The 288,358-nt window shown below is 43.3% G+C and overlaps 1 protein-coding gene across 2 annotated transcripts; it reads right to left on the bottom strand.

The window, feature by feature from the left end:
* Positions 1-1,560: 1,560 nt before the first annotated feature.
* LOC124718897 (multiple epidermal growth factor-like domains protein 10) lies at positions 1,561-167,676 on the bottom strand. Of its 2 annotated transcripts, none has more exons than XM_047244545.1 (9): positions 167,554-167,676; positions 118,406-118,526; positions 108,885-109,012; positions 89,229-89,365; positions 75,571-75,757; positions 49,575-49,940; positions 44,769-45,097; positions 34,314-34,439; positions 1,561-3,177 (listed from the first exon to the last, which is right to left on the bottom strand). In XM_047244545.1, exons 1-9 carry the CDS (start codon positions 167,655-167,657, stop codon positions 3,080-3,082), a joined length of 1,596 nt encoding a protein of 531 aa, XP_047100501.1. In that variant the 5' UTR covers positions 167,658-167,676; the 3' UTR covers positions 1,561-3,079. The 2 variants fall into 2 exon arrangements, with proteins under 2 accessions (XP_047100501.1, XP_047100500.1); XM_047244544.1 differs by having other exon boundaries at positions 34,314-34,442.
* Positions 167,677-288,358: the final 120,682 nt, after the last annotated feature.

A 288,358-nucleotide genomic window follows, 5' to 3' on the forward strand; every position in this document is an offset into this window, starting at 1 on the left:
GAGTTCCAAAAGAAATCCGTTGCAATCCGATTACTCGATAAATAGTACAATTCTCAAGGCTGTCAATTCAACTAAGTACCTGGGTGTTAATATCACGAACAACTTCAGTTGGAAAGACCACATAGATAATATTGTGGAGAAGGCGAGCCAAATGTTGCGTTTCATTGGCAGGACACTTAGAAGATGCAACAAGTCCACTAAAGAGACAGCTTACACTACACTCGTTCGTCCTCTGTTAGAATATTGCTGAGTGGTGTGGGATCCTTACCAGGTGGGAGTGACGGAGGACATCGAAAGGATGCAAAAAAGGGCAGCTCGTTTTGTATGATCACGTAATAGGGGAGAGAGAGTGGCAGATATGATACGCGAGTTGGGATGGAAGTCATTAAAGCAAAGACGTTTTTCGTCGCGGCGAGATCTATTTACGAAATTTCAGTCACCAACTTTCTCTTCCGAATGCGAAAATATTTTGTTGAGCCCAACCTACATAGGTAGGTGTGGTCATCAAAATAAAATAAGAGAAATCAGAGCTCGAACAGAAAGGTTTAGGTGTTCGTTTTTCCCACGCGCTGTTCGGGAGTGGAATGGTAGAGAGATAGTATGATTGTGGTTCGATGAACCCTCTGCCAAGCACTTATATGTGAATTGCAGATTAATCATGTAGATGTAGATCCCTTGCAGCGGTAGGGTACAAACCTGACTGCCCACACACGGCGAGAGTTTCCACAGCTTATCTCTGTGCTTGTCCAGAAAGACGGCCGAATCTCTCTCCAAATGAGAACATTTGGGCCTTCAAGGACAGGGCCCTTCAACTACACCGGACAATCTAACGCTCCAGTTTGACATAATTTGGCATGATATCCTTCAGGAGGACATCGAACAGTTCTACCAATCAGTCCCAACCGGAATAACTGCTTGCATAGGGTCTACGTTCAAGCTTCGACTGGTCTGTGTTTTTTCCTCTTTTTTTATAATTTTAAAAATTATTTTTCTTAGAGTGTACATAGCTGTTGAAGTTGAGTCAAAAGCTACCATACGTACTGACGAATAGAAGTCCTCCAAAAAGGTCGCCTTATTGCAAGAGTGTCCAAATTCAGAACGTATTTAACATGCACCATAAACATCAAAGGACTGACGTTCGTGATCAATTCTGTCACTGCCAAAAAAATCTGTGGCCATACACACATTTCACTCACAATTAGCACATCAGCAGTTTCACACCATAGGTAAACAAACGCACTTCAAGCTTCAAAGTGCAAGTTACGAGGAAGCTGCGTGATGTTTCCAACCTGGGGAAAACGTTTTTCCTCTCATCTCATTTCATAGATAAGCATCTGAAATATACATGTGATACTTCCTGTAACCATAACACAATTGCATTATTTTTCAAATCGTCTATTTGCCGAAGAAAAGTGAATCTGAGTGAAAGTCTTCAAAATGGCCAATTTGCCCTATAGATTGAGCAAAGTGATCAGGGACAGAGAAAATAGAAAAATCAGGCTCAGATGAAGATTTTGGGAAAGTGTGACGAAGAAGAGATTGTAGAACGAATAAGAAACGTAGTTGTAGAATTAAATATATTTAAATTTGAGAAAAATATTTCAATATATTAATAATTCACCACATTACGCAAAATGTTGATATACTTTCAGTTTCCTAGCTACACAGTATTACTTCTCATATATTCTAAGTCAAATTAAGTTCTAAAGTATTAATACAATTTTCACACACAAACATGTCATCATCTGCGTCATAACCAGCACATTGTTCATGGGCTCACTGCTTGTAATTAGAGCATCTAATCAAACTTTCACTGCCCTTAGAGAAACTCTCGTTTCAATACGAATATTCTGTGTCCTTGTCATCTTCACTTTAATCCCCATAACGCTCCTTCTTGCACTCACCGGATCATTTCCTTATTGCGCCTGCGATTTCTTATTATTTATTTCAGCAGGTCTGGATCTTTTAGTCCTTTCTTTCGTCACCATTGACTTCCTTTTTCCCTTGTTGATGTGCTTATCTTTCTTCAGCTTAACTTCCAACAGTTCCGTTCTGTAATGGCTCCTCGTTATCACGTGTTTTTCACTTTCTTTGGGTTTTCTTTACTTTTTGTTGTTCATTCTGTTGCTGACGTAATTTTAATTTTGACGAAGCTATGATGAGTGTTGAACTTATTGCAGAACACGTTGGCTATGTTGTTGTCTCATCTTCGACAGTCACGAATGGGAGTACGGTATTGTCATGCCTCTCGCTTCTCCTTTATGCATAACTACACTTTAATCAACAATTTTTCTTTTGCTACAGAATTCAGTGACTGCTGCATAGGTTGAGAATCCCACTATTTTTGTAGTGATTTTCCTAAATAATTTGACAGAATCTTAACATACACTGCTTATAAGAGAACAACCAGCACATTCTTCATGAGCCCAGTGCTTGTAATTAGAGCGTCTAATCAAATCTTCACCGTCCTTAGAGAAACCCATGTTTCAATAGGAATACGTACACTTATTTTATGAAATAATATTGCCTCATCATCCATTATTCAGTTGCCATGAAAAACGATATATACATTAAGAAATATGTTCAGAACAAGTGCCCAACTAGATGTCATTACGCTAAATGTTTCTGAATATGAAATTAAATTACCATCGCAGTTCATAAATACATGGTTTTGAAGGCTAAAATATAGCGTTTCACCAGAATTAAAGCACTTCACTGCTACAGTCGGTATATTTTTAAATGCACGCAAATGAATTTGTCACTTGCGTTACATCATAGATACAGAAAAAAAAAACATTTATCTGCAAACGTGTGCTCTGCTTCCGGCACGAAACTCACTGACAACACCCAGGCAGTGCTTCGCAACAGTGCTACGTGTTCGCCGCTAGTCTATAACAGTCTCCAGCATAATAATGGAAATTGCGAGACCGCGTTCGCTCGCTTCATTGCAAATCGGAGATACACACTCATAATCGGTTACTTAACGGTGACCACCACTGACTGTTGCCCTCTACGGTTGCGGCCGTCGCTAGTGTAGTGTGGTTTAGTTCGGTGTAGTGTAGTGCAGCCGTGCAGCGGTTCAGTCCTCGCTGTCGACGTTGCTCTCTTCAAGCAGCTGCACTTCGTACTGGTGCCGCCCGTCGCCTCCGAAGGCGGGATTCGTGTAGCTGTCCTCTCCTGCAACACCGGCGTAAGCGGAGTCTTTTGTTATCCACAACACAGACACACAACCAAAAAGCACGAACGAAGAGGACACTGAACGACCCGAAATCCAAGAAACCACAAAAACAATTAAAAAAACCACAACACAAAATCAGCGGTATACACGGTGACCCAATACTCTGTTAACCTTTGAAAATTCAATACATCACAGAATAATGTAGTAAGAGAGGCAAAACCCGACAGTCACGCTTGAAATGACGTGGATGTTATTGAAACCAAAAAGAAAGTGCAAAAAAATAGTTCAAATGGCTCTAAGCACTACGGGACTTAACATCTGAGGTCATCAGTCCCCTAGACTTACAACTACTTAAACCTAACCAACCTAAGGACATCACACACATCAATGCCCGAGGCAAGATTCGAACCTGCGACCGTAGCAGCCGCGTGGTTCCGGACTGAAGCGCCTAGAACCGCTCGGCCACAGCGGCCGGCTAAAGAAAGTGCACAAAATGGCCAACAAATGGCATATTGTATGATGAAAAAGTAATAATTAGCGTAACAATTGATTTCTAGCAAATGTGATGTTGTTTATAACAAATGGCCAACATGTCGCCGTCATTCATCACCACCACCTCTGGTCGAGGGACGATGTTGTGAAGAACACTGTACAGCATATCAGTGGGTATGGTGAGAAAAGTGTGAAGCTGTCTTTCAGCATCGCTAATGAAGGTTGGACAATTACATTAGAGTTGTGACTTTAGGAATCCCACAACCGGTAATCACAGTGATTGAGACCGGGGAACTGGGAGGCCATGAATGACGGAAGTGGCGGCTCAGCACGCGATCCTCACCAAACTGAGTGCGCAAGTGATCTTTCATGCGTGTAGAAATACGGGGTGGGGCGCCATCCTGCATCAATGTCGTTCTCTCCAGCAAGTGTTTATCAGCCAGGCTAGGCATGATGTGACTCCTCCTGTTTTTTTCTTTATTGTTATTTCATACCTTTACAAAGGTAGGCCAGCAACGGCATAACCACGCCGCTCTTCGGCCACAGAAAAAACATACAAGAAACAGGAAGGCATAAAAACAGATGTACACGTGGGATAGAAACAGGAGACATACAAATGAAAAAGAAACGAAGTCGTTCACGGAAGGCACTGGTCTCACAAGGAAGGTCAGCTCAGTGTACAAACGTAGACAGACGGTTGAATACGAGAACGTAGGGGCACTGAAGAAGAAAGACTGTTGCACTAACAAGGGGAGGCCGCCAATTGTGAAATTCAGATTCGATTCATACTGCGCATAAGAAGAGCTCATGGCCAGAGGTGTAATGTGGCAAAGTACCAAGATGCACTTCTCAGCCGTTGTCGAGAAAATCGACAGTTAAAAGAAACCGTTGCGGTGAAATACTCTCTACGATTAATAATTCTCTACAGCGTCGTGGCGCAGCGGTAAGCGCTCGGGTTCGTAATCCGAAGGTCGCCGGATCGAATCTCGCGCCATACAATTTTTTTTATTATTAGTTTTTTGTAATTCAAATATATATATATATATATATATATATATATATATATATATATATACTATTAATGAATTGCTTATGCATACTGGTGAAGGCGGATCGCTCTCCAATTGTACCGCCTCCATTTTTCCGTTTTTTAACAGGGTGTACCAAAGCTCTCCCGTCCGCACTGATTTTCGACGATGTTATAAGTTGCGCTAGGGACCGCATCTACCTTCTTTCGAAGTTAGCAGGCAACTACGCTGTTATGCGGCGGCCCATTCAACATCTGTCCTTCAAGTGTAACGAGCGAGTAACGGAGTTTATATTTCATACGCGCCGCAGCAAATTTGTGTTCGTGGGGTCTCTATTCTAATTCGAACGTTTGACTTACGCTACACGTATTCGTTTCGGAATACCGTTTCTACGTCTTCCGTTAACTATACGTGGTTAACATTATGAAGACAATTAATAACATTTGTGAAATACAACTTTGTTTGCGGAAAACATAATGATGTTCGAAGTCGCCAGTTTTTGCACGACAAACGGCTTTCAACAACTTATTATATGCATAATTGTTGCAACTGATTACCGGGAATTATATATATATATATATATATATATATATATATATATATATATATATGAATTACAAAAAACAAATACAAAAAAAAGGTTGCATGGCGCGAGATTCGATCCGGCGACCTTCGGATTACGAACCCGAGCGCTTACCGCTGCGCCACGACGCTGTAGAGAATTATTAATCGTAGAGAGTATTTCACCGCAACGGTTTCTTTTAACTGTCGGTTTTTTTGACAACGGCTGAGAAGTGCATCTTGGTGCTTTACCACATTACACCTCTGGCCATGAGCTTTTATTATGCGCAGTATGAATCGAATCTGAATTTCACAATTGGCGGCCTCCCCTTGTAAGATGAAGAGAACACTAACACAATGATGGCGATCTTCGGCGCACTATCAACACACTGTTATACGACAAAAAGGTGCCACAGGGAAATACAGGAGGGTCGGAAGGATGCCAGGTGGAGAGAAGAAAGGAAGGGGAGGGTAGAGGGTATGGGGGGCGGTGGAAGCCTGGGGAGGGGGGAGGAGAGGGAGGGAGGAAGTGAGAAGGGAAGGAGGGTGCCCATAGCAACAAGACACAGGAGGAGGGAGGGAGGATCAAAGTTGGTAGGAGGGGTGGATGGAGGGGAGGAGGGCATCATCTGGGAGGGGAAGTTGGCGGAAGCCACCTTGGGCAACGGTATCGAGTGTGGTAAGATGGAGAGTGGGTGGGATGCAGGTGTACAGGTGCGGCAGCAGGTGGGGGTGGGAAAGGCTGGGGATCCGCATGGGGTATGGGAGGCGGATGCGATAGGCGAGGCGGAGTGCATGGCGTTCCAGGATTTGAAGGGATTTGTAGAAGGTAGGAGGGGCGGCGATCCAGGTGGGATGGGCATAACGGAGGATGGGGCGGATGAGGGATTTATAGGTGTGGAGGATGGTGGAGGGGTCCAGACCCCATGTGCGGCCAGAAGACTCCTCCTGTCATTGTAGCTCGTTTTATACACGATTCTCGTGTGACATCACTGACGTGTTGCTGCCCAGTGCCATCTGTTGACCAGTTTTTGGGCTTCTTCTTTGTTTCAATAAACCCAGCTGCATTATTCCGTGAATTTGTGCATTTCCAAATGTTAACGAACTTTTTAGGTCACCCTGTACAACTCAAAAGCAAGAAAGCAATACACAAAGCAATAGAACAACAACGAAGCAACACAAAAAACAACACACAAACGAAAAACACACCACAAAAGCAACTCAAAAGAAGAAAACAACACACAAGTAAGCCGGCCGCGGTGGTCTAGCGGTTCTAGGCGCTCAGTCCGAAACCGCGCGACTGCTACCGTCGCAGGTTCGAATCCTGCCTCGGGCATGCATGTCTGTGATGTCCTTAGGTTAGTTAGGTTTAAGTAGTTCTAAGTTCTAGGGGACTGATGACCACAGCTGTTAAGTCCCATAGTGCTCAGAGCCATTTGAACCATTTGAACCACACAAGTAAAAAGAGCACAAACAATACATAAACAAAAAATGAAAATTATAGAAATCAGAAAATCTAAATGAACAACAAAGAAAAAAGACAGAAACACACAAAACAAAATAACTGCAAGAAACAAAAAATAAATGACAAAAACATAAAAGGACAAATAAACATCTGGAAGAAGTACACAAGGGTGTAACAACAAGAAAAATAAAACGGAGAAGAGAGGAAAGATCAATAAAGGAATAAAAATAAAGAAAACTAACAAAATGGAGGAAAATAAACAACAAATATCTTAACCCACCAACTAACCAACCAATTGAATCAGCGACCTCTCAAGATTTAAAGAATGTCACTTCACGCTAATAGAACACTGGGTGGCCAATTTGTTTTAATAAGTAGCAGTTTCGTCCGCACACAGCGTCGAAACAGTCATAAAATTTCAAGGCAACACACTTAATATCGATAATGTCATGCCAACACTTACAAATTATGTCTTGTTGGGCTCCTGTTTGCGTAGTTATAATCGCTGATGAAAAGGCCATATGGTATCGCAGATGTGTGTGGCTGTATTTCTACTAGGCGTGCTTATTAGCGACTTTTTTAACTGCGCATCGAGTTCCGACACAAAGACAGCACCCGACTGCGAGATCAGTGGTAGCACGAAGACGTAACACTAAGAAATGATACAGACGCGTGAGTTCAGTAGCATAGAAGTGTAAAGGAAAAGTTACATTCGACAGAAAAGTTGAATGCTTCTGTTATGATGCAAGCGTCGACTTTACTATGGTTTACTGCTAAAGCATTTGGCGTCATCATTAAGCAAGCACGGGGACGAACAATGAATGAATTCAGATACGCACAGCTATTTTCGTAACTGATCACTAAACCCCTTAGGGAAGTGCAATGGAAATGCTCGGGGTAAAATTAGAGGAAAATGCACAGCTAGACGAAAATAAGGAAACACGACAAACACAGCCCATTACCATGTCTAATACGGTGTAAGAAACCCGTTGGCATTCAAACCAGCTTCCAGTCGTCTCGGAATGGATAAAAACAGGAACTGTATGGTTTTCAGTGGAATCTTCTACCATTCTTCCTCCAAGAAAGTGGCAGGGGTCGGCTAACGAAGATCGAGGTAATAAATAGCGACGGCGCACAGTTCTGCCCAAAATTGGCAACAAAAGCTCAATAACGTTAAGATTTGGTGACTGTCGTGACCAGGGGAGATGCTAAAATTCATCCTCGTACTCACAATAAAAGTTCTCGACGGTGAGAGCTGTGGGAACAGAGCCCTGTCGTGTATGAGTGCTAAAAGGAATTCATTAAACTTCGGTTACATGATGAATTGATCAAATCTAAAGGCTGTAAATCCAACTAAATACCTAGGTATTGCAATTACGAACAACTTAAATTGGAAAGAACACACAGAAAATGTTGTGGGGAAGGCTAACCAAAGACTGCGTTTTATTGGCAGGACACTTAGAAAATGTAACAGATCTACTAAGGAGACTGCCTACACTACGCTTGTCCGTCGTCTTTTAGAATACTGCTGCGCGGTGTGGGATCCTTACCAGATAGGACTGACGGAGTACATCGAAAAAGGTCAAAGAAGGGCAGCACGTTTTGTATTATCGCGAAATATGGGGGAGAGTATCACAGAAAAGATACAGGATTTGGCCTGGACATCATTAAAAGAAAGGCGTTTTTCGTTGCGACGGAATCTTCTCACGAAATTCCAATCACCAACTTTCTCCTCCGAACGCCAAAATATTTTGTTGACACCGAGTTACATAGGGAGAAACGATCACCACGATGAAATAAGGGAAATCAGGGCTCGTACGGAAAGATATAGGTGTTCGTTCTTTCCGTGCGCTATACCGGATTGGAATAACAGAGAAATGTGAAGGTGGTTCGATGAATCCTCTGCCAGGCTCTTAAATGTGATTTGCAGAGTATGCATGTAGATGTAGACGTAAATGTAGAACGCTCCAACACCATTGGAAAACAAGCACTGAACAGTGGGATGGACTTGATCAGTCAAAAATGGTCATATAACCCTCTGTAGCAGTGCGACGTTGCAGAGTACCCACTGGGCCCATGGAAAACCACGATATGACTACCCAAATCATCACCGAACCGCCGCCATGATTTAGTCTTGGGACATAAACTCGACCAGAAGTTGTGAACAATGTAAATCAAGACTCATCCGAACGTATAAGATTCTTCCATTACTTCACAGTCCACGTTTTATGGATAGCTTCGGTATCACGTTTTCCTGTTATGAGCATTTGCATTACTGAAGTGTGGTTTTGTAATTCCTGCACACCCTGGAATTCCCAGCTTATGGAGTTCCCTCCGTCTTTTGATGCTCACACGATTGGCGAGTGCGACATTCAGTTCTCCAGTGACTTTCAGCCGTCGGCCTCTCGATCACTCAACACACTATTTGGTACGCGTTGTGACCTAGGGGATGATGTTTCTCCGTTTTTCCTTTATGCAGTATAAATCGAAACGATGCCTCTTGGATCGCCTTAACACTTCGGATACGTTGCCCCACCACCAGTTCCCTCACGTCAGAATTTACTTATCTCCGACGTAACGCACTCACAACCTCACAGAATACTGTTGTGAAACTTGCAGCTTACTGAGGACACTGCACAGCTGACATTCTTGGTCAGCTACAACAGCGCAATCTACAGCCTTGGCTAGCATTCAAGCAGGTGTTTCTCGCCGTGTTTCCACATGTTTTTTCAACCCTTGTATTCGAGGCAAACTGCTCGGTCATTGTTGCCAGCACCATATTCTTTCCCGTAGGGACCACGAAGATAAGATGAGATTCCAGGGCGTTTACAGAAGTACACAACTGGCCATTAAAATGACTACACCAAGAAGAAATGCAGATGATATAAGGGTATTCATTGGACAAATATATTATACTAGAACTGACATGTGATTATATTTTCACCCAATTTGGGTGCATAGATCCTGAGAAATCAGTAGCCAGAACAACCACCTCTGGCCGTAATAACAGCCTTGATACTCCTGGGCATTGAGTCAAACAGAGCTTCCATGGCGCTTACAGGTACAGCTGCCCATGCAGTTTCAACACGGTACACGATACCACAGTTCATCAAGAGTAGTGACTGGCGTATTGTGACGAGCCAGTTGCTCGGCCACCATTGACCAGACGTTTTCAATTGGTGAGAGATCTGGAGAATGTGCTGGCCAGGTCAGCAGTCGAACATTTTCTGTATCCAGAAAGGCCCGTACACGCCCTGCAACATGCGGTCGTGCATTATCCTGCTGAAATGTAGGGTTTCGCAGGGATCGAAAGAAAGGGTAGAGCCACGGGTCGTAACACATCTGAAATGTAACGTCCACTCTTCAAAGTGTCGTCAATGCGAACAAGAGGTGACCGAGACGTGCAACCAATGGCACCCCATACCATCACGCCCGGTGATACGCCAGTATGGCCATGACGAATACACGCTTCCAATGTGCGTTCACCGCCATGTCGCCAAACACGGATGCGACCATCATGATGCTGTAAACAGAACCTAGATTCATTCGAAAAAATGACATTTTGCCATTCGTGCACCCAGGTTCGTCGTTGAGTACACCATCGCAGGCGCTCCTGTCTGTGATGCAGAGTCAAGGGTAACCGCAGCCACGGTCTCCGAGCTGAAAGTCCATGCTGCTGCAAACTGTTCGTGCAGATGGTTGTTGTCTTGAAAACGTCCCCGCCCCCCCCCCCCCAATCTGTTGACTCAGGGATCGAGACGTGGCTGCACGATCCGTTACAGCCGTGCGGATAAGATGCCTGTCATCTCGACTGCTAGTGATACGAGGCCGTTTGGATCCAGCACGGCGTTCCGTATTACCCTCCTGAACCCACCGATTCCATATTCTGTTAACAGTCATTGGATCTCGACCAACGCGAGCAACAATGTCGCGATACGATAAACTGCAATCGCAGTAAGCTACAATCCGACCTTTATCAAAGTTGCAAACGTGATGGTACGTATTTCTCCTCCTTACACGAGGCATCGCAACAACGTTTTACCAGGCAACGCCGGTCAACTGCTGTTTGTGTATGAGAAATAGGTTGGAAACTTTCCTCATGTCAGCACGTTGTAGGTCTCGCTCTGAAAAGCTAATCATTTGCATATCACAGCATCTTCTTCCTGTTGGTTAAATTTTGCATCTGTAGCACGTCATCTTCGTAGTGTAGCAATTTTAATGGCCAGAAGTGTATATAGGCAGTATCTCTCTCAACAAAAATTTAAAAAAAATTGTGTATGGCCTGCGTGGCTGGAGTCCCTTAAATGAGATGGTCTGCCGCCTGGTGAAAGATTTCCAAAAGGAAAGCACATTGGCGAATTGTGTGTGTCTAAAACACGCCAGTTAGCATACAGCTGCAAAGGACAGGGGACCTACTGTTTATCGCATAAATCTAAAAACGACTCATTCCTGGCATATCTTGACATTACTGAGAGTTAAAAGCTTCGTAAAGGGAGAACAAAAAGTTTAGTTTACAGTTTGTCCGGGATTCGAACCCGTGATCTTTCGTTTTCCAGACATGAACTGTACCAGCTGGAGGGATCCCGATTCCTGTTAGAGCCCATCCCGTCTCCCTAGAAAAATACTTCTACGGTTATCACCTCGGGTTATGTTCCTTCGCGTTTCGTTCAGCCGTGAGATGTAATGTACCTCTTCGATGTGCACTATGTGATCAAGCGTACTTGTACACCTGGCTGAAAATGACTTAAAAGTTAGTGGCGCCCTCCATCGGTGTTGGCTCACATTTAGCCTTGATGACAGCTTCCACTCTCTCAGGTATACGTTCAATCAGGTGCTGGAAGGTTTCTTCGGGAATGGCAGACCATTCTTCACGGAATGCTGCACTGAGGAGAGGTATCGACGTCGGTCGGTGAGGCCTGGCACGAAGTTCCATAACATCCCAAAGGTGTTCTGTAGGATTCACGTCAGGACTCTGTGACTCTGTGCAGGCCAGTCCATTACAGAGATGTTATTATCGTGTAACCACCCCACCACAGGCCGTGCATTATGAACAGGTGCTGGATCGTGACGAAGGATGCAATCGCCATCCCCGAATTGCTCTTCAACAGTGGGAAGCAAGAAGGTGCTTAAAACATCAATGTAGGCCTGTGCTGTGATAGTGGCACGCAAAACAACGTGGAGTGCAAGCCCCCTCCATGAGAAATAAGACCTCACCATAACACCACCGTCTCCAAATTTTACTGTTGGCTCTACACACGCTGGCAGATGACGTTCACCGGACGTTCGCCATACCCACACCCTGCCATCAGATCGTCACATTGTGTGCCGTAATTCGTTACTTTACACAACATTTTTCCAATGGCAGCACAATGCACCTAATATCATAAACGTATGTTTCTGGGGGTGTCCGGATACTTTTGATCTGCCGCGCGGTCCAGGGCGTCTTCTAACAGTCCACGCGGCTGCCCCCGTCGGGGGTTAGAGTCCTCCTTCGTACATAGGTGTGTGTGTGTGTGTGTGTGTGTGTGTGTGTGTGTGTGTGTGTGTGTGTGTGTCGTCCTTAGCGTAAGTTAGTTTAAGTTAGGTTAATTAAGGCCGCGGCCGGCCGAAGTGGCCGTGCGGTTAAAGGCGCTGCAGTCTGGAAGCGCAAGACCGCTACGGTCGCAGGTTCGAATCCTGCCTCGGGCATGGATGTTTGTGATGTCCTTAGGTTAGTTAGGTTTAACTAGTTCTAAGTTCTAGGGGACTAATGACCTCAGCAGTTGAGTCCCATAGTGCTCAGAGCCATTTGAACCATTTTTAGGTTAATTAGTGTGTAAGCTTAGGGAGCGATGACCTAAGCAGTTTGGTCCCATAAGCCGTTACCACAAATTTCCAATACTTTTGATCACATAGTGTATATGACTCACTGTTATCATCAGTGATGTACAGGACAAAGCACAACATGTATGTGTCGGTTAGACCGTCAGTGAGAGAGCACTTCGATTTCCTGCTGCTAATAAGGCGAGTACACCGTTCGCTTGTTACACATTTTTGCGAGCTTCAAACAGGTACAACTTATTTTCAGTTATCTGGGTAGTTACTATTTTATTTTTGTAATTTCTTGCGTGTTTGAGTGCCTACTAGACACAACCTTTTATTTTAATAACAGTGTAGTGTACAGTATCGCCGTTGCTATCGACCCTCGTATCGTACAGGCTTTTGTTTGTTTGGTTAGAACAGCTCAGTGTCGGTTAGACCGTCAGTGAGAGAGCACTTCGATTTCCTGCTGCTAATAAGGCGAGTACACCGTTCGCTTGTAGGGTAAACATAGTCATGTGTAGGGACTGTGGTTGTTGTGAGCGGACGCAAGGAGAATTGGCCACTCTTCGGGGGCAGGTGGAGGCTTTGTCTGTTAGGCTCATCGAGCTCGAGGCGCAGGCGTCGGCTCGTAGTGGCGTTGGGGCAACTGTGGTGAGACCTATGCCTACTTCGGTGGCCTTGGAATCACATGGAACCCCTGATGTCGCTGCGTCTTCCGGCAGTGAGCATCTTACCGGTCAGCCATCACTCCAGGGTGAATGGCGGACAGTGGTGGGCTCGCGCGTGCCTGGCCGAAAGGCGAAGGTGGGATCTGGCCGCGTGGCAGCTGCCTTACCCCTTTCCAACAGGTGCGGGGTGCTTCCTAGTGGTGATGACATCGTTTCCGAGCCACCACAGGATGCCTCGCCTGTTGGGCCAGTGGCCGATTCTCCGGCAAGGTCCCGACAGTCACAGAGGGCGGGCCTATTAGTTATAGGGAGCTCCAACGTTAGGCGGGTTATGGAGCCCCTCAGGAAAATAGCGGGTAGGTCGGGGAAGAATGCCAGTGTGCACTCGGTGTGCTTGCCGGGGGGTCTCGTCCGTAATGTGGAGGAGGCCCTTCCGGCAGCTATTGAACGCACTGGGTGTGACCGGCTGCAGATAGTAGCACATGTCGGAACGAATGACGCCTGCCGCTTGGGTTCTGAGGCCATCCTTGGTTCCTTCCGGCGGCTAGCTGATTTGGTGAAGACAACCAGCATCGCACGCGGAGTGCAAGCTGAGCTTAATATCTGCAGCATAGTGCCCAGAGTCGATCGCGGTCCTCTGGTTTGGAGCCGTGTGGAGGGTCTAAACCAGAGGCTCAGACGACTCTGCGACTATAATGGTTGCAAATTCATCGACCTCCGTTATTGGGTGGAGAACTGTAGGGCCCCCCTAGACAGGTCAGGCGTGCACTACACACCGGAAGCAGCTACTAGGGTAGCAGAGTACGTGTGGCGTGCACACGGGGGTTTTTTAGGTTAGAGGGACCCCCCCTTGGGCGAAACGATAAAATACCTGACGGCTTACCAGAGAGGACATTATCATCGTTGATAAAGAACGTCCGTCCTCAGAGACCAAAAACAGGAAAAGTCAACGTAATATTGGTAAACTGCAGGAGTATCCAGGGCAAGGTTCCTGAATTAGTATCTCTTATTGAAGGAAATAGTGCGCATATAGTATTAGGAACGGAAAGTTGGTTAAAACCGGAAGTGAACAGTAACGAAATCCTAGACACAGAATGGAATATATACCGCAAGGATAGGATAAACGCCAATGGTGGAGGAGTATTTATAGCAGTAAAGAATTCAATAATATCCAGTGAAGTTATTAGCGAATGCGAATGTGAAATAATCTGGGTTAAGTTAAGTATCAAAGGTGGGTCAGATATGATAGTCGGATGCTTCTATAGACCACCTGCATCAGCAACCGTAGTAGTTGAGCGCCTCAGAGAGAACCTGCAGAACGTCGTGAAGAAGTTTCGTGATCATACTATTGTAATAGGGGGAGACTTCAATCTACCAGGTATAGAATGGGATAGTCACACAATCAGAACTGGAGCCAGGGACAGAGACTCTTGTGACATTATCCTGATTGCCTTGTCCGAGAATTACTTCGAGCAGATAGTTAGAGAACCAACTCGTGAAGCTAACGTTTTAGACCTCATAGCAACAAATAGACCGGAACTTTTCGACTCCGTGAATGTAGAAGAGGGTATCAGTGATCATAAGTCAGTGGTTGCATCAATGACTACAAGTGTAATAAGAAATGCCAAGAAAGGAAGGAAAATATATTTGCTTAACAAGAGTGATAGGGCACAAATCGCAGAATATCTGAGTGACCACCATCAAACGTTCATTTCTGAGGAAGAGGATGTGGAACAAAAATGGAAAAAATTCAGAAACATCGTCCAGTACGCCTTAGATAAGTTCGTACCGACTAAGGTCCAAAGCGAGGGGAAAGATCCACCGTGGTATAACAATCATGTACGAAAGGTACTACGGAAACAAAGAAAGCTTCATCATAGGTTTAAGAGTAGTCGAATCATAGCTGATAAGGAAAAGCTGAACGAAGCGAAAAAGAGCGTAAAGAGAGCAATGAGAGAAGCATTCAACGAATTCGAACATAAAACATTGGCAAACAATCTAAACAAGAACCCTAAAAAGTTTTGGTCATATGTAAAATCGGTAAGCGGATCTAAATCCCCTATTCAGTCACTCGTTGACCACGATGGCACCGAAACAGAGGACGACCGAAGAAAGGCAGAAATACTGAATTCAGTGTTCCGAAACTGTTTCACTGCGGAAAATCGTAACACGGTCCCTGACTTCAGCCGTCGCACGGACGCCAAAATGGAAAATATTGAAATAAACGATATCGGAATTGAAAAACAACTGCTATCACTTAGTAGCGGAAAAGCATCCGGACCAGACGAGATACCCTTAAGATTCTACAGTGATTATGCTAAAGAACTTGCCCCCTTTCTATCAGCAATTTATCGTAGATCGCTGGAAGAACGTAAAGTACCTAGCGACTGGAAGAAAGCGCAGGTCGTTCCCATTTTCAAGAAGGGTCATAAATCAGATGCGAATAATTATAGGCCTATTTCGCTTACGTCAATCTGTTGTAGAATAATGGAACATGTTTTGTGTTCTCGTATTATGACGTTCTTAGATAATACAAATCTCCTTCATCATAACCAACATGGATTCCGCAAACAGAGATCATGTGAAACTCAGCTCGCCCTATTTGCCCAAGAAATTCACAGTGCCGTAGACACTGGCGAGCAGATTGATGCCGTATTCCTGGACTTCAGGAAGGCATTTGATACGGTTCCGCACTTACGTTTAGTGAAAAAAAATACGAGCTTACGGAATATCGGACCAGGTTTGTGATTGGATTCAGGATTTCCTAGAAGAAAGAACACAACATGTCATTCTTAACGGTTCAAAATCTGCAGATGTAGAGGTAATTTCGGGAGTACCGCAGGGAAGCGTGATAGGACCTTTATTGTTTACAATATACATAAATGACTTAGTTGACAACATCGGTAGCTCCGTGAGGCTATTTGCAGATGACACGGTTGTCTACAAGAAAGTAGCAACATCAGAAGACTCGTACGTACTCCAGGAGGACCTGCAGAGGATTAATGCATGGTGCGACAGCTGGCAGCTTTCCCTAAACGTAGATAAATGTAATATAATGCGCATACATAGGGGCAAAAATCCATTCCAGTACGATTATGCCATAGGTGGTAAATCATTGGAAGCGGTAACGACCGTAAAATACTTAGGAGTTACTATCCGGAGCGATCTGAAGTGGAATGATCACATAAAACAAATAGTGGGAAAAGCAGGCGCCAGGTTGAGATTCATAGGAAGAATTCTAAGAAAATGTGACTCATCGACGAAAGAAGTAGCTTACAAAACGCTTGTTCGTCCGATTCTTGAGTATTGCTCATCAGTATGGGACCCTTACCAGGTTGGATTAATAGAAGAGATAGACATGATCCAGCGAAAAGCAGCGCGATTCGTCATGGGGACATTTAGTCAGCGCGAGAGCGTTACGGAGATGCTGAACAAGCTCCAGTGGCGGACACTTCAAGAAAGGCGTTACACAATACGGAGAGGTTTATTATCGAAATTACGAGAGAGCACATTCCGGGAAGAGATGGGCAACATATTACTACCGCCCACATATATCTCGCGTAATGATCACAACGAAAAGATCCGAGAAATTAGAGCAAATACGGAGACTTACAAGCAGTCGTTCTTCCCACGCACAATTCGTGAATGGAACAGGGAAGGGGGGATCAGATAGTGGTACAATAAGTACCCTCCGCCACACACCGTAAGGTGGCTCGCGGAGTATAGACGTAGATGTAGACGTAGACGTAGATGTATGTGTACTGGGAGGACAATGTGACGAACCTGTAACCTTCATCGCATTAATGCTACTAACTGAGCAAAAGTAAGCCGACCGTTGTGGCCGAGCGGTTCTAGGCGCTTCAGTCTGGAACCGCGCGACAGCTACGGTCGCAGGTTCGAATCCTGCCTCGGGCATGGATGTGTGTGTTGTCCTTAGGTTAGTCAGGTTTAATTAGTTCTAAGTTCTAGGCGACTGATGACCTCAGAAGTTAAGTCGCATAGTGCTCAGAACCATTTGAGAAAAAGTAATTATTGATAACTTACGTAATCAATATTAGTCTTACAGAATTGTGGTTATAGTAATGATCTTTTAAAAATAATTTAGTTTCGTGACTGAAACGGAATCGAATTGTTTAGTTTTTACCCCTCAGAAAATGTCATTTTACCCCACAGGGGGTAATTACCCCAGTTTGGCAACCACTGGTCTAAACGTACTTGACAATGGCGGTAAATGCCGAAACAGTCTTTCATAAATAAAGATTTCTTATTATAAGCAGTCATTCTGGAGCATCTGTTCTAGTAATAAGATAGTGGGAGGAAAGGTTGTGGGGTGGGGGTGGTTGTAGGAGGGCGAGGGACGGAGGTAAGTAAGATACTAGCTAATACCTGATTGCACTTAGGGTAACGGTCTCAGAAGGGTTGGGAACCACTGCGATAGAATGCGTCTGAGAAGCGAGTCAGACGTATTCTTCGACGTCAGCTTCCAGCCAGTAGTTGTCATGTACTGACACAGTGTGGTTTTCAGGCATGGCAAGAAATTCCTGAAAATGACATTCCCAGTCCGTGTCGCTTCCTGCTGCAAAGAATGCAGGAGTTTATGCGTGCCCATTGAGGGGGGGTGGGAGTCTAAGCTATAGGGGGGGGGGGGTAGGGTCAGAGTCGGCTGAGCTGTGGAGGGTAATATGTCATACTGACTTCGGTGATGGACGTCAGTTCCGAATGCAATGAAAGATTATCGTGTAATTCCCGGGTAAAGTGACGAAAATCTGCAGGAACTTTGATCTACATCTACGTAGATACTCCGCAAGCCACCGTACGATGTGTGGCGGAGGATACCATGTACCACTACTAGTCATTCCCTCCCCTGTTCCACTTGCCAAATAGAGCGAGCGAAAAACGACTATCTACATGCCTCGGAATGAGCCCAATTTCTCGTATCTTATCTTCTCGCTCCTTAAGCGCAATGTACACTACCGGCAATTAAAATTGCTACACCAAGAAGAAATACAGATGATAAACGGGTATTCATTCGACAAATATATTATACTAGAACTGACTCGTGATTACATTTTCACGCAATTTAGGTGTATAGATCGTGAGAAATCAGTACCCAGAACAACCACCTCTGGCCGTAATAACGGCCTTGATACGCCTGGGCATTGAGTCAAACAGCTTGGATGGCGTGTACAGGTACAGCTGCCCGTGCAGTTTATCAAGAGTAGTGACTGGAGTATTGTGACGAGCCAGTTGATCGGCCACCATTGACCACACGTTTTCAATTGGAGAGATATCTGGAGAATGTGCTGGCCAGGTCAGCAGTCGAACATTTTCTGTACCCAGGCCCGTACAGGACCTGCAACATGCGGTCGTGCATTATCCTGCTGAAAGGTAGGGTTTCGCAGGGATCGAATGAAGGGTAGAGCCACGGGTCGTAACACATCTGAAATGTAACGCCCACTGTTCAAAGTGGCGTCAATGCGAATAAGAGGTGACCGAGACGTGTAACCAATGGCACCCCATACCACCACGCCGGGTGATACGCCAGTATGGCGTTGACGAATACACGCTTCCAATGTGCGTTCACCGCGATGTCGCCAAACACGTATGCGACCATCATGATACTGTAAAGAGAACCTGGATCAATCCGAAAAAATGACGTTTTGCCATTTGTGCACCCAGGTTCGTCATCGAGTACACCATCGCAGGCGCTGCTGTCTGTGATGCAGCGTCAAGGGTAACCGCAGCCACGGTCTCCGAGCTGATAGTCCACGCTGCTGCAAACGTCGTCGAACTGTTCGTGCAGATGGTTGTTGTCTTGCAAACGTCCCCACCTGTTGACTCAGGGATCGAGACGTGGCTGCACGATCCGTTACAGCCGTGCGGATAAGATGCCTGTCATCTCGACTGCTAGTGATACGAGGCCGTTGGGATCCAGCACGGCGTTCCGTATTACCCTCCTGAACCTACCGATTCCATATTGTGCTAACAGTCATTGGATCTCGACCAACGCAAGCAGCAATGTCGCGATACGATAAACCGTAATCGCAATATACTACAATCCGACCTTTATCAAAATCGGAAAGGTGATGGTACGCATTTCTCCTCCTTACACGAGGCATCACAACAAAGTTTACCAGGCAACGCCGGTCATCTGCTGTTTGTGTATGAGAAATCGGTTGGGAACTTTCCTCATGTGAGCACGTTGTGGGTGTCGCCAGCGGTGCCAGCCTTGTGTGAATGCCCTGAAAAGCTAATCATTTGCATATCACAGCACCTTCTTCCTGTCGGTTAAAGTTCGCGTCTGTAGCACGTCATCTTCGTGGTGTAGCAATTTTAATGGCCCGTATATGTTGACGGCAGTAGCATGATTGGGCAGTCACCTTCAAATGCCGGTTCTCTAAATTTTGTCATAGTGTTCTTCGAAAAGAACGTAGCCTTCTTCCAGGGATTCCCATATGAGTTCGCGAATCATCTCCGTAAGAGCTACGTGTTGCTGCAAACTACTGATAACAAATCCAGCAGCCTGCCCCTGAATTGGTTCAATGTCTTCCTTCAGTCCGACCTGGTACGGATCCCAAACACTGGAGCAGTACTCAAGAATAGGTTGCACCAGCGTCCTATATCCAGTCTCCTTTACAGGTGAACAAGTATTTTCTGAAATTCTCCTAATTAATCGAAGTTGACTATGCGCCTTGCCTACCACAGCTATCACACGCTCATTCCATTTCGCATCTCTTTGCAACGTTAAGCCCAGATAGTTAAGGGGACATTGTATGTGCTATGCTGCCAATGTTAAATTATCGAATTTTGTGACACATTATCTTGGAAACTTTTTAAGATACCAACTTACAATTTTCCATAATTACTGAATGGTTCAAATGGTTCAAATAGCTCTGAGCACTATGAGACTTAACATCTCAGGTCATCAGTCCCCTAGAACTTAGAACTACTTAAACCTAACTAACCTAAGGACATCACACACATCCATGCCCGAGGCAGGATTCGAACCTGCGACCGTAGCGGTCACGCGGTTCCAGACTGAAGCGCCTAGAACCGCTAGACCACACCGGCCGGCATTACTAAATGGACCTATCTATATACACCGAACTAGAATTATTACTAAAATTGTATTGTGCGGCATGTTATCTTTTTTTTTTTTTTCAAACACTCAATTTTTGACAGAATTTTGTAAATAAATGAACATAGAAAACAACTTAGGATATTATAATTATTCTAGTTCCATATGTGTCGAATCTCACACTTCGCATGCTGTCAAAATTTCATGTCTCTACCATTAGTACGTTTTTAGAAAACGGGTCATTTATTGCAAACAATGTAGTTCATAGATGTTGAGGTTTAAAACATTTTTTATTACAAATTCTTACACAGACTTACATTTCTGCGTCTGTTATGCACTAGAATTGCCCTGGCGCATAGTCCGTATCTTCTTCAGTGCCGTAACAGCCCAGTGCTTTTCTTTCTTGCTTCTTTTGTCATTTGCTGAGCAGCTAATTCAGCATCACGTACACGAAGCTCATCCAGTTCCCGCAGTCCTTTAGCTATGTTCTGTCCAAATCCTACCCCTAACTTTTCCAGAACATTAAGTCTTTCATAGTTTCCACCATTAAAAGTTATTACAGCATCAGAGTCTGCTAACTTTAGAGTCGTAAGGCCAACAAATATATTTTTAGGCACACGGCGCCACACAACGTTATTGAAGGACTCAGTCACATTCTGGGTCTTTCCATGTAAACACTTCTGCAGCAGCTCAGGATTTGCCAAATCTCTGTAATCAGTTTTCACTGCCTACATTACTGCCAAAGGAAGAGAATGTTGATGTGTAAATTCATGCGGGGTGCCAGAAAATTCAGCTTGCCTATATTTACACCATGTATTTGGTGGAGGTGGACACAAAGCATGACATGACTTTTCATCGGTTGATACTCGGATGAAAGAAAATTCTCTACACAGTTCTTTTAATCTTCTCTAAATTTTCGTTTTCTTGAAGTTACTTTTACGGTTAGTCATTTTATTTGCGTATAAAAACCAACAGACGTTAGCTTATTACAAAAATAGCCGATAATCACAAGAGTTTCTTCGAAACCTAACATCAGGAACAAAGGACTAATTTGTTTATTCGTAATGCCAGCTTCTGAGACGTAGCAGTAGGCACAAAACAAAGCAATTCACAGCCTTCTAGACTGTGTAGTTCCCAAGATATGGCTGCTCAACTGTGTCAGTATATGCGTAGCCGCGAAATTTGACAGTCACACGTCAACATTGAAAATATTATTTGAAGGGCTCACAATTGTCTGATTTTAATGAATTATATACGAAAATATTCAGGAAAGTCCAAAGTACATTATGAAGTAAAAAACAGAAAATGTCAAATTTCAACGAATTTCACGTACAGTGTCCCCTTAAACGACTTGACTGTGTCAAGCACGACCCTAGTAATATTGTATCCGAACAAAAATGGTTCAAATGGCTCTGAGCACTATGGGACTTAACATCTATGGTCATCAGTCCCCTAGAACTTAGAACTACTTAAACCTAACTAACCTAAGGACATCATACAACACCCAGTCATCACGAGGCAGAGAAAATCCCTGACCCCGCCGGGAATCGAACCCAGGAACCCGGGCGCGGGAAGCTAGAACGCTACCGCACGACCACGAGCTGCGGACGTATCCGAACATTACAGGTTTGTTCTTCCTTCTCATCGGCATTAACTTACATTATTACACATTTAGAGCTAGCTCCCATTCATGACACCAACTAGATGTTTTGTGTAAGCCGTCTTGTATCTTCCTACAGCCATTCAACTCACTGTACACCACAGCATCATCCGCAGACAAACACAAATTGCTGCCCACCCTGCCCACCAAATCATTTATGTATACAGGGTGGTCCATTGATCTTGACCTGGCTAAATATCTCACTAAATAAGCGTCAAACGAAAAAACTACAAAGAACGAAGCTTGTCTAGCTTGAAAGAGAAACCAGATGGCGCTATGGTTGGCCCGTTAGATGGCGCTGCCATAGGTCAAAAGGATATCAGCTGCGTTTTTTTAAATAGGAACCCCCATTTTTATTACATATTCGCGTAGTACGTAAAGAAATATGAATGTTTTAGTTGGACCACTTTTTTCGCTTCGTGATAGATGGCGCTGTAATAGTCACAAACGTATAAGTACTTGGTATCACGTAACATTCCGCCAGTGCGGACGGTATTTGCTACGTGATACATTACCCGTTCTAAAATGGACCGTTCACCGATTGCGGAAAGGTCGATATCGTGTTGATGTATGGCTATTGTGATCAAAATGCCCAACGGGCGTGTGCTATTATGCTGTTCGGTATCCTGGACGACATTATCCAAGTGTCCGGACCGTTCTCAGGATAGTTACGTTATTTAAGTAAACAGGAAGTGTTCAGCCACATGTGAAACGTCAACCACGACCTGCAATAAATGATGATACCCAAGTAGGTGTTTTAGCAGCTGTCGCGGCTAATCCGCACATCAGTAGCAGACAAATTGCGCGAGAATCGGGAACCTCAAAAACGTCGGTGTTGCAATGCTACATCAACATCGATTGCATCCGTACCATATCTCTATGCACCAGGAATTGCATGGCGACGACTTTGAACGTTGTGTACAATTCTGCAACTGGGCACAAGAGAAATTACGGGACTATGACAGATTTTTTGCACGCGTTCTATTTTGCGACGAAGCGTCATTCACCAACAGTGGTAACGTAAACCGGCATAATATGCACTACTGGGCAACGGATAATCCACGATGGCTGCGACAAGTGGAACATCAGCGACCTTGGCGGGTTAATGTACGGTGCGGCATTATGGGAGGAAGGATAATTGGCCCCCATTTTATCGATGGCAATCTAAATGGTGGAATGTATGCCGATTTCCTACGTAATGTTCTACCGATGTTGCTACAAGATGTTTCACTGCATGACAGAATGGCGATGTACTTCCAACATGATGGATGTCCGGCACATAGCTCGCGTGCGATTGAAGCTGTATTGAATAGCGTATTTCATGACAGGTGGATTGGTCATCGAAGCACCATACCGTGGCCCGCACGTTCACCGGATCTGACGTCCCCGGATTTCTTTCTGTGGGGAAAGTTGAAGGATATTTGCTATCGTGATCCACCCACAACGTCTGACAACATGCGTCAGCGCATTGTCACTGCATGTGCGAACGTTACGGAAGGCGAACTACTCGCTGTTGAGAGGAATGTCGTTACACGTATTACCAAATGCATTGAGGTTGACGGACATCATTTTGAGCATTTATTGCATTAATGTGGTATTTACGGGTAATCACGCTGTAACTGCATGCGATCTCAGAAATGATAAGTTCACAAAGGTACAAGTATCACGCTGGAACAACCGAAATAAAATGTTGAAACGTACCTCCGTTCTGTATTTTAATTTAAAAAACCCACCTGTTACCAACTGTTCGTCTAAAATTGTGAGCCATATGTTTGTGACTATTACAGAACTATCTATCACAAAGCGAAAAAAGTGGCCCAACTGAAACATTCATATTTCTTTACGTACTAGACGAATATGCAATGAAAATGGGGGTTCCTATTTAAAAAAACGCAGTTGATATCCGTTTGACCTATGGCAGCGCCATCTAGCGGGCCAACCATAGCGCCATCTGGTTTCCCCCTTCAAGCTAGACAAGTTTCGTTTGACGCTTATTTCGCGAGATATTTGGCCCGGTCACGATGAATGGACCACCCTGTATACAGTACAACAGCGGTGTAAGACACTTCCCTGGGGCACTCCTGACGATGCCCTTGTCTCTTACGAACATTGACCGTCGGGGACAACATACCGGCTTCTGTTACTAAAGAAAATGCTCGTATCTTCGTTAACAGCCTGCGACGGGTCACCGTGTTAAATGCCTTGCGCAAATCTAGAAATATCGAATCAGCCTATTCTCTTTGATTGGTTGGGCGGAGGCACACCTGGGCCTGCTCGTCCCCAAGACCTCAATCCCCTAGACTTTTTGTTCTGGGGACGCTACGCCAATCAACGATGCACGGACCCTATAGGGTCGCGTCTTCAGTGCTTGCCAGAAGGAAAGAGAGGGGCGCAACGTCATGGACGGACGCCACGCTCAACACCTCCTGTAAACACGTGTTTATCGCAGAGTGTATGCATTCACGTACCCATGTTTATTGGACTTATTTTTCTTGTTTCGATGAGCTACCACCTCTTAAAGTGTTAGACACCTTTTTTGAACACAATCTGGGAAGCAAAATGGGTGAAGATGATAGGTACGTGCAAGGCATAGGAACGAGAATAAGGCCAAGCCAAGCTGTTTTCCAAGAATGCAGAAATCCTGCCTAGTTTTGAGTACATTAAAGTGAGTCTGAAATCCGCGAAGAAACTCACGAAAGGGACTAAAGCCGCCCCAAAGCATCAAAAAGTACGTGAGAAGAACATGGATATTCTCGTCATCAGTTCTTTTTGAGCCACAATTCATTTCTCGACGATATGATTTTATACGTGGTGTCAGTATTCAGGGATATGACATGGACGATTATTCGATACAAACAGGTTTTTCAGACGTGGACTATAAAATGCATAGCTTAAGATCTGTAAGCACTTGACCATCTTCGCTACTGTGAAAAATATCTCTTCTACTGAACAAATTCCCCTAGCTTTTAAACAATGCACTTTGACGTCCACGTTTACTAGACTTCTTTTTCCTCATTGTAGTCCATAATACCTCCTCCGAGAAATGTGGATAGCAAAGACATTGCAGTAGGAGAGATTTGTTACAAAACATCCACTATGAGATGCTCACAGGTCTTAAGGTATGGGTCTTAGAGCTCATGTTTACCCGAATTTCCTGTTTTCAATGACCGTTCCAGTCCTACTCCTCAATATTGACCATTACTGTTGTAAAACTCGGTATATTACATTGTAAAAATTTTTATTCTTGTAGGTTGATATTAACAAGAGACAGGATATTACTGTCATTATTCACTGACTGAAAAAAACCCCAACAACAAAAAATAATTTCATAATTTTTAACATTTTTATGCAGCGACAGCAGCTGATATTGTTTATATAAGAATATACAGTCTACAGTTGCAGGTTTACTTTATCATTTACCTATGTTTCAACGTTAGTAATAACGTCTTCTCCAGAACCTGCTAAAAGTTAATATTATAATGTGCTAGTAGATTACATTAGATATGGTCATCCTAGGACAACCATATCTAACATAATTTACTAGCGCATTATAATATTAACTTTTAGCAGGTTCTGAAGACGTTATTGCTAACGTTGAAACATAGGTAAACGATAAAGTTAACCTGCAACTGTAGGCTGTATATTCTTATATAAAAAATAATTAATGTTTTGTAATGAAATTTCGGGAATACATTAGTCTAGGTAACATACGAGGTTTGGAACTTAAATAGTGGGAACTACACAAAAGGGTTCCGTGTTTGCACCTGTTACTGTCCTTCAAAGTAGTCACCAGCGTTGTGTAGAACCCGTTGCCAGTGATGTGGAAGGCGTAGAATACCGTTAGCAGAGCCTGTTCTGTTTATGGTGCGAATGGAGCGATATAAAGTTATGGTGATTCTCGTGTACGACTATGATGGTGTTATCCTAACGCATTACGTTCCTTCAACGCAGACCGTCAGTGCACAGTATTACTGTTCGTTTTTGAAGCATCACCTGCGAGCAGCTTTGCGAAAGAAGCGGCGATACTTTTACGGAACACACACATCATTTTGCACGACAGAGCGTGGGCGCATACAGAGCAAGCATGGCTAAGCCATGTCTCCGCAATATCCTTTCTTTCGGGAGTGCTAGTTCTGCAAGGTTCGCATGAGAGCTTCTGTAAAGTTTGGAAGGTAGGAGACGAGATACTGGCAGAAGTAGAGTTGTGAGGGCGGGGCGTGAGTCGTGCTTCGGTAGCTCAGATGGTAGAGCACTTGCCCGCGTAAGGCAAAGGTCCCGAGTTCGAGTCTCGGTCCGGCATACAGTTTTGATCTGCCAGGAAGTTTCATATCAGCGCACACTCCGCTGCAGAATCTCATTCTGTGGCTGCTGTGTTCGGTCGATGGGACTGGGAAGTACTGTAGCATCCACCATACTCCCCAGACTTGACTTTGACTTGATTCCGAAGATGAAGGAACCACTTTATGGCATTCGCTTCGGAACTGTTCCAGAGATTCGACAGGCAGTAGACCGCTTCATTCGCACCACAACAGGACAGGCTCTGCTAACGGTATACTACGCCTTCCTCATCGCTGGCAACCGGTTCTACACAACGCTGGTGACTACTTTGAAGGACAGTAACAGGTGCAAACATGTAACTCTTTTGTATAGATTGTGAATAAGTAGTTGCCACTAAGTACCAGCCCTCGTATTTAAGTGATTAACACTGCAAGATCACAGGTTAACGAAAGCGCGATATAAGCCATTGCAAATGTGAAATGCTGGAACATTAATAATCGCTGTAACCGCCACAATATTGAATGAATGGAACCACGCAAACGTGCATGCATTGTGTTGTACAGGTGGCGTATGTCAGCTTGTGGGATGAAGTCCCATGCTTGTTGCACTTGGTCGGTCAGTGCAGGGACGGCTAATGCCGTTTGTGGATGGCGCTGGAGTTAAGGTCAGGTGATGTCCCGTATGTGCTCGACTGGAGACAGATCTGTTGATAGAGCAGGTCAAGGCAAGATGTCGAGACTCTGTAGAGAATGTTATGTTACAACAGCGGTATGTGGACGAGCGTTATCGTGTTGGAAAACGCCCCCTGGAATGCTGTTCATGAATGGCAGAAGGACAATCGGATCACCAGACGGACGTACAATTTTGCAGTCAGAGGGCATGCGATGACCACGAGATTGCTCCTCCTGTCATACGAAATCGCAACCCCAGTCCAGAACTCTAGGTTTAGATCCAATGCTTGTTGCACGTGATCGGTCAATACAGGGACGCTTAATGATATTTGTGGATGGCGCTGGGCATGTCGTCCGATGACGTCGCATGCGTGATCCATTGAAGGGGTGACGTCGACACTCCGCAGAGCGTGTTGGGTTACGACTGCGATATGTGGACGAGCATTATGCTGTTGGAAAACACCTCCCAGAATGTAGCACAACTGGTGCGTGGAATAACCAGGAGAGTGCTTCTCTTGTCATACAAAATCGCACCGCAGACCAGAACTCCATAGCACACTGGACTCGCATTCAGAGGACAATGGTTCAAACCCGCATCTGGCCTCCTGATTTAGGTTTTCCATGATTTCCCTAAATCGCTTCAGGCAAGTGCCAGGATGGTTCCCCATCCTTCCCTATTCCAGTGGGACCGATGACCTCGCTGTTTAGTCACCTCCCACCAACCAACCAACCAACCAAAACTCCAATTGTAGGTCCAGTGTGTCTAGCACGCAGACATGTTGATTCCAGGCCCTCAACTGGTCCCCTCCTAACGAAAATGAACTCTCGATTGACATCATTGAAGTCGCAAATGGAGGTGGTTTGGGATCAGTGGAATTCACGCTACAGAACGTCTGGCTGCGAGCTGTCCTCCAAGTAACACACTGGTAACAACTGTTGTGTCACTATGGTGTCAACTGCTGCTCAGACTGCTACTGCAGATGAAGTACGATGCGCCACAACCATACGCAGAACACGATGCTCTTTAGAGTGCTGGAACGCTCCATGTTTGACCGGTCACTGCTCGCCTGTTGACAGGGGGACCGAGCCGCTCGTGTCCGGCCCCACACGACTAGGCTCGGTCACGTACTCGCCCCATGTCTGTTGAAATGAAATGTCGTGTGGCGAGGGCCTCCCGTCGGGTATTGACTCGCATTCGGGAGGACGACGGTTCAATCCCGTCTCCAGCCATCCTGATTTAGGTTTTCCGTGATTTCCATAAATCGTTTCAGGCAAATGCCGGGATGGTTCCTTAGAAAGGGCACGGCCGATTTCCTTCCCAATCCTTCCCTAACCCGAGCTTGCGCTCCGTCTCTAATGACCTCGTTGTCGACGGGACGTTAAACACTAACATCCTCCTCCCTCCTCTCCCGTCGGGTAGACCGTTCGCCTGGTGCAGGTCTTTCGAGTTGACGCCACTTCGGCGACCTGCGCGTCAATGGGAATGAAGTGATGATGATTAGGACAACACAACACCCAGTCTCTGGGCGGAGAAAATCTCCGACCCAGCCGGGAATCGAACCCGTGACAGTCTGTCACGCTGACCACTCAGCTACCGGGGGCGGACCCCATGTCTGATGTCCGGATTCCGGACACGCGGATAACCGAGCATGACCGGTCACCGCTGACCTCTCACCTCGCCTCGCCACGGCTCGCTTCACTGTACTGTGCAAATCCAACGCCTCTCTCTCTCTCTCTCTCTCTCTCTCTCTCTCACACACACACTCACTCACTCACACACACACACACACACACACACACACACACACACACACACACACACACAAAATGTATTTATCTCTGTCTCTCTCTCTTTTAATACAAAAGTAACGTTTCCAAGAACGGGTACGAGACACACCTAAATTCATAAAGCAATTGGGAAGTAAAATGATATTTCAATACAATCGTGGATAGAAGACGAGTCTCATTTCCAAACAGAAGATATATTTTTCCTTTTATTAATAGGAAACATTAAATAAGTGTTGTCCCTGTAAGCTAGAAGACAACCATCTTCATAAAGAAAGCATACAAAGAACATTAAACATTTACAGACGTGACTTGTCGTACTTTTCACATGTTTGCAACAGAAACAAAATTATAGTTATTGTTTATCAGCAGTAAATCACTTACGCGTTCCGCATTTAATTGGTCGCGGCGATTTGTTAGTAACATGCCGGCTTTACTAAAGCATCTTTCACTAGGTGCGCTTGTTGCTGGGATACAGAAAATATGTCGTGCAACTGCAGCCAGGCCTGGCAGATCTGTTTCATGTCTGCTCCCCCACCTTAAGATGTCATCATCTCCGGGGTGCATTAAAATGTAGAGATCTACTTCATCTGCTGCGGATGATCTGTTGTTCCTCCATTCCTTGAAACGAACTCTCTTTCTGGGTCTATGATAATAGAGTGTGTAAGGATTCCAGCATAGTGTACAAGCTGTTCCAGTGTGTGTAGGCCTCTAGTTTCAACGATGATTTCAAAGACGAGCAGAGCCTACTTCTCTTAATGTACCTTATAATGCATTTTGCAGTATTTATTGTTAATGCGATGTTCGGGGCATTATTTAGCAAGAAGTTGTCTTCATCGAAACTATGGCTAAGTGTGTGTTTATACAATGAGCAGCACAAGGAATCCTTTCGTGATTTTCCAAAGCCTTTATTACATTGGCACCCTGGTCGGAGACAAAAACAAAACTGTGCAACATGTCCGGCGAAATGTCCCAATCACCCATCCTCTCTTCAATTTCTATCATAATATTTACTCCCGTCTTCTTAACTCCCGGCAATTTTGTTGTAAATAAAACATTGTTCCCAACAGACCAATCTGTGTTAATGTAATGAGTTGTAAGCGTTAAATAGTGCACCAGATTTTGCGAACCAGTCCACATATCATCTGTCGCAGCACATATTTTATTAATAACTTCTGCAATAACAGAAGGCATTATGCTGTTCCGTATTGCATCAGCTCGTTCTTTGACATATCTGCTTATAGTAGAGGGATGTGGCATGACATCTGCCACGTTAACTTCTCCATAATGCGCACCTAGATATGCTAATTCTTGGCCTAGTTCTCTGAAACCTTCACCGGAAACAGCATTAAAAGGTCTCATATCTTTAGCACACATGGCAACACACTTTGCTGTAATACTATTTTTTATTACTGCCGATATCCGTGAAGGAGCTGTATCTTTGTGAGATTTCTTGCAACTGTGTTTCTTTAAATGAGTGGTTCCCGACTGGAAACACGATAATGTGGAGCAGTTTATGCACGATACGTACCCAGTAGACACACTGTTTTCGTCTACAACCAACAGAAATTTACTCCATACTAGGCTTTTTAGACCTTCCAGTTTCTTCAATGTGTAAACATTGGTTTCAATCTTACATCTTACTGTACTGGCTTCCTCGCGCTGCATGATTACAGAGAGAGAGACACACCACACGGATAATGACACGTGTAATGTGTTTGAAGTTACGTGCTACGTATTCGGTCACGGCTTCTGTGCTCGGTCAATAGAACTAGTGCGGGCAGCCTATCCAGTTAGGGTGTGCTCGCCCCATTTCGTATTTTGTGCTCGCTTACTCGGTCATGCAAGACTCTAATGCTCTTCCCTCTCGGTAGTGCCGTGTGATCGTCTGGAACCTTCCTGCGAACGCGCATTACTGTGAATACCGCTGCCACTAAACATGTACAGTAGCTACATTCCTGCCAGGTCTTTCTGCAGTATCACAGAAGAAAGATCCAGATTCTCATACCCCTACAACACGACCTCGTTAAAATTCAGTGGGGCGTTGATAATGACGTCTTTGTCTCCTTAAAGGCATTCCACATTGACATCGAAACACCTCGTCCAGTATCAAAGGTAACTAACGTTCACGGCCGTTACAGCGTGTAGAGGTGCTACAAGCTCCACTCTTATGTGACTGGTGCGAAATTTGAATAGACATCTTCCACATATACATTGAAGAGCCAAAGAAACTGGTACACCTGCCTAATATCGTCTGTGCCCCCGCGAGCACGCAGAAGTGCCGCAACACGACGTGGCATGGACACGACTAGCGTCTGAAGTAGCGCTGGAGGGAACGGACACCATGAATCCTGCAGGGCTGCTCATAAATCCGTAAGAGTACGAGGGGGTAGAGATCTCTTCTGAACAGCACGTTGCAAGGCATCCCACATATGCACAATAATGTTAATGTCCGGGGAGTTTGGTGGTCAGCGGAAGCGTTTAAACTCAGAAGAGTGTCCCTGGAACCACTCTGTAGCAATTCTGGACGTGTGGGCTGTCGCATTGTCCTGCTGGAAATTGCCCAAGTCCGTCGGAATGCACAATAGACACGAATGGATTCAGATGATCAAGCAGGATGCTTACGTACGTGTCACCTGCCACAGTCTATCTAGACGTATCAGGGGTCGCATAACACTCCAAACTGCACACGCCCCAACCATTACAGAGCCTCCACCAGCTTGAACAGTTCCCTGCTGACATGCAGCGTCCATGGATTCATGAGATTGTCTCCATACCCGTACACGTTCATCCACTTGATTCAATTTGAAATGACTCGTCCGACCAGGCAACATATTTTGTGTCGTCAGCAGGCCATTGTCGGTGTTCATGGGCCCACGCGAGGCGTAAAGCTTTGTATCATGCAGTAATCAAGAGTACACGAGTGGTCCTTCGGCTCCAAAAGCTCGTACCAATTATGTTTCGTGGAATGGTTCGCACGCTAACACTTGTCGATGGCCCAGTACTGACATCTGCAGCAATTTGCAGAAGGATTGCACTTGTGTCACGCTGAACGATTCTCTTCAATCGTCGTTGGTCCCTTTGTTGCAGGATCTTTCTCCGGCCGCAGCGATCTCGGAGATTTGATGTTTTACCAGGTTCCTGATATTGGCGGTACCCTCGTGAAATGGTCGTACGGGAAAATCCCCACTTCATCGCTACTTTGGTGATGCTGTGTCCCTTCGTTCTTGTTAACACCACGTTAAAACTGCCATTGTAGCAGGAGTAACCGAACCAACAACTGCGCCAGACACTTGTTTTATATACACGTTGCCGATCGCAGCGCCGTATTCCTCCTGTGTACATCTCTCTGTACTTGAATACGCATGCCTACACCAGTTTCTTTAGCACTTCAGTGTAGAAACACGCCTACCAACTTTAGTTTATGTCGCATCACTTCTTCTCGGCGTTGCGATTTTTTTTTCCGTCCAATACGTATTGGACAAATCACCGCCACGTTTAGTGAGTGGGAAATTTTGAAGTATCAGCATTCAAACTACCAAGTTGCCAGCTTATATCACACGCTTCTTCTATAACTGCTAGGCCTGCCAGACATCTGGGATTAACCCAGACAGTCCTCATTTTTAGTGCTGTCCCGGGTAATGGCTGGGGTTGCCAAAATGTCTAGGTTTGAGAATTTTATGATTGATGTGCATTTTTTAAATTTTAAATTTGTATGCTGGACATCGCGTTTTAAACATTGTCTTACAGTCGTGCCTCTGTTAGCTGACCTTTTAAGCAAATACTTGACATGGATTGGGGCCTTCCAGATTCCGCCACAACTTTTCACTCTACTTTTAGTCATTTGGCAACACATTACGAGTTGTATTTGTGTTCTTTTCATCCGTCAACTAACTCATCTCCACGTTTTAAATCATTTTATATCTGTTTGCATTTTTGTGTGATCGCTTAGCAATGGACAAAAGGAAGCGTGTGTTTAATGTTATGCTGCAATAGGGATACAAATGTTTAGAACTCTCTAATGGCAGTAACGACGAATTTGTTTGTTGCGTACTATGCAATGGAGAACTTCTGTCGCGCATAAAGGAAAGGGTGATACTAGAGACCATATGAAAATATTTAAACATCAGAGTGTTATTAATGTTGCTGGTTCACCAAGCATAGCACTTTTTCTTAAAGCCAAAGATGCATGGAGGCATCATCATGTGAAGATGGGAATAGCCCTGATCTGGAGTGTGCCGCTAAAGTTGTTACATTTTTCACACCACCATACTAGACACGAAATGGATGTCAGAACATCAGACTGGACGTCTTAACTGCTAAAACAGTTACATGACCACAAAAGTTTCGTCTGCTAATCAAAACTGGGGCGATTATTGTTAATGTTATTTCTCCATTTATATTTGATAATAGGTTGCACTCGTTGGAAAACATTAATTACATAACTGCAATGATGAATAGCTCAGGCAGAAGTGAAGCAAAACTTGTTCTGATTGTTCTGAGATATATGTCTGGGGACGGGAATTAAAGTTAAACTTGAGAAACGGTCTAATTTCGATTTAGTACCTTCTGCAGTGTGTGAAAAAGTACAAACGTGAAGAAAAATTGGGTTGTTATACTGCTGTTTAGTGAAAAATACAAATGAGTAAATTAAGTTTGTCTGTTATGTATATGAAGCTGAGTGTATGTCTGGAACCTCCATGCAATACACTGGATCAATTTCAGCTGAATTTGGTACAGGAACAGCAGATATTACAAGTATCTGCACTATGGGGTTTAGAAACTCCTAGGTCCAATAGGAATGGAGATGTGGGCAAAAACGCGTTTTTTCAGCCTCTGGGATATAAATTGTCCTGCACAAAAGGCGTTTTGTCTTGGAACAGTATCGGGTTGTCACAGCAACTTGCTTTGCAAGGCAGCCTAATGGTGGGGTAAAAATCATTTTTCCAGCCCCTGGCATGTAGGTTGCCCTGCATGACAGGTGTGTTGTCAGTGTAGCATCAGCCTGCATTACTGAACTGTATTGCAGGGGGTTACACATGCCGATCACCATGGCTGTGGATAGGCTGAGGTGGATATAGGAGAGGACAGACCAAGTGAGGGGGAGGAGGAAATGACCAGCAAGAGGAGGGAGGGAGAGACAGAGATAGACAAAGAGAGACAGAGACAGAGACAAAGAGAGATACATTATGCAGGTGGAAGGTTTAGAGGAGTAGTGGGCAGGTGGAGAAGGGCAGTTAGAAAGAGAGATTTGGAGGAGCATGTGGTCAGAGAGATGGAGGATGAAGATGTGGCCAGGGAGGGGTGAAGGAAATGGACAAAAAGAGGGGGAAGGAAGATGAGACAGTGAGATTGGGAAGTGGAGACAGACAGACAGATAGAGATGAGAGGCTGAGGTGGACATAAAGAGAGAAAGGAGGAGGTGTGTTCAGTATATGTGTCAAACATATTCGTGGATGAATCTGTGGAGAAAATTCTAGTGTTTCAATAGACTTATAAGACTTTTCAGTAATTTCAGAAACAGATCCGAGGTTGACTCGAGAAACTGTAGTAATGTATCCTGGGTTGTGTCCAAAAAATACTCCTTCATTTGTCAACAAATTGCAATTTTTTTTCGCATAGTGTTTGTCATTGACTGTGAGCCTACCTTGTTCGAGAAGGCCCTTGCCACTCCGCCTCTTCTTCCACCACACGACCACAACCACAGTCGACGTCAGCGCCAGTAGGACCACTACCCCGAGCCCAGCAGCGGCTGCCACTGGTAGAGATGTTCCTGCTGTCGGCAACAAAAAATTATGTACATTGCTGCCAACTGAAATTGCAACGGTAGGAATGGTAAAAAGTAACGAATTTTACTTTTTATTCGAATACAGTACAGTAGGACAAATACATGAAAATTTGTAGGTCATCTACAGAGTACAGAGGATGCGAAATTCAATACACAGAATGGCTAACCATGGCAGCAGCAGGGGCTCCAATTATGGATGGCGGTTGTTCCTGAAAGAATTGGTTTTGGTCATATCGTTTTTTTTTTCATCTCCAGTTTAAAATGACTGTTATAACCGCTCAAAATAACAGGTTTTTTATTTCTGTTATATCCAGAAACAAACATAGCATCAAACGAAGATTGAAAAATTCTGAGAGTCCCTAGGGCTTTTGCATTACATGTTTCAAGATATATATAATGAAACTATCAATTGAAACAGATGAATAAAAGAAAACTTTGTGCATAACTGTTCGCTGCTTTTTTTGGGAAGTATCCTACAAAAAAATCACAAGTATTATCCTATTTATTCTAGTTTTTTTAAACTCCTCTAAAAAATTATGCTATAATCGGAGATAATACAACTATTTGGACAACATGAACAGTCAGTGTTAAAGGGTGAAAACTGAGGTTGGAGAAAACTATTTTTCTTGCTATGTTGCCCGTGTTCAAGGACCACAAACACGTAAAGGCGTACTTTGTAGACCGTCTACTTTCTATTTTCATTACATATGATTAATGAATTTTTAAGTTTTCAGTTTATTATCATTGCCCTAATTTCCTTTTTTACTTCATTATTTCGCAGAAATGTCAGATAAATGATAAGCTTCCGTGTAAAATTTGTAGCGTTCTTCTTTAACTATTTCGAATGAAAACCAGTTTCATAACCAAATAATTTTATTTACCGTTTAACAGGAATGTGAATGTAATTGAGTCTTTGAAGATTAAACTAAAAACACTCTTTAAAAAATACAAATGAACAGTTGACAAAATAGGTTTAACAACAACAAATGCTTGACAATAGTTAAAATGTCAATACTTACTGTCCAATCTGTCCATAAATACTCTATGATGAACTGATCTGTTGGTCGACTCCTTTCATCAGAAACGGTATTATTCAAAGATAATACCAGTAAATCAGAAGCCACCAAAGTTCCCGCCAACAATGAATGTTTTGCAGCTGGAAATGACAGGTCTACCATACACCTTCAACTATGTTCCCAAAAACCGAAGGTGTAGTGAATGACAACAGGTGCATTATTGACACAGCAATGCTATGCTTTTGTCACTCATTGTTAATAACTATCAGTGTTGTTATTAAAATAGCTCTGACTGCTTTTTCCATAGTCTACAATAACGCAATATTGATCTGAAAGCAATGGAAATTTTATGAACAAACATGAGTCGCTTAAAAAAAGTTATTTAAAAATCAAAAATGTTAACACCACTGCAATGACAAAATGATACATCAGTTTTACTCATACATCCGGTTATTAGTAAAGAAAATACCGAAAGCTAGCGGTTATTCGGAATGAAAAAAGCAGTTTCTGTTTTAACCGGTTGGTTTTTCCCATCCTTAGTGTTGAGTCGAACTGACCCTGGAAGACAGATATGGGTCCGTCAGTTAATGCTGATTCAACTCTGCCAGTCCCTCGACAAACCATGGGCAATTGAACAAGAGACCCCGTGATCTAGTCAGTGATAAGTATTTGTTTATTTTGCATGGCACAGTATGAAGATTCATTACATCATGACACAAATGGTACGATACTACATTGCTAACACGTGAAAAATCTCACAGTAACAGTAAGCAGTTCTTTGCATGTTATGTACAAATGCTCACGTATTATGTGGGCAGTACTCGTGTGTTTTCAGTTGCAGTAAGCAGATCACTACAGTCACCTCATATCTTTCACATGTGTTCATAATTAGAAGTAAGGTTAAAAAATGAAACATTACCTTCTTTCTGGTGAAATCTATGGCTCTTCCGCCATGTTTTGATGAAATAAACTTCTCATCTTTTTAAGACAAAGATTCTTAATTTCTTTTAATTAGCTTGGAGGAGAAATTGTCACAAATTCTCATATTTCGCAAAAGTGCTTCTAAAATATTTCTGTTTGCTGATGACACTAGCTTCGTAGTAATGGATACTGAGTGCAACATTGGCACTCTTTCAAATAACACATTCCATGAGATAAGTTCATGGCTTGTAGAAAATAAATTAACGCTAAATCACAGTAAGACTCAGTTTTTATATTTTATAAACACAGTTCAACAAAATCTGAAGTTTTAATTTCACATAATGGGCATACGATTAGTGAAATTTAACAGTTCAAATTTCTTGGTGTTCAGATTGATAGTAAACTGCCGTGGAAAGCCCACTTTCAGGACCCTGTTCAGAGATTTCATGCTGCCATTTTTACTATTCGACCAGCATCTGAAGTAAGTGATAGTTAGACACGAAAAATAGTTTGCTTAGCTAACCTAAGGACATCACACACAGCCATTCCCGACGCAGGATTCGAACCTGCGACCGTAGCGGTCGTGCGGTTGCAGGCTAAAACGCCTAGAACCGCTCGGCCACGCCGGCCGCCAGTGACTATTCCCTGAGACGAAAAATGACAGTTGCTCATCGGTAATTGTACCTACTGCATTCTAACAACAGAATGCCTGTCACTACAAGAATATAACTGTGTTTCAGAATGACATTTTAAAATTTTGGGGACGGGTTCCTTACGCCAAAACAAGGAAGAAGGACTAGTAAATATGGGCTTCAAAATGCATACATTAAGATCTACGAGCACTTTTTCATCGTCTATACTGTGAAGGAAGTCCTTATTTTACACGTCTAGTTCTGCAGGACCAAATTGAGGAGCAAATCTCGAAGGTCATGGAGCGTGTAAGTACATGAAATTACAATATAAAAGTAATCACACACACAATAAAATATTTATGAATCAAAAAAAAAAAGAGAAGCTATAAGTTTATGTAAATGCAAACAACGATGTAACAAAGGAATCAGCCAAACTCCTCGACAGAACAGAAGGAATGACCCACAAGGAAACTCTACAAATTCGATTTGAAAGCCCGTCGATTACTGCTAAGATTTTTGACTTCTTGTGGTAGGTTATTGAAAATGGATCCAGCAGTGTACCGCAGACCTTGCTGCACAATAGTCAAGGAAGTGCGATCCAAATGCAGGTTGGATATTTGCCTAGTATTAACTGAGTTAAAGCTGCTAATTCTTGGTTGGTTTAAACAGGGGGGGAGGGAAGGGACCAAACTGCGAGGTCATTGGTCCCTTCTTCTCAGTGGAACAATTACCTAAGGGAAAGAAGAAAACAAAGACCTACGGCGCAATAACAGGAGAAAGAAGGAACCAGAAGAACGATAGAAGGACAACAAATCCTACAATGGACAAAACAGTACAAGAAAACGACAGAGAGACCCGACAAACAGGGAGAAGAGGTTAAAAACAAGAAAGCAGATTATCATGGCTGGCTGACCATGAGAATAAAAAAAGGAGAAGCCAGCCACTCTGGAACACATTAAAACCTCCACGCTAAAAGCCCTAGGGTGGAGTACAGAAAGGGACAAAGACCATGCAATAAAACTCAGATCAAATGATAAAACCAACCCACAGGAGTAAAACGTAAACTAAAGCTGCTGTTGAGGCATTGTCACCCAACACCGAAGGTAGGGTGCTGGGGAAGTTAGATATCCACCGCAAAGTGGCTAAAAGTGGGCAGTCCAGCAAGAGGTGGCTGACTCTCATTTGGGAGTCACAGCAACACTGAAGTGGGTCCTCGTGACGGAGTAGGTAACCATGTGTGAGCCACATGCGGCCACTGCAGAGGTGGCAAGGGACAACTGATTCCCTGCGAGAAGCCCACAGGGAAGACTTCCACACATTCGCAGTCTCCTTAATGATACAAGTTTGTTATGCATACTGTTATGCCACTCCGAATCCCAAAGTCGAAAAACCTTGCGGCGTAAGACGGAACACAGGTCAGTTCCAGAGATGCCCAGGAGCAGTTTCCGCATAGCCTGTTTGCCAAGCCTGTCAGCAAGTTCGTTGCCTGGAATTCCGACGTATCTTGGGGTCCACACAACCACCACTGAAGGACTGGAATGTTCCGGGGCATAAATGGACTCCTGGATGTTCGCTACCAAAGGATGGCGTGGATAGTGTTGGTCGATAACTTTTAAGCTGGTCAGGGAAAAAACGACTCACCAGAACAGGAACGGATGTACTGGAGTGCACGAGATATGGCCACAAGCTCTGCAGTGAATACACTGCAGCTACCGGGCAAGGAATTCTGTTCAATGTGGCCTCTGTGGACATAGGCGAAGCCAACATCGAGCCGTCGGTGTAAACTACTTCAGAGCCCCGGAACACGTCAAGCATCGAGAGGAAGTGACAGTGGAGAGCAGCAGGGTTAACAGGGTCCTTAGGGCCATGCAAAAGACGAAGCTTCGGCCGACATGTACACTATGGAGCTGTACGTGAATGGACCTCAAGCAGGGGTGGTAAAGTGATAGACTCCAGTTCAAAGAGAAGGGATCACACGCAAACCACATTCATGAACCCTAACCTGGACCACCGATGCAGGTTCAAATGGTTCTGAGCACTCTGGGACTTAACATCTGTGGTCATCAGTCCCCTAGAACTTAGAACTACTTAAACCTAACTAACCTAAGGACATCACACACATCCATGCCCGAGGCAGGATTCGAACCTGCGACCGTAGCAGTCGCGGGGTTCCGGACTGCGCGCCTAGAACCGCTAGACCACCGCGGCCGGCACCGATGCAGGAGATGAACTGCTGCGGGTGGGAAAAGACTGTAATTGGGATGCTCAGGAGAACTACAAATGTGTACATCATAACTGGCGAGCAGTTGTACACGTCGTATCTGCAATGGAGGGACTCCAGCTTCCACCAGGACACTGGTCACCGGACTCGTTCTAAAAGTTCTGTCACTAGGCGAACGCTACAGTGGTGCACTGGGTCGAGTAAAGGCAACGCTGAGGGTGCCGCCGAACCGTAAACCAGACTCTCATAGTCAAGGTGGGATTGAACAAGGGCTATGTAGAGCTGCAGCAGCGTAGAGCGATCTGGACCTCAGTTGGTGTTGCTCAGGTAGCGGAGAGCATTGAGGCATTTTCAGCACTCTCGCTTAAGCTCACGAAGGTGACATAGCCAAGTCAAAGGTACAAAGGCTCTGAGCACTATGGGACTTAACATCGGTGGTCATCAGTCCCCTAGAACTTAGAACTACTTAAACCTAACTAAACTAAGGACTTCACAAACATCCATGCCCGAAGCAGGATTCGAACCTGCGACCGTAGTGGTCACGCGGTTCCAGACTGAAGCGCCTAGAACCGCACGGCCACACTGGCCGGCATAGCCAAGTCAATCGGGAGTTGAAAACCAGTCCTAATAATCGATATGTCTGAACTACAGTGAGCGAATCGTCATTAAAATTCAGGTTCTGGATGAATGGTACGACGCCGACAGAAGTGCATGACATGCGACATTGTGGTTGAGAACTGGAGGCTGTGGGCTAGAGCCCATGACTACGACTTGTGAATGGCTCCATGTAGGCACCGCTCAACAATACCAGTACTGGAGGAGCGATACAGAATGCAGAAATCCACATACAGAGAAGGGAGACCGACGGCCCTACAGCTGCTGCTAGGCCATTAATAGCCACTTAAAATAGAGATACACTCAATACAGAGCCCCACAGAAAGCCATTCTCCTGAATACGGGGGCAACTATGGATAGCTCCAACTCGTACACGGAAAGTATGGAACAGCAGGAAGTTTTGGATAAAAATCGGGAGCAGTCCCCAGAGACCCCACTCCTACAATGTGGCAACGATATCAGTGGTAGAGCAAACCTGGCCAGAAGCTGCGCAGACATGGAGCCAGTAGGCCACGTGACTCCAGGATCCAGCCCAACCACTGACACACCATACATTTCAGCAGTTTACAGAGAAAGTTGTTGTGGCTGATGGTCCGATAGCTATCCACATCAAGCGGATTTTTACCATGTTTTAGCACCAGAATGATGGTGCTCTCCTGCCATTGCGATGGAAAGACGCCATCACACCAGATCCAGTTGATGAAAACAAGGACATATCACCTGTAGTCAGACGAGAGATGTTTAATCATCTGAGTGTGGATCGGATCTTGCCTAGAAGCTGTGTCAGGGCAGTGTGCAATTGCACTGAGGGTCTCCCACTCTGTAATGGGGCGTTATAGAGTTCACTGCGGTGTATAATGAACGAGAGGACATTCCTCTCCATCCGCCATTTGAGGGTGCGAAAGGCTGGGGGGTAGTTCTTCGACACAGAGGCTAGATCATAGTGCTCAGCAAAGTGCTCAGCAATCGCGTTTGCCTCGGTGGAGAGATGCCATTGATGTTAGCGCCAGGGACACCTGTTGGGGTCTGGTACCCAAAAATATGTCTGATCTTCGTCCAGATTTGGGAAGGTGGCGTATGGCACCCAATGGTCGACTCATACCTCTCCCAACACTCCTGCTTCCGTCGTTTTATAAGCAGGCGAACTCAGGCACGGAGCCGCTTAAAGGTTATTAGGTGCTCTAGGGAACGGTGCCTCTTATGTCGGTGTAGAGCTCGCCCACGCTCTTTAATTGCCTCAGCGACTTCCAGCGACCACCAAGGGACTGTCTTTCGCTGGGGCCAGCCTAGAGAACGAGGGACAGGAAGATGGGGAAGTGGTCACTGCCACATAGGTCATCATGTTCTCTCCAACAAATTGATAAATCGATGGCCAAGTAACTACCATGAGCCACACTAAAATGTGTGGTAGCCCCAGTATTTAAGAGGCAGAGGTGGAGGTGGAATTGGGACAGTAAATTTTCGACATCTCTGCCACAGCTAGTAAGCGTGGTGCTACCCCACAAGGGGTTATGGGCGTTAAAATCTCCCAAAAGTAGGAAAGATTTAGGGAGTTGATCAGTCAGTGCAGCCAATATGTTCAGGGGTACCGTACCATATGGAGAGAGGTATACATCGCAGACAGTCATTTCCTTCGTCGTCCATATCTTGACAGCCACAGTTTCAAGAGGAGTTTGAAGGGGCACAGGTTCAGGACATAAACGCAAACTCCATCTGACACTCTATTATATTCGCTACAGTTCTTATAATATCCCCTATAGCCGCGAAGGGCAGGGGTTCGCATTGCTAGGAACCAGGTTTTCTGGAGGGCACCGCAGAAAGCAGGTGTAAAGCTTAACAGTTGCCGTAGCTCAGACAGGCGGTGGAAAAAAACGTGCAATTCCACTGGAGCATGACTTGATCATGAGACTGGGAAGGCATGAAACATTCAATGAGGCGGTTTACGCCTCTGGACCACCTGCTGCCACCGACTTATTTCCTGAACAGGCTATATCCAATGTGTGCGAGGGTCTGGCGAGATTTAAGTCCTCAGCAGATGCCAGAATCTTCACCTCATCCTCAGACACAGAGCTTGTAGGCAGTGGTGGTGTGGGTGCCACTGCAATTCCCTTGGCCTTGGGGGTCTTCTTTCTGGATTTCTCTCTCTGATCCTTGGGTTTTTCTGGCTGAGAGGGCTTGAGTGATTCAGTCTCTGGGGCTGCAGATGATCATGAAGCCCTATGACCATCTGTTTTTGGGCACTTCAGCCACTGGCAGGTGTCATATTTCCCACTAGCAGAGATCTGGGAAGGCAGTGACCCAAGGGACCCCTTCCTAGCGAGAGGAGCTGAAGAAGACTTACGATTCTGTGATTCTCCTGAGGTAGGTGGTGTGAGAGCAACAGGGAGGGAAGTGCCCCCCACCATCAAGGGGGCAGGTGTAGTCTTCTGGCTCTGAGAGAAGGCTGGAATTCATGGAACTGATGGGGCTACAACTGTTCTTGTAGTGGTGGCTTAAGATGGTTCAAATGGCGCTGAGCACTATGGGACTTGACACCTGGTGTCATCAGTCCCCTAGAACTTAGAACTACTTAAACCTAACTAACCTAAGGACATCACACACATCCATGCCCGAGGCAGGATTCGAACCTGAGACTGTAGCAGTCATGCGGTTCTGGACTGAAGCGCCTAGAACCTCTCGGCCACCACGGCCAGCACGGTGGCGTAAGAGGTGGTAATAGCCACAGGATTTAGGTGCTCAAATTTCCTCTTAGCTTCAGTGTAAGTCAGTCGGTCCAGGGTCTTGTATTCCATGATTTTTCTTTCTCACTGTAAAATCCTGCCATATGGTGAGGCACCAGTAGCAACCCGATTATCCCTTGGACCCCGATGGACGCACCAGACGAAATGAACTCCTTGTCACTCTGAACAGCTTGTTGTTGTCAGACTGCAAAAGTAAGTCCCTGTGGAATATAATACTGTGGACCATATTCAAACTCTAATGAGGTGTGATGGTAATGGAAACATCCCACAGCTTGTGACAGGCAAGTAATGCCCTTGACTTGGCAGAAGACGCCGTTTTTAACAATACTGACCCTGACCGCATTTTGGACAATCCCTTCACCTCCCAAAACTTGTCCTCTAAATGCTCTACAAAAAGCTGAGGCTTCATCAAAGAAGTCCACATCAGCTCTTGTACATACAAGGTACCAGGGCGAATAAAGTTTGCTGCCATCCTTAGCCTGGCATTCCTCCCATGATGTGGCTAGGGAGGGGAACGATTTAGGATCATACTTCCTTGCATTGCACTGAGACTTGGAACGCTTAAAGACTGTTTGGTGTTTGATCACCAGCAAGTGATGGCGTGGTACACTTCATTGCGTGTCATCTGCTCTGATGCCACCAACTCCGACTAGGGGCCCTCACCACGGGCGCCACCCAGCCGCAGCATAGGCCACCTGGCAGGATGGCCATTGCCGGGAGGTCTGATGCCCCAGGATGACAGGCATCTACCCCTTGGCTTACGTGGGGAGTTAATAGCGCAGGATCCAGCAAAGCGATCCCTGTGTAGTCACAGGGCGACAACCAACAGAACACATGGCGGCCCCACCACAAAGGACTGGCTACCGTGCTGGATATGAGGTGCAAAGAATTCCATGGTCATCGTTGGCCCAGAAAATGACACTGCATAGTGGATGGAGGAAAACGCAACCACGAAAGTTTTCTCGCTCAACAAAAGGGTGATGCATTTGAAATATTTGTTGTATATAATAGTACACACGGTGTATGACATGAATACGTCTCTAATGTTACAACAGAAGCTCTAAGTTTGTACCACAGGACAACTTGTATGCCTGACACCAACGGATCATTGACTACCAGACATGCTCAAACCTTCCAGGAGTTTCTTTGATTGGAGCTGCTGTGCTGATGATTCTTGCATTGAGATATACATGCCGGCTGGAGTGGCTAAGCGGTTCTAGGAGCTACGGTCTGGAACCACACAACCGCTACGATCGCAGATTCGAATCTGGCCTCGGGCATGGATGTGTGTGATGTCCTTAGGTTAGTTAGGTTTAAGTAGTTCTAAGTTCTAGTGGACTGATGACCTCAGAAGTTGAGCCCCACAGTGCTCAGAGCCATTTGAACCATTTTTTGAGATATACATCTCAGTCCCACCAGGTTTGTGATACATACCATTTTGGACTCTCTTTCACAACCATTTGAACAGGTTATTCCTGTATCGGTGGATTAGTTGTGGTGGACTAGTTCCCTGCCACCCACCCCCACTCACTGGATTTATGCAGCCTCAGCTTCTTTCTGTGAGGAACTATGAAATCTATCATGTATCTTGATCTGGTGGCATGTAAAATGGATTTCTCACAAGAATCGTCTGCCCAGCTGCTACAAGCAAAGAAACTCCCAGTGTGTTTGAGCATGTCCAGCAGTCAGTGCCCTATTGGTGTCAGGTATGCGTAGTATCCGATTGTGCAGACATTGAGCATCTGTTGTAACATTTGACCTGTTTTCATGCTGAACACCAAGCATACTCATTATGTCCAATAAAAGTTTCTAACACATCACTATTTTCCTTTTCGATCTTCAACGTCTGCTACCACTTAACTCTGACATTTGTGGCCATGGGTTGCTGTGCAATGCTCAAACTTTGGTGTTCCCCACCTCCCTTAGAAGTTGGCTGCAACATTTCTGGGACACCCTTATAACAGATAACACTCCCTTGCAGTACACCTGAAGTCCTTTCCATGTCTGAAAATTTCTTTCCATTAATAACGACATACTGTGTTCTATCTGCTACTACTAACTCTCCAATCCAGTCACATAAGTGCTCTGCTATTCCCTAAGTATTCATGTCATTTCAGCGAATCTAATTCACTTGTCAAATATAAGGAGCAATAACTGTAGTACTTTACCAGAACTGTGGCATGTTTCCTCTGAACAGAGCGCTAGCGACTGGCTGAGGGGTCTGCAGGTACTGTTGGACGGGTCTTTAGGGTCCATCTGGAACCCCTCCAGGCAGGAACACGTGTTGGTCGCTGTGCAGTTGGCGTTGACACAAGTGGCCTCGCACATTGGACGACACGTGGAGTTTGTGGCGTCTTCAGGGTCCAGCTCATAGCCATCCAGGCACTCACAAGTGTCAGGCAGCACACACGTGGCATTGAGACATTCAGAGGTGCAGATGGGCAGGCAGGTGTTGTCGAAGGCTTCCCCACTGGCTTCTGGGCTGATGGAGGTATTGCTGTAAAGATATCTGAAGTGGTGGGATATGTCGCTCAATGACCTACAGGCTACTAGGTAATTGCCTAGAGTTGTCTAGTTACTTATTTACAGAAACCATACATTTGTTTCAAATAGGAATAAGATACATCCTTTCCTCTCCATCCCTGTGTACACTACCATCACTGAAACATTATAACTGCAACCTGGCAACCAAACAGTGCAAAAAACGATGGATTCCACAGTATCAATATTATTTTAAGGAAACTATGGATTACAGCCAATCAATATTTTTGAAAATCATGATTTTCATAATAGTTGTACCTCAGTATCTTAAAAACAGTCAGTCTGTCAAACAGCAGATCACCACCAGGTAAAAAAAGGACATTAATTGCAGGACATGCATCAAGTCATGATAATTTGTGTCAAGATCAACATTATACCTTAACTGCTAGATTGTCGAATATAGAAAAGTACCTAATTCATACACATGGTAAAATGTAAACAGCATGAAGCACATGTCCTAATTCTTACATACTACTAACCTTGCACAATCCCTCTGCTCTTAACTGTGCTGTAAAACTAATGCATTCCCCATGAGTATTCTTTTCCACATTAGAGATTATGTGTTTAGTTGAATTCTTCGAATATATATATATATATATATATATATATATATATATATATATATATTCCTCTAATACATACAAATAAAAATGTATATGATTGGTGATGGGGGTGATAATTCTTCGTATTGTCCACAGAGATACTCTTATATGTAATCATATAAGTGTTGTTAAGGCATGAATACAGGCATATGATATAAATGTGATTTTGTATGGGTAATTCCGTATTTAGAAGCTAATACAGAATTGAATCTTGTTTAGATCTTGTATTTAAAGCAGATGGATAAACTGTTGATACTACAAAGCATTTGTTCTGGTAAACATTAAAAGTCAATCCCCCAGCACTATTCGAAAATGTCCTTAGTAACAGCTTGAACAGGATTCCTGACAAAAACAAAACTTTAAAAATTTTTCTACACTCAAGTCCTAATCACATGATACGCATGTCAGTATCCAGCAGAGGTGCCGATGACCATGTTGTTGCATGCCCTCGAATCCAACATCATCATCATCGGTATCCTCTTTGTTGAAAGACAGGGCTGTTAATTGCCTGGTGTCAAAGGAAAGACAAGTAAATCATATTTGAGGAGAATGGTTATGCCATTGTTTATCCCTGATCTAGGAGATGAGTCGAACTCAGAGCTCATGTTGGCATGCACATTAACTTAGGAGTAAATGGTTCAGTTAAAGAATCAAAAAACTGTATTATAATGTCATTCCATAATACTTTAAGCAACCAGAAGTATCACCAACACGCTTCATTGAAATTAATAGAATTCTGAAGGTTCCAAGAAACAAAAGCTGATGTGCTGGTTGGTGTACTTTCAAACAGAATTCTGAACTTCCCAACCTAATAGGTAATGTCCTGACTGATATATGTAATGCATCACTGGCACAAGGAATTTTCCCAGAAAGCTTAAAACATGCAACTGTTAGACCTATTGATAAGAAAGATGACAATACAAACTTAAGTAATTATTTCCAATTTCCTTATTGATTTGTTTTTCGAAAATATCCGAAAAAGTAATGTATTCAACAGTAGTCTCACTCTTATGTGGAAACAATTTACTTAGCATATCACAGTTTGAATTCCAGATAGGTCGCTCAACTGAAAATACTATTTGTACATTCACTTGTTAAATAGTACAAGCTTTAAACAGTAAAATATCGCCTGTTGCTATTTTTCTGATCCTTCCAAGGTGTTTGATTATGAAGATCAAGTTACTCAGCAAAACTCAAGTTTTATGGAACTGACGGTTTTATACACAGTTGTGTCGAATCACATTTAACAAACAGACTACAAAAAAGTTGTTCTGAATAATTCAAACAATGCAGAGAATTTTTTGGGTTGTATGGCTGTGGTCCTTGGAACTCTTCAATCCTTGACGTTTCGTCCAAGGCAAGTTGGACATATTTGGAGGTGCTCCTGGATGTGCTGAGTCTTGCCGACTGACAATTCAAACAATGTCGGAAGGGTAGAAAATTTCAGTGCCTCGGAAGAAACCACAAAGAGGGTCTCATAAGGTTCAATTTGGGTCCTCTATTTCTTACATATGTGACTGACCTTCATCATAACATTCAACAAGCTTCATCAGAACTTTATGCAGATGATGCTAGTGTTATAATCAATTTCATTAGAGAGAAAGAAACAGAAGATATTGTAAATGCCAAAGAATTATTAAAAGGTTCTCCAACTAGTTAGAAAGAAACTGTTGATAGCACGAAAGTCAGCAGTAAGAGTAATATGTGGTGTTCATCTACAGGGTGTTAAAAAAGGTACGGCCAAACTTTCAGGAGACATTCCTCACACACAAAGAAAGAAAATATGTTATGTGGACATGTGTCCGGAAACGCTCACTTTCCATGTTAGAGCTCATTTTATTGCTTGTCTTCAAATCACATTACTCATGGAATGGAAACACACAGCAACAGAACGTACCAGCGTGACTTCACTTTGTTACAGGAAATGTTCAAAATGTCCTCCGTTAACGAGGATACATGCATCCACCCTCCGTCGCACGGAATCCCTGATGCGCTGATGCAGCCCTGGAGAATGGCGTATTGTATCACAGCCGTCCACAATACGAGCACGAAGAGTCTCTACATTTGGTACCGGGGTTGCGTAGACAAGAGCTTTTAAATGCCCCCATAAATAAAAGTCAAGAGGGTTGAGGTCAGGAGAGCGTGGAGGCCATGGAATTGGTCCGCCTCTACCAATCCATCGGTCACCAAATCTGTTGTTGAGAAGCGTACGAACACTTCGACTGAAATGTGCAGGAGCTCCATCGTGCATGAACCACATGTTGTGTCGTACTTGTAAAGGCACATGTTCTAGCAGCACAGGTAGAGTATCCCGTATGAAATCGTGATAACGTGCTCCATTGAGCGTAGGTGGAAGAACATTGGGCCCAATCAAGACATCACCAACAATGCCTGCCCAAACGTTCACAGAAAATCTGTGTCGATGACGTGATTGCACAATTGCGTGCGGATTCTCGTCAGCCCACACATGTTGATTGTGAAAATTTACAATTTGATCACTTTGGAATGAAGCCTCATACATAAAGAGAACATTTGCACTGAAATGAGGATTGACACATTGTTGCATGAACCATTCGCAGAAGTGTACCCGTGGAGGCCAATCAGCTGCTGATGGTGTCTGCTCACGCTGTACATGGTACGGAAACAACTGGTTCTCCCGTAGCACTCTCCATACAGTGACGTGTCAACGTTACCATGTACAGCAGCAACTTCTCTGACGCTGACATTAGGGTTATCGTCAACTGCACGAAGAATTGCCTCGTCCATTGCAGGTGTCCTCGTCGTTCTAGGTCTTCCCCAGTCGCGAGTCATAGGCTGGAATGTTCCGTGCTCCCTAAGACGCCGATCAATTGCTTCGAACGTCTTCCTGTCGGGACACCTTCGTTCTGGAAATCTGTCTCGATGCAAACGTACCGCGCCACGGCTATTGCCCCGTGCTAATTCATATATCAAATGGGCATCTACCATCTCCGTATTTGTAAACACGTTCGTGATGAACACTAACCTGTTGGTGCTACGTACTGATGTGCTTGATGCTAGTACTGTAGAGCAATGGGTCGCATGGCAACACAAGCACCGAAGTCAACATTACCTTCCTTCAATTGGGCCAACTGGCGGTGAATCGAGGAAGTACAGTACATACTGACGAAACTAAAATGAGCTCTAACATGTCCACATAACAACATCTTTTCTTTATTTGTGTTTGAGGAATGTTTCCTGAAAATTTGGCCGTACCTTTTTGTAACACCCTGTAAAGACGTCACTTAGGCACCTCTTCAAGGCGCTAGACATTTTAAATGTGCGTCACAGTACATACAGGTATATTTGCTTATGAAATTAGTCATAAGTAATAATAATTTGAGAACAACGGTGATGTCCAGACCAACAACGCTAGAGGGGAAAAGTGAGAATTATTACCCATTACTCAAGCTGTCAGTGGCTCACGAAGGCATTACATACAGAGGAACAAAAATCATTGATCATTTGTCCAATAAAATAAAGTGCCTGACAGGTAACAAAGCAAATTTTAAATCTAACCTAAAATCATTTCTATTCCAGGGACCGATTTCTAAAGAAATTGGTAAACTGTAAAAAAAACTTTGTTTTTAAGTACAGCTAAAAGAGGAGGATTAAAAACTAATGTTCTCATTAAAGTTAACACCAATCATGTGTACATATCCTGTGAAGTGATTCGTTACACATTTCCACAAAAGAATCGTTCAAATGATCTATGGAACAAGTAAATAATTTTCTGAAGTAGGATTATCTTTTACTGGAACTGTCGACCTCCAACCCAACCCAATGAAATATATTTACATATGATGATGTTACCTGCTAGACTCCAGGCTACTGTTGGATGGCATGGGACCCACATAGCCATCAAAGCAGCTGCATGTGTCCGGAGCTGTGCAATGGCCATTGATGCAGGCCAACCGGCACATGGGCAGACACGTAGAGTTGGTTGCATCCTGAAGGTCGAGCTGGTAGCCCGGGTGACAGCGGCACGTGTCCGGCGCCACACAGTCGCCATGTGAGCACACGTGCTGGCAGATGGGGCTGCAGGTGGTGCTGGTGGTCAACTCGTAGCCCTCGAGGCAGGCGCACGTGTTGGGTGCCACACACTTCCCATTCTTACACTCGACTTTACATGTCGGACGGCAGATGTACTCGGTCTCCGTCTGCTTGTCGAACACATACCTGTGCAGGAAAATTGGGATGGTCAAGTGTTTTTAATTCTGGGTCACTAATGCACCAGCGTCTGAACACTGTGCATTTTATCTTTAAATAGCTCAGACAGGTTCTCCCTTTCTGACCTAATAACCTATGTTGATTTTTACCCATATTAGCATTTATAGCCCTAGCCCACTATATTAAAGATGGGTTAAGGGTTCATTATCTCACATCCTTCCTAAATTCAGACGCCAAATTACTTACAGCACCCAGACATATCTGTTATATCCTACCCATGCACTTCCCACAATTCTACAGGAAATTGTCCCCACAGTCACTGTCTCTGTATCTTTTCCATTTCACCATCCTTCCATAATAAACTGACATGGAACTGGTTATACCAACTAAATTTATTACATAATTACTACCACCAACTTTCTCACGATATCATAACACCTATGGTATCAACGTCAGAGTCTTTCATATTTACATCAGTTTTAACTTGAAGACCAAACCCGAATTTTTCTCTCAATTCTTTCCAACCTTGGGTCACTGTCATGTTTATCAACATGTCTATTCTCCCACAACCACCAAATCCTATCCCGAGAAGAGTTCCTGTCCCTGAACCAAAACTTTGTGCTACCATTAACATAGTCTTACCAACTACAGTCGTAGACCACATTCCCTCTTTCTATCTACATACAGGGTTATTACAAATGATTGAAGCGATTTCATAGCTCTACAATAACTTTATTATTTGAGATATTTTCACAATGCTTTGCACACACATACAAAAACTCAAAAAGTTTTTTTAGGCACTCACAAATGTTCGATATGTGCCCCTTTAGTGATTCGGCAGACATCAAGCCGATAATCAAGTTCCTCCCACACTCGGCACAGCATGTCCCCATCAATGAGTTCAAAGGCATCATTGATGCGAGCTCGCAGTTCTGGCACGTTTCTTGGTAGAGGAGGTTTAAACACTGAATATTTCACATAACCCCACAGAAAGAAATCGCATGGGGCTAAGTCGGGAGAGCGTGGAGGCCATGACATGAATTGCTGATCATGATCTCCACCACGACCGATCCATCGGTTTTCCAATCTCCTGTTGGTGAATTGCGAATTTGCTGCACGAATGCGTGAGGATTCTATACCGCCCAGATTCGTACATTGTGTCTGTTCACTTCACCATTAAGAAAAAATGTTGCTTCATCACTGAAAACAAGTTTCGCACTGAACGCATCCTCTTCCGTGAGCTGTTGCAACCGCGCCGAAAATTCAAAGCGTTTGACTTTGTCATCGGGTGTCAGGGCTTGTAGCAATTGTAAACGGTAAGGCTTCTGTTTTAGCCGTTTCCGTAAGATTTTCCAAACTGTCGGCTGTGGTACGTTTAGCTCCCTGCTTGCTTTATTCGTCGACTTCCGCGGGCTACGCGTGAAACTTGCCCGCACGCGTTCAACCGTTTCTTCGCTCACTGCAGGCCGACCCGTTGATTTCCCCTTACAGAGGCATCCAGAAGCTTTAAACTGCGCATACCATCGCCGAATGGAGTTAGCAGTTGGTGGATCTTTGTTGAACTTCGTCCTGAAGTGTCGTTGCACTGTTACGACTGACTGATGTGAGTGCATTTCAAGCACAACATACGCTTACTCGACTCCTGTCGCCATTTTGTCTCACTGCGCTCTCGAGCGCTCTGGCGGCAGAAACCTGAAGTGCGGCTTGAGCCGAACAAAACTTTATGAGTTTTTCTACGTATCTGTAGTGTGTCGTGACCATGTTAATGAATGGAGCTACAGTGAATTTATGAAATCGCTTCAATCATTTGTAATAGCCCTGTATAATTTTTTTTATCATCAGCCTTCTGATTGGTTTGACAAATTTCTCTCTTGTGCAAACTCGTAATCTCATAGTAACACTTACAGAACATATCAGTTATCTGTTCAATATACATTGATCATCCAGAACATTGTGACCACCGTACCAATAGCCAGTATGTCCACATCTGGCACAGGTAACAGTGGCGACGCATCATGGCATGGAACCAATGAGGACTTGGTAGGTCGCTGAAGGCAGTTGGTATCACATCTGCACACGCAAGACACCTAATTTTGGCAAATTCCTGGAGGGGACTGCAATGAGTTCTCACACCACGTTCAATCACGTCCCAGATGTGATCGATCAGGTACCGATCTGGACAGTTGGGGGGGCCAGCACATAAAGTGGAACTTGTCACTGTGTTCCTCAGACCTGTCCACAACACCCCTGGCCTTGTAATATTGCGCATTATTTTGTTGAAAAATGCCAGTGATTGTCATGAAGGGGTGTACATTGTATGCAGACAATGTACAATACTCCTTGGCCATCATGGTGCCTTGTACGGGCTCCACTGGACTCGTGGATGCCCATGTGAATGTTCGCCAGAGCACTGGAGCCACTGCCAGCTTGTCTCAGCCTTACAGTACAGGTGTCAAGGAGTTGTTCCCCTGGAAGACGACAGATTCGTACCCTCCCATCAGCATGATGAAGAAGGTATTGGGGTTCATCGGACTGTGCAATGATATGCCACTGCATCACCGTCCAGTGCCAATGGTCATGTGCCCATTTCAGTTGTAGTTGCCGATGTCTTTGTGTTGACATTGGCATATGCATGGGTCATTGGCTGCGCAGGCCCATTGTTTGGAGTGCAATGTGTCTTCAGACACAGTTTCACTCTGCTTAGCATGAAAGTCTGATACTAGTTCTGCCACAATTTGCTGTCTGTCCTGTTTTACCAGTCTGCCCAGCCTATGATGTCAGACATCTGTAATGAGGGACGGCCAGCCAACCCCGTGATGTCTGGATGGGGTTTCAGCATCGCTTCACCACATGTCGAAGACACTCATCACAGCACTCCTCAAATACCCGACAAATCTTCCATTCTCCAAAATGCTCATGCCAGGCCATCACAATCTGCCCTCTGTCAGATAAATTGCATGCCTTCCCCAGTCTACACAAGGACAGCACACTCATTGATACTAGATGCACCGTACATGTGTCTGACTAGCAGTCATTCCTCGCCAGGTGACGCTGCTATTGCCTGGATAGGTTTATATCGATAGTCATAATATTGTGGCCTACGAGAGTATACCAACATCTGTCTTCGCATTTACACTGCTTGACACAAGAAGTGCCTGGAAAGGGAGGAGGAAACGAGACGAAATTTTACGGGTTGAGAGAGTATGTGATATTGTTTCACTGATTACAAATTCTGAAATTTGCAAAGAACTCGTCAGTATGACATTGCATCCCCACTAGCCTGGTGTATGCGTGCACTCATGTGGTAAAGTAGTGTGTCATAAAGCCACTGTATCCTCTTCTGAAGCAAACTGGTCCACAGGTGTTGTAAATGGTCCTTGATATTCTGGATATTGGCACTGGGCCCGATGAACATGCAAGACAGCCCAGTACAAGCTCTATCACAGAGTTCTGAACATCTCGCTGGTCACAGAAGTACCTCAACATCACACGGACCATTCACAGAAACATGTGCCATCTGTGGGGAAGTATGGCCTTGTTGACAGACAACACCACAATACTGTCATTTCACAGTAACATATGGGGTCAAAGGATGCCTATAACATGCCATTACACTATCAGAGTTCCCTCAGTCAGAATCATACCCGGTGGCTCACCAGACCATGACGCATGGAGTAACACCACTGAGTCTCTCCAAAACACTAGAAGAATGAGACCTCCCCCAGATCGCTGCCATACTTGCCGACGATTGTCACCTGGGATAATTCAGATCCACAATTCATTGATGAACATGCCGATCATCAGCAGACCATGCTTCCTGGTCATAGCACTGCTCCAGACATAGTCGTATGTGTTATGATGTTGACAGAAGCATACACATGGAACAGTAATTCCCTAGTCCGACTGCTACTCTCCAACCAATGGTATGGGCTGGTACAGAATGTCACAAGGAATCCATTACTTATCCTTGGATGTGCAGATGCAAAGGGTTTGCAATGTGTTTCGTGCACAATATGACAATCGTCCCTTGTGGTAATCTGGTGTGGTCGTCAAAGTTCTGGACGACAAGTATGCCTACCCTAACACTCCCATGCAGTCCAACATTGGGCCACCATCACATCGGAATGACTCACAACTTTGGATATTGCATGATTAGAGCGGCTAGGCAAGTGGAGTCCCACAACTAGGCTTCCTCCATCTGTGTTGGGTGCTGATAACACAATGCCGAATGTGTACACAGCATATCAGTGTTTATCACAGTGATCACTCAACATTTGACCCTGTTCATATCCCTTGTGTATCCTAACAGGCCTAATTACAGCTCTAAATAACAGAGAATTGCATAACCGCCAATGGTGTGTATGTGTATAAAGGTACAGTGACAACTGGCCATGTCTTGTGGGTGCTTCAACTATTTTTTGTCAGGTAGTGTAATTTTTGTCCTCTACCACAATTTCTTGTGCCATGAAATTTATTCCCTGATGCCTCAACAGATATCCTATACTTCTGTCCCCTTTTCAAGTCAATATTTTCTGTGTGTTCCTTTCATCACCAATTCTGTGGAGAAACTCCTCTTTTCAGTCATATTAACACACCCTACATACAGAGTGTTTTGGAGCGAATAGAAATAATTTAGGTGGTGATATATAGACTAATTCGAATAAAATATCCCAAATAATGTTTCCAATAATTATTGGTTAGAGAGATATGCTTGGTTAAAGAGGGAAGTTTACATGCCCCATGTGCATGTTACAGTTACTATGGCTTTATCAGTTGTCTATTTGTTTTGGAGTTCAATTTGTGAAGTTGCAGCTGAGTTTGGGTGATGGAATTTTTCAGCTGAGATTGTGACTGTGATTCGCTGGCCAATACTACTGAATCATATAAGTGTGATGCACGTATTTACAGTATCTGAGTACAGAAATACTACTGTTGCTTGTAGACCATATGTTAAATGATTTACCAATATTGGTGTACCAAATTCAAAGAAGTTTCTTCATATTTTCACTAAACTGTGTAAGAGTGGTGGACAGCCCAGCAGTAGTTTCTCATCTGAAGATGCTAGTGAACAGTGTGTGGATGAACTGGAAGACTTCATTCAGTTGGTAGAACATAGTCCTTCATCAAGGCCATGCAGAACTGACACAACATATGTAACAGAATGAAACATGTTCACAGTCCATAGTTGTACCCAGCCTGCAGTCACAGCCAGACACAGATAATGAGCTGTCAAAGCAGCAACTGCAGGCTGCTGGGCCACTTTCATATCGAGCTCTATCCTCGTAAAGACACCCTCACCTAGAACATTGGCATCCGCAGCTCATGATTTAGTGGCTAGCATTGCTCCCTCTGGACCATAGGGTCCCGGTTTCTATTGCCGGCTCAGCTGAGGATTTACTCTGCCCAGGGCTGGGTGTTTGTGCTGTCCTCATCATTTCATCATCATAATTCATAACTGTGTCCACAATTGGACTGTGTCCACAATTGGACTGTGTCCACAATTGGACTGTGTCCACAATTGGGACTTTGTAAGGGTGCTGATGACTGCACAGTTGGGCAGCCCACAAACCGATCATCATCATCATAGAACGCTGGTGTCACTAAAGACATTTCCACACGACGCAGTCAGTGCCAGACAACAGTATTTAAACCCAACAGGAATGGCCTCTTATAATGAGTACAGTTCACTCACATAATGACCCTAGCCTGCAGAAGTCGACACCATATTCATGACACAGCTGTAAGCTCCAGAGCCCTCATCAGGATGTGAACTACCAATGAATGAATGACTGCCCAGGCCCCTGGCAGCCCACAGCTGCTCTCCAGTCAGTGGTTCCACATTCATCACCCTAGCAATCCCACTGATTCAGCCTGCCCAGTCCAGCTACCAGTCAATGCATTGCTTCCCTGCCATCCCACGTCAGCCAGCAGGCACCACCCACAATGCTGAGGTAGAAAAATCTGTGCACTTCAGTCTATAAGTAACGCCAGTGTCTGCATATCTACGCCAGCACACTCGGGCCCAATGGTCATCACCCACCGACTGCTGAATACCCAGTGCACATACACTGCTGAACGTTTTTGAGTCATAGTCTTCTGACTGGTTTGATGCGGCTTGTCACAATTTCCTCCCCCGTGCCAACCTCTTCAATCTAACAGCAGTAATTGGAACATACATCCTCAAGTATTTCCTGGATGTATTCCATTCTCTATTTTCCTCTATAGTTTTCACCCTCTACAGCTCCATCTTGTACTATGGTAGCTATTCCCTGAAATCGTAACAAATGTCCTACCATCCTGTCCCTCCTTGTGAGTGCTTTCCATACATTCCTTTCCTCACCGATTCTCTGGTGAACCTCCCTATTCCTTATCAGTCCACCTAATTTTCAACATTCTTCTGGAACACATCACAAAGGTTTCGATTCTCTTCATCTCTGGTTTTCCTACAGTCTGTATTTCAGTAGCTTAACACTGTGCTCCAGACATATTTCTTTCTCAAATTAAGGCCTATGTTTGATGCTACTAGATTTCTCTTGGCCAGGAATGGCCTTTTTGCTAGGGCTAGTATGCTTTTCGCGCCCATCAAATGGTTCAAATGACTCTAAGCACTATGAGACTTAACATCTGAGGTCATCAGTGTTCTAGATTTAGAACTACTTAAACCTAACTAACCTAAGGATAGCACACACATCCTTGCCCAAGGCAGGATTTGAACTTGCGACCGTAGCAGTAGCGCAGTTCCGGACTGAAGCTCCTAGAATCGCTCGGCCACAGCGGCCGGTTCCATGTCCTACCTGCTCTGTTATTTTGCTTTCTAGGTAGCAGAACTCCTTGACTTCATCTACCTGATCATCGCTAATCCCGATGTTAACTTTCTCAGTGTGGTAATTTTTGCTATTTTCCATTAGCTTCATATTGCTTCGATATTTTTATGTTGTCTCATTGTCTGTGTAGAGCTGTACCATGGAAACAAGGACAAGATGTTGTTTGGTGGTCGGTATGCTCATTCTGTAGCACAAACTGCAACCATAGGTTAACTGGGTTCTTTATTCATAAGAATGGAAAGTTTACTTAACTGAAGATATTCGTTGTGGTGCATGCTCATATGTACAATCCATGTCAGCCTCACTGCTGGTAAAGTACAAAGTCCGCTATGGACACTGTTATGGTTGTTACGTGCTGCCTTTCTCCGAGTTAGTGGCGAAGCTAACTGCTACAGCGATTCCCACTGGGCTGCTGCTGATGACACTGGAACTTACTCAGTCCGACAGACTCGCCCTTCGTTCTGCAGTGGCGACCTTAAATACTGGCAAGAGGGCATTGGCGGCGCGTTTCCTGTGAGGCTGTTGTTGGCCTCTGTCGATCTTCTTGCAACCTCTTTGCGCATGGTGTTGGCGCCAGCTTACTCCAGCACAGATCTACTCTCAATTCATATTCTGTACTCATTAGACTGTACATTCCATTCATCCGATTCTTCACTTCCATTGAGGGTAGCAATGTCATCAGCAAATCTTGTCACTGATATCCTTTCACTATGAATTTTAATTCCACTCTTGAACCTTCCTTTTATTTCCTTCAATGGTTTTTCGATGTATAGATTGAACAGTAAGGAACGAGACTACATCCCCGTCTTACACCTTTCTTAATCCGAGCACTTTGTTCTTAGTTTTCCACTCTTGTTCCCTCTTTGCTCTTGTACGTATCATCTATCTTTCTCTACAGCTTACCTTTATTTTCCTTAGGGTTTCGAAAATCTTGCACCATTTGACATTGATGAATGCTCTTTCCAGGTCGACAAATATTATGGACGTGTTGGGTTGTCGGGTGTTCTGCCGTATATCAGCGTCGTACTTGCACGATATTTCGGTCACGTAGCTCGAGACCTTCATCAGGTGCGACCTGAGACTGCTCCTCGAGTGGACCTGGTCCAGTATTTATGCCTATGGCCTTCCCCCTCCACCAACGGCTGCAGGCGCTTCCTCTGTGGTCCGCGCCCATTCCCTGTGACCTGCTGGAGCGTTGCTGCTCCGTTTTCCGTCCGCTGCGGTTCTAGGTGTTCCCTCTGCGGTCCGCGCCCACCAAACCCGCTCCTGGGGGTTTCATCTACGGTCTGGGGTACCAGGCGTTCCCCCTGCGGTCCGCGCCCGCTCACCACGACCTGTTGGAGCGTTGCCGCTCCGTTTTTCGTCTGCTGCGGCTCTGGATGTTCCCCCGCGGTCCGCGCCCACCGGTCCCACTTCTGGGTGTTCCATCTTCGGTCTGGTGCTCCTGGCAGTCCGTCAGGGGCTCGTTTACCATCTCCATGTCTCTGGTTCTTCTGTTTGTGTAGTGTTGCAGCTGGCCCCGTTGCTCCTTTAACAATCCAGAGCCGGATCCCAGGCTCTGCTTAGCTGGTACCCTGTGTCACGATTCATAAGATCGTCAGCCATTTTAATCTCAATCGATTCTCTTATAACACTGTCCCAAAATCTGGGTGTTTGTGCTAGAATCTTGGTATCCTCATATTTCATGGCATGATCTAGTTCTAGACAGTGTTCAGCAATGGCTGACTTAGTCGCCTGTCTTAATCTAGTGTGCCTCTGATGTTCTTTGCACCTGATCTCCACAGTTCTTGTCGTCTGGCCAATGTAGGACATGCCACATTGACAAGGTATATTGTAAATCCCTGGTTTTCGTAACCCCAGGTCGTCTTTGACACTCCCCAGCAGTCCCCCGATCTTGTTGGATGGACAGAAAACACACTTGATATTGTGTTTACGCAGGATCCTACTGATTCTGGCAGAAATAGAGCCAGCATAGGGCAGATATGCCACCTTCCTTGCTTCATCTTGGTCTTCTTCAGGAACCTGTGGTATAGTGGCTGGTCGGAGTGCCCTCTCAATTTGTCTGTCCATGTATCCATTCTTGGAGAAAACTGTTTTGAGGCGTTCTATCTCTATGGGTAGATTCTCTTGGTCTGATAGGGCACGTGCTCTGTGGACCAAAGTCTTCAGAACCCCATTCTTCTGTGCAGGGTGGTGACAACTGCTGGCCTGCAGATATAAATCAGTGTGTGTAGGTTTTCGGTACACACTGTGGCCAATTGATCCATCTGCTTTCCTCTGGACTAGTACATCCAGAAATGACAGCTGGCCTTTCTTCTCCAGTTCCATGATGAACTTGATATTAGGGTGGCATGAGTTAAGATGTTCAAGAAACTCATTGAGCCTGTCCATCCCATGTGGCCAGATCACGAAGGTGTCATCCACATACCTAAAGAAGCATGTGGGTTTAAATGTGGCTGTCTCCAACGCCCTCTCCTCAAAACTCTCCATAAACATGTTGGCAACCACAGGGGACAGTGGGCTGCCCATAGCTACACCTTCAGTTTGCTCATAATATTGGTTTCTGTACAGGAAATACGTCGATGTCAGTGTATGACTGAACAGGTCCAACAGAGCACCATCTTGATTTTTTAGTGTTTTTTTTCCATGATCAACCGCAACGTCGGCCGGCCGGGGTGGCCGAGTGGTTCTAGGCGCTACAGTCTAGAACCGCGCGACCGCTACGGTCACAGGTTCGAATCCTGCCTCAGGCATGGATCTGTGTGATGTCCTTAGGTTAGTTAGGTTTAAGTAGTTCTAATTTCTAGGGGACTGATGACCTTAGAAGTTAAGTCCCATAGTGCTCAGAGCCATTTGAATTTTTTGAACCGCAACGTCCAAACTCTCTCTCTGGTGCCTTTATCTCTCCTAAAGCCAGACTGATCGTCACCTAACACATCCTCAATTGCCTTTTCCATTCTCCTTTATATGGTCAGCAATGTGGATGCATAAGCTCTTAAGCTGATTGTGCGATATCATCGCACTTGTCGGCTCTTGTAATATTCGCAATTGTGAGTGTGAGGTTTTTCTGAATGTCAAATGGTAGGCCCTATATCGCGACACTCATACAACAATTTTAGAAATTCTGGTGGAATGTTATTACATCTTCTGCCTTCTTCGATCTTAAGTCTTCGAAAGCTCTTTTAAATTCTGATTCTAACACTGGATCTCCCATCTTGACTATATCGACTCCAGTTTCTTCTTCTATCACTTCATCAGATTAGTCTTCCCCGTAATGGAGGTTTTAGCAATAGACTGGCTGTCCATATCGTCTGCTCGTCTGCACTTCCAAACACCTCCGGCAGCGAGCCACTCACCGACACATTCCTATCAGTATCAATTATATATACGAGAATATAAAGGACATCAGGCACGAACAGCCTTTATCCTTATTTACAGCGGATTCTACACCCGCGAGAAGGAGACGACAGTGAATGTTTGAAACTTTTTCACTTTCTAATTGCCAACCACCAAGTAATCACGTAAACACTGTTTACTGATGAACCCATTTTCTCTCATGACTGTATCAATAATAGTTGTAACTCACATTGGTGGTCCGACGAAAACCCACATGCCTTTGAGGAGACATTTTCAAGAGCGCCTCTCTGTAAATGTGTGGTGTGATGCAAGAGATAATCAGCTCATTCGGCCTTTCGAGCTACTGCATCATCATTCACGACCCCGTTATGAGCCAGCCGGCCGGTGTGGCCGCTACGGTCGCAGGTTCGAATCCTGCCTCGGGCATGGATGTGTGTGATGTCCTTAGGTTAGTTAGGTTTAAGTAGTTCTAAGTTCTAGGGGACTGATGACCTCAGATGTTAAGTCCCATAGCGCTCAGAGCCATTTGAGCCCGTTATGGACACTGTCTTGAACCTCAGCTTCCAGAATTATTGGAAAAGTTTTTTTTCTACGAAAATAGGTGTTAGAAATTAGGTTCACCGATAAGGTAAATCGGCGAGGAACGGAATATATAAAAAAACTGACAAAAAGAAGAGACAGGACGGTAGGATATCTGTTAAGATTTCAGGGAATGACTTCGATGCTACTAGAGGGAGCTGCAGAAGTAAGTACTGTACAGAACACATTCAGAAAATAATTGAGGACGTAGAGTGATGACTCAAAAACAAAACAAAAGGGCATGACCTTCGAGTGTGACAGGGATCCCACACGTTCTAGTCATCTGGTGACTCATCATCTGAGCCTAACATTCCCTGGGAGATGGACTGGCAGAAATAGTCACGTTTCTTGACCACCTACGTCCCTGTACTTTACCATTTAGATTTTCGTCTGTGAAGGTGCTTGAGAATCGAAGTCTGCAAATAAAAAAAACTGAAAACGGAACGTCAAGAGGACCACATAAGAGCTACATACAGTGTTCTAAAGGGAATTCGGTATTGCGTTAAAGCAAAGGTGTGATTCTGCCTTTTCTTAACGTTTCTGTATGTATTTGCTAGGGGTACCTTCTCTAAGAGCTGAATTCCTGTGAGCAATAATGATTGGCTACATGTTGTATGGAATCTTCTATTAGAATTAGCCTTTAGTTATCACCATCTAAGATATTTGTTGTTACTCCTGAAATACCCTGTGTACTGGGTCAAAATGATAACTCCAGAATGAGATTTTCACTCTGCAGCGTAGTGTGCGCTGATATGAAACTTCCTGGCAGAGTAAAACTGTGTGCCGGACCGAGACTTGAACTCGTGACCTTTGCCTTTCGCGGGCAAGTGCTCTACCTTTCTTTCAGGAGTGCTAGTTCCGCAAGATTCGCAGGAGAGCTTCTGTTAAGTTTGGAAGGTAGGAGACGAGGTATTGGCAGAAGTAAAGCTGTGAGAACGGGGCGAGAGTGGTGCTTGGGTAGCGCAGGTGGTAGAACACTTGCCCGCGAAAGGCAAAGGTCCCGAGTTCGAGTCTCGGTCCGGCACACAGTTTTAATCTGCCAGGAAGTTTCAAAATGATAACTGTTTACAATGTACCACAGTGGTGCAGGCGAAGTAGAAAAGAGCAAATCGGCATGGGACTCTTTGGGGTCTATTAACCCGGAACATAACCTTAAATTCCCCTACAGAAACTGCCTAAGCTACAGTGCATGCACGAAACAAGAGCTTTTGGCTAAAATCGTCCTTGAATGTTTAAAGCCGGCCGCGGTGGTCTAGCGGTTCTCGGCGCGCAGTCCGGAACCGCGCGACTGATACGGTCGCAGGTTCGAATCCTGCCTCGGGCATGGATGTATGTGATGTCCTTAGGTTAGTTAGGTTTAAGTAGTTCTAAGCTCTAGGGGACTGATGACCACAAATGTTAAGTCCCATAGTGCTCAGAGCCATTTGAATGTTTAAAAAATTCTATTCATGGACTTAAAAATGTAAAATTGACGTTTGTGATAATTTGTACTCGCCTGGGTCCGCTGCGTCGTATATGTCATGTAAGGACATTATACTGGGTGCTTATAATTAAGACTTCCCTAGTTAATATGTTATAATACGGAAACTAATTACCGTATGAGGACCAAACTTGGTAGCATTGATGTCAAGGATATGGGACGAGAAATAATGCAGAATCCATTCAACTGAAACACTTTGAATGTGCTGCTACAGTTCATCATACCATTACATACCAGTATCATTACTGCTACAAAAGGGAGTCAAAACGGCGCCCATAAGAGTCAAGAAGAGACTGAAAGCGCAGGGTTGCCTTCTGCACAGCAGAACGAAGCATGCCAGTAGGTATGCTGGCTACCTCTCTTGATATGCTGCTCTTCAGATCAGCACATGTGTGTGTATGTTCCCCTGGTAAACCCTGTCCGAGTAACCCTACAACCAAAAATCACAGGGAGTGAGATAAGATGATCATGCCAGTCAACTATTTGGAAACGACTGGCTGATAATTTGATCGTTTCCAAATGTTTCGGGGAAGCAGGTGAACTTCTCGAGCGATGTGCGGTGTGTCCCCATCTTGCACGAAAACTATTGAGTTCAATGCGTCTCTCTGCTGTAGGGCGGGTATGACATGCTGCCGAAGCATTACGCAGTAACGCTTGCCAGTCACACTGCACGTCTTTGGTCCTTGAGCGCCAACCTGTTCAAAAAAGAATGGGCCAATCATGAACGTAGCCGTGAAGCCATACCATACGGTGACACGTTCACCAAACAGAGGAACTTTATTCACAGTGACTGGAGGTGAAGATCCTCAGACTCACCCATCAGAGAAAAATGAGCTTTGTCTGTCCATAGGGTGGTCCAGGGCCAGCCCTCGTCAACTTCAATCCTTGCGAGAAAGTGGACAGCCAGCCCTCGCCAACTTCAATCCTTGCAAGAAAGTGGACAGCCGGCCCTCGTCAACTTCAATCCTTGCAAGAAAGTGGACAGCCAGCCCTCGTCAACTTCAATCCTTGCGAGAAAGTGGACAGCCAGCCCTCGTCAACTTCAATCCTTGCGAGAAAGTGGAGAGCCAGCCCTCGCCAACTTCAATCCTTGCAAGAAAGTGGACAGCCAGCCCTCGTCAACTTCAATCCTTGCAAGAAAGTGGACAGCCAGCCCTCGCCAACTTCAATCCTTGCAAGAAAGTGGACAGTCAGCCCTCGTCAACTTCAATCCTTGCGAGAAAGTGGACAGCCAGCCCTCGTCAACTTCAATCCTTGCGAGAAAGTGGCCAGCCAGCCCTCGTCAACTTCAATCCTTGCCAGAAAGTGGACAGTGAAATCAACAAGTAGTTGTGCGTCCTGTGCTGCAAGCTGCTGTACGATATGGATCTTGTACAGGTACCATTTGAGAATGGTTCGAAGCACCTTCCATACAGTGGACCACGGGATGTGCAACTGTCGTGACACTGCACGCGCACTGCCTGACGATCGAGAATTGCCCACAGCGTTGTCTGCCACAGCAACAGCAATTTCATCAACCACCTGTGGTGCAACCGGTCATCGGCTTCTTCCCGGAGCGACGCCCAGTTCTCTAGTTGATTCGAACTTCTTCATTGTACTCTGCACAGCAGGTGGAGAAAGAGGATCCTTCTGTAATCCTTTCAGCCGGTGACATTCTCGAAGTGCAGCTGCAGTATTACTGTTGTTTTGATAACAGACCTTCACCATTGCTGCCCTGCTCCTTTTATCCAAGCTCATGTTGACATGTCAACAAGTGCTCTGCGACTGGTCAGGTGTGTGAGACAGTGAATCACGATGAGTGATCACAACACCTGGTGGTCATAATTGGAACTGGACAGTGGCGCTGTGACTCATGGAAATCATGCACCCCATGCTCCGGACATTAATGCTACCAACTCTGTGTGACGGTACGTCACATAAATGGACACTTGGAGAAGGGGAAAGGAAGTTTTTGTTATGAGACTCGTGAATTATAAATTATTTCAAGACTGTGTACGTGTGCGCGATGTATAACAAATAGTAAAGAACGTAAGTTGTTGTTATCAAAACACAAATATCGATGTAATTAACAAAGCACAGTTTTTTTGGTATAATCTCTGTGTAACATAGACGATGAAGATCAGAGACAATGCTTTGATTGAACTATACCTCCTATTTTTGTTTCGTCTAGCGGTAGGCCGCCATTGTAGTGCTGTCTGATAATTAACGTAAGTTTTATCTGTATTTTTGAAAAATATAATAGAAATTGTTATTAGAAAGTGTGTGTTATTGACTGAATTGTCACCTCTCGTGATAGCAACCATTAATTATAATCAACAAAGTTTTTACAGGACTTCGTAGTGCAGGGAGCTCATCTCCCCTAGCAGGATTTAGTCAGCCATTACGCTGACGATTCATGTTATTAGATGTAAATGCGAGAGACTTCTCAGTTTTGATCTTTCATTAATTTAGAAGTTAAAATTAATTTCAGTTACCAAAATTCACAGCACTGAATGAGTTCAGTATGTTTCATTTTGGCCGCCTAACGGCACACGAGATTCTCTCCAGTTTTGCCTTGCAAATAATGAACAAGACATATTGAAAATCATTAAATTCCGCAATATCTCAGTTACTCTTTATGTAATTTGGTACATAAATAACCAGTAGCCTCTGAGACTCATATTAATAATTACAGTTTGCGTAAGAATACGCATATGTCCTTTTCTAAAAAGCAGCGGTCACGCAAACTATTTATTAGAAGGCGGAGGGTCGCGCGCTGTGTTTAAAAAATATTATATCGTACGTACTTCGGGGCAGCCGATGACCGTACGAGTTTTATCGCGGTATAAGTTAATTAAAAGTCTCGTGCTAGCCCACAGTATTTAAAGCCACCGCAAACCAAAATTATTATTATTTTCGATTATTCCCATTTAAGAGAGCGTTTGAACTTGAATTCCTTTATGATGATTGTTTATGTTTTTTCTGAGCCCAAATTTTCTTCATGTGTTCACTGTGTTGTTTCTTTCGCTCCGCTGTCCATTTGCATCCTGGTCTCTTCTGTGTTGTGGCGTCAAATTTGTTTTTTGATGATGTTCCTGAATTCAGGAAATTATAAAATTATGAAATATATAACTATAAAAATAAAAATATACACTTATGCCGTGATATTTGGTACTCGTGTGGTAATTAGTTTCCGTGTTATAACGTGTTAAATAGGGAAAGTTAAATCATAAGCACATGGTATATTAACTAACGTTAGCGACAGCCCCGGACGGTGCACAAGTCCCGCCCAGTCACCCCCTCAGTAGTTAGTACGAAATACAGTTTTTCCGGTACCATTGTGAAAAGAATTAGAAATATGTTCATTGAATATGCGAGTTGAAAAATCATCAATAAGAATGAAAAATAAAAATGGTATCCACACTGTCTTTTTTATTTCATGAGCTTTCATCTGCACTATATCAAAACATCTGATATTTGTTGACTGCAGTGAGCGCAAATTTCCGTCATCTCGCGTAGTGTAAGAAATTCTGTTGGGAAATATTAATTGGTAGTATCGTCAAGGATGCTGTCCATTATCTCGATTGTCTAAAGCCAATGTTGTGCATAAACAAGGCAAATTCGATGTCTTGGTTTGTTTCTGATTACCTCATTAAGATTAAAGAATATAAGAGTGGGATAATGTAGAAATGCGTAATGTAAGCAGTCAGATGTTTATACAGTGACATTCTTCATTAATATTTGCCTGTGTAATGGGTGAATTTTTACTTCTGAACTCTTATGACTGCTTGCTTATAGCAAACGATTACTTCTTCAGTATTTGAGAGCTTTAGAGCTGCCTATTGTTAAACATATGTACATAATTTCGTCAGTGTCATTCCAACACATCTTATCGTACTTTAATGTCTGTTAGATATCAGTCTTGACAGCAGTTGGCCACAACAGTCAAGATTAGGTACCTTGTGTATGATAACTTTATTGAGAGTGGATATGTATGTTTCATTTTGACAGTATTAAACAAACTGCTAAGAAGTACTAACAGCACAACACTGCTAGTATGAACAACCGTGGTAAAACAAAAAACGACGAACAAAAACACGACAGCGACGAGGACTGCCAAAGATCATATTGATGCGCTCTTGGTTGGTGTGGCGGGAGTAGGTGTGGAGGGGGGTAAATGGGCGGGGCTTGTGCAAACGTCCAGGGCTGTCGCTAACGTTTCCTGGTGTATTATGCTAGGAGACCAAGACGCTACTGTGTTGTTTGTTGTAATAGCCTTACTTTGCCCTGATTGCCACCTTCCGGATATCTGTGGAAACTAGACAGTTTGGTCAATATTTCTTTGGTGTAGATGATGATGATGATGATGATGATGATGAGCAGCAGGAGGAGGAGGTCCCACACTCCGAGGAGCGTAGGGAACGATGCGGGAGACCCGCACCGCCGATTACGCAAGGACCTAGCGGAGGTGGTTTGGCATTGCCTACCTCCGACCGTAATGGGGATGAATGATGGTGATGAAGACAACAACACCCAGTCATCTCGAGGCTGGGAAAATCTCTGACCCCGCCGGGAATCGAACCCGGGACCCCGTGCGCGGGAAGCGAGATCGCTACCGCAAGATCACGAGCTGCGGACAAAACTAAATGATCGTATGGCATTGTTGGCCGGGAGGCCCCATTCGGGGGAGTTCGGCCACCGTATTACAAGTCCTTTTTAGCTGACGCCACATCGGTGACTTGCGAGTCAAAGATGATGGACACACAACACCGTCCCGTGCCGGAAATCGAACCCGGGCCACCTGCGTTGTGGGCAGTAACGCTACCGCTATGCTACGGAGGCGGGCAAAGGTGTAGATAATTTAACGTATTAGGGAATTACGGTTTGCTACGTACATCAGGTGCTGTTCATATCCGTATGACATCGATGTCTCACTTGCTGTCACACTAAAGTGTAAGTTTCCTCCTTTAGTGTTGGTGTAGCTATAGTGGGTATTAAACTTTTGATGGAGTAGTTATTTGTGAACTTGTGGCATTATGACACTATCTGGCCCAAGGAATTAAAAAAAAAAAAAGGAGATTAAATAACATACGAGCGTAGAACCAGATAAACACGAATCATACAAACAATATGATATAGCTGGTAGGAAAAAAGATATGACCCACACAACCACCATACAACGCCGCTGACTCAACTGTCAATGCTCTTGTCAAGTAACGTCGTTATGAGAAAAAATTTCGTAATTAGACAACTTCACAAATAACTGCTCCAGCAAAAGTTTAATACCTACTATAGCACAACCAACAAAAAAGTCCCTGAATTATACAGTAGTGTGACAGCAACTGAGAAGTCGATGTCATGTGGATATCAAGACCACCTAATGAACGTAGCAAACCATAATTCTATAATGCGTTTAATTAACTACTTCAAAATTTGAAGTATACTACTGTCCATTAATATTGCTACACCAAGAAGAAATGCGGATGATAAACGGGTATTCATTGGAGAAATATATTATACAAGAACTGGCATGTGATTACATTTTCACTCAATTTGGGTGCATAGATCCTGAGAAATCAGAGCCCAGAACAACCACCTCTGGCCGTAATGATATGCCTGGGCATTGAGTCAAACAGAGCTCGGATGGCGTGTACAGGTACAGCTACCCATGCAGTTTCAACACGATACCACAGTTCATCAAGAGTAGTGACTGGCGTATTGTGATGAGCCAGTTGCTTGGCCACCATTGACCACACGTTTTCAATTGGAGAGAGATCTGGAGAATGTGCTGGCCAGGGCAGCAGTCGAACATTTTCTGTATCCAGAAAAGCCCGTACAGGACCTGCAACATGCGGTCATGCATTATCCTGCTGAAATGTAGGGTTTCGCACGGATCTAATGTAGGGTAGAGCCATGGGTCGTAACAGATCTGAAATGTAACGTCCACTGTTCAAAGTGGCGTCAATGCGAACAAGAGGTGACAGAGACGTGTAACCAGTGGCACCCCATACCATCACGCCGGGTGATACGCCACTATGGCGATGACGAATACACGCTTCCAATGTGCGTTCACCGCGATGTCGCCCCACACGGATGCGACCATCATGATGTTGTAAACAGAACCTGGATTCATCCGAAAAAATGACATTTTGCCATTCGCGCACCAAGGTTCGTCGTTGAGTACACCATCGCAGGCGCTCCTGTCTATGATGCAGCGTCAACGGTAACCGCAGCCACGGTCTCCGAGCTGATAGTCCATGCTGCTGCAAACGTCGTCGAACTGGTCGTGCAGATGGTTGTTGTCTTGCAAACGTCCCCATCTGTTGACTCAGGGATCGAGATAAGCGGATGCCACTCGGATAAGATGCCTGTCATCTCGACTGCTAGTGATACGAGGCCGTTGGGATCCGGCAGGGAGTTCCGTATTACCCTCCTGAACCCACCGATTCCATATTCTGCTAACTGTCATTGGATCTCCACGAACGCGAGCAGCAATGTCACGATACGATAAACCGCAATCGCGATAGGCTACAATCCGACCTTCATCAAAGTCGGAAACGTGATGGTACGCATTTCTCCTCCATACACGAGGCATCACAGCAACGTTTCACCAGGCAACGCCGGTCAACTGCTGTTTGTGTATGAGAAATCGGTTGGAGACTTTCGTCATGTCAGCACGGTGTAGGTGTCGCCACTGGCGCCAACCTTGTGTGAATGCTCTGAAAAGCTAATCATTTGCATATCACAGCATCTTCTTCCTGTCGGTTAAATTTCGCGTCTGTAGCACGTCATCTTCGTGGTGTAGCAATTTTGATGGCCAGTAGTGTATTATACCTTAGTACGTATTTTCCATCACACCGAAATAACTTTTTGTAATAAAGGGTATAATCGAACAACCTAGCGGCGTAGTCTCATAGCGTAATAAACACTGAAGAGCCAAAGAAACTGGTACATCCTCCCAATATCGTGAAGGGTCCCCGCGAGCACGCAAAAGTGCGCAACAGAACGTGGCATGGACTCAACTAATGTCTGAAGTAGTTCTGGAGGTAACTGACACGACGAATCCTGCAGAGCTGTGCATAAATCCGTAAAGTACGCGGGGATGGAGATCTCTTCTGAACAGCACGTTGCAAGGCATCCCACATGTGCTCAGTAGTGTCCATGTTTGGGGAGTCTGGTGGCCGGCGGAAGTGTTTAAAGTCAGAAAAGTTTTCCTGGAGCCACTCTGTAGCAATTCTGGAAGTCTGGGATGTTGCATTGTCCTGCAAGAATTCCCCAAGTTCGTCGTAATGCACATGATTGGATGCAGGTGATAAGACAGAATGCTTACGTACATGTCACCTGTCACAGTCGTATCTGGACGCATCAGGGTTCCCATATCACCCCAAATGCACACGCCCCACAACATTACAGAGCCTCCACCAGCTTAAAAAGTCCCCTGCTGATATGCAGGGTCCGTGGATTCATGAGCTTATCTGCATACCTGTACACCTCCATCCACACGATACAATTTGAAACGAGTCTCGTCCGACCAGGCAACATGTTTCCAGTAATCAACAGTCCAAGGTCAGTGTTGATAGGCCCAGGTGATGCGTTAAAGCCTTGTGTCGGGCGCTCATCAAGGATACATGAGCGGGCCTTCGGTCCCGAAAGCCCATATCGATGACGTCTCGTTGAATGATTCGCACACTGACACTTGTTGATGGTCCAGCATTGAAATCTGCAGCGATTTGCGGAAGGGTTGCACTTCTGTCACGTGGAACGATTCTCTTCAGTCGTCGTCGGTCTCATTCTTGCAGGATCTTTTTCCGGCCGCAACGATATCGGACATTTCATGTTTTACCGGATTCCTGATATTCGCTGTACACTCGTGAAATGGTCGTACGAGAAAATCCCCACTTCATCGCTACCTCGGAGATGCTGTGTCCCATCGATCGTGCACTGACTGTAACACCACATTCAAGCTCATTTAAATCTTGATAACCTGCTATTGTAGCAGCAGTAACCGATCTAACAACTGCGCCAGACACTTGTCTTACAGAGATGTTGCCGACCGCAGCGCCGTATTCTGCCTGCTTATGTATCTATGTATTTGAATACGCGTGCCTGCACTAGTTTTTTGGTGTATAATGTCTGTATCCGTCAGGTTAGCTGAAAGCGCTAACGCGCAGCTTCTTGGACTCTGGTAGGCGCTCCAGCTCCGAATCGAATCCGCCTGGCGGACCAACGACGTGGGCTGGCGCTGGCCAGCCTTGGTGTGGTTTTTAGGCGGTTTTCCACATCCCGCTAGGTTAATACCGGGCTGATTCCCCCGTACCACCTCGGTTACATTGCAGACATGTGCAACACGTTCACACATTTCCATGGATTACTGTTGATGCAGACAGCTGGGGTACACTACACATTCCGTCCTGGGGGGGGGGGGGGGGGGGGAGGGGGGGGGGTACGAGTGGGCGGCAAAAGAGCATTCGGCCTCCCCTTAAAAAAGACGCCAAATCCGGTTAACCATAACAGCAGACCCCGCAAGTCGGAATAAATGCTTGGAGAGAGAGAGGGGGGGAGAGAGAGAGAGAGAGAGAGAGAGAGAGAGAGAGAGAGAGAGAGAGAGAGAGAGTGTAAATTATACCCTTCAATATTCAGAATTATAACAGCATAAAATTAACAAATAAATCAATTTCTTTGTCTGCGCTTCTTATTGCAAAACTTCTGTGTGTGTACCGAGCGAGGTGGCGCAGTGGTTAGCACACTGGACTCGCATTCGGGAGGACGACGGTTGAGTCGCGTCTCCAGCCATCCTGATTTAGGTTTTCCGTGATTTCCCTAAATCGTTTCAGGCAAATGCCGGGATGGTTCCTTTGAAAGGGCACGGCCGATTTCCTTCCCAATCCTTCCCTAACCCGAGCTTGCGCTCCGTCTCTAATGACCTCGTTGTCGACGGGACGTTAAACACTAACCACCACCACCACCACCACCACCATCTGTGTGTGTGAGAGATAAAGTTAGCTCGAACTGTAGACGTAATTAGTTTTTGCATAACATTTCCAAAAGTATTTTTTTCTCTTATTATCCTCATGGGGGAGTTTAAATTAATCATTTTAACGAAATGGTCGACTAAGCTGGTAGTATAGGAGATAATGACAATCTGGCGCCGCATGCGCGAGTTGTAGCATACGTGTCTTTTGTAGGCCAGTCTGAGGCTTTTTTTCCCCTCAGCTTCGTAAATCACAAGTGTGCTTTATCAAATTGTTAGTCTCGCTATCCCCGATACCACTGTGGTATACAGTAAACAGTTATCGTTTGCATCCTTTATACCTAGAACTCAGCACTGCTTAAGCATTGTAAAAAAATCTAGCTAACTTAGTTCGTATTTAGCTGACCAATGTGGGAAGATTGCACAACGTGGACAGTGAATAGAAGCAGAGCTGTACCGAAGTGAGCTATACAGATTTAATAATACTTAATTGAGCTATATAGGTGAAAAATATTTCATACAACAAATTAAATGTATCACTATAGTGAATAAACAACCAATTGCATAACTCTCCAAAACAATTGGAAATGAATCGAGATCTATGCTTTTTTGTTAATGGTTACTGTACATCATGTATGATAAAGAACAGATTTTAGTTCATCTTTGTAAATTATTGGTAGTGCATAAATTAGTAACGGAAAATAAAAGAGAAAGAGTTAAAATCAATTTTAAAAACACATTCATTTCCAAGAAATGTGCTTTTATTTTAATTTTACTTTTCCATTTCCTTACTTTGGGCGAAGCAAGCTCATTAATTATGTCACTGACAAATTTAGTAGTTATATCGTATTCCATTGACAAGCTATCTGAATTTGCTAGTCGCTTCACCTATACTTGACATTAACTGGATTATTCTTCATCTTTAACTTTCGGTAACTGCTTTGTCAAGATTCTTCAGTCGCTGAATTACCGTAAATATCCTCAAAGCGATTTCTATGTTTGGATAAGCATCTGGTAACGCATAGTTTGAAGGAAAAATATTTTAAAATATCGAAATGGGAAGCTGTGTCTGGATTCATCTGTTGTTTACACTGGAATTTAAAAGGCGCTATTTCTTTAACTAGTTTCGTTAACTACCTCAGCTGTGTCGATATTTCTGCTACATTTGGCACAATAAATCTGCTGCGTATTTTCCAAAATGAGATACGTAGCTTTCATTTGACTTATTCCTGATGGCAAATGAAAGTGAGATGAGATGTTGTGTTATATGTGAGATCTATTTCCCATTGCACTTATTATACTATCAAATACTTTCAAGCACTCTAGCTTAAACAGCTACATTGCAGTCCTCAGATGGAAGAAATCGGCAAAAACCAAAGCATTCGTCAAACAGCGTATGTGTTTCAACATCATGTCGCCAAATTTGAGATCGTACAATTCCATAGGGAAGTAGCAACAACATCCCCATCGTTGAACAGGAGTTGGTTGTGCAGGTAGCACGTTTGACACACATCCCACATGACACCACTTCAGCATTAGCAATATATTTATGATGTTACTTAGAAGAAATGACACTGTGACAACAGGTAGTGTTTACAGTCATGGGCCAAAAGAAACGCCTCTTCTCACTGGCAGAAGTCAGGTACACGTGGGGCAAGAGAACTCTGGCGCTTCTCCCAGTTCATTCTTACACCGTCTTTCTTTCTCTTTGGTCAGATTTTGCGCTCCCCCCCCCCCCCCCCCCCCCCCCCATCCACCATCCTGTACCTTCGCCATTGGTGTGAACCTATCTCGCCAAGGCCTTGGCACAGCCCTGTATAGGAGAGGTGCCAGAATGGATCCCTGTGGAACACCATTCCTCAGATATCTTGGCTTCCCAACAGCAAATACCTCTAACCGAAGTCGCATAAAGAAGACCACAGTGGGATGGTTGGAAAACGTGGATACTTGATAGGAGACGTGCCAGAATCGATCCCTACTCAGATAATTTAGTATCCTTGCAACAAATAAACAAGGTTATTCTAAATGATGGACCCACTTTCAAAACTTCGTATTTATTCAAGTGTAAATCGAGAATGAACAAGCTTTATAACAATGAAAAGAGGAAGTTTCAAACTTTTTTCAGTGATGATTGATATCAGTTTCATAATTTGTAATTAATTAGGTTTTAATAATTATTTAATAATTAGAAATGTGATAGGTGTTGTAAATGTTCAATGGTGCCGCCGTTGGCTGCACGGCAAAACATCGACGCAGTAGCCAAACGGCCCAGCTGTTCTAGGCACTTCAGTTCCGAACCGCACTGTCACAGACTCGAATTCTGTCTCGAGCATGGATGTGTGTGATGTCCTTAGGTTAGTCAGGTTTAAGCAGTTCTAAGTCTAGGGGACTGATGACCTAAGATGTTAAGTCCCATAGTGCCCAGAGCCATTTGAACCATTTGAACTATGTGGTAGCCAAACACGTCCAACACACGCGGAAGTATATGTGCTGTTATAGAGTGCACGGCAGCAGTGTTATTGTTCCGCAGATCATTCAGAGTGGTCGGTAGAGGTGGGACGTAAACAGCTTCCTTCGCATAACCCCATAAGAAATAGTCGCAGGATGTGAGATCAGGAGATCTCAGTGGCCAGAAGTGCAGAGCCAGGTCCTCAACTCTCCTACAACCTGTCCAGCATTAAGGAAGGGAGTCATTCAAAAAGCCTCATATGTCACAGTGCCAATGGGGCAGAGATCCATCCTGTTGGAAAATGAAGTTCTGAGAGAACAGCCATTGTTCCAACATATCCAGGTACCTGATTCCCATTACAGCCCTTTCCGCAATACAAAATGGTCTCTAAACCCTTGTATGGGATACGGCACAGAATGCGTTGATCTTTGGTGAGTCTCTTTCCTGTTGCAATGGTAAATGTGGATTTTCCAAACCCCATATGCGAACATTGTATCTGACTTTTTCGCAAAGGTGGAACGTCACTTCATAGCTAAAAATTACGCACTGTAGAAATGCGTCATCCTCCATCTCTGCTAGCACATCACCACAAAATGGGAGACGCTTCTCTTTGTCATTTGGGTTGACAGCCTGCACAAGTTGTAATCGGCAGGGCTTGTAGAGCAAACACTGTCTCAGGACTTTCCATGCAGTTGGTTGGGGTATTCAAAGTTCTCGACTGGCTCTATTGGTAGGCACACTGGGACTGAATACAAAACTTCTCGAGTTCGTCGGACATCATCCTCTGACACACGCGGTCGGCCTGTACTTTTTTCTTTGCACAAAAAAATGGCTCTGAGCACTATGGGACTTAACTTCTGAGGTCATCAGTCCCCTAGAACTTAGAACTACTTAAACCTAACTAACCTAAGGACATCACACACATCCATGTCCGAGGCAGGATTCGAACCTGCGACCGTAGCGGTCGCGCGGTTTCAGACTGTAGCGCCTGGAACCGCTCGGTCACCCCGGTCGGCTTTCTTTGCACACACTCCTAATCTGTGTAAATTGCCTAAACCGATGACTAATGCTCGGTACTCGAATACCAAATTTGGCACAAAATGCCCACTGCAGTGCAATTTGCGACTCACTATTCGTGAACTCGAGAATGCAGAAAACCTTGTGCTCCACAATCGCCATCTCACTCACAGCTGACAGTGAAACGGAATGACGGCCCTATTGCCGCGCTAACTCCACTGGCCGCTGCTGAAACCATCACTGCCCGCCAAAAGCTTTGAAACTTCCTCTTTTTATTGCTACGAAGCTTGTTCATTTTGGATTTGTGCTTCATAACAAACGAATTATTGAAAGTAGGTTCATCATTTAGAATAACACTGTACCTAACCTAGATCGCATTTAGCAGACCACATTTTGCAGATTTCAAAAACCCACCAGGTTAGCTGAGAGCGCTACCGCGCTGCTTCCTGGACTCGGGTAGGCGCGCCAGCCGCGGATCGAATCTGCCCGGCAGATTAACGGCGAGGGCCAATGTGCCGGCCAGCCTGGGTGTGGTTTTTCGGCGGTTCTCCACATCTCGCTAGGTGAATACCGGGCTGGTCCCAATGTTCCGTCTCAGCTACACGGATCGCAGACATCTGAACACATTCACACTATTCCATGGATTACACTCGATGCAGACAGTTGGGTACAATAATTCCATCCCGGGGGGTACGGGGTGGCGGCAGGAAGGGCATCCGGCCATCCCTTAACCATTAACATGCCAAATCCGATTAACGATGGCTGACCCTGCGTCACTGCGGTAAAAGGCTCAAGCGATAGATAGAGCGATAGATAGTGTGCGGATTGCGAAAGCTGGACACTCGGTATTAGAGGTACTAGAATGGACCCCTGTGGAATACCATTCCTCCACAGTGGTGCCAGAATGGATCCCTGTGGAACCCTACACAAGTTTCACAGACACTGGAGAGTGGAGCACTACGTGTTGCCAGAGAGGCACTCACCCCCGCAGACACTGGTACTGCTCCGTGGCGACGCACTCGGCCCCTCGCGCCTGGAGCCTGCACAGGGGGTGGCATCCGCTGGAGTCCAGCCCTCCGTAACCCTCCAGGCAACCGCAGCGACCGGGCGCCACGCAGCGAGCGTTCTTGCCGCAGCCCACTGCGCACACCGGCTGGCAGTGGCCACCCTCTGGAAAAGGGAGAAGCGCCCTGAAGAGGGAGCGGCGCTGCTGTCCGAAACGTTCTGTAGTACAGGGTGACACAGAAAAACGCGTACAGTTTACAAACTTAGCCGTTTTGGAACTGTTTCCACCCTTGGTCCGAAAATCGATGATTCTACCCTTTTGAACGTCACACAAATAACTTCATTTCCAAATGTTCAAATGTGTGTGAAATCTTATGGGACTTAACTGCTAAGGTCATCAGTCCCTAAGCTTACACACTACTTAAACTAAATTATCCTACGGACAAACACACACACCCATGCCCGAGGGAGGACTCGAACCTCCGCTGGGACCAGCCGCACAGTCCATGACTGCAACGCCTCAGGCCGCGCGGCTAATCCCGCGTGGCACTTCATTTCCGCATTGCGACAACGTCTGCACTGTTATCAGCATCCTACAACACGCTTTATGTACCCTCAAATACTAGTGCTGCCACCTGACGTATATGAGTGCTTATTGCTCGTTGACGTCGAACATGAGTGGTGTTAACATTAATGGTAATGGATCATATACGACTAATGAATGGCTAGAGCTGTGAACTCATCAATTTTGCATTCTTCATTCTACAAACGTTCCAAAATACCGCTCTGGTCGGATAACACACGTCCAAGCTTTGGTCACGTTCGTTCTGTAACTCATGTAGTAGCACCATGTGAATGTACATCACAGCAGCATTGATGTCTTCTCAGGACTGTAACAGCGTTCTTGTCATTGGCGATACATAAACACGGTCCTTAATGTACCTCCTAACGAAAAAGTCACAAGATGTTAAGTCAGGCGACCTGGAGGGGCCAAGGGGACATCTATATACATACTCCGCAATCCACCATACGGTGCGTGGCGCAGGGTACCTCGTAACCACAACTAGCACCTTCTCTCCCTGTTCCACTCCCAAACAGAACGAGGGTAAAATGACTGCCTATATGCCTCTGTACGAGCCCTAATCTCTCTTATCTTTGTGGTCTTTCCGCGAAATGTGAGTTGGCGGAAGTAAAATTGTACTGCAGTCAGCCTCAAATGCTGGTTCTCTAAATTTCCTCACCAGCGATTCACGAAAACAACGCCTCCTTTCCTCCAGATACTCTCACCCGAGTTCCTGAAGCATTTCCGTAACACTCGCGTGATGATCAAACCTACCAGTAACAAATCTAGCAGCCCGCCTCTGAATTGCTTCTATGTCCTCCCTCAATCCGACCTGATAGGGATCCCAAACGCTCGAGCAGTACTCAAGAATAGGTCGTATTAGTGTTTTATAAGCGGTCTCCTTTACAGATGAACCACATCTTCCCAAAATTGTACCAATGAACCGAAGATGACTATCCGCCTTCCCCACAACTGCCATTACATGCTTGTCCCACTTCATATCGCTCTGCAATGTCACGCCCAAATATTTAATCGACGTGACTGTGTCAAGCGCTGCACTACTAATGGAGTATTCAAACATTACAGGATTCTTTTTCCTATTCATCTGCATTAATTTACATTTATCTATATTTAGAGCTAGCTGCCATTCTTTACACCAATCACAAATCCTATCCACGTCATCTTGTATCCTCCTACAGTCACTCAACGACGACACCTTCCCGTACACCACAGCATCATCAGCAAACAGTTGCACATTGCTATCCACCCTATCCAAAAGATCATTTATGTAGATAGAAAACAACAGCGGACCTACCAAACTTCCCTGGGGCACGCCAGATGATACCCTCAACTCCGATGAACACTCACCATCGAGGACAACGTACTAGGTTCTGTTACTTAAGAAGTCTTCGAGCCACTCACATACTTGGGAACCAATCCCATATGCCCGTACCTTAGTTAGAAGTCTGCAGTGGGGCACCGAGTCAAACGCTTTCCGGAAGTCAAGGAATATGGCATCCGTCTGATACCCTTCATCCATGGTTCGCAAGATATCATGTGAAAAAAGGGCGAGTTGCGTTTCGCAGGAGTGATGCTTTCTAAAGCCGTGCTGTTGCATGGACAGCAACTTCTCTGTCTCAAGGAAATTCATTATACTCGAACTGAGAATATGTTCGAGAATCCTGCAACAAACCGATGTTAAGGATATTGGTCTGTAATTTTGAGGATCCGTCCTTCTACCCTTCTTATATACAGGCGCTTTTTTCCAGTCGTTCGGGACTTTACGTTGGGCAAGAGATTCGCGATAAATGCAAGCTAACTAAGAAGCCAGTGCAGTAGAGTACTCTCCGTAAAACCGAATTGGAATCCCATCAGGACCTGTCGTTTTATTTATTTTCAACCCATTCAGCTGTTTCACAACCCCAGGGATGTCTATCACTATGTCCTCCATACGGGAAACTGTACGAGACTCAAACGGTGGTATGTTTCTAGGATCCCCCTGCGTGAAAGGTTTCTCAAATGGTAAATTTAATATTTCAGCTTTCGTTTTGCTGTCTTTTGTTGCCGGGCCAGACTGATCAGTGAGTGACTGTATGGAAGCCTTCGACCCGCTTACAGATTTTACGTAAGACCAGAATTTGCTTGGGTTTTCAGCAAGATCTTTTGCTAAGGTAGGACGGTGGTAGTCGTTGTATGCTTCGCGCATCGCTCTTTTTACAGCAGCACGAATCTCTACTCACTTTTGCCTGTCCTCATTCTCGCGATCTTTCTTGTCCCGCGAGTGCAACTGCCTTTGCTTCCTGGGCATTCTCCGAATTGCGCAGTTAAACCACGGTGGGTCTTTTCCGTCCGTAACCCACTTTTTCGGCAGATACTTGTCCAATGCGTGATTTACAATGTGTTTAAAAAATTTGCCCTTAATTCTACCACGTCCATCGTACTGGAAGTAAATGAAGTCGATTCATTTACTAAGTGGGATGCTAACAACTGCTTATCTGCACCACCATGCCCAACGCGGAAGTTCGTCGTTTACGTTGCGACCAACGTCGATGCTCCAATGACGGGAGTGCCCCGTGTTGTTGCAAGATGAAATTCTCCGAGTCAACAGTCAGTTTTGGAAACAACCACAAATGTCAAGGTAAGAGTTGCCCGCCACTCTCTTCTCACAGACGAAAAACGGCGATACACCTTCGTCTGTGACACTCCACAGAAATTAACTTTCAGCGTATCACGGTCATGCGACACAATTCCATGAGGATTCTCATTGCCCCAGACTCCCACACTGTGACGGTCAACCTTCCCACAAAACTGGAAGGTTATTTCTTCGGTGCTTGCATTTATCGCGAATCTCTTGCCCAACGTAAAGTTCCGAGCGACTGGAAGAAAGCGCAGGTGACGCCTGTATATAAGGAGGGTAGAAGGACGGATCCTCAAAATTACAGACCAATATCCTTAACATCGGTTTGTTGCAGGATTCTCGAACATATTCTCAGTTCGAATACAATGAATTTCCTTGAGACAGAGAAGTTACTGTCCATGCATCAGCACGGCCTTAGAAAGCATCGCTCCTGCGAAACGCAACTCGCCCTTTTTTCACATGGTATCTTGCGAACCATGGATGAAGGGTATCAGACGGATGCCATATTCCTTGACTTCAGGAAAGCGTTTGACTCGGCGCCCCACTGCGGACTCCTAACTAAGGTACGAGCATATGGGATTGGTTCCGAAATATGAGAGTCGCTCGAAGACTTCTTAAGTAATAGAACCCAGTACGTTGTCCTCGATGGTAAGTGTTCATCGAGGTGAGGGTATCATCTGGAGTGCCTGTGGGAAGTGTGGTAGGTCCGCTGTTGTTTTCTATCTACATAAATGATCTTTTGGATAGGGTGGATACCAATGTGCGGCTGTTTGCTGATGATGCTGTGGTGTACGGGAAGGTGTCGTCGTTGAGTGACTGCAGGAGGATACAAGATGACTTGGACAGGATTTGTGATTGGTGTAAAGAATGGCAGCCAACTCTAAATATAGATAAATGTACATTAATGCAGATGAATAGGAAAAAGAATCCCGTGCTGTTTGAATACTCCATTAGTAGTGTAGCGCTTGACACAGTCACGTCGATTAAATATTTGGGCGTAACATTGCAGAGCGATATGAAGTGGGACAAGCATGTAACGGCAGTTGTGGGTAAGGCGGATAGTCGTTTTCGGTTCATTGGTAGAATTTTGGGAAGATGTGGTTCATCTGTAAAGGAAACCGCTCATAAAACACTAATACGACCTATTCTTGAGTACTGCTCGAACGTTTGGGATCCCTATCAGGTTGGATTGAGGGAGGACATAGAAATGAAATGTCGTGTGGCTAGGGCCTCCCGTCGGGGAGACCGTTCGCCTTTTGCAGGTGTTTCGAGTTGATGCCTCTTCGGCTACCTGCGTGTCGATGGGGATGAAATGATGATGATTCGGACAACACAACACCCAGTCCCTGAGCGGAGAAAATCTCCGACCCAGCCGGGAATCGAACCCGGGCCCTTAGGATTGACAGTCTGTCACGCTGACCACTCAGCTACCGGGGGCGGACAGGGAGGACATAGAAGCAATTCAGAGATGGGCTGCTAGATTTGTTGCTGGTAGGTTTGATCATCACGCGAGTGTTACGGAAATGCTTCAGGAACTCGGGTGGGAGTCTCTGGAGGAAAGGTGGCGTTCTTTTCATGAATCGCTACTGAGGAAATTTAGAGAACCAGCATTTGAGGGTGACTGCAGTACAATTTTACTACCGCCAACTTACATTTCGCGGAAAGACTACAAAGATAAGATAAGAGAGATTAGGGCTCGTACAGAGGCACATAGGCAGTCATTTTTCCCTTGTTCTGTTTGGGAGTGGAACAGGGAGAGAAGATGCTAGTTGTGCTACGAGGTACCATCCGCCACGCACCGTATGGTGGATTTCGGAGTATGTATGTAGATGTAGATGTAGAACATCACCTTGGAGGCGAAATGTTCGTCCTTTGCTTCCTACTCTGTCATACAAAATTGATGGCGCCAGCCATAATCTTTCGGTTCTAATAGTGGCACGAGCTGCAAACGAAACGGTTTGACATGTAGCCGCCGTCGCCGACTGCTCCACACAGTTTGCTGCAGTATTCCATGTTTGTGATTTGCGCGGACCGAACACTTTTACGTCGGCGACGAAATTTTCCCTCGCCCTCCCCATGCTTAGATGCTGGCAGAGTTGGTCGGCTGATACTTTTCAGTTTACAGAGACTACCAGTACTGTCAATACCAACGCACAACGCTCTGTTTACATGGCGGTTCTTTTACACAATGCCTTTTGAATTTACGCTGTACTCTTATAACAAATAAACATCTCGCATATTACAACACACAAAAGCTTTTTTCTTGTTCTGTCGCTATTTTGTAAATACACTCCTGGAAATTGAAATAAGAACACCGTGAATTCATTGTCCCAGGAAGGGGAAACTTTATTGACACATTCCTGGGGTCAGATACATCACATGATCACACTGACAGAACCACAGGCACATAGACACAGGCAACAGAGCATGCACAATGTCGGCACTAGTACAATGTATATCCACCTTTCGCAGCAATGCAGGCTGCTATTCTCCCATGGAGACGATCGTAGAGATGCTGGATGTAGTCCTGTGGAACGGCTTGCCATGCCATTTCCACCTGGCGCCTCAGTTGGACCAGCGTTCGTGCTGGACGTGCAGACCGCGTGAGACGACGCTTCATCCAGTCCCAAACATGCTCAATGGGGGACAGATCCGGAGATCTTGCTGGCCAGGGTAGTTGACTTACACCTTCTAGAGCACGTTGGGTGGCACGGGATACATGCGGACGTGCATTGTCCTGTTGGAACAGCAAGTTCCCTTGCCGGTCTAGGAATGGTAGAACGATGGGTTCGATGACGGTTTGGATGTACCGTGCACTATTCAGTGTCCCCTCGACGATCACCAGTGGTGTACGGCCAGTGTAGGAGATCGCTCCCCACACCATGATGCTGTGTGTTGGCCCTGTGTGCCTCGGTCGTATGCAGTCCTGATTGTGGCGCTCATCTGCACGGCGCCAAACACGAATACGACCATCATTGGCACCAAGGCAGAAGCGACTCTCATCGCTGAAGACGACACGTCTCCATTCGTCCCTCCATTCACGCCTGTCGCGACACCACTGGAGGCGGGTTGCACGATGTTGGGGCGTGTGCGGAAGACGGCCTAACAGTGTGCGGGACCATAGCCCAGCTTCATGGAGACGGCTGCGAATGGTCCTCGCCGATACCCCAGGAGCAACAGTGTCCCTAATTTGCTGGGAAGTGGCGGTGCGGTCCCCTACGGCACTGCGTAGGATCCTACGGTCTTGGCGTGCATCCGTGCGTCGCTGCGGTCCGGTCCCAGGTCGACGGGCACGTGCACCTTCCGCCGACCACTGGCGACAACATCGATGTACTGTGGAGACCTCACGCCCCACGTGTTGAGCAATTCGGCGGTACGTCCACCCGGCCTCCCGCATGCCCACTATACGCCCTCGCTCAAAGTCCGTCAACTGCACATACGGTTCACGTCCACGCTGTCGCGGCATGCTACCAGTGTTAAAGACTGCGATGGAGCTCCGTATGCCACGGCAAACTGGCTGACACTGACGGCGGCGGTGCACAAATGCTGCGCAGCTAGCGCCATTCGACGGCCAACACCGCGGTTCCTGGTGTGTCCGCTGTGCCGTGCGTGTGATCATTGCTTGTACAGCCCTCTCGCAGTGTCCGGAGCAAGTATGGTGGGTCTGACACACCGGTGTCAATGTGTTCTTTTTTCCATTTCCAGGAGTGTACACTGCACTCTCGACACCAAGTAGTGTGCAGAATGCGAATGCTGTGAGTTTACAGTTCTAAGAACAGTATTTTGACCACGATTCTCACTTGGAACGATTTGCAGATACTGCGCAGGTGCCATCGCAACTTCCGTTGCAATATCGTTAATCTTACGTTTCTCATAACTATGAAATTTAATTTAAAAAACGACAGACTCGTAGGGCAACCATGAGAGATTGTCATACTAAAAACTGGGTTAAATACAATGGAAACTATATAAATAATTAATAAGATAAGTTGAGCATTTCGGCTCATAGCACCCGAACGTGCCGACCAAGGTTTTTTTCAGTACAATTGGCGGACTCCCGCACGGGAATGGTTCGTACTGTACCATCTGCTGCTTGTACCTCACTACACTTATGTACTATATGCTACTACACGTGTATCAAACTGCATCAAGGCGAGCTTCAAGCAAAATAAAATACTGGCGGCCAGAGCCAGGAGTATCACAATCCTCTGCAGGTCTACGAGGGTCACTCCAAAAGAAATGCAGACTATTTTTGCAAAAATAGAGTTTTCATTCTGCATGTGTGAAAGTTTTATAGTGTGTAGATACTTCCTTCCCGCTTGTTTCCAAACTTAGTTCAACCTGTTCCTGTGAGCGGCGCTGTCACAGCATGTCTTCAAGATGGCTGCTACACTTGTTCGTCAGAAGCAAAGTGCTGTCATAGAATTCCTGTGCTGTGCAAACGAGACAGTGGGAAACATCCACAAGAGGTTGAAAAAGGTGTATGGAGATGCTGCTGTTGATCGCAGTACAGTTAGTCGGTGGGCAAGCAGGTTACGTGATGAAAGCGGGCCCGGCAATATTGAGGATTGTCCTCGCAGCGGCAGGCCTCGTACTGCACACACTCCAGACAATGAGCAGAGAGTTAACGAATTGGTGACCGCTGACAGACGCATCACAGTGAACAAATTGTCACTCTACGTTGGGACAGGGAAGGAAGTGGTTGCAGAATATTGAAAGTGTTGGCGTTAAAAAAAGTTTGTGGCAGGTGGGTTCCCAGGGTGTTGACAGTGGTTCGCAAAGAAACAAGAAAAACGGTATGCAGCGAACTTTTGGAACAGTACGAGAATGGTGCAGATGAATTTCTTGGAAGAATTGTGACAGGTGATGAAACATGGCTCCATCATTTTTCACCAGAGACGAAGAGGCAATCAATGGTGTGGCATCATGCAAATTCACCCAAGAAAAAAAAATTCAAAACGACACCTTCTGCTGGAAAAATTACGGCTACGGTGTTTTCCGATTCCGAAGGACTCTTGCTTGTGGACATCGTGCCAAGTGGAACCACCATAAATTCTGATGCATATGTGACGACACTGAAGAAATTTAAAGCTCGACTGAGTCGTGTTCGACCACATCGGCAAAAGCAGGATGTTTTGCTGTTGCACGACAATGCACGGCCACGTGTCAGTCAAAAAACCGTGGAAGCGATCACAAAACTCGGATGGACACTGAAACATCCACCTTACAGTCCTGACCTGGCTCCATGTGACTATCATCTCTTTGGGAAACTGAAAGACTGTCTTTGTGGGACAAGGTTTGAAGATGAAGATTCCCTTGTGCACGCTGCCAAACAGTGGCTCCAACAGGTTGGTCCAGAATTTTACCGTGCAGGTATACAGGCGCTGGTTCCAAGATGGCGTAAGACAGTTGAGAGGAATGGAAATTATGTGGAGAAATGAAAATATTGTTCCTAAAGGATGTATCTACACACTGTACAACTTTCAAACATTTAGAAAAAAGATGGATTCTTTTGGGGTGACCCTCGTACATCTGTACTCGCCAACCCACCTTGTAGTGCGAGGGGAAGGGTACTTTCGGTACCACCATCTCTCCATCCCCTGCGCATCAGCACTGCCCCTGTGTTAGCAAGACTGGCCACAGAAGCTATTGGTGACAGACCTTCTGAACACGGCGATGTTGCTGGTGGACACACACATCCGTCGTATCTCGCTGTGGCTAGCTGACATACACTGACTTCCATCTTTCAGATGACTATGTCCTCTCTGCACAGTAGGAGAATTGGTCGTGGATTCGCGTGACTCAGGATCTGGATGGATAGATGTAACAGTGTAGAATGAAATGAAGTCCGACAGGAGCTAGTGGTCGAATCATAGGGTACACTTTTCTTCGAGGGATGCCATTTTTAATTCTACTAATTTGCTTTGTGGTGGTTTACAAAACACATTTACATGTGGCGTACTCACATTACAATGGTCTTACATTCACTCGCATATCACGCTGAAACGATGACACATTTTCAAAAAGATTTCGGGCTTGTAGCCGGTCGTCGTTAGCTTCCATCCACGATATTTCGACTGGACAACAGCCATCCATCCTCAGACTGACGAAGACGCCCTCCGTTTCATAATATATAGCGTGCAGCGAGTATTCCGCGCATGCGTCAAAATCATATGGAGAGACGAACCACACCGCCCGCCAGCAGCGCCCTCGCTGGTGGAACTGCAGAACTCAGCTGTCTTCGGCGTTGTCAGTTGCCGCGGCCATCGGAGTACTCTGACGTATTCGTCTGGAGCAGATCTTAGAGGTGACGGAGTTCCACGCATTATCTAGCTGGTAGCCATTGTCACGGCTCATAAAATTGTCTGTCATGCGAATTTCCACTGATTCTTTTGTGAACGGAGTCCCAATAGGATGTTAGTGTGGCCAAAATTGTTGTCTTGCATTACTCAAAAAAATGGCTCTGAGCACTATGGGACTCAACTGCTGAGGTCATTAGTCCCCTCGAACTTAGAACTAGTTAAACCTAACTAACCTAAGGACATCACAAACATCCATGCCCGAGGCAGGATTCGAACCTACGACCGTAGCGGTCTTGCGGTTCCAGACTGCAGCGCCTTTAACCGCACGGCCACTTCGGCCGGCTCTTGCATTACTCCATTGAGTGTCCAGTGGAAATGCAATGCTCAGCAATTGCAGACTTGCTTGGTTGCAAAAGGCGAGTACAGCGTTGATGTTCAGTGCAACGTTCTTCTACTGTTCGCAATGTTTGTCCTGTGTATGACATGCCACACTGACAAGGTATTTTATAAATTCCCGCCTTCCGTATTACCAGATCGCCTTTCACTGGTCCCAGCAGGTCAGAAATCTTCGATGGTGGACGGAAAATTACTTTCACTTCGAAACCGTGGAGGATTCGTGCAATTTTGAAGGAAATGTTGCCAACAAAGGAAAGAAAAGCTAAAGATTTAGTAGACGTGCTCTCTTCTTTCTCCACTCCCTGTTTCTTTGGCTTAATTGCGAGTGCCTTGCTAATTTTCCGGGTAGAATATCCATTCTCTTTGAAAACCCTCTTCAGATGGGCAAGCTCTTCAGGCAGACTATCTGCATCTGACACTACATGAGCTCTGTGTACAAGTGTTTTAAGTACACTAATTGTTTGCGATGGGTGATGGCAGCTGGACGAATTTAAATACAAATCAGTATGTGTGGGCTTTCGATAAACCGAATGCCCCAGAGAGCCACCACTCTTCCTGATGTGTCGGCAGCTGGGCCAACACCTTGTAGGTCGAGATGGCTGAAAATGCACGCTAGACTAACGCAGACGGGCGTGAAGTACTGGAACAGGCTAAGTAATTAATGCTATGAAGAAAAGTATGTAGCTGGATTAATACTTATCTTTAATCAATCATTGTGGTACATCGCTCGTGACTATACACAGGAGACTTTAATTACAATCACTGTAAGGCTAATGGCGCCTTGCTAGTTCGCAGCCATTAACTTAGCTGAAGGCTATTCTGTCTCTCGGTTAATGAGAGAGAAAGGCTTCGTACATCTAGTCGCTAGCTAGGTCGTCCGTCCAACTGGGGCGAGTGCTTGTTCGTATCACGAGACCTGCCTTGTGGTGGCGCTAGGTCTGCGATCACACAGTGGCGACACGCGGGTCCGACATGTACTAAATGGACCGCGGCCGATTTAATCTACCACCTAGCAAGTGTGGTGTCTGGCGGTGACACCACACTTCCGTCTAACTAGCACGTCCAAGAAAGGGAGACAACCATTTTTCTCTAATTCCACGGTAAACCGATTGTTCTCATGAATGGAGTTGAGGCGATCTAAAAACTCCATTAATTTTTGTTCTCCATGAGGCCACAGTACGGAAGTGTCATCCACATACCTCCAAAAAACAGTTGGTTTGAGGGCTGCTGATTCACGAGAACGTTCGGTTTACCTGAGGATGGCTTACAGTTGTCCAGTCGAAATATCGTGGATGGAAGCTAACGACGACCGGCTGCAAGCCCGAAATCTTTTTGAATATTCAGTTCGCCGGGAAAATTTTAAATTTCACGGTGGCACGTGACTACGAAGGCTTTCCTGGCGTAATAATTGATAATATTCTTCTCGGGTATGCACCCGGATCATAACGTCTTCATGACACAATATTTCCGCGGTCCAACTGGCCGCCATTTTCAGGTGAGAGTGCTGGTGCACGATCTCGCCGGAACTGACACATTTAGCAAACTCTAAACAGCGCCACAGTTTAGCTGTCAAGATCAACGGGATGTACGTTCGACACTGAACCGATCACCTCTGCCATCGCTTCACAACTGCCGCTCTGTTACCCTGACACAAGGTAGGAACTTTCTTCCTTGTGTTTTGGGCCAGTCAAAGCCCTCCGTTTTGTTGTCTGTATATATGTTGCCTTCTGGGGTCAACTGCTGGCCATCTCCTGCCGTGGAGGATGTAATGCCACGTCACCAGGGACGCTATGTGTCCCCCAGTTTACTTACCATCTCCCTCTGCCTCCCTCGCTCCCCCCCCCCCTCTCTCTCTCTCTCTCTCTCTCTCACTCACTCACTCACTCTCACACACACACACACACACACACACACACACACACACACACACACTCCAGTGGCAAGATGTTGCCCAATATTGCGTAATCTTAGGTATCATTCATTGACTACACGCTATTAACATAAGCATTATAACCCCTTCCTTACATTGCTGTTACAGTCACAAAAAAGGTGCACTATCTGTGTGACATCAGATCTCTTTAATTTTACCTTGATGGTGTTTCCACCAGATAGGCAGAGGCTGGACAAACATATGGAAACAAGATGAAACATGGGTGCCTGAACATACGGCGTGGCGCACGAAATGTGTTACCATTTTGTTTTTGAATATAAACTTTGTCAATACAATCTGAAAGGTAAATATACTACAATGAAGAGCCGTCCATGGAGATTTGTTCTAGCTCAGCACATGCCCAATATGTCCACCATTTCGTTTCGTAACTTCCTTCAAGCGAATAATGAAGTTAGTGATTACCCTACGGCACCTGTCTTCCGTAATTTCACTGGAAGCTTGAAGAATAAGTCTTCTGAACTCCATTGAATCACGTGGACGTTTCGGGAAAAATTTTTCCTTTAGGTACCAGCAAAGATAAAAAGTCGCATGGACTGAGGTCTGGACTATTGGGGGGCCAATTTTATCTGTCATTGAAGCGACCTGGGAACCTGAGTGAAATGATCCGCATGTCGAAATGCTCGTGTAAAAACTCCAACACAGTGTTTGCAGTATGTGGCCTTGCTCCATCTTGCATGAACCACTGCGTGTTGGAGGGCAAGGCAGTAGCAAGAAGCTGTGGAATGAAGTTAATGCGAAGCATGCTCAAATAACGCTCGCTGTTCACAGTTTCTTCAAAGAAAAACGGTCCGATAAGTCCGTGACTGGAAATTGCTGCCCACGCTGTAATCCTCGGAGCATAATGTTGTCGTTCGTGAAGCACTTGTGGATTTTCAGTGGCCCAAAAGCGTACATTTTGTTTTAACCACACCGTCTAAATGAAAATGCGGCTCGTCTGAAAAACAAACGTTGTTGAGAGTTTCTTCTCTATCCTCCGCCCACTGAGCAAACAGTAGTCTCTGCTGCTTGTGTTCTTCAGTGAGCTTCTGTGCACAGGTCATCTCGTATGGGTACATACGGAGGTCACTTTTAAGAACGCGTTGAACGGAGCGTCTGGGTATTCCCAGTTGCACTGCTGCCTTTCTACACGATTTCCCGGGACTTCCCTGTACAGCAACTCGTACAGCTTCAGTATTCTCCGGCGAGCAAACAGGCTTAGGCTGAGGTCGCTTCGCTTCCGATACTGTTCCTTCCTGTACAAATTTATCGTACAACCTGCGGATGGTCTTTTTGCAAGGGACCCATTGTGTGTTAAACTGTTGTCGAAAACGCCTCTGAGTCACAACAAGGCTTTTCGTTTCACGAAAAAGTAACACAATTGCCGATCGTTGCTGTGTCGTCAGTCTTCCATTGTCAGCCATTGCTGCTTAGTAGTCTCCTAGCGGCAGTACCGTGAATTACACGTCATTTAGTAACTCGTTTGTTTTTCCAAGCTCTGCTGGTACTGCTGTAGAGATCCCAGCAGGATATCTAAAATGCGTCGTAAATTGTGAAAGAAACATTTGGTAACACATTTCGTGCACCACCCTGTAAATGCAGATGTCTTTGGTGTTTTGTGATGCAAGCTGGTTCTGCCTCGGTGCCAGTGATGGTCGCATGATTGTTAGGAGGGGGCCAGCTGAGGCCCTACAACCAACTTATCTGCGTGATAGACACACTAGACCAACATCTGTAATGTGTATTAAGAGTTGTAGCCTTAGTATCCAGAGACCTGTTACGGTCAGACAGCAGCAGCAGCAGGTACTCACCCTGGTGGCTGTAGCCCGGGTCGCAGGTACACGTGTGCAGGTCCGTGCAGGAGCCGTGTTCGCAGCCTCGCAACTCGCACGGACTCAGGCAGCTGTTGTCTGCTGGTGCTGCCAGGTAGCCCTCCTTACAGCTGCACCTGTCGCACAAGTCGTTAATATGTAGAGTAGCCAAAATAAAATTGGCTCTGAAAATACACTGAAGTGGAACAATCTCAACAACAACAAATATTTAATGTAGAGTAACGAATTCTGGAATACATTTGTCCAGGTAACACATTCAAGTGATTAACATTGCAAGATAAGAAAAATGGTTCAAATGGCTCTGAGCACTATGGGACTTAACTTCTGAAGTCATCGGTCCCCTAGACTTAGAACAACTTAAACCTAACTAACCTAAGGACATCACACAAACCTAAGAACATCACACGCATCCATGCTCGAGGCAGGATTCGAACCTACGACAATAGCGGTCGTGCGGTTCCAGACTGTAGCGCCTAGAACCGCTCTGCCTCTCCGGCCGGCATTTACAACATCACAAGTTGAGGTAAGCGAGAGTTCAGCCATTGCAGATGTAAAATACTGGTGAATTAATAACTGGTGTACCGACAAGAATGTCGAATTCAAGCATGCAAACGTCCATGCACTGCGTTGCACCTATGCCGGATGTCAGTTTATGGGATGGCTCAAAATGGTTCAAATGGCTCTTAGCACTATGGGACTCAACTGCTGTGGTCATCAGTCCCCTAGAACTTAGAACTACTTACACCTAACTAACCTAAGGACATCACATACACCCATGCCCGAGGCAGGATTCGAACCTGCGACCGTAGCAACAGCGCGGCTCCGGAATGGAACGCCTAGAACCGCACGGCCACCGCGGCCGGCGTTTATGGGATGGAGTTACACTACTGGCCATTACAATTGCTACACCAAGAAGAAATGCAGATGATAAACTGGTATACCTCGCACAAATATATTATACTAGAACTGACATGTGATTACATTTTCACGCAATTTGCGTGCATAGATCCTGAGAAATCAGTACCCAGAACAACCACCTCTGGCCGTAATAACGGCCTCGATACGCCTGGGCATTGAGTCAAACAGAGCTTGGATTGCGTGTACAGGTACAGCTGCCCATGCAGCTTCAACACGATACCACAGTTCATCAAGACTAGTGACTGGCATATTGTGACAAGCCAGTTGCTCGGCCACAAGTGACCAGACGTTTTCAGTTGGTGAGGGATCTGGAGAATGTGCTGGCCAAAGCAGCAGTCGAACATTTTCTATATCCAGAAAGGCCCGTCTAGGACCTGCAACATGCGGTCGTGCATTATCCTGCTGAAATGTAGGGTTTCGCAGGGATCGAATGAAGGGTAGAGCCAGGCTCGTAACACATCTGAAATGTAACGTCCACTGTTCAAAGTGCCGTCAAGGCGAACAAGAGGTGACCGAGATGTGTAAATAATGGCACCCCATACCATCACGCCGGGTGATACGCCAGTATGGCGATGACGAATACACGCTTCCAATGTGCGTTCACCGCGATGTCGCCAAACACGGATGCGACCATCACGATGCTGTAAAGAGAACCTGGATTCATCCGAAAAAATGACGTTTTCCCATTGGTGCAACTAGGTTCGTCGTCGAGTACACCATCGCAGGCGCTCCTGTCTGTGATGAAGCGTCAAGGGTAACCGCAGCCACGGTCTCCGTGCTGATAGTCCGTGCTGCTGCAAACGTCGTCGAACTGTTCATGCAGATGGTTGTTGTCTTGCAAACGTCCCCATCTGTTGACTCAGGGATCGAGACGTGGCTGCAGGATCCGTCACACCCGTGCGGATAAGATGCCTGTCATCTCGACTGCTAGTGATACGAGGCCGTTGGGTTCCAACACGGCGTTCCGTATTACCCTCCTGAACCCACCGATACCATATTCTGCTAACAGTCATTGGATCTCGACCAACGCGAGCAGCAATGTCGCGATAAGATAAACCGCAATCGCGATAGGCTACAATCCGACCTTTATCAAAGTCGGAAACGTGATGGTATGCATTTCTTCTCCTTAAACGAGGCATCACAACAACGTTTCACCAGGAAACGCCGGTCAATTCTGTTTGGCTATCAGAAATCGGTTGGAAACTTTCGTCATGTCAGCACGTTGTAGGTGTCGCCACTGGTGCCAGCCTTGTGTGAATGCTCTGAAAAGCTAATCATTTGCATATCACAGCATCTTCTTCCTGTCGGTTAAATTTCGCGCCTGTAGCGCCTCATATTCGTGGTGTAGCAATTTTAATGGCCAGTAGTGTATATACCTGTTACACCTGGTCGCTCAGTACAGGGACGGTTAATGCTGTTTGTGGATGACGGTGGAGTTGTCGTACGATGTAGTTGGCTCATGTGCTCGGATGGCGACAGATTTGGTGATGGAGCAGGCCAACGCTACATGTCGATACTCTGTAGAGCATGTTGGGTTAGAATAGCGAACGTTATCCTGTTGAGAAACTCCTCCTAGAATGCTGTTCATGTCGGCCGTAGTGGCCGAGCGGTTCTAGGCGGTACAGTCTAAAACCGCGCGACCGCTGCGGTCGCAGATTCGAATCCTGCCTCGGGCATGATGTGAGTGATGTCCTTAGGTTAGTTAGATTTAAGTACTTCTAAGCTCTAGGGGACTGATGACCTCACAAGTTAAGTCCCATAGTGCTCAGAGCCATTTGAACCAATGCTGTTCATGGCTGGCAAGAAAGGGAATAACCAAAGTTGCAGTCAGCATGTTTGGGATAACAACGAGAGAGTGCGACGGAGCGGATTGGTTTCTCACTATCCTTTAAACGATCAATCCACCTACCTGAATAGGTTTCAGGTTGTCTGTCCCTTCACTCAGCGATGGTAGATACTGATGTAGCCGACAAAAGCTTCGTTGACGAAAATTCTACTAAATACCTGGAAAGCCACATACTCCAGTCCACGGGCAGTAGCTAAAAGTTAAACTATCGAGCGTTCAGGATTCTTGCATGACTCGTTTGAAGTCTAAATTTTCCTTTAAGTTGGTTTATTGTCTTCACAACAAGGCTCTGAGCACTATCTACCTCTAGATCTACATCTACATCCATACTCCGGAATTCACCTGACGGTGTGTGGCGGAGGGTACCTTGAGTACCTCCATCGGTTCTCCCTTCTATTCCAGTCTCGTATTGTTCGCGGAAAAAAGGATTGTCGGTATGCCTCTGTGTGGGCTCTAATCTCTCTGATTTTATCCTCATGGTCGCTTCGCGAGATATATGTAGGAGGGATCAATATACTGCTTGACTCCTCGGTGAAGGTATGTTCTCGAAACTTCAACAAAAGCACGTACCGAGCTACTGAGCGTCTCTCCTGCAGAGTCTTCCACTGGAGTTTATCTATCATCTCCGTAACGCTTTCGCGATTACTAAATGATCCTGTAACGAAGCGCGCTGCTCTCTGTTGGATCTTCTCTATCTCTTCTATCAACCCTATCTGGTACGGATCCCACACTGCTGAGTAGTATTCAAGCAGTGGGCGAACAAGCGTACTGTAACCTACTTCCTTTGTTTTCGGATTGCATTTCCTTAGGATTCTTCCAATGAATCTCAGTCTGGCATCGTGGGACTTAACATCTGAGGTCATCAGTCCAATAGAACCTAGAACTACTTAAACCTAACTAACCTAAGGACATCACACACATCCATGCCCGAGGCAGGATTGGAACCTGCGACCGTAGCGGGCGCGCGGTTCCAAACTGAAGTGCCTAGAACCGCTCGGCCACAAGGCCTGTTTCACAACAAGGAAAACGGCTATCAGTTCCGTATTTAATATCACGACAACAGTTATGCAATGTTACTGACTGCCTCTGTTACATTTTCATACCCTAAAGCAGCCAGAAGACATTTAGTCAGACCCGATATTTTGAACGTCCTTAAACAGTCACTGATCCACTACGATTCGCGAGTTAATACATTCATTCGTTCAGTAGGCGCCCTGTAAAGATGTGCTCATCATAATGTCTCGTTATCTGCTCGAAACACGCCGCATGGAGTTTATGGACGACATGAAATGTTCACACGAAAATATCTCCTAAAATAAACTACTCACAAAGCTAAAACTTCCACAAAATACTCAACACTGTACTCGCCTTTCGTCAACGACACGAGAACCGACCAAACGCGCGAATTTCTTCATTTTGGTACAAATTTGATCACCGCCATTCAATGTAGCTGTTCACCAGAAGACGGCTCCTGAGCGATAATGCCGGCTCGTAGATCTGAGGCACAAGGCCCTACTGAAATGCTCGGGAAATGCTGAATCGCTATCGTGTAGCCTGTTACAAAGCCATTCAGATCATCTCGAGCACCCCTATAATCTCGGCATATCTAATGGCAGTCAATCAGATTGTCACGAGTAATTTAGACTAGAAGTATCATAATTCAGAAACTAAATAAAATTTAATGAGAACAAAATAAGATTCCTTTCCACAAAAAGAATTACTAATAAATTTAATACTCAAAGCCCCTTCTGGCTGCCTTTTACAAAATCAAGCTCAGTGGGACACACGTCACAAATTCCCCCATTGCACAACAACTCTGTCGCGCATAGAGTCACATACTTTTAACAAATATCACATTCACACTCTACGTATTTCCTCCATTCACTCTCTGCCTCGCAAAACACTCACACAACCAAAACACGATGATTTAATAGTTTTCCAAGATGCTTTAATTACGTCAGATATCTGTGGGAATGAAACTAAAGAAAAATCCAGAAAATTAGACTATATAAACGTATCCTCTTCGTTTTGAGTTTTCCTATTTGGGGAGCAAAATAACTGATGATGGTCGAAGTAGGGAGGATACAAAATGTAGACTGGCAATGGCAAGAAAAGCGTTTCTGAAGAAGAGAAATTTATTAACATCAAGTACAGATTTAAGTGTCAGGAAGTCTTTTCTGAAAGTATTTGTATGGAGTGTAGCCATGTATGGAAGTGAAACGTGGACGATAGTTTTGACAAGAAGAGAATAGAAGCTTTCGAAATGTGGTGCTACAGAAGGATGCTGAAGATTAGATGGGTAAATCACATAACTAATGAGGAGGTATTGAATAGGATTGGGGAGAAGAGAAGTTTGTGGCACAACTTGACTAGAAGAAGGGATCGGTTGGTAGGACATATTCTGAGGCATCAAGGGATCACCAATTTAGTATTGGAGGGCAGCACGAAGGGTAAAAATCGTAGAGGGAGACCAAGAGATGAATACACTAAGCAGATTCAGAAGGATGTAGGCTGCAGTAGGTACTGGGAGATGAAGCAGCTTGCACAGGATAGAGTAGCATGGAGAGCTGCATCAAACCAGTCTCTGGACTGAAGACCACAACAACAACATCCTGTTCGTTGTAGTTTCAGTTGATACTATAGTCGTACATGAATACATTACAGTTTCTCGGTTTCACAATGCCAGCACAGTTATTGCATGTTTTACGTAAAAATTTGTATCTCCGAAAATACTGAAGATATCGATTTGAAATTTTATATAGTGCTGTTGTGTTATCCATAGAATTTGGTACAGTGAGTATGAAAATGATCGATTAATATTTAAAAGTACTTCTGCAGATCCGTAGTGAGTACGTGTAATGTATTGCACGCAGCATTAGGAGCAGGCCGCTGTGGCCGAGTGGTTCTAGGCGCTTCAGTCCGGAACCGCGATTCTGCTAAGGTCACAGGTTCGAATCCTGCCTCGGGCATGGCTGTGCGTGATGTCCTTAGGTTAGTTAGCTTCAAGTAGTTCTAAGTCAAGGGGACTGATGACCTCACATATTGAGTCCGATAGTGCTCAGAGACACTTTTTTTATTATTTTGCAGCATTAGCCAACTACACTGCTCGACATGCCCAGTAGCCAGCGTCAGCTGTTCCAGCGTGACAACCAAAATCTGCTCTCCTGACTCCACGGCAAGCTGTGCTTTCAAAGCAGTAATAATCTGCTACATTATGATCCTACTGTGATACGAAATCGCACCCCAGACCGTAACTTCAGATGCAGGTCCAGTGTGTCTATCATGCAGACAGGTTGGTTGCAAGCCCTCAGCTGGCCCTTTCTATTAAACACACGGCCGTCACTGGCACCTAGACAGGACCAGCTTTCATCAGAAAACACAACAGACATCCGGCCAATCCTTCAACAAGCTGTCGCTTGACACCACTGAACTGCTGTCCCTCAATGTCCTACATGTCCTCAGCGGTACTTCCTGGTGAGCAGATTGAACCACACCCCTCTGTTTGGTCCGGTACCTTGTCCGTTCGAGACTAGAGTACGGGTGTTTCGTTTACGCAACTGCACGTTCGTCGCTCTTGCGCCGTCTCAATACTATCCACCATCGTGGCATCCGTTTGGCCACTGGTGCCTGTTACACTAGCCTGGTTGACTGTCTGTATGCAGAACCTGCCAAAGTACCGCTGTTCTACCACAGTGACTTTCTCCTCAGCAGATATACAGGCCGCTATTCTGCCATGCCGGCCGCTGTGGTCGAGCGGATCTAGGCGCTTCAGAACCGCGCGACTGCTACGGTCGCAGGTTCGAATCCTGCCTCGGGCATGGATGTGTGTGATGTCCTTAGCTTAGTTAGGTTTAAGTAGTTCTAAGCTCTAGGGGACTGATGAAAAAATGGTTCAAATGGCTCTGAGCACTATCAGAGTTAACATCTGAGGTCATCAGTCCCCTAGAAGTTAGAACTACTTAAACCTAACTAACCTAAGGACATCACACACATCCATGTCCGAGGCAGGATTCGAACCTGCGACCCTAGCAGTCGCGCGGTTTCAGACTGTAGCACCTAGATCCGCTCGGCCACCCCGGCCGGCAGGGGACTGATGACCTCAGATGTTTAGTCCCATAGTGCTGAGAGCCATTTGAACCATTTTAACTAGTCTACCATGCGTGGCCATCAATCCTATGCCTCCTTCTTTGATGACTCCCTTGATAGCCAGTAAGGAGCAAATTCCTCTCTCTGATAGCTCCTGGAGTTGGTTTCAGCTTGTGCTCCAGTGGCTTAACTTCACGCTGCCTGGCACTTTCCCGGTGGGTGTAAACCCTTTACCACCTTGGCTTCGTCCAATGGCCCATGTTCACCTTGACCTTCATTCGCTTCCTATCGCCTTCAGTTCCACGACCTCCGCACAGAACTTTGCGATATTACCTTTGTGTACACTAATGACTCTCGGACTGATCGTGTCTGGTGTGCCTTTGTCATTGTCACCAACACATGGTATCAGCTTCCGGAACACTGCTCAGTATTTACAGCAGGGCTCTTTGCCCTGTATCAGGCCACACGGTACATCCGGAGACACAGGCTTCTCAATTACCTCATCTGCTCAGACATTCACAGTGTCATTCAGAGCGTCTGTGTGCTGCACATTGTCCATTCTCTCGAGCAACGAGTCCATGAAAGCTGTCACTTGCTCACTCTTGATGGAGCCACCGTGGTGTTGACGTAGGTTTCGATAGAAAACAAGACTGCTGACGCTGCTGCCGAGGCTGCAGTCCTCGTACCTCACCCCGCGCGTTCATCCATTCCCTCCGATGATCTCTGTGTTGCCGTCTGTCAGCAGTCAGCAGGGTCAAAAAATGGCTCTGAGCACTATGAGACTTAACTTCTGAGGTCATCAGTCCCCTAGAACTTAGAACTAATTAAACCTAACTAACCTAAGGACATCACACACACCCATGCCCGAGGCAGGACTCGAACCTGCGACCGTAGCGGTCTCGCGGTTCCAGACTGCAGCGCCTAGAACCGCACGGCCACGGGAGGAGAACATTTAAACTAGGTTGCATATCGGGCACTGTCTTCTTAGCCATCAGCACTTGTTTAGTGGTGATCCACCACCGTGCTCATTGCGTCCATTTGCTGACGAAATGCCTTTTTTTAACCCCTTACGTTCTCGTTAACATCGACTATAGATTTCAGTGTCAGGAAGTCGTTTCTGAAAGTATTTGTATAGAGTGTAGCCATGTATGGAAGTGAAACATGGACGATAACCAGTTTGGACAAGAAGAGAATAGAAGCTTTCGAAATGTGGTGCTACAGAAGAATGCTGAAGATAAGGTGGGTAGATCACGTAACTAATGAGGAGGTATTGAATAGGATTTGGGAGAAGAGAAGTTTGTGGCACAACTTGACTAGAAGAAGGGATCGGTTGGTAGGACATGTTCTGAGGCATCAAGGGATCACCACTTTAGCATTGGAGGGCAGCGTGGAGGGTAAAAATCGTAGAGGGAGACCAAGAGATGAATACACTAAGCAGATTCAGAAGGATGTAGGTTGCATTAGGTACTGGGAGATGAAGAAGCTTGCACAGGATAGAGTAGCATGGAGAGGTGCATCAAACCAGTCTGAGGACTCAAGACCACAACAACAACAACGTTCTCGTTTGTGTTTGCCTTGTGAGTTATCGGCCGTTTTAACGAACGACGCGTGGAGTATCGACCGCGTTTTATTTTTTATCTGTCGTAGCAATATAGCGAATGACATTTAATTTTTAGTTCAGGATATCCGTTTCTCTACGGGCAGGGGCGGCAGCAACGGGGGGGGGGGGGGGAGCTATGGGGGCTATATCTCCACCCCCCCCCCCCAATGGAGTATATATTATACCGGATAAAATGACTTCAGAAATCAGCACATCCCACTTCAATAAAATTCAATCATTTTTGTATAATTATCTAAGAATATAGGTTGCAATGTATTTCAAACACATTTTAACAAAAGAATAAGAGCGGAAAATTGCTTACTATCTAAACCAATAAATATCATTCAACTTAAAATGGGCGTCTTATTATTTATTAATATACACTGGATGTATAGTAATGTACAAGTGCCAGTTACAATAATCAAGAAAGCTAAATATGCCGGGTATGCCTACCAACACTTAAATTGCTGACCCCAGACCAAAACTTCGAAATCGCCGGACATCTGGGTCAAATCGTATTATTTTCCCGGCCACACACATTCTGTAGACACGTTTTTACACGGAACTCCAAAACAGTTACCAAAAACTGCTTTAAGCAACACCAAATTTTACCAATTTGTCGGTGGAGGACCCCAGCTCTGCTCTCCTTTTGTTAAGCGATATTCCATTGCCCCAAAACCATTCCACCCCCCCTTGACCGATTTCTAGGATCGCCCCAGACTGCGGGGTATTTTATAGAACTTTCTCCACGTCGACTGGGTTTAGCGTGTAATCGTTTTTAACTTGAAACTTCCTGGCAGATTAAAACTGTGTGCCCGACCGAGACTCGAACTCGGGACCTTTGCCTTTCGCGGGCAAGTGCTCTACCATTTGAGCTACCGAAGCACAACTCACGCCCGGTACTCACAGCTTTACTTCTGCCAGTATCTCGTCTCCTACCTTCCAAACTTTACAGAAGCTCTCCTGCGAACCTTGCAGAACTAGCACTCCTGAAAGAAAGGATATAGCGGAGACATGGCTTAGCCACAGCATGGGGGATATTTCCAGAATGAGATTTTCACGCTGCAGCGGAGTGTGTGCTGATATGAAACTTCCTGGCAGATTAAAACTGTGTGCCCGACCGAGACTCGAACTCGTGACCTTTGCCTTTCGCGGGCAAGTGCTCTACCATCTGAGCTACCGAAGCACGACTCACGCCCGCTGTTTGCTTCGGTAGCTCAGATGGTAGAGCACTTGCCCGCGAAAGGCAAAGGTCCCGAGTTCGAGTCTCGGTCGGGCACAGAGTTTTAATTTGCCAGGAAGTTTCATATCAGCGCACACTCCGCTGCAGAGTGAAAATATCATTCCGTTTTTAACTTCTTTCTTTGTCTCTGTGTTCTACAGTTCTGACGTGGAACCGTATGACCCTAGATATTATTGCGCCCTTAAACAAAACAAACGACACCACTGAAGTTGCAGTTGGTGCTGGTCTGGCGTCAGTGAAATACATGCTGCGGTGCCAGTTGCTGTTCAACTTGCTCTGCAGATGTAGTACGATGCGCTACAGCCACCCCCCAAACACTGTGGTCTTCACTCTCAGTAATGCATGTGGTCGACTGGAGCCTGGCCTATTTGCGACTCTACATTCTCGGGACAACCACTGCCTGCAATCATGCACAGTGCCTACATTCCTCCTAGCCTTCCTGCAACATCACGGAGCGAACATCCACCTTCTCATAGCCCCATTAAACGACCTAGCTCAAAATCGGTAAGGTGTTGGCGCCTTTGCCGCCTGAAAGGTATTCTTGACTAACACCACCCCACCATGTCCAGTCTCAGAGTAACTAACGCTCACAACCGGTAGAGCGTGTATTTAAAGCAAACCCCTTTCGTATCCTCATAGTGGCGCCACTAGCAGCACCCTCACCCAACTGCCACAAAATCTGAATAGACATTGTAACAATACGAGTCAAGATAGATGTAACGGAACTTGAATAGCGTATTTGCCTCTATTGGTTACGGTAGAGAGATCGATCTTTCGGTCCTGTATGTATTTTTTTATATAATATTGCATGAATAAAGGCTGGGCGAGTGTAAAGCTATCGTTATAAACGCACGCCGCGCGATTTGTTACGATTTGGTCGATCATAATAGTACATCTACATCTACATCTATACTCCGCGAGCCACCTTACGGTGTGTGGCGGAGGGTACTTATTGTACCACTATCTGATCCCCCCTTCCCTGTTCCATTCACGAATTGTGCGTGGGAAGAACGACTGCTTGTAAGTCTCCGTATTTGCTCTAATTTCTCGGATCTTTTCGTTGTGATCATTACGCGAGATATATGTGGGCGGTAGTAATATGTTGCCCATCTCTTCCCGGAATGTTCTCTCTCGTAATTTCGATAATAAACCTCTCCGTATTGCGTAACGCCACTGGAGCTTGTTCAGCATCTCCGTAACGCTCTCGCGCTGACTAAATGTCCCCATGACGAATCGCGCTGCTTTTCGCTGGATCATGTCTATCTCTTCTATTAATCCAACCTGGTAAGGGTCCCATACTGATGAGCAATACTCAAGAATCGGACGAACAAGCGTTTTGTAAGCTACTTCTTTCGTCGATGAGTCACATTTTCTTAGAATTCTTCCTATGAATCTCAACCTGGCGCCTGCTTTTCCCACTATTTGTTTTATGTGATCATTCCACTTCAGATCGCTCCGGATAGTAACTCCTAAGTATTTTACGGTCGTTACCGCTTCCAATGATTTACCACCTATGGCATAATCGTACTGGAATGGATTTCTGCCCCTATGTATGCGCATTATATTACATTTATCTACGTTTAGGGAAAGCTGCCAGCTGTCGCACCATGCATTAATCCTCTGCAGGTCCTCCTGGAGTACGTACGAGTCTTCTGATGTTGCTACTTTCTTGTAGACAACCGTGTCATCTGCAAATAGCCTCACGGAGCTACCGATGTTGTCAACTAAGTCATTTATGTATATTGTAAACAATAAAGGTCCTATCACGCTTCCCTGCGGTACTCCCGAAATTACCTCTACATCTGCAGATTTTGAACCGTTAAGAATGACATGTTGTGTTCTTTCTTCTAGGAAATCCTGAATCCAATCACAAACCTGGTCCGATATTCCGTAAGCTCGTATTTTTTTCACTAAACGTAAGTGCGGAACCGTATCAAATGCCTTCCTGAAGTCCAGGAATACGGCATCAATCTGCTCGCCAGTGTCTACGGCACTGTGAATTTCTTGGGCAAATAGGGCGAGCTGAGTTTCACATGATCTCTGTTTGCTGAATCCATGTTGGTTATGATGAAGGAGATTTGTATTATCTAAGAACGTCATAATACGAGAACACAAAACATGTTCCATTATTCTACAACAGATTGACGTAAGCGAAATAGGCCTATAATTATTCGCATCTGATTTATGACCCTTCTTGAAAATGGGAACGACCTGCGCTTTCTTCCAGTCGCTAGGTACTTTACGTTCTTCCAGCGATCTACGATAAATTGCTGATAGAAAGGGGGCAAGTTCTTTAGCATAATCACTGTAGAATCTTAAGGGTATCTCCTCTGGTCCGGATGCTTTTCCGCTACTAAGTGATAGCAGTTGTTTTTCAATTCCGATATCGTTTATTTCAATATTTTCCATTTTGGCGTCCGTGCGACGGCTGAAGTCAGGGACCGTGTTACGATTTTCCGCAGTGAAACAGTTTCGGAACACTGAATTCAGTATTTCTGCCTTTCTTCGGTCGTCCTCTGTTTCGGTGCCATCGTGGTCAACGAGTGACTGAATAGGGGATTTAGATCCGCTTACCGATTTTACATATGACCAAAACTTTTTAGGGTTCTTGTTCAGATTGTTTGCCAATGTTTTATGTTCGAATTCGTTGAATGCTTCTCTCATTGCTCTCTTTACGCTCTTTTTCGCTTCGTTCAGCTTTTCCTTATCAGCTATGATTCGACTACTCTTAAACCTATGATGAAGCTTTCTTTGTTTCCGTAGTACCTTTCGTACATGATTGTTATACCACGGTGGATCTTTCCCCTCGCTTTGGACCTTAGTCGATACGAACTTATCTAAGGCGTACTGGACGATGTTTCTGAATTTTTTCCATTTTTGTTCCACATCCTCTTCCTCAGAAATGAACGTTTGATGGTGGTCACTCAGATATTCTGCGATTTGTGCCCTATCACTCTTGTTAAGCAAATATATTTTCCTTCCTTTCTTGGCATTTCTTATTACACTTGTAGTCATTGATGCAACCACTGACTTATGATCACTGATACCCTCTTCTACATTCACGGAGTCGAAAAGTTCCGGTCTATTTGTTGCTATGAGGTCTATAACGTTAGCTTCACGAGTTGGTTCTCTATCTGCTCGAAGTAATTCTCGGACAAGGCAGTCAGGATAATGTCACAAGAGTCTCTGTCCCTGGCTCCAGTTCTGATTGTGTGACTATCCCATTCTATACCTGGTAGATTGAAGTCTCCCCCCTATTACAATAGTATGATCACGAAACTTCTTCACGACGTTCTGCAGGTTCTCTCTGAGGCGCTCAACTACTACGGTTGCTGATGCAGGTGGTCTATAGAAGCATCCGACTATCATATCTGACCCACCTTTGATACTTAACTTAACCCAGATTATTTCACATTCCCATTCGCTAATAACTTCACTGGATATTATTGAATTCTTTACTGCTATAAATACTCCTCCACCATTGGCGTTTATCCTATCCTTGCGGTATATATTCCATTCTGTGTCTAGGATTTCGTTACTGTTCACTTCCGGTTTTAACCAACTTTCCGTTCCTAATACTATATGCGCACTATTTCCTTCAATAAGAGATACTAATTCAGGAACCTTGCCCTGGATACTCCTGCAGTTTACCAATATTACGTTAACTTTTCCTGTTTTTGGTCTCTGAGGGCGGACGTTCTTTATCAACGATGATAATGTCCTCTCTGGTAAGCCGTCAGGTATTTTATCGTTTCGCCCAAGGGGGGGTCCCTCTAACCTAAAAAACCCCCGTGTGCACGCCACACGTACTCTGCTACCCTAGTAGCTGCTTCCGGTGTGTAGTGCACGCCTGACCTGTCTAGGGGGGCCCTACAGTTCTCCACCCAATAACGGAGGTCGATGAATTTGCAACCATTATAGTCGCAGAGTCGTCTGAGCCTCTGGTTTAGACCCTCCACACGGCTCCAAACCAGAGGACCGCGATCGACTCTGGGCACTATGCTGCAGATATTAAGCTCAGCTTGCACTCCGCGTGCGATGCTGGTTGTCTTCACCAAATCAGCCAGCCGCCGGAAGGAACCAAGGATGGCCTCAGAACCCAAGCGGCAGGCGTCATTCGTTCCGACATGTGCTACTATCTGCAGCCGGTCACACCCAGTGCGTTCAATAGCTGCCGGAAGGGCCTCCTCCACATTACGGACGAGACCCCCCGGCAAGCACACCGAGTGCACACTGGCATTCTTCCCCGACCTACCCGCTATTTTCCTGAGGGGCTCCATAACCCGCCTAACGTTGGAGCTCCCTATAACTAATAGGCCCGCCCTCTGTGACTGTCGGGACCTTGCCGGAGAATCGGCCACTGGCCCAACAGGCGAGGCATCCTGTGGTGGCTCGGAAACGATGTCATCACCACTAGGAAGCACCCCGTACCTGTTGGAAAGGGGTAAGGCAGCTGCCACGCGGCCAGATCCCACCTTCGCCTTTCGGCCAGGCACGCGCGAGCCCACCACTGTCCGCCATTCACCCTGGAGTGATGGCTGACCGGTAAGATGCTCACTGCCGGAAGACGCAGCGACATCAGGGGTTCCATGTGATTCCAAGGCCACCGAAGTAGGCATAGGTCTCACCACAGTTGCCCCAACGCCACTACGAGCCGACGCCTGCGCCTCGAGCTCGATGAGCCTAACAGACAAAGCCTCCACCTGCCCCCGAAGAGTGGCCAATTCTCCTTGCGTCCGCTCACAACAACCACAGTCCCTACACATGACTATGTTTACCCTACTCTATACGGTGACAAATTCCCAAGATAATCTTCTGATGAGCTACTCTGATAATCAAGAAACACTCACTGAAATACGAGACGCGAAAACTACGCTAGGTTTTCCCAGAAAAACTATTTAAAAGCTAAGCGCAGCAAATAAGTACAAAAACGCTTTATACAAACAGTACTCGCTGCTGCTGGTGCTCTCGCTCTGGCTGTCACAAGACAACAGGGTTATTACAAATGATTGAAGCGATTTCACAGCTCTACAATAACTTTATTATTTGAGATATTTTCACAATGCTTTGCACACACATACAAAAACTCAAAGTTTTTTTAGGCATTCACAAATGTTCGATAGGTGCCCCTTTAGTGATTCGGCAGACATCAAGTCGATAATCAAGTTCCTCCCACATTGAGCGCAGCATGTCCCCATCAATGAGTTCGAAAGCATCGTTGATGCGAGCTCGCAGTTCTGGCACGTTTCTTGGTAGAGGAGGTTTAAACACTGAATCTTTCACATAACCCCACAGAAAGAAATCGCATGGGGTTAAGTCGGGAGAGCGTGGAGGCCATGACATGAATTGCTGATCATGATCTCCACCACGACCGATCCATGGGTTTTCCAATCTCCTGTTTAAGAAATGCCGAACATCATGATGGAAGTGCGGTGGAGCACCATCCTGTTGAAAGATGAAGTCGGCGCTGTCGGTCTCCAGTTGTGGCATGAGCCAATTATCCGCGGGCTACGCGTGAGACTTGCCCGCACGCGTTCAACCGTTTCTTCGCTCACTGCAGGCCGACCCGTTGATTTCCCCTTACAGAGGCATCCAGAAGCTTTAAACTGCGCATACCATCGCCGAATGGAGTTAGCAGTTGGTGGATCTTTGTTGAACTTCGTCCTGAAGTGTCGTTGCACTGTTATGACTGACTGATGTGAGTGCATTTCAAGCACGACATACGCTTTCTCGGCTCCTGTCGCCATTTTGTCTCACTGCGTTCTCGAGCGCTTTGACGGCAGAAACCTGAAGTGCGGCTTCAGCCGAACAAAACTTTATGAGTTTTTCTACGTGTCTGTAGTGTGTCGTGACCACATGTCAATGAATGAAGCTACAGTGAATTTATAAAATCGCTTCAATCATTTGTAATAGCCCTGTAATAATAATAATGTTGTTGTTGTTGTTGTGGTCTTCAGTCCTGAGACTGGTTTGATGCAGCTCTCCATGCTACTCTATCCTGTACAAGCTTCTTCATCTCCCAGTACCCACTGCAACCTACATCCTTCTGAATCTGCTTAGTGTATTCATCTCTTGGTCTCCCTCTACGATTTTTACCCTCCACGCTGCCCTCCAATGCTAAATTTGTGATCCCCTGATGCCTCAAAACATGCCCTACCAACCGATCCCTTCTTCTAGTCAAGTTGTGCCACAAACTGCTCTTCTACCCAATTCTATTCAATACCTCCTCATTTGTTACGTGATCTACCCACCTTATCTTCAGCATTCTTCTGTAGCACCACATTTCGAAAGCTTCTATTCTCTTCTTGTCTAAACTGGTTATCGTCCATGTTTCCCTTCCATATATGGCTACACTCCATACAAATACTTTCAGAAACGACTTCCTGACACTTAAATCTATACTCGATGTTAACAAATTCCTCTTCTTCAGAAACGCTTTCCTTGCTATTGCCAGTCTACATTTTATATCCTCTCTACTTCGACCATCATCAGTTATTTTACTCCCTAAATAGCAAAACTCCTTTACTACTTTAAGTGTCTCATTTCCTAATCTAATCCCCTCAGCATCACCCGATTTAATTTGACTACATTCCATTATCCTCGTTTTGCTTTTGTTGATGTTCATCTTATATCCTCCTTTCAAGACACTGTCCATTCCGTTCAACTGCTCTTCCAAGTCCTTTGCTGTCTCTGACAGAATTACAATGTCATCGGCGAACCTCAAAGTTTTTACTTCTTCTCCATGACTTTTAATACCTACTCCGAACTTTTCTTTTGTTTCTTTTACTGCTTGCTCAATATACAGATTGAATAACATCGGGGAGAGGCTACAACCCTGTCTCACTCCTTTCCCAACCACTGCTTCCCTTTCATGCCCCTCGACTATTATAACTGCCGTCTGGTTTCTGTACAAATTGTAAATAGCCTTTCGCTCCCTGTATTTTACCCCTGCCACCTTCAGAATTTGAAAGAGAGTATTCCAGTTAACGTTGTCAAAAGCTTTCTCTAAGTCTACAAATGCTAGAAACGTAGGTTTGCCTTTTCTTAATCTTTCTTCTAAGATAAGTCGTATGGTTAGTATTGTCTCACGTGTTCCAACATTTCTACGGAATCCAAACTGATCTTCGCCGAGGTCGGGTTCTACCAGTTTTTCCATTCGTCTGTAAAGAATTCGCGTTAGTATTTTGCAGCTGTGATTTATTAAACTGATAGTTCGGTAATTTTCACATCTGTCAACACCTGCTTTCTTTGGGATTGTAATAATTATATTCTTCTTGAAGTCTGTGGGTATTTCGCCTGTCTCATACATCTTGCTCACCAGATGGTAGAGTTTCGTCATGACTGGCTCTCCCAAGGCCATCAGTAGTTCTAATGGAATGTTGTCTAGTCCCGGGGCCTTGTTTCGACTCAGGTCTTTCAGTGCTCTGTCAAACTCTTCACGCAGTATCTTAGCTCCCATTTCATCTTCATCTACATCCTCTTCCATTTCCATAATATTGTCCTCAAGTACAACGCCCTTGTATAAACCCTCTCTCTATATATAATATATATGTATATATATAATATAAATGTAATAATAATATGCTTTTGAATACAATTAAAATATAACGGCGATAACTGTTTAGTGTTATTGGAAATAATATGTAGTAAATTAATGAGTAAGGTAGTCGATCCTATAAGAAGAGATAAAATTGGGCATATTCAGGTGTTTTGCTTTATATCGACGAAGCCGATGATACGGCGTCATTTTTTCGTTTACTCTTAGAAATAAACAAGTAAAGAAGTGCTAATTGTGCGTTATGAAAAAATATAGGGGCGGGTTTTAGATAACTACGGTATACGATCAGAGTAACAAAAGGATAATTAGTTACACGAAATCGCGGATAGCGAAGTGTGGTCATTAAATTGAGTACACCTACAGGGCGGTAAATTCCGGGATAAATCTATACGCATCTCACGAGGGGCGCGGTATTGAGACCGGTTTTTTTTTTAATTATATCGCAGAGAGGGGGCTCCAATTTATGAAAAGGAGAAAAACGTTAACTTTTACGCGAACTATTAATAATGGCGGCCTAAAAAACATTCGTGGAGGGCGGTGGCTAAACTGGAAGAGTCAATAACAAAATATTTTATCATTATCATTGACTGTTGGTGTCGAACAACCAAAATTGTTCATGAAAGGGTTTCGATGGCACTTTGGAGTTAGGGTTCAGGCACTCACATATACTCCACATCAGGGTGTGAATGAGTGGTGAATGCGAAATAAAACTGTGAACAAAGTTACGTTAAATAAAACAGAAGAAACAAGACAGTTTGGTCGTATCTGTTATTATTCCATAAACTGTAACATTTCTTACCGTTGTACGAAGCCTTTATAGACGATCTTTGCTACGAAGGGATCTCGTTAAGAGTTAAGTTTTGGGGACCTGGTCAAGAGGGGGTAGTTCGTAGATCCTAATTACTGCTGCTATTCTGGAACCAAGTGCTATCGTGACCGTTGTGTGTTGTCAATGACTTAAGGTTACCATATCTCGTGCTCTAAGATCGACGCGCCTTTCCACTTGGTATAACGGTGCCTCACGGCAACAAAGACAACGCCGACGGTAGAACATCATCTTTCAGAAGTAGAAATATTTGTTTAAAAAGTTTTTGATAGTCTTGAGCTACAGTCAAGCAAAACTTTTTAAAATAGTAAACTGCCATTTGACTGTGTACTATTTTATTCTGATCTACCTAGATTTCTGTTTTTATATCATTGTTGTTGTTGTGGTCTTCAGTCCTGAGACTGGTTTGATGCAGCTCTCCATGCTACTCTATCCTGTGCAAGCTTTTTCATCTCCCAGTACCTACTGCAACCTACATCCTTCTGAATCTGCTTAGTGTATTCATCTCTTGGTCTCCCCCTACGATTTTTACCCTCCACGCTGCCCTCCAATACTAAATTGGTGATCCCTTGATGCCTCAGAACATGTCCTACCAACCGATCCCTTCTTCTGGTCAGGTTGTGCCACAAACTTCTCTTCTCCCCAATCCTATTCAATACTTCCTCATTAGTTATGTGATCTACCCATCTAATCTTCAGCATTCTTCTGTAGCACCACATTTCGAACGCTTCTATTCTCTTCTTGTCCAAACTATTTATCGTCCATGTTTCACTTCCATACATGGCTACACTCCATACGAATACTTTCAGAAATGACTTCCTGACACTTAAATCAATACTGGATGTTAACAAATTTCTCTTCTTCAGAAACGCTTTCCTTGCCATTGCCAGCCTACATTTTATATCCTCTCTACTTCGACCATCATCAGTTATTTTGCTCCCTAAATAGCAAAACTCCTTTACTACTTTAAGTGCCTCATTTCCTAATCTAATTCCCTCAGCATCACCCGACTTAATTAGACTACATTCCATTATCCTTGTTTTGCTTTTGTTGATGTTCATCTTATATCCTCCTTTCAAGACACTGTCCATTCCATTCAACTGCTCTTCCAAGTCCTTCGCTGTCTCTGACAGAATTACAATGTCATCGGCGAACCTCAAAGTTTTTATTTCTTCTCCATGAATTTTAATACCTACTCCGAATTTTTCTTTTGTTTCCTTTACTGCTTGCTCAATATACAGATTGAACAACATCGGGGAGAGGCTACAACCCTGTCTTACTCCCTTCCCAATCACTGCTTCCCTTTCATGTCCCTCGACTCTTATAACTGCCATCTGGTTTCTTTATCATGCACAATGCTGAAAGTTGTAAGAACATTTTAATATTACTTCTGTTAAAACTTCCGTATGTGTCACACAACTCCTCCTTGGTAATGCAATCTTTTCTTATGTCAGTGTAAAACAAGGGTAAGAAAAATTCCACACCTCACAGGATGGTAGCAGATCTACAGCTGCAACCTGAGCATTTACTGTGAACATTGAACCAGCTGAGCACCCACCTGCCTGGAGCAGAACACTCCTGCCTCGGAGCACAGCCTCCTTCACAGACGGGTTCGCAGTCGTGGGATTGTGACGCCCTGCTGTAGCCCGGGCAGCACTCCACCTCGGTCCTGTATGACTGAACCACCTGCAAAACGTGGAAGGTGCCAGTTGGCTGGGACAGCCCTCAGCTATATTGAGAGACAAGACTATGAGCCACATGTGGCTATGGTGGGTCGGCAGTTGTGGGATTATGATGCCCTGCTGTAGCCCGGGCAACACTCCACCTCGGTCCTGTATGACTGAACCACCTGCAAAACATGGAGGGTGCAAATTGACGTAGTGCAGTTCTCAGCAATATTATGAGACAAGACTATGACCCACATATGCCTACAGTGAGCTGGCAGTTGTCGGATCATGATGCCCCACTGTAGCCTGGCCGGTACTCCACCTCGATCCTGTATGACTGAACCACCTACAAAACGTGGAAGGTGCAAATTGACATAGGGTAGCTCATATTACGAGACAGAACTATGAGCCACTTGTGCCTATGGTGAGTTGGCAGTTGTCAGATTATGATGCCCCACTGTAGCCTGGGCAGCACACCACCTCGGTCATGTATGACTGAACCACCTGCAAAACATGGAAGGTGCAGATTGACAAAGGGCAGTTCTCAGCTATATTACATGACAAGACTATGAGCCACTTGTGCCTACACTGGGTTGGAAGTTGTCGGATCATGATACCCCACTGTAGACTGGCCAGCACTCCACCTGTATCCTATATGACTGACATCTGCAAAAAAATGAAGGTGCAAATTGACATAAGGTAGTTCTCAGCTATATTGTGAGACAGGACTATGAGTCACTTGTGCCTATGGTGGGTTGGCAGTTGTCAGATTATGATGTCCCGCTGTAGCCTGGCCAGCGCTCCACCTCGGTCCTGTATCACTGAACCACCTGCAAAAAAAAAAAAAAAAAAACAAGAAAGGTGCAAATTGGCGAGGGCAGTTCACAGCTATATTACATGACAAGACTATGAGCCACTTGTGCCTACACTGGGTTGGAAGTTGTCGGATCATGATGCCCCACTGTAGACTGGCCAGCACTCCACCTGTATCCTATATGACTGAACCACCTACAAAAAAAGAAAGGTACAAATTGACATAAGGTAGTTCTCAGCTATATTGTGAGACAAGACTATGAGTCACTTGTGCCTATGGTGGGTTGGCAGTGGTCAGATTATGATGTCCCGCTGTAGCCTGGCCAGCGCTCCACCTCGGTCCTGTATCACTGAACCACCTGCAAAAAAAAAAAAACAAGGAAGGTGCAAATTGGCGAGGGCAGTTCACAGCTATATTACATGACAAGACTATGAGCCTCTTGTGCCTACACTGGGTTGGAAGTTGTCGGATCATGATGCCCCACTGTAGACTGGCCAGCACTCCACCTGTATCCTATATGACTGAACCACCTACAAAAAAAGAAAGGTGCAAATTGACATAAGGTAGTTCTCAGCTATATTGTGAGACAAGACTATGAGTCACTTGTGCCTATGGTGGGTTGGCAGTGGTCAGATTATGATGTCCCGCTGTAGCCTGGCCAGCGCTCCACCTCGGTCCTGTATCACTGAACCACCTGCAAAAAAAAAAACAAGGAAGGTGCAAATTGGCGAGGGCAGTTCACAGCTATATTACATGACAAGACTATGAGCCTCTTGTGCCTACAGTGGGTTGACACTTGTCAGATTATGATGCCCTGCTGTAGCCTGTCCAGCACTCCACCTCCGTTCTGTATGACTGAACAACCTGCAAAACATGGGGGTGCAAAATTGATGGGGGCAGTTATTAGCTATATTATGAGACAAGACTATGAGCCACTTGTGCCTACAGTAGTTTGGCAGTTGTCAGATTATAATGCCCCACTGTAGCCTGGACAGCACTCCACCTCAGTCCCTTATGACTGAGCCACGTGCAAAAAATTAAACATGCAGATTAATGGGGGCAGTTCTCAGCTATATTACAGGACAAGACTACGAGCCACATGTGCCTACAGTGTGTTGGAAGTTGTGGGATTATGATGCCCTGCTGTAGCATGGCCAGCACTCCACTTGTCCTGTATGATGGAACCACCTGCAAAACACTGGGGGTACAAACTGACGGGGACAGCTGTCAGTTACATTACGAGAGAAGACTATGAGCCAGTTGTGCCTACGGTGGGTTGGCATTTGTCGGATTATGATGTCCTGCTGCTGTAGCCTGGCCCTGTACGACTGAACCACCTGCAAAAGAAGGAGATGCAAAATTGATGGGGGGCGTTCTCAGCTACGTTACGAGACAAGACTATGAATCAAACGGGCCTGCACTGAATCGGCAGTCATCGGGCTGTAATGCTCTGCTGTAACCCGGGCAGCACTCCACCTTGGTCATGTACGACTGCTTCATCTTCTCGGCTGCATTATGGAAGAGGACTATGAATCAGTCTCGCTTACACGAGTCAAAACATTACGATCACTACCCTTCAGGAAAGTTAATGCTCACGTTGGCATAGTGGGCCGGTAAAGAGGTAGGGCGACATATAAGTGGAACAGAGTCGAATGCGGAATCGTTCTAGTGACGATATGGGTCACAAATGGGGATAATTTGTGGTCTGGAGAATTATTTGCCTAGTAGATTGGTCAAGGACGGAAAAGGCTCACCATGGTTTAATAACGAAATTCGGAAACTGCTGAGGAAGCAGTGGCTGTTGCACTCAGTTCAGAAGAGAACGCGCAAATGACGGCAAGTAAAGGTTTGCAGAGATTCGTGCACTTGTGAAGAGATCTGTGCGTGAAGCATGACAGCTACCACCATCCTACCTTACCTGGCAGAGAACGCGACAAAATTATGGTCCTACCTCAAGTCGCTAAGCGGGTCCAAGGCTTCCATTTAGTCCTTTGTTGGCCAACCTGGTGTGGCATTTGAAGATAGCGAAACGAAACCCGAAATTTTAAATTTCGCGTTCAAGAAATCTTTCAAGCAGGAGAATTGTACAAACATACAGTCATTTGACCATCGGACAGTCTTCCGTATGGACGCCATAGCAATAAGGATGCCTGGCATAGAGAAACAACTGAAAGTCTTAAAAACAAATAAGTTGCCAGGTTCAGATGTAATCCCATTTCAGTTTCACAACCTACAGCATTGGACCATTACCTAGATAGGAGTTATTGCGCATCTCTAGCCCAGCCTGATGTTCGAAACGATTGGTAAAAAGCATAGGTGCCTCCAGTATATGAGAAGGGCAAAACAACAGGCCCGCAAAATTACAGACCAATATCCCTAACGTTGACTTTATGCACAATCCTTGAAAGTATTCTCAGCTCGAATGTAATAAATTTTCTTGAGACCGAGAAGCTTACGTCCACGAATCACCATGGTTAGAGAAAGCATTTCTCGTGTGAAACTGAGCTTGCCCTTTTCTCACAATACAGCCGTGTCAACTATGGATGAAGGGCAAAAGGCAGATTTCATATATCTAGCTGTGCGAAGCGCATGTGACGTGGTGTCCCCACTGTGGGCTGTTAAAGAAGGTACAACATATGAATTAGGTTGCCAGATATTTTAGTGGCTCAAAAACTTTTTAACTAATAGAACCCAGTACGTTGTCCTCGATGGCGGGTGTTCATCAGAGACGAGAGTATCGTCAGGAGTGCCCCAGGGTTGTGTGATGGGAACACTGTTGTTCTCCATGTAGGTAAATGATTTGGCTGACAGGGTGGGCAACAATCTGCAGATTTTTGCTGATCATGCTGCGGTGTACAGTAAAGTGTCGAAGTAGAGTGACTATAGGAGGATGCAAGATGACTTAGAGAAATTTTCTAGTTGGTGTGATGAATGGCAGTTAGCTGTAAATGTAGAAAAATGTGAGTTAATGCGGATGAGCAGGAAAAACAAATCCGTAATGTTCGTATACAGTATTACTAGTGCCCAACTTGACACAGTCACGTTGTTTCAGTAATTGTGCGTAACACTGCTAAGCGTTTGGTTTATTGGGACAATTTTAGGAAAGCGTGGTTCACCTGTAAAAAGATCGCTCATAGGACGCTGTTCTTGAGTGCTGCTCCAGTGTTACTGATCTGTACGAGGTCGGGTTGAAGGACGACATCGAAGTAATTCTGAAGGCGGCTGCTAGGTTTGTCACCTGTAAATTACAACAACACGCAAATGTTACAGAGATGCTTTGGGAACTCAAATGGGAATCCGTGGAGGGTAGGCGACGCTCTTTTCGAGAAACAAAATTCAGAAAATTTAGAGAACCGTCTTTTGAAGCTGACTGCAGAACGATGCTACTGTCACGAACGTCATTTCGATGAAGGACCACGAAGATTTGAGAAACTAGGACTCGTGTGGAGGTAGATCGTCATTTTAAACTCCATCTATTTGTGAGCGGACCACGAAGATTTGAGAAACTAGGACTCGTGTGGAGGTAGATCGTCATTTTTCCCTCGGTCTGTAAGCGGACCACGAAGATTTGAGAAACTAGGACTCGTGTGGAGGTAGATCGTCATTTTTCCCTCCGTCTATTTGTGAGTGGACCACGAAGATTTGAGAAACTAGGACTCGTGTGGAGGTAGATCGTCATTTTTCCCTCTGTCTATTTGTGAGCGGACTACGAAGATTTGAGAAACTAGGACTCGTGTGGAGGTAGATCGTCATTTTTCCCTCGGTCTGTGAGAGGACCATGAAGATTTGAGAAACTAGGACTCGTGTGGATGTAGATCGTCATTTTTCCCTCCGTCTATTTGTGAGCGAACCACGAAGATTTGAGAAACTAGGACTCGTGTGGAGGTAGATCGTCATTTTTCCCTCGGTCTGTGAGCGGGCCACGAAGATTTGAGAAACTAGGACTCGTGTGGAGGTAGATCATCATTTTTCCCTCCGTCTATTTGTGAGTGGACCACGAAGATTTGAGAAACTAGAACTCGTGTGGAGGTAGATCGTCATTTTTCCCTCCGTCTATTTGTGAGCGGACCATGAAGATTTGAGAAACTAGGACTCGTGTGGAGGTCGGTCTGCCTCGGCAAATGCGGGCTGGTTTCCCTTATTTCGCCTCAGTTACACTATGTCGACAATGCTATGCAAACACTGTCTCCATGTATGCTTACGCCGTAATTTCTCTACCACGCAAACATTTGGGGTTACACTGATTAGGTATGAGACCTTCCCGCGGGGACGATCCACAGGGGGCCGAACCGCACAATAACCATGGGTTCAGTGTGGGGCAGCTATGGAGAGGGTGGACTGCTGTGGCCTGTTGTGGGGTTGTGAACCACTGAGGACTATGGCAGGACGAAGCCTCTGTATCTTTTCTGGGTCCTTGATTCAATCAATACACACACAAGCCAGTTTGACAGAGAATAGTTTGTTATGGACCATGACCTGGGAACTAGGATCTCTGAAATGGTGACGCTTGTTGGCTGTTGATATGCTGCTGTCATGAGAATCTGTGGAAAGTAATTCAAAGACAGTGAAATCACGTCTATGCCTCACCACAGAACGTGGAGGTCAGAGGCTTGCCTACTCTGTAATGCGTTATAGATGACGATCTGTGCACACCTGAATTTCGGGCACAAGTGTTTCAGAGCACACAGGTCAGCACACACTGTTGAACATGGACCCTGGAACAGGCGACCCCTACGTGTTCCCATGCTGACACAACGACATTGTCAATTACGATTGCTGTGAGCTTGGCGTCATTGCGGTTAGACCGCGAGTCAACAATGATGTGTCGCCGGGACATTTGAATTACACTACAGGCCATTAAAATTGCTACACCAAGAAGAAATGCAGATGATCAACAGGTATTCATTGGACAAACCTATTATACTAGAAGTGACATGTGATTATATTTTCACGCAGTTTGGGTGCATAGATCCTGAGAAATCAGTACCCAGAACAACCACCTCTGGCCCTAATAACGGCCTTGATAGGCCTGGGCATTGATTCAGAGCTTGGGTGGCGTGTACAGGTACAGCTGCCCATGAAGCTTCAACACGATACCACAGTTCATCAAGAGTAGTGACTGGCGTATTGTGACGAGCCAGTTGGTCGGCCACCATTGACAAGACGTTTTCAGTTGGTGAGAGATCTGGAGAATGTGCTGGCCAGGACAGCAGTGGAACATTTTCTGTATCCAGAAAGGCCCGTAGAGGACTTGCAACATGCGGTCGTGCATTATCCTGCAGAAATGTAGGTCTTCGAAGGGAAATGTAACGTCCACTGTTCAAACTGCCGTCAATGCGAACAAGAGGTGACAGAAACGTGTAACCAATGGCACCCCATACCATCACGTCAGGTGATACACCAGTATGGCGATGACGAATACACACTTCCAATATGCGTTCACCGTCATGTCGCCAACCAAGGATGCGACCATCATGATGCTGTAAACAGAACCTGAATTCATCCGAAAAAATGACGTTTTGCCATTCGTGCACCAGCACCCAGGTTCGTCGTTGCAAACGTCCCCATCTGTTGACTCAGGGATCGAGACGTGGCTGCACGATCCGTTACAGCCGTGCGGATAAGATGCCTGTCACCTCGACTGCTAGTGATACGAGGCCGTTGGGATACAGCACGGCTTTCCATATTACGCTTCTGAACCCACCGATTCCATATTCTGCTAACAGTCTTTGGATCTCGACCAACGCGAGCAGCAATGTCGCGATACGATAAACCGCAACTGCGATAGGGTACAATCCGACCTTTATCAAATTTGGAAACGTGATGGTAGGCATTTCTTCTCCTTACACGAGGCATCACAACAACGTTTCTCCAGGCAACGGCGGCCACCTGCTGTTTGTGTATGAGAGATCAGTTGGAAACTTTTCTCATGTCAGCACGTTGTAGGTGTCGCCACTGGCGCCAACCTTGTGTGAATGCTCTGAAAAGCTAATCATTTGCATATCACAGCATCTTCTTCCTGTCGGTTAAATTTCTCGTCTGTAGCCGACACCAGACCGACAGGCGTGTCTGGATACATCGTCAAAAGTAACAGCTACTCAAAACGTTCATTGTGCCATGGACAGTAACCGGCGGTGGCAGCACTGTTTCACCTGAACTTCCATAAGACTGCAGACAGTGATCGAAAGCACAAAGACAGCTGCAGACTACTTGAATATTGCTGCAGACTTCGTGCAGCTCTTTACACTTCTTGTCTTCGCTGACAATGATAGCATGTTCCAGCAGGATAACTCTCCATCTCATAGGGTCGGATTCATGCTAAAGTGGTTTCAGAAGCACGATGGTGATTCAAGCTGATGTCCTCTATGGGACACATCTGTGATGCTGTCGTACGCCATTTCTGTACCGACGAATAACTGGGCTGTAAATTACTGGAACTGCGTGAGCTGTGAGTGGGTATCTGGTGCCACAAACCTCTGGGAACCTACCAGGGTCTTATCGCGGCCAAGCTACTCAGAATCGCTGTTGTGTTGCGTTCCAAAGGTGGACCAAAACGCTGTTAAGCAGAAGGTTATTCTGCTCATCAGTGTACACTTATCAGCCAGAACATTATCACCGCTGACATACTATCAATATAAACGTGTCAGGCGAGAGCGGCGTCACCTGTCGGGGAGTGACAGTCAGACAGACACACGTAAGATGCATGTAGTATCACTGAGCGTGTTGTCCGTGTGTAGAATGGGGAAGGTGGGATATCTCTCTGAGGCTGACCGAGGGCAGATTGTGATGGCCTGCAGGCTCGGCATGAGCATTATGGAAACTGCTCGAGTTATCGGGCGTTCGAGAAATGCTGTGGTGAGTGTCTTCAACACGTGGCGTAACCAAGGTCCAGACCTCGTGGGATTAGGCAGCCACCCCTCATCACAGACTTCGGATGTCGTAGGCTACGCAGACTGGTAAAACAGAACAGGTGGCGACCTGTGGCGGAATTAACATCAGACTTTAATGCTGGGCAGAGTACAAGTGTGTGTGAGCACAGAGTGCACCGCACGCTCCTAACGATGAGCCTCTGCAGCCAACGCCCCACGCACGTGCCAATGCTAATACCACGACATTGGGAACTGTGACTCAAATGGGCTCGTGACCATCAGCACTGGAAGCTTGCGCAGTGGCAGAGTGCAGCATGGTCTGGTGAATCTCGATACCTTCTTCATCATGCCGATGGGAGGGCATGAATCCGTCATCTTCCAGGAGAACAGCTCCCTGACACCTGTACTGCAGAACAGACAAGCTGATATCGGCTGCATTGTGGTGTGGGGACTATTCACGTGGGCGTCCATGGGCCAGCAGATTTCCCCGTAGCGTACTTCACCAGCAGAGGGGCTAACGTAGACTATTACAGAAGAGCTTGTATCACAGCACATGGACTCTTGAAGCTGAGTAGCAGCCACCTGTTCAAGTAAACAAAGAGTTGATAATTAATTGAAACCCTCAGCTGCTGAGGGTTGTTGATATACCTCGATGGGGACAGCTGAAAATGTGTGCCCCGACTGGACTCAAACCTATTAAGTACATTATGTATGTACATTGTGAGCAGTTTGGAATGTGGGTCTCACGGGAAGCGTGCAAGGGATAAGTCCCTGCAGTCGCGCTATTCATCTATGACCTCGGTGGCTCAGATGGATAGAGCATCTGCTATGTAAGCAGGGGATCCCAGGTTTGAGTCCCGGTCGGAGCACACATTTTCAGCTGTCCCCATCGAGGTATATCAACAACACCAGTCGGCAGCTGAGGGTTTCAATTAATTATCATGTGTTCTAGAGAAGCTGCACGGTCATCAATGGTATCTGTTCTTTCGAGGACAGTTACTATCTTCACACATAAACAAGGAGCCCTGTTAATACAAGTGTGCAGTTGTGTGGTAGAAAGAGGCTATTGGCCACCAAACAACATCCTCTTCTTTGATTCCAATCGTACAGTGGCGACGAGGACAAAACCGAATGAATGATGCATTTGCGTAAATTCATGGGCCATTCCTCAGAAAACCCAAAAAAAGCATTTTTCACCATTTTTTTTCGCCGTCAGCTTCGGATGAAGCCCCTAGCCGCGGATACCAAGACGGCTATGCACCGCAAATTGCTAAATTTTTTCCGATATGTACCTAAAACCCCTATCTGGAACTACCTTGAAAATTTTCTTTATATCTTTATCCATTTCCAACTTACTCATGTGGTGACTGGACCTAGCAGCCTTTCTACATCTACATGCATACTCTGCAAATCACATTTAAGTGCCTGGCAGAGGGTTCATCTGAATTGCTTCGACGTCATCCTGTAATCCGACCTGGTCGGGACTACGAATATTGCAGTGGCTCACACTAGTCCTCTGTATGCGGCCTTCTCCAGAGGTGAGTTACACTTATGTAAAATTCTCCCAAATAACTGCAATCGACCAGTCGCTTTCTCTACTACCAAACTTAAGTGCTTGTTCCAGATACAGCATGTGAGTAACACGAACTGCGAATCACTCGGAACGAGGCAGATGGATGGTCTTGAAAGAAGATCACCGTGCTGTGTGGTCTCCGATGGACCGACTCACCTTCGAGGTCTTGACAGTCTGCCAGAAGACGCGGTTCTTGCTGCATCTCCCACTCCAGCAGAGGGTGTAGTAGGTGCGGATGATTGGCCTGTACTCCACATCAAAAGCTGTCTCTGTGAACCTGCAACATCACAGTTTTTCTCAAAAAATGGTTCAAATGGCTCTAAGCCCTAAGGGACTTAACATTTGAGGTCATCAATCCCCTAGAACTACTTAAACCTAACTAACCTAAGGACATCACACACAACCATGCCCGAGACAGGATTCGAACCTGCGACCGTAGCAGCAGCAGCGCGGTTCCGGACTGAAGAGCCTAGAACCGCTCGGCCACAGCGGTCGGCAGTTTTGCTCAAGGTGCGTCAACGAAAAACACGTCGCGCTCGCACAGTGCAGTTCAGAACTGCGCAATTGACGTGGAACGACGCGGCAGAGAGATGAAGAGAGGCGAAGGAATTCGCAGAGAGCTGAAGGGAGCTCTCACCACAGTCAGTTGGACAGCTCTAAATGAAGCACAGATGAAGGAGTTGAGGATCTGTTAGATGATGATCAACTTGGCTTTTGGATAGATAAGGACACGAGAGAGGCAGTTCCGACACTACACTTGATACTGGAAGCCAGACTCCAGAAAATTAATAAAATTTTATGCATATTACCAAGTGACTGTCCTGGAACCCTGAACCCAACCATTACCCATATAACGGCTTCCAGTTGCAACAGAAAATGCGATTTATTTATTTAACCTGATTAGAGCTATCAGGCCCTGTCTTATATTGGACAGGGTTCCACATAAACACACAGTACTTGTTTTATGTCATACTTACCTAAGAAATAACAATTTTAAGATCACAGCAGGCATTAAAACTATTCGAGTGTCGGAAGTGTCAGTGTGAGTAGATGATACTGACTATGAGCTAACAAAGTTAATACTGCTACCAGCTGTACTGCTGCAGCCACTAATAGTGGCAATAATAATGCTAATAATATACTAATAATATGAACAATAATAATAACCTAATAATAATAACAATAATAATAATGATCATAATAAATGTTCAAATGTGTGTGAAATATTATGGGACTCAACTACTAAGGTCATCAGTCCCTAAGCTTACACACTACTTAGCCTAAATTATCCTAAGGACAAACACACACACCCATGCCCGAGGGAGGACTAGAACCTCCGCCGGGATCAGCCGCTCAGTCCATGACTGCAGCGCCTCAGCCGGCAGCGGTGGTCTAGCGGTTCTAGGCGCTCAGTCCGAAACCGCGGGACTACTACGGTCGCAGGTTCGAATCCTGCCTTGGGCATGGATGTGTGTGATGTCCTTAGGTTAGTTAGGTGTAATTAGTTCTAAGTTCTAGGCGACTGATGACCTCAGAAGTTAAGTCGCATAGTGCTCAGAGCCATTTGAACCATTTTTTGCAGCGCCTCAGACCACTCGGCTAATCCCGCGCGGCATTAATGATCATATTAATAACAGTAATGATGGTGACAGATACAACAATAATTTGTAGGTCTGTAAAACAGATGTTTTTTTTATGTAGCGAGTTGTGCGACAAATTAATTTAAAGCGAGTTCGAACGCTCTATGCCGACCATGTTAAATTTAGTGACTTGGCTTCCCTGTATATCAGGAACCACTGCAGCCATTGACATGAAACTTTTACAGGACATTAAACTATACGTTCTGAGTCTACTGAACTGCAATAATTGCATTTCAGCCTCTGCTTTCGGAAACACAATTTTTTAATTACTCGGTTAAAATTTTGTGTACGTTATCCTAAATAATTTTAATTGTACATAACATTATGTACTTCTTTTAGTTCAGTAGACTCAGGCTATATATGTTATTACTCCCTGAAAATTTGAATACTCTACCGAAGTAGTTTCAGAGATTTAGGAAAATGCAACACAAAATGTTAATTTTCAGGAACGGCTTTTAATGTTTCAAAAGACTGTAACTCACTTAATATATGCTTTTTTTTTTGTCGCTTAGAAGCACCTTGCACAATACTGTATATGATCCTCTTGATCCTTTTCCAAGTTGTTTCTTAGTTTCTTCTTTCTGGACTCCGTAGTGGCCAACTGTGTTCCATACTCTGCTTTATCAATGCCGAACCGTGTCCATCCGTTCAAGTTCTCTGATGCTGTTTGCTCCACGATTAATTCCCGTATGCCTTAGCACTTACACCATACCAGTGTTGCCATCATTAAAAGCAATAACAGCATCACTAACCCCCACTTTAGTGTATTCATTTCAACAAAAACATTTTTTGGTAAGCGAGTACATATAAGATTATTGAATGACTCATTGAGATTTTGAGTCTGACCGTGCAGACACATCTTCAGTAATTCATGGTTTGCCAGGTCTTTGTAAATAGGCTTTATGATACCCATGATTGCTGCTGCGATGAAATGTTTATGGCTGTTTGAGTACTGGGCATTGCGGTAATTGCCCCATGAATCATGTCCAAGAGGGAAAAGGTGGTGTACTGGTTTTTCATCAGTTGACAGTCTGTGGAAGAGGGTAGCCCATACTGCCTCCTTCATTTTCAACAAATCCTCAGTATTATTTCTAATGGCCATCCCATAATACTGCCATGGTTCATCAACTATTTTGTCTGTCAGTCTGCCTCTTATGGTTTTACCATAAGAAAGTTTCTTGTCTCCCAAACTTTGTTTCCTCAACCTGGTGCCCATCCTCTTCTGGACATGGCCTTTATAACACAGAAATCCACAGCCTTCTAAGTAAAAAAAAAACTACCGATTTTATTAGATATTGAAGTAATGCATGTAAAAATTTTACATTTTCAACCGGTGTAGATTATATTCTAAAAAATAAGATAAAATACTTTCCATGTGAATTTATAAGTGTTGTGTATATCATTTTATTCGGAAAATAGCAAATTTTATAATGAGATAACAACCCAAAATATGAAAGAAATGTTCCCATTCTACCTCCCCTTAAGGTGACTATAGCGGCTAAGAGCACCGAGAAATGAGGAAGATCAGATAGAGCATTTACTAGGGTAACGAGAGCTTACAGGGACAATTTTCAGTACATTTCATAATTACTTACTGAATTTAAAAGTTTAAAATGCTGCCATAATCTGCTCATTAAGTGGTACACTGTTCAGTCACGTTAAGGTGGCCACCTGTCAAAAGCCTCAGCCACCTGTTGCACAGTACAGGCCGCGGTGAGAGGTACAGGAATAGAATGAGTGAGGTTCTGGCAGGTACTGACACGTATGTGGAGCCATGGCGACTCCAGCGCCGCGGTCAGCTGCGCTAGGTTTCTCGGCTGAGGATCCATGCCCTGTACAGCCCGATTAAGGTGTTCGCACCAATTCTCGATTGGGTTTTAATCTGGGGACTTTGGTGTCCAAGGGAATAAGATGAACTCAGCCTGGTGCTCTTCAAATCACGCACGTGATCTGTGAGCTGTGCCACGTGTTGCATTGACCTACTGGTAGATGCCATGATGGCAAGGAGAAATAAATTGCATGTAGGCGTGGACATTGACCCCCAATTCATACTTGTTTTGATCCATTGCGCATTCTAGAGTGACGAGATCATCCACAGAATGCCACAAAAACATTCTGCAGACCACAACACCTGCTCCTCTGCCACGGACCCTTCCGAAGATTGTTGCAGAGTATTTGCTTCCACTCATTTTATGCCATACACGCCAATGGCCATGTTGTCTAATAGAGCATAAAACGTGATTCGTGTGAAAAGGCCACCTGCCGCCACTCAGTGGACATCCAGCTCCATGCAAATTCCAGAATTAGTAGTCAATGAACAACAGTCAGCATAGGTGCATGTAGCAGACACTTGCTGCAAAGGCCCATACACAACAACATTTGCTGACCAGAAGACACTGTTGAGGGGGGACTCTGTTGAGGGGGGACTCTGTTGAGGGGGGACTCTGTTGAGGGGGGACTCTGTTGAGGGGCGACTCTGTTGAGGGGCGACTCTGTTGAGGGGCGACTCTGTTGAGGGGCGACTCTGTTGAGGGGCGACTCTGTTGAGGGGCGACTCTGTTGAGGGGCGACTCTGTTGAGGGGCGACTCTGTTGAGGGGCGACTCTGTTGAGGGGCGACTCTGTTGAGGGGCGACTCTGTTGAGGGGCGACTCTGTTGAGGGGCGACTCTGTTGAGGGGCGACTCTGTTGAGGGGCGACTCTGTTGAGGGGCGACTCTGTTGAGGGGCGACTCTGTTGAGGGGCGACTCTGTTGAGGGGCGACTCTGTTGAGGGGCGACTCTGCTGAGTGGCGACTCTGTTGGTAGCCCCGTCGTTCACCTAGCTGGTCAGATGTTCTACAGATGCACATGTATTCTCTTGTACACATCTCTGCAGTGATTGTTCAGCCCTGACATCTATGGTCTGTCATGCTTCACAGTTCCCTGGGCGCTGATTTTGGATGGTGCCAATCTGCCATGCATGGTATAAGTTAGCCATGGCTGTACGCGAACAGTTTACAGACGTAAGTGTTTAGCTAATGCTTCCATCCTTAGCCCGAAAACCAATGATTGTGCCCTTTTTAACATCAGATAAATCGCTCTGTTTCCGCATTATGGAAACGACTCCACTGTTTTCCGCATCCACTCGGCCGTCTGACACACTTTACACTGGGTGAGTCACTAACTATTGCCATCTAGAATAACTCTGAAAGTATGACAGTTGCTGAAAAGTTTGTGGCACAAATGTTGCATCGGACAAAGGGGGCCACAATATGACGTTGTCTTTTTGTTGGTAGGTGGGGTCGCGTCAGAGATCTGAAGGTCAACTTTGTTTTTTTACATGAGATGCTGTAGTTTGGTACTTATTTTCTGATAGCGGCTATGGAGACGAATCCAATGACGTGTAACAGTAAGGTCTTTGAAAGTCAACAAAGGTCAAAAAGGTAGCATGAACGTCCATTTACAGAAGGTGTTCGAAGTGATGACCATTGGTACAAATGCAGTGCTGCAATATTCTTATCATGGATTGAGCGGTATTCCTTATGTCATCAGCGCTTATCGAAGCACATGCTCTGACAGTTCTCTCACGTATTTCGTGCAAATAGTAAACATTCGCCGAATACGGCGTATCAGTCTAAAGTGCCATTGACATGTAAACATGTAAACACCATTCGACGGGTTTGCAATACAACACTACTAGGAACGGTAAGACTAGTATCGTCGAATCAAGCGAATGTGAATGATGTATTCCTTCGAAGAACAAGTCGATGTGCTTCTCATTTACGGAGAACGTCAACGAAATTCAGTGAGAGCTGGAGGCTTATACGCTGAAACATATCCTCAACGTACCCACCCTACACGTCGTACACTTAAATATGTGTATGATAAACTGAGAACAACGGGGTTTTTAAAGCATCGGAAACACATCCGGCAAAGGAAAGTTACTAACGAGGAAACGGAAATTGGCACTCTTGCCACTGTGGTTCGAGAGCCTTGTCTTAGTTCGCACCAAATCGCAAGGGAATCTGGCATGAGCCAGAGTAGTGTTGTTCGTGTTCTGCATCGCCATAAATATCATCCTTACCATATCAGTCTCCACTAAGAATTAACTGGTACGGATTGTATGCGTCGCATTGAATTCTGCCGATGGGCTCATCTTCAGAATCAGAGGGATGACACATTTAATAATTTGATTTTGCTAACTGACTACTCTACATTCACGAACCATGTAAATGTTAATTTGCATAACATGCATTATTGGACAACTGAAAATCCGTGTGGGCTGCGGTAAGTTGCACACCAAAAACCGTGGTCGGTGAATGTATGGTTGGGATTCCGGAGGACAGAATTATAGGCCTCCACTCCATCGAAGGATATCTTAATGGTAGGAAGTACACCACATTCCTGGAACAGACATTAGGTCTGTTATTGGAAGAAATACCTTTAGGAACAACGAACAGAATGTGGTATCAACACGATGGGCGTCCGGCACATTTTTCGATGATGGCTAGAAATGATTTGGAGAGGAAATTCCCAGATCGTTGGATTGAACGCGGAGGAGATGTGTCGTGGCCGGCTCGTTCCCCAGACTCGGCTGTATTTTACCTTGTGGGGATTCGTAAAAGGCATTGTTTATAAAGGCTTTCCAACTACACCTGAAGATATCCGATAGAGAACTGTCAGAGCATGTGCTTCGATGAGTGCCGATGTGATAAGGAATACCACTCAATCCATGATAAGAAGATTGCACCACGCATTGATACCAATGGTCATCTAAATGGAAGTTCATGCCACCGACAGCCGCTCTCAGAAAATAAGTACCGAACTATAGCAGCCCATTAAAAAAAAAACGGTTGACCTTCAAATCTCTGATGCTACCCCAAATAGCAACAAAAAATCAGCGTCATATTATGGCCCCCGTTGTCCCATGCAACTTTTGTCCCACAAACTTTTCAGCTCGAATCATTCTCTCGGAGTTATTCTTGGTGGCAGTAGTTAGTGACGCACCCTGTATTACCTTCACTGCTTTGCACCACCTGCCGTCTGTAAGTGGTTATTGAGCGTTCTCGTCTAATGCAGCCAGTAATCATACCAACGTAACTGGACTGTGACATAAGTATTACAGTTAGACAATGTGTGGTTCTCTTGAGGCATAGTAACTGACGGTGCAAATACCCGGATTATATTCCTCTAGTATTTGAGAATGACAGCACTTTGCGATTTCCAACAAACTTCACACACATAATTTCAAACCTTTATGAAACTGATTAAAACTGTGTGCCAGGCCGAGACTCGAACTCTGGACCTTTCTGCAAGGTTTGCAGGAGAGCTTCTGTGAAGTCTGGAAGGCAGGAGACGAGGTACTGGCAGAAGTAAAGCTGTGAGGAAGGGTCTTGAGTCGTGCTTGTGTAGCTCAATTGGTGGAACAGTTCCCCGTGAAAGGCAAAGGTCCCGAGTTCGAGTCTCGGTCCGGCACACAGTTTTATTCTGCGAGGAAGTTTCATATCTGCGCACACTCCGCTGCAGAGCGAAAATTTCATTCTTTACGGAACTGTTCGTCTCTGACACCCCCCACAAAATGATGGAAGGAAAATGTTCACCGACAACATTTTCGCTGTTCATGGAATGAAAGTCTGCATCTGACATTACATTTTAATTTATTACGTCTTTACTACTGAATCTATTCCCAACGCACTCTGCAAATAGTATTCACTTGTGGCACTGATTGTACCTCCAAAATTGTATCACAGTAAGGCAGATAATTCAGAATACAATGATCTCGTGAACTTTCAGATCCGTGAAAACTTGCTATTACTTAAAAAGGAGCACAAATTACCGGAACTATATTCATCTAGTGTTTCATAATGAGAGCACTTAGGCCTTCCAACAAACTTTAAGCTCAATTGCAAATCTTTCTGGAACTATTTCTCGCTTGCATCGTTTATGTCAAGTATTTAACACATTAACTCGTTTTGTAAAGAAATCGTACCGCTGAAGCTGTGTTACACGTATGATTTCGACGGTTTAAAGAAACGAGTGATTACTTGGAAAGTAAGCAGCGGCCAGCTGTAGGTATACTCCGAAATCAACTGGAACGCACAAAATTTGTTTTTAGGGGTACCACTTGGAACTTGTTTGTTTACAGTGGATATTTCGCGACAAGCGTTTTAGAGTAGTGGTCGCCAGACTCATTATCCTACTGAGTTGAGCTAAGAAACAAATTACGACAGGAACAAAAACATTTTTAAAATGTCGAACATTTGTTTATCGCCTGTAACCTTACATGTGTAATAAATTCAAAAACTACACAGAAAAGAAATTGGAATTGATTTGTACACATGAAAGGAATTTAATTGTATTAACAGAATCTTCCGTCGGTTCTTGGTAGAACAACATTATAATAATAAATGAAAAGCACCAGTTTGCTTTTGTTCTACAATATTTAATTGTAGTTGGTACTAACCCCTTGGTACTAACCCCTTAAACATCTGAATGTTTAAAGGATCGATCTTCCACATATAAAACAGTTTCAGATATTTCATTACTTTACAAATGAGTTAAGCGGTTCACGTTAGACAGGTACGTGAACAACTTTTTAGCGGTGGTTTGAAATTACGCTTATAGTCCATGCGACGAAACTAACTGCTGTTTTACACTTTGGAGACAACTCGTGGGACACCTCCTAAGATCTACGTGTACATCGATACTCAACAAGCCACCATAAGGTGCGTGGCGGAGGGTACCCTGTAACGGTACTAGTCATTTCCTTTCCTCTTCTACTCACAAATAGAGCGACGATAAAACGACTGTCTGTTTGCATCCGTATGAGCCCTAATTTCTCGTATCTTATCTCCGTGGTTCTTACGCGCAATGTATGTGGCGGCAGTAGAATCGTTCGGCAGTCAGCTTCAAATGCAGATTCTCTAAATTTTCTCAGCAGTGTTTATCGAAAAGAACGTTGCTTTCCTTTCAGGATACCCACTGAGTTCCAGAATCATCTCCGTAACACTTACTCTACTTGATCAAAAGTATCCTGACACCTGGGTGAAAATGGCTTAAAAGTTAGTGGCGCCCACCATCGGTAATGCTGGAATTCAGTACGGTGTTGGCCCACCCTTAGCCTTGATGACAGCTTCCACTCTCGCAGGCATACGTTCAGTCAGGTGCTGGAAGGTTTCTTGGGGAACGGCAGCCCATTCTTCACACAGTGCTGCACTGAGGAGAGGTATCGATGTGGGTCGGTGAGGCCTGGGACAAAGTCGGCGTTACAAAACATCCGAAAGGTGTTCTGTAGAATTCAGATTAGGGCTTTGTGCAGGCCAGTCCATTACAGGGATGTTATTGTCGTGTAGCCACTCCCCACATGCCGTGCATTATGAACAGGTGCTTGATCATGTTGAAAGATGTGATCGCCATCCCCAAATTGCTCTTCAACAGTGGGAAGCAAGAAGGTGCTTAAAACAGCAATGTAGGCCTTTGCAGTGATAGTGCCACGCAAAACAACAAGGAGTGCAAGGCCTCTCCATGAAAAGCACGACCACACCATAACACCACTGCAGCAGAATTTTAGTGTTGGTACTACAGACGCTGGCAGATGATGTTCACCGGGCATTCGCCATACCCACACCCTGCCATCGGATCGACACATGACGTACCGTGATCCGTCACTCCACACAACGTTTTTTAACTGTTCAATCGTCCAATGTTTACGCTCCTACCAAGCGAGGTGTGGTTACGCATTTACCTGTTTCATGTGTGGCTTATGAGCAGCCACTCGACCATAAAACCAAAGTTTTCTCACCTCCCGCGTAACTGTCATAGTACTTGCAGTGGATCCTGATGCAGTTTGGAATTCCTGTGTGGTGGTCAGGATATATGTCTGCGTATTACACATTACGACGCTCTTCAACTGTCGGCGGTATCTGTCAGTCAATAGACGAGGTCGGCCTGTACGCTTTCGTGCTGTATGTGTCTCTTCACGTTTCCACTTCACTATCATATCGGAAAGAGTGGAACTAGGGATGTTTAGGAGTGTGGAAATCTCGCGTACAGAGGTATGACGTAAGTGACACCGAACCACCTGACCACGTTCGAAATCCGTGAGTTCCACATAATGCCCCATTCTACTCTCTCGCGTTGTCTAATGACTACTGAGGTTGCTGATATAGAGTACCTGGCAGTAGGTGGCTACACAATGCACCTAATACGAAAAACTTATTTTCTGGTGGTGTCTGTATACTTTTGATCACATAGTGTATGTCTTGCTCAAACCTACCGTTAACAAATCTAGCATCGCGCCTGTGAATTACTTCGATGTCTTCCAGTGTCGGAAGTGATTTTGCCAGACGTAGTGCTTTATTCGACGTGGCATGGACTCAACAAGTCATAGGGTGTCCCCTGCAGATATATTGAGCAACGTTGCCTCTATAACCGTCCGTAATGGTGAAAGTGCTGCCGGTGCAGAATATGCACGAACTGACCTGTCGATTATGTCCCATAAAAGTTGGATGAGATTCATGTGGGGCGATCTGGGTCACCAAACTACTCACTCAAACTGTCCAGAAAGCTCTTCAAACGAATCACGAACAACTGTAGACCTGTGATGTGATGCATTGTCATCCACAAAAACTCCATCGGGAACATGAAGTCCATGAATGGCTGTAAATGATCTACATGCAATATATGAAGGTAGCATCTGTTCCCTAAAGAATAGATATCGTTGAGAACCGTGCAGTTTCTCCAGAATTAAATGATAATTAAATCGACACCCTAGATGTAAACAGGCGCTGATATACAACATTGGGGACATGTTGAAAATGTGTGCCCCAGCCGGGACTTGAACCTGGGATCTCCTGGTTACATGGCAGACTCTCTATCCATCTGAGCAACCGAGGGCACAAGGATAGTGCGCCTGCAGGGACTTATCCCTTGCACGTTCCCCATGAGACCCACATTCCCAACATGTCCACACCACTATTTAAAAAAAAGCCGTTGATATCCTTTTTACCTATGGCAGCGCCATCTAGCGGGCCAACCGTAGCGACATCTGGTTTCCCCCTTCAAGCTAGACGAGTTTCGTTCTTTGTAGTTTTTTCGTTTGACGCTTATTTCATGAGATGGATCCTGATGCAGTTTCGAATTCCCGTGTGACAGTCTGGATAGATGTCTGCCTATTACACATTACGACCCTTTTAACTGTCGGGCCAGTCAGTCAACAGACGAGGTCGGCCTGTACATTTTTGTGTTGTACGTGTCCCTTCACGTTTCCACTTCACTATCAGATCGGAAACAGTGGACCTAGGGATGTGGTTTGAAGCACACCAATTGAGTTTAGTGCACTCCCCTGGGCACCAAACTCCACGCATTTAAACTCAATCGACACTCTGTGGGACCACCTCAGTCGGGCTGTTCGCACCATGGATCCTCAACTGAAAAACCTAGAGCATGGCACTAGAGTCGGCATGACCCCCACATCCCTGTCGGGACCTTCCAGAACCTGTATACACGGTCTACGCGGATTAATGCGACTACTGCCTATACGATGTGAGTGTGCAAGAAGCACTCACTAACGACGGGTGATAGCACTAGCGATGGTGCAGCCGTTGTAATGTGGAAATGGAGCGATTTATCTGACGTCCAAGAGGGCATGATCATTGGCTTTCGGCCCAACGGTGGAAGCATTTCTAAAACGGCAAAGTTAGTGCCATTGTTGTTGAAGTGTTCCATGCATGAAAAAAATGGCGCTATCCGAAACCGGTTCTGAGGCAACTGTGGTTCACCACGAGCCGCAGATGGCAGGGATGAAAGATGGCTGTGGACATGTGTACGGGCGAAAAGTGCAACTGTTGACCAACTGACCACCCAGATGAAACAAGAGGCTGCCAACAATGTCTTTTCAACAAGCGTTCAGCGAGCATTGCTGCGTGTGGGCCTCCGCAGCAGGCATTTGTTTCATGCGCCTGTGCTGAATGCTTTTCATCGGCAACGAAGATTGGAGTTTGCATGCCAGCACCGCAACTGGACGTTGTGATAAAACTTTTGCATTTCTTTTACGTTTTCTTCTTCTTTAAAGGCAAAGAGAAAAGATGAAGCGGTAGCCCATCATAGAGCCTACGCCTACCATCAAGTATTTTTGATTTTCAGTTGTTAAAAAAGATAGGGTTTTTTCTTGTACCAGTAGGAGCAAGGAAGGATTCGCGCTCAGCTAGTGAACGAGTGAGAAGCACGCCATTTTAAGCGAGTAATTGTAGACCGCCATTTTGGGGTCGCTATGAATAAGTGAGGAGTATGCATTTCATATGTACACCGTTTAGAAAAATACAGTATCTTTTTTGTTAACAGAAAGGTCGTGTGAGTTGTTATTTCAGATAGTACGATAATTACAAGAACTGGAGCCCACTTGTGTACTTTGTAAAATTACGAAGATCCTATAAGCTCAATGAGAACACGTCAAGATCTCGAAGGTGAACACGGCGACCAAACGTAGCATTATAAAGAAGGGTAAGCACAAATCTACAGCGCAGAAAGAAACTACTTCCCCCTGCAAAATAATATGAACTAATACGAACTAATTTCCAGGCATAGATCAGCTTATTGTGCTTGTCATTCATGCCAAAAAATTAATCTAATTCAACACATTTTAAAAAGCCACGCATTTCAACATTTTATTATCATCTATTCCATTACTTTATTATATTATAACGTCCACAGCACCGTGAACGTCTGAAAGCAAACACTCCGTTACAATCGTTGGAAAGGTCCAGCTGGAAGAGGGAGCGTAGTGGTCTGGGGAATGTTCTCATAATATTTGTTGAGTGACCTCGTCATTGTAGTAGGTGCAGTGGAGCAACACAAGTAGGCACAAGTAGTACCACGTCCATCACTAAATAGGGGTTGTTTTCCCTCGGCACGATGGCATCTATCAGCAGGACAATGTAACCTGTGGTTTCAAGCACATCAATTGAGTTTACTGCACTCCCCTGGCCACCAAACTCCATGCGTTTAAACCCAATCGACATTCTGTGGGACCACCTCAATCGGTATGACGGCGCCATAGATGTTCAACTGAGAAACCTAGAGCATGTCACTGGAGTCAGCATGACCCCCACATCTCTGTCGGGACCTTCCAGAACATCTCTGACTCTCTTCCTGCACGTCACGCAGTGGTCCGTGCTGCAAAAGGCGGTTACTCAGGATTTTGACTGGTGGTAACTTTAACGTGACTGGTCAGTGTATAAATAGCAGTTTAAATAAATAGGAAGTGCAGACGAGTTTAATTACTGCTCAATACACGTGGTGTCTAATCTGGAAGGGAAAAAGTAAGATTAACATATAGGACTTCTCCTTATTCTTTTACTGATATTGCATTTGCACGACTAATTCGATCTTGACAAACTGCCTAGTTGCTTCTGTCTCGGGTTCCGACGGGGCCGACGTTCGTATGATGATTTTACTGACGTTTCGCCAGCACGAGTGGCTGGCATTGTCAAAGCTTCACCCTCCATTGCCGGTGGTGAACTGGAGCTGAGCTCGCGGCCGCAGACAATATTTACCTGGCGCGCCAACGTCCGAGGGCTTCTCCGCGGGCATTTCCGGTGGGAGGATGCTAAGTTCACCGGACTTGGATACGATGTGACGTCATTATGACGCATACACGCTACATCGAAAACGATAGAAACCGTATATCGACTATTCGACTTTTGTGAACTTTCGAGAGATTGTGACATGGTAGCGCTGTGCTCTGCGCCATTCGTTTAAATGTGTTTTGCGTTTAAATCGTGTATTGTACTGTGTTTGTGTCCTGTGCGATGTTTTTCGTTTGCTCGTCTCTAATTATGTGTTCACCATTCGAGAGACTAATGAGAGAAAAGCTTACCACCATGGAATGCTTTGACACTGCATTCAATCATTTCATACGTCAATCAGTACTAGACACTAACCTTTGGTTAAGATTACATTGAGAAATCCACTTCCCCTCGTATATCATCTCCGGTCGACGATTTTTCTTCAACAGTGCCTCATATTTTTCTTTTTAAGTTCGAAATTCAATCATTCTACACATCAGTCATTACTGGACACTAAGGCACCTGTCCGAGTGTAAAATTACTTGGAATCATGGTTAATAAAAGACTATCGTGGGATGGACATATAAATTACTTAGCTAACAAACTTGCACGATTTCTCTTTCAGCTATATAAATTAAGAAAAAAAAGTCAGCAAGAGTATGCTGCTACAATCTAATATGTACTGACATTGTATGAAATCATACTAAAATGTTGGTAATAAATAAATATTATTTTCAGCGTAAGCATTCAATACAACAATCACACAATCTAATCTGGTCGAGACATAAGAAGACTTCACTTTTTTACGTGGTGTTTTCAAGGCCACGGTCAGGAATATTTCTATTAATATCCAGCTCTTTTATTATGGCGAAATACATATACGCTACCACACTGAGCTGTTTTCAGAATCGCACGTGTCAAAACAAGCCACTAGCTGACGACAGTTTAGAATCTCGAACGTTCGTAAAAGTCGATAGGTGTGTTAATCGACTAAAGCGTATATACGTCATAATGACGTCACATCATATCCAGGTTGGGTGAACTTAGCATCCTCCTTTCCGGTGCGGTTCTCCTCTTGCTACCTGCGACGGGAAGCCAGGATCCGTTACCTTAATGCTTTCCTCTTTCTTCTTGAAGCTGTTCCCGTGTTTGTTTATTTCTACAGCTTCTCTAAACAAGCGGGTGTGGTAGTGCTTCTCCACAGCTGCAACTTCCGTGTCGGAACATTTTATTATATGGTCGGTCTCAGTGCGTGCTCTAACACGGCAGATTTCTCCACCTGCCCCAACCTGCAATGTCGCTTATGTTCTTTGATCCTGGTGTTGATTGATCGTCCAGTCATTCTGACGTAAACTTTTTCGCATGTGCATGGCAAGCGGTATATTCCCGACATTGCAAGTGGGTCCCTTTTACCCTTTGCCGATCTAAGACATTCTTTGATCTTCCTTGTCGGGCCAGCCGGAGTGGCCGAGCGGTTCTAGGCGCTACAGTCTGGAACCGCGCGACCGCTACGGTCGCAGGTTGTAATCCTGCCTCGGGCATGGATGTGTGTGATGTCCTTAGGTTAGTTAGGTTTAAGTAATTCTAAGTTCTAGGTGACTAATAACCTCAGCAGTTAAGCCCCATAGTGCTCAGAGCCATTTTCCTTGTCGATTTGAAAATTGTCTTTACGCCGTGTTTGTGCAATATACGGCCGATTCTGTCCGTCACTCTGGGAATGTATGGCAAAAAGACCGTACCCGACATTTCTTTTCCTGAATTCCTACTTAGCCGAGTGTTTGGGTCTTTACACTTCTAATACAATTTGTGGAATACCCATTGCTCCTCAGAACACTTTCCAGACGTATTTCGCGTTTGAGGTGCTGCGGCTCACATATTCGTCCTGCTCGCGTTACGAGCGTATTAATCATGCCTCTTTTCTGGCTCGGGTGGTGGTTTGATAGTTTGTGCAGCGGTCTGTGTGTGTCGGTTTTCGGCACACGCTATGTCCCAGGTTTTCGCCGTTCCTTGTGACCAGCACGTCTAGAAATGGTAGTTTTTTGTCCTTTTCTGCTTCCATGGTAAATGTTGGCATGGAGGCTGTTCAAGTGTCGAGGAAGTCACCGAGCTGTTCTTCACCATGGCTCCACACCACGAAAGTATCATCGACGTACCTGTACCACACCTTAGGTTTGCAAGTCGCCGAGTCCAGTGCCTGTGCTTCGAAATGTTCCATGAAGAAGTTGCCCGCCACTGGACTAAGGGAACTAGCCATGGCGCCGCCTTCCATCTGTTCGTAGAAATTGCCATTCCACGTGAAATAGCTCGCGGTGAGACATGCATGGAAGAGCTTTGTGATGTCTTGATGCTCCAGAGCGTCGCTGAGTAGCACTTTCGTAAACAAAGAAACAACATCAAAGCTGACCAAGCTGTCGTTTGCTGCAAGTTTTAGTTTCTTCAGCTTCTCAATGAAACCGTCAGACGAACGACGGCCGAAGAACCCGAGACAGAAGCAAATAGGCAGTCCGTCAACAACTGGCCACGAAAGCCTTAACAATTTTGTAATTAGATTTTGATAACACTTTATCTTTGTGAGATGTTATGGCCTCAGACCAGAAACAATGTATACAAGTCCTTCCGTCTTTCTTTCTTCATTTCCTAATACAGTTAATACACAGTCTGACAAAAACAAACTGAAACACCCATAAGGTGAGGATTAGACAAAATGAAACTTCACGAGTTGAGATGGTATATGATGCAACTTCAGTGATTAACATAGAGAGTCACATTTACAAGGCAGTATGAACCCTTTCTGGACAGGATGCATGGACCGATTCGGTTGAGAAAGATGTGGCAAAGCCGTCGTATCCTATTTTGAGGCAAGCTAGTCCACAACTGCTGCAACTGCTCCTTGACATCTTGGGCAGTGGCACTCAGATGGAGTTGACATACGGGATGGTCCCACACATGTGTTCTGTGAGGTCAGACCTGGGGATCTCGCTGGCCACAGGTGAACCTCGACTTCACACACTCAGTTCATATACATATGTGCCATCTACATCGATACTCTACAAGCCACTTTACGGTGTGTGGTGGAGGATACCCTACACCATTACTTGTCATTTCGTTTCCTGTTCCGCTCCCACTTAGAGCGAGGGGAAAACGACTGTCTGTATGTCTCTGCATGAGCTCCAATCAATGTTGGCGGCAGTAGAATCGTTCGGCAGTCATCTTCATATACCGGTCCCCTAAATTTTCTCAATAGTATTTCTCGAAAAGAACGTGCCTTCCCACCAGGGATTCCCATTTGAGTTCCCGAAGCATCTCCGTAACACTTACATGTTGGTAGAACCTAACGGTAACAAGCCCGCCTCTGAATTTCTTCGTTGTTTTCCTTCAGTCCGACCTCGTATGGAACCCAAACAGTCCAGCAGTACTCAAGAATAGGTCGCACCAGCGTTGTATATGCGGTCTCCTTTACAGGTGAACCACTCTTCCCCAAAATTCTCCCAATAAACCGAAGTGGCTCATTCGCCTTCCCTACCACAGTTGACACATGCTCCTTCCACCTCATATCGCTTTGCAACGCTATGCCCAGATATTTAAACGACATGACTGTCAAGCAGGACACTGGTAATGCTGTATCCACACAGTACGGGTTTGATCTTCCTATTCATCCACATTAACTTACATTTTTCCACGAGTAGGGCTAGCTGCCATTCGTCACGCCAACTGGAAATTTTGCCCGAGTCGTCTTGTATCTTTCTACAGAATCCAACTTCGACACCTCACCGTACACCACGGCATTATCAGCGAACAACCGCAGATTGCTGCCCACACCGTCAGCCAAATCATTTATGTACACAGAGAACAACAGCGCTCCTATCACGATTCCCTGCAGCCGTCCTGACGTCACCCTTGTCTCTGATGAACACTCGCCCTCGAGGACAACATACTGGGTTCTATATTTAAGAAGTCTTCGAGCCACTCACACATCTGTGAACTTATGCCGTATGTTCTTACCTTCGTTAGAAGCATGCAGTGGGGCATCGTGTCAAATGCTTTCCGGAAATCTAGAAATATGGAATCTTCCTGTTGCCCTTCATGCACAGTTTTAAGCGTTTCTTGTGAGAAAAGGGCAAGCTGAGTTTCAGACGAGCGATGCTTTCTAGAAGCATGCTGATTCGTGGACATGAGCTCCTCAGTCTCCATAAAGTTTTCTATTCGAACTGAGAATATGTTCAAGGGTTCTGCAGCAAACAGAAGTTAGGGATATTGGTCTGTAATTTTATGAGTCCATTCTTTGACCCCTCTTGTATACTGGAGTCACCTGCGCTTTTTTCCAGTCGCTTGGGACTTTGTACCATTTGTGGGCGAGCATTGTCCCATTGAGAAATGGCACCACAATACTGTCACATGAGTGGTAACAGATGAACACGTACGATGTCTGTAATGGCTCTTGACACTATTACGCCAAGAGTAACGCTATTGTGCCACACCTCAACACTGGAAGACTGGGACCTCCCTCCAGGTTGCCGCCAACCTCGCCGATAATGGTCACCTGCTGTAATGCAGAACGGCGGTTCATCGGAGAAACACAGTGCGACACCACTAATAAGATACCCATGCCTCCTGGTTATGACACCGGTCCCAGCAGAAGCAAATGTGTTGTCTTATCAGCAGCCTACTCATGAGACAGTAGTTCCCCAGTGTTGTCTTATCAGCAGCCTACACATGCGACAGTAGTTCTCCAGTGTTGTCTTATCAGCAGCCTACACATGTGACAGTAGTTCTCCAGTGTTGTCTTATCAGCAGCCTAAACATGGGAAAATAGTTCCGCAGTGTTGTCTTATCGGCAGCCTATGCATGGGATGGTAGTTCCCCATTGTTGTCTCATCAGCAGTGTATGCATGGGACAGTAGTTCCCCAGCGTTGTCTTATCAGCAGCCTAAACATGGGACAGTAGTTCCGCAATGTTGTCTTATCGGCAGCCTATGCATGGGATGGTAATTCCCCATTGTTGTCTTATCAGCAGTGTATGCATGGGACAGTAGTTCCCCAGCGTTGTCTTACTGGCAGCCTATGCATGGGATGGTAGTTCCCCAGTGTTGTCTTATCAGCAGCCTATGCATGGGATGATAGTTATCCATTCTGACTGCTGACAGTATCTGATAAAATGGTGCGACATGACAGAGAATGACAGAATAAAGGCTTTCATGACAAGACCACACTGCTGCTAGAAAAACCTTCCTGGGTATAAGGTCATGGTCCCTTAAACTATATCTGGCATCACAGGGTGATTCACAAAGAAATGCAAATATTTTAGTATGTTATTCTACAAGTAACACTAAAGAAAAAAGTTCATATAAACATAGGTATGCAAATGTTTAGTTACGGACTTATGGCTATTAAAAGATTTTGCCTCAAATTTAGCAACTTCGCCAATATGAAGCCATCGCAAAACTGTACGAGGTTAAAGTAAAGGAAGATTTCCATTTATTTTGTTGTCATTCTGGTCAATCTACAATCATGCTCATAAATTAGGGATAATTGCAGAATGTGGTGCTACACAACGTGGCACTACACAAAACTGGCGCTAATAGCATAGGCACATGGGGAGCACACACGACACAGATCTGTAAGTCCATGGTATTGGTGATAAGTTAACAAAACCATCCCGAAACACATGTGCCATAAAACGCCACTGTTTCCTGAGCATGTACCTCGACATCAGTATGGGATATGATCACCATGCACATGTACGCAGGCCGCACAACGGGTTGGCGTACTCTGGATCAGGTGGTCGAGCATCTGCTGGGGTATAGCCCCCCATTCTTGCACCAGTGCCTGTCGGAGTTCCTGAAGTGTCGTAGGGGTTTGAAAACATGCAGCAACACGTTGACCGAGAGCATTCCAGACGTGCTCAATGGGGTTTAGGTCTGGAGAACAGGCAGGCCATTCGCCTGATATCTTCGATTTCAAGGTACCCATCCACGATAGCAGCTCGGTGGGGTCGTGCATTATCATCCAACAGGAGGAAGGTGGGACCCACTGCACCCCTGAAAAGGCGGACATACTGGTGCAAAATGACGTCCCGGTACACCTGACCTGTTACAGTTCTTATGTCAAAGACATGCAGGGGTGTACGTGCACCAATCATAATCCCACCCCACACCATCAAACCACAACCTCCATACAGGTCCCTTTCAAGGACATTAAGGGGTTGGTATTGGTTCCTGATTCACGCCAGATTAAAACCCGCCGAGAATCACTGTTCAGACTATACTTAGACTTGTCTGTGAACATAACCTGGGATCACTGTTCCAGTGACCATGTACTTGACACCAGGCTTTACGGGCGCTCTTGCGACCAGGGCTCGATGGAATGCACCTTGCAGGTCTCTGGGCGAATAAACCGTGTCTGTTCAGTCGTCTGTAGACTGTGTGTACGGAGACAACTGTTCCAGTGGCTGCGGGTACTGATGGTGAGATATCGGTGTTCTTGTGGTGTTGTACACTGTGGACGTCCCGTGCTGTAGCGTCTGGACACGTTTCCTGTCTGCTGGAATCGTTGCCACAATCTTATGATCACACTTTGTGGCTCGCATAGGGCCCGTGCTACGACCTGCTGTGTTTGACCAGCCTCCAGTCGCCCTAGTATTCTACCCCTCGTAACGTCAATATGTGTTCGTCGAGCCATTTTCAACACAATCACCATTAGCACGTCTGAAAATGTCTGCACATTTACTCGCTGCACCGTACTCTGACATGCACCAACACACCTCTGCGTATGTGGACTGCTGCCAGCGCCGCCGTGCGACGATCGCAGGTGAAATGCACCGCATGGTCATACCCCGAGGTGATTTAAACGCGCAAACCGCCCACCAGAGGGTTGTTTCACCATGTATCAGCATTATCGTTCATTTATGAGCATGAATGTAATGAAACATGTCCCAGACGTGTATCTGAAGTAGTTTCCCAGAATATCAAGAGAAACAAAGATTACTATACAAGTAAATCTGTTTACTTTCCATTAAGAATGTACGAACGTTTTGGTCATTGTTGGCAACTGTTAGTTGTTTCAGTCGCTTCCTAACTTTTGAACGAGTTAGTTTTCTGCATTGTTCAGTGAATGAACATAATAACAGTGCATTTAAGTGAAACCACATAGTAAGTGTTGTAGTTTGTATATTATTTATGAAATAGGGATGCCTTTCAAATTTACGACAGAAGAATACGCGGATATGAGGTTTATTTATGGAAAATGTGATGGTAATGCTATGGCTGCAGTTAACGAATATCGTGTACGTTATCCAGCTCGGAGGATCCCGAATGCACGAACTGTTAGCGTATTTCGAATGTTACGGCAGACAGGTTCTCTAGCTAGGGTTCATAATAACTTGATGGAAACAATTTTTTATCAGTTACTGTGCTGTATTGTGAAATTGTATGTACACTGTGCAACTTCCTTAACACTGAGCTTCGTTTGTTCTGGTTTAACATGAATTCACGTGTGCCATGTTATTAATAAAGGCAGATTATCTGACACATTCAGACAGTTTCAGTTAACATTATTGCCATCATTTTTCCAAAATTTATTTTCTGCAACTTCTGTTGAAAACTTTGTGCAATCGTCTGCAATTTAAAGAACAAATTAAAAAATTTACCAAATTCTCTGGATGTTCTGTAACTACTGCAGATACGCGTCTGGGACATATTTTATAGATTCACCAGACCAGTAACAACAAAATAAATAGAAATCGTGCTTTACTTTAACCTTGCGCAGTTGCTAAATTTCAGGCAAAGTCTTTTATTAGCCGTAAGTCCGTAACTAAACATTTGCGGACGCATGTTTATCTGAACTTTTTTCTTTAGTTTTACTTGTAGAATAACATATTAAAATATTTGCATATCTTCGCTGTACATTAGGTTCAAAAATGGTTCAAATGGCTCTGAGCACTATGGGACTTAACATCTGAGATCATCAGTACCCTAGACTTAGAACTACTTAATCCTAACTAACCTAAGCACATTACACACATCCATGCCCGAGGCAGGATTCGAACCTGCGAACGTAACAGCAGCGCGGTTCCGGACTGAAGCGCCTAGAACCGCTCGGTCACAGCGGCCGGCTCCATTGGGAAGACTGACTCATATGCTAAAAAGATTCATGTTATAGAGAAAAACTGAAGGTTAATCCTCGATCCTGAAGATATACTTATCAGTTTCGACATAGTTTCTTTATTCACTATGATCCCAGTTAGCGAAGTTATGATATTTATAACGGATATTTTTCATGGACTTTTCTACTCTTTTCAGACTTTGCCCTACTTCCACTTAGTTCCAGCGGGACGATGAATCTTATGAACAACTTGATGGCGGCCAAATGGGTAACCCATTAGGTCCTGCTATAGTTAATTTCTCTGTGGCGGAATTCGGAGTCAACTTTAGAAAAAGCAAACAAAAAAATCATCTCGCTGGTGTCGGTTTGTGGATGACACATTCGTAGTCTGGCCACATGGTAGGAAGGCTTTGGATGAATTCTTTGGTTTTCTAAATAATATCAATCAAAAAATCCAGTCCACCACGGAAATAGAAAATGACAACAAAACACCCTTCTTGCATGTCCCAGACTGCTACGGTCGCAGGTTCGAATCCTGCCTCGGGCATGGATGTGTGTGATGTCCTTAGGTTAGTTAGGTTTAAGTAGTTCTAAGTTCTAGAGGACTGATGACCACAGCTGTTAAGTCCCATAGTGCTCAGAGCCTTTTTTTTTTTTTCATCTCCTAGTTATGAAACGGACAGATGGAAGTTTGGAACATAAGGTTTTTCCAAAAGTAACGCACACGGATAGATATTTACATAAGAACTCTAATCATCATCCACAACAAAATAGAGGTGTCATTAAAAGAGGATTTGCACGCCGAAACACTTGGGCGCCGAATCAAAACATACAAAGCAGGCTTTCGTGAAAAAAAGGGAGCACACAGAATTCTACCACCACATAACGAAAAACCGAAGGACAAGTATGAAAAACGACGACGAAAGAATACAGTTTCTCTCCCTTTTATTAAAAAAGTAACAGATTTGGTCGGAAAGATTTTATAGACACACGACATTAGGCCGGATTTCAGAAAATAGGTCAAGCACTCCAATCTGTAAAGGATAAAGGCTCTGTCAGCATGCTGCATATATAAAATTCAGCGTACGTGTGGCAAATTTTGTACTGAAGCAACCAAGAGAAGCGTGAACATACGGCTAAAGGTACACAAACGTCTCTGTCGACTAGGGAAAATAGACAAATTGATGAAGTTACGAAGGGCACTTTTCTGTAACAAAAATTTTATGTTCGACGACGAACTATGATCCTCGAAGATGTAGACAAGCCTTTGAAATATACAAGCAAAGGGATAATTTTAACAGGAAAGAAGAGACCACGAAACTAGCAACATGTGGACAGTGCTCTGCGGAATCGCTAAACAGTTTTTTATCTTTGACAAGACGACAATCGATAGCTACATTATATGTTATTGGGCTAATGCTCCAACATTCTTGTTGCTGCACAATGAAGTCCTTTCTGAGCCACAGACAATTTTAATAATGGGTAGTGAAGATAATTTTCTCCTCCCTGTGGTGTAGCTATGGACATCACTGTTCCTTTAGAATTGTGACGCATTATTTATTTCAAATTTCACTAGCCAATATAAGTACTGCGACGGTGCAGTTAAAATGGCTAACTCTATGAAGATGGACCCACATGAAGACCGCGTGTGAACACGCATCATTCTTATTATTCGGTTTTGTGCAATCATTAGTTTCTTCTTATGTTATGTGTTACCCTGAAATTTATTTCGTAAGACATTAGCGAGTGCAAGTCGTTTATTTCAAATACTAGCCATTATAAACGAGCAAAAGCAGCTGAACTAAATTTTTTGAGAATCTCAGTAATGTACTTCTTCCAGTTCAAGTTTTGTAGCATTTCACCCTATTTACTGACTCTTAGTCAGGTACTACTTCAACTGTTGGTATGACTATTTGTTGCGCAGAATTGACTACAGCATGCTTACTCAAAATTTAGGAAAAGTCAATTTTCGGAGAACAGCCTACTAATTCTTTTAAAAATTCGGTTAACCATCTCATCTCTGGCCTTTCCTCTAATGGGATTTATTATAGGCCTAACACTAGTATCGTCTGCAAAAAGTGCCAGTTCTGCCTCCAGAATATTAAATGGAAGGACATTCATGTATACACTGATGAGCCAAAGAAACTGGTACACCTGCCTAATATCGTGTAGAGTCTTCGCGAGCACGCAGAAGTGCCACAACACGACGTGGCATGGACTCGACTAATATCTCAAGTAATGCTGGAGGGAACTGACACCACGAATCCTGCACGGCTGTCCATACATCCGTAAGAGTACGATGGGATGGAGATTTCTTCTGAACAGCACGTTGCAAGGCATCGCAGATATGATCAATAATGTTCATATCTGGGGAGTCTGGTGGACAGCAGAAGTGTTTAAACTCAGAAGTGTCCCTGGAGCCGCTCCATGACAATTCTGGACGTGTGGGCCTTCGCATTGTCCTGCTGGAAAGGCCCACGTCTAAAAAATGGTTCAAATGGCTCTGAGCCCTATGGGACTTAACAGCTATGGTCATCAGTCCCCTAGAACTTAGAACTACTTAAACCTAACTAACCTAGGACATCACACAACACCCAGTCATCACGAGGCAGAGAAAATCCCTGACACCGGAGGGAATCGAACCCGGGAACCCGGGCGCGGGAAGCGAGAACGCTACCACACGACCACGAGCTGCGGACGGCCCAAGTCTCTTGGAATGCATAATAGACATGAATGGATGCAGGTGATCAGACAGACTACGTGTCACCTGTCAGAGTCGTATCTAGATGTATCTGGGTTCCCATATCAGTCCAACTGCACACGCTCCACACCATTACAGAGCCTCCACCAACTTCAACAGACCCCCGCGCTCTTGCAGGGTCCGTGGATTCATGAGGTTGTCTCCATAGCCGTACACGCCCATACGCTCGAAACAAATTGAAGCGCTACTCGTCAGACCAATGAACATGTTTCCAGTCATCAACAGTCCAATGTCGGAGTTGACTGGCCCAGGCTAGATGTAAAGCCTTGTGTCGTGGAGTCAGCAAGGATACACGAGTGGGCCTTCGGCTCCGAAAGCCCATATCGATGATGTTTCGGTGAATGGTCCGCACGTTGACACTTGTTGATGGCCCAGCATTGAAATCTGCAGAAATTTGCGGAAGGTTTGCACGTCTATCACATTGAAAGATTATCTTCAGTCGTCGTTGATACCTTTCTTGCAGGATCTTCTTCCGGCCGCAGCGACGTCGGAGATTTGATGCTTTACCGGATTCCTGTAATCACGGTACACTCGTGAAATGGTCGTACGGGAAAATCCCCACTTCATCGCTACCTCAGAGATGCTGCATCCCATCGCTCGTAGGTCGACTGTAATACCACATTCAAACTCACTTAAATCTCGATGACCTGCCATTGTAGCAGCAGTAACCTATCTAACAACTACGCCAGACAATTGTCTTATATAGGCGTTGACGACCACATCGCCGGTTTCTGCCTGTTTACATATCTCTGTATTTGCATACTCATGCCTACAGCAGTTTGTCTGGCGCTTCAGTGTATGAGGGACAGATTTAATCCCGTGCGGCTCCCTTTGTGTCATCTCCCCAGTCAATAAAATTCTCTACCCTTACAGCACTGTTTGAATTATTCAGCACTACGTTTTGTATTCTCTTCGTTAAGTATGATTCGATTTGGTTACGTGCAAAGCCAAACTTGAGTTCTTCTGCGAGTGTGACATGACATACACCATCAAACGCATTAGAAAAATCAAAAAATTCCAGTTTGTGATATTTTATTATTTAATGTTTGTAATTTATGATGAGAGAATTCTCAATCGCCCACTTCTTCTAGAATCCAAAGGGTCATGTGTTATCTGAATTCTTTCTACTTAAATGTGAAGCTACTGTTGTGTACATTACTTTTTCGTTTCCTTCGAAAAATATGTCAGTAAGATGATTATACGGCAACCATAGAGTAAATATCTCTGTAGTGAGCATTGCGTTCTGTGCATGTTGTCAACATTAAACCAGGATAGTCACGTGTTTTCGGGACTTCGCTGTGCGTGTGTGCTTTCTGCAGAGTTTGAAGTTTATAATATCAAGAGTTTTTGTTGTATTTTCACCGTTCGTTGATAGTGTAATAGCGATGGTGAATTACTGTAGTTGCTACGGATACAAAGAAAAATATGTGAAAGGAGGGACAGTAACTTTTCACGGGTACTATGTTTAAAAATTTCGAGATGCATTATAATTAAGGCTTGATTCTGTAGACCTAATTTTTCTACGATTTTATGACTATATAATAGATATTACGGCTCGTACAAAAGGTTACAAACAATTACTTCCTCTCGTAAATTTGCCAGTGGAACGGGAAAGGGAATGGTTAGTTATTTCAGCAAATACTATCCTCCATGCATTTAGCAGTGACTTGTCGATTATGTATATAGATTTGAAAGAGGGGAGATAGGTAAATTCAATAGAGTGGGAGTCTGTAATTGTCTTCGTATAATATGTGTGTCAAAACCTTTTTGTTTACTATAAAGTTACAGTAGGAGACCATGTTAAGTGTATCTAGGACATGGAGAATGATTGTGTGATTTATATTTTAGTTAAAGATGAACAACGAGAAAAGATGTGGCTCCAGAAAATAAGGAGGAGTAATTTTGTCCCCACAAAATACTCCAAAGTATGTTCAAAACACTTTGAAGAGGAATGTTTAGACAGAGAAAAATTTGGACGTGTGTGGCTGAAGGTAGATGCTATACCAACTATTTTTAATTTTCCACAGCACCTACTACCAATTTCTGCATTCAGCTTAAATACATTTTCTGCACAAATCAAATAAAAAACACAATAGTGTAGCTAATCAAAGTACACAGTCATCTTCTTTGGTGTATTTTGCCTACAATTTATTTTCTTCACCATTTTATTAAGAAGAGCAAAATATTAGTAAACATGTCCCCAACCTCTTTCATTTGTGTCACTTTCCACTTCCCTTAATGGTGATATGGGTTGACTGTTACATGACCAACTGTATTTGCTTTACAGTACATTTATTCTCCGATCGCCTTTTCCCCCCTTCTTACTCAGTCTACTATTTATTTAATAAACTGGGAGCAAGTATGTAAAATGCGTTAAATAAACACTTCAAAGTGTCACCAGTAAGAAAAATTGTGCTTTAGGTCGCAAAAACGAGAAAATAAATACGCAGAAATAGCAGAAAAAAGGACGAATTAGCAGGGATATAATCGCTAATGTGTGGCAAATTCTGAGTTTTTCGGACACTTGCTAAAGCACTAGCGCACTGTCAAGTCGTTTTGCAAGACTATCACTGCAAAAAGTACGTCAGGCTCTGTAATACTATAAAGTACCGTTGTTGTTGTTGTGGTCTTCAGTCCTGAGACTGGTTTGATGCAGCTCTCCATGCTACTCTATCCTGTGCAAGCTTCTTCATCTCCCAGTACCTACTGCAGCCTACATCCTTCTGAATCTGCTTAGTGTATTCATCCCTCGGTCTCCCTCTACGATTTTTACCCTCCACGCTGCCCTCCAATACTAAATTGGTGATTCCTTGATGCCTCAGAGTATGCCCTACCAACCGGTCCCTTCTTCTTGTCAAGTTGTGCCACAAACTCCTCTTCCCCCCAATTCTGTTCAATACCTCCTCATCAGTTATGTGATCTACCCATCTAATTTTCAGCATTCTTCTGTAGCACCACATTTCGAAAGCTTCTATTCTCTTCTTGTCCAAACTATTTATCGTCCACGTTTCACTTCCATACAAGGCTACTCTCCATACAAATACTTTCGAAAGGACTTCCTGACACTTAAATCTATACTCGATGTTAACAAATTTCTCTTCTTCAGAAAAGCTTTCCTTGCCATTGCCAGTCTACATTTTATATCCTCTCTACTTCGACCATCATCAGTTATTTTGCTCCCCAAATAGCAAAACTCCTTTACTACTTTAAGTGTCTCATTTCCTAATCTAATTCCCTCAGCATCACCCGACTTAATTCGACTACATTCCATTATCTTCGTTTTGCTTTTGTTGATGTTCATCTTATATCCTCCTTTCAAGACACTGTCCATTCCATTCAACTGCTCTTCCAAGTCTTTTGCTGTCTCTGACAGAATTACAATGTCATCGGCGAACCTCAAAGTTTTTATTTCTTCTCCATGGATTTTAATACCTACTCCGAATTTTTCTTTTGTTTCCTTTACTGCTTGCTCAATATACAGATTGAACAACATCGGGGAGAGGCTACAACCCTGTCTTACTCCCTTCCCAACAACTGATTCCCTTTCATGTCCCTCGACTCTTATAACTGCCATCTGGTTTCTGTACAAATTGTAAATAGCCTTTCGCTCCTTGTATTTTACCCCTGCCACCTTTAGAATTTGAAAGAGAGTATTCCAGTCAACATTGTCAAAAGCTTTCTCTAAGTCTACAAATGCTAGAAACGTAGGTTTGCCTTTCCTTAATCTTTCTTCTAAGATAAGTCGTAAGGTCAGTATTGCCTCACGTGTTCCAGTGTTTCTACGGAATCCAAACTGATCTTCCCCGTGGTATAAAGTACCGTATCATACCGAAAACTACCAAAAATCGAGTGCATCTGAACTGTGACACCTATAGCAAGGTATCAAATGGATACTGTTAAAATGTCTGCGTAACGTATGTAAATAATCCACGACACGTACGAAAAGAATCCGTCTGTACTAGGGATGTAGTGACATTCGAAATATACAGGGCGCTATACGGACACACACACGACGTCCCGAGAACACGTGATCAGGACGGCAATGTATGTTGACAACACAAAATTTGTTCTACGCATGTGAATGCTCACTCCAGAGATATTTACTCTATGACGGCAACGGATGAAAACATTGCATAACGTACGTGTGTATATGTTTTTATCCCTGACAGACGTAGAGATGTTTAAAGGTCTTTGAGTGGAACAGCTGTATGGCTAGTTGGCAACGACGCATACGTAACGGGATGTTACAATCGAAAGTAAGCGAGTGATAGTTTACTTTCGTTAGATAGTGAAGAGAGGCGTGTGTGTGTGGCTAGCCAGCAGTCATTACGATTGGTGTAGCATTACCGATGTCACGGTGAGTCCTATATGTGTGACAATGCATTTTTTCTGCTTGCGTGTTTTCAACTCTGCCTAATGCCACGATACTTTTATGGGAAGTAGTTATACGTGGACAACACTGACGGATGGCTATTACAAGGTTGTTAGTATACGAAATAATACGAAATAAAGATTCGTGTTCTTCTTTACAAAACTTGATGATAGGATATTGTGTGCAGGGAGGATAGTGTTTTTAATTTAAATGAATGGCACATTTGGACAACTCGTGCGTTTTAATCTCCGTACTAATTTCGTGATGTTCTTGCACTATGGCTTCACAACATATGTTTATTACTATTGTGTTCATGGTACATGGTCGCTGTGGCAGGCTGCCTATTTAACGACTTGTAGTGGCAAAGAAAAATTTGGTTTTCAATGTTTCATGTAATACTGACCAAATTTAAAAAGTTAAAACTCAAATTATATTCATCAGATATCGGACAATGAGAGTGACTCCCAATAAACTTGACACACAATTTGAACTAGCATGTCAGGACTGTGGTAGGGGAGGCGAATGATCGACTTGAGTTTATTGGAAGGATTTTAGAAAAGAGTGGTTCACCTGTAAAGGAGACCGCATATAGGTCGCTGACACGACCGACTCTTGAGTACTGCTCGAGTGTTTGAGATCCGTACCAGGTCGGATTGGAGAAAAACATCGAAGCAATTCGGAGGCGAGCTGCTAGATTTGTTACTGATAGGTTCGAACAACAGGTGAGTGTTACAGAGGTGCTTCGGGAACTCAAATGGGAATGCCCGCAGGGAAGACGACATTCTTTTCTAGAAACATTGTTGAGAAAATTAAGAGAATCGGCATTTCAAGATGACTGCAGAGTGATTCTACTCAAGCCAACATGCTTTTCGCTTAAGGATACAGGGTACTTCCCTAGCTCAGTATTATGTAAAAATCAACACCTATTTCTTTCAGGCTCTGTTTATAATGTATATGTTTTACAGACTTTCTGTTGATGTCAGGTAATTCAGCACTGTTTCTAAACAGATCAGAAGTATTTTAAATATTTTTGAACTTGCTTAGGGTTATTAAAAAATTTCAAAGGAATTAATACAACTTTTTTTCCAAAATTCTTCGTCAAATTGAGCTACCATTTAATTCAATGTTATAAATTTGAAGGAGGCCAAATTTTTACCAGATATGCATGACATGATGGCTGAGGTACTAGACTTATTTAATTCCACCTATTACAAGAATAAAAAATATCACATCTTACATTTTAATTTTTTAATTTTTATAATTGTTCCTAATAAAAATGTTATTTTTTCTGTAATTTAGTTGATTCTGCAAAAAGGTTAGGTCTACTACATAATTATGGACTACTGCAAGTTACAGAAAAAAAATAGAGCAATGCTTTATAAACTGTAGGAAATATTTGTACCTGAATCCTGAAAAATACAGCTTGTGGAAAATTGCAAATGAAGATATGAGTCCAATTAAACTGTGCCTCAGAATACTCATGAAGCATAGTGTCCATCCTGCAGCATTTCTTCATCTTCAAGATTTCTCTTGGTATTCCTTCTGGCACTCTCGCTTCTTTGGTAACTGGAAGAGCGAATCTCTCAGCTTCTTGCACCCGTTGTCTGTCACACGCAAGAAATTGATCTTCCATATTAGAGCCACATGTCATGCCTAAATTTCTCAGGAAATCCAACCTTCCTATCACTCCATCATTGAAACATATCACTGCGTCTACTACACCAACTTTTAATGTATTTAGGTCCTACAAAAACCTTCTTGGGTAATCTTTCCCATATGCAATGGTTGAAACTTCCTTTTGTATTCTGAGTGCCCACATGAAGACCTTTACTAAGCAAAACAGGGTCGCTCAGGTCTCTAAAAATTGGTTTTATTTTATTCATAACAGGTTCAGGAAGAGAATGCTTATTATGGTATATTTGACCACTTTACTTTGCTTTTTGGCAACCACACCAAGAATCTGCTCCTTTAGGGCAAACACCGTGAACAGGGTGGTCACCTGTGGACAACTTGTGAAAGTAGGTGGCCCATACAGCTTTTCTCATTGCTGTAACATCATTCAGAAGTGCATTTCGTCTAATGGCCAGTCCATAATAACTCTCATAAAAAAGTTTCAATTTTTCCACCATTTATAAGTACCCTGTATACTTAAGGACTACGAAGATAAGATTCGAGAAACTAGGACTCATCGGAGGTGTATAGACAGTCGTTTTTCTCTCGCTCTATTTGTGAGTGCAGCAGAAAAGGAAATGGCGATGGCTTGCGAAGTACCTATGTATTAAGAGGTGTAATCTTACGTTCGAGGGTAAACAGAGTAAGACCGGTAATAAAGTTAGAAATGGCTCATGACGCGCAAATTACCCAAATTATATTGATCCATTATCTGACCATGAGCGCGCGTAGCGACGTCCAACAAACTTGGCACACAATTTAAAACGAAACTTTTTTCTGGCTGACACTCCCACAAAATAATGAAAGAAAAAGGGTTTATGGCTTATTACGTTATGCTGTTGGTTGCAGTAAAACTTGAGCATACGACACGACGTTTTCATTTATTACTTCTACTACAAATTCTATATGCAGAACGTTTTGCAGCCAGTATCCACATATGCCACTGAACGTACCTGGAAAATTATATGATTGTAAGATACACCGTTCAGGAGGTATTGTGTCATAAAGACTGAGATGCGTGAAAACCTGAATTTTTCTTAGAACGGAGCGCAAATTATCGAGACTATAGGGTGGTTGTAAATAAAGTCTCGCTACTTGAGAGGGTCCCCATGAAAAACGAGTAACCGCAGGAGAATAAAACTTTGTGGAAATACCAGGTGATCAAAAAGTCAGTACAAATTTGAAAACTGAATAAACCACGGAATAATGTAGATAAAGAGGTAAAAATTGACACATATGTTTGGAATGACATGGGGTTTTATTAGAACAAAAAAAAAATAAAGTTCACAAAATGTCCGACAGATGGCGCTGGACAGCAAAACGTCAGTGACTGCGCATGACAATCGTGTATAAAAGGAGCTCTGATGAGAGAGAGAATCAGATGCGCCAGCAGTCGCAGCATGGTGACGTTACCTGAAAAGGCGCTTTTAGTGAAGCTGTATTATGAGAATGGGGCATGTGCTAGATCAGCGTTACGATCCTATCGCCATAGGAAGGGGGTTCGAACGGGTAAAGGTCCGTTGACAAATGCAGCTGTGGCGAGAATGATTCCGAAGTTCGAAGCCACGGGTTGTTTAGCCGATAGACCCCGTAGTGGTCGACCGAGCACAAGGCGTAATGCTGCTGAGACAGATCAGGAAGAAATGGAGACTGTAGCGGGTTGGTCTGTGCACGGGGAAGTCAGCGCTCGTGCAGTCACACGTCGCACCGGCATTCCATACACTACTGTTTGGTTGGCACTTAGGCGTACCGTCCGATGCTATCCGTACAAAATCCATCGGCGTCACGAACTGTTACCTGGCGATTTAGTGAAACGGAGGGCATTTGCGGTGTGGGCGTTTCGAAAGATGGCGGAAGATGACGATTGGTTGAGTAACGTGTTGTTGACCGGCGAAGCTCATTTCACGCTCCGAGGGTCTGTCAGCGCCCACAACTGCAGAATTTGGGCTACCGAAAATCCTAGAACTGTCGTGGAAACTCCATTGCACGACGAGAAAGTCACGGTATGGGTTGGATTTACCACATTTACCGTTGTATGGGTTGGATTTACCACATTTACCGTTATCGGGCCTTTTTTCTTCGAGGAAATGCGTGATTCTGGTTTTGTAACTGCTACCGTGACGAGTGAGAGGTACGCCGATATGTTACAGAATCGCATCATCCCCAGCCTGGCTGATAAACACCTGCTGTAACGTACGATGTTCATGCAGGATGGCGCTCCACCCCATATTGCTAGATGCGTGAAAGATCTCTTGCGCGCGCGTCGTTTGGTGATGATCGTGTGCTCAGCCGCCACTTTCGTCATGCTTGGCCTCCCAGGTCCCCAGACCTCAGTCTGTGCGATTATTGGCTTTGGGGTTACCTGAAGTCGCAAGTGTATCGTGATCGATCGACATCTCTAGGGATGCTGAAAGACAACATCCGACGCCAATGCCTCACCATAACTCCGGACATGCTTCACAGTGCTGTTCACAACATTATTCCTCGACTACAGCTACTGTTGAGGAATGATGGTGGACATATTGAGCATTTCCCTTCTTCTAGTCAAGTTGTGCCACAAACTCCTCTTCTCCCCAATCCTATTCAATACTCCTCATTAGTTATATGATCTACCCATCTAATCTTCAGCATTCTTCTGTAGCACCACATTTCGAAAGCTTCTATTCTCTTCTTGTCCAAACTATTTATCGTCCATGTTTCACTTCCATACATGGCTACACTCCATACATATTTTCAGAAACGACTTTCTGACACTTAAATCTATACTCGATATTAACAAATATCTCTTCTTCAGAAACGCTTTCCTTGCCATTACCAGTCTACATTTTATATTCTCTCTACTTCGATCACCATCAGTTATTTTGCACCCCAAATAGCAAAACTCCTTTACTAGTTTAAGTGTCTCATTTCCTAATCTAATTCCCCCAGCATCACCCGACTTGCTTCGACTACATTCCATTATCCTCCTTTTGCTTTTGTTGATGTTCGTCTTATATCCTCCTTTCCAGACAATGCCCATTCCGTTCAACTGCTCTTCCAAGTCCTTTGCTGTCTCTGACAGAATTACAGTGTCATCGGCCAATCTCAAAGTTTTTATTTCTTCTTCATGGATTTTAATACTTACTCCGAATTTTTCTTTTTTTTCCTTCACTGCTTGCTCAATATACAGATTGAATAACATCGGGGAGAGGCTACAACCCTGTCTCTCTCTCTCTTCCAAACCACTGCTTCTTTCATGTCCCTCGACTCTTATAACTGCCATCTGGTTTCTGTACAAATTGTAAATAGCCTTTCGCTCCCTGTATTTTACCCCTGCCACTTTTAGAATTTGAAAGAGAGTATTTCAGTCAACATTGTCAAAAGCTTTCTCTAAGTCTACAAATGCTAGAAACGTAGGTTTGCCTTTCCTTAATCTATTTCCTAAGATTAGTCGTAGGGTCAGTATTGCCTCATGTGTTCCAACATTTCTGCGGAATCCAAACTGATCGTCCCCGAGGTCGGCTTCTACCAATTTTTCCATTCGTCTGTGAAGAATTCGCGTTAGTATTTTGCAGCCGTGACTTATTAAACTGATAGTTCGGTAATTTTCACATCTGTCAACACCTGCTTTCTTTGGGATTGGAATTATTATATTCTTCTTGAAGTCTGCGGTTATTTCGCCTGTCTCATACATCTTGCTCACCAGATGGTAGAGTTTTGTCAGGACTGGCTCTCCCAAGGCCGTCAGTAGTTCTAAGGGAATGTTGTCTACTCCCGGGGCCTTATTTCGACTTAGGTCTTTCAGTGCTCTGTCAAACTCTTCACGCAGTATCTTATCTGCCATTTCATCTTCATCTACATCCTCTTCCATTTCCATAATATTGTCCTCAAGTACAACGCCCTTGTATAGACGCTCTATATACTCCTTCCACCTTTCTGCTTTCCATTCTTAACTTAGAACTGGGTTTCCATCTGAGCTCTTGATATTCATACAAGTGGCTCTCTTTTCTCCAAAGGTCTCTTTAATTTTCCTGTAGGCAGTGTCTATCTGACCCCTAGTGAGATAAGCCTCTTCATGCTTACATTTGTCCTCTAGCCATCCCTACTTAGCCATTTTGCACTTCCTGTCCATCTCATTTTTGAGACGTTTGTATTTCTTTTTGCCTGCTTCATTTACTGCATTTTTGTATTTTCTCCTTCCACCCTGTGTAGTCATCTAGTATTTGATAGTGAGAGCCCGTGGCGATTGCCAACGAATTTCATAACATAATTGCAAACCTTTCCCACATTTTTTTCCTCGCATATATGATTAACGTCAAATATATAATGCATTTCATTAGTGATTCCCAACTTTTCCCAGCAAGGGGGCTCACAACTCTTTTTGTGAACATGCGCTTGGCTACCACGGGGTCCCAGCCTTTGTAGCATTAATTCCTTTCCGTGCTGCGTGCTTATACTTCCACCATCTTTTTGCCCCTCTGCCTCTCCATCAGATGATTTTCTTGGTGCCGACCTGTTTGGCCTAGTTTATGACTGGGCCCCGAGTTTCCACTTTGGCGTGTTCTACAACTTTTCATTATATAAACAGGTGGTCCCCACTGTTGGGTTCGACCTGCCATCAATTTTCAAAATTCTCCAGAAGTGCGAACTGTGCAGAGAAGGTTGCCAAATGTGGTGTGTCCTGCACCTTTGTGCCTTTCCATCTGTGCGCCCTTCCCTTTAATACAGTAATAAACCCAAAACCCAGCATGATAGCCATCCTGTTGAGGGGTGGTCGTCAATTGCCTGCACGGTGATAGTCCCCTGACCACACAGGCATCACAGTGTTGGTGCCTGATCTGAAAACTCCCCATGTATGCCAAGGAGCACGTGCCCATCGTGACTGGGGCATGGGAACTGAGCAACGGATTACTGGCTGGGTAGCCGTTGCTGAGGCGCCCATGGGCAGAGCCCCGATTTGGTGGCAGCATGGCAGATCCCACAAATCAAGTGGATGAAGTTATCTCCTGCTGGTGGCCATATGGCCCCAGCGGTCTCTATGAAAGGACAGTCCTCTTTCAATGCGGATGTTCAGTTCCCTCAATACACTGTGGGAGGAATGTAGGGCTAAGTGGCAAGGACACACAATGCTTGTGTGTACAGGGACTGATGCTGACTCCTTCTTGGTCACAAAGCCCTTGTTCTTTGTGAAGAACTTAGTAGACAAATTTTGGGAAGTGGCTCCCATCTCTAAAATAAAAAAGTGGTGAAGTTTCGATCAAAACGGCAGCCCCTGCCCGGTCACAGCCCTCGCTTGTAACAAGCTGGGCGACAAGCTGGGGACTGTCAATCTCTGTAGCAGTCTAAATTTAGTTCAGGGCATCATTTTTCACAGAGACCTCTTCTTACAATTTCATGATGATCTACACACAAACTTGGAGTGATGGGGTGTACACTTCATCCGCTGTATATACAAGTGGCCAAAAGACATTAGGGTTGCTACCAGTACCTTCATCAAAGTATCTGAGCATGATTAATTGCCTGAAAAGGTAAAGGTGATGGTATACCAATGCAGTGTGAAACAGTAATGTGTCCTCCCCCCACACATGTTGTGCTTCAAGTGCTTGAAATTTGCACACCTCTTAACGTTGCAATGCTAGCCCCATCTGTAGAGGTTGCGGATGTGCACTGCATGCAGATGCTCCCTGTGCACCTCCCACCATTTGCGGAAAGCACCAATCTCCCTGCTTACTAAAATAGCACTGTTTTCCAGAGAGAAAAGAAAATACAAGAATATAAGACTCTGAACACACTCGGGTACCAAGAGGCCAAGAAGCAGTATGAGCAGTTGCCCCCAACATGTCAAACGATGTCGTATGTTACAGCTATGACTACGTCATCCCCTTTGGCGACGATACTGCCGCCTGTTACACCTCCTATACTGGACCTTCAGCATCGCTCAACCATGCCTGCTCCCCTGGTGGTTGGGGGCTCCCCTCTTGCTGATTCCCCCACACCTTCCTTGGGATCAATAGTTTCCCACCCACAAGGGACACTGATCCCCACCTCCTGGCTGAAGACAAATCACCTCCCTCCAGATTCTCTCTCCAGGAAGGGGTCCCTTGGAACACTTTCTTCCAAGGTTTCTGCCAGTCTATAATCAGACACCAGCCATTGGCTCAAGCTGCTGGTTGCAGTGCTTTGCGATCATCATCTTTACCAGAAACTGATTCAGAGGAGCCTTTGCAGTCATCTGCACCCTAAGGAGAGGAAAGACAAGAAAAAGTCCTCCAAGGAGGAGGGAATTCCAGTGGCTCTCATGCCACGAGATCCCACCTATTCCACTGCTGGGAGAAAGGCAGAGATCCCGGCAGTCCCTGAGGTCTTGGTTTGCACGACACAATGTAACCCGGAACTTACGTATATTGATGCCATAATCCCTCAGCCAGTTACAGCAGGTGACCCTAAGGCATAACCTGTCCTCTTGGTCCCTTCATGGCCTCACTGTACATCGACAACATTATCCTCCAGTGGAATCGTAGTGGTTTCTCCACTGAGCTTTTAAGCACTTCACCTGTCTTCTGCATTGGGATCTTCGGAATGCGAAACTTCAATGAAACTCGGCACACTGCGCGAGTTGTAATTTGTGCTAATTCACCTGCGGTACGTTTTTAGATCTAGATCTTAATCGTTTCATAACCTGCTGCAGAGTGACTAAAATTACTCGCAGGAACTTCTCTTTTATAAGATTGTTGTTTTCTGCCTTTTTACAAATTACAAATAAAGATTTATGCATCTGAACAAATGAATAGTAAGGTAAGATCCTTCTAAATGTGGACTTTAACATAAAAACAGTAACTGATATTAAATTCTTCAGTCTTGTTTGCCTAAATACGGGATTCTATTTCAGTAACAATGTTTTAAATGCTGCAGTTATTTATGTATGTCTTTCCTCTGTTCTGCCCAAAACTTAGTAACTTGATAGAAGCTTAAATGTGAACAATGATAACGAAGCTTTATATTACAGGTATCTTGCAATCAGCACAATTTTTAGGTAAACTAATTACACAAATGGCTTCTAATTAACAACAGTCTGACAATATTATAAAAGCCAATTCTTGTCATCCAGTGGCCCATAAACTAGCACTTTTCCATTCAGTGATTAATAGATTAAATAACCTACCATTAGGATAGCCAACATTTCAAAAATAATTTAACGCATTTCGTTATATAGCCTATACAAATGATTTTGATTCCAACATAATCACAAAATTATACTACAAATGTGAACCACTAAACCAGAACATAATACCTAGCGAGATATGCCTAACTCGAGAAACATCACTGACACAGAAAATAAAAAATCTCCATCAGAATTAACGCATTGTTTAAAGCCACAAATATTCAACTACCCTTTCGAACCATTAACAATCTTCCAATAAAATTACGTTCCGCTACCACAACAACATCGAAATATTATGACACAGGCATATATAAAATCACTTGAGGCAGCTGTAACAGCTTTTACATTAGCGAAACAAGAAGAAATTTTAACGTGAGATCTGAAGAACACATTAGAGAGAGCGAATATAATCAGTCTCTCTTCTTTCTGCACTGGAAAAATCAAAATCACTCTGCTGGCACTATCGAAAATGGACTACAGATTCTGCACAGAGAACCGAAAGGTTTTTCAATGAACATTCTTGGATAATTAGAAATCTGTATACACAAGAGAAAATACCCACAAGAAATATCAAACGAACATACAGAATTTAGACACAACTACTACTTCAAGAACTTCATTGAACTTTTAGAACACGAAAAGGGGTAAATCGGAAGTATAATATGCAACCGAAGACAATCGTAACAAATTTTAGTTAATAAAATAATGTCGCTGTCCACTTGCATGATCTTTGTACACATATAGCGTCACAAGAGTGGAACTGTCAAACTGCTGTAACGTCGTAATTAAAATTTTGTTTTCAACATCTTGATATCATTTACCATCTTATTAAATCAGTGACAGTCATACAACAGCCCACTAGCTACGTAATATGGGCGTCACATCAATCTACACGTGAGTGGAACACAGTTCTTTAATATAAATGACATTGGCATCGATACGTGTTCTCACCTAAATTGTAATTGCAAGTACTTAAAAATAGCGATGAAGCCGAAATAGTCTGTGGTAAATAAAGATTACTTATTAAAAGCAGCCATCCGGTGCATCCACGCTAATAATCATGCCGTTATCAGTCTGATTAAAATTATTTGGTAGCTGACACTTCACATGTTGGAGGCGCCTTCCTCCAATCAGAGCGGTCAGTGTCACGCCTGAACTGTTCACCGTTCCCAAACTTCAACAACAAACGGTCAATTCCTTGCCTGGCTTTTTTTTTTTCAAGTTGCGTTTGGATCCCGAATTCTGGTTCCGGCACATGTATTGCGCATTTCGGAAATACACACACACACACACACACACACACACACACACACACACACACACACACACACACAAACGATACGAAATTTGAACATTTCTCGTACACACCTCTAACCAATGACGGCTGGATTCTTTCGCACAAGAAACGATTCGGCTTCACATACTCAACTATCTTCAGAGATCGGCCTACAGTAGGTGAGCTTTATACGACTTGGTGTAAAACCGATCTTATTGAAGGCAGAAAAATGATCGTTGCAACTGGATATATACACTACTGGCCATTAAAATTGCTACACCAAGAACAAATGCAGATGATAAACGGGTATTCATTGGACAAATATATTATACTAGAACTGACATGTGATTACATTTTCACGCAATTTGGATGCATAGATCTTGAGAAATCAGTACCCAGAATCACCACCTCTGGCCGTAATAACGGCCTTGATACGCCTGGGCATGGAGTCAAACAGAGCTTGGATGCCGTGTACAGGTACAACTGCCCATGCAGCTTCAACACGATACCACAGTTCATCAAGAGCAGTGACTGGCGTATTGTGACGAGCCAGTTGCTCACAAACACATACACACACACACACACACACACACACACACACACACACACACACACACCCTTGCCCGAGGGAGGACTCGAACCCCCGCCGGGACCAGCCGCACAGTCCATGACTGCAGCACCTTAGACCGCTCGGCTATCGGCCACCATTGACCAGACGTTTTCAATTCGTAAGAGATCTGGAGAATTTGCTGGCCAGGGCAGCAGTCGAACATATTCTGTATCCACAAGGGCCCGTACGGGACCTGCAACATGCGGTCGTGCATTATCCTGCTGAAACGTAGGGTTTCGCAGGGATCGAGTGAAGGGTAGAGCCACTGGTTGTAACACATCTGAAATGTAACGTCGACTGTTCAAAGTGGCGTCAGTGCGAACAAGAGGTGACCGAGACGTGTAACCAATGGCACCCCATACCATCGCGCCGGGTGATACGTCAGTATGGCGATGACGAATACACGCTTCCAATGTGCGTTCACCGCGATGTCGCCAAACACGGATGCAACCATCACGATGCTGTAAACAGAACCTGGATTCATCCGAAAAAATGACGTTCTGCCATTGGTGCACCCTGCTTCGTCGTCGAGTACACCATCGCAGGCGCTCCTGTCTGTGTTGCAGCGTCCAGGGTAACTGCAGACGTGGTCTCCGAGCTGATAGTCCGTGCTGCTGGAAACGTCGTCAAACTGTTCGTGCAGATGGTTGTGGTCTTGCAAACGTCCCCATCTGTTGACTCAGGGATCGAGACGTGGCTGCACGATCCGTTACAGCCCTCCTGAACCCACCGATTCCGTATTCTGCTAACAGTCATTGGATCTCGATCAACGCGAGCAGCAAAGTCGAAAACGTGATGGCATGCATTTCTCCTCCTTACACGAGGCATCACAACAACGTTTCACTAGCCAATGCCAGTGAACTGCTGTTTGTGTATGAGAAATCGGTTGGAAACTTTCCACATGTCATCACGTTGTAGGTGTCGCCAACCTTTTGTGAATGCTCTGAAAAGCTAATCATTTGCATATCACAGGATCTTCTTCCTGTCGGTTGAATTTTGCGTCTGTAGCACGTCATCTTCGTGGTGTAGCAATTTTAATGGCCAGTAGTGTATATAAATACGTAGTGTCGTGGTGTTCGGTGGTGCGGTAGAAAAATCATAGACAACAGTGTAAAAGAATGCGGGTTCAAGTCCCGGCAGGTGATGCCGTATTTTCTTTTCTTTTTTTATATCTTTACCTAAATAACCATTATTATTTTCAATTATTGGTCTCAATATAATTTTTTATTTTTATCTTTTGTTGCATAGTTTTCATAATCGTATTGACGTCTCTTATTTGTTCTTATTTCTCTTCCTATCATTCTTCTCTCTTTTGGAATCTGCTTGTGTCACCTGTAAATGAGTTCCAACTTTTCGGTTGGTATAGCGTTAGCTCGCGTAGCAAAGTCGGGAAATTACAACTTGCTTTTAGTGCTGAAACTGATATTTTTTTCGTGCCTTGAGTTAGTTCGTATAGATCAGCTTTAGAAGCCGTGAAGGCAGCGAGCGTGATTAATAGTTCTGCCGCAAATTCCTGACAGCCGTTTTCTCTGATACACTACAGATACAGACGCTGTGGTTAGGTTAGGATACGAGTGTACATTCAGGACTACAAAACGCTTTGTCTGCGCATTTCAGACACTGGTCATTTAAAATCAGCTGTGGGCAGAGTATATCGCGTTTCCGCCGTACCTGACGTCAGCAGCGCTTGTGAAGTGAGACGTTGTTTGCTTGTCGAATTTAACCGAGCGGTAGCGGATGTGTGATAGACGTCAACTATCAAGTAATTTTAAACGGACTGTAAATGAATGTACTGGATGATACAGACATAGCCTGAATTAATATTCAAGATTCCTGGTACAATACGTTTTGTCGTATAGGTGTGTAACAAAAACGCACAGCAAAAATTGCAGGATATATTCCTAACATGTAGATGAAGAAATTACGTTGTATGAGCATGAGTCTGGAAACGCTTAGTTTTAATGTTACGACTCATTTCCTCCAACTCATTAATCATGGCAAAGACGCATAAACAGAACGCACCAGCATATCACATGTAACTCTCTCACAGGATATTTTCAATATGCCCTCCGTGGGCATTGATACATGCATCAGCCCCTCGTCCTAGTGAATCTCGAGTGTGTAGATGTGTACCTACAGTATTGTGTATGTTTTCACAGACTTCCATAATATGGGCACGGAGACTGTGCAAAATGTCTATTTGGGTTCCACACACAAAAGCTTTCAAATGGGCCCACAAATGAAAATCCAGTGGGTTTCGGTCCAGAGAGGGCAGAGGCCATGGAATTGGTCCATCTCGACATATCCGCCCGTCACCAGATCTGTTATTCAGAAGCCAATGGACATTTAAATGAGAAGGTGCTCCATCGTGCATAAATTACATGTTTTGTTGCACAGCTGAAGGCACGTCTGCAAACAAATCAACTAGAACATTCTCTACGAAATTATGATAACTCTGTCTATCGAGCCTGGTTGGAAGAGAGTCACCAACAATGCCGGCCCAAACATTAACAGAAAATCTCTGTTGATGACTTGCTTCAACAGCTGCGTGACGACTGATGTCTGCCCATACAAGCAGAGGGTCAATTCTTGTGTCGGATTCCACCCATCGGCTTTGTGCAATGATGTAATGTATGACGTCACATTGTTTGCCGCAGATTGCAGTAGTGAGTGTTAAAGCTGTTCCTCTGGACTTCTTCGTTACGAATGGTTCAAATGGCTCTGAGCACTATGCGACTAACTTCTGAGGTCATCAGTCGCCTAGAACTTAGAACTAATTAAACCTAACTAACCTAAGGACATCACACACATCCATGCCCGAGGCAGGATTCGAACCTGCGACCGTAGCCGTCACGCAGTTCGAGACTGAAGCACCTTTAACCGCACGGTCACGCCGGCCGGCTCTTCGTTACTCTATGCAGGTTATTCTGCTTACCGATTCCAGTAGGTTCACAGATTTGTGGACGGGATTTTCACATTTGGTATTACTCTCTTAAATACTATGAAAAAGCAAAATGGTTAGATTCGGTATCTGTGACATTCGTTACTTCTTCATAGTAATTAAGAGATCAATAAGGACTCCAAAATCCCTACAATAACCTAGTCCACACATTTGCTGCAGAAACGTCCAAAATTATCACCCAACGGATGCTTAGTATCGGTAACTAGAACTGAACTCTTGCATAGGTCAATTCAAGTTACCGATTCCAGTATTTGTTACTGTTTGTGAATTTTCGACGTGTGTACTTGCTTTTCTTTCAGGATTTTGTGAGTCGGCTTCTTCACACTTCATGCTGCTGCTTCATGTATGTTATCATTTATTACATTTTCCCGTTGTTCTGTTACATATAGTTTTTTCCCGCCCCAAGTCCCCACTTTCCTGCCCTTCCCCCGTTGGATTCAATAATTTATATTAAAAATTAACATTTCATAGCATTACGATTTCATCATGCGCTATTCTGAAATGCGCCGGCCGATGTGGCCGAGCGGTTCTAGGCCCTTCAGTCCGGAACCAAACGACCGCTACTGTCGCGGGTTCGAATCCTGCCTGGGGCATGGATGTGTGTGATGTTCTTAGGTTAGTTAGGTTGAAGTAGTTTTAAGTTCTAGGCGACTGATGACCTCAGATGTTAAGTCTCATAGTGCTAAGAGACATTTGAACCATTTTATTCTTAAATGGAATTTCAAGATTCTCTGTGCTTTTCTGCTCGCATAAATTACGATCATAATTTACATTAGACATTAATATTGGTTTTTCGTACTTATTATTATTATTTTCGTCATCTTCCACTCGTTTCAATGTAATTCATGAATAAGTCAGCAATCGCGTAAAATGTGATTGTAGTTTTATGGTGCGTTATATTCGTTTGTTTGCGGTATGATCTGTTGCTTTCGTAGATTACCTCGACGTAGCATCTTTGCCTCAGGTGTGACGTCTTTGCTCAAAGCCAACGAGTCGAATCGGGCACTTCGACCATAGATACTAGTAGACTGGCCTTGCTGTGCAGAAGCTATGGGGCTAGTGTGGCTCCAACATAAACCACGTGACTGTTGGCAAAACGTGGCGGGATTTCAAATCAGCGGTCTGCCATCCTATGTTTGTATCGGATTTTCCCCATTTTCTCAATTGACTGCCAAACGCATCCAACAAAAACTACTTTTTTATTTGTGAAAAATTATGCCAGAACTACATTTGACCTGGATTTGTTCAAAGTACCATTTATAAAATCTGACAAATACATCGAACGCCACTCTGGTGGGCAGCGGGACGAAATTACTATAAACTATCAATTATAGTAAAATGTCGTTAAAATTCTTTTAAACAGTAAGAGTGGGCTCGTGTCAAAACTTTAAACATTGTATTCGCCACGTTTCGAGCTCTAGTCACTTATAAAAGAAAATGGGCTACGGGAATTATGTCAACTATAGGTGTCAAAATTGTCGATTTTAGGAGCAGGTCCATTTTAGAGTATCAATTTTAGGTGCACTTCAAAGGTTCAGTTCCCACTATTTTTACAAAAGTTTAAACTACCAGTTTAAAAAAAATATTTTAGATGAAAGGTGAGACTTTGCAGTTTCAGAAAATAATTTTGGAGGCTAGGTTTAAAAATGACAGACACTGTAAATACGAATTATTGTAAATAATAACTAACCTATCAAAACACTTCTCCGCGAAGTGCTTCGAGCAAAGACGCGTATGTGCAAATGGCTTAAAGTTTTTCCGTTTCAGGGCCTGTATCCAAAGCTGCCTTCGGTTTTCGTCCTTAGGGAACCTATGAGTAGGAACCAGAAACGATTATACTTACTTCTGTAACCGAATTATCACAGATACTTTCCAAAATGTAACATGAGTCTGGTTTTAAAGGCATCACTTTCAACACTTTAATTTACGTGATACTCTACTTCAAGTGTAAAAAACATATAAAAGTCACTTCAGCGGATTTCAATAAACGCATCTGCACTGTCATAGAAACACTTAAACGTGAAATGTAATGCCATTTCCCCGACAAAACGCTGAGTACAACCATAAGCGCAACACCAAACAACCATGTTTTGCCAACATTCACGTGACTTCAGCCCGGAGATGTTGGAGCCACGAAAATGACGTCAGGGCCAGTCTATTATATTTATGGTCGAAGATCGGGCACTAGAATTTATCCCATGCCGATTGTGGTAATTCATAATCTGATCTCGCTGAAACGTTGGGAGCAGCACCGTTGCACTAAAATTAGAGTTGACACTTTGTTGAATAAACCATTTGCAGAAGAGTACACGTGCAGGAAAATCAGCTGCTAATAGTGCCTGCACACGCTGTAAATGGTATGGATACAGCTGGATCTCGTATAACAGCCGCCAGACAATCACGTGGCCAGCGTTCAGTGTTGCAGCTACATGTCTTGTGCTGACACAAGGCTCGTCGACAGTTGCGTGAAGAATTGTATAATGTAATAAAAAATAATAAATGTTTAGATACATGGAAATAATGAGATACTTCCACATAAACGAAATAGTCTTTCTCTTGTTGTAGATGTATGCTTAGCAATTAATAATACTATGCCCGATCGCAGTATCCACCTACAAAATCTTGATGTGTCCATCATTCACTTTGTAGTCGGATCTTCGTAATAACACAGGTGGCTTCTTGGATTTTTATACGGGCTGTTCAAAAATTCTCTCCGCGGTGCCGTACGGTGCCGTATGATAGTTAGCCGCGTGTGCCGTATCCCGCAGTGAATATACCGAAATGAAACTCAGTGAAATACAAGTTATTAATTTATTGAATATTCATCTTTACTTACAGATTTTCACGTTAAGTGTTGAAAGCCCGCCCCCTCTCCCCCTCCCCTCCCCCCCCCCTCCCCCCCTCCCCCCTCCGTGGCTGAATACACTATTCAATTCGTCTAATCACGTTTACAAACACAAGCTGTAACATTTCTTCTGTAACAGAAACAGTGAAAGTGGATATTGCAGTTTTCAATTCATCGATGGATTTTGGACGGTTTTTATAGACAGTTGCTTTCGCTGCACCCCAGAAGAAAAAGTCGGGTGGTGTTAGGTCAGGCGATCGTGGAGGCCAAAGTCCCTGTGAAATTCTGAGAAACATCAGCAAGCAGTGACATTGAAACGCGAGCCGTATGTTCGGTTGCACCATCTTGTTGAAAATAACCGTTCAGTATTTCACTCCTGTGAATGGGTAGAGAATATCATATCAGAATCGTTGTGCGTCTATTGTTTCGTTGAAAAATATGCGACCCACAATCCGACGTCTAGAAATTGCAATCCAAACTCCTATTTTCACAGAATGAAGTGATTCCTCATGAATACACAACGGATTTGCAGTACTCCACATTCGAGAATTTTGCGAGTTCACGTACCCGGATAAATGAAACCACACCTCATCAGCGAAAAACGTTTCATTAAGAATATCCCTGCCATTTTGTTGAACGAAATTTTTGAACCACTGACAATAATGCAGTCTCTTGCCATGACCAGTATTTTTCAGTTCTTGCACGACTGTCACTTTGTACGGGAAAAAGTTCTGATTTATTCCTCACAGCTGAGTGTGCCGTTCCGATACTAACATCGATTTCGTGGGCGACTTTTCTTACTGGCTTGGTCGGACTCGTGGACATTTTATCGGAATTATCGGGTACTTTATTCTCATACAAAATGTTAGGACGACCACTTCTCGGTGCATCTGTCACTGAACCCGTACTTCGAACTTTATTAGTCAAATCTCGCACAGTATCGCGATGTTGGAGTGTTGTCTCCGGGAAAACTGAATTAAATGTTTGACGAACTGAAACTGTATTTTCCGCTAGCTTTGAACACTTGTTCGACTAAAAACACACGTTCTAATGGTTAGCATTTTAACAGTGACAAAAACGAAACAAAGGGACTAAACATAAACGTTGACGTCAACAGGTAACGACACACACCAACGATACTACTGACGCTGGCCGAGATAAACGAAACAGTGGAATGTTGGGAGAGGTGAAGAATAATATGGCACTGCGGACAGACTTTTTGGTCACCCCGTATATTACAGTAGTACTTGTAATAATAACTCAATTTTTCACTGGTGAAATACTGCTATATTCTTTCTTCTACGTACATGAAAAATACAGACTTTTTACTTATTCTCACAACCAAAATGGCTACCGCGGATTTCGCTCTAAAATAACGTGGGTCTACCTTCGTTCATTAACAGTGAGCAAGTTGTTCTTACCGAGGAACAGAAAAAATCTTATGTTTTTTAACACTTGAAAATCAAAAATACATGATGGTAGGCGCAGGCTCTACGCTGGGCTATCGCTTCGTCTCTTCTCTTGGCTTTGAAGAAAACGAAAACACAAAAGCAAGAAATGCAAAAGTTACATAATTGCTGCCTCCCGTTGCGGTGTCTTCGTCTTCCTAGGTCTCTCCCGGTAGCGATAATCAGGCTTCAATGCCCCCTGTTCCCTAAGTCGAAGATCAATGCCTTCAAATGTTTTTCTGTCGGGGCACCTTCGTCCTGGAAATCTGCCAGTACAAACGTTTAGCGCGAGCACCATTGCCGTCAGCTAATCCATATATCAAACGGGCTACTGCCATCTCTACATTTATGTACACTGCCTCTTCACGAGCGGACTCTGTGATTAATACTACGTAGTTAACCTGCGTGCTTGCAACGGACTTACTGATAGCTGGAACAGCTGATGTTACATGTAAACAAACAATCACGTACGTCGCATGGGAACAGGGACATGTAAAACAAAACACTGGCGGTGCACAATATAGGCAGACGTCACCAAGAGCGCAAGTTCCCCATGATTGTAACATTCTGCTCTTGAGCGTTTCCCATGATTAATGAGTTTGGGGAAGATGAGTTGTAACATGCAAACAAAGCGTTTGATATAACATAATTTCTTGATCTACGTGTGAGAAACGTGAAATTTGTACCGCACATTTTTGTTACACTGTATAAGTGTTATAATCTCAAAGATATTTGGAAGAAAATAAATCTTCTGTTACCAGTCACAATTTTTCTTTATTTAGTTTTGCACGACGCGTTTCGGGAAATGATTCCCATTTTCAAGAACGTTTTTTGTGTGTATTAAGCCATTTCTAATGATGTCTATGTGTGTGAGTCTGCTTCATTTCGTTGACTTTTACAGCAATATATAAGAAAGACGCGATTTTTTAGTTGGTTATCGATTCTTTTTGGTCAAGTTAGTGCCGAAATTTAGAAGAATTTGTACTAACAGTTTTCTAATCGTCCATTTGTGCAGAGTGTCACTCACTAAACTCTCTAGACTCTGCACAAATGGACAATTAGGAAACTGTAAGTACAAATTCTTCTAAATTTCGCCACTAACTTCACCAAAAAGAATCGATAAACAACTAAAAAATCGCTTGTTTCTTTATATTGCAGTAAAAGTCAACGAAATTAAGCAGACTGAAAACCCAGAATCTACTGTGTAGGAATCAACATGGATTCCGGAAACAGCGATCGTGTGAGACCCAACTCACGTTATTTGTTCATGAGACCCAGAAAATATTAGATACAGGCTCCCAGGTAGATGCCGTTTTCCTTGACTTCCGGAAGGCGTTCGATACAGTTCCGCACTGTCGCCTGATAAAGAAAGTAAGAGCCTACGGAATATCAGACCAACTGTGTGGCTGGATTGAAGAATTTTTAGCAAACGGAACACAGCATGTTGTTATCAATGGAGAGACGTCTACAGACGTTAAAGTAACCTCTGGCGTGCCACAGGGGAGTGTTACGGGACTATTGCTTTTCACAATATATATAAATGACCTAGTAGATAGTGTCGGAAGTTCCATGCGGCTTTTCGCGGTTGATGCTGTAGTATACAGAGAAGTTGCAGCATTAGAAAATTGTGGCGAAATGCAGGAAGATCTGCAGCGGATAGGCACTTGGTGCAGGGAGTGGCAACTGACCCTTAACATAGACAAATGTAATGTATTGCGAATACATAGAAAGAAGGATCCTTTATTGTATGATTATATAATAGCGGAACAAACACTGGTAGCAGTTACTTCTGTAAAATATCTGGGAGCATGCATACGGAACGATTTGAAGTGGAATGATCATACAAAATTAATTGTTGGTAAGGCGGATGCCACGTTGACATTCATTGGGAGAGTCCTTAGAAAATATAGCCCATCAACAAAGGAGGTGGCTTACAAAACACTCGTTCGACCTGTACTTGAGTATTGCTCATCAGTGTGGGATCCGTACGAGGTCGGGTTGACGGAAGAGATAGAGAAGATCCAAAGAAGAGCGGCGCGATTCGTCACAGGGTTATTTGGTAACCGTGACAGCGTTGCGGAGATGTTTAGCAGACTCGAGTGGCAGACTCTGCAAGAGAGGCGCTCTGAATCGCGGTGTAGCTTGCTGTCCACGTTTCGAGAGGGTGCGTATATGGATGAGGTATCGAATATATTGCTTCCCCCTTCTTATACCTCCCGAGGAGATCACGAATGTAAAGCCGGCCGGGGTGGCCGTGCGGTTCTGGGCGCTACAGTCTGGAAACGAGCGGCCGCTACGGTCGCAGGTTCGAATCCTGCCTCGTGCATGGATGTGTGTGATGTCCTTAGGTTAGTTAGGTTTAAGTAGTTCTACGTTCTAGGGGATTGATGACCTCAGCTGTTAAGTCCGATAATGCTCAGAGCCATTTTTGAACCACGAATGTAAAATCAAAGAGATTCGAGCGCGGACGGAGGCTTTCGGCAGTCGTTCTTCCCGCGAACCACACGCGACTGGAACAGGAAAGGGAGGTAATGAAAGTGGCAGGTAAAATGCCCTCCGGCACACACCGTTGGGTGGCTTGCGGAGTATAAATGTAGATGTAGATGCAGATTGACAACATCAATAGGAATGGCTTAATACACACACAAAACTCACTTGAAAATGAGTATCATTTTCCCAAACGCGTCGTGCAAAAAGTAAATAAAGAAAAATCGTGACTGGTAGTAGAAGATTTGTGTTTTCACAGCCGCAGGCTTTCAAAAACCATTTATAATGGATCAAATCAAATTGCAAGAAAATAAACATTTTTAATAGGGAGGGGAGGGGGAGAAAAAATGACGCGGGGGGGGGGGGGAGGAAGGATCCACCAGCTGTGTTACAGGACGAAGAAGATAGTTGTATCAGGGGTGTTGGTAGCTCGCAGCAGGTACGTACGCGACTTTCCTGGTGCAGGTGTGGTTTGCCGCGGTGCCAGTCGTCGCCAGTAGGAAAGTGAAGACGGCTGTCAGCGCGGCAGATGTTTCCAGGACGACAGCCATGGCGCACTGCTGTTGGCCCGCTTAGACTACTGACGGTCAGATGGGGATGCGGCAGGCGCGTGAGTCAACTTCCTACGGACCGCGCTATCTCTAAGCGCAGCGCCAGCGCCGCGACAACTTCCCTCTCCCACAGCGTCTCGACGGGCGCCTTTGCTCTCTCTCACGCGCTGTCTCTTTAAATTTAACAGATGTTGTTGTTGTGGTCTTCAGTCCTGAGACTGGTTAGACTGGTTTGATGCACCTCTCCATGCTACTCTATCCTGTGCAAGCTTCTTCATCTCCCAGTACCTACTGCAACCTACATCCTTCTGAATCTGCTTAGTGTATTCATCTCTTGGTCTCCCTCTACGATTTTTACCCCCCACGCTGCCCTCCAATTCTAAATTTACGATCCCTTAATGCCTCGGAACATGTCCTACCAACCGGTCCCTTCTAGTCAAGTTGTGCCACAAACTCCCCCCCAATCCTATTCAGTACCTCCTCATTAGTTATGTGGTCTACCCATCTAATCTTCACCATTCTTCTCTAGCACCACATTTCGAAAGCTTCTATTCTCTTCTTGTCCAAACTATTTATCGTCCACGTTTCACTTCCACACATGGCTACACTCCGCACCAGTACTTTCAGAAACGACTTCCTGACACTTAAATCTATACTCGATGTTAACAAATTTCTCTACTTCAGACACGCTTTCCTTGCCATTGCCAGTCTACACTTGATGTCCTCTCTACTTCGACCATCATCAGTTATTTTGCTCCACAAATAGCAAAACTCCTTTACTACTTTAAGTGTCTCATTTCCTAATCTAATTCCCTCAGCATCACCCGACTTAATTCGACTGCATTTCATTATCCTCGTTTTGCTTTTGTTGATGTTCATCTTATATCCTCCTCTAAAGGCACTGTCCATTTCGTTCAGCTGCTCTTCCAAGTCCATTGCTGTCTCTGACAGAATTACAGTGTCATCGGCCAATCTCAAAGTTTTTATTTCTTCTCCATGGATTTTAATATCTACTCCGAATTTTTCTTTTGTTTCCTTTACTGCTTGCTCAGTATACAGATTGAATAACATCGGGGAGAGGCTACAACCCTGTCTCACTCCCTTCCCAACCGCTGCTTCCCTTTCATGCCCCTCGACTCTTATAACTGCCGTCTGGTTTCTGTACAAATTGCAAATAGCCTTTCGCTCCCTGTATTTTATCCCTCCCAACTTTAGAATTTGAAAGATAGTATTCCAGTCAACATTGTCAAAAGCTTTCTCTAAGTCTACAAATGCTAGAAACATAGGTTTGCCTTTCCTTAATCTTTCTTCTAAGATAAGTCGTAAGGTCAGTATTGCCTCACGTCTTCCAACATTTCTACGGAATCCAAACTGATCTTTGCCGAGGTCGGCTTCTACCAGTTTTTCCATTCGTCTGTAAAAAAATTCGTGTTAGTATTTTGCAGAACACGTAGATAGGAACATCTGCGTTCTGGAGAACAACCGCCTGGGAGGCGGATAGGGAGTTAAGTTTAAGTAGTTCTAAGTTCTAGGCGACTGATGACCTCAGAAGTTAAGTCGCATAGTGCTCAGAGCCATTTGAACCATGTTTTCCATGCCGCATCGTGCTGTGGCACTTCTATGTGCTCGCGGTAGCCCTACACGATATTAGGCAGGTGTACCACTTTCTTTGGCTCTTCAGTGTAGGAATGTCCCTACACAATTATCTTCCGCAATAGTCATAGCACTGATGTACCTACTTAGCTTCCCATGGGTTAAATTACACTAAAGAGGACAATCAAGGCTATAGGCGAGTTAACAGTATAAATGATGGAGTAGTCACCAATCTAAATAAATACTTGTAGCCGTGACGAGGCGAAATAAACAAGACAATGAAATGAGCGTTTGGCGTCATTGACCGGGAGGCCCCTTGCGGGGCAGGTCCGGCCGCCTTGGTGCAGGTCTTACTACACTCGACGCCACATTGGGCGACCTGCGCGCCGGATGGGGATGAAATGATGATGAAGACAGCACAACACCCAGTCCCTGAGCGGCAAAGTTCTTCGACCCAGCCGGAAATCGAACCCGGGCCCGTAGGACGGCAATCCGTCACGCTGACCACTCAACTATGGGGGAGGGCAACAAGACAATGAATCGAAGTAACCATTGAGGACGCTACCAGACGGAACCCCTTACTTCCATAGAATAACCGATAGATGGCACTTTCTGACCCAGTTTGACGGTACTAAATTTATGAAGCTTATTCACAATCGCGGAATCTTATTGACACTAGCTTCGTTAGGTATCAAGATATTACCCACTGGTCACTGTATGCCATATGGAAGTTTGGGTCGGTCCAGGAAGCCGAAGTTGTTATGGCGACCTCTCGCGATAAGTGGGAAATCCGATCCGGCACAAATTTTCATGTGTCACCAATGGGTAATATCTTCATACCTAATGCAGCTAATCTCACAAACTTTTTGAAGGACATGTAATGTAAGCTGACACAGTTGTCGACTTACATTACGTCGACATGGCTTAAAGCCGTAATATCAGCACTTGATAATGGCCTAAAGGCCGAAATTACCATAGTGTGTAGTAAAACCTTATAAGTCACTGGCGTAAAGAAGATGTCCTTCAAAGAGCTACAGCAACTGTAATCTCAGAAAGATAGGCAGTTGCAAATAAATTTTGTAAAATTCCTCTCTCTTTAGGATTCCGTGTGTCAACCTGTAAAACCGGATCCCTTACAAGATCGACGTTTTTGGAAGATGGTTATTAACAGCCGTCAAGTAATGTATAAAATACATGTTTTAACCATTAGCTGCTTTTTCATTTAAAACAAAATATCGGCCGATTTCGGTTACAGACAATCTTCACGGATAAGGGTTCAAACAGTTCAAGCCACAACATCATATCTGTCGTTAGTATGTTTGTCTTCATGTCTTCAAAAGTCCTGTGTGGTGTACTGCAGTTCATGACACGCTCCAAGTATTTATGTAACGACAGAGGTGATGGCGTTTTAAATAAATAAACAGCTGATGGTCAAACATATATTTTATTGTTAGAAGATAGCTTTGCGCAGTACTGCAGCGATTCTCTATTCTGGGCCAGCCCGGTGCATGTGGCACGCCCACGGGGATTAGCTCGGTGGGCACGGCCATGAAACAGTAGGTTTGTCTATGCTGGCGCACCTTTAATGCTGCAGGTAGAATAGACTAGCATAAGTAGTAGACATAGCAAAATACTGTTAACTGTAGGACATAGTAGTAGTGCCCATAGTGGAAGTAGTAATAGCACTAACATTCATAGAGCCAGAAAAGCTGCACTAGTTCAAATGGCTCTGAGCACTATGGGACTTAACATCTGAGGTCATCAGTCCCCTAGAACTTAGAACTACTTAAACCTAACTAACCTAAGGACATCACACAACACCCAGTCATCACGAGGCAGAGAAAATCCCTGACCCCGCCGGGAATCGAGCGCGGGAACCCGGGCGCGGGAAGCGAGAACGCTACCGCACGACCACGAGCTGCGGACAGCTGCACTAGTATTAGTATCAATTAGGACCCACTAATGTATTAGTTGGTGCGTTATTTATGTATCACGCACTTGCAGAATAAAGTTTTTTTTAAAAAAAAAATATAGCTTTGTTGTCCGTCTGCCTGACTATTAAGAAACTTTTTTCTCAGAAATGCGTAGACGCATCAAGTTTACATTTTGAAGGTCTATTGCTCCATTGGCAGTGCAAAAATTTTAAGCTTCTAAGTCAATTCAGTCAAATAATTCACCGATTTACACTGAAGCGCCAAAGAAACTGGTATAGGAATGCGTATTCAAGTACAAATATATGCGAAAGGACGGAATACGGCGCTCCGGTCCGCAGCGCCTATATAAGACAAGTGTCTGGCGCAGTTGTTAGGTCGGTTAGTGCTGTTACACTGGCAGGTTATCAAGATTTATCTGACTTTGAACGTGGTGTTATAGTCGGCGCAATACCGATGGGGCACAACCTCTCCGAGGTAGCGATGAAGTGGGGATTGCCCCGTACGACCATTACAGGAGTGTAGCGTGAAAATCAGGAACCCGATAAAACATCAAATCTCCGACATCGCTGCGGCCGGAAAAAGATTCTGCAAGAACGGGACCAACGACGACTAACGAGAACCGTTCAGCGTGACAGGAGTGGAGCCCTTCCGCAAATTACTGCAGATTTCAGTGCTGGGTCATCAGCAAGTGTCAGCGTGCGAACCATTCGACGAAACATCATCGATATGGGCTTTCGGAGCCACGTTCGCGTATCCTTGATGACTGCCCGACACAAAGCTTTACGCCTTGCCTGGGCCCTTCAACACCGACAGTGGACTGTTGATGGCTGGAAACATGTTGCCTGGTCGGTCGAGTCTCGTTTCAAATTGTATCGAGCGGATGGACATGTAGTGTATGCAACCTCAGTGATAATGAGACAAATTATATGACGACGACGGCGGAGAGAGAGAGAGAGTGGCAATGAGAAGAAATAGCAGTAGTGGGAAGGAATAAATGACGTACTATCAGTAAGAGGGAGACAGTGACAGAGCACAGGGTGAAAAAGACTCTGGCTGTGACGACATTGCAGCTCGCGTTGGTCGAGATCCAATGACTGTTAGCAGAATATGGAATCGGTGGGTTCAGGAGGGTAATACGAAACGCCGTGCTGGATACCAACTGCCTCGTATCACTAGCAGTCGAGATGGCAGGCATCTTATCCGCACGGCTGTAACGGATCGTGCAGCTACGTCTCGATCCCTGAGTCAACAGATGGGGACGTATGTAAGACGACAACCATCTGCACGAACAGTTCGACGACGTTTGCAGCAGCATGGACTATCGGCTCGGAGACGATGGCTGCGGTTACCCTTGACGCTGCATCACAGACAGGAGCGCCTGCGATGGTGTACTTAACGACGAACCTCGGTACACGAATGGCAAAACGTCATTTTTTCGGCTGAATCCAGGTTGTGTTTACAGTTTCATGATGGTCGCATCCGTGTTTGGCGACATCGCGGTGAACGCACGTTGGAAGCGTGTATTCGTCATCGCCATACTGGCGTATCACCCGGCGTGATGGTATGGGGTGCCATTGGTTACACGTCTCGGTCACCTCTCGTTTGCGTTGACGCCACTTTGAACAGTGGGCGTTACATTTCAGATGGGTTACGATCCCTGGCTCTACCCTTCATTCGATCCCTGCGAAACCCTACATTTCAGCAGGATAATGCATGTTGCAGGTCCTGTACAGGCCTTTCTGGATACAGAAAATGTTCGACTGCTGCACTGGCCAGCACATTCTCCAGATCTGTCACCAATTGAAAACGTGTGGTCAATGGTGGCCGAGCAACTGGCTCGTCACAATACGCCAGTCACTACGCTTGATGAACTGTGGTATCGTGTTGAAGCTGCATGGGCAGCTGTACCTGTACACGCCATCCAAGCTCTGTTGACTCAGTGTCCAGGCGTATCAAGGCCGTTGTTAGGGCCAGAGGTGGTTGTTCTGGGTACTGTTTTCTCAGGATCTATGCCTCCAAATTGCGTGAAAATGTAACCACATGTCAGTTCTAGTATAATATATTTGTCCAATAAATACCCGTTTACCATCTGCATTTCTTCTTGGTGTAGCAGTTTTATTGGCCAGTAGTGTAGTTCTAAGTCTAGGGCACTGATGACCTCAGATGTTAAGTCCCATAGTGCTTAGAGCAATTTTTTTGCTAATGACAGTGCGTTGTTCTGAATGAGTGAGTGGGAAAGGGAGCTGGGTGTGGATGGGTTTGAGCGAGTTGCAGCGATGTAATGGTGTGTGTGTGTGTGTGTGTGTGTGTGTGTGTGTGTGTGTGTGAGAGAGAGAGAGAGAGAGAGAGAGAGAGAGAGAGAGAGAGAGAGAGTTACAGTTACGGGAACTTGTGGAAGTTGGTACAAAAATAGTTCAAATTGCTCTGAGCACTATGCGACTTAACTTCTCAGGTGATCAGTCGCCTAGAACTTAGAACTAATTAAACCTAACTAACCTAAGGACATCACACACATCCATGCCCGAGGCAGGATTCGAACCTGCGACCGTAGCGGTCGCTCGGTTCCAGACTGTAGCGCTTAGAACCGCACGGCCACTACGGCCGGCTGTGGAAGTTGGAGATGAGGTTTTAAAAAAAAGCACGATTATGTTCGCATGCTAAAATTCTTAAAGATGCTGAGGAGAGTAGAGCGGGCAGCTGAACCTCAGATTTCGGAGTCTTTTAAAGATGACCCTGTTCGCTTTTCTTGTGCTCCGACAGAGCGTTTTTCCGCTGGTATTAATTACAGTGACATTGATACCAAGTTAGCTTTTTGAAAGGGAACTCTAGGAAAATTCTGCTGTTAGTATTCCACGTGCCTCGAGGGACGGCCTTAGAACGTAACGGTACGTATCAGACGCCTTACGCCTCCCGCAGCAGTGATTAGGTCGACTGCTTTCCCAACATTTCCGTTCCACTGCAGCACTGATAGCTGGGGACAGCAGCGCTTGTAACATGTGCGACATCCCGTTGCGACTCCTTCACATCTACCGTCATACGCTGTTCGAGTCATCAGCGTTCTAGATCTGCAACGTGGATGGAAAGTTCCTAGCTTGTTTATTAACAGGGTCTGATGCTGTGTGGAGATAGTACCACTTTACATAGGCAGATAGGCTGGCTGTATGAACTTTATGATAGTGCGTATTTCTTGATGAATCATAGCATACACAGTTCAGTAGCCGTTTGGCTGCTACCGACAAGTGTTGTTACATTGACACATTCCTTCTAACAAGGGACCCTCCCCGTCGCACCCCCCTCAGGTTTGGTTATAAGTTGGCACAGTGGATAGGCCTTGAAAAACGGAACACAGATCAATCGAGAAAACAGGAAGAAGTTGAGTGGAACTATGAAAAAAAAAACAAGCAAAATATACAAACTGAGTAGTCCATCTGCAAGATAGGCAACATCAAGGATAGTGTGAGCTAAGGAGCGCCGTGGTCCCGTGGTTAGCGTGAGCAGCTGCGGAACGAGAGGTCCTTGGTTCGAGTCTTCCCTCGTGTGAAAAGTTTAATTTTTTTATTTTCAGACAATTATTATCTGTCCGTCCGATGCGAGGTGATCGTGTATCAATTATCAAAGTTCAGGCACTCATACATAATCAAACTTCGCTCTCCAAAATTCCAGGACATGTTCAGATTTCCTTGGACATATGCAGGATTTGATGGTCTACACACTGAAAAATTTGAAAACGTTAAAAACATATGTTTTGACAGAGCACAGGGAAAGCTGTGCGACTGTGAAACTGTTGCATTCATTTGTTGCAGTTTATGTCACAAACTCTTTTCATCACTTCCTTGGGAGTGATTATCACATCCACAAGAAAATCTAAATCGGGCAAGGTAGAAGAATCTTTTTACCCATTCGCCAAGTGTACAAGTTAGTGGGTCGACAACATATTCCTGCCATGTGACGCACATGCCGTCACCAGTGTCATATAGAATATATTAGACGTGTTTTCCTGTGGTGGAATCGGTTGACTTATGACCTCGCGATCAAATGTTTTCGGTTCCCATTGGAGAGGCACGTCCTTTCGTCTACTAATGGCACGGTTTTGCGGTGTGGTCGCAAAACACAGACACTAAAGCTGTTGTCCAGGTGGTGACTCAGTAGCAGCAGGGGCCCCGGAGGCGTAATCTGCCTCCCCAGTCCCTTCACGCCTTTCCCATCCATGGCTAATACCATCCTCCAGTGGAACTGCAGCGGTTTCTTCCACCATCTAGCTGAGCTCCGCCAACTTCTCAGCCGTCATCCTTTCCTTTGCATTGCTCTGCAGGAAACTTGGTTTCCAGCAATGCAAACCCCCGCCCTCCGTGGCTATCGGGGTTATTTTAAGAACCGGGCAGCTTATGAAAGGGTGTCTGGTGGCGTCTGCATATATGTCCTTAACTCTCTTCACAGCGAGTTTGTACCTCTACAAACAGCTTTAGAGGCTGTCGCTGTTCGGGTGTGGACGCCACAGGCTATTACCGTCTGCAGTATTTACCTTCCGCCTGATGGTGCTGTCGCGCAGCATGTCCTGGCTGCTCTGATAGCCCAACTGCCGCCACCTTTTTTGCTGCTGGGCAATTTCAATGCCCACAACCCTCTATGGGGTGGGACTGTCTCCGATGACCGCGGTCGGGCCGTGGAGCATGTGTTGGCTCAGCTCGACCTTAGCCTCTTGAACACCGGTGCTCCCACGCATTTCAGTGTGGCCCATGGCTCGTTCTCGGCCATTGATCTCTCTATTTGCAGCCCTGGACTTCTCCCATCCCTCCACTGGAGAGTGCATCCTGACCTGTGTGGTAGTGACCATTTTCCCATCTATTTGTCACTGCCCCAGTGTCATTCTTCTGGGCGCCTGCCCCGCTGGGCTCTCCACAGGGCTGACTGGCCGGCTTTTACTTCCGCTGCAACCTTTGAGTCTCCCCCACAGGGTGACATTGACGATGTGGTCCGTGTTTTAACCACGTCCATCATTTCAGCGGCCGAGGCTGCCATCCCCCGTCCTTCTGGCCTCCCTCGGAGGAAGGCTGTCCCCTGGTGGTCGCTGGAGATTGCTGAGGCTATTCGCGACCGTAGGCGGGCTCTCCAGCGTCGTAGGCGGCACCCGTCTCTGGAGACCCTCATCGCCTTTAAGAGGCTCCGTGCCTTCGCCCGTTGTCTTATTGCGCGGCGTAAGCAGGAGTGCTGGGAGAGGTACGTCTCCTCCCTGGGCTCCCGTGTCTCCCCCTCGCTCGTGTGGTCCCGGATCCGGCGGATTTATGGATCCCAGACCCCTATGGGTGTCCCTGGGATCTCCCTGGCCGGCGCTGTCTGCACGGACGCTGCCGCCATTGCTGAACAACTTGCTGCGCACTTTGCTGAGAGCTCTGCGACTGCAACTTATCCCCCCGCCTTTCGCTCTCTCAAGGAGCGGGCCGAGCAGACGCCATTAGCATTCCACACGCGTCGTTCTGAAACATACAATGCTCCTTTCAGCGAGAGGGAATTCCTCGCTGCCCTCGCCGATTGCCCTGATACAGCACCAGGACCGGACTGCATCCACGCACAGATGCTGAAGCATCTCTCCAGGGACTGCCAGAGACGCATCCTCACCATCTTTAACCGCATTTGGAGCGAGGGCGTGTTCCCGTCGCAATGGCGAGAGGGTCTTATTGTCCCCATCTTGAAGCCCGGTGCGGACCCACTGGCGGTGGACAGCTATCGTCCCATTACCCTCACCAACGTTTTGTGCAAATTGCTCGAACGTATGGTGGGGCGGCGTTTGTGTTGGGTCCTTGAGTCGCGCGGTCTCCTCGCTCCATCCCAGGGTGGCTTCCGTCGGGGCCGGTCTGCCACGGCCAATTTGGTGCGGCTGGAATCTGCTATCTGTACAGCCTTTGCCCGACGTCAGCATCTCGTTGCTGTATTTTTCGATCTGCGGAAGGCGTATGACACCACATGGAGGCATCACATCCTCGCCACATTGCATGAGTGGGGTCTTTGTGGACGGCTCCCGGCTTTTCTTCAAACCTTTTTATTGCGCCGCTCTTTCCGGATGCAAGTCAGTGCCGCTTCTAGTTCATCTTATGTACAGGAAAATGGGGTCCCGCAGGGCTCGGTGTTGAGCGTCTCCTTATTTCTAGTGGCCATTAATGGCCTGGCTGCAGCCGTGGGGTCGTCGGTGTCTCCTTCTTTGTATGCTGACGACTTCTGCATCTCATTTAGCTCCACGACTACGGGAGTCGCCGAACGCAGGCTGCAAGTCGCCGTTCGCAAGGCAGCATCATGGGCTCTGACTCATGGTTTTCAGTTCTCTGCAGCCAAGACTCGAGTTATGCACCTCTGCAGGCGTTGGACGGTCCACCCTCATCCTGAACTTTACCTTGAGGGCCACCTGCTTGACGTGGTGGACACTTGCCGCTTCTTGGGACTTGTGTTTGATGCCTGGCTCACATGGGTTCCTCATGTTACTCAGCTGAAGCAAAAATGCTGGCGGCACCTCAACGCTCTCCGCTGCCTTAGCCACACGTCTTGGGGTGCAGATCGCTGCACGTTGCTGCGATTGTACAGAGCCCTTGTGCAGTCCCGGCTTGATTATGGGAGCCTGGCCTATGGGTCTGCGTCACCCTCGGTGTTGAAGTTGTTGGACCCCATACACCACTGTGGGGTTCGGCTTGCAACTGGCGCTTTTCGCACCAGCCCCGTGGATAGTCTACTGGTGGAGGCCGGGGTTCCCCCGCTGCGGATTCGCCGCCATCGTCTGCTCGCCGACTATGCTGTCCACGTGCATTGCTCGCCAGGCCATCCCAATCGTCGCCTGCTTTTCCCTGCCATGGTCCTCCATCTGCCCGAACGGCGACCTAGGTCTGGGCTTTCCGTAGCTGTCCGTGTCCAGTCCCTGCTGTCAGAACTGGGGTCATTCCCTCTTCTGCCTCCCTTCCGGGTCCGTACACCTACGCCTCCCTGGTGTTTGTCCCGGCCGTCCGTCCGTCTGGATTTGGCACAGGGACCTAAGGACTCGGTTCCGCCTGTGGCCTTCCGTCGCCGTTTTCTTGCGCTCTTCGAATCATTTCCGGGCTGTGAGCCTGTCTACACTGATGGCTCCCTGGTTGATGGTCGCACTGCCTACGCTTTTGCTCACGCTGCCCATGTTGAGCAACGCTCCTTGCCGTCTGGCAGCAGCGTTTCTGCTCCGGTAGGTCCATCGTCATCTGCAGTGACTCCCTGAGCAGCCTTCAGGACATCGACCGCTGCTATCCCTCTTCTCCTCTGGTGTCCTCTATTCAGGAGTCTGTTTCCGCCATTGCCCGCTCTGGTCGTTCGGTGGTCTTGGTTTGGATGCCAGGTCACGTTGGCATCCCGGGGAACGAACGTGTTGACAGGCTGGCCAAAGGGGCGATCGACGCCCCAGCTTTGGAGATTGGCCTCACAGCTCGCGACCTGCAGCTGGTGTTGCGCCGTAAGGTGCTTGGGACGTGGTCTGTTGAGTGGCATGGCATGACAGCCCCGAATAAACTGCGGGCCGTCAAGGAGACGACCGATGTGTGGCACTCCTCCCTGCGGTCTTCTCGCAGGGAGTCTGTTATCCTGTGTCGGCTCTGCATCGGCCATACATACCTGACGCACGGCCATCTTTTGCGCCAGGAGGATCCCCCCCTGTGTCGGTGTGGGTCCCGGCTGACGGTCGCCCACGTTTTATTGGAGTGTCCCCGACTGCTGCGCACCCTTCGGCAGTCTTTTAATCTCCCGGGCACCTTGCCTTTGATTTTATGCGACGAAGCCTCCATGGCTGACAGTGTTTTACATTTTATCCGTGCTAGTCCTTTTTGTGGTTCCATTTAGAGTGGTCCTGCACCTTTCCCTTTGTGTGTCTCTTATCCTCGAGTCTCTCATATTTGGTTGCAGATTTTAGTGTGTAGTCGGTTGGTTGATTCTTTCCCTTTTTGTTGTCGTGGTCAGTCAACCAGTCTCCTGTCATCTTCTTTTGTTCTGTTTCCTTTTGTCTGGTGTCTTCGTGTCTGTAGTGTTCGTTACCGCATTTGTGTTCTTTTAGGGCCTGGGGGGGAGTCTCCTTCCCCTTGGGGTTTTACCTGCTTCGTGCATTTCTGTCTCGCCTTTTTTTTTGGAATGGGGGACTGATGACCTTAGCTGTTTAGTCCCCCTTAAACATCCCAACAACCACCACCACCACCACAGACACTAAACTTATTACAGTGAACAGAGACGTCAATGAACGAACGGACAGATCATAACTTTGCGAAAACAAAGACAGCAAACTTTTCTCTTGAGGGTAGACTTGAACCAAGGACCTCTCGTTTCGCAGCTGCTCACGCTAACCACGAGACCACGGCGCTCCTGAGCCCAGATTATCCTTGCGCATGGACTACCCAGTTTGTATACTTTGCTCATTTTTTTCATAGTTCTACACAACTTCTTCCCGTTTTCTCGATTGATCTGTGTTCAGTTTTTCAAGGCCTGTCCACTGTGCCAACTTATAACTAAATCTGAGGGGGGTGCGATGGGGAGGTTCCCTTGTAAGTAGATCACTTTCGTAAATTTGACACACCTCTACCTGGTTTGTCATTCGATATTGTCCTTGCGTATTCTTAGGATTTCACCTAATTAACGTTGTCTGTAGCTTTTGTTTAAACAGATAAAAACAAACAGTCTCGTAAATCCTTGACTTTCTTCAGTTTAATGGATTTACACATTGAAACATCCTGCCAGATTAAAACAGTATGCCAGATGGAGACTCGAACTCGGGATGTTTGCGTTTTGCAGACAAGTGCTCTACCGACTTTTTTTCCGTGATTGTTCGTTGTTTTTGGTGATAGTGGGCGTCATGTGACATCCATTGAAGTTCGTTACTGATCCCTTCACTCAGTTTTTTTTTATTACAGAGAAGAGCCAGCTCTCTGACCGAACACGTTGAACTACCGTGCCGGCACCGAATGAGCTATTCGCCCTCAAAGCTTTCCTTCTGCCAGTACTTCATCTCCTACTATCCAGACTCAGCTCATTTGGTAGAGCACTTCACAGCGAAAGGCAACGATCCAAAGTTCGAGTCTCGATCCATGACGCAGTTTTAATTTGCCAGGAAGTTTCAATTTTTACACTACTGGCCATTAAAATTGCTACACCACGAAGAAATGCATATGATAAACGGATATTCATTGGACCAATATATTACACTAGAACTGACATGTGATTACCTTTGGGTGCATAGATCCAGAAAAATCAGTACCCAGAACAACCACCTCTGGCCATAATAACGGCCTTCATACGCCTGAGCATTGAGTCAAACAAAGCTTGGATGGCGTGCACAGGTACAGCTGCCCATGCAGCTTCAACACGATACCACAGTTCATCAAGAGTAGTGACTGGCGTATTTTGACGAGCCAGTTGCTCGGCCACCAATGACCAGACGTTTTCGATTGGTGAGAGATCTGGAGAATGTGCTGGCAAGGACAGCAGTCGAACATTTTCTGTATCCAGAAAGGCCCGTACAGGACCTGCAACATGTAGTCGTGCATTATCCTGCTGAAATTTAGGGTTTCGCATGGATCGAATGAAGGGTACAGCCACGGGTCGTAACACATCTGAAATGTAACGTCCACTGTTCAAACTGCCGTCAATGCGAACAAGAGGTGACAGACACGTGTAACCAATGACACACATACCATCACGCCGGGTGATACGCCAGTATGGCGATGACGAATACACGCTTCCAATGTGCGTTCACCGTGATGTCGCCAAACACGGACGCGACCATCATGATGCTGTAAACAGAACCTGGATTCATCCGAAAATATGACATTTTGCCATCCGTGCAACCAGGTTCGTCGTTGACTACACCATCGCAGACGCTCCTGTCTGTGATGCAGCGTCAAGGGTAACCGCAGCCATCGTCTTCGAGCTGCTGCTAACGTCGTCGAACCGTTCGTGCAGGTGGTTGTTGCCTTGCAACCGTCCCCATCTGTTGACTCAGGGATCGAGACGTGGCTGCACGATCCATTATAGCCATGCGGATAAGATGCCAGTCATCTCGACTGCTAGTGATACGAGGCAGTTGGTATCCAGAACGGCATTCCGTATTACCCTCCTGAACCCACCGATTCCATATTCTGCTAACAGTCATTGGATCTCGACCAACGAGACCAGCAATGTCGCGATACGATAAACCGCAATCGCGATAGCCTACAATCCGACCTTTATCAAAGTCGGAAACGTGATGGTACGCATTTCTCCTCCTTACACAAGGCATCACAACAACGTTTCACCAGGCAACGCCGGTCAACTGATGTTTGTGTATGAGAAATCGGTTTGAAACTTTCCTCATGTCAGCACGTTGTAGGTGTCGCCACCGGCACCAACCTTGTGTGCATGCTCTGAAAAGCTACTCATTTGCATATCACAGCATCTTCTTCCTGTCGGTTAAATTTCGCGTCTATAGCACGTCATATTCGTGGTGTAGCAATTTTAATGGCCAGTAGTGTAATTTTGTCTTTGTACTGCTGTTGTTTTTTGTGTTTATCGTTTTTTAAGGGTCATTAAAAAATAGAACCAAAACGTGAAGATGTTCATTCCCAGATTACAATGTCTCCATACCTATGGATTGTCTAACACAACAGGTGCTCAAACATTGGGTGAAGATCCACAACTCATTAGGCTTTGGGTTGATAAAGGTGATGATAATATTAGTGACGGTAACAGAGATGGACGACCAACCAAAGTCACACAAAACATTGAAGTTTCTCATACTGACAAAATGGAAAGAGCGATCTATGTTTAATTGGAAAAAGTTTTTATAGCCAAGATCGCATTAATTAATATTTACTATTGACACCTGGTTTCGGCTGTTGAAACTGTCATCTTCTGATCCTTAAAACATTTTTCGTTATAAATCGTATTTCATTACGGTTTTATCACTCATGCCATGTCGACATTATGGAATACGATTTATAATCAAACATTTGTTCAAGATTAGAAGACTTCAATTTCAGCTGTCGAAAGCGGTCGTCAATAATAAATATTAATTAATGCGATTTTGGCTACAATTTTTTTTTTCGCATCAGAATCAAAAACGAAAGGAAATGGTAAAGAATAAACCTGGTGTCGGTACTCGGGCAGTTCCCAAACGTCTGATTTTTCTCATATGACTACCAGGAAAGACGGAAGACCACTGGTAGAACAACTGTAAAAGACTTCGTGGACAATCCTGGGGGGAAAAAAGTTTATGTCCTGCCAGCAAAGCCCACGGTGTGAGAAAAAAATATTATTGATTATTAGGAATTTTATGAAACAATGATGTCTCATGATTTCTACAATGCCAACCCTGAAAGAAACAGGAAAATGGTGCACATTTTGTTTACAGACGAGCTTTGGCCAAAGCATAAGAATCACTAACGTCGATTTGCAACATGATTTTGGAACGTATACTGTGTTCGATCATTATGAATTACCGCGAAGAAAACTATTTATTGACAAATAGCTGTGACGGAACTGAGACGGTACTCCGTAGGCACGCTATCAGATTAGCAGTAGCTTGTGGGGAAGAGTGTCAAAAGCGGATCCGTACAAATGAACCAGACAAAATTTCCCCAGGCCACAGATAAAATCAAGGATTAAAGACAATGGTCGCTGGTGTCATCCACATCTACATCTACGTGAGTAATCTGCAATTCACAATTAAGTGCCTGGCAGAGGGTTCATCGGACCACCTTCAATCTGTTTCGCCGGCCGCAGTGGCCGTGCGGTTCTAGGCGCTGCAGTGTGGAACCGCGAGACCGCTACGGTCGCAGGTTCGAATCCTGCCTCGGGCATGGATGTGTGTGATGTCCTTAGGTTAGTTAGGTTTAACTAGTTCTAAGTTCTAGGGGACTAATAATCTCAGAAGTTGAGTCCCATAGTGCTCAGAGCCATTTGAACCATTTTTTTTTTCGATCTGTTTCTCTACCGTTCCACTCTCGAACAGCGGGCGGGAAAAACGAACTCTTAAATCTTTTCTTTCAGTGCAAGCTCTGATGTTTCTTATTTAATTATTATGATCATTTCTCCCTATGTAAGTGGGCGATAACAAAATGTTTCGTCTTGGGACAAAGTATGTGATTGAAATTTCATAAGATCTTGCCACAACGAAAATCGCCTTTATTTTAATGATTGCCACCGCAATTTGCGTATCTCTCCCCTATTCCACGATAGTGTAAAGCGAGCTGCCCTTCTTTGAACTTTTTCGATGTCCTCCGTCAATTCTATCTGATACGGATCCCACAATACACAGCAGTACTCCAGAATAGGGCGTACAAGCATAGTGAGAACAGTCTCTTAGTAGACCTGTAACACATTCTAAGTGTTCTGCCAATAAGAGGCCACTTTTAGTTTGCTTTCCCCACAGCGTTATCTGCGTGATCAAAAATGTTCAAATGTGTGTGAAATCTTATGGGACTTAACTGGTAAGGTCATCAGTCCCTAAGCTTACACACTACTTAACCTAAATTATCCTAAGGACAAAAACACACACCCATGCCCGAGGGAGGACTCGAACCTCCGCCGGGACCAGCCGCACAGTCCATGACTGCAGCGCCTTAGACTGCTGGGCTCTGCGTGATCATTCCAGTGTAAGTTATTCATAATTTTAATCCTTAAGTATTTAGCTGAATTTACAGCCTTTAGATTTGCGTGATTAATCATGTAACTGAAATTTAGCGTATATCTTTTAGTACTCACATGGATGACCTCACATTTTTCATTATTTACAGTCAATTGCCACTCTTCGCACCAGATACCTAGTTCAATAATTTTGGAAATAGTTTTGGTCATCTGATGACTTCGTAAGTCAAATGACAGCATCATCTGCAAACAATCTAAGACTACTGCCCACATTGTCTTCTATGCCTATGTACATCAGGATCAGTACAGGGCCTATAACACTTCCTTGGGGAACGCCGGAAACTGCTTCCGTTTCACTCGATGACCTTCCGTCAATTAGTACGAACTGTGACATTTCTGACAGGAACACGCCAGTCCAGTCTGTAGGTAGGGAAAAACTGAACGGCATTCGGTTGACGCAAAACGGACGGTCAGTGGTAATAATTATCAGGAAATGATTGTTCCTGTCTATGCTGCAGCAGTCCAGAATGGTCTTTTCCCAAACCCAGACAGTGCTGTTTGTATCCAAGATGGAGCTACAGCCCACACAGCCAAGCAAACAACAGCGCTTCTGCAGAGAACATTCGCTTTTGTTTGGGATGAGTATTCTGGAAACAGTCCCTCTCCCGCGCCAGTGGACCAAACTACAAGGTGCAGACTTAAAAGGACCTCACGCAGGCAAAACAGACCAGCTTATTGCACGTGTTCAGGAGAAATGGAGCTCTCTCATCCCAAAGAGACAACAATGCTTCCAGAGAGTTTTGACAGATGAGTTGAAGAATTGCTTCATAATCAGGGACGGCATACAAAATACTGAAAAACTGAACAGATGATTGTCTAAATAATTCATTCAAATGTTGTAATGAGTTTTGTAAAAAAAATCCTTTGTAATAAAAACATTCTGAAAATTGTACTTTCATAGTACGCAAGCCGCTGTGCAATGCATGGTGGAGGACATAGCGTACAAATTGATTGACTCTCCTACCTCCTCGGCTTTTGTAACACTGTGCTAAGGACCCAGTTTCATTCCCTTGCCATAATTTTTCATTGGTAGGAGGACAGGAAAGGATGCGCTCGGCCTCATGATGTCAATTGAGCAACTACTCGAGAGAGAACTCAAGAACGCCAACAACGGTCATATGATCGATGTGGCGACCCCACGTCTCTGCATACTACATTCAGTGGCGCCGTTGATATAGAATGTCTCGGCGGTCGGTCGATTCCGATTGATCCATTATGGACGGAATGCAGTCCTCTGCTTTGCTCTCTAACCTCTTTTATCTTATTCTCATGATCATTACACCAGGTATATGTTAGTTGCTGCACAATGACCGCACACTTATCTCCGAATATGGGCTCTCTAAATACACCCAACAGGATTTCGCGAAGCTGTCTTTCTTCCAAAGATTTCTATTTGTGTTCGCGAAGTATTTCTGATATAGGTGCGCAACTGCATTCGTCCTAACCTAGCGTCCCTAATTCGTTCGTTGTCTTTTGTGACATCTGCTGCAGAAAGACCCAAACCCTGGCACAGTACTCCAGAACTTGTACACACACACCGTGATGGGGTTGGGCAAAAATATACAAATAACAAAAACGCAGAACATTACCACCGCTAATACGGTGTAGGAAATCTGAGTGCACTCAAAACAGCTCAACTCGTCACGGAATAAATACTGTTCTTTTCAAGGGAATTTTATACCATTCTTCCTGCAAAATAATGGCGAGTACAGCTAACGATGATGGAGATGGGTACCGATCACACACCCTACTCTCAAAAGTAGATCTCAGTGGCTTAATAAAATTGATGATGATGCTGGTTCGTGGGCATCATGGTTATCAGTGCCCATACAAGTGCCCGATCTTTCCAGTTCTGGTATCGCCACTTCCCGAATGATTACCAGACGATGAGGACAGCAAAAACACCCAGTCCCTGGTCTGAAAAAAAAACCGTCCCTGCCGGGAATCGAACCCGGGACCCCGTGATCCAGAGGTAAATAAAATAATCCAACAATTTTGTTAATCAATGTTATGAAATGTCCCCTTAGAAAACTTAATGAATTCCTGTGCTGATAAAACTCTTACGCTATTTGATTTTCAAACAGCTGAGCAGAACTGAACGTCCTCAGACATTTCTCTCTTTACTTATTCTGATCAACACTAAACTGACACACAATATTTTTAGCGCAACGCAATCTGACTTTCAATAATCTCGACAAAAGGATGTCCCTGACTAACAATAACCTATACCTTTCATGAATCACTTACCTCACAAAAATCTTACTCGAACTACTGCAATACAGCGGGCGCCAATATTGCCAGCTAAATAAAAGATTCTAACTACTGAAGGCACTAACTACTGATAGGCATAGTTAGCAAATGAAATATTTTGATGGAGAACAAACGATGTATTTACCTTAATATTGTTCAAAAGTCATTATATATATATATATATATATATATATATATATATATATATATATATATATATATATATATATATACTCCTGGAAATTGAAATAAGAACACCGTGAATTCATTGTCCCAGGAAGGGGAAATTTTATTGACACATTCCTGGGGTCAGATACATCACATGATCACACTGACAGAACCACAGGCACATAGACACAGGCAACAGAGCATGCACAATGTCGGCACTAGTACAGTGTATATCCACCTTCCGCAGCAATGCAGGCTGCTATTCTCCCATGGAGACGATCGTAGAGATGCTGGATGTAGTCCTGTGGAACGGCTTGCCATGCCATTTCCACCTGGCGCCTCAGTTGGACCAGCGTTCGTGCTGGACGTGCAGACCGCGTGAGACGACGCTTCATCCAGTCCCAAACATGCTCAATGGGGGACAGATCCGGAGATCTTGCTGGCCAGGGTAGTTGACTTACACCTTCTAGAGCACATTGGGTGGCACGGGATACATGCGGACGTGCATTGTCTTGTTGGAACAGCAAGTTCCCTTGCCGGTCTAGGAATGGTAGAACGATGGGTTCGATGACGGTTTGGATGTACCGTGCACTATTCAGTGTCCCCTCGACGATCACCAGTGGTGTACGGCCAGTGTAGGAGATCGCTCCCCACACCATGATGCCGGGTGTTGGCCCTGTGTGCCTCGGTCGTATGCAGTCCTGATTGTGGCGCTCACCTGCACGGCGCCAAACACGCATACGACCATCATTGGCACCAAGGTAGAAGCGACTCTCATCGCTGAAGACGACACGTCTCCATTCGTCCCTCCATTCACTCCTGTCGCGACACCACTGGAGGCGGGCTGCACGATGTTGGGGCGTGAGCGGAAGACGGCCTAACGGTGTGCGGGACCGTAGCCCAGCTTCATGGAGACGGTTGCGAATGGTCCTCGCCGATACCCCAGGAGCAACAGTGTCCCTAATTTGCTGGGAAGTGGCGGTGCGGTCCCCTACGGCACTGCGTAGGATCCTACGGTCTTGGCGTGCATCCGTGCGTCGCTGCGGTCCGGTCCCAGGTCGACGGGCACGTGCACCTTCCGCCGACCACTGGCGACAACATCGATGTACTGTGGAGACCTCACGCCCCACGTGTTGAGCAATTCGGCGGTACGTCCACCCGGCCTCCCGCATGCCCACTATACGCCCTCGCTCAAAGTCCGTCAACTGCACATACGGTTCACGTCCACGCTGTCGCGGCATGCTACCAGTGTTAAAGACTGCGATGGAGCTCCGTATGCCACGGAAAACTGGCTGACACTGACGGCGGCGGTGCACAAATGCTGCGCAGCTAGCGCCATTCGACGGCCAACACCGCGGTTCCTGGTGTGTCCGCTGTGCCGTGCGTGTGATCATTGCTTGTACAGCCCTCTCGCAGTGTCCGGAGCAAGTATGGTGGGTCTGACACACCGGTGTCAATGTGTTCTTTTTTCCATTTCCAGGAGTATATATATATATATATATATATATATATATATATATATATATATATAGCAGTTCATGACATCCAGTCTTACAAATTTATTGTCTCTGTCCAGGTCATCCGCTCTCAAAACTCCGCCATCTCTCTCCCCACGTCCACCACTGCTGGCGGCTCACCTCCAACTGCGCAACGCTACGCGCTGTTCACATCCAACTGCCCAACACTACAATAGCAAACAACAATGCAAACCAACCACAGACTGCACACAGCACAGCCAGTGATTTTCATGCAGAGCGCTACGTGGCAGTTACCAACATAAAAACATAAACAGCCTACTTACAATGTTAAACCGAATAACTGCTCGCATAAGGGCCAGACGTAGAACAACGAGTTATTCACTTGCTCAGCCTGTGAAGTTCTTTCTCTTGAATAAATCCTCCAATTTTTCAAAAATTTTAGTAACAGCTACATCACATCTATGGATTTTCATCCCCAGAGCTATCGTGCGAAATTCTGTCCAACTGGCGTGTTAGATCGTCAAAATCCCGAGATGTCTGGAGAGCTCTGTCCATAATGTTTCGCACACTCTCATCCGAGGAGATATACGGCGACCTTGCTTACCAATGTATGGTTTGGCAAGCAAGAAGACAGTAGTACAAACTTTCGCCGTGTGCGGGCAGGCTTTATTTTCCTGACACTGTAAATCCAGGATCGCCTGCCATTAAGGGCCACAAAACGGGTCGTAGAATATCGTCAACCTGCCGCTGTGCTGTGAAGCTGGCAGCCAAAGGGCTCCTGCTATGAAATGCCACCCCAGACCTTCACCTCTGGTTGTTAGTCCATCCGGTGGACGCCTCTAGACATGTCTTCTCTCGGGAGCACATCCAACAACTCTATTCATCAACGCAAAACCGAATAACTGCTCGGGGCCGCGTGTAGACCAACGAGTTATTCACTTGCTCAGTTTGGGAAGCTCTTTCTCTTCAATAAATCATATAATTTTCCTGAAATTGTAATTATTTGGCTGGTCACGGCGGAGGTTCGAGCCTTACCTCAGGCATGGGTGTGTGTGTTTGTCCTTAGGATAATTTAGGTTAAGTAATGTGTAAGCTTAGGGACTGATGACCTTAGCAGTTAAGTCCCATAAGCTTTCACACACATTTGAACACTTTTTTGTAATTATTTGTTTGTCTGTATATGTACATCCCATCTACCGATTTCAACGAAAAACATGCCAAATTTAAGCAGACCTAAAATCTCCAAATTTGGCGAGCTTTTACAGAAGCTCAAAATTTAGAGCGGACTTCAACGCGAGATGCTTACAATAGTTCCAACAACGAAACTTTGTCCCGAAACCTGGCAGAAAATCCATAGATTCTGGTTGTATGTGAAGTATGCTAGCGGCAAGATACAATCAATGCCTTCTCGGCGCGATAGCACTGGAGGTACTGTCGAAGACAGTGCTGCCAAAGCAGAGTTACTAAACACAGCCTTCCTAAATTCCTGCACCAAAGAAGGCGAAGTAAATATTCCAGAATTCGAATCCAGAACAGCTGCCTACACGTAGAAGTAAATATCCTCGGAGTAGTGAAGCAACATAAATCACTTAATAAAAGAAAGTCATCTGGTCCAGACTGTATATCAATTAGGTTTCTTTCAGAGTATGCTGATGCAATAGCTCTGTACTTAACAATCATATACAACCGTTCGCTCGACGAAACATCCGTACCCAAAGACTGGAAAGTTGCACAGGTCACACCAATATTCAATAACGGTAGTAGGAGCAATCGACTAAATTACAGGCCAATATCGTTAACTTCGATATGCAGCAGGTGTTTGGAACATATATTGTGTTCGAACATTATGAATTACCTCGAAGAAAACGGTTTATTGACACACATTCAACATGGGTGTAGAAAACATCGTTCTGATGAAACACAACTAGCTCATTACTGGAACAAAGTGCTGAGTGCTATTGACAAGGGATTAAAATGGATTCCGTCCATATTTCTAGATTTCCAGAAGGATTTTGACACTGCACCACACAAGCGACTTGTAATGAAATTGTTTGGTTATGGAATATCGTCTCAGTTATGTGAGTGGAGTCGTGATTTCCAGTCAGAGAGGTCACAGTTTGTAGTAACTGACGGAAAGTCATCGAGTAAAACAAAAGTGATTTGTGGAGGTCCCAAAGGTAGTCTTTGCTGTTCCGTGCCTACACAAAAGATGTGGGAGACAATCTGAGCAGCCGTCTTAGTTTGTTTGCAGATGACACTGCCGTTTATCGACTAATAAAGTCATCAGAAGATCAAAACAAATTGCAAAACGGTTTAGAAAAGATGTCTGTATGGTGCGAAATTTGGCAATTGACCTTAAAAAGTGTGAGGTCATCCACATGAGTGCTAAAAGGAATCCGTTAAACTTCAGTTACACGATAAATCAGTCAAATCTAAAGGCCGTAAATTCAACTAAATCCCTAGGAATTACAATGGCAAACAATTTAAATTGGAAGGAACACATAGAAAATGTTGAGGGGAAGGATAACCAAGGACTGTGTTTTATAGGCAGGACACTTAGAAAATGTAACAGACCTACTAAGGAGACTGCCTACCCTACACTTGTCCGTCCTCTTTTAGAATACTGCTGCGCGGTGTGGGATCCTTACCAGATAGGATCGACGGAGTACATCGAAAAAGTTCAAAGAAGGGCACAGTGTTTTTGTATGACCGCGAAATAGAGGAGAGAGTGTCACTAAAATGATACAGTATTTGAGATGGACATCATTAAAACAAAGGCTTTTCTCGTTTCGGATGAATCTTCTCACGAAATTCTAATTATCAGCTTTCTCCTTCGAATGCGAAAATATTTTGTTGACGCCAAACTGTCATACATAGGGGGAAACGATCACCATGATACAAAAAAATGGTTCAAATGGCTCTGAGCGCTATGGGACTTAACATCTGTGGTCATCAGTCCCCTAGAACTTACAACTAGTTAAACCTAACTAACCTAACGACAGCACACACATCCATGCCCGAGGCAGGATTCGAACCTGCGACCGTAGCAGTCGCGCGGTGCCGGCCTGAGCGCCTAGCACCATAGGAGGGGCGTGTGGTCAGCACACCGCTCTCCCGGTCGTTACGATGGTTTTCTTTGGCCGGAGCCGCTACTATTCGGTCGAGTAGTTCCTTAATTGGCATCACGAGGCTGAGTGCACCCCGAAAAATGCAACAGCGCGTGGCGGCCCGGATGGTCACCCATCCAAGTGCTGGACACGCCCGACAGCGCTTAACTTCGGTGATCTCACGGTAACCGGTGTATCCACTGCGGCAAAGCACTGTGTTATAAAGGGCGATCAAAACGTTTCCGTTCGAAGGACGTATCCTCCAGAGTCGGTAAGACAATCAGGTAAAACTGTTGAGACCTTTGAGGCAGTCGTGTCACTGACGCACCGGGTGGAAAGTACCAGTTTTTGGTTCAGCGGCCTGCCATGCTGCCTACCGCACCCCCTCTTCCGACAAGAACCTTCGACCCTTCAAGGCCTTTGCTAAGGAGCTGAATGCGTGATAATCACATTGGAAGAAATCAGGACTATAGGGCGGCAAATTATTTACAGACGAATAGAAAAACTGGTTGAAGCCGACCTCGGGGAAGATCAGTTTGGATTTCGTAGAAATGTTGGAACACCTGAGGCAATACTGACCTTACGATTTATCTTAAAAGAAAGATTAAGGAAAGGCAAACCTACGTTTCTAGCATTTGTAGACTTAGAGAAAGCTTTTGACAATGTTGACTGGAATACTCTCTTTCAAATTCTAAAGGTGGCAGGGGTAAAACACAGCACGCGAAAGGCAATTTAAAATTTGTACAGAAACCAGACGGCAGTTATAAGAGTCGAGGGGCATGAAAGCGAAGCAGCGGTTGGGAAGGGAGTGAGACAGGGTTGTAGTCTCTCCCCGATGTTATTCAATCTGTATATTGAGCAAACAGTAAAGGAAACAAAAGAAAAATTTCGAGTAGGTATTAAAATCCAGGGACAAGAAATAAAAACTTTGAGGTTCACCGATGACATTGTAATTCTGTCAGAGACAGCAAAGGACTTGGAAGAGCAGTTGAACGGAATGGACAGTGTCTTGAAAGGAGGATATAAGATGAACATCAACAAAAGCAAAACGAGGATAATGGAATGTAGTCGAATTAATTCGTGTGATGCTGAGGGAATTAGATTAGGAAATGAGACACTTAAAGTAGTAAAGGAGTTTTGCTATTTAGGGAACAAAATAACTGATGATGGTCGAAGTAAAGAGGATATAAAATGTAGACTGGCAATGGCAAGGAAAGCGTTTCTGAAGAAGAGAAATTTGTTAACATCGAGTATAGATTTAAGTGTCAGGAAGTCGTTTCTGAAAGTATTTGTATGGAGTGTAGCCATGTATGGAAGTGAAACATGGACGATAACCAGTTTGGACAAGAAGAGAATAGAAGCTTTCGAAATGTGGTGCTACAGAAGAATGTTGAAGATTAGGTGGGTAGATCACGTAACTAGTGAGGAGGTATTGAATAGGATTGGGGAGAAGAGGAGTTTGTGGCACAACTTGACTAGAAGAAGGGATCGGTTGGTAGGACATGTTCTGAGGCATCAAGGGATCACAAATTTAACATTGGAGGGCAGCGTGGAGGGTAAAAATCGTAGAGGGAGCCCAAGAGATGAATACACTAAACAGATTCAGAAGGATGTAGGCTGCCGTACGTACTGGGAGATGAAGAAGCTTGCAGAGGATAGAGTAGCATGGAGAGCTGCATCAAACCAGTCTCAGGACTGAAGATCACAACAACAACAGGGCGGTTGTTGGAGTGTGTGTCGCTCCAGTTGGCGTAACGTTTGCGATACGACACAGGGATGTGCGTCATGATGACGCAGCAGCACAGCTTGTCGCAGTTTTCCCGGACGTCTCGCCTCCGTTGCATCGCAGCAGCAATCGTCCGCTGCTTGTCAGTGAGGCCTGGGGCTGGCCTCGCATATCGACCAGCTTCTTCTACATCTAAACATACATCTACATCCATACTCCTCAAGCCACCCGACGGTGTGTGGCGGAGGGTTCCTTGAGTACCTCTATCGGTTCTCCCTTCTATTCCGTCTCGTATTGTTCCTGGAAAGAAGGATTGTCGGTATGCTTCTGTGTGGGCTCTAATCTCTCTGATTTTATCCTCATGGTCTCTTCGCGAGATATACGTAGGAGGGACCAATATACTGCTTGACTGCTCGGTGAAGGTATGTTCTCGAAATTTCAACAGAAGCCCGTACCGAGCTACTGAGGGTCTCTCCTGCACAGTCTTCCACTGGAGTTTATCTGTCATCTCCGTAACGCTTTCGCGATTACTAAATGATCCTGTAACGAAGCGCGCTGCTCTCCGTTGGATCTACTCTCTCTGTTCTATCAACCCTATCTGGTACGGATCCCACACTGCTGGGCAGTATTCAAGCAGTGGGCGAACAAGTGTGTTGTAACCTACTTCCTTTTTTTTCGGATTGGATTTCCTTAGGATTTTTCCAATGAATCTCAGTCTGGCATCTGCTTTACCGACGATCAACTTTATAAGATCATTCCATTTTAAATCACTCCTAATGCGTACTCCCAGATAATTTATGGAATTAACTGCTTCCAGTTGCTGACCTACTATATTGTAGCTAAATGATAAGGGATCTTTCTTTCTATGTATTCGCAGCACATTACACTTCTCTACACCCGGGTTCCCGGGATCGATTCCCGGCAGGGTCAGGGATTTTCTCTGCCTCGTGATGACTGGGTGTTGTGTGCTGTCCTTAGGTTAGTTAGGTTTAAGTAGTTCTAAGTTCTAGGGGACTGATGACCATAGATGTTAAGTCCCGTAGTCGTCGTTCTGCAGCAAAGAAAATGATAACAGCATGTTCGTCCTCTTTGCACGCATTTGGTAATAACGACGCCATAGTTCACGTTTCCGCATTTACCGCACTCACATCGGGAAGGCACCATCGCACACTAATCCTTTATCTACATGACGGTACTTATACATTGAAGAGCCAAAGAAACTGGTACACCTGCCTAATATCGTGAGGGGTCCCCGCGAGCACGCAGAAGTGCCGCAACACGACGTGGCATGGACTCAGACTAGTGTCTGAAGTAGTGCTAGAGGGAACTGACACCAGGAATTTGCAGCGCTGTCTACAAATTCGTAACACTTTGACGGGGTGGAGATCTCTCCTGAACAGCACGCTGCAAGGCATCCCAGATATGCTCAATAATGTTGCTGTCTGGGAAGTTCGATGACCACCGAAAGTGTTTAAACCCAGAAGAGTGTTCCTGGAGTCACTCTGTAGCAGTTATTAACGTGTGGGGTGTCGCATTGTCCTGCTGGAATTGTAGTCCCTCGAAATGCACAATGGATATGAATGGATGTAGTCCATCAACAAAGGAGGTGGCTTACAAAACACTCGTTCGACCTATACTTGAGTACTGCTCATCAGTGTGGGATCCGTGCCAGGTCAGGTTAACGGAGTAGTTAGAGAAGATCCAAAGAAGAGCGGCGCGTTTCGTCACAGGGTTATTTGGTAAGCGTGATGGCGTTACGGAGATGTTTAGCAAACTCAAGTGGCAGACTCTGCAAGAGAGGCGCTCTGCATCGCGGTGTAGCTTGCTGTCCAGGTTTCGAGAGGGTTCGTTTCTTAATGAGGTATCGAATATATTGCTTCCCCCTACTTATACCTCCCGAGGAGATCACGAATGTAAAATTAGAGAGACTCGAGCGCGCACGGAGGCTTTCCGGCAGTCGTTCTTCCCGCGAACCATACGCGACTGGAACAGGAAGGGAGGTAATGACAGTGGCACGTAAACTGCCCTCCGCCACACACCGTTTGGTGGCTTGCGGAGTATAGATGTAGATGTAGAATTGATGGAAGTGATCACAGGGTGCTTATGTACACCTCACATGTCAGAGTCGCATCTAGACGTATCACGGATCCCATATCACTCCAACTGCACACGCCTCACACCATTGAAGAGCTTCCATCAGCTTGAACAGTCCCCTGCTGACATGCAGGATCCATGGATTCATGAGGTTGTCTCCAGAACTGTTAACATATCTCGAGTCCGTGAACAGCACAATATCAGGTGACATGTTAGCCAATGATGTCTCAGTTCCCAACATTCTATACTAGCAATTATCTCGTTTCAACAAATTTTTAATGTGGTCTACTACTTTATTGGTGCCGGCCACTCTGGTCGAGCGGTTCTAGGCGCTTCAATCTGGAACCGCGCGACTGCTACTGTTGCAGTTCGAATCCTGCCTCGGGAATGGATGCGTGTGATATCCTTAGGTTAGTTAGGTTTAAGTAGTTCTAAGTTCTAGGGGACTGATGACCTCAGATGTTAAGTCCCATAGTGCTCAGAGCCACTTTATTGGCATATTTTCATAATACCCAGATATAAATACGAAAACCACCAAGTGTGGCACGTTAGCTTTGCAACTACTTAAACCATCATGTCGGTTTGCTTCTGTCAGCCAGTCTCAGCACAAGACTCGTAAGTTCTCGGAAACATCATTGTTTCGTTGTGAGAAACAAAAACGCCGTTGTTTGAACACATACTCAAAACATTAACAACACAGGCACCGCAAAATCGTAATCGACACTTGCCATATTGGGAAGCGCACCTAGGCAAAAATGAGAATGCAGCCCACTGAGACAGGAATCTTTAATACCTTCCTCAATTGTACAGTGATTGCTAACGCTTATGACCCTGTCGAGTTTGGACTGGTAGAAAATTGTTGACGAGCAGCTTCAACAATCTTCAAATATAAAATGTCTTAAAAAGGCATTAGCCAAAGCGCATAGCAAAATGGTGAGGGGCAGACAAATGAAAAGCGAAGACCAACCACAACGGGCACATGGAATGCTTCCATTCAAGAGTAATCGCCACGCGCGTTAAGATACGGGATGTTCAAAAAGTCTCTACGCAGTGCCGTATGATTGTTCGCCTGCCTGGGTTACTTCCCTTCAAGTGGACTCTCCCAACATTCCACTGTTTCGTTTATCTCAGCCAGCGTCAGTAGTATCGTTGGTGTGTGTCGTTAAACCCGGTTCACACGCAACGATCTGTCTGCGAAGACATTGGCGCAGATGTCTGTACATGCAAAAGATCGCTGCAAATGTGGTGTGTTCACACGGCACAAACCCCAATCTATCTGCTCGTCCGCCATCTGTCGGTGTAGAAAAGAAATATCCGTGGCAAGCGACTACGCTCCCCGTAAACGTCAAAACTTTAATTCAGTTATTTTGAAATATAGAAATGGAGGAAGTTCTGTTGTGGTCTGTGTTCGCAATTTGTGTTGCAAGAAACATTCAGACCAACCGTAGGAAACAGAGAAAGCGGTCAAAATGGTGTAGACAGTGGCTGCTAAAGCGAAAGCAGTTTTCTCACGTAAATTTACTGCCAGAGTTGCAGGGCGAACCTAAAACATGGACAAGTATATTCATGTTTCTTTTTAGAACAGCAGTGCATTTTCTATAATGTTTTCACACAAATATATTCTTTTGAATAAACTTTTGATAAACGTATGTGAAATATATTGTTTTACGTTACGTTGTGTTCCATTTCCTCGCACATTGACATTCCAATTTCATCTTCAATTGTACTCCTGCTTGGTCTTGGCGTTTCTTGATCACTAAGAAAGCCAAGCAGATCAAAATACCATAACGTTGGCTGGTATACTTGATCTACTCTTACACCAGATCTTCTAGATTTCTGAACTTTGGATAACTCTTTTCGGCAAACAGTTCGCTGACATACTTAATTTACTTAGCTTGCCTTCATGAACTCATCCTTCAGGACATCGTAAATAGCTTCGCATGTGTTGGGTATTATTTTACTCAACGCTTGTTTCGATATTGCAGTTGAAAATTCAAAATCCTTGTAGCTCCTTCCTGTTGCTAGGAATCTTAATGTTACCGCTAGCCGTTCATGAGGAGAAATTGCTCTTCTCATACAAGTATTTTTTCTCACAATATGAAGGGTTACAAGCTTTAAGAGATAATTATAAGTTTCGACATCTATCCGCAAATAATTTCGCCAGTTCGCAACGACTTTTTTTTACTACCGTTTATCTGTCTGCCGAGGTGTCAACTGCCCGCAATTTTTCAATTAGAGCATTGTATGCCGCTGTATTTTTGTCTCGGTCACTATATTTTTTACTTTTAATCTTCCACAAACGAGGGTGGTTTCTACATATTTCAATGAATTCACTTACAAACTCTCGAGAACGCGGACGAGTATCAGCCATTTTAATGCCCCTTGCGCACAAATACAAACACTAGACTGAACAAACAGCTGTTTCGCGCCGGATTTGCGGCGATCTCCTGTCCACACGCTCCAACTTGTCTGCACAGATGTGGTTTGAACCCACAGATTTGAGAGGTTTCGCTCAAACCTCCAACTCCAACTTCCAGGTTTGCACACACCTCAGGTTGGTGCAAATCTTCTGTCCACACGCAACCATCTGTCTGCGCACATGTGATGTGCGCAGACAGATCGTTGCGTGTGGACATGTCTTTACGTGTTGACGTGAACGTTTAAGTTTAGTTCCTTTGTTTCATTTTTGTCACTGTTAAAGTGCTAACCATCGAAGAACGCGTGCTTTTAGTCGAACAAGTGTTCAAAGCTAGCGGTAAATACACTGTTTCAGTCCGTCAAACATTTAATTCAGTATTCCCGGAGACAACACATTGCAATACTGTGCGAGATTTGATTAACAAATTTCGAAGTACGGGTTCAGTGACAGATGCACCGAGAAGTGGTCGTTCGAGCGTTTTGTCTGAGGATAAACTACTCGATATTTCCGATAAAATATCTACGAGTCCGAACAAGTCAGTAAGAAAACTCGCCCAGGGAATCGATGTTAGTGTTGGAACGGCCCAACAGCTGTAAGGAAAAAATTAGGACTTCTCTCATGCAAAGTGACAGTCGTGCAAGAACTGAAAAATACTGATCATGGCAAAAGACTGCATTATTGTCAATGGTTCAAAAATTTCGTTGAAGAAAATGGAAGGGATATTCTTAATGAAACGTTTTTCACTGATGAGGCGTGGTTTCATTTATCCGGGTACATAACTCGCAAAATTCTCGTATGTGGAGTATTGCAAATCCATTGTGTATTCATGAGGAACTTCATTATGTGAAAATAGGAGTTTGGATTGCAATTTCTAGATGTCGAATTGTGGGTCCCATATTTTTCAACGAAACAATAAACGCACAACGATACTGCAGTGATATTCTGTACCCATTCATAGGAGAATTTGTGTTAAGTGAAATATTGAGCGGTTATTTTAACAAGATGGTGGAACCCCGCATACAGCTCGCGTTTCAATGTCACTGCTTGCTGATGTTTTTGGTGATCGCATAATTTCACAGGGACTTTGGCCTCCACGGTCGCCTGACCTAACACCACCGGACTTTGTCTTCTGGGGTGCAGCGAAAGCAACTGTCTATAAAAACCGTCCAAAATCCATCGATGAATTGAAAACTGCAATATCCACTTTCACTGCATCTGTTACAGAAGAAATGTTACAACTTGTGTTTGGAAACTTGATTAGACGAATTGAATTGTGTCTTCAACAACAGGGGGGACACTTTCAACATTTAATGTGAAAAATTGTAAGTGAAAATGAATATTCAATAAATTAATAGCTTGTATTTCAGTGAGTTTCATTTCGGTATATTCACTGCGGCATACGGCACGCGCGGCTAACAATCATACGGCACTGCGCAGAGACTTGTTGAGCAACCCGTATTTATCCCACTCGGAGGCATGTTTCGTAGAATGCGGTCGGCCACTGACAGATCCACAACTGCACCCGCTCTTGCGCTTCCTCGTCCGACTGAAACCGACATCCGCGGGTGTCATTCATAGAGTAAAAATCTCTGGAGTGAGCATTCACATGCGCAGAACAGATTTAGTGTTGTCAACATACATTGCCGGCCTGGTCACGTGTTCTCGGGACGTCGTGTGTTTGTCTGTATATTCAGAATGTCACTACATTCATAGTACAGACGGATTCTTTTCGTGCGTGTCGTGGATTATTTATATATGTTGCGCAGACATTTTAACAGTATCCATTTGATACCGGGAATAAACCAGCCACGTAAATTTTAAGGGCAAGTGATATTGTATTCTGCTTCTTTGCGATAGGTGTCACAGTTCAGATGCACTCGATTTTTGGTAGTTTTCGGTATGATACGGCACTTTATAGTATTACAGAGCCTGACGTACATTTTTGCAGTGATAGTCTTGCAAAACGACTTGACAGTACGCTAGTGCTTTTGCAAGTGTCCGAAAAACACCAAATTTGCCACACATTATCTATTAGATCCCTGCTAATTCGTCCTTTCTTCTGCTATTTCTGCGTATTTATTTTCTCGTTTTTGCGACCTAAAGCACAATTTTTCTTACTGGTGACACTCTGAAGTACTTATTTAACGCATTTTACGTACTTGCTCCCAGTTTATTAAATCAATAGTAGACTGAGTAAGAAGGGGAGGGGGGGGGGGGGGAAGGCGATCGGAGAATAAACGTACTGTAAAGCAAATACAGTTGGTCATGTAACAGTCAAACCATATAACACGATTAAGGGAAGTGGAAAGTGACACAAATAAAAGAGTTTGGACACACATATTATACGAAGACAATTACAGACTCCCACTCTATTGAATTTATCTGTCTCCCGTCTTTCAAATCTATGTACATGATCGACAAGTCACTGATAAATGCATGGAGGACAATATTTGCTGAAACAACTAATCATTCCCTTTCCTGTTCCACCAGCAAATTTACGAGAGGAAGCGATTGTTTGTAAGCTGTTGTACGAGCCCTAATATCTATTATATAGTCATAAAATCGTAGAAAAATAGGTCTACAGAACCAAGCCATCATTATAATGCATCTCGAAATTTTTAAACATAGTACCCGTGAAAAGTTACTATCCCTCCTTTCACATATTTTTCTTTGCATCCGTAGCAACTACAGTAATTCACCATCGCTATTACACTATCAACAAACGGTGAAAACACAACAAGAACTCTTGATATTATAAACTTCAAACGCTGCAGAAAGCACACATGCACAGCGAAGTCCCGAAAACACGTGACATTCCTAGTTTAATGTTGACAACATGCGCAGAACGCAATGCTCACTCCAGAGATATTTACTCTATGGTGTCTTTCTTCACGTTGCTAAAGATGTGAAAGTCATATTGATGCTGCATTGTTTCCCAACTAAATCGCCGAAGTGTAGTCTTCGTTCGATTGGCAGTGCGGGGCGGGCGTTATCGTGTAACGGGATGATTCGAGGAGCATCCTCGCAGCTTATTTCTCCTATATAGCGAAAAACATTGGAAATTTTAGAGGGTTCCAGGAGGAAATGTGTAGATGAAAATCCGGGTCCAAAACCGCCGTCCATTGAAGCAGTAGAGCATCGCATTCATAGGAGACAGGGCCCTTCTACGCAGCAGCTAGCTGCATCTTCTCCGCTGGCGATTGTGACAATCAGTGGCTATCACTGAATGACATACGATATTGTGAGGCGTTCTGCCTACGGCCCTTACTTTTTCTTGTGTCTATCAATGACCTTTCATCAGTAACGTTACCAGATGCCAAGTTCGTTTTGTTTGCCGATGATACAAACATTGCAATAAATAGCAAATCAATTGTAGTCTTAGAAAGATCAGCTAATAAAATATTTGTGGATATTAATCACTGGTTCCTAGCCAATTATTTGTCACTAAACTTTGAAAAAACACACTACATGCAGTTCAGAGCTTGTAAGGGGTGTCCCACGAGTATATGCCTACCATACGATGACAAGCAATAGAAGAAGTGGAGGGTGTTAAATTCTTGGGATTACAGCTTGATAATAAATTCAACTGGGAGGAGCACACCACAGAACTGCTGAAGCGTCTTAACAAATCTCTATTTGCAATGCGAATTGTGTCAGACATACGGGATATAAAAATGAAAAAGCTGGCGTACTATGCTTACTTTCATTCCATAATGTCATATGGGATTATGTTTTGGGGTAATTCATCAAGCCAAGCTAAAGTTTTCCGGGCACAAAAACATTCAATGTATATGTGGTGTGAACTCAACAACATCCTGCAGAAGCCCGTTTAGGGAACTAGGGATACTGACTACTGCTTCCCAATATATTTATTCCTTAGTGAAATTTGTCATTAGAAATACATCACTTTTCAAAACCAACAGCTCAATGCGTGGAATCAATACCAGAAATAAGAATAATCTTCACAAGGATTTAAAGTCACTTACTCTTGGGGGTTGGGTTAGGTTGTTTGGGGAAGGAGACCAGACAGCGAGGTCATCGGTCTCGTCGGTTTAGGGAAGGATGGGTAAGGAAGTCGGCCGTGCCCTTTCAAAGGAACCATCCTGGCATTTGCCTGGAGCGATTTAGTGAAATCACGGAAAACCTAAATCAGGATGGCCGGACGCGGGATTGAAACTTACTCTTGTACAAGATGATGTGCATTACTCAGGAACATACATTTTCAATAACTTGCCAGCAGCCATAAAAAGCTTAACAACCAATGAAATTCAGTGTAAGAGCAGCCTAAAGGATTTATTGGTGGCCAACTCCTTCTACTCCATTGATGAATTTCTCAGTAAAACCAACTGATATATATCAATTTGAGTGCAGTAATGTGTTCATTGTAAATAAATATTGTAGTAGTTGTATTACATGTTTATTACATTATAAATAAATAAGCTTTTTTATTTTAAATTCAGTGCATTAGTATTTGTAAAATGACTCTTTCATATAGTGTTCATTAACAAAAAATGATGATCATTCCACTTGAAACCTGTGGAATGGTACATTAGCTTATTTGTTTTAGTTGTAAATATTTGTCATGTCTTGTTGTTTTTCTGACATGTTCTACACCCTGGAGGACCTCCTCACTACGGATGGATTGGAATGAAAGTAAATCTAATCTAATCTAATGAGAGAGCAGTCACATATTGGCTGCTGAACGGGTGGCCTAGTTGCAGGCGCCGGCGCTATAACTTCGAAGACCCGTAGCGTCGTTGGACGATTTTTCCAGAAATGGGTTTCTATCTTCGATTTGTTACTCAAGATATCGTCTACAATACTTCGAAGTTTGTCGCAACCTTTGTTGGACAGCCTGTACACAGAGTCCACCAGAAAAATGTATACAGTCTTTTGTCAGGCTCTATCGATATATCGATATTGTCGTTCGATTTGAGTTACGAGTGTGTTGCAGTACGGTCTTTGGCTCAACAGATGTTAGTACTTTCATCTCAGTATTGAGAAAGCAAGATGGCTGGAGCACGCTTGACATTCGAGCGACGAAAATGTATTGTGAAGTGGTTTTGCAAGTTTGATAACGCTGTTGAAGTGCAACATCAGTGGAGGCAGGAGTCTGAAACACAATCACCAACCCGCCTAGCAATGAAATGCATCATTGACAAGTTTGAATTCTATGGAACGATTTGTGATATTCACAACCGAAGATCAGGGAGACAGTGATTCACAAATGAAGATCAGGGAGACAGTGTACAGCTACAAGTCCTGGTTCGTCGGCTCTCGTGTTGGAAACGTTTGTTAATTCTCCACAAAAGTCTGCTATGCAATGTGCACGTGAAATCGGGGTTAGTAGTAAAAGTGTATGAACAATTTTGAAAGCTTCAAAGTGGGGACTTTACATTCCACGATTACTGCACGTGATTAAATACGACGATCCTGATCGCCAAATGCAATTTTGCGAATGGTAGCAGCAAATGGTAACTGATGAACAACTTGCGACGAAGGTAGGGTGGAGTGACGAGCCACAATTTAAACTTAATGAAACCGTGAATTGGCATTACAGTGTGTACTGGACACCGGAAAATCCGCATGTTTATATGAATAAATCAATCAATCTACCAGGGGTTCATGTGTGGTGTGGACTATCATCTAGGAGCTTAGCAGGACCCTTTTTCTTTGATGCTCCTATCACTGTAGAAATTTACCCGGAAATGATATGAACATCAGTTTTGCCAGATATAAGTGCACTTTATGGAGTTGATGCCCTCCCCACCGCAGGTTTGAGTCCTCCCTCGGACATGGGTGTGTGTGTGTGTGTGTGTGTGTGTGTGTGTGTGTGTGTGTGTGTGTGTGTGTGTGTGTCTTATTCTTAGCATAAGTTAGTTTAAATAGTGTAAACTAAACAGTTTGGTGCCTTAGGATTTCACACACCTTTGAACATTTGGAGTTGATGAGGAGGTCTTTTACCAACAGGACGGGGTGCCACCACACTACCACGTAGCTTACGAGCTTTCCTGGATGACAATTTCCCGGGGCATTGGATTGGACGAAGAGGGCCCATTGACATCCCTCCATGGTCGCCCGATCTAACACCTACAGACTTTTACTCGTGGGGAACTGTGAAATACTACATCTATCGACATAAGCCACGTACGCTGGAGGAATTTCGCCAGGAGATTACAGTGTCACGTGCAGCGATCTCCGCTATAACATCGACTGACGTAGTTGCGTCGATCGCTCGTCGCTCTGCTACGTGTATGGCTGCCAACGGTGAACATTTTGAACATTTAAAGTACCCATGTGATAAAATGAAGTTCGACCACATGGGCGATCAATTACTAAATGTAAAATAAACATATAAGTAAAAATTTTCGTTCCTCAAAGTGAGCATACATTTTTCTGGTGGACTCTGTATGTTGTTGTTGTTGTTGTGATGGTCTTCAGTCCTGAGACTGGTTTGATGCAGCTCTCCATGCTACTCTACCCTGTGCAAGCTTCTTCATCTCCCAGTACCTACTGCAATCTACATCCTTCTGAATCTATTTAGTGTATTCATCTCTCGGTCTCCCTCTACGATTTTTACCCTCCGCACTGCCCTCCAATACTTAATTGGTGATCCCTTGATGCCTCAGAATATGTCCTACCAACCGATCTCTTCTTCTAATCAAGTTATGCACAAATTTCTCTTCTCCCCAATTCTATTCAATACCTCCTCATTGGGTATATGATCTGCCCATCTAATCTTCAGAATTCTTCTGTAACACCACATTTCGAAATCTTCTATTCTCTTTTTGTCTAAACTATTTATCATCCAACTTTCACTTCCATACATGACTACACTCCATACAAATATTTTTAGAAAAGACTTCCTGACACATCTATACTCGATGTTAACAAATTTCTCTTCTTCAGAAACGATTTCCTTGCCATTGCCAGTCTACATTTTATATCCTCTCTACTTCGACCATCATCAGTTATTTTGCTCCCCAAATAGCAAAACTCCTTTACTACTTTAAGTGTCTCATTTCCTAATCTAATTCCCTCAGCATCACCCGACTTAATTCGACCACATTCCATTATCCTCGTTTTGCTGTTGTTGATGTTCATCTTATATCCTCCTTTCAAGACACTGTCCATTCCATTCAACTGCTCTTCCAAGTCCTTCGCTGTCTCTGACAGAATTACAATGTCATCGGCGAACCTCAAAGTTTTTATTTCTTCTCCATGGATTTTAATACCTACTCCGAACTTTTCTTTTGTTTCCTTCACTGCTTGCTCAATATAAAGATCGAATAACATCGGGGATAGGCTACGACCTTGTCTCACTCCCTTCCCAACCACTGCTTCCCTTTCGTGCCCCTCGACTCTAATACCTGCCATCTAGTTTCTGTACAAATTGTAAATAGCCTCTCGCTCCCTGTATTTTATCCCTACCACCTTTAGAATTTAAAAGAGAGTACTCCAGTCAACATTGTCCAAAGTCTACAAATTGTCTAAGTCTACAAATGGTAGAAACGTAGGTTTGCCTTTCCTTAATCTTTCTTCTAAGGTAAGTCGTAGGGTCCGTATTGCCTCACGTGTTCCAACATTTCTACGGAATTCAAACTGATCTTCCCCGAGGTCGGCTTCTACCAGTTTTTCCATTCGTCTGTAAAGAATTTGTGTTAGTATTTTGCAGCTGTGGCTTATTAAACTGATAGTTCGGTAATTTTCACATCTGTCTACACTTGCTTTCTTTGGGATTGGAATTATAATATTCTTCTTGAAGTCTCAGATCTTGCTCACTAGATGGTAGACTTTTGTCAGGGCTGGCTCTCCCAAGGCTGTCAGTATTTCTAATGGAATGTTGTCTGCTCCCAGGGGTCTTGTTTCGACTTAGGTCTTTCAGCGCTCTGTAAAAACTCTTCACGCAGTATCATATCTCCCATTTCATCTTCATCTACATCCTCTTCCATTTCCTTTATATTGTCCTCAAGAACATCGCCCTTCTATAGCCCCTCTATATACTCCTTCCACCTTTCTGCTTTCCCTCCTTTGCTTAGAACTGGGTTTCCATCTCAGCTCTTGATATTCATACAAGTGGTTCTCTTTTCTCCAAAGGTCTCTTTAATATCCCTGTAGGCAGTATCTATCTTAACCCTAGTGACATATGCCTCTACATCCTTACCATTATCCTCTAGCTATCCCTGCTGAGCCATTTTGCACTTCCTGTCGATCTCATTTTTGAGACGTTTCTATTCCTTTTCGCCTGCTTCATTTACTGCATTTTTGTATTTTCTCCTGTCATCAATTAAATTTAGTATTCCTTGTTACTCAAGGATTTCTATTAGCCCTCGTCTTTTTACCTAATTGATCCACTGCTGCCTTCACTATTTCATCTCTCAAAGCTACCCATTCTTCTTCTACTGTATTTCTTTCCCCCATTCCTGTCAATTGCTCCCTTATGCTCTCCCTGAAACTCTGTACAACCTCTGGTTTAGTCAGTTTATCCAGGTCCCATCTCCTTAAATTCCCACCTTTCTGCAGTTTCTTCAGTTTCAATCTACAGTTCATAACCAATAGATTGTGGTCAGAATCCACATCTGCCCCTGGAAATGTATTACAATTTAAAACCTGGTTCCTAAATCTCTGTCTTGCCATTACATAATCTATCTGGAACCTGTCAGTATCTCCAGGCTTCTTCCATGTATACAGCCTTCTTTTATGATTCTTGAACCAAGTGTTAGCTATGATTAAGTTATGCTCTGTGCAAAATTATACCAGGCGGCTTCCTCTTTCATTCCTTAACCCCATTCCATATTCACCTACAACGTTTCCTTCTGTTCCTTCTCCTACTATCGAATTCCAGTCACCCATGACTATTAAATTTTCGTCTCCATACAGTATCTGAATAATTTCTTTTATCTCATCATACATTTCATCAATCTCTTCGTCATCTGCGGAGCTAGTTGGCATATAAACTTGTAATGCTGTGATAGGTGTGGGCTTCGTATCTATCTTGGCCACAATAATTCGTTCAGTATGCTGTTTATTGTAGCTTACACGCATTCCTATTTTTTTATTCATTATTAAACCTACTCCTGCATTACCCCTATTTGATTTTGTATTTATAACCCTGTATTCACCTGACCAAAAAGTCTTGTTCCTCCTGCCACCGAACTTCACTAATTCCCACTATATCTAACTTTAACCTATTCATTTCCCTTTTTAAATTTTCTAACCTACCTGCCCGATTTATGGATCTCACATTTCACGCCCCAATCCGTAGAACGCCAGTTTTCTTTCTCCCGATAACGACTTCCTCCTGAGTAGTCCCCGCCCGGAGATCCGAATGGGGGACTATTTTACCCCCGGAATATTTTACCCAAGAGGACGCCATCATCATTTAATCATACAGTAAAGCTTTATACCTTCGGGAAAAATTATGGCTGGAATTTCCCCTTGCTTTCAGCCATTCGCAGAACCAGCACAGCAAAGCCGTTTTTGTTAGTGTTACAAGGCCAAATCAGTCAATCATTCAGACTGTTGCCCCTGCAACTACTGAAAAGGCTGCTGCCCCTCTTCAGGAACCACACGTTTGCCTGGCCTCTCAACAGATACCCCTCCGTTGTGGTTGCACCTACGGTACGGCCATCTGTATCGCTGAGCCACGCAAGCCTCCCCACCAGCGGCATGGTTCATGGGGGGGGGGGGATAATAGAAATAAAATACATAATATATCATAATAACAAAAGGTATAAGTTCTTGATTGTTATACATATGTTTCGGTAATCTGTTGTATATATCAGATTCCGAGTGTAGCTGTTTTTACAATGTTTTTATGTTAACAGTATAGATTTATAGGTGGGGTTGTGTCTCTTCCTTGGGTATTTTCCAGTTTGGTTGATGTTTTTGATTGTTAATTTATCCTGAGAGGGGGTTACGGTGTTTAGTGTTGTTTAGATTGCTTGTTTGTTTCTTATGTTGGTCTGTGGTGTGTGTGTGTGTGTGTGTGTGTGTGTGTGTGTGTGTGTGTTTGATCCGTTATTCTTTCATCAAGGTGAGTTGGTGGTGTTGTATTTGCAATTTTTTGTTGCAGGATTGGGATGACGTCAGGGAATGTTTTGGCTGTGTTATGGGCTATTATGTGTGAGAGTGGTATGTATTAGGTTTCCTGTTTTCTCTTCCATTTATCGCGAGAATAACCTCCATGCCCGACCTGGTGTGGAGTTTGTGTTTTCCGTCTCTCGCCCTGAGTTTGGCCATTCTGGTTTGTAGTGGTTCTATGCCTGAGATTGTGTATAGTATGTTGCTCGGGGTTGTGGGAGGTAGCTAGGTAATGCTGTGTATAAGTCTTCTTTCTGTTTTGTAGAGTTTTTCCGCTATGTGGGCTTGTATTCCCCACGAGTGGGGCGACTCATATTCCAGTGTTGGTCTTATGAACGTTTTAAAAGTATGTAGGGCTGTTTCGTCGCTCCAGCCGTGGAAGCGCCCTTGCACCTGTCTTATTAAGTTTTGTCTTAGTCGTGTTTTGTTTAGTAGGTGATTCAGGTGTGTTTTCCAGTTAAGGTGTCGGTCTAGATGTACTCCAAGGTATCTGGCTGAGTTGTTCAGTGAAAGTGGCGTGTTCCATAGTGATAGTCGGATGTCATTATCGTCTTGCTGTCTTTTTTTTTGTCAGATGTCTGTGTTTGAAGGGAACTGTTTGTGTTTTGTTGGGGTTGGGGCGAATTCGCTATTTGGTCATCCATTGCTCTAGTCGTGTGAGGTAGTCGTTAGTCTTTCGTTGTACGGTGTTTGTTTTCAGTTCTGTGCACCAGTAGGCTGTATCGTCTGCATACAGACCTACGGTTTCGGTTCGTGTCCTAGCTGTGGGGATGTCAGCGGTATGTAGTGTGTATAGTAAGGGCGATAGTATTCCTCTTTGGGGTACCCCTGCTTGTGGGGTGAAATTTTCTTTTCCTACATGTATGATGCAGGTTCGGTCAGTTAGGTAAGCTTTTATTATTCTTGTCATTTTTGTTGGGATTCCTGTTTCAGATAATTTATATGGCAGGCCGTTGTGCCACAGTTTGTGAAAGGCACACTAGATTTCCAGAAGGACATCCTGTCTGACAATATGCGTTCGTATGTCTTTCATATTACGTTAAGTAATGATGTTGGTCTATATGAGCGAGGGTCAGTCCTGGGTTTGTCGGGTTTGGGGATCATGATTGTCCTTTTGGTTTTGCAATTGTCGGTAGTATTTCGTGAGTCATGCAGAAGTAGTAGATGAGGGATAGTATAGGGATGAGAATATGTAATAAGGCTTTTTGGAGGTGAAGTCGTTGGATACCGTCTTCGCTGGTGGCAGAGTTCCGTCCCGTGTAGATTGGGTCTACTATTTTGGTCTCTGTTATGTCTCTAGTGAGGGCTAGTTATTCTTATGTTTCGGTTGCGGGGGTTGCTAGTATTTGAGGCAGCTGGGATTCTACATGTTTTCTGAATTGCTCGTCAAATTTGTCGTCAGTTGGGAATGAGTAAACTTCTTGTAACACTTGTTTAAATGCTTCTGCCTGTTCTTTGTGGTCAGTCGTTGGTTCGCTGTGTACCAGTAGGGTGGATTGAGTCGTCTTTCATTGTCCTGTTAAGGTTTTGAATCTGTTCCAGAATTTTCTGCCTTCCCTGTCGTTTAGCTGAGCGCATATGTTATTCCATTGTTGTTGTCTGTGTGTTGAAATAATTCTCTTGACCCTGGCATTAAGTCTGTTCCACTGTCGTTTTCGGTCTGGGTTTTCTCCGAATCTCATTTGTCTTTGTAGTTGTTTTTTCTTTCAGATGTGTTTTAATGCCTCTGGGCGGGATGGAGGGTTTCCAGTTGTCTATTGTTTTTTTTTTGGGTATCGCTTCTGTTATGGGTGTTTGGAGGGCTGATTCTAGTCTGTTGGCGACAAGTTGTAGGTTGTTTGGGTCTTTCTGTATAGTTTTATGTTTCAGCAGGTCGCGTTAGGGGGGAGGGGGTTTGTTGCTGTTGTTGAGAGTATGGTCGCTCGTGATGGAGTCGCCTACTTTGGGTTTGGTTAAAGTGTCTGGCCTGTAGAGGATGTGGTCTGGGTTTGATGTGCCTTGGAAGCCTATGAAGGTGGATTCGTTAATTGGTAATCTGAGTATGGGTTCGGTAGTTAGGAGCTCGAATAGTAGTCGGCCGTTTCCAGTGTCTAATCTGTCTCCTACATGTGATGCCTGGCGTTTAGATCTGCCAGTATAATTGAGCGGTTTTGTGTCATGATGTGTTGTATGAATTGTGTCGGTGGCGCCGTGCCTAACGGGCTGTAAATACACACTATTTGGAGGGTCCTCCTGTTCCTGTCTTTGATTTTAATTATTACGGCCTCTATATTATTGTATGCCTGTGAGAGTGCAATTTCGTGCTGTTGAGTAGTTTACGTAAATTGCAACGCCTCTTCTTTCGTCTTGCCTGTCTTTGCGGAAGGTGGTGTATCTCGTGAAGTCGCATTTGTCGCGGTCGTGGAGCCAAGTCTCTGCAATCGCAGCAATATGGATGTCTCATGATGGAGTGTGTGTGTGAGGACGGTCTGTTAACTTTTTATCCCTTGTACATTTGCAGAGAGGAGTTTTAGATGGTTTCCGTCGTTCGTGTGATCCGTAGTGGCGCGCGCGCGCGCGCGCGTGTGTGTGTGTGTGTGTGTGTGTGTGTGTGTGTGTTTTTAGTGCTTATGCTATGCTTGTCTTTTGGTGCTGCTTTCTTGCTGTCGGTGGTGCGAAGTGGAGTGGAGAATGGGGGAAGTGTGGGGTGAGGTGGAGTGGTGGGGCGTGTTTGTACTTAAGTGTTCTGTATCTGTATAGCTTTCTGGCTCCCTTTCCTCTGTGATGGTGACATGCAGTGTGTTTCTTATTTGTGTTGCAATCATTCCCCTCTCAAGGATCTTTTTGGATGCACGTTTGACGGATTTCTTAACGTCCTCGCATCGGTCTTGAAAGAGATCGATCAGAATGGTGGTCATCAGACGTATTAGATCGTTTTTGAAGACGATGTGGTTAGCTGAGACAGACTCGCCGTTCTCGTCCTTTTTAGTAGGTGGGTGATCTGGCCCGTCCATTGTCTTGATCGGGGCGCGGACTTCGGTGTTAGATGGTTCCTTGGGTCTGCGGAGGCACTTGTATGACAAGGCGGAATGTGTTCCTGAGCAGTTTGCGCATTTTTCTTCCCTGAGGTTGCCTTGTGAGGGGCTGTGCTGCCCTCCACACCTAGCACGTTTGGCTTGTTGTGCGCACTTTCTGGTGCGGTGCTCAAAGGATAAGCATCGGCCACATTGTGCTGGTTGGAGAGGAGGTTGTGTGGTGGTTCCGCCATTCTTGAAGTCTCTGTCAACGCCTTCTGTCAGCAGTTGGTCGACTGTCTGCAGGTCGTGAGTTTTGGCTCGGTACTTTTTGGTTGGCTGTTGGTTTTTGCTGAAGATTATGCTTCATGCTTTCTCCATGCGCAGTCCTTCTTCTAGCACTTTTTTTTACTTCCTCCTTGGGTGTGGTGACTGGAATCTTTCTGAGAATTACTGAGAAGGATGGTGTGATTGGGCCTCGGTCCCCTTGGTTTTTGCCATTGGACTTTAGGCATGGGGTAGCCCGAATTTCGGAGATATTTTTGTCGTTCCCCTTCCATCCCTTTCACCCTGCGCTACAGGAACACCTTCTGTAATCTTGTGAATGTGAGGCTTTTGATATTAGTTTTGATTGTGCTTTTGCAGAATCGACGAATGGTGGAAGCGAGTTGGTGTTGCGTGATATCACTGGTCAAGCCCGTTATCACGTATGTGTGGCAGACGAGGTCGCACATGGAGTGTGTGCGCGCACTCGGACTGCAGTTCCCTGTCGATGAAGGTGGGCTGGTGATGGAGATGTTCCGGCTACTGCTGTCTGGTGTTGGTGATGAGGGGGTATCTGTGTTCTGGACTCTTTCTTCTTGCCTGGCTGGGGATGGAGGGTTGTGGGTCCTGGTGCAGTCCACGTTGATGCGATGTCCTTGTTTGTGTGTGTGTGTGGTCGTACAAGGGGTGTGCCGCACGCACGCGTAGTTGGCACCTTGCTCGGCAGATGCCTCGCCTGAAGGTTTCCACGGGTTGTGCAGCCCTGTCTTTACACGTGCGCGGGAAACGGGGCTGCACCTCCGGCCATGGAACGGAGAAGTCCCTAAGCTCGGAGGTGGCAGAACTGTTCTGCTGTGGCCCACGCACATACCAAAATATACGCGATCGGCGCGCGCCTAGCGGCGTCAGACGAAAACGTTCCCTACTTTCTGAATAGCCGTCGCATTTTTCTCTGAGTATTTGCACATCTGATCTGTAGCATTGATTGATCACCGCAGTCTCATTTCATCATCGCGGTGTCTGTCACACATGACTAGCTGGCCACGCGAGTGGACTTCCACGATGGGCCAAAACCGCAGGCCATTTCTGCACGTATTTGTAACGGATCGATCGAGCCTGGCAAGAAAATGAAGTCAACAGCACAGAACCCAGTAGTCGATTCCGGCCACAATTTACAGCACAAGCAACGCCCTCACCCTCTTGCTTGCTCGACGAAGCCAGCCGCCACAGATTCCGGTGCCAGGAGACCCATAGCAAGCAAATTACAGTAACGGCTTCCCAGTAACGTGACTGCTTCCACCCGGCGATATTTCCTACGGCGCCGTCACCCAGGTAAACAGACGCTTTTAGATATGCTCTTCCTGCTGCCTCATACGGCACCTGTACTGTCCGCCAGACTTGGCAAACGACGTTGCTGCTTGGTGACCCGAAGCAAAATTCCTCGCTACTTGCTACAGCTTACCGCTCGCTCCCTGATCGGCCAGGTAGGCGCACACTAACGGAAAGATGACCCATACGGCGACAGGAATATCGCTGATCGAGCTGCACTGGTCAGTCGGTCGGTGAGGCCTGGCACGAAGTCGGCATTCCAAAACATCCAAAAGGTGTTCCGTAGGATTCAGACCAGCACTCTGTGCAGGCCAGTCCATTACAGGGATGTTATTGTCGTGTAATCAATCCGCCAGAGGCCGTGCATTACGAACAGGTGCTCGATCGTGTTGAAAGGTGCAATCGCCATCCCCGAATTGCTCTTCAACAGTGGGAAGCAAGAAGGTGCTTAAAACTACAATGTAGGCCTCTGCTGTGATAGTGCTACGCAAAACAACAAGAGATGCGAGCCCCCTCCATGAAAAACACGACCACACCATAACACCACCGCCTCCGAATTTTACTGTTGGCACTACACACGCTGGCAGATGACGTTCACCGGGAATTCGCCATACCCACACCCTGCCATCGGATCGCTACATTGTGTACTGTGATTCGTCATTCCACACAACATTTTTCCACAGTTCAATCGTCCAATGTTTACGCTTCTTGCACCAGGCTAGGCGTCGTTTGACGTTTACCGGTGTGATGTGTGGCTTATGAGCAGCCGCTCGACCATGAAATCCAAGTTTTCTCGCCTCCCGCCTAACTGTCATAGTACTTGCAGTGGATCCTGGTGCAGTTTGGAATTCCTGTGTGCTGATCTGGATAGATGTCTGCCTATTACACATTACGACCCTCTTCAACTGTTGGCGGTCTGTGTCAGTCAACAGACGAGGTCGGCCTGTACGCTTTTGTGTTGTACGTATCCCTTCACGTTTCCACTTCACTATCACATCGGAAACAGTCGACCTAGGAACGTTTAGGAGTGTGGAAATCTGCCGTACAGACGTATGACACAAGTGTCACCCAATCACCTGACCACATTCGAAGTCCGTGAGTTCCGCTTAGTTCCCCATTCTGCTCTCTCACGATGTCTAATGACTTCTGAGGTCGCTGATATGGAGCACCTGGCAGTAGGTGGCGGTACAATGCACCTAATATGAAAAACGTATGTTTTTGGGGTGTCCAGAACTTTTGATTGGTGTTCCCTTCTGCGGCGTAATTACTCTGCATAGGTAACACAAGTCAGAAATTATTTTAGTTGCCATCATTTAGGACGCTTTGAAGAAGCATTTTCAGTAGTATCTTTAGTCTTAAATGCTGACTTCTTTGAAATTAATAGGTGTGACTGGTGGCTGTGGTACTCTGCTTCCAGTAAAAGAATCTTCAGAAAGACACAGACAGCTGGCCGTTATGGCCGAGCCATTCTAGTCGCTGCAGTCCGTAGCCACGCGGCTGCTACAGTCACAGGTTCGAATCCTACTTCGGGCATGAATGTGTGTGATGTCCTTAGGTTAATTTGGTTTAAGCAGAGGACTGATGACCTCAGATGTTAAGTCCCACAGTGCTTAGAGCCATTTGAAGAGACAAACATGTGGATCAACTTGCGATATTACTGTATTTATTCTACAGTTACATCCATCAGAGACGTTGTTAGTGCAGTGGCAGCGTCCACTGTAATCGGTTGGAATATGCTCGTTATGAATACTCTGGTCTAGAAACAGTTGAAGAAGTCCTGAAGCTTTTGGCTTTCAGCCACCAATGATGCAACTTCCCAAGAGGGAGATATTCTACAGCTGAATGCATGCTTATGTAACAGTGTATTTCGTCATTTTCCTTGTAGGTAGGAACAGGGTACAGGAAGTTTTCTTTTTTCAAAATGCACCCGAGCCTTTGGATTGCCATTTGTACCCTGAGCAGTCTTGTATGATTGAGCAAGAGCGGACATTTCGAACTACGTTCAGCCAAAATACACTGAGACGCCAAAGAAACTGGTATAGGCATGCGTATTAAAATACAGAGATACTGTATGTAAACAGGCAGAATACTGCGCTGCAATTGGTAACACATATACAGAGGGGTCCAAAAACATGTATCCACTGTTTAAAAGTTCATACTTTCAAAATCATTGACGGACTTGTCTCACTTTTGGTGAAAGTGTAGCGTAAAGTCCAACTTAAAGATATCAGTGTAGGTGTTCGAAATGGTCACAATTAACATCCACACACAAACGATGCAGTCGAACTGCAGCACGAACTACTGACTGCAACGTGTTCAGTTGGATATTTGCACATGAGCGTACGATGGATTCTGGAAGTTCATCCAATGTGCGTGGCTTTTGTCGATAAACGACGTCCTTTAGTGTTCCCCAACATTCAACAAGATGGTGTCCCAGCCCACTAACAAAATCGTGTTAGGGCGTATCTCGACGAAAATCTACCAGAAAGATGGATAGGCCACATAGGTGCTGTGGAGTATCCACCACGTTCCCCAGACCTAACTCCTCTGGACTTTTAGATGTGGGGAACACTAAAGGACGTCGTTTATCGACAAAAGCCACGCACATTGGATGACCTTCGAGAATCCATTGTACGGTCATGTGCAAATATCCAACTGAACACGTTGCAGTCAGTAGTTCGTGCTGCAGTTCGACTGCATCGTTTGTGTGTGGATGTTAATTGTGACCATTTCGAACACCTACACTGATATCTTTAAGTTGGACTTTACGCTACACTTTCACCAAAAATGAGACAAGTCCGTCAATTAGTTCGCCAGTTATTGACTTTTACACAGTGGATACATTTTTTTAGACCCCTCTGTATACTTCAAAAAGTGTCTGGCGCAGTTGTTAGATCTGTTACTGCAGCTACAATGGCAGGTTATCAAGATTTAAATGAGTTCCAACGTGGTGTTATAGTCAGTGCACAAGCTGTGGAACACAGCATCTCCGAGGTAGCGATGAAGTGGGGATCTTCTAGTATGGCCATTTCACGAGACTACTCTATTAGGAATACAGTAAAACATCAAATCTCCAACATCGCTGTGGCCGAAAAAAGATCCTGCAAGAACAGGACCAACGACGACTGAAGAGAATCGTTCAACGTGACAGAAGTGCAACCCTTCTGCAAATTGTTGCAGATTTCAATGCTGTACATCAACAAGTATCCGCCTGATCACCTGCATCCATTCATGCCCATGTGCATTTTGACAGACTTGGTCAATTCCAGCAGGAAAGTGCGACATCCCACATGTCCAAAATTGCTACAGAATGGCTCCAGGAACACTGCTCTGAGTTTAAACACTTCTGCTGGCCAACAAACTCCCCAGACATGAAAATTATTGAGCATATTTGGGATGCCTCGGAACGTGCTGTTCAACAGAGATTTCCACCCCCTCGTACTCTTACCAATTTATGGACACTGCAGGATTCATGGTATTAATTCCCTCCAGTACTACTTGAGACGTTAGTCAATTCCACGCCACATTGTATTGCCGCACTTCTGCCTGCTAGCAGGAGCTTTCCTCTCCACACAAGAATTTAAAATATTACAACATCATGGCAAAAACCAGCCACCAGAACTGTTTATAATCTATAGGTACATTGCCCAAAATGTAAACTAAATAGTAAAAATATGTACTGAAGATGCCTTGCAGAGAATAAAGGCAAAACGCATATGGCACAAAAATTATTTTTCATACAGTTGTTGTCAGATGGTCCAAAAAGTAAAAATTATCTATATATTGTATACCCAAGTGATTTATTATGTCTATGCTGGAGTTTGTGGCAAAGTATGCAAATGTTGTTCTGTCTAGTTAGGACCAATCCTGAATTAGCTTTGTAGTTATTCAGTAAGTAAAGGGGTATTTCTGAACATATTTAAATACATACATATCTTTAGAATCTGTGTGTAAGAACAGAGTGTAAATTGCTGACTGATTCTTAGTTGTACTTAGCAGATCAATAGTGAGAAAGCCATACATCATTCCAAAAATTAAGTCCTGGCAGAAATAAACAGAAAACAGTGTACATGTCTGCATGTATATAGATTGAGAGCATCAACATTATTAGGACACTTGCTAAATTAATTTGAGACAAATGTGATTAACACAGGCAAAACTTAAAAAGATATAAGGCAAACCTCCATTAATATCAATCTGCCCACTCCATTTCCAAACACAACTTAACTTTTGATATGGTCTTTGCTTCTTTGTGCCATTTTCATTGACTCCTTACTATAACAATGAAAATAATAAATTTCTGACAATATAATACGCAGTTTCATTATATTGTCACTAAAATTCTATGTATGATTACAGGATATCTTGTTCTAAAACTTTGGTGATAAACAGAAGCAAACTAACAAATGTTTCTTAGCCGGATGTGATGGAGAAAAGGGGAAGAAATAAGTAAGTATATTACCTGACAGTTGTTGTGAATAAGATGTTTATCATCATTGGTGATAGGATTATGTGGGCACATGACATAAAGATCTTCAATGCCTGTGCTAAAATATGGTGAGACAAATCAATCAGATACCCAAGTGTTTCAGTGCCATTCTTTGTAGATAAGGGCAGATGGATTGGCCCTAGATCAGAACTGCCTGGCAGATGAAGGATGAGAGCCAGTGTGTTGGGCAACATAGATGTTGTTTCCCACATCTGCCTAGGTGAAAACCAAGCTGCTACCCACACCCCCACCTCAGTTACATGACACACAAACATATAGAAAATGTTTGCACACTTTCATCTCATAAGAAACTTTATAGGCAGTTGGCATAGATAAATTCTATTCGTGCAGTAAAGGGATGGTGACCTTAACAATACTAAATCAGATAATTATTGTGCAGACTGGGTTTGTCAAATACTTGACAGTGTATGGCACTGTTTGACGTTTGCAAACATATACTGTGTTTGAGATAAATTTTGACTGATAAGAGATTTGACAAGATGGTGGATGTTGTTTTTGTTGAAGTTTTGCTGTTAACCGAAAAAGAATTTCATTACAATTTATTGCACTTTGTAATTAGTTTCCAGAACTATGGAAACTATGATCAAGGATAAAAACAAAACAACACTGGCAGTACCAAAACAGTAGAGGTGTTGCATCACAGCCAGGAAGAGGTTAAGAAGAAAATCAATATTCTACACACAATATATTTCTTTAAGAACAATAAAAGAATCAAAGCTCTCTGTTTCTTTGGTGGACAGTGTGCAGGTTCCCACATGGTGGTATTTTAATGAACTATCATTAGAGGACCAAGGAGAGGACAATGAATTTTCATTCGTGTCTTCTTTTTCAGTGTGAGGGCAATGCATTGACTGTCCACTCAGAAATAGCTGATGAAATCATGAGGTTCTGAGTGTACTATTTCCTTTAGCAGATTTTCATGGGTATACTTATTTCTCAGTTTCAACCTTTCTCTGGACTGGTGCCTTGTTCTCTTTTCCTTCTCTATACACAGTGCTAAAGTCAATGCAAGAAATGTTTTGTCTGCTCTGGTAGCCATTCCCACAAGTGTCAAAATACTGCTCAACACAAACAGTGTCTGCTTAAAAAGTGAGATTAAACTGACAAACTTTATTGGTACATGTACAGGCATGTTTGACAAACCTGTGTACGGAAAAAGCAAATTTGCCCTTGTACAGGAGCCTTAAGACATTAGGCTGGAGTCAGAACAATGCACAAAGTTCTAAAAGTAGACTTTAATACTGACATGGGAAAATGGTCAAAAACAACAAAAGGTTATGAGGAATTCTTAACACAGCATAACTTAGAGGCAACAATTATTGCCTTACTAGAGTCTGATAGCTTTTCTCTTCATATTCAATTGTAATAACTTGGCAGTCCCCCCCCCCCCTCCCCCCCAGACACACACACATAACAAGACAGTAATCTTGCCACCTGGTGATCTGTATCCACAAAACACTTGTAAGTAAACTGCCAGAAAACCACCAGTTTCAATGATTTTCTTGAGCGTGGATAGCCTCGTGCGTTTACTGTCTTTAGGAGTTTTCCCTTTTCAATATATGTATACAAAACCTCTACTGCCTTTACATTTAAATCAACAGGGTAAGATAGAAAATACTTCATTTTCAGATTACCTACCTGACTTTCAGTTCGGCCATCTTCACTGGCACACAATAAGTGGGATTGCATTTCACTTAGGAGTACTTTTAGTTTCCTGCTACCAGTATATTGGATGTTCCAATCTAGTATCTTAATTTAATTTTCCCTTTGTGACTTACACAGTACAAACTTATTCTGAGAGCCTATTCTGTATTTCCTCCTTTTTGGGGATGTGCTTACATTTGGCTTTAACGCCTGAGTTTTTTCACCCCCATCAGCCATATTATTTTTCCTTCTAATGATTTTCTACACACAAATAAACATCCAACTGAGCATTATGGGTGACATTCTGTTTAAATGCAGACCATCCTTCCCTATGTATTTTTCAGATAAAAACTGGTTTGCATCAAGAAAACTGCCTCATACGATCTCGCAGATACACTATGTGATTGAAAGTATCTGGACACCTGGCTGAAAATGACTTATAAGTGCGTTGCGCCCTCCATCGGCAATGCTGGAGTTCAATATGGTGTTGGGCCACCCTTAGCCTTGATGACAGCTCAACTCTCACAGGCATATGTTCAATCAAGTGCAGGAAGGTTTCTTGGGGAATGGCAGCCCATTCAACACGGTGTGCTGCACTGATGAGAGGTGTCGATGTCGGTCAGTGAGGCCTGCCACAAAATCGGCGATCTGAAACCTCACAAAGGTGTTCTATAGGTTTCAGGTCAGGACACTGTGCAGGCCAGTCCATTACAGGGATGTTATTGCCATGCAACCACTCCGCCACAGGACGTGCATTACGAACAAGTGCTCGATTGTGTTGAAAGATGCAATCGCCATCCCTGAATTGCTCTTCAACAGCGGGAAGCAAGGAGGTGCTTAAAACATCAATGTAGGCCTGTGCTGTGATAGTGCAAGCCCCATCCATGAAAAACGTGACCACATCATAACACCACCACTTCTGAATTTTACCGTTGGCACTACACATGCTGGCAGATGACGTTCACAGGGCATTAGCCATACCCACACCCTGCCATCGGATCGCCACATTATGTACCGTGATTCGTCACTCCACAGAACATTTTTCCACTGTTTAGTCGTCCAATGTTTACACTCCTTACACCAAGAGAGCCGTCGTTTGGCATTTACTGGTGCGATGTGTGGCTTATGAGCAGCTGTTCGACCATAAAATCCGTTTTCTCACCTTCAGCCTAACTGCCATAGTACTTGCAGTGGTTCCTGATGCAGTTTGGAATTCCTGTGTGATGGTCTGGATAGACGTCTGCCTATTACACATTACAACCCTCTTCAACTATAGGCAGTCTCTGTCAGCCAACAGACTAGGTCGGCCTGTACACTTTTGTACTGTACATGTCCCTTCATATTTCCACTTCACTATCACATCGGAAACAGTGGACCTATGGATGTTTAGGAGTGTGGAAATCTTGTGTACAGATGTATGACACAAGTGACACCCAATCATCTGACCACATTCGAAGTCCGTGAGTTCCACTCTCTCACAATGTGTCACAACAACTGAGGTCGCTCATACGGAGTAACTGGCAGCAGTCTGCAGCACAATGCAACTAATATGAAAAACATCTGGTTTTTTTTTGGGGGGGGGGGGGTGATACTTTTGATCACATAGAGTATACTAGGTAAGTGCAGTTACTCATTGTGGTCCAGTGTGGAGACTGTAAGTGTCATACAGCATCAAAAATTGTTAAATCTGCTAATGCAGATGGTATGACACCCACATTGCCATTTGAGAGTCTGTAATGTGAGTGAACAGTCTCAAGAAGAGAGACTGGGCACTGTTACTGAAATTGTTTTATGTGAACAGCAGAAATTTAAAACTGCATTGAGAGAGTATTGCTAAGTGAAAGGTCTGTGGAGAGGTCTGATGTCATTAAATGGTTTAAAGAACGTGATGATGCAATTTGAAAACATGGGTGAGCCTGGTGCAGCACCTGGAAGAGGAAGGTGCCTTAACCTGGGGAAGTTGTTCACGAGATTACTGTCACTGCAACTCACTGCGGAGTGTGCGCCCCAGCAATTGCTGTTTTACACTATTTTGTTGAGATTGACAATAGATATAGACTTCAAGTTTAAAGAAAAACTGAATATATTGGCGCTGTTTCCTAAGAGGAAATATGTGATTTAACATCTGCCAAATGCAAACTTGTAGCAATCCCAGTTTTCATTGCAAACTATTTGAATTTCTCGCGGTATCTTAGTCAATATAGAAACATTACAGTAACTATGGCTGTCAATGAAATGAGAGGCAGTTCATCATGAAACTGATGAATGAGACTCTAAGGTGCATAAGAATCAGTTCTTTTTACTGAATAGTTGCTTTAAAATCAATTGAGATACGAGGGTGGTTTGAAAAGTTCTCGGAACAGAATGGAAAAAAAGTACTTACATCACTGAAACTTTTTTATTTTTCAATGTAGTCTCTTTGCAGATTAATGCACTTGGTCTAATGATGTTCCAGTACTTTGATCCCATCTTGAAAATGTTTCCTACAGGCCTGCACAATAGTTGTCAACTCCGGCTATCAATTCTTCGTTTGAAGTGAATCTTCATTTACCAAGAAAAATTTTCAGTTTTGGAAATAGCAGTCTTACAGAGCCATATCAGGTGAGTAAGGCAGATGTAGCAACAATTAATACCTTAGTTCGTGTAATTTTGTCATGGTGACGGCACGTGTGTGGGTGTGCATCAACAGTCGCAGCACCCATCGTACAGATAATTTTTTCATTTTTTCATTTTTAATCCTTCAGTTAAAATGTGATATACCCAATCAGATGACATCTGGCAAGCGTGTGCAATTTCATGCACATTTCAATCGGTGATCCTCCATGACCATTTTGTGCACTTTTGCATTGGTTTGCAATGAATAGTGACATATCTGGCCAACACTGCGCAGATTATCATCTAACCTCTCCTGACCAAATTTAAATTCATTTGTCCATTTGGTAAACAGATGAATATGAAGGAGCAGAGTCCCCCAGCGTATTCTGGAAATCGGCATGAATGTCCTTTGCTTTCATACCTTTCTTTACAAAGTACTTAATCATTGCTCGAATCTTGATTTTTTTTCCATCTTCGCAAATCACTATGAGGGAACAACAACAACAACAACAACAACAGAGCCACATCACTGCCACAGCTCCCTTCAAAGAGCATTGACATGGCACATGTTTCCAGGCAACAGTCCAATGAATATCACGTGAACAACTCACTGCGCTAGTGCTGACCTCTCATGGTGATTCCGAGAACTTTTCAAACCACTCTCGTTGGTTGCAGTGCAGCTAGTGTGCCCCACTGTATACCTGAGGTGAGCAGAGAATGTTTCATTCATAGCTAAGAAAGCTCACAGCCCAGTAAGTGACAGCAAATCGAGGTGTCCCCCGTTTTGGAACAGAGGAGTGGACTTGACAGCACTGAGAATGAGAATTCGTTTCTGTGTGCAGGCCAAGTGATCTTGCAAGAGCTCCAGTGATGGAATTATTCCCATTACTTTATTTTTGTTACCTTTGGGATTTAAAGAGCTTATTCAAATCAACTTTGCCAAACCTTTCTCCAACCGTACAAATGCTGTAAACACGGCTTCGCCTTTCCTTAACCTATCTTCTGAGACAAGTCGTAGGGTCAGTATTGCCTCGCCTGTTCCCGCATTTCTCCCGAACGTGAACTGATCTTCCTCAAGGCTGCCTTCTATCAGTTTTTTCATTCTTCTGTAAATGTCTCATTAAACTGACGATTCAGTAGTATTCATGCTTTTAATATTACATTTGCCTGTTGATCTGAGAGTATTTTGTACCTCAAGTGGAATTGGTTTCTGAATGCTGGCTCTCCCAATACTCTTAACAACTCTGAGAGAATGCTGAGTACTTCAGGGGTCATGTTTCAACTTATATCTTACATAATGAGGCCAAATCCTCACATTATCATATCTCCCTTCTTGAATTCATCTACATTCTCTTTCCTTTTTATAATCATTTCTGCAAGTTCATTTCCCTTGAATTCATGCTCTATATACTCCTTCCATCTTTCCCTTCTTTGCTTAGGACTAGTTTTCCATCTGAGCTCTTGATATTCATACAGCTGCTCCTTGACTCTTTAATCTGCCTATATTTAGCATCTATATCTCCTCAAGTTATATATGCTTCTGTAGCCATGCTTTGGTCCTCTAGCAATTCCCTTCTTCTTTTTAGGATAAAGTCTAATGTGAGGTCGCTCCAACATTTTCTCAGATTACCAATATTTCTTTCACCAACTAGTAATTTATTTCTTACTATTCTCACAATCTTTAGTTCATCCATTGAGTCTATTGTTTGTTCCCATTCATGCTTTCTCTTATGGAGTCCATTTACACCCTTTCCTAATGCTTTCACTTCTCACTGAATCTTGCAGTGGCTTCCCTGTAATCCTTAACAGAATTTTCATTTCCATGATTTCCAAAACTCTTTTTGTATTTTATGTTTCCAGTCTTGTTCCAGCTGTGTGTGTCATACCTGGTCTCATTATTATTTTGTACATTCTTGCCTTTGTGTATTTTCCTATATACTTACTTTTCTTTTTTTAGAATAGAATATTTATTTGCTGAAACAATGGAAAAAGCATGGGAGCAAATCCTTGAACTACAGAAACAAGTAGCTACAATAGGTCTTCACATCTCCTTTGAAAAAACTAAGATATTGACTAACATCAAGCACTCATGTAAATACCTCAAAGTTCAAGAACAGAAGATTCAAATAGTAAAAGATTCAAATATCTCGGAGAATGGATTATTTGGAATGCTAGGGAAAGCAAAGCAATGGAATGCAGAAAAAAATAAACTTGAATTGGCCTTCCAACTAACAGAAAATATATACAACAAAATCCCTTTCATGGGAGTCCAAAATTACACATTACAAGACAGTGATTAAGCCAGAAGCATTGTATGCAGCAGAAACACTTAACATGAATTTCAAAGGCCAAATGGAGAAACTTGAGCTAAAGGGAAGAAAAATTTTAAGAAAAATCATTGGACCAAAATTTCAAGACAATAAGACTATATACATCAAAAATGAAACTCTCTAGAAAAAAATTGAAAAACTTTCAGATTCTATGCAAAAAAGGAGAATAAATTTTTATGGTCATCTTCTCAGAATGAATTCCAACAGAATAACTAAACAAATCTTTGACTTCTTCCGTAACGGCAAAATGAAACCCAGCTAGTTTAAAGACACTGAGAAAGACCTAGTAGAATTAAAGATTTCAGAAAATTCACTTATTGATCGAACAGCTAAATTAATTACTAAAGATGAAAACATAAGGTTCCAAGACAAATACACAAAAGTCCAAACCATTCATCTCGGAAACCCTAAGGAAAGAACAACACACAAAGAAATGATTGATCCAGCGTACCTCAAAGAAGGTGAAATGAAAGAAGAAGAAGAATATCTATTCACCTTTGAACAGGTTTACATGTAATTGGTGTCATCATATGTTTCATAGTTACAGTGTTACACATTACAGTTATTTTGCAATTAACCTTGCCTAATTATGTTGCAAGGAAGCTTTTACGTAAGTTACATCTTAAGAAAAGTACATTGTAACAAAAACTGACCAGTTTTTGCAAACCAAATACAGTATGCCCCAATGAATCAACATATCATGTTAGTCTCTTTGTATCTAAATAAACTGTATACAATTATAGTAATCATAAAATTTATCTCTATATTGCCTTATACAATATCGCACAGTAAATCAACATACCACACTGGTAGCTTCATAAAATATTACAATTTATAATGTAGTATCATCTCGAAACTCCAAATCATCTATTACATGTTCTTCAAATTCCTTCACTGTATAAAAGGCTTTGCTTTTTACCCACTTTGTTATTATACCTTTGAATTTATTTAGGGGCACTGAGTGGGCATTTTTAGGTAGTTTGTTAAAATATGTGACACCAAGATATTTATAGCTACTGTGGATCTTTGCTAGTCTGGCATGGGGCTTGTCAATTGCATGTCTTTGTCGAGTGTTATGATGGTGTACTGACATCTTAAGGTTAAAATTATCCAAGTTTTTCTCGTGTATACTAGGCAACTATAAATATATAGACTAGGTACTGTCATAATATTCATTTCTTTGAAGTAGTGTCTACAAGATTATCGTGGTGTGAGTCCCGCAATGCATTTGATGGCCTTTTTTTGCCATTTAAATACGGTGTTAGATCCAGGTGAGTTTCCCCATAGCAAAATTCCATATGTCGGAAGGGAATTGAAGAAAGCAAAGTATGCATAGAGCAGCCAAGTTTCACTGACACGACCTCTCAACTTATACAGCAGATAAATCACATGTGCGAGTCTGGAGCATAACTTATCTGTATGTGTATCCCAGCTTAAACGTGACTCTTCAAGTCAAACAAAACTTTTGCTATGAACTTGTATGTATCCCTATCTCCTTTACTGTGTTGTGATCTATCATAATACAGGAGCATCAATATTCTTAAACTATTTAACTGTGCTGTATAACAATGTTTTAAACTTCTTGGCTTGGAATTGGGGTTATGCATGTGTGCTTGTGATCGTTCTTATAATATATAGAGCATACTTCTTCAAAGATCTCTGTTACCACTTCTAAAAATCTATTGGCTGACTCATTACATTCTTATCATGAGTAAGTATTTCATTCCAGTCTACTAATGTTAATCTAGATTTTATATTGTTTAGCTTCTGTTCATTAAAAGATCTGATTATTCTTTCCTGGCGGCTATCTTTTACATGATCTAGGGGAATTCTTAGCCACACTCCTTTGTGGTCAGAAATACCTAATTTGATTGTACTGAATTGCCATCCGCTTGTGTGAAAATTACAGATAATGTTATTGAAACATGCATTCAGTCTGGTGGGCATGTCATTTATACGTACAGTAAAAATTTAGTGACCTTAGTGTATTGAGTAAACTGCTTGCAGTTCTACTCCTAAACCTAATGCCTGTATGAATGTCACCAAATGTTAAAACTCAGCAATTTTTCAAAGTAGTATCATTTAAACACTCTGAAACTTCGTTTGTTTTTGCTTCTTGCTCTCTAACGTGGAACCATTTTCTTCTCGATGTATTTGTTGGAATAAACATCTTCAATTGTTTTGATTAAATTGGAAGAAATACCTTGTTCACAGAACATGTTTAAAACATCTATTGATGGAATCCTATTGAAAGCCTTCTATAAAGCAATAAAACAAATATAAGTTGGTCTGTTGTATTCAGTGGGCTTCTGTACGATCTGTCTAAGAATGAATACTGTGTCTGTGTGTGGCCTACTGGATATGAAGCCATCCTGCTCCTCTGAAAGTGCTGTAATGCTTTTTATTTTATTTCCTATTAAGACCTGAACTCAGCAGTTATCCATTCATAGTTGAATGGGTCTTTCTTATCTTCTTTTTTGTACATAAATGTAATACTACTACTGAGCCGTGCGTGAATCGTGTTACCACCATAATGTATTTTACACCCTGTTTTTAACGTACTTCCATCTCACTATGTTAATTTAAATTACTACTGTCGCTGAGTTGCTCTTTTATCTGACCGAGAGCGTATGTCGGTATATCCCCTCTCGTAGTCGTTGTCTGTCATAAACCAGTTCGGGTCCTGAGTTTGGGCTGCCACTTAGTTAGAATTTGTCTGGAGCATGGTCTGGACCTGCCATTCTTGGAGTTGTAATGCAGCACTGGTGCAGTCAGGTTGGAGCAGCAGTGAGGTGTGTGTCGACATGGCTCGCCCAACCATTGCCGCCACGAATCACTTGAGCTGGGCCACAGTCTTGGTGGATCATCAGTTGGTCGTCCCACCGGAAGATGCGTTTTCACTCGCTGATTGTTCGTGAGTCGGCTGTGTGTGTGTGTGTGTGTGTGTGTGCGCGCGCATCGACTCCCGATTAGTCTTCGTGCATGCTTAGTTACTTTTGGGTATAATTCAGGTCTTTCTGCAAGTGTTTGTCAGGTTGTGTGTGTAGTTGGCGTGATTTTCTTTGACAAGTTATTTTAAATGTTGTCGGCATACTGGCTCTGAGAGCTCGAGCGTCTCATTGGGTGACGTGCAACTGGTTCTCTGAGCGCTTCTTGGCCGCTTCAGTTACCATCTTGTGGAACTTCAGCCAGTCCTTTTCTGGTGCAGGGATGTCGCTTAGCCAGTGGGCATGTTTCCTCTGCATGGTTGGGTCCGCGCCAGTGTTTCTGCAGTCGTGTGCCTGTAAGTGAGTGGGAGACGCACCAGCAGTGCAGTCGTGCCGGAGCAGCAGTTGCGGATGGACCAGTGGGCAGTCGGTTGGTTGCTGCAGACTAGGGAAGTTATCTCTGCAGAGTGCAGTCTGCTGGGTCTGCTGGTGCTCCCTGCGCAGTGTCAAAGCGTGTGTGGAGCTGTCCGATCGCTACGAGCTTCGTGGTTCACTGACCCAGGACGTCAAAGTTGAGTAATGGTTCAACTACCCAAGCCATGTCTATTCATGTTGTGTGGTCCATTTCAGTGGTTCGCTGTTGGGGAGGCTTTCCTGTGAGCAACACTCAGTGTTTCTATTGCTGAAATTTAGCTGCCATGCAGTGCAATTAACTATATTGGTTGATTACAATTAAAGTGCATCAGTGGAATTTTCTGCCTTGTGGCCGTTAGTGTTCTGGTTACTTGCCCTGGCCACAACATAATTTCAGGCAACGTTCTTTCCTCACCTGTTGTCGCTGTCCAACATGGTGTGTAGTTTTGACAGCTAATACATATTTCATTGTGGATAATCACATTGGGAACTTTGGTGTTTGAGATCTCATGTACCGATTGGTGGCAAGCAAGTCATTTTGCCAGTCGGTCCGTGGCTACCCCCTGGTTGGGTTCCAATGGATCAAGTGTAGTTGGGCTCACCACCTGTCTCACCTAAGTGTATGAGGGCAGACCGACTACCTGGAGGCTTCTGAGTGCCGTTTTCTTTGTTGTCCTTTTCACTGGTGTTTAATTGTCTGTTTATAATCTATCACAGCCAGTGATTTAAAAAATTCGTGCTTTTACTGGATTTTATGAATTTTTGAATTTTGAAAAATCAATTGTGGGCCTTCAGCCACTTAAATCCTTATTCTAAAAAACATTGTGGCCTTCTGCCTTTGAAAGTTTATGACAATTTATTTTAAAATCTTGAAAATTTTATTGTGGGTCTTCATCCATTTGCATTGCATCTTGTTTATGTTTGTCTATTCACCCTTGCCTTGAGGCTTTCAGCCTAACTGACCATATATATATATATATATATATATATATATATATATATATATATATATATATATATATATATTATTTTCAATTTTAACTGCATGTTTTTACCACTTGAGATTTATCTTGTTGCTTTAAGATTTCTGGTTTGGAGGCCTTCAGCCGTGAAATAATAGTCTTTTTGAAACTCCTAGTTCTAAAGGTTTAGCTATGTGCTGTTTTGGTTTAAAGGTGTTACTAAATTACAATCAATTCCAATTTTGAGTGAACCTGACGGACACCTTATGTTGCTACACACTAGTGAAATCAAGGACACAGTAAAACTTCTGCTCACACACACCTTTATTCTCACACGTCCATTTTACAGTTATCGTAGAAATATATCCGCTGCAGAGGGCAGCACAATGTACAGACTTTACAGAACACCAACAGATGGCGTAGGAGTCTTCATTCCCCGACATCCTCCCCACCCTGGTCCATCTCGAGGGGGATGACCAGCTGGACCGGTCGACAGATCTTCATACCATCTGGCTGGCGGAGGATGATGCACCGTATTTTACTGTCTCTGCCATGCCGCACTTCTTCTACCACAGCCCTCTTCCACAAGTGCCGTGGTTTGCTGTCTTCTTGGAGCAGAACAACCTCTCCAATTCTCGGTTTCCTTTGCGAAGGGTATCCCTTCACCTCATGATATTGTCTTAGCAGCAGGAGGTATTCTGTCTTCCACCTGCGCCAGATGTCGTCATTGACCTTTTGTCTGAGTCGGAACTCCTTGGCAAGATCCTTTCTAGTTGCTGGCTCTGGCCCACATGGAATTGTTACTAATTTCCCACCATTCAGAAAGTGAGCTGGCGTCAATGCAGTGTCGCTTTCTCCTTGACTGATGAGTCGTGAGTTTATTGCGGCTTCTATGCTGATCAAGGTGGTGTTTAAGCTCTCTTCATCCACCTGGGAGCGACCAAGGACTTTCCTCAGGCAGCGCTTGACTGAGCCTATCATGCGTTCCCACCAGCCTCCCCACCAAGCCGCACGTGGTGGTATGAATTTCCAAGTGATTCCATGGTGGGCACAGTAGAGCTGTACGTCAGTATGCTGCATGGTTTTGAAAAGCTCTGCCAGTTCTGAGTTGGCTGCATGGAATGTTGTAGCATTGTCTGAGTAGACAGTGACTGGTAGGCTCCTACGTCCTGCAAAGCGTTGCATGGCCATCAAAAATCTGTCAGTGGACATGTCAGTTGCAAGTTCAATATGAATGGCCCGTGTTGTTGCACATGTGAATAGGACCATGTAGGACCCCTTTGTTTGATGTCCAGATTTGACATATAATGGTCCGGCAAAATCGATGCCTGTTACTGCAAATGGTCTTGAAGGCTGAACTCTGTCCAGTGGTAGTGGGGCCTCCATCTCTTCATACCGGCGACTGTGTATTATCTTGCATGGTAGGCAAGAGTGAAGAACTCTCCGAACAGCTTGTCGTCCTCGCAGAATCCAAAATTCTTCCCGCAGTTCCCCTAACACAATCCGCACACCGAGATGATGCAGTCTTACATGTGTGTGTCTGATGAGAAGCTCAGTGAAATGGTGGCGTCCATCCAATATAACTGGATGCTTCTCTGAGTGTGACAGTGCAGCACATTGCAGCCTACCACCAAGACGAAGGATGCCATCCGATATAAAGGGATTGTATCGAGCAATCTTTGATTCCATGGGCAATTGTTCTCCCTTACGCAATGCAGACAGTTCACTAGTGAATAGTTCCTCTTGAACTCTTCTGATCCAGTAGGTCTGGGCATTTTGTAATTCCAAAGCACTAAAACTGCCGGAGATTCTATTTTTGTTTTTTGTCGTGCTGATAAATCGAAATACAAAGGCAGTTATATGCAGTACTCGCCAATATGAACTAAACCTTGCAATGTCCAGTAGTGGTTCAGTGATGGTGATCAGAGTGACATTTGCTCTCGTTTTGGCTTCTGGCATTGATGGAGGTGGGGCTGAGATTTCCAGTGGCCAGAACTGCTTGTCTTCTGAAAGCCATGGTGGGCCACCCCACCAGATATCAAGAGTGGCTAGCAGATTTGCTTCTAGTCCCCGCGTGAGATGATCTGCAGGATTTTGGCTTCCCGGACAATGCCTCCATTGGCTGGGTGTGGTGTGTGTCAACATCTCTGTCACACGATTACAGATAAATGTTTTCCATTTGTTTGGATCACTCCGTACCCATTCCAAAGTGACTGTTGAGTCGCTCCACAAGGTAGCTCTGTTGGCATCAAACCCTGTTTCCTGGCAAAAGTAATGAAGGAGTCGTGATCCGACCAATGCAGCAAGTAACTCCAACCTGGGTAGAGTTACCTTCTTGATAGGAGCCAGTCTGTTCTTGCTACAGACAAGGTGCACAGTGTATCCAGTTTCAGTAGATGTCCTTATATACAAAACAGCACCGTAGGCTCTTTCAGATGCATCACAGAATACATGCACCTCTGCAGAGCCACCTGTGCCCAGCGCCCCTATCCATCTAGGAATATGTAGTGATGACAAGTGATGAAGCTTTGAGACCCATGAGTGCCAACGACATGCAAGATCTGTGGGCAAAACTTCCTCCCATGTGAGACCCCTCAGCCATGTGTCTTGGAAAATTATCTTTGAAACGATCCCAACAGGAGTGAACACACCCAGGGGGTCATAAAACTGAGCAGCTGCTCGAAGAACATTTCTCTTAGTAGCCAGTTTGTCCATTAGATTTTCAGCTATCTTCTCGTAGTCACTACAGATAGAGTCATCTTCTGTGTTCCAATTAATTCCTAAAACTTGGGTTGTGGTCTTTGTTTCAAGGCCTTTGACATCCCATATTGCCTTCAGGTCATTCGAATTAGTCGCCCATTTGGACAATGGAAGACTTATCTGCTGGAAAAGTTCTGTCAGTTCATGGTAAACAGTTGCAGCGGTGTCGCTGTCTCTAACACTGGCTACGAAATCGTCCATGAACACTGACTTGTTTACAAGTCTGAGGATAGTGGATATTTTTCACTATTTAGTACTGCTAGCTCCCTTATGGCAGCTGACAACAGGAATGGGCTTGGTGCAAGTCCAAATGGCAAACGTTTGAAGCGATATGTAATCACGTCATTTGTGGTCATGTAGGCACCACTTCCAGCTTGCTCAACACGATACCAAAGGAACCTTGTGAGGTCTCTGTCTTCTTCTTTCAACGTTAACTGCAGGAAAGCTTGGTCCACATCACACACTAATCCCACTGGAAGTGTGCGGAATCGTAGTAAGATTGCTAGAATATCCGGAAGTAAATTTGGTCCCTTTTCGAGGGCATCATTCAGCGATAGAGACTCTGGCTCATGTGAGGATGCATCGAAGACTATTCTATACTTCACACTTCCACTGATGCATTTCTTCACAATGTGGTGTGGCAGGTAGAATGTGTTTCCAGCAGTACAGTCCTCAGGTGCTACCTCTACCTGGTTCTTCTCAATATATTTCGACATGGTCTCGTGGTAAATGACCTTCAGCTCTTCATTCCCTCGCAGCTTGTTTTGTAAGGAGCGAAGACGCGCTTCAGCAGTTATTCGGTTGCAGGAGAGCGGCATATCCTTCTTTCGAGGCAGAGATACAACTCTGCGGCCATATTCCACACAGTATGATTCTCGGAATTCCTGATAAATGGGGTGGTCCATGGGTTTTAATGCTCGCTCTTGATGTTCTGTTATCCCGATTGTCTCCAGGTCCCAAAATCGGCGCACTGACTCATCAGATATATCACTGCAGCTGCCCTGAATAAAGTTGACAGTTGCTCTGTTGACGGTGGTGCTAGATCTGTTTCCACTGAGAACATATCCAAAGATTGTTGGGAGAAGAACCAATGATGGTGATACCTTGATTGGTTGTTCCAAAGTCACGATTCTCCAGTAATAATCAGCTCCAATCAGGATCTTAATAGGTAGATCTTCAGTGTCTCCTTTAGGATCTGCGAGTGGTGTACCACCCCTCAAGGCCATACCTCCTACATCTTGTGGCACTGTTGGTTGCTGTGAAAAATTATTTGTGCTTTCAAAAGCTGTTACTGATATGTGGGAATTAGTGGAGCACCCCATCATATTAAACTGCACCTTCTTCCTTGAGAGTGATGAACTGTAACTGGATTCGAAAGTAGTTATCTCGAGAGTAGTGCTTCCAATGACACTTAGTTGGAGAGATTCGATCAGTGAATGGTGAATGAAACTCGATTGACTCCCTGTGTCCAGGATGGCACGTGTCTGTTTGCTCTTACCAGTGGGTCCTGTGATACTCACACGAGCAGTCTGCAGGTATGTGAAGTTAGAAGTCATAGTTTCAATTTTATTTACTGTTGTGGTATGGCTACTGCAGATAGAAATGTGATGCTCCCCCTTACATTTCGCACAGGACACCTTTCCCCGTTTGAAACACTGATTTCTGTTGTGGCCACGTCTCAGGCATAGAAAGCAACGGTTCATTGTCTTGAGGGCGTCGATTCTTGCCTGCAAGCTTGCAATCTTTTGGCAGTCTTGGCCCCAGTGCCCTCTTTCGCCACAATACACACAGAATGGCTCTGAATTCTGTTGTTTCTTCTTGTCCCTCTTCGTTTTAACCTTTACGTGGAAGGCAGATGCTGTTGGTACGTAATTTTCGTGTGGTACAGTATCTCCACGAATTTTGCGTGTGTTGATAGCTCCTTCCACCTCTTCATTTAAGAACTCCATAAGATGGGTGAGGTTCCCTTCTTCAATCTTTTGCCTTCGGGCATGAACAAGCCAATTTTTGCAAATTTCTTCAGGAAAGGCTCGAAGAAGTTTGGGTGCAAGCACTCTCCCATAAGAATCGACATTTTCTCCTAGTGCTCGTAGTGCTTGGATGCGCTTATGGCACTCAATGTAGGTGGAATTGAGAGCCTCTGGATTGCCTGAAGTCGAAGTGTCAAGATTCTCCAAGAAATCCAGGTGACTTTGGATAATTCTGTTCCTATCCCCATATTTGGATTTCAAAATTTGCTTAGTCTGCTCATATGTATCAGCTGTAACAGCAATGCCATCGACCAAGTCCTTAGGTTCCCCATCAAGGTAACCACGGAGGAATACATGCTTGTTCATTGTTGACACCATCGGATTCTCGTCTATGGAAGCTGTGAATTGCTCCCAAAATCGAGGCCAAGCTTCTATATCCCCTGAGAATGCGTGCAGTTTGATAGTAGGCAATTTTAGGTCCATACAGGCGTGTTGTTGAGCCGCTGACGTCACGTTTCTGTCTCCTGAGCGCGCTCCTCCTAGAAGGCTTTTCGCCTTTCGGAGGGCGCGTTTGCATTTATCAGTATATTCCTCACAAGCTTCCGTGTCGGCTTCGTATTCAGAGTCATCCAGCAAGTCCTGTATTGTATCGTTGAGTCGGGTCAACTCTTCTAATGTTTCTTGTAGGCGTTCCTGGAAGTGTTCTACTTCTTCTACAGCTGTAGAACCATCGAAGGCGTTTATTTGGCTGACGAAACGCGTCGCATTCGATCGCAAGGTCGTCCGCTTCCGGCGCAGCCTCCCCAAGTTCGTAGCTACTGCTTCTGCCATGGTGAGTTGGTGGTTTTGCTTTCTGTCGCGAGAGTGCGTTCAAGGTCAAGACACCCCGTCAGTTGGATGCTATCGCTAAGGGATGGCGCTGTCCTGGAGTGTGAACCGTTAGCAGCCCCTAGTGATGTTTGTAGTTCTCAAGAGATGGCGCGGCCGTGCAGTTTTCAACTTCCGCGACCTTTAGTAGTGGTCGCTGTTGCTAACAGATGGCGCTGCAGTCTACCAATACTTCAGCAAGTCCCCTTTGTGCTTTGCAAATAATACGCCAACTGCCCTCTATTGCTCTGCCACCAACAAACATGCACCAAGTAACATCACATACAAATCATTCGCCCCGCAGTGTCCTTTGCTACAGTTTCAGAGCAATGCCGCAACTTATCTGTGTGAGCTGAACGTGGCGTGACGTGACCGGATTTTGAGATTGAAGTCGCTCAAAACCTTCTCCGCCGGCGTCGAGTCCTCTTTAATGTGTAGTAGCACTCTATCTCTTCGTGTTCTCCCGGGTTTCGGCACCAAAATGTTGCTACACACTAGTGAAATCAAGGACACAGTAAAACTTCTGCTCACACACACCTTTATTCTCACACGTCCATTTTACAGTTATCGTAGAAATATATCCGCTGCAGAGGGCAGCACAATGTACAGACTTTACAGAACACCAACAGATGGCGTAGGAGTCTTCATTCCCCGACACCTTATTTGGCTCTTTCCACAGTCCTAATCACCTGTTCTGCCCTACGGGTTTAGTGGGCGTCTCAACTACACCGTTCATTTGTAATTTTACTACCAGTTATAACATTGTTCACCAACATGCTTAATTGTTCGGTTAATGGTTATCCTCCGTGCTTCAGTAATTCATTGGGGATCCTATCTTTCCCTGGAGACTTCCTGTCTTTTAACGGATTTACAGCTTCTTCTACCTCTGCATGTGAAACAGTTACATTATCAGTTATTTGTATACTGATCTCTGACCCCTCTTCATTTTCTGGTGTTGTTTTACATTTATAAACTCTATTAAATATTTATTCCATGATTGCTCATTTATATCTTTCAATTTCAGAATTTCATTTAATGTTTTCATCTGCTTTCATATCATTCTCCAAATCTGAGCGGGAGCTGGGAGAGGGGCACCCCAGCAGCCCCTCAGGTGGTTTATAAGACCACAAAGCCCTGTCTTACAGGGATGAATAGAAACCACCTTTGTGGAGCAAAACGTAACACCATGTTACCTGAGTTGGCATCGTCTTCGCAGATGAAGTAGTTTGTCAGGAGGATTGAGATATTGCCTCAGAGCAGCCAAATTAGGGCAGTGTATGAGTAAGTGGGCTTCTGTCAGCAGTCTGCATTAACAGCTTTCTCTTTCATTTTCTCTATTCATAGTTTCTGATATAAAAGTTTTGTACATTTGTTCCATAATGAGTGTATATTAAAATTTTCTTCTTTTGAGGTTGGTTATTTTGCAATCTTGTTCCTTCCTTCCGGCATGCAGTCTGATTTTTGCCACGAGTGGGCTGTGATCACTCACTTCGTTGCCAGAGTTTAAAGTCCTTACCTCTACTACTGACTGAGGATAGTTGTTCCCAGTGCTGTTTTTCTGGGGGAATGCTGGGGGATGCGTGCCCCCTAAACTTTTTTGTCGACAAAGTAATTTTTTTGCGCTGTTGAGAACTTAGACGAGTGCCAAAGATTCATTTCATGGACGTTAATTTTTTTATTTCATTTTTTTTGTGTTATTAATTGCAATATGAATGATACCACTGCAGTTTTTGGTGGGAAAAGTTATGTCATTGCCCGTTTCAAGCATTTCAAAGCTGCGGCAACCGTTCTCGACAACTGAATCGCTGGCAGCCAGTTCGACAAGCATGTAGTGCCCTCACCCGCTAATAGTGGGTGATCGTAGTGCTAAACGGATACGCGTACGCTCAAACGCCGAGCTGCCGATATATGTCTGTATGGTCCTGCTACCATCATCCTTCGCAATTCAATGGCATCTTTGTTTCGTTGTTGTTTATTCATTTGCATTTGCTGTTCCATTCTTGTCGGTTGTGCAAAGTTTTACAATGTGTCCTGTCTTTCGTTGCAACTTGTAAGTTAAGTTGGAGGTGAGAGATGAGCAGAAAACTAACAAACTATTTTACTAGTTCTCCTGCATCTAAAAAACCAAAAACTGTCAATAATTCATGTGCGAGTGAAAAGCCAGGAAGTTCATTAGTGGATGATGAAAGTGAAACTGTAAACCTGAGCACTTATTTATTGGACTCAACTGTTTCATTTGAGTTGTATTATCGGTCAATTGAAGTATACGATACCATTTTCATGATTGGAATAGCATGCTTCATTTGAGGTGATGTAAACTGAAGTGTTCGATACCACATTCTCTTGTATGTTTGGGCATTTCTCAGTATCGCCTGCTTCATTTGAGCTGTAGTAAAGTTAACTGAAGAGTCCAATGTCATTTTTTTTTGTAGTTAGACATGTTGATGATGTCATGGCTAAAAGCAGGTGGGTGGTATCCCATGCTTCAGTTATAAGTAATTTTCGCTGCATTATATCCAATGTCGGAGTACCCTCAAACTTTTTTTTTTTTTAGAGAAAAAGCACTGGTTGTTCCTGTCTGTAACACTGCAGCCTGTCATAGATTAATGACCTCTTGTGTTCTGGAAATTGTATTTATACAGCGCTTTGAGGTCATAGACATTATTATTTATCCTCAAATCGTTGCTTGAGCACCTCAGCAAAATCCTTTACGTCTTCATTAAATTGTTTAACTGCAGGGATGACAGTATTTCCTGCCTAGGAATTAAAAATCCCTCATCATGACTGAAAGTTCGACTGATAGCTTATTGTAACTGCTCACAGTAATTCTCACTTAGCCATTTTGGACCTTTTGACACACTGATTTTTTAGCATCTGTATCCCCTTTTGTCTGCTTCACCTCACAGATCACAGGATAAACACTTCTTAGTGACCTGATGAATTTTGTGATCGGCTTACAGGTTGTATTTTTGAAATTAGTCTCTTGGTGCTGCATATATCATATGCACAAATGAATCCAATGTTGAAGGTGAATTTCCCGTAAAGTAATGTAAATCTGTCATCATCCCAAAGACTGGTTTGAACATCACATTGCTGACCACACGTGACCTTCTGGAGGTAGTGTGCCATTGCCTTGTAAGAAATCCAGGTTTGAGCCATTTGATCTAAACTGAATCTTTCAGTGTCAATTTTTCCAGTTGATGCATCCAATGTGCGATTCTCAGGTTTTATACAGGAGATCGGTGTTTTGAGCTACTTTTCCAATTGTTGAAGTTTTTCTTTTCAGAGTTTATGGAAACATTTTGTATGGTTATAATGCAGAAATATAAAAATTTGAGATCCTGATACTTTACATCTAAATTTTATGAAAGAAAATAAAATCATAAATTTTGGGATATACAATAATAATGTATGCCTCACTGATACGTGTTTTATTTTTATTGTGTACAGTGACACACAGTTTATACTTCTTTGTTTGCAGACAGTTCACAATTCCTGTAGTGCCCTTTAATATCTTTGGTGATGTGGTCATGCCAAAATGGCATGCATACTGTGCAGTGTGCACAGTTAGCTGAAAGTTGATTATTGTATCTTATGAAAACAGCAGTTTGTGGTTGTCCGAAGTTAGATTATATTAGATTAGTTTTTCGTTCCATAGATCTGTGCTGAGGAGATCCTTGTGGATGAGGAAAAAAAAACAGCTGAAATAATGATACTAATAGTATGAGTATATACGATACATCTTTTTCAAAGATGAAATATAACAATACTAATAGTATGAGTATATACTATATATCATTTGTTTCTATTAAAAAATTCATCAATGGAGTAGGAGGAGTCGGCCACTAGTAAGTCTTTCAGGCTCCTTTTAAACTGATCTTTATTTGTAAATAAATTTTTTTATGTTTGCTGGCAAATTATTGAAGACGCGTGTTCCTGAGTAGTGGACCCCTTTTTGAACTAAAGTAAGTGCTTTTAAGTCCTTGTGCAGATCATTTTTGTTCCTGGTATTGTATGTATAAACTGAGCTGTTTGTTAGAAAAGAGATATATTATTTAGGACAAATTTCATTACGGAGTAAATATACTGAGAGGCAGTAGTTAGTATACCCAGTTCTTTGAAGAGGCTTCTACAGGACGTCCGTGAATTTACTCCACAAATAATACGTATTAACCGCTTTTGGACTCTGAAAACTTTTGTTTGACTTGAAGAGTTACCCCAAAATATTATACCATATGACATTATGGAATGAAAGTAGACAAAATATGCAAGCTTTTTCATTTTTATGTCACCTATGTCTGCTAACACTCGAATTGCAAATACAGATTTGTTAAGACGTTTCTGCAGTTCTGTGGTGTGCTCCTACCAGCTGAATTTATTATCAAGTTGTAATCCCAGGAATTTAAGACTGTCAACCTCTTCTATCTGCTGTTTTTCATACTTTATGCATATGCTGGGTGGAAACCTCTTACAGGTTCTGAATTGCATATAGTAGGTGTTTTCGAAGTTTAATGTCAGTGATTTGGCTTTAAACCATTTATTAATATCCATGAAAACATCATTAGCAGATCTTTCTAGAACTATACTCGACATACTATTTATTGCAATACTTGTGTCATCTGCAAACAAAACGAACTCTGCTTCTGGCAGTGTTACTGATGAGAGATAATTATTGTACACAAGAAAAAGCAATGGCCCTAAGATGGATCCTTGTGGGACACCACATGTAATTTCTTCCCATTCTGATGATGACTAGAACACACACACATATCCATCCACACATATATATGTGCGGACAGGTATACACTAGAACACACACACACATATCCATCCGCACATATACGCTTTCTCGTTTGGTAAGTCACGGCATCTTTGTTTTTTATTTGTATTTTTCCCACAGGGAATGTTTCCCTCTATTATATTCCTTTTGAGGTAATTTTTCTTACTGAACTAGTGTGACAAACTGGTTCAGATGAAGTACATAGTTAATTTTCAATGTTAAAATATCAATAAACAAGATCACTTGCAAAATACTTTAAACTGATAAATCAAGAAGCAAAATTTTATTGCCCACAAAAATTGCATGAACTTCAGGAAGACACCAGACTTTACACTTACCTTTTTTTATGCTGCGTGCTCAAAATTTTAACCCAAGCCTTTACCTGGGAGCTAGGGCACTGGAAGCAACTATACATTTATTTATTTATTTTATTTATTTATTGTATTTTTTTGCATGGAGACACCAACTGGCGTCTTTTACAAACGTCATAGCATTTTTTACAAGTTTAGTACAGTCATATATACATATGTGATTACATATACATGATACAAATGTACCATTGTACCAAATAAGGCACAATATTGGGTGTTATATTGTACCTATTACAAATATTCAGATTTTACACAACTGATATATATATACACAATAATTTATTTTAGTTTAATATTAATATCACTTAAAGAATATAAACACTTGTCAATCAAGAAATATTTCAGTTTCACTTTGAATAAGTTCCCTTTGTGGCACCTTACAGAGCTCGGTAATCTGTTGTACCATATTTGACCACTAATGCATGGACTATGGTCTGTTGTTTTTAATTTTGTTCTATGTCTATAGTAGCAGTCTTTATTTCTTGTATTATAGGCATGCATATCAGAGCACTTTGTTGATTTGTTTTGATGTGTCACAAAAAATATAATTAATTTGTAAAGATACAGTGAGTAGGCTGTGAGGTATTTATGATGAACAAAGATTTCCCTGCATGAATCTCTATACCCTAATCTATGGATAATTCTGATTGCTCTTTTCTGTAGGGTTAATATTCTGTTCATATGTATGTCGGCAGCACAACCCCATATCTCTATCCCGTAATTAATCTGTGCAAAAATGGTTCCATAATAAATTGTTTTTAATGTCTGATGTGGGACTACTTTTGATAACTGGCTGATTAGATGTAATGAACTGCTGATTTTATTGCATAAAAATCTGATATGGTTTACCCATCTTAGATTTTCATCTAGGTGAATACCTAGAAATCTGCAGCCTTCTGTGTCCACTACTTCAATTCCACCTATGTTACTGATAGAGGTTTGGTGTGAGTTTGTAAGTTTAAATGGCAATAACTGAGATTTACTGATATTAACTTTCAAACCTTGATCTTGGAAATAAGTAGTTATTTGACGTAGGATCTTTAATTGTGTTTCCTTCATGTCTTATATTTACAATTTCAGTTTCTGGCTTCGGTGTGGCTTTGCGAAATTGATTTACAATTCTCCATGAGGTCTTGGCTATATTGTCTGACTGAGCTATTTCACTGCTGTATATCTGTTTTCTGAGATTTGAAAGCTCTTTCTTAAAGATTTTCTTGGTTTCATTGTGCTTGGCCTTAAAAACCTGCAGGTTTGTTGACTTGTGTAACACATCCAGGTCCTGGATGTTTTGCCTGAGTTTTATCATATTTGCTGGAAGTGTCAGTCTGTTGGTTTTTGCACTTTGGTTATGGGTGAACACTCTTTGTATTTTTTTAACAGGGCAGCATCTGTCAAAGTGTCTTAGCATAGTATCATAGAATTTGGCCCATTTGTTTTCAGATCCTTCAGTCTGGTAAACCAGATCCCAGTCCTCTATAGCTAATTTATTTCTTAGGGCAAGGATGTTACCCTCTTTCAGGATTCTTTTATTTTCGGTAACTTTTGTCATTTTTGGGATGCTTGTGTTTACATACTCTACAAGCTGGCATTTGTGGCCAGAGTAGTGAAAATCCATATTCCAGCACCTAACACTGTCTTTAATATGTTTACATAGTATAACATAATCAATTCTGCTAGATGTGGACTTCGTTACCCTGGTACCACTATTTACTACATTTACGAGATTATATGGGTTAAGAGTATCTATTAACCTCATATTACACAAGCTGGAAGATTTTGCCTCAATATTCAGATCACCAAGTATAGTTAGGTCACTGGGACCACAACGTCCCACTACTCTACTAAATATGTCTATGAAGCTAACTACATCAGCCTTTGGTGCGTGATAAATACCAATAACTTTGTTTTCTCATAACCTCTGTACACTCTTTGGTGCGGACTTCAATGCCTGTCACTTCAATCAAGCCTTCTTTGTTGTACTGGTCTAGATAGTTTATTTTCTTGTACTCGAGATTCTCACTAATGTAAACTGCCACACCACCACCCTTATGTTGCTGTCTACAATAACTATTTGCTAAGGAGTAGCCCTCTAGTTTACAGTAAATAATTTCATCAGATTTTAATCCATGCTCAGTTAACACTACTATATGAGGTGACTGTTCATTTACAAAAACCTGTAATATATTAAGGGGCTCCGGAAAGGCTCAAAAATCATGAAAAGTTCAATTTTTACTTTTTTGCGTTTTCTGAATCTGCAGACTACTACCTTTTAATAGATATATAATTTATTCAATTCCGAACACTACAACTATTTTTAAATTTTTTTTGAAATGTGTTCTACATGGGCGTGACCCACTGTGGCGCTGTTAAACTGCTGTCAAATGGTGTTATTATTAACGTCCGTGTTCATCAGGTACATTTTAGTGATGTGAGATAAAGTATGTGTTGTGGCTAACCTGTGATGTTCAATATATATCGCTGGTGTGATTGTCGATTGTTTCATGTTTATTTACTCTGTCGTTATCTCGAAAATATTCGTAATTAATTCTGTTTTTTGAGTCTCTGTTTTGTTGAAGTATAATAATGAGTAAAAGTAAAGTTATTAGAAATCCTCTGAAGGCTTTTAAGAAAAGGAGAAATGTTGGAAAGCCAAAGGTATGTGTTATTACTGTAAACAATAAAGACGATAACCAAGTGAGTGAACCTAACCTCTCAAGTACACCTGCCCATAGCAGTCAAAGTGGGAAAGAAAATACTTCACAGAAGAAGCTTGGTTCAATGAGTGAAAACTATGAATGTTTTATGGGCGAATCGGATGTGAATGAAATATTTGATATGTCGGTTCTCAAAGGAATTTTTTCAAACTGTGTAAGATGTAGTCATTGTAGTGAAGTTGGTCTGGAACTCTCCATAATAAAGCACGTAGGACTTGCTAGTGAAATACAACTGAAATGTGATAAGTGTTCATACATGATCACCTTTTGGAACAGTGTTGCAGTAACTGCAACTGAAGAAAATGGTAGCAAAATCTACGAACACAACATTAGATTTGTTTATTCCTTGCGTTCAGTTGGTAACGGTGCTACTGCAGGTGCAATTTCTTGTGGCATCATGAATCTTCCAAATCCCCCAACCAAGTTTACGACCTATAATAAATTAATAGGGTCTAAAGTATAAGATGTCTGTATAGAATCTATGAAGGACGCTGTGGAAGAGGCAGTAATGGAAAATAATGGTAACAGAGATTTGACTGCAGCGTTCGATGGTACCTGGCATAAACGGGGACACACATCTCTTCATGGTGTAGTATCTGCCACCAGTATGTATACAGGGAAAGTTTTAGATGTAGCAGTAATATCAAAGTATTGTGGATGTCCACAAAAATATAAAGGTACACATGAAAATAATTGCAAAGCTAACTATAGTGGCAGTAGTGGAGGAATGGAAGTGGCTGGTGTTGCCAGTATATTCCAGCGTTCTGAGGCGTGTGATAAAGTGCGATATGTTAATTACCTTGGTGATGGTGATTCTAAAAGTTTCAAACATGTTCAAGGACTGAAGCCCTATGGTGATGATGTTGTAGTGCAGAAATTTGAGTGTATTGGACATGTACAGAAGCGAATGGGAACAAGACTTCGGCGACTGAAAGCTTCGTACAAAAAACAAAAACTCAGTGATGGTAAAGGGTTGGATGGGAAGGGAAGGTTAACTGACAGTGTAATTGACAAAATACAGAACTATTATGGAATGGCTATTAGGCAAAATACACAAAGTGTCGACGAAATGAAGAAGGCTGTTTGGGCTCTCTTTTTTTTTTCATACTTCTTCAACCGATGAAAATCCCCAACATAGCTTGTGTCCCAAAGAAGAAGACAGTTGGTGTAAATATAACAAAGGATTGCTAACTGTTGAAGTGTACACTCATAAGCATAGTCTGCCTCATGCAATAATGGAGGTGATAAAACCTATTTTCAGAAACTTAGCAGCACCTGAACTGTTGCAAAAGTGTATTCACGGAAAAACTCAAAACCCCAATGAAAGTGTAAATAGTGTTATATGGTCGAGAATCCCCAAGACTGTATTTGTTGGAATAGAAACACTTCACTTTGGTGTGTATGATGCTGTTGCGACTTTCAATGATGGCAACATTTAAGGTGCAAGGTATTTAGAAATATGGGAATGAAGATAGGTTCTAACATGGTACGAGCGATGCTTGCTTTAGACAAGGAACGCCTTCGGGCTGCAGACAGGGCTGTAAAGAGTTTAGAAATACAAGCAAGAGTAAACAGGAGGAGGAACAAGAGGAAGCTGGAGGAGGAGTTTGCAGAGGATGAAGATAATCCATCCTATGGACCTGGAATGCACTAAAAAGTTAATCCAATCTTTGTCACTCGATTCCCAAAACTTTTATTTTCTCATACCAATTACATGTTTTCTAAGGATCTTCCAAACATATTTGTTTCAAACTTTCAGTAAATGTTACACAGTACCTTCTGCATAATTTAACACAGCCTTTTTCCAAAAAACTGTATATTTTTGAATATATAAATAAAAAATTGCAAAAAATGTTGTGAATTTTCATTACAATTGAAAAAAAATCATCTTTAATAACTGAACTAAAATTTTGTAAAATCCCTGTGTTAAGTTGTAGCCCATATTCCAATAAATAATCTGTAAAAAGTTCAACTTCCTACCTCAAATACTTTGTGAGGAAAGATGTAATTTATAAGCATTATTTTAACATTGCAAGTATAGGACGTTCCGGAGCCCCTTAAGCTTATTTCTAAGGTACTGTATGTTTATATATAAAAACAAAGATGAGGTGACTTACCGAACAAAAGCGCTGGCAGGTCGATAGACACACAAACAAACACAAACACACACACAAAATTCAAGCTTTCGCAACAAACTGTTGCCTCATCAGGAAAGAGGTAAGGAGAGGGGAAGACGAAAGGAAGTGGGTTTTAAGGGAGAGGGTAAGGAGTCATTCCAATCCCGGGAGCGGAAAGACTTACCTTAGGGGGAAAAAAGGACAGGTATACACTCGCACACACGCACACACGCACATATCCATCCACACATACAGACACAAGCAGACATATTTAATGTTTAGGTGCATGAGCCTTAGTGGTATTTTTAACTGGTCATTCTGATTATCTTCCTTTAAAATTCACTGAGTTGGTTCACTTACATAAGTTCTGGATCCAGGCATTAAAAGTGTTCCTGTTCTTTGGCGATCTTGCATTTCTCGATCTACTACTGAACCTGGCTTCTGTCTGTCTAGTTGTCAAGGTAGCTGTTGAGGTGCCTTCTTGCTCCGTACAGTCCGAGGAGTTGCCGAACTGCCTGGTGTTGCAGTAACTGGAGTTGTATACTCCATCACATTTGATTGAGTAAGTGATGCTGAGGAGTCTGCAGTTGATGCCGCAGCTTCTGTTGTTTTGACTAGCTGGCTTGGCAAGTTGTTTTTACCCAGAAGAGTGTATATCTCCTCGCCAATTCTCTTCCATACCTGACCCAGCCAGGAAAAAGTTAAAAACCCATTCTTATTTAATAGTTTACAACAGTTAATTCTGAATATGAGAGAGAAATATTTTTTAGGTATGGGATAAATAAGATGTAAAACTTGCTCATGTCTGAAAGGACACACACTGTTGATGATCCACAGCTGTACCAGATATTTCGAAATTAATTTGCGGACTGCAAATTCCTTGGCATCAGCTGTATTAGGCGTAGATCTACTACTGAGTAGTGTCATGATAACAACATTGAACTCAATTTCTCATTATCTCAGTTTCTCTGTTGCAGGTATCCAAGGAATGTTGCATTAGGTGGAATTTGGTATTTTGTAGGAAGTATAGAGTGTTTTTTTTTTTTTTTTGGTTTTAGGGCGCAAAACTTCTATGGTCATTAGCGCCCAAAGTATAGAGTGTGAAATAAGGAACTCATTGTGTATGTTGGCTCAAAGAGCAACACTTTATCGACTTGTCATCCCTCTATCGTAAATATGCAAAAATTAAGATTTTTGACAAATGTGCCTCACTCAGTTTCACTTTTCATATTCTTTGCTATAGCAAGATATGTTTCTGTTAGAGTGTAGAAGGACATGCAAGGTCCCTTTGAAAAAAAGGTTTAAAAAAAAAAGTCACAAGAACAAATGTAGCACATTGCTGCCCCCCCCCCCCCCTTTCCCTGCAGTGTGTTATGCCCAACAGCAAATACATTACATTTTTGCTTTTGGCACTCCATGAATGCCCTAAGGTTGTCATATAACTATATAAGTGGGAATGGGTTACATTTATTATATCTCCTGATTATTTTGTTTAAATTGCGAGGTAGAACTATTGGCCTGTACTTAGCTTCAAGAGAAGAAAAATCAATACTGTCAATTGTCACACAGAAAAATGTGTAAAATTACTCTAGCTTCTAGACTACATTTCTTCAGGGAGGAAACAGGAATCGGTTGGAGAAGGATGACAAGGGACTTGCTTGTAAAAAGGCACATTAGCTGGAAATTGTGACATAAATGCGTGTAACTCACATCATGAAATAGGAGCACTCAGGCCACAGGATGAGAGGGAACAGCTTGTTGTGAGAACATAGGGAACGACCAAATTAAAACCACGCATCCATCACTACGTACTTGAACTGTTCAGATATGTGTACAGATGATAAGACACACAACTACTGTTGGACACCAATAAAGCTCAGAAGTATAGTAAGAAACAAGTAAACCACAAGTCCTTTAAGGAATTGAACTCCCATTATAAAACAGCTCCTAACTTCTTATTACTTTACTAATGCGGTAATGTGTTAAATACATGATGGTAGAGAAAATACCATTTATACTGACATTTTGGTTCGTGAATGTCTGAATAAGGAACCAATTGTCAGTTATTTTTGCTATGAAAGGATATGTATTAGTTCTGACACACAAAATCAAATTAAATTTCGTGTTAACATTTGGCATTTCACATTTTTCTAAAACTAATTATGTTACATTGTTTACACCAGGAAATCTCTGCCCAAAACATGTCATTTATTACAAATGCACAAAAAAAAATTAGTACCCGTTTGTTTCTAAAATCCAGTCAATTCACACATTTGATTTCAACATACTACAAAACACTCAACTGCCTCTGCTCCTTAACCAGTAAAACGCGCATTCATTGTTTTTGCATAAGCCATGTGATAAAATACAAATGTAGGTATCTCATGCAGCCATATTCCATTCTGTTTACCAACATTAAGTCCTCATAGTCAACCGACACAATCCATTAGGTGGATCATAGGTGCCTCTTGCTCTGTTTCTAATAGCTACATGGTTCCAGACTAAATGAAGTTACGTGTCCTAAAAACTTCAGAAAGAGAATGCTGCATTTATCTGGCAAAGGACAACATTCCACACAAATGTCGCAACTAGGGCACTCTCAACATGAGCGTCCTTTTACTTGCCACACCACAGCTTTTATATTGTGTTTGTCCAGATCCAACTGCTAAGCCACAAAATCTAATTAACTGCTCCTAAGTAAGAACTAATCATATGAAAATGTAAAGGAAATTCATAGAGAATCGTATTAAGATTACTTCTCTCTTCAGCTTTCAGAGAGAAATCTTGCTGTCAAATTCTTTTCATCACCAGGAGCTGCCTCCTGTAATGATACTGAAGTGGTCTTTTATATTTAACTGTTACTAAAATACTGCCACAGGATTAATTAAGACAGTCACCTCCATGCAATTACTACTAAGGAAGTCACCAAAATCTGAAGGTGTCTCTGTATCCTAACATGACAAAAAGACTGAGAAAATCTTATCTAAGAATGGTGCTGCAAAAGAATGGTTTACTTAATGTGAAATTCTGTTTTAACAGGGCGTGTAATTCTGTAAATAGAAGTGTTTCAGAATGCTGTATTTGATGACAGTGAGTACTGTAGACATTTATCTCCTACATATTATGAGGGGAAAAACATTCTTGAGTTCATTCATTGGTACCTGACAGCCATGAAACAGTTTCAGTTCAAGAGAGGGGAGGGGACAGAGAGGGAGGGAGAGGGAGGGGGAGAGAGAGGGAGGGGGAGGGGGAGAGAGAGAGAGGGAGGGGGGAGGGGGAGAGGGGGGAGGGGGAGAGAGAGGGAGGGGGAGAGGGGGGAGGGGGAGAGAGGGGGGAGGGGGAGAGAGGGGGGGGGGAGAGCACTGAATCTTGAGCATAAAAAAATTGTGTCAATAATGAAATTCTGCAATAATAGTCCAATGGTGCCCAGAGGAATCAATGTGTATGTGCTGGAGTAAGTGTTATTCACACAGAGGTATGTATGTGTTTGCTGAATCAAATGAGAACACAGTATGTACTGTTACCTGTTGTATACAGCCCTCAAATATTTACATTAAGGAATTCCAGGAGATGGGACCTGGATAAACTGACAGAACAGAGGTTTTAGAGAGTTTCAGAGAGAGTATTAGGGAATGATTGATAGGCATGAGGGAAAGAAATACAGTAGAGGAAGAATGGGTAGCTTTGAGAGATGAAATAGTAAGGCAGCAGAGGATCAAGTAGATAAAAAGACAGGGGGTAGTAGAACTCCTTGGGTAACAGAAGAAATATTGAATTTAATTGATGAAAGGAGAAAATATAAAAATGCAGTAAATGAAGCAGGCAAAAAGGAATACAAACGTCTCAAAAATGATATCGACAGGAAGTGCAAAATGGCTCAGCAGGGATGGCTAAGCAGGGATGGCTCACGTGTTCCTACATTTCCACGGAATCCAAATTGATCTTCCCCGATGTCGGCTTCTACAAGTTTTTCCATTTGTCTGTAAAGAATTTGCGTTAGTATTTTGCAGCTGTGACTTATTAAACTGATAGTTCGGTAATTTTCACATCTGTCAACACCTGCTTTCTTTGGGATTGGAATTACTATATTCTTCTTGAAGCCTGAGTGAATTTCGCCAGTCTCATACATCTTGCTCACCAGATGGTAGAGTTTTGTCAGGACTGGCTCTCCCAAGGCCGTCAGTAGTTCTAATGGAATGTTGTCTACTCCCAGGGCCTTGTTTTGGCTTAGGTCTTTCAGTGCTCTGTCAAACTCTTCACGCAGTATCATATCTCCCATTTCATCTTCTTCTACCTCCTCTACCATTTCCATAATATTGTCGTCAAGAACATCACCCTTGTTTAGACTCACTGTATACTCCTTCCACCTTTCTGCTTTCCCTTCTTTGCTTAGAACTGGGTTTCCATCTGAGCTCTTGATATTCATGCAAGTGGTTCTTTTTTCTCCAAAGGTCTCTTTAATTTTCCTGTAGGCAGTATCTACCTTACTCCTAGTGATACATGCTTCTACATCCTTACATTTGTCCTCTAGCCAACCCCGCTTAGCCATTTTGCACTTCCTGTCAATCTCATTTTTGAGACGTTTGTATTCCTTTTTGTCTGCTTCATTTACTGATTTTTGTATTTTGTCCTTTCATCAATTAAATTCAATATATCTTCTGTTACCCAAGGATTTCTATTAGCCCTCGTCTTTTTACCTACTTGATCCTCTGCTGCCTTCGCTATTTCATCTCTCAAAGCTACCCATTCTTCTTCTACCGTATTTCTTTCCCCCATTGTTGTTAATCGTTCCCTAATGCTATACCTGAAACTCTCTACAACCTCTGGTTCTTTCAATTTATCCAGGTCCCATCTCCTTAAATTCCCAGCTTTTTGCAGTTTCTTCAGTTTTAATCTATAGTTTATAACCTATGGATTGTGGTCAGATTCCACATCTGCTCCTGCAAATGTCTTAGAATTTAAAACCTGGTTCTATATCTCTGTCTTACCATTAAATAATCTATCTGATACCTTCTAGTATCTCCAGGATTGTTTCCATGTATACAACCTTCTTTTATGATTCTTGAACCAAGTGTTAGCTATGATTAAGTTATGCTCAGTGCAAAATTCTACCAGGCGGCTTCCTCTTTCCACTTAATAGCCCCAATCCATATTCACCTACTATGTTTCCTTCTCTCTCTTTTTCCTACTTCGAATTCCAGTCACCCATTACTCTTAAATTTTCGTCTCCCTTCACTATCTGAATAATTTCTTTTATTTCATCATACATTTCTTCATCATCTGCAGAGCTAGTTGGCATATAAACTTGTACTACTGTGGTAGGTGTGGGCTTCGTGTCTATCTTGACCGCAATAATGCGTTCACTATGCTGTTTGTAATAGCTTACCCGCACTCCTATTTTCCTATTCATTATTAAACCTACTCCAGCATTACCCCTATTTGATCTTGTATTTATAACCCTGTATTCATGTGACCAAAAGTCTTGTTCCTCCTGCCACTGAACTTCACTAATTCCCACTATATCTAACTTTAACCTATGCATTTCCCTTTTTAAATTTTCTAACCTACCTGCCCAGTTAAGGGAATCTGACATTCCACGCTCCGATCTGTAGAATGCCAGTTTTCTTCCACTTGATGACAACGTCCTCTTGAGTAGTCCCCACCCGGAGATCCGAGTGGGGGACTATTTTATCTCCGGAATATTTTACCCAAGAGGACGCCATCATTACTTAATCATACAGTAAAGCTGCATCATGCCCTCGGGAAAAATTATGGCTGAAAAGGCTGCTGCCCTTCTTCAGGAACCACACATTTGTCTGGCCTCTCAACAGATACCCCTCTGTTGTGGTTGTACCTACGGTACGGCTATCTGTATCGCTGAGGCACGCAAGCCTCCGCACCAACGGCAAGGTCCATGGTTCATGGGGGGTCAAAATCCTTACATTCATAAAACCAATATAGGTTTTCCTTTTCAGGACAAAGGTCATATCCTTAAGATCCATCCAGCTGTTTCTCCTTTTAGTTTCTGTGATATGTGTTTCCTGGTGGTGTGGGTTATCAGCCCACAGCCCCTGAGTGTTATGGTGGTGTGGCCACCTCATGGCCTGGACACCCTCCAAGGTTTTATTTCAGGGCCTTACTCCTTAGATAGCTTGTTTTCACCACTACTGCAGAACGCTATCCATTCCTTCACAGTAAGGCCTATGTGCATCAACATTGTCCTGGTTTTCAAGGATCTTCCGTTGTCCACATTTGGGGACTGTACCTGCTTCCACACAATCACAGAGAGGAAATGGAAAGGAAGAGAGAAGGGTGATAGGATAAAATAGGACAGGACAGGATACTAGATGGGACGTTGTGAGACCCATCGTCTGGATCCTCTATGGAGACCTGTCTGGCTTGGGAGGCCCTGCTGGTAGTTACACTACTGCCGGTATAGCTCTCCACTTTATTGGATCACACAAACCCCCTCAACCACACGGACAGTGTTTTGTTAAGGTGGTGTCTCCTGATGGGTATATGTCCCAGTGGTTATTGGAGTATCAAAGACACTTGAATAAACAATTAACCGTAATTTTGTCTGGTTGTTAAGAGACCAGGCAACTCCTTAGCCATTCTCAGTGAGGATTCCAGACATTTTAGTCCACTGTCAACAACCTGACCGTGTTAGAGGCAGCTTTTCAGCACACTTTTCTATGTACACATCAGTGTATTGGCACATTTTTTAATATCGGTAAGATGTATAATACTACTGGGGGACACTGTATTCTCACACAACTGCATCAATGGGGCTTCTGTGCCCAACTCTCCATCTTTATATAGTCTTTCCTGTCTTGGTGGTTTTATAAGAACCAAGTTGGTGACATGCTGTTAGATCATTTTGAGCAGAACAGTGTCCCTCAGCTATTGTCAAACACCTGCAGATAGGTGTGTGTGTGTGTGTGTGTGTGTGTGTGTGTGTGTGTGTGCGCGCGCGCGCGCGCGCGCGTGTACGCATGTGCATGTGCATGTGCATGCATGCGTGCGTGCGTGTGCGTGTGTGTATGTCCACGCACATGTATTTTAATAGAGTTTGTATTTTTCAGTTACCTCACTTGCATATAAGGGACATCAATCTACATTTTAGAAACTCAGTGAGGTTTCTGAGCCTCATTTTTGACTCGCTGTTGTGGTTGCCACACGTGATAGACCTGAAAGCCAGAACTCTCAAGCACTGAACATTGTAAAGTGCCTTAGCCACTGGTCTTGGGGAGCGAACAGGACACATCTGCTCCCTTTTTATAGGGCTTTCGTGCATTTGTGGCTGTAATATGAGTTATGGTGTATAGGTCAGTGAGGCCCTCTTATTTGAAGATCATTGATGCTGTACACCATAAGAAAATTAGGCTGGCCATGGTTGCCTCTAGGACAAGCCACATGCTCAATCTCTGACCTGACCTGAGGCTGGTGAACCGCCACTTAAAATTCGATGGCAACTCCTCTAGATGTCTCAGGCAGGCAAGTTCCTCACAGCTCTAAATTCGTCTACATACCACACACTTGCTCGTTGTCCTTTGGAACACCTCTTCTCCCATTGTCCACAAGCTACAGAAGCATTTGGTATTCACATTCAGCATGTGCTGGAGTCACTTGGAGTGGAGTGAGTACAAATTCAGGGTTTTAACCATCTGCTATCCTGGTTACTGAAGAGACCCGGAGTAATTTTAGATTTAGTGCAGTACAGGAAATTGCATTCCTGCATCTGGTTCCCATACAGTATTTTCTAATATTGTATCTGAGCACCACAACTATGTAGCTGTCCTTATGGGTGGGTCTAAACAGGGGAACTCTGTATGCTGTTCTCCTGGATCATGTCCTCAAGGTCTGACTGCCTAATGTCTTCAACACAGAATTATATCCAATCTTGCGGGCACTGGAGTAGATGAGACGTTCCTCCAGTTTTTAATTTCTAGTCTGCTTTGATTCTCTGAGGACTCTGTATGTTTGCACCCAGCAAATAAAGTATTCCAGAATATCCAGGATGCCCTCTTCCACCTACTATGACTGGCGAAAGTGGGGCTTTTCTGCTGGGTACCAGCAGTGAACATTCTTTGAGTCATGGCGTAGAATGTCAGAACTTGAACGTGGCAGAGAATCTAAAAAATCTGAAAAGGGAAATGTAAAGGCTAGTAAGAGTCAGAGAAGTGAAATGGAAAGAATACAAGGATTTCTGGTTAGATGAGCTTAGGGCAGTACCAATAGCAGCGGAATACAGCATAACGGGAGTAAGATTCATTGTGAATAGGAAGGTAGGGCAGATTGTGTGTTACTATGAACTGTTCAGTTATAGGGTTGTTCATAATAGAATTGACAGCAAACCAGCACCGACAACAATAGTTCAGGTATACATGCTGATGTCACAAGCTGAATATGAAAAGATAGAAAAAGTAAGTACAGTATATAAAGGAGATGAAAACTTAATGGTCACAGGGGACTGGAATGCAGTTGTGGGGAAGGAGTGGAAGAAATGGTCACAGGAGAATATGACCTTGTGACAAGAAATGAGAGAGGAAACAAACTAATTGAGTTCTGTAATAAATTTCAGTTGCTAATAAAGAATACTCTGTTCAAGAATCACAAGAGGAGGAAATATACTTGGAAAAGACCAGGAGATATGGGAAGATTTCAGTTAGATTAGGTCATGGTCAGGCAGAGATTCCGAAATCACATACTGGATTGTTAGGCATACCTAGGGACAGATATAGACTCGGATCACAATGCAGTAATGATGAAGAGTAGGCTCAAGTTGAAGAGATTAGTCAGGAAAAATCAATATGCAAAGAAGTGGGATACAGAAGTATTAAGGAATGATGAGACACACTTTAAGTTCCCTAAGGCTGTAGGTTCAGCAATAAGAAATAGCTCAGGAGGCTGTACAGCTGAATAGGAATAAACAAAAAGGGCAATCAAAGAAGTTGGGAAGAAAAGTATAGGTACAAAGATGGTAATTGTGAAGAAGCTATGGGTAACAGAAGAAACAAGGAAGTACAAAAATGTTCACAGAAATTCAGAAACACAAGTCACTGAGGAATGAAATAAATAGGAAGCAATGGCTGCATGAAAAATGTGAAGAAATCGTAAAAGAAATGATTGTTGGGAGGACTGACTCAGCATATAGGAAAGTCAAAACAACCTTCAGTGAGATAAAAACCAAGGCTAGTAACATTAAGAGAGCAACTGGAGTTCCACTGCTAAATGCAGAGGAGAGAGTAGTAAGTTGGAAAGAGTACATTGGAGGCCTCTAAGAGAGAGTGGGGGGAAGGGGGGGGGGGGAGTTGTCTGATGTGATAGAAGAAGAAACAGGAGTCGATTTAGAAGAGGTATGAGGTCCAGTATTAGAATCAGAACTCAAGAGAGCTTTGGACTTCGGATCAAATAAGGCAGAAGAGATCGATAACATTCCACCAACTTTCGGAAAAATATTATCCACACAATTTCGAAGACTGCAAGAGCTGACAAGTGGAAGAGTTTTCACACAATCAGTTTAACAGCTCATGCATCCAGGATGCTGACAAGAATTATATACAGAAGAATGTAAAAGAGAAATGAGGATGTGTTAGATGACGATCAGTTTGGCTTTCATAAAGGTAAAGCCACCAGAGAGGCAATTCTGACGTTGCGGTTGGTAATGGAAACAAGACTAAGGAAAAATCAAGAAATATGCATCGATTAGAGATTAGATTAGATTTACTTTCATTCCAATTGATCCATAGTGAGGAGGTCTTCCAGGATGAAGAACATGTCAGAAAAACAATAATACATGACAAAATTTACAACTGAAACAAATAAACTAATGTACCTTACACAGGCTCCAAGTGGAATGATCGTCATTTTTTTTTTAATGAACACTATATGAAAGAAGTATTTTACAAACACTCATTTACTAAGACTGCATTAATGCACTGAATTTAAAAAAAAAAAGTTTTTTTATTTATAAGGTAATAAACATGTAATAGAACTACTACAATACTTATTTACAAAGAACACACTACTGCTCCGAAATGGTGCAGGAGAGAGAGTGTGTGTGTGTGTGTGTGTGTGTGTGTGTGTGTGTGTGTGTGTGTGTGTGTGTGTGTGTGTGTGTGTTCCTGAATAATGCACACCTTTTTGGACAAGAGTAAGTGACTTTAAATCCTTGTGAAGATTATTCTTATTTCTAGTATTGAATCCATGAATTGAACTGTTGGTTTGAAAAAGTGATGTATTTTTAATGACAAATTTCATTAAGGAATAAATATATTGGGAAGCAGTAGTTAGTATCCCTAGTTCCCTAAACATACTTCTGCAGGATGCCCTTGAATTCACACCACATACAACTCTTATTGCATGTTTTTGTGCCTGAGAAACTTTAGCTTGGCTCGATGAATTACCCCAAAAAATAATCCCATATGACATTATGGAATGAAAAGCAAGCATACGATGCCAGATTTTTCATGTTTATATCCCCTATGTCTGACACGATTCGCATTGCAAATAGAGATTTGTTAAGATGCTTCAGCAGTTATGTGGTGTGCTCCTCCCAACTAAATTTATTATCAAGATGTAATCCCAAGAATTTAACACTGTCCACTTCTTTTATCTGCTTGTCCTCGTATGTTAGGCATATACTTGTGGGACACCCCTTACAAGTTCTGAACTGCATGTAGTGTGTTTTTTCAAAGTTTACTGACAAAGAATTGGCTAGTCACCAGTGATTAATGTCCACAAATATTTTACTAGCCGATCTTTCTAAGGACTATACTTGATATGCTATTTATTGCAATGTTTGTATCATTGGCAAACAAAACAAACTTGGCATCTGGTAATGTTACTGATGAAAGGTCATTGATATACACAAGAAAAATTGAGGGTCATAAGATGTAACCTTGTGGGACCCCACCTGTAAATAGTTCCCAGATGCATGCTGCCTGATAGCTTAATACACATGTCTTTCCTAATAACACCCTTTGCTTCCTGGCAGAGATATAAGATTTGAATCATTTAGCAGCATTTCCTGTTACACCATAATAATCTAATTTACTTAAAAGGATATTGTGATTTACACAGTCAAAAGCCTTTGACAGGTCACAAAATATACCAGTCGCCTGCAATTTTTTTGTCTAATGAATTAAGTACATTTTCACTGCAAATGTAGATAGCCTTCTCAGTATCAGAACTCTTTCGAAATCTGAACTGTGAGTTTGACAGTATGTTATTTGTGACAAGATGATTATAAAGCTGATTGTACATTAGCTTTTCTAAAATTTTTGAGAATGCTGGCAAAAGTGAAATTGGATAGAAATTTGATGCTATATCTTTATCTCCCTTCTTAAACTTCAGTATATTTCAACCATTCAGGAAATATTCCACTGATAAACAACTGGTTACACAGATAGCTTAATATGTTAGTTAACTCAGAATCACATTCTTTAATTAACTTTGTTGATATTTCATCATACCAACTAGATGTTTTTGATTTTAAAGATTTTATGATGGGCATTACTTCTGCTGGGGTAGTGAGTCAAATTCATATAATGGAGGTTACTTGAAATGTCTGGTCTGAGGTATTCCACAGCAGCATCTACAGAACCTAATAACCCCATCTTTTCAGTAACAGTTATAAATTGTTTGTTAAAATTTTCTGCAACACTATACACATGGCACCAATGTATCATTTACTCTTAATGCTATTTGACCCTCTCCATGTCTGGTTCTACTGGTCTCCTCCTTCACTATATCCCATATTGTCTTTAATTTGTTATCTGATATGACTATCTTTTCCTTGTAATATATTTGCTTTGATGTCTGTATAACAGTGTTTAACATTTTGCAGTATTTCTTGTAATGTGCTATAGCATCAACATCAGAAGTATTTTGGATTTACAGATATGGTTTTCATTATATTTTACAAGATACCTCTATTCCCTGGGTAGTCCATGGCTTCTTTGCAGACTTTGCTCTAACCTTGGTTAGTTTTGGGGGAAAACAGTGTTCAGATAAGGTAACCACTTTCTTAGCAAAAGTGTTATATATTTCATTCTGCCATGAGCACTGTAAACATACTCCAGTGAATGTCTCTGAGGAGTGTCCTATAATAATCAATTTTTGGCTCATTGATTACCCTCTTAAGCTCAGATTTAACAGATTTTATATCCAGTTCAGTATTAACATTTAACAGAAGGAACTGCATGTCACGTTCTGAGAGGCCATTGACTATTAGTTTTGTAATATAATTTTGTTCATTGGACTTTTCTATAAAGATATTATCAATGACTGTCTGTGAGCAATTGGCTACCCTAGTGGGGAACTATACAGTGGGAATTAAGTGGAATGATAGTGTTACGAACTCAAGTAAGTTCTTATTGGGAGAGTCTTTAAGGAAATCTACATCGAAGTCACCAGCAACCACTATTTCTTTGTTTTTGGTTGTTAAATGGGCCAGTAGAGCTTCAAGGTGGTTTGTTGTTGTTGCGGTCTTCAGTCCTGAGACTGGTTTGAAGCACCTCTCCATGCTACTCTATCCTGTGCAAGCTGCTTCGTCTCCCAGTACCTACTGCAGCCTACATCCTTCTGAATCTGCTTAGTGTATTCATCCCTTGGTCTCCCTCTACGATTTTTACCCTCCACGCTGCCCTCCAATACTAAATTCGTGATCCCTCGATGTCCTACCAACCGGTCCCTTCTTCTTGTCAAGTTGTGCCACAAACTCCTCTTCTCCCCAATCCTATTCAATACTTCCTCATTAGTTATGTGATCTACCCATCTAATCTTCAGCATTCTTCTGTAGCACCACATTTCGAAAGCTTCTATTCTCTTCTTGTCCAAACTACTTATCGTCCATGTTTCACTTCCATACATGGCTACCCTCCATACAAATACTTTCAGAAACGACTTCCTGACATTTAAATCTATACTCGATGTTAACAAATTTCTCTTCTTCAGAAACAATTTCCTTGCCATTGCCAGTCTACATTTTATATCCTCTCTACTTCGACCATCATCAGTTATTTTGCTCCCCAAATAGCAAAAATATAGACATGCCAAATCGGATGATTCTTTTTGATACACCCATTTCTGTTTTTTTTTTTAATTAAATATACTGGCTTTTTTCGGCAAATGATACAGCCATTACAATCGCTTCTGTTAGTGACTACTATTAAATTCTAAATACACAGCTATTTCGTACATATATAAAATTACAAATTCACTCTTTGTTATGTCAGAGCTTTGTATCTGCTTCTTGCAGTTGTCGTACTAATGAACTGTGGAAGAAATATGACAACAGATCATTATTATACATCCATAGACATAGCCGAGGAGCTTTACAATGATAAGTTAATTTTGGTGGGAACATTGAGGAGTAACAGAAAAAACAGATCAGAACAGCTAAAGACACAGGGTCGAGAGCTATATTCCTCTATGTTCTTATTCACAGATCTGAAAACAGGCAACGCACCAGTTACCTTGGTTTCATATACCCCCAAACTCCTACTTCTTTCCACACAATACAATGATAACAAGGTGGACAAGACGACAGTGAAAAAAAAGACAAACATCAATTTCCACTACAATGAAACAAAAAGGGGGCATAGACAGCATTGATCAAATGACACGACATCATTCAGAGGTGGTGGCCATTATATCTTTTTCACCTTGATGGATATTGCCTGTTTCAATGGTGGAACAATTTTCATGATAAACAACCCAAACTGGAATAAGCAGCAGCATAATTTAAGAAGGTTGTATCTGCTAGAATTAGGTCAACAGCTCATCAGGTCAGTTGTGGAAGAGAGACCAAAGAATATCATGGGTTTACAAGTCTATCATCTCTGCAATGGAAAGTGTACTAGGGAAAATGCTGCCCAACATTACTGCAACTGATCAATCTGTTGAATTTTATTAAAGAGGAAGACGTCACATCTGTTTGAAGAGTAAAAACTCTTCAAAGGAAAAAGACAAGACGACACAAAAGTGTCTATAGATTATTGTGGGTATACCAAGTACGTGTGTTCTACTCATTCTGCAAAAACAGTCATACGCAAATGTTGTGAAACTGAAAGTGAGTAGGAAGGAAAATCTCAATTGTAATTTCTGACTTTGATTTTTCTGATTTGTGGTTTGCTATTGTACGTACTTTTATGATTTCTTAATATAAGTCTGAGATGTATATGAAAGTGTTAGTTTCATGATAAAAATATAATAATATTTCTCAGATTCATTACTTTATTTATTGCATTTGTATATGTTATAATGTTCCTGATAACTATGGAAAGTGTGTTGCAACCTAGTAAAGAAATTTCTAGTTCATTAAAAAACCAAAACCAAACAAACAAGAAAATGTTGAAAAATGAAATGAATGTGAGGGCAATTTCGCCGCCGCCCCCCCCCCCCCCATCCCGACAACCATGTCATAGATCCAAGCTTACTCTACAAGGAGACTACATTGAAAAATAAAAAGTTTCGGAGACGAAGTACTTTTTTTTCTATTTCATTCTGACAACTTTTCAAACCACCCTACTTCAGTCCTTAACATTCTCCTGTTGGAAGAAGGGATACAAATATGTGTGGAATGTGACTGAAATTCAGTATTCTACTTCTCGCCACAAAACTACTCTTCGTCAGGCTGTCTCTGAACACATTTCTGCACGCCAACAGATGCACGAATGGCTTGGGTCTGTGATAAATGAAACTAGGTCTGAGGAGATCTGAAATTGAGTTCATGAATCTACATTTTGGCATAGTCTGCTTTAATATCATCTGATAGGGTGAGGCAACTGGGTTATAACAATGTCTACATCACTGGTGCCTTAGAAGCATGTAAATTTCGGATGGTTCTGTACTTCACTGAAACGTCTAAAACATTTCATAAAATTAACACCACCAGAAAGCTGACTCACACACAGCCTTGCCCACTATAAAATTACCAAATATTCCACCTCACAGAGTAGCACAATGCATCTGAGGTGAAGTGCAACCAATAAAAAACTACACACCGCATCAAAGTACCTGAAACTTGGAAACAGATGTTTTTGTTAGGGGAAATAAGTAGAGATAGAGATAGAGAGAGAGAGAGAGAGAGAGAGAGAGAGAGAGAGAGAGAGAGAGAGAGAGAGAGAGAGAGAGAGAGAGTGTGTGTGTGTGTGTTTTATACATTATGTTACGTTGAGGATGCAAAGTACTCATGTCTGCACACAAACAATGGAATGAGTGGTGCTTTTATTAAATTCAAACTGGCTGTGAGGTAAGTTAAATTCACTATTTTATTATGCAGTTCAGCTTCCAGTAGACGGATACAAGTCATTTCTACATAACGAACATGGGTTTGTCATGTGGAACAAACATATGAATCTTGTGTTTTTATTTACAGATTATCTAAATCACTTCACACAAATGCTGGGAAGGTTGTTTTGGCAATGCAGTGATCAATTCTGTATTCCAGCTCTACTTGACAACATGGTCTAGCCTTCCTTCCAGCTGCTGAGTGCTGTAAACAGAAAACCCTGGCATAGTTCAATAGTTCTTACATGTGTGTAAAACGTAGAGGTTTTTTTTAAAGTGTTTTATTCTCAACAATATATCCTTATTTCTATAGTGGAGTGGCATGGAAGGAGGCTCTCACTAATAAAATTTACAAGGGTGTGCTGAAAAGTAATGCCTCCAATTTTTTGATTCTGTTTTTGAGATCAATTGAGGTATTACATGTCAGGCATATTAGTCAGCTTTCCCACTTCACTGATGCAAGTTACAAGCCCCCTCCCACAAGAGAGCTCCAAATTTTAGGATGTAACATGTTGTTGTTGTTGTTGTTGTTGTTGTTGTTGTCTTCAGTCCTGAGACTGGTTTGATGCAGCTCTCCATGCTCCTCTATCCTGTGCAAGCTTCTTCATCTCCCAGTACCTACTGCAACCTACATCCTTCTGAATCTGCTTAGTGTATTCATCTCTTGGTCTCCCTCTACGATTTTTACCCTCCACGCTGCCCTCCAATACTAAATTGGTGATCCCAAGATGTCTCAGAACATGTCGTACCAAATGATCCCTTCTTCTAGTCAAGTTGTACCACAAACTCCTCATCTCCCCAATCCTATTCAATACCTCCTCATTAGTTATTTGATCTACCCATCTAATCTTCAGCATTCCTCTGTAGCACCACATTTCAAAAGCTTCTATTCTCTTCTTGCCCAAACTATTTATCGTCCATGATTCACTTCCATACATGGCTACACTCCATACAAATACTTTCAGAAACGACTTCCTGACACTTAAATCTATACTCGATGTTAACACATTTCTCTTCTTCAGAAACGCTTTCCTTGCCATTGCCAGTCTACATTTTATATCCTCTCTACTTCGACCACCATCAGTTATTTTGCTCCCCAAACAGCAGATCTCCTTTACTACTTTAAGCGTCTCATTTCCTAATCTAATTCCTTCAGCATCACCCGACTTAGTTCGACTACATTCCATTATCCTCGTTTTGCTTTTGTTGATGTTCATCTTATATCCTCCTTTCAAGACACTATCCATTCCATTCAACTGCTCTTCCAAGTCATTTGCTGTCTCTGACAGAATTACAATGTCATCGGCGAACCTCAACATTTTTATTTCTTCTCCATGGATTTTAATACCTACTCCGAAATTTTCTTTTGTTTCCTTCACTGCTTGCTCAATATACAGATTGAATAACATCGGAGAGAGGCTACAACCCTGTCTCACTCCCTTCCCAACCACTGCTTCCCTTTCATGCCCTTCGACTCTGTACAAATTGTAAATAGCCTTTCGCTCCCTGTATTTTACCGGTGCCACCTTCAGAATTTGAAAGAGAGTATTCCAGTCAACATTGTCAAAAGCTTTCTCTAAGTCTACAAATACTAGAAGCGTCGGTTTGCCTTCCCTTAATCTTTCTTCTAAGATAAGTCGTAGGGACAGTATTGCCTCACGTGTTCTAACATTACTACGGAATCCAAACTGATCTTCCGCGAGGTCGGCTTCTACTAGTTTTTCCATTCGTCTGTAAAAAATTCGCGTTAGTATTTTGCAGCTGTAACTTATTAAACTGATAGTTTGGTAATTTTCACATCTGTCAACACCTGCTTTCTTTGGGATTGGAATTATATTCTTCTTGAAGTCTGAGGATATTTCGCCTGTCTCATACATCTTGCTCACCAGATGGTAGAGTTTTGTCAGGATTGGCTCTCCCAAGGCCGTCAGTAGTTCTAATGGAATGTTATCTACTCCGGGGGCCTTGTTTCGACTCGGGTCTTTAAGTGCTCTGTCAAACTCTTCACGCAGTATCGTATCTCCCATTTCATCTTCATCTACATCCTCTTCCATTTCCATAATATTGTCCTCAAGTACATTGCCCTTGTATAGACCCTCTATATACTCCTTCCACCTTTCTGCTTTCCCTTCTTTGCTTAGAAGTGGGTTTCCATCTGAGCTCTTGATATTCATGCAAGTGGCTCTCTTATCTCCAAAGGTCTCTTTAATTTTCCTGTAGGCAGTATCTATCTTACCCCTAGTGAGATAAGCCTCTACATCCTTACGTTTGTCCTCTAGCCTCCTTGCTTAACCATTTTGCACTTCCTGTCAATCTCATTTTTGAGATGTTTGTATTCCTTTTTGCCTGGTTCATTTACTGCATTTTTATATCATCTCTTTTCATCAATTAAATTCATTATCTCTTCTGTTACCCAAGGACTTCTATTAGCCCTCGTCTTTTTACCTACTTGATCCTCTGCTACCTTCACTATTTCGCCTCTCAAGGCTACCCATTCTTCTTCTACTGTATTTCTTTCCCCCCATTCCTGTCGATTGTTCCCTTATGCTCTCCCTGAAACTCTGTACAACCTCTGGTTTAGTCTGCCTTACCATTATATAATCTATCTGATACATTTTAGTATCTCCAGGATTCTTCCATGTATACAGCCTTCTTTCATGATTCTTGAACCAAGTGTTAGCTATGATTAACTTTTGATCTGTGCAAAATTCTACCAGGCGGCTTCCTCTTTCATTTCTTAGCCCCAATCCATATTCACCTACTACGTTTCCTTCTCTCCCTTTTCCTACTCTTGAATTCCAGTCACCCATGACTATTAAATTTTCATCTCCCTTCACTACCAGAATAATTTCTTTTATTTCATCATACTTCTCCAATTTCTTCGTCATCTGCAGAGCTAATTGGCATATAAACTTGTACTACTGTGGTGGGTGTGGGCTTTGTGTCTATCTTGGCCACAATAATGCGTTCACTATGCTGTTTGTAGTAGTTTACCCACATTCCTATTTTCCTATTCATTATTAAACCTACTCCTGGATTACCCCTATTTGATTTGGTATTTATAGCCCTTTATTCACCTGACCAGAAGTCTTGTTCCTCCTGCCACCGAACTTCACTAATTCCCACTATATCTAATTTTAACCTATCCATTTCCCTTTTTAAATTTTCTAACCTACCTTCCCGATTAAGGGATCTGATATTCCACGCTCCGATCCGTAGAACGCCAGTTTTCTTTCTCCTGATAACAACGTCCTCCTGAGTAGTCCCCGCCCGGAGATCCGAATGAGGGACTATTTTACCTCCGGAATATTTTACCCAAGAGGACGCCATCATCATTTAACCATACAGTAAAGCTGCATGCTCTCGGGAAAAATGACGGCTCTAGTTTCCCCCTTGCTTTCAGCCGTTTGCAGTACCAGCACAGCAAGGCCGTTTTCGTTAGGGTTACAAGGCCAGATCAGTCAATCATCCAGACTGTTGCCCCTGCAACTACTGAAAAGGCTGCTGCCCCTCTTCAGGAACCATACGTTTGTCTGGCCTCTCAAGAGATACCCCTACGTTGTGGTTGCACCTACAGTACGGCCATCGGTATCGCTGAGGCACGCAAGCCTCCCCACCAACGGCATGGTTCATGGAAAGGGGGGGATAATAGAAATAAAATACATAATATATATCATAATGAGACCCTCAGAAAACTGAAAGCATAAATTCAAAGAGTTTCTCCTTACATGGGGAACCCTCTCTTACAACACAGCAATGCTAGATCACTTGATTGCTGTGACATCTGCAACAACGCGACACATTGGGTTCATTGTTTTTCATTATCCTCCATACACTCCCAACTTCACCCTATCCAGTTTTCATCTGCTTCCAAAACTTAAAGAACACATTAGAGGATCTCACTTCGATAGTGATTATGCGGTGCAAGCAGATGTGAGGTTATTACTCCGTTGACAAAGTCAAACATTTTACAGTGACGGTGTCGACAAACTTGTCTCACGCTGGAAAAAATGTGATTTCGTTCTGGGTCATTATGTCAAGAAAAAAAAATATAGGCATGAAGAACAAGTGTTATTTAAAGGTTTGAGTTTTCACATTAAAAAACCAGAGGCATTACTTTTCAGCACACCCTTATATATGCATGGAAAACTGCCACTCTACTTCTTAACATTATACTTCTTGTATTTGCTCTATGCCACCTATTATGAAGACTATATTGGGTAAGGCGCAAAACGCAGGCCAAAGTGAGACAAGACTGAATGAAGCTGTTGGCTGGTGCATCAAGTGGTACACTGCTCCTTGCCACTGCTACTTGCTCCATCACGTGCATTCTTATGTGCACAGCACTACAGCATTAACATAAAAACTTGCCACTGTACCTGGGCATACATGTATACAAAAGCATGGGCACTGCAGATACCGAGTTATTAGTGTAACACTGTCATGATTGTTAACTGTTAATACAGTGTAACTTGAACAATTAGTTGCTTAAATGTTTTTCTCTGTTTATGAATATAACTAGTCAGGGGCATGAATTAAAACAGCCATGTTTGTCAAACTGTATTTATTTTCATTCTCAACAATAGTACAGTTAACTACACCACAATTGGTTCACACTGTGGGCATCCATTAGGATGCTTATTTCTATCCTGAGTAGACAATACATATATAAAAATACAGTAATAACTACATACAATCAATGACTTGTTTGGTAAGAAATCAAAAAATAATGTACAAGAGGGGCATAGAACTGTAAGTCAGCCAATACAGACATATTACATACACAAGCAAAATACTGAAAGCCAGCATAGAGCATAACTTTTTAAAAGTGAGTAACTCTAATGAAAATCCAACATAATTAATGCACAAGAAATACTGACATTTGAATAACATACTACACACAACAAATCTGCGACAGATGTCACAACTGAAGTATTAAGAAGGGTTGACAATACGAATGGGTGAATGCACATAGGAGATACAAATTGTTGAAATGAGAATTATTTAAACTAGATGTTAAAGATTTGATAGACTGTTCTACTAAATATATAAATGAAGAAACAGTTGTCAAATAGGTAATTAGGATACGTAGTTTTACTTAATTTGCTGAAATAAAGAAATACTATTGCAGCAACATGTGTTTGCACAAAAAATTAACTGTTTAATACAATGTTCTCATTCATTCAAGACTACCTCAAATGATAAGCAGGAAACTGTTTCCAATACACAGATTAACAATTAACTTGTATGATGAAATAAAGAAATAATTGCAAATTACTACTGATTACCCTATAACCATTGCAAAAAATAAATAAAAATAACTGTTCATTGCACTTCATCATTACTCACAAAATGTACACATGTTCCATCATTAGGTGACAGTATTACATTGGTCCTAAGAAATAAGAGGTTAAATAAAGAGGGGCAACTAAGCAACCACACACTTAATAATATTTTCTGTAATTTTTTATCTCAATTACTTTAAAAATGACAAAAATACTTACATTTTACAAGCACACCAAAGTGTACAATGAAATAATGCGGAGGCATATCAAATGCATGCAAAGAGAACTAAATTCTTGTGCCCACATAGCTTACTCCACAGTCTCGCAGAATTACAATATAATGAATCAAAGGCACAGGATGATGATTCCCCCTAAATGAAAGAAGGGTTAATGACACGTTTCTTGGTGTGCAGTTACATACTCTGCAAGCCCTGATGGACGTTCTCTAGTCGAAGATCAGTGCACGTGTCAAATACCAACTACCTTGCAATGGGAAGTACAGGCCATAGGGTGTGACGAACATCAATACGAAAAGGATTAGTCCAAAAATATGAAATGTCCAGTACAACTATAAACAGCAGCTGCATATCAAACAAAATAAATACTTAGGAAACACTCAAAGATACATCGTGCCACAGAAGACTACTTTCATCACTGCACAAGTCCAAGTCCCTGCGCTGCAACGTGCACAAGTCCCTTCGCTGCAACGTGCACAAGTCCTTTCGCTGCAACGTCCACAAGTCCCTTCGCTGCAACGTCCACAAGTCTCATTGGTGCATCCTGCAGCAGTAGTATGGAAACCAGAAGAAATAATGTCTTTCATTTGTAAAGACTATCACTGGTCTTGGTTCCTGAAGGCTCTTGAAGTTGTGAAGTCAAGCTGGACTACCAAATTTGTCCATTTTCTTCCCACAGCAACCACTGTTCATCCATCCTTGGCTAGTTCTTTGGTACCTAGCACTCCATGATGGCCTTCCATTAATGACACTGTCAAGTGTTTTCCACTAGCCTGACCACATCTTTTGGTGATGAAATCCAAATGGCAGTGTGGCAACAGAGCTCCTGTGTGACGTATTCCAGGCCCTGACCATCACACCCTCCCCCTGAATTGTTAGGCTTGCTGACATCTTCCATTGCCCACTTGAGAATATATGCACACAGTTCCTGCTGCCAACTGTAGGCGACACTTTGGTAACTGACTCCAGTGTTACCTGCCCAACACACACTCACTCTTCAAGTCTTGGAATACATACTAGTTTCAGCAGGAGAAGTAATATGACAGATTGCAGGCACTCAAGAAGTGCAGATCATTGCTCACATCGGTCAATGTGAGTACTCACTGGTTTTACTCCCCAGGTATGTATGGGGCATTGCTAGGCCAGTAACTGCACACCATTATTAACAGCCGCAACAATTATGGTTTGAAAAAAATTAGCCTAAATGAAAAAACACATTACAAGAAATAGACATTAATGAAATAAAACGTCAATTTTCACACAGAAATTTCTTAAGGAGACCCACTGTCTTCAATTTCCCTTCACTACATGTACATAAAGACAATATGATCACTAACACACTGTATCAAATTGTAAACAAGAAAAAAAGCACACACTTACTAAATACTTAATAATGTTTCTTGATTTATGTAACACAAACTGAACAGAAATTAAATAAGAGTTCAAGAGCCATGAATGATTACAAAGCAGATTCACCAATTGTGAATACCTTTGACATCAACTGTATAATTTATTAGACACACATGAAAATTTGCACTGGACTGGGACTTGTAACCGGATTTCCTGCTTATCACAACCGGTTGCAAGCTATCCATGCATGCCTCTTGAACCGACCTGAGCTTCCATATGTCGCATTGTCCATATCCACTAAGCTAATGCTTTGCAGTTCCTACACAGGGAAGACAAATTCTCTCATCATCGTTTTAGCCCATCAAGGTGTGTATAACAATGATTTTCACAATGTCTACATTTATACAGTGTTTGTATGTTACATTGCAATTTTCTTCAGGCATCCATACAGATACTGTATATACAAAGACATGGTGTAAATCATTATTCAAGAATGAGGTTACAACAAAGTCTAGCACTGAATCAACAAGATACAATTTCAAAAATTCCAAAGAGCTACTGGATGTAAAATGAACAGGACATTATTAAGGGTTATGTAACAAACGAAAACTGCACATTTACACTGACAAATAATGGTACTTATCGAAATGTTTTGTCTGAAATTTGTAAACTCATCCAGTGTTGATACCATTGTTAACCTGTGTATACAGATCTCATTCTTTTTACACAAACATGTATTGTTTTTTATTTGATTTCACCCATATTATACATTTGCATAAATCTCATCCAAGCACAGATGACAGTAATAGTATCAAGTATCAGTAAGATGGCTGTAAGAGAAATATCACACTGCAGAAGTGCATATACATTGAGAAAGGTTAGCCTGTATTTAGACATTAATTGGTAAATAGTGCACAAGGTATTTTAAACACTATGGTATATTCGATTGAGGAATTGATCCCCAACATCATTTCTTCTTAAACAATAAGCATTTACATATCAAAATATATAAACAATTAACTATGTCACATGATCAAACTACTTATGTTGTTAGAAGTTTCACATGAACGTTACTTCTTTTACAAGCACTGTAACTGTAAATTTGGATAATGAAGTCTACTATGTATCAAACACAAACCAATGCAGGTAACTTTACTTTAAATTAATTATTAAGTTTTTTTTTAAATAACATGTCATGTCTTTTTTACCTGCTTTGGGCTGCTTTTTAACAGATGTAACAAAATAATGATCTTGCAACTTTTAGTATTGTACCTGGTAATGGGGTAACAGCCAAAATCTAGACAGTACAGAAGATGAACATGGTAATACATCGTCAAATAGCGGTTTACTTTTTTAAAAAATACTCCACAACTCTGGCTCAACATCACTGAGAACTTTTAGGTTATTTTAAGTTTAACGTAAACTATTATTTTTTCAGTACCTGGTAACTACATGTACAAAATTTCAATTAACAATTTCACTTTACATCGGTTGAGCAGTGTACAATATCTTTTGAATTTTATTGTTCAAAAGAAGTGGTCTTTCACAAAAAGACACGCAAAACAACTTTAGCTCATCAGCCTATTGTACAGTGGGAATTCTCATGATCTGAAGCTCATTTATAGTTGAGCACTCTAAATAAATCCACAGGTGATGTTGCCTTCATATCATCTCCTGCAAGACATTCATCTTCAACAATTGTTTGTGACAGAAAAGGGAACTGCTAAACATTAACACACTGTTGCCTGGACTACAAAGTTCAAGATGTAATCTGATACAACTTAATTGCCAAAATTTTTGACAGAATATATAGAACATCACCAATTATTACACAAACAGCAGAATTCATGGCCATGGCACAAGAGCCAGACTATTTACCAACAGTAAACAAACAAAAATCACTAAAAATGTAAGAATTTTGTCTTGAAAATTTATGAATATATAAGATTGATTGATTATCTTGGTCATACTGGCAGAAACTTTTGTACAACTTCTGTAACACAAATGCATTTAGGCTACAAAATTTATGTAAATCTGATACTGCCACTCACATGGATCAAAAAGGACACACCATTCCAAACATTCAAGATAACCTACGAATATAATATACAACAAACATACGCAAGAAAATGAATCTTCTAGAATAACTAGAAATATACACATACAGCCTAACTTCGTCTCCATACATTCTAAATGAGCAACTGGAGCTATCTAATGAATGATTACTGCAGATGTCCCTGTGCTTTTCACACAAATTAAACACAACATGGACCAGCAATAGTCAGCTCTTTGAACAAGGAATTCTTATTCCAACAGAAAACACATGCACTGTTTAGCCCTCCTAATACCACAATTTTTCTCTCTTCTTTCCGAGTACTACTGGTGTCATATAGACCTATAGTTAATTTATGCTGGGTGCATTGGAAGTAGGTTAATGCACTAATGTAAAGACAAGCATTACACTTGATCAATATAACAGTAATCATACTATTTTCATACACATTACATTCAAGAAATAAATTTAGATTGGAGTAAATAGTACACAATTCACTCCGAGACAGAACGCCATACATTTTGAGAAACAGAGCTTTGAAAATAAGGGAGATATTATTTTCCAATGTGCTTATGGCATCATGTTGCTACAGCAATGGTTGACACAAGGAACCCAAACAAAGGGTACAAAAATAAATGGGAAATAATATTTTCATAGTTGCAAATGTTTTGTGTAATAGCTGTTCAACACAATAGTCATTCTATTTTCATAATAGATACATTCAAGCAACAAACAAAAAATTTAAATTTGAAACTGCCACTCACATGGATCGAAAAGGACACACCATTACAAACATTCAAGATAATTAAAAATATACTGACCCTCGTGGTACTAGAAGGGTTAACATCCTAACAATACTATTGAATAAAATGGACAGAGACCAAAATCAAAACACCTTTCACTGGCTCTTAATGTAGCTTAATAACAAATATGTTTGATTTTTCCTATAAAATGCTGTAATTGCCCTTACATAAATTTACACTGGAAGTAACCTGTTTGTGGTACGAGTCTCACAGTGTCAGTAAAAATGGGAAGAATGACCAGTACTCCAGTAGTAACTGAGTACTGCAGTTGCAAACAGTAGAAGCAAGGGGCCAGAGCAGCAAACGAGTTGCTGCTGGAATACTGGTTATTCTTCCTGTTTCCATGACACTATTAACAAATGCAGGTCAAACAAATATTGCGCTACATCAATTTGCGAATGCTTCATTGAATGTGCAATAAAAATTCTACTTTAAAAATAATTTTATTTGGCTCTGTGCATCACATGAAAGATGTGATGAGCAATACTTGTTTGGGCTGCCACCTGCTACACACTGCAAAACTGAAATTGAAAATATACACTGAAACACGAGAGGGAATGTGGCTGATGACTCTTAAAAACATTTGTTTCTGTTATTAAGATTTGTATCTTCCACACACATTATTTGCTCAATTTAAGGTAGTTGAGACCTTTGCTTGTAGAGAAATGAGTGATACTGTTGTTTAGTAGATAGTCTTTTCGCAGTAAATAAGAACACTACATGTGAAGTACATGTCCGAGCCTGCAACTGATTGTGATGTGTTTGTGGGACACAGTGGTTTGTTTAGGATGCGCACACTGTTTATGCTTTTAACACTTCGTCCATAGTCCTGTAACGGAGTAAGGACCAAAGCATAATTAAAAGACTTCTACTAAAAAGAACTCTTACATTTTATATTTTATCAAATGCAGGCACATTAGCATGTTTTTGCTACCCATACCACATATAAAGTGGCATTAAATGCTCAAGTACTCTTACAAGTGCAGGGGTGGATGACATCCTGCTGAAAAATATACCACTGCAATAAAAAAAAAAAAATTAAGCCACCTGAAGATGGGAATCGGCTGCAAAGCAGTAATGACAAGCTTTTGAAAATTACTTTTGGTAGGTCGAGTTCTTCACCTACAATACTTAATGGTTGCTCAGTTCAACAATTGCCAGCATGGATAAAGTAATAGTGTATATGTTTAAATGACAGTAGCTTATTGACATTCAATTTTCATATAAAATTGAATCTATAGAGACACTTAAGTGTTTTGTGTACAAAACATGACAAAGTGAATATGGTGGAACTGAGTATTATGGAGAGCCAAACTGTGTACACAGTAATACAAAATTAACAAGGCAATGCACATAGGTCAGTGGACCACATGTTACCAGTTCTCTCCACAATTAACATTTAACAAATAAAATTCACAGTAAATACACTTCACACTCATACTTCACAATGACACCATAAAATACCAGTTTAACTAAAACTGATCATTACTTGGCGACGAGTGCCTGTCCATTACAAAGTGCAGTGAACAAAGAAATTTACTCTACTTTCAGCTTAAAGCAAACCACCGAGCAGAAATTTTGTGTACTGATGTTTGCTCACGCAAATGGTCATAGGCGTCTTTCACAAAAGACAGGTAATATTTTCAAATTGAGGATGCCTGCCAAGGGTTTGCAGAAAGCAAGTATCATGCACTACAAATAATAATACTGCAATGTAGTTAGCACGTATATAGGGAAACATTTCATGCGGGAAAAATATATTTAAAAACAAAGATGATGTGACTTACCATACGAAAGCACTGGCAGGTCGATAGAAACACAAACAAACACATACATACACACAAAATTCAAGCTTTCGCAACAAACAGATGCTTCATCAGGAAAGAGGGAAGGAGAGGGAAAGACGAAAGGATGTGGGTTTTAAGGGAGAGGGTAAGGAGTCATTCCAATCCTGGGAGCAGAAAGACCTACCTTAGGTGGAAAAAAGGACACACACACACACACACACACACACACACACACACACACACACATCCATCCACACATATACAGACACAAGCAGACATATTTAAAGACCACGAGGAATGTTTCCCTAAAACATGAAAAGGCAAGTCTAGATAATCTGTATTAGAAAATGATGTAGGTAGAAAATATAATTAATGGTCAAAATAGTGAGAGATGAAAGCACAGCTATACTTTCTTTAGTGTCTGATGATAATGGATTAATGACAAAAACATAGGAAAACTTTATCTAAGAAGGTGATTTCCTTCACTGGTATTTTATGCGTTGGGTTATGGACAACTGCCACACCAAATATATTTGTGAGATGGGGGCTTCATTCTTCACTTCCATATTTGTTTGCAAGTAGCTATACGATGACATCACTGTAAGTTAGCATCCATTTCTAGGTGACTGCTCAAGATAGTTTATTTGGCGAGTACTTACTTACTTACTTACTTACTTACTTATGTGATCAGGCCCAAAGAATCACAAACAGCTAAAAGGCTCCTCTTCCTGCTTTCTACCTCATATCACCTTCACGTCAGTCTGCAGAGAGTCCTCATTGACCTGTCTCTACAAGCTCTTTTGTTTCCACGAGTCCGACAATATTTGTGATGTTACAGATCTCACCGAGCTAAAAATTATGTTGGATCCTCCATTTTCCAATGATCTCATCTTGTACAGGACCATAGATTCCTGTAACACTTTCTGCTTGAAAACAAAGAATAGATTTAATTTTATGAATAGTGAAGTATTCTCACTTAGTTACTTATGTTCTACGCTCTGTTTACCATCAGTTGAGTTTGTACACACTTACCCATTTGCTAAATGTAATACATAAATACACTGATGAGCCAAAACATTATGACGACTGCCCACCCTGAAGTTGGATGCCACCTGATGGCACTGCAGGAACATGACAGGGCAAGGAAATTATGTAAGCAGAGCAAATGCGGCTAGGGTATCATACTAGTGACAAAATGGACCACAAATGGGAAATCCACCAAGATCAGATAGTTTGACACTGGACAGATTATTATTACCTGGATCCTGTGAACGAGTATCTCAGAAACAGCAAAGGTGGCCAAATGTTCACATGACAGTCATGACCATCTATGGAAAGTAATAGAAGAACAGTAAAATTACCACTAGACACTAAAAGGCTGTATGTCCATGACTTTTCAAAGATTATCAGGTTCAGAGGGTTGCCTGATAATGTGTAGCATCTCTGGGGGAAGACCACAATGCTGGTGCACGCACAAGTGCTTCAGAGTCCACATGTCGAACATGGGGCTTCGCAGCAGGCAACCCCTACACATCCACACGCTAACCCAACAACATTGTTACTTACGCTTGCAATGGGCACAAGGTTAATTGAGATTAAGCCACAGGTTAATGGAAACTTGTCAGAACGTCAGATGAATCATGTTTTTGTTACAACAGGTCAATGGACTTCTCCACAAACACGATCATCTAGGCAAACGGTGGTTCGAAACATGCAGTTCCTCACGGTTGCAAGCTGGTCGGACCATTATTATGCTACAAGAGACATTCCCCTGTGCTTGAACAGGATCTGTTGTAGTGATTAAACACACACTGACAGCATCGAACCATCTGCATCCCTTCATGCTTGATGTCTTCCCTAACAATGCTGATATATTTCAGCAGGATAACTGTTCATGTCTCAGAGCCAAAACCATACTGCAGTGGTTTGATCTGCACAATTGTGAATTCACACTGATGTCTTCGTCACCAAATCTGCCTGCTGTGAATCTGATGGAATCCATCTGGATTGTTATCGGGTGCCATCACAGCATGTACAAATCAGCGGCCCTATTTACAGGAATAACACGATTTGTGCATAGACATCTAGTGCCTCATACCTTCACAAATCTACCAAGGACCTGTAGAATCGACGATATGGAGGAACGGTGCTGTACTGTTTTCAGAGATGGCCCAACAGATTATTAAGCAGGCGGTCATATTGTTTTGACTCATTAATGTATACATTACGTGCAATGCAAGCTTATATATAACAATGAAAGAAAATATATATATATATATATAAAATTATTCACGTTTGGGCCCTACTGGACCACGCGAAGTACAATCACGGGGCATTCAGTTATTTTCTTTTAGACTTTCTCTCTGCCCAAATTGTTTTCATTCTCTCGGAATGAGCTCTTTTCCTTTCATCAGACCATGTGGTTCCAGTTTTCTTTGGTTTTTCAGCTTGACCAACTACCCAGTCATGAATTTTTTGCCTAAATAATTTTCTGTCTTGAATTTCATCTTGTTTTATATCTGCCTCTTTCATGTCCTCTTTTATAGCAGCAATCCATTTTATTGTCTCAAATTTAGCTTTACTTCGATTTTCGTAGAATTCCACTACTTGTTTAGTTAGTCTGGTAGCATCCATTCTTTTAATATGCCCATAAAATTTTAATCTGCGTTTTTTCATATCCGAATATATGCTGGTGTATTGTTGAATTTCACTATTTGCTCTTAGCCTGTATGTTCCTTCTTCAGTATATTTTGGACCTAGAATTTTTCTGATTACTTTTCTTTCTCTTTTTTGGATTTCTTGAATGTCCTTTTTTCTGTTTAAAATTAGCGTTTCAGCCCCATAAAGGCACTCTGGTTTTATGACCGTGTTGTAATGTCTCAATTTAGAGTACCTCGAGAGACATTTTTTGTTGTAGATGTCTTTTGTAAGTCTAAAAGCTGTCTCCATCTTTTGACAACGAATTTCATTTCCAATTTTTTCTAGACCAGTCTCTGAGATTGTTTCACCTAAATATTTGAATTGCGAATATATATATATATATATATATATATATATATATATATATATATACACACACACACAGGGCGGGTCGCAGGTGGCGGATAGCGAACGATCGATCAGATATGGTGGACAGCTGCGAATAAGGGGAAACCAAAATAAGCAGTCCCGGACCGAGGTGGCAGCATCACGAGGGTGTGGGAGGGTGACTTTTGGCAAGGGTCACACTCATTCAAAAACCACAGAACCCGAAGACGTTGCTGTGTCATGGCGAGTAAGTGCCGCCATTACAATAAGCACTGTCAACACCCAAATCCAGAACGCGTCTGAAGTGGGAACCATCGGCATCCTGGTCAGCGTCTGTTCACACAATGTGCGGCTGGTCATAATGCGCCAGGAACTAACAATCCCTGGTTCTAAACACCCAGTGGAAACACTGGACCAACTTGATTACAAGCAAGTATGACTCGTGCAAGTAATAACAACATTACCCCAGGTGGTAACCAATCCACCCATCAACAGATGGCAACCAGGAATTCGGATTCTGGGGAACCTGGACTTACACGATTACATCAGAGAAAGTCGGAGCTCTCTGGCAAACTTCCACTTAAAACACCTACATACATTGGAACCTTTAACATAAATACATTAATCCAACCAGGAAAACTTCTAAACCTTACAACAGAACTTGAAAAGCAAAAGATAGTAATACTAGCTTTACAGGAGACACGTTTTACAGATGAAGAAACATCAGATTATGGCAACTATCGCATCTTTAAGAGCAAGACGGATAAACGAATCTGAAGAGGAGCCCCCCCATCTCGGGATGGCGTTTATCATACACAAGAGCGTGCTCAGCTCCATCAAGGAAGTTACTCCCGTAAATAATAGGATAACGACGATGCGCTTACAATGTGCCAACAAAACATACACAATGGTTAATGTTCATGCTCCCACAAACGGAGACAACAAGAAAAACCCCATAGAAACAGAAAAGTTTGGGAAAATTTGGAGAATATAATGGCCAAGATTCCAAAAGATGATACAAAAGTTCTACTCGGCGATTTTAATGCCCAAATTGGTAGAGAGAAAATCCACCAAAAAACCGTAGGCAAATATCCAATTTACCAATAAAAATGGTACAAGGCTCGTCGAACCATGTAAGCAGAATAACCTGAAGATAATGTCAACATCTCTAAGAAAATGTCCAAGAAAACAAAAGACATGGAGATCTCCTATACAACAAATTGGCGAGTTTCAAATAGATCATGTGGCGATTTCATACCCAGTACAAAAAGAAATTTACGACGTCCAAGTACGCAGAGGAGCAAACATTGATTCAGACCATTACCTAACTAGAATTAAAATCAAGTCTACAGCACGAAGAAGTCATCAGAAGAAAACAGAAATACAGAAATATGACACCAAGAAGATTAAAGAATCTAAAGTAAAAGAAGAATGGGGGAAGGAAAAGGCAAACACATGGGAAGAATTTCATTCTAAAATCACGTGAATAGCTAAGGAAATTATTCCCTTGAAAAAGATATTCAAACACCCTTGGTGGGATTCAGACTGTGAAAAATGCATTGGAAAGGAGAAAAAAGGCATTTCAAGAATATAACAGTGAAAAATCACAAGAAAGTCTACATTTATTTAACGAGGTTAGAAAACAGGTTTCAAAATCTATTAGGCAAGCAAAAAGGAAGTACACAAAGGCACAACTGGATGCCATAGAAGAAAATTTCCAAAACTATAATACAAGAGACTTCTACAGAACTTTCGCAGATAAAATACGAGGATATATCCCTCAAAATTTATGTTTCAGAAAACCAGATGGTAAATTAGCCCTAACAAACCAGGAAAACTGTCAAGTATTGGCTCAATATTTTTCTAACCTACTAAATTGCCCAGAACCTAGTTTACGGTTTCCCAAAGAAATCAGTGCCAACGCTCAACCGGATTCATTACCACCAACACAGGAAGAAATCAAATGTCACATTAAAAACTTAAAAAATAATAGAACATCTGGCGAAGATGGCATTGTTGCAGAGCTATTAAAAAACCTAGGACCAAAGACGTTGCAAGAGCTCACAAAAATAATAACAAAAATGTGGGAAACAGAAAAATTACCAGAGGATTGGAAATGTGCCCTTATTCACCCGTTACATAAAAAAGGAGACAGAACAAATGTCAATAACTACAGGGGAATCTCACTTTTACAAGTCACCTACAAAATTCTCTCAACATGCCTGCTGAAAAGAACACAAGAGCAGCTGGAACGCCAAATTGGTGATTATCAAGCAGGCTTCCGCCCCGGTCGCTCATGCATAGAACAAATATTTAATTTAAAGACAATATTAAAACACAAAGCAATTAGAAATGCCCCCATAATTTGTACATTTGTAGATTTTAAGAAAGCCTATGACTCAATTGACCGGCAATCTTTGTTTAACATTTTAGAGGAACTTGGACTTGACTCCAAAACACTAAGGCTTATCAAAGAATCACTGACAGACACTGTATCTAAAGTTAAATTCAGGGGAGAAATCTCTGAACCTTTTCTCATAAAAACTGGAGTACATCAAGGTGACGGGCTATCTCCACTTCTGTTTAATATAGTCCTGGATAAAGTCATTAAGGAATGGGAAAAAGAATTAAAAAATCAATCCTACTGGAAACCAATCCATCTTGGTAGAACCAAAGACAACGTGGAGATATCTTGTTTAGCATTCGCGGACGACTTGGCCATACTTGCAGATGATGAAGAAATCGCCACCAAACAAAGAGAGATCCTTAAGGAATGCGAGGATAAAGCAGGTTTACAAATTTCGTTTCAAAAGACAGAATTTTTCTGTACGAAATTCCATATACACAGTTTGAACACAAAGTATGGAAAAATAAATAGAGTAAAACATTTTAAATACCTAGGTGAAATTTTGGAGCCAACCGGAGGAGAGAAAGTTGAACAGAAGATCAGACAACAGAAAATGAAGAGAGCATATGGTATGACACATGAAATATACAATAAAAAATGCATCTCCTCGAACACAAAAATCAGACACTACTGCGCAGTAATTAAGCCAGCAGCACTATATGCTAGTGAAACGCTCACACTCCACACAAAATGTGATTTAGAAAAAATACTAAAAGAAGAACGCAACATTATGAGAAAGATTTTAGGTCCAAAATTAACAGAAGAAGGATACCGGATACAATCAAGAAGAACCACAGAAACTATATCAAACCTGGCAGCAGACATAAGAAGGCGAAGATTAAAATTTTATGGACATGTCACTAGACTTCCCCCCCACACGACTCACCAACAGAATTCTCACTTACATAGAAAAAGTCAAATCAACAACACCATGGATTAGCCAAGTAAAATTAGATTTACAAAAAGCAAATATTGAACTTAAAGATGTCAAAGACAGAAAAACTTTTAGAAATAAGGTGGAAAAGTGGATTGTATTGTCGGAGAAGGAAGCACTAAAGAGACCAGGAACAAAATGGACAGAAGAAAGAAAAAGAAAACATGGAGAACGAATGAAAGAAGTATGGAAGAAACGACGTCAGAAAGCTTTGCGTGATCCTTCTGGGTCCATTCGCGATAAGTAAGTGTGTATATATATATATATATATATATATATATATATATATATATATATATATATATATATATATGTGTGTGTGTGTGTGTGTGTGTGTGTGTGTGTGTGTGTGTTTTTTTTTAAATGTTTATCCATTTTTTATGACACTAAAACAAGCAAGAGAAAAACTGGTGACATCACAGAATATAAAATATCTTGGCCAAGTTGGCCTGACTTACCACACTGTCAAGGGACTACTACACAAATGCCCCACCAATCGAATCACTTTACAAGATTGGCCACTGTGGAAGAATGCTATACATCAAACACATTGCACTGTTCTACAAAGGAAAATTTTCTAATGTACAAGTAAATGTTTCTAAAGAATTCTTGAATGGGGAATTCAAAACTGAAATCCGAAATTCCCCATCAGGCACAGTTTTTTCAGTTATATGACAACATACATAATTTAACTGCCAAAAATAATATTGATTCTAAACAAGGGTAAATTTACTAAAAATAGTTTGTGATATCAATTTCTGCATTTAACTGGCTTTAACATCCAAATATTGGTACCTATCTCTGTACAGTATTGCCTCATTAGGCTATTACAACTCTTTCTTGAGTGTTAATTTCACCACAAGAAATTATGCATTTAACATTGCTGATAGCGATTTAGCAACTGTAATTCAATTGCAAACATACGATTCAGTCGCTTTCAGGTTACGTATGTGCCATTATCACGAGCCCACATTTGGCATCACTGTTTATTAACCTCTGCTACATTTTTTAATGAACAAGTCATTGTTAGAGCTTCAGAACTGAGTTTGTGTGACCACAAAGTGAGCCACGGAGGCAGTAGAATTGTGCACAGATTATCGACAGATAGAACCTAGGTAAGCACAAGATGAGCTACTACTCTTCTGTGTTGCTGAATCATTACCTGAGAGATTGTTTCTGTTATATCCTAGCCAGTAATGCCAACCGAGCCCGCTGCCAAAAGGTTGGCAGCATCAAAGTCCGGACGCCGTCCGCATAAGCAGCGCCAGCGATACAGGAAATCGCCGCAAGTCTGCGCGCGCCACCGCTGGCTTCTGGCTTCTTAAGCGCTGGAGTCGCGAGCGCTAGGACAGTTCTGTATTCGACGCTCAGTTGTGTACTCGCCACCGAATTGTGTACTTGCTAGTCAGTTGTGTGTTCATCGCTGCAGAGTTGTTGTTTGTTGTCAGCCGACGCTGACCTAGCCGCTCCGACTCGAACTAGACAGATTTCTGTAGACACGGAGTTCACGACCTTGTTTCTGTATCTTCGTTAATAAAGATAAGTACCGACTTTTATTTAATCTGAGTGTTTGGGCTTTCATCTTTCTGTTCACTGTTCCAGCGGACCGGTCGGCCCGCTATTAAAAGTGTGGCGGTGACTTCGTAAGCCGTTTCTACAGCGAATTGCTTGTCGCTACGAACACCGCCACAAAAGTTTCTGTTTTGGCAACAGCATTAGTAGTGAGAATTTCTGTGTTTTTTCAGGGAAGCTTCTGCCTAGCAAATAATGCCGATCAATGATGCAAGCACTGCACTATTTTATACAACCAACAAGAACATGAATGAGAAAGCCACAAGGCTGCTTACAACTAGGGTATTTGATGTTAGGATGAGACACGCCCTCAACATGATAGCAGTATGGTATGGAGCAATGTGGGCGTCATGAAAACTTTGCTGTCATTGGGGGCAGAGATGGATGCCCTACACCATAAGAATGACACACCCCCTGCACACAGCTGCAGCATTGAACCACAGCAATGCAGTAAGGATGCTGTTGGAAAGCTGTGCTGATCCAAACCTTCAGAATAAAGAGGGGTGGACGCCGCTTCTCATTGCGGCACATGGTAACTTCGTGTCTGTGGTGAACGAGCTGTCGCCATTCCCTGGAGAGGTCTCGAATGTAGCGAATAAGGATAATGATATGCCACATAGCAGTGCAGTATATCGAATTTAGCTAATAAGGATAATAATACGCCATATAGAGTTGTACAGTATACAATGGCCACCAAGAATTGGCTGGTATGTCGTTGCAGGCAGAGACAGAGCATAATTCTACTGTTAAACAAGTAATACCCATAGCTGTAACACATGCTAGTATGAAATTTCTCGTATTGTATACAAATTTCCCTGGTCGCTATTGTTGCAGGCACCACACGATGTCTCCACACAAGCGAGTAACGGCCTGTCGGATACGTACTGCACGTGATAAATCCTGCAGAGTACATTCAATGTTCAGATTTGAAAATGTATTATTTTGAGGGCTGGGAAAAATTTTTCTGTTACAATTATGGCTGCAGTTGCAACTGGCGGCGGTGACTGCTTTCTTGATAGTGTTCGTGATGATCATCATGTGTCTGACTGATGGCAAATCAGAGGTGGTTCTGAGCTCCAGCGTCCATAACAGCACACACAGCTCGATGCAATTCCTTAAACACCATTCTGCGGGAGCTGGGGTTGGTGACGCCACAGTGGTGACACCTGATTCCGTGACAGGACAGGACACCATAGGGGAAGAGCCCAAAACTGACGGTACAACTGCTGACGCTGACTCTACAGCAAAGTCTCATTACTTTGCAATGCCCTTACAAGCTGTTTTCTTTGTGTGTTGCAGAGGGCCAATTAAATTGCAGCACCATTTGAAAGTTCACTGTTCGCAAAAAGCAGGACACGGCACAGAAGATGCCACCGGCTCTTGAGCCAAGTACCTCAATACACATGATCTAACATGTCCCTTTAAGTGCATTTCATGCATTCTCATTTGGATCACTTTCCAGAACGCTGCAGTGACGTGTCTGATGAACACGGAGAAAGGTTCCATAAGGACATCATGACATTAGAACATTCATACGAAGGGAAATGGGTACCTACCATGCTTGCTGATTACTGCTCGAATATAATACAAGACTGCATGGACATTCCCCACGAAAAGATATTTGTTGTATAGAAAATCTGTAATGGAATCCAACTGCTGAGGTCAGAACTGGTGGCCAATTGGCAGTAGCACAAAAAAATCTCTGGAGGAGTTAGACAAGGCTGTGTACTCTCACCACTTCTCTTTGACCTGTACTCAAAACATATATTCCAGGATGTGCTTGAAGATTGTGAGAGGTATAAAAGTAAATGGTGTATGGATTAAGAACATAAGATACGCAGATGACAGAGTCTTAATTGCAAATAACATGAATGATCTCCAAGTATCTTCTGACTACAGTGGGAGAACACAGCAGGAATAAGGGTCTCCACATCAATACCAAAAAGACCAAATTTATGATAGTCACTCGCAATTCAGAAGAGTTCAAAATGCAGAATTCAAGCATAATAATCAACCCATAAACAGGGTGAACAGCTACTTGGGGATGTGGTTGAGCGAAAATCGTTCATCGGACATGGAAATCAGATGCAGAATAGAAAAGGCCTGCAGTGCATTCACGAAACTTAAAGTGTTCACTGGCACTAACTTTGATCTTAACCTCAGAGTTACATTTATGAAGAGCTACGTGTGATCAGGTGAGTGCTTTTGTATGGCATGGAAAGCTGGATGTCAAATTGAACACTGAACAAATTGGAAGCATTTGAGATGTGGTTAAATTGAAGAATACTTTAAATTCTGTGGACAGCAAGGAAAACAAATGAAGAGGTCTTGCGAATACTAAAAAAATGGTTCAAATGGCTCTAAGCACCATGGGACTTAACTTCTAAGGTCATCAGTCCCCTAGAACTTAGAACTACTTAAACCTAATTAACCTAAGGACATCACACATATCCATGCCCGAGACAGGATTCCAACCTGCGACCGTAGCAATCGCGCAGTTCCAGACTAAGTGCCTAGAACCGCTCGGCCACCCCAGCCAGCAAAGTAGTAAAGAGCGACTGCGAACAGCTAACCACAATCAACCGTAAGAAAACAGCTTACTTAGGCCGTGTGATACGAAATGAAAGGCGAAAGGCATCACCTTCTTGAACTGATAATCAAGGGGAAGACTGAAGGCAACGTATGAAGTTTAAAGTACAATAATGGGAAAATATACATTTTTTAAATTGTGTTTTTAATTTTTTAAGATGTATGTACAGTTAATGTACTGAGTAGTTCGTTCATTGTTTTAAATATGTTTCTAACAATGTTTAGAAACACTAGATTCTAACGTTTTTTAATACAGTAAACAAAAGATAAATAAGCTAAAATCACAACTACTCAAAAACTCAGAAAAAAATTCTAAAAATAGATTTGAATTCAGCTCACTGATTTCCATAAGAATCACAACTTGAATCCCTACAAAAACTTTTTTTTTTTTTAAACAGTGTTATTAATGACACACCGATTCATTCCAATCACAGGAAAATATATCTCCTGGGATAAATAGATGAAAAAGAACTAATGTAAACCATATGAAAAAAGATGGTTCCAACATTCACAGCTATTCGATTAATTTTATGGACCTTTTATAAAGTTACAGTTTTTTATTACTGAAATTTAACACAACTCACTGTCAGCATTTTCAATGTTTTTTTCACATTGACTAAAGAGTTTTTCCTTTCCAAAATTCAGAACGTTTCAGAACTCCTCTCTGTTTTAGTCCTGTATATAAATGCGTGGAAATTGAACAGAACACACAGATGTTGTGAAGTTCACTGCTTCTCTTATTTGATGTTATTTCCCCAGATACATTCTAGAATCATTTAATTCAGACGGTGAGAACACTTTTTGTCTCAAGTTCAAGTACTTATTGTTCAGTCTCAAGGAAACATGTACTTAGCAAAAGGAATCCAACAGCACAGCTCCCTCCAAATATAGAAGCAATACCAAAAAACTTTTAAAATGAGTAACATTCAATTTTTATTGAGAATGCAAAAATGAAGCTGCTGATGCACACACATCTGCAGTCTCAGAGATCTGAGACCACACTGCAAACAGCAGCACCAGTGCATGATGGGAGTGGCGACTTGGTGGGGGTAAGGAGGAGGCTGGGGCTGGGAGGGGGAGGGATAGTATGGTGGGAGTGGCAGACAGTCACGTGTTGCAATTCAGACAGAGGGCAGGAGAGAAGGTGCGGCGGGAGGAGGGGGTAAGTAGCGGAAAGGAGAGAAATAAGAGAAATTAAAAGACTGGGTGTGGCAGTGAAATGACGGCTGTGTAGTGCTGGAATGGGAACAGGGAGGGGGCTGGATGGGTGACGACAGTGACTAACGAAGGTTCAGGTCAGGAGGGTTACAGGAACATAGGATGTATTGCAGGGAAAGTTCCCACCTGCGCAATTCAGAAAAGCTGGTGTTGGTGGGAAGGGTCCATATGGCACAGGCTGTGAAGCAGAGGGATATCATGCTTGGCAGCGTGTACAGCAACAAGGTGGTCCACTTGTTTCTTGGCCACAGTTTGGCAGTGGCCATTCATGCGGACAGACAGATTGTTGGTTGTCATGCCTTTGATGGGATAGGTGATGTTAGTGACCGCACTGGAGTAGGTGGTGGTAGGAGGATGTATGGGACAGGTCTTGCATCTAGGTCTATTACAGGGGTACGAGCTATGAGGCTTTTCTGAAGTTTTTGAAAAAATAATGTACAAAAAACTGATGGACTTCATTGAGAGAGAGAAAAAAAGGAAGATTTACTAAGTTTAGCTCAACTTGGTTTCAGAAGCAACAAATCTACTGAAACTACAGCATATGATTGCATAAATACGCTATTAAATCTGTTAGATAAAAAACAACACATAACAGGCACATTTCTGGATCTGTCAAAGGCTTTTGACACTGTTGACCACAAAATATTGCTGGAAAAAATAGAACACTATGGTATCAGAGGAATTGCAAACAGTTGGATTGCTTCACTCCTAACCAATCGGATGCAGAGAGTCAGCATGAAATACACTAATACACAAACCAACTCAATAACCGAAATCCTATCGAGCAATAAAACTGTAAAGCAAGGTATACCACAGGGCACAGTATTGGGACCTCTACTATTCCTCCTGTATATTAATGACTTGAGCCAGAATGTAGATGTACACAAAACAATAATATTTGCTGATGACACAACTGTATTCCCCGAACAGTTGAATCCAGAGGCTGTGCAAAAAGCTGTGAACTTGGCCACTGAACAACTCAGCAACTGGGCTAAAGTCAACAGATTATCTATCAACATCAAAAAGACAGTTTCCATGAAGTTTCCAACAACACAAAACGAAAATTCCCCTCAGCCACTTGTCACTGTAAACAACCAGCCAATAGATACTGATGCCGTTTCCAAATTGCTGGGTCTGTGGGTTCAAGTCAATTAATGAAAACTTTCAAAAATTCCTAAAGAGCTTCCTTCTTGTATTCAATGACGGCTTTCCACCTAAGTGTGCCAACACCAAAGTAACAAGTAAACTAACTTGGATAACAGGAGGAATAAAAATTTTTAGTGCTAGGAAACAGCAGTTGCACAAAGAGCTGAAGTATAACAAAGATCTAGCTTTTATTGAATATGTGAAACATTATAAAAATGTTGTAAAGGCAGCAAAACAGATGTTTAACAGCGAACTAATCTCAAATCATAAGAATAAATCAAAAGCAGTGTGGCCTGTTGTTAAATCAGAGTTTGGCGTTAAAGTCGGCAGCCAAGAAATTTGTAAAATAAAGCATGAAAACACCACCATTGTAAATCCTGTTCAAATATTGGAAAACTTCACTGAATTCTTTATCAATGTGACAAAATCAAATGTCAATGTTACAAATTACAATAAAAATGTATGTCCATATGGGCTTGATCGAAAGAATGTATCTCCCATGAAATTTAGAAATATTACAATGGAAGAAATAGAAGACATTATATTATCACTAAAAAATAAAGATTAGGTGGGTTGGGATGGGATACCTGTTAAAGTAATTACATCAGTGTACAAAATAGTAAGTCCTCCAGTAGCTGAATTAATCAACAAATCATTTGAAGAATGTTGTTTTCCAGAGTCATTAAAATACACGGAAATAAAACCACTTTTTAAGAAAGGGCCAAGAGAATATGTGGGGAATTATTGTCCTATCTCCCTCCTTCCAGTGCTGTCAAAAAGGAGATTATTTTGTGCAATCAGTTTGGCTTCCAGCAAGTGAAAAATACAAAAAATGCCATAAATAAATTCATAGAAAAAATTAGCACAGCTCTAGACAAAAACAGTTAAGTAGCCATAATTTTCTGTGACCTGACAAAGGCTTTCAATTTCATAAATCAATCCTTGCTAATCCACAAACTAGAAAAATATGGGATTAAGGGTGCAGTACTTCTTACTGATCTAACAGAAAACAAAGAACAATCATCTCTTCAAATGGTGTAAACTACCATTCAGACTGGAAAACAATAACACAGGGTGTCCCGCAAGGTTAGAACCTCTGTCCAATTCTCTTTCTACTGTATGTCAATGACTTACCACTAAACATAAATTCACCATCCGTTCTGTTTGCTGATGACACGTCTGTCTTGATAGAAAGTGAAGAAACAGAAACGATTCCTGATAAGAGTCACTGGTACATTAGACAGGCTAGAGTCATGGTTCCAATTAAATGGTCTGAAGCTTAACATATCAAAAACAATCTTCAGAGCTAAACAATCAAAAGATCAGGAAATTAGTATAAATCATAAAAGTGAAGAATTAACAGAAGCGCATTCTGCCAAATTTCTAGGTCTACGCCTCGATAAGAATTAAAATTGGAACACACATATTGACTATCTGTGCAGCAAACTGAGTAGCTTTGCATATGCCATGCATATATTATCAAGTGCTACTAACATGTCCACTCGCAAAGTAGCATATCTAAGTTACTTTGAATCAGTGATAAGATGTGGCATTATTCACTGGGGGAGCTCCAATAATATATCTCGTATACTGAAGCTCCAGAAGAAAATTATCAGAAATATGTGCACTGCACAGCAGAGAGAATCATGTCAACCATTGTTACAGAAACTAAAAATTTTGACTGTCCCCTCCCTATACATATACGAGCTAATGATATTTTTACACAACAAACTGGAACTGTTCATTAAAAGACAATTTGATCATCCATACAGTACAAGGAATAAAGATAATTTTATGCTTCCTGCCCATAGATTGAAATTATATGCTCAGACCCCACAATATATGGGCATGAAAGCCTACAACAAACTTAAAGGCAAAAACATTCTAAACATGGAACTAGGGATACTAAAAAAGAAGTTACATGAAATTCTTACACACAAATGTTATTACTCATTATAAAAGTTCATGAAAGATGAACTGATAATGTGAGCAGAATCCAACCGCAAATTAGCATTATATTGTGGAAAAAAAAAAAAAAAACAAATTGTCCATTATCAAGAAAGATATTTACCTATGCTGGAAAATAAGAAAATATAGATACTGCTACATGGACTAAATATAGTTTTAAATATTAATATTAGATTCTCATTTGTAATTTTTGACGTGTCTTCTGTACCACAATCACATGATTTGTAAGTGTATGTTATGAGAATAATAAATCACAATTCACAATAGATAACCTGAAATGGAATACTCATACAGGAAAGGTAAATGCCAGAATTAATACTGGCTGTTATGCATTGAGTGTACTGAACTCACGTGATAGCCTGAGAACATTAACCAGTGCATACTACGCTTACATACATGGTGTGATATTCTGGGGAAATTCTCTAACTGCCCTGAACACATTCAAAATCCAGAAGAGAGCAATGAGGATTATTACTGGGAGCAAACCCAGAGATTCATGCAAACCCATCTTCAGAAAGTTGGAAATCCTTACACTGCCTTGCCTATACATTCTCGAGACTCTAAAATTTTTCAGAAACCACATAGTGTCAACTGACTCCAGAGTCGTAAAAAATAATGAAATACATAAACACAACACCAGGACAATCTCAAATCTGCATGTTTTACGTACAAACACTCAACTGTGTAAAAAGGGAGCTTTCCACACGGGCCTCCAACTGTTCAACAATCTTTCTAGTATTAAGACCATCGATGACAACATAAAATTTAGCAAAGCCAATAACTCATATTTGTTGTGTCACTGTTTTTACTCTATAAATGAATACCTAGAACAGTAATCTTGCTGTTCATGTCAAATTGAAAATATTGAGCAATGGAGTGATGTAAACTTAACAAATCTTTGCAATATAATACATTAGGATACTATATGTTAATATATGCTAACAATGTTAACTGATATTTTCCGACATCTGTAACACACTGTGTACCATCCGATCACATGGAATAAATAAATTAATAAATAAGGGTACGATTAAGTGCCCACACGACAACTACAGCTATTCCTTCAGTACATTGGCTAGTTTGAGAGCACATGTAGAGAAAAAGCACATGGTTGAAACTGTGGATGAAAAGATTGCACTCCAGTCAATGGACGGTAAGAAATATCTTATAATAATTAGTTTTTAATATTCAATAGTAGGAATATTTCTCGTAAAACTATACAATTTCGTTCTTTGTGCATACAGTACTCTGGTGCAATGTTATACTGCAAAGTTTCTTTCAGTTCATATGAAATGATCATTTGTATTAACGGCCTAGTCTCAGAAGACATTAAAGTCACAATCATTGTAATCCACAATGTGTAATTAATAAAATTTATTTTTACTGTCCATAAATTGTTTAGAAACTTTTTTTTCCATATCGTTCAAATATTTGCTTTCAGTAACATTCTTACACATACGAGAACTTTTGAATGTTTAGAATTACAAGCCACTTCAGCCATTCCTTTTTAGAGCCAAATAGGTATGAATAATTTACAGTGAACAACCAAGGCTTGCAAATAGTACAATGTTTTTCATATTGGATGTTTCAGACTTTTTAAAGTGGAAGTCCAAAGAGGAGAAGTTAGCGAGATGTAGCTTTGTAATGCATGCTGGTGCTAAGCATGTGAAGGGTGGCACCAAAATCATTTGTGTGTGTGTGTGTGTGTGTGTGTGTGTCACAGGTCAAAGGGCAAGAGGCTGCTGAAGTCTCAAGGCAGTAACAAAATGGGTTGCCACTGCACATCTGCCATTGAGGTCAGCCAAGATAAAAATGGAACGTGTACTTGTGTTTATTTCAAAACACATTTCAGCAACGAACTGAATATTGGTTTTCTGCACCTCAGTAAATCTGAAAGGTAGATTATTGCTGGTGAGTTTCAGCTCAACATTAGAATAGATGTTTTTGCTATAGCAGTTTTTATAAGTTTTAAGGCAATTAAATTTAGTTGCCTATCTGGAATCAACCGTAGGTAAAGGCTATGTGTTGTATTATTCATTCCCTGCATGTACTAAGATGCAGCAAAATAAAACACTGACGTATCTTTGTTTATAGATGACAACACTGACAATGCTCGTGCATCAACAGACTAGAAGGAATAGGTGCTGTACATGCCAATTTGCAGTAAGTCTATGTAATGTCACAATGATACTGCCCTGCAAATCCATTCCCTAACCAAATTCTAAGCTAACAAAAATTCTGCCTAATGTCACAATGCAGGTGTGGAGTCAGAACGAAATACATAAAATACTGCTATTTCTTTGACCATGAAGTTTTCATAAATTTTTATCAGATTTTCTCTATTGTAATTATAACTGGTTCAGTAGTTTCCTCCACTGCTATACAAGAATAGGCTACCTGGTTCCTCCTCTGGCACCCATGTTTCCTATAACAACAAATTTCTTTATTAATTTTTTTATGTGGTTTCTTGGAGAGATGTCCATGAAGTATCTTTCTTCTAGTCTTCTCATTTCTGGGTGCATACACTCAAATAATCGCAACTTCCTGGGTGAATCATGACATTTCAACTGATCAATCCCCATTTTTTAATTCTTTGATATTTTCTTCCTATATCTTGATATAATCAATATTTTTTATACACATTACATGGTAACCTACTATATTGTGCTAATTCAGAATGTAATAAATTTTTAATTTGAGGTGACAAAAGTGAAAATGTTCCTTGTGGAGGTTTTCTGAACAGTTGGTTCTAAGAGTAGAGCTGACTGGCAATTTTAACACTGTGCTGTGATTCGATGTGCCAGCCTTTGTATAATAAAATGTTGGTAATGAACTGTTGGCTGATGTTTGAGGAAATACATTGCCTTTGTTAGTGAATGGACGTGCATTTCATTGTATGTAGGAGATTTCTATTGTTCGGGTTGTGCACATGTAATCACTTTTCACTAAATACCTGCTGCAGGACATTTTTAGTTCATTCACCCTGTAGTAATTGGGTGCTGCTATGACCTTAGAAGTTTTGCCCACCACCTGTTGTACACTTCACCTGGTACATTATACACAATTAAACACATGCTGTCTGGATACCCTACCACTTTAAATTAGAAGTACAGATACAGTTTGGATCTGTGAAAGGTGTAATTTCTATATATTTGAGTTGTAATGACTGTTTTTGTGATCATAACATCTTAACTTGCAGCAATGATGATGCATTGTGTTAACTGTTCGTTACTTACTGGTGACCAGTATTTGTCTTGACAGAATTGGGCAAACAGTGAAACATGAGGTGTAGGTAGTAATATTTGTTTAATGTTATGGTTGCAGTTTTATTCATAGTAGAAATGTTGCAGGTAAAATAGCTGAGGGTGTGACGTTCCAGAGGATTTTGGATGATGTGAGAGATTCCATACATTCTGAGGAGGTAGAGAGACTGCACCTCCTTACTCTGAAGGATTTTCACAATATCAAAAGGGAACTTTTAATTGATTCTCACGAGTACCATTCCAGTGACAAAATTAGTGTATTTTTTTTAGAAAGAATAAAAGACTGTGTTCTGATTCACAAACAAGCTGGTCAAAACATGGGAAATTTATCGAGTGAAGACACAAAGACAGTGTTAACGACAGCATTACAAAGTGAATTGCTTACAAAAGTTGGTTTCAATATTGTTTGTGTGGGCTCGACGCATTGCACAAACATATACAAATTATTAGTGACAACATTGTTGGTTATACACGAGTTTGGAAGTGGTATTCCATTTTGTATTTCTAATAAAGAGAATACAGCCATAATGACACAGTTCTTTACTTGTGTCAGGGAGAAAGCAGGAGTGATCAAATCAACTGTGTTTATGTTGGAAGACACAAATTTTTTCGATGCGTGCGGGCAGGTATAATGGTTCTGGCGAAACACAATTTGCTATGTACCTGGTATATTGACCGCAGTTGGAGAAGCAACT

Source organism: Schistocerca piceifrons, chromosome 10 (assembly GCF_021461385.2).
Source record: "Schistocerca piceifrons isolate TAMUIC-IGC-003096 chromosome 10, iqSchPice1.1, whole genome shotgun sequence".
Lineage (NCBI taxonomy): Eukaryota > Metazoa > Arthropoda > Insecta > Orthoptera > Acrididae > Schistocerca > Schistocerca piceifrons.

Excerpts from the sequence above, each read along its gene's own strand:
- LOC124718897 (XM_047244544.1), bottom strand. The coding sequence starts at position 167,657 with ATGGCTGTCGTCCTGGAAACATCTGCCGCGCTGACAGCCGTCTTCACT. Across the intron at positions 75,758-89,228 it reads CCCGGGCTACAGCCACCAGG|AGGGTGGCCACTGCCAGCCG; the intron begins GTGAGTACCTGC and ends TCCCTTTTCCAG. Across the intron at positions 34,443-44,768 it reads GGAAACATGCCACAGTTCTG|CAGGAACATCTCTACCAGTG; the intron begins GTAAAGTACTAC and ends TGTTGCCGACAG.